This window comes from Strigops habroptila, chromosome 8 (assembly GCF_004027225.2).
Source record: "Strigops habroptila isolate Jane chromosome 8, bStrHab1.2.pri, whole genome shotgun sequence".
Taxonomy (NCBI): domain Eukaryota; kingdom Metazoa; phylum Chordata; class Aves; order Psittaciformes; family Psittacidae; genus Strigops; species Strigops habroptila.
Genome location: NC_044284.2, coordinates 17355882 through 17644239, shown reverse-complemented (window position 1 = coordinate 17644239; position 288358 = coordinate 17355882). Strand labels below are relative to the sequence as shown.

The window sequence follows — 288358 nt, the reverse complement described above, 5'->3', positions numbered from 1 at the left end:
AGGGATTCAAGCCATGAATGATTTAAACTCATTAAGTTTGAATCCATCCCAAATCTCAGTAAATTTTATGCTGTATTCCTCTCTTGCTCATTTAAGATAAACAATTAGCTTGCGACAGGAAGATCTTTTCTGTCTGCTCTAAGGCTACTGAAGGAGTCTTCACAGAGCTCATCCTTGGCCAAATGTCTCTATTACCACCAATGCTGTTTATGTATCCTGTTCCTGTTGCCTCCCTGTCTGCTGCCCCTTTGCCCTAGGAATGACCTGAGAGCAACTTTGATTTTAATAGCAAACGTGAAGCAGCCTGTAAGGAGAGTTGGGTGCTTTCGTGAGGAAAGTGCTGTGTCCGTGTAAAGATCATTGCATCTAAAGGCTGTCAGCCTTTTGAAAAGGTTAGCAAGTATCTCCTACTCATGCTCACAGGGAGTCTGCCAGATTAGATACTTCTGTCATGGCATGCTTCTAAAATCATAATGACTTTATTTAGCATTAATATGGATGCCTTGAACATTTCTATGGGACTTCCACTGTCAATTCAGCATTAAAGTGCCATTAAAGCAAAGTGTTACTGTAAGAAGCAGTATCTGCCAAACATTTCTCAGAAGAGCACTGTGCTTTATAAGATGGGTAAGCGTTCACTCTTTTCCATTTTCATGTAAAAGTCAGAGCTAAGTCTTCATATTGATTAGACAAAACAATAGAGATGTGTGAGAACTATTGGCAAGACGTTTTATGACAAGTGGCATATCAGTGTATATTAATTTGCTGTTCATTGCACTGCAGCGTCTAAGACGAATCTTCATAGGTATTCAGGAGAACATAATGTGAAACTGCATGGGAATATAGGACTCTTCCTATATAAAATTGCCAAATAATTTAGACTGAAATGGTGACTCCTGGCTATAAAACTTTACTGCAAAACTCTTCTAACAACTTCTAAGTGAACTGGATTTGATACTTTTATGTAGCACTGACTATATCTTTATTCTAAACTCCCTTTTCAAAAAACAACATTAACAGTTAGGCACTAGTTGCACTAAAGCTAGTGGGGTTAGGGTCCTGTGTCACTTGTGTGACTTCAGAACGTTTTAGCTGAAAAGATCAAAATGACCAAAGAGGGCTCATGTTTCCATAGGAATCTTCTGTATTCTGCATCACAGAACCTTATCCTGCAAAAGCAGTGTAATAAATCCTAAGATCTTTTTACAGCCCTCCTCCACTCTCTTCAGACGATTTACAACAGAAGTGGCCAACCGATAAAGACAGGGAAAAGTAAGCAATAACATCAGTGAGATTGTGAAATTGGCTGAATAAATAAATCCTGCTCTCTCTGTTTGCAATCCTGGTTTTGTGAGCTTTGAGGTGTAGTGAGCAATGCTTTCCAGCAGTTCTCTGCATTGTTTTAAAATAAAAGATGAAATAACCCACCCCATAGCAATTCTATGAAACAAAACCATGGGCTGACAGCAAACAAGATGTGGAATTATAATAAAAGGGGTACAGCTGGAAAAAAATGGGAATTGTTAAAATTATTTGCTCCCAGTAAGAGATAGGAAATTGTAAGGCTTGTCAATTTTTGAAACTGGAAATTTGAGAGAGGAGAGCTGCACAGAGACCTCTGAATGACCCAAGTGAGATGCTTGCCCGACTTGCAGAACTGAGACCTGCTCTGCCCAGTTCAGGCTGGGAGTTTGAACTCCAGATCTCCCTCATCCTAGCTTTTGGCTAATTTGGTAAACTTCTCTTTCTCTTTTCTTTTGGGGAAAAGGTTTGAAAGGTCTCTGTTAAATCCGGTTGTGGGAAGGGAGTGTTTTGGAATCTTAGTTTTGTGAGACAGGAAATCCCTTTCCTCCCTACCTGTAAGTGCCTGATGGGCCTACTGTCTGCTGAGCTGATACATCGCAAGAATTGGAATGGGAATATCAGACAAAAGAGCCTCTCATGTTTTTGATAGCTCTGGAAACTTCGTGTTTTCTACCCTAGGATGAGTACTAAACATGGTTCTTTTCTCATGCCACTACGGCATTCCTAAGGAAGATTCATGATTGGATTATGTTCCTAGGCATTATAAATCAGAACTAATGGCAGAGATAGGTTGATGGCTTGAAGTATGTGGAAAAATAAATTGGGCAATGAGAAGGCCTAGGGCTGAAAAGACATAAATACAGAATTTACCACTCCCCTCAAAGAAAGCGTCAGACCTTCAGTTCTTAAAAAGTCACTTAAACAGGAAAAAAGTCTGTTATAGATGGTCTTTGCTCAAGTGATGGGGAAGTTGAAATCTGGGACAATACAGAACCTGTGTGAAGCTTTTGAAGAAGTAAAATTTCTGTGTTTCCTGAAAAATAGAGAGATATGTAACATGAAACATTAATTTTGAAAGAGCATTAGGCTTTTCCAGGGGAAACATCAGAAGACATAAAAATCTTTGTCAATATCAGATTAGAATGAGGCATTAAAAAAGAGGAAAGCTTACATTCAGTCTCACGGGGTTGGGCTGCCAGAGTTGAATGTCTCTATTTGGCCTTGATAATTGTTCTTTTATCCTTTGTGCGGTGTTAGTATGTTTTCACCCATAGCCCGCTATGTCCCAGTCCTCTCAACTACCAGCTACCCTGGCTCAGTTCTCAGCTTTGTTCTCCTTTGTGACTCAATCACAGTCTGTACAATCTCTGCTGAGGCAGTGATTCATCACCTGAATGTACTCCCTTTTAAAATAAAGTATTTTTTTATAATACAGAAAAGATTAAAAAATACTTTTCAGAGTAATTCCAGATGTATTTTCGGTCTATACAAGAAAAACAAACCAAAACAAAAAAACCCAAGGAAGGGTATCTAAAGCTGTATAACAATCTTTAAAAAGATAAAGAATATGTAAAACACTAATGATTATATAGGATGCAAAATAATACTCCCAGAAGTAAATAAAAAAAATTAATTCCAAGTAGTTATTGGCAAGAGCCTGTTTTATTGTTCACTGTCACACTGTTTCTGATCTCATTTACATTGACATGTGTTATAGCAAGTTTTCTGAAGGGAATTCAGCTATTCTGAGGTGCAATTGCCACAGGTATAGATGTTGGTATAGCCATGAATGTGTTTTATTTGCCCCATCTGTAATGAAAGGTGTGCTTGCTCTGTTCCTCTGTTCTTTTGGATGCCTTTAGAAGAATCTACGCTTTTGTTAGAGCTTGTGAATGAGAGTCTTCTGTTGATTTTACTGGGAGAAACATGATCTCTCTGATAATGAATAAAGATGGCAGAAGATAGATCATTTGAAACAGAGCAGTTTTCTTTTGGAGAATGCTGATCCCTAATGAATTAGTACAGTTTGGACATGAATGTGGAGAAAAAAGTGATAGCCCTTCATTTGATAAACCCTCTTGTTTCTTTCCTGTTGTTACTCATGGGGTGGTTTCCATCCAGCCAACTGAGAAAAACTATTGAGAGAATAAGAAGTTTAAAAAAATGTTGTTTTCCCATATGAGGTATTCTGGTTTTTGGAACCAAGCACCGTTTTGCTTTTGACCAGTAACGAGGTCTGTTACTAATGATCACGTAAGCATTGTAACCAATCTCAGACACTCCATGGCAGCCTTCCAATATCTGAAGGGGTACAAGGATGTATCTACAAGGATGCTGGAGAGGGACTCTTCATGAGGGACTGTAGCGACAGGACAAGGGGAAATGGGTTTAAACTTAAATGGGAAGTTCAGGTTAGATATAAGGAAGAAGTTCTTTACTGTGAGGGTGGTGAGGCACTGGAACAAGTTGCCCAAAGAAGTGGTAAATGCTCCATCCCTGTCAGTGTTCAAGGCCAGGTTGGACAGAGCCGTGGATTTCATGATTTAATGTGAGGTGTCCCTGCCCATGGCAGGGGGTTTGGAACTAGATGATCTCAAGGTCCTTTCCAACCCTTACTATTCTATGAACACAAATTTCCTGGAGTACAGGAAAGAGAAGCTGGCTTTTCCAGCCTTAATAGTGCTAACCTGTTCAACACTGTACCAAAGCTAGGTGCCAACCAGCTGTAACCTTTACTGTGACACTTCCAGTGCAATGCAGAGAACTTTTTAACCACAGGGAAGCAGAGCTGGCTGCTTTGCTGCTGCCCCTTTGGTCAGTCATTTTTTCCACTTCTGTTGTCTGGATAAATTGCATGGCTCATTTCAGAGGCACTTCTCAAAATAATGCTTGTGCTAATGGTGGATTGAAAGTGTGTGTGTGTGTGGTACAGAAAAGAGCAGGAGTACATACACAGGTTTTTATGATTCACAAGTTGCTTTTCTGACTCTCCCAGTGGAAAATTACCCATGGTTGTGCTGTTCTTTGATTTCTTCAGCTGTGGTGGCTGTTTGTGAGTTGGATGAGAAAGGTGAGCTCAGTGTAGGAAGGAGGGAGAGAGGAAGTTCTGTGTTTGTATAGCTTTGAACCACTGCATGCTTTATCCTGCTCCAGTATATTGCGTATTTTTAGTAACTGGGGGCTTTATTGCCCTACTAATACCTAGAGATGCAGGTGCACTCTAGACCTGAATTGAGTCCAGTGATCTGTGCACCTTTTTGGAAAACCTGCAGCATTTTCACAATGGTCCTATTGACATTAGTAAGACATTCAACAAAATAAACTTATATTCATTGTCTAAGTTGTTTGCTTTGGATAGAAGTAATTTAAGGACAGTGACCTGAAGAAGTTGGGAGTTTCTCTTCAAGAACCAAATCCATGGCACTATTGTGGTAAATAATTCATGTAACATGAGGAGAATCCCCAGTTCTTTCAAATTGTTCACACCCTGTGGAATCTGAATGCAGATACTAAAACTGGCAGAAATTCCTAGGTTCAGCGTGTGTGTTTCACTGCTGAGCTTGGTCTAGGAGTGTTACTACTTATGGGTAGGCTCTCAAAGATGTGAGAAGGCACAGAATTAGCATAGCCTTACACGAGTCTAACAGTATCCTCTAGATTTTATTTATTTATTTATTTATTAATCTGAGTGCTCTGTGTTTTGGAAAAGCATTTTACTAGATTTGGGAAATGGGTTCTATTCCCAGCTCTCCTGAAGTTCCATGTTGGAACTCACTAAGTCCATTACACCTCTATTTACTCACCTGTAAAATGAGGAATGGTGTTTTTTGGTTTTATTAGGTACTTTGAGACCTAGGATTGAAAACCCTTTGAGGAGTTTTCTTCCGGGATTTCTAAACAAGTTTTTTCATAAACAAAAACAACTGCCTCCACGAAGAATAAATGTTTCTTGCTTTTACCATTTTTTACTGTGACACCTTAGAATGGTATAATAAATATTCTTGTTTTCCAGTAATTATGTTTGTGTGTGTTGTGTATATGTCAGAGTCACAAAACCATTATTGGAAAGAGCGGGCTTTTCTGTCTTTGTAGTGATGGTGTGATAGCAAATTGTGCTTGCTTCTCCCAAAACTGACGCTGGCAGGCAATTTTATGTTTCTGAGAGGCATGTCCTGGCAAGTTCCGCTGAAGTCAAGCAGAGCTAGGCCCATGAACTATTGACTGAGAAACTGCCTGAAACTCAGGGTGAGGTGCCACTAAAGCAGGCTTCATGGCCATTGGAATTAGTGGGGCACAAGGCTGCAGCAGCAGCATGTGTAGGGGGAGTATAGCCTAGGGCAGGAGGATGTTTCCTGTTTTCCCGTTATTATTAATACTATCACTGTAGTTATTTTATTTTGATCAGCCCTAACATATATGTGAAATAAACCAACTGTAAACACCTGGCAGCTGTAATGGAGCCACTAACCAGTCATCACAGTGGCAGCAGTAATCCATTATGATAGAGAGCATTTTTCTGATGGCCCTAAAAAGTACAGAGCTGTCGATATCATCTTGTACTCTTTCCAGGTACAGTACTTTAGGAATTAATCTGCCAGGAATCACAGTATTATTGGAGGGTGGGAATTTAATTATGATATTGATTATACATATGTATGTATACACTGCACAAATCGAAAAGCAGCTGCAAGGGAACCTGGAGCTAGCAGTTTTGCTCGCTGTTTACAAGACTGCTGGGTTGTTGGCATGATTGATTACTTTCACAATAGTCTTTCTGGAACATACCCTATATATGGAGAAATGACTGCTCCCTTGGGGAGTTTGACACTTGTAATGCAGATGTCAAATAATTTCTTTACTAAAAACTAAATAAAAGGCCTGAATGATTTTTATTAGTAGCTTCTTTAATGGATTCACTGTCCTTTGAACCCAAACAATTTCAGCTTTAAGCACAAACCCCTAAAACTGTATTCTATAATCTCTGAGAACATTCTCTCCTATATTTGATAGACTTAAAACTGTTGGGTTTTTTGTTCTTATTTAATCTCTATAAGACTAAAAAGCCTTCTTTTTAAGAAACTCAAAAGAAGAGAAATAGATGGTTTAAGTGAAGGATTTTTTTATTATTATTATTTTATTTTTTAGCTATTTATTGACTTGAAAACATACAACAGGTTTATTATTTTACTGCTGGAAAATTGCCAAGGAGAAAATGAACTACAAATGATATAGATTATATATCACACTGTATAATTAAGACAACAAACAGTCTACTGGAAACTATTTTATAGACTACTTATATAATGGAAAGTTCACGTTAGTCTAACAGAGACCACCTAATATGTTTTTTAATATGAATTCTACCAGAGATTTAAATTAAGGTTTGAACACTGGTACTTTACAGTAATGATTACACCTGCCTGCACAGCCTAATTTTGAAACTCTATTATAATTCAGAATTAGCCTACTAGAAAAACCCAGCAGAGATTTGATGTGGTTCTCTCTGTTTTCTTTGCTACGTGAGCAGATCTTCTGGACACTGCCTTGGACTTTCTTCTTTGCTTTTTTTTCTGCAGCTTGTGCTGAGTGGTTTGTCATGTATTTTGATACTTATTTGTTCTGTGATGAGGAAAGTGTTCAAGTTTCTGATTAATTACAATACTATTGAAAGATGGCAGGCAAAAATAAGGTCTTTAAATTTACATGTATATTCATTTTTAGCATGTGTGAAACACTTAGAATTGGGCGGAAACCTGTTCCTGCTGAAATAACCAGGAATGTTACTACCGGCTTCACTGGGACTAGAAATTTCAATATGTTCCCTAACATATTGAAAAGTGAGTGCTGGCTTGGTACAGCTGGCTCCAGAAAGAGCTCCAAATAGAAACTTGGTTTCTTGACTGTCCTCTCAAGTGAATGCTTTTGCTGCCCTTTCCTCCTGGGCTGAGTGGGACCAGGTTGTTCAGGCTGATAAAAACGAGGAGCAGCACAAGTTGTATGGAGAGGCCAGCGCTCCGGGGAAGATGCATGCCCAGTGGTGGGTACTGTGGGGTTCAGGAAAGGAAGCGATGGGAATTTCTGCTGTGTATCTGATGGGTACCCAGGCTAGATGTATAATGTTAAAAGTCATCTTCATTCCCACCAAGGTTTTGAGGCAGTACATGTTAAATATAGGGCTCCCTCACATACTGTCTGAATTGACCCAGGTGCTTGAAAACTGACTGCTGAAGACATTTGAAGCACTTTGTGACAGTTGTATGAGAAATTCTGGCATTCATGATGGCCTGATGGCCATAGGGGTGCTGTTGCCGTTGCTGATGGGATCTTTCTAGTAAATGTTCTCTGGCCAGCCTGCTAATTGTATTGGAAAGCTCTGAATGTGATGCATGAAGTCGATTAAATGTAACATGTCTTTGAGAAATACTCGGAGATTAAATTCCCTTAAATAACACCAATGTTTTATTTGTGCTATTAATAAAAACTAATGAGAACTTGAAAAGACAGGGATTAAAAAGAATTATTTGTTTATTGGCAATTCCCAAGGCTAATTTGCTTCATGAGATGGAAATGTATATACCCAGGAAAGCTTTAATACACATCTATATTGATAAAGTTATTAAAAAATCGGACCATTAAATCCTCTGGCATGGATAGCTGTTGCGTATTGAGGTTTCTTGAATTTTCTTTCTTTTTAACCCCATCTTGCAAGACTGCTTATAACACTGTCAGTAACAAAAAGGTAGGATGCTTCTTGGGCTTGTAGGAATTGGTATTGCCCTGCTGTGTGCCCCATTACGTGGTTTCTCTAGTGGCTTCTTGCTCTGTTTTCTTGGCAGCTCTTCAGCTACCTGATGTCTTGTCAGGTAGCATCCCTGACAGGAATGGCAGGCTTTCCTCTGGCCACTTGACATGGGGATGAGTGGGGTCTCAGAAGTGGGACCTGTGGTTGCTTCAAAAGGCTAGGAAAGACAGAGCGAGTCTTAGAAGGCACTCCGCATGTGGTCCTCTGCTAAATTGCCAGCAGCTCTCTCCACATAATAAATGTGCAAACTGTGTGTGCTTAAACTGCAGGGTGACACTTAGGGATGGACAAATATCACATGAATAGAATTAAATGCTGGTTACTGGTCATGTATCGTCCTGGTTAGCTGCATAAAAACTCTTGAGACAAGGGAAAAAACATATTCAAGTGGCAGAGAGAGAGAGAAAGAAAAAGACCAATGTGGTTCAAGAATTGAATGAAAGTGAAGGGGGATGAATTGAAGATTATAATTAGAAAGCAAAGGAGCAGGCAGGTTTTCCAACCTCAGTGGGAAAAGATGATTGACCTGAGCAGCAGGAGAAAAGAAGAGGAAATATTGCTGACAGCTAGAATGCAGAAGCTATTACTTGAGAGACTGACCTCTAAAGGAGAAGGGGGGAGGAATGTAAAAAAACTCCCAACTAGTGAAACCTGCAGTGTTCATGCTGCAGTCAGGGAAGCTGGAGAAACAACATGTGAAAGCTAGAGTGTATTAAACAAAATTGCAAAGGCTATTACGTACAGGTTGTTTCATGTGTTGTGCTGACACATACTTGTAATGCTTGTGCTTCATTCCCTGTGTTTATCAGAGGTTGTCAAAACACACGTTATAGTATTTGGTTAAAGATGTTGAAGATGCAGGATGAGAATAGTAAGGCAAAGCAGAGGACAGTAAAGGGGATGGTATCTGCTATCTAAGGCCTCCTCCTTGCATGCTTACTTCCCCCATTCTTAGTTGGCCAAATCACTGCATGAGGAACATTTGTTCAAGAAGAACCTTCATGTGGTCATCAGGTATTTCATTCCTTCAAAATACCTTTTGGTGATAAACAATAGAGTGTTTTGCTTTCTTGAAAATATAAAGTAAAGGGTCAGCTCTTTAGCCAGGGTAGGTGGGAATCATGCTGTAAAATCATGCTGGACGATGTGTTTCTTTCCTGATGCCTGAAGTACCCCTGGGAATCCTCAGGGCTTTCTGTAACCTCTGATTTAGTAGTGTGAAATAATGTGAGTTTTCTGAAGAATGAGGCTGAATGATTTAGCTCACACCATTAGAGCCCTGCTACATGAGGTCGAAGGCTGAGCACACACAGCTGGATATGAGCTGGTCTGTCTGTCGGGGCTGGGGTAGACACAACCATACTCTGATGCAGGGCTGAGTGTTGCCTGCCTTGCAGCCCTTGCCTCAATCTCTCCCTGTGGATTGCTGCCCTTTGTACCAGATCCAGACCATTTTTCAGCTGTTCCTCCTTCTCCCCTCTTCTGGTTATGATAGTTTTTGGTTGTCTTAGAAATTACATATCATAAAAGACTGTTCTGATTACTACTCATTTTCAGACTTCTTGCTTGTTTTATATTGCTTTTAGTCCTTTGTCCTTTCCTTTCCTAATCAAGATTTATCTTACCTGAAAAGGTGTCTCCTATAAACAGAACTGTGTGTTTAGGTGTCCAATGAGGCACTTTAGAACAGATCCTAACAGTTGCAAATCCTAACAGTATTGCAATTTCAAGTATTGCCTTCTGCTATTGAAAATTGGTCTCTTAAAAGGCCATGTGAATATCCAAGTGTGTAAAATAATTACTTGTCGTATTAGATTCTTTTTTTCAGGTAACGAGTCAGATTCTAGTAATTAGGTCTTGATCACTGACATATAGGCAATGGTGTCCTGTCCCTCTTCCTCTCCTCTCCCCCCCCTTTTTTTAAAGTATAATCAAATAACTTGCATCCACCAGATGAAAATGTTATGGAAATTTCCCCAACCATGTATTCATCCAGGTGACAGGTCATAGAAGCATTCCAGAGTGGAGCACATGGACAGCATTCAAGATCACAATCGGCATATTGGCTTCCTCAGGCCATGGTATTTGGAGGCCTAATGATGCAAGAAATCCTACTAGCTGCCTATTAAGTGCCAAAATACCTTTAAAAATCAAGCCACTAGTTAGTCCTGGCCTGAGCTTGTCTCTTAGCATGTCTCCTTCCCAAGATAACTGCATGTTTTTGATATAAAATCAGTTGCTCTCTTACCTTGATGCCCATATGCCACCCCACCGCTTGGGGTGCGTAATGCCCAAGAATCTTCAGCTGTGGTACAGTTTTTCCTTTCGCACAGGCATGGCCTTGATCCCTGTCCAGGATTAATTTTCATGTGGCAGCTACATCATTACGGTGAATAATGTTGACTGCTTTTAATGCGAGGGGAGAAAAAAAGAGTTTAATAAGGAGCACGGGACCTCCAACCTCTGTGCAGACCATCCTAGAGATGATCATCTGAAGGCTGCTGTGTTAGAATCACTCTGTTGGGATTCCAGTATATGAAATTATCCTAAAACTAAACAATAAAAGTGAAACACCTGGAAACGACAAGACTTTTCTTTTTTTTTTCCACACTGTAATGAGAGATATTTGCAGGTAGCAGGATGTAATGTTTAAATCCTCACAGCCCTCTTATCTGTCTGCAGAAAACATATAGTGCAATCCCTGTGGCATTCCCCGTGGCTTCAGCTCAGCAAAGTAACTCGGCGTGTCCTGAATTTAAAGTGTGGCTCCAGAAGGACTGCTCATATGCTTAATGTTACACAACGCATGTGATTATCTTGTTAGGAGATGGAGAGAAATATTAATCTGGCAAGATTGCAGACGCAAATGTATTTTCTTCACATGCAACCTGTGCGTAACCAGCACTAAACCAAAGCCGGTGCTAACCCATGTCATGGAGACTTCCCCATTTTGTGCTGATCTGTTAGTTTCACAGAGATGCAAGATGGTGTATTTCTCCCCCCCCCCCCCCCCCCCCCCCCCCGATAAAAATATTTGAGTTCTGAAGTGAAACTACAAAGTGAGCAGCTACTATTCGTTCTTTGTCAAGGGCCTGTTTTCTTCATTAGCATTTGTCAGCTGGTAAATTATGCAGGTTTTTTTGTTCAGTCTCTCCTATTTTTTAGCCAGCCGCAATTATGCTAGCTGATTCCCGTGTAGACTTGTTTTCAGCTGCATTGCTTACATGCCTTTTTAATAGACTGTAATTTTTGTTAAGTAAGTTATGTCAGATTAACTACTTCCGATAAGATGCCGTATTATACTTGGGTTTTCTTTTTCTCCCAGCTGGTTGCACAGAATATGTCGCTGCTGACTTGCTTTCTCCTGCCTCCCTCTAGCTAAATGGCAATATGCCACTGCAGCAAAACTTCTGTTTCAGGATTCATTGGCTTTTTTTGTTGGCTAGTAATGAGGCTTTGAGGTAGCTCGCTGCTCCTGATTAGTGACAGAGCGCACAAAGAAAGGAGTAGTGCAAACCAGTCATTAACTCATAGTGAAAGCTTCAGCATTTAAGCTCATAAAGATGAGGAAAGACTCTTAAATCCTTTCCATTCAGATTGGACTGGTTTGGTTTTTTTTTTTTTTTTTTTTGGCACTTGCCTTGGTGTGTGGAAATAACCGGTTCAAGTGTTGATTATACTCCTGTTCTTGCTGAGCTTATATTACCTTTGTGCTCCTGGTACCATTGCTCTGGTTTCTGCTGCAGACCTCATCGTTGGTGACATTGTTGAGGGTTCAGGCCTGCTGAAGTTGGAGCTGGGCTTTGTCACTTGGCTGATCACTTGTGGATGTGGTGGGCCTGGAATATCCCTGGGACTTGGACTAAGGATGGCACTCATCTAGCACAGAAAAAGCGCATCCTGGCTGCAGCCCTGCCAGCAGAAAGCTTATTGCTGCTGCATGCAGGCTCTGCTCCTTCTCCTTCTGGCGCAGGATGTGCATGGGCACCAGCATGGGGCTTGCACCTCTGAGGGCTTAAAACGCGGTAGAGTTCAGTGCTTGTTCAGGGCCGCAATTTCTCTTCTCTAGGCTGGCTGCCACTTCAGGCTGCAAAGTGTCCTGCGGGGCTCCGTGCTCATAGCTGTCTAAAGCAGCAAAGCTGTAGACCTAGTAAAGAAATCTCCAGCTATTACTCTTTGTTTCATTGCTTGAAGAGAAAATTAAAGTTGTGTACATCTCCACAGGTTGAAATAGCTTCTGTGCTGGAGCTTCAGCATAGTTCTTTACTCTTACAACAGAGTTCCCTTACCTCATGGATTTCAGTTTCACTCATGGTGTTAATAGCTTTACCAGGTTTTGTTGTTTTAATGCAGTATAGTGTATTATATTTCTGGGTGCTCATATGAAAGAGGATTGGCTGCTGGAAACTGCTCATTTGTCTTACAGTTTCTTTTAAAGAAGTAAATAAAATGTGAAAATAATGGTACTGTACACTGCAAATAATGGGCTGTTTTCTGCCCTGGTTTCATGCTGGAATGGATGTCATTTGTCAAGTGTGAGGATGATAAAATGAATCGTATAAGTCCTCTTAAATGTGATTTGCCACCTGCCTGATTGTTCAGAAGTGTATGCATGCTTAATTAATCTAATTAGTCAATGCATATATAAGAAGCAAATTTATAGGCTCTTTGTCATCTTAAATAAAGCATTTTTGTTTTCGTAGGATAAATAATTGATTATAGAGCTTAGTGCTAGACTGTAATCCAGGAGAGCTGGCTTCTTGTATAATAAAATAGAATTATGATATTTCTTCCTTTTTCTTTTGGCTTCTCTTCAGAAAGAGATTTTATGGAAGGGGAACATCTGTACTCAAGGAATGTAAATTCCCTTCCGAAAGAAAAACAGAGCACGCTAGCTTAGACACCATTTTCATGTGAGAGATGGTGTCTGCTTTGGCACAGATGCAAACTGCAACATGTGCATGATTATTCCTGAAAGTGAAATAGTTAACATGCTGGTATCATGATGAAAAAAACCCTGCATGTCATGCTGAAAAGCATGACAGAGTTCATGTAACGTGGGGTTTTCTGCTTCCAAGGTTGGTCCACCACTTAACACAGTATTGTGAACATGCCAAGGGACAACAGCTATATCTTTCTGGTAGGAACAATGCTTCATATTCATACCAGTACAACACCATACAGTCAAACTGTAAATATTTGGCTAGATGGACAATCTCATATTTATAAAATCACATTATCATTAGCTGCCTGGAAGTGGTGTGAGAAAGAATATCTGAATCAAAGGTGGTCCTGGAGCTCAAAGGTAGACCTGAAACTGCAGTTTTTGAATAGCTTTTGGTTATTGGTATGTGCCAGCCTGCGCAGCAGCAACTTACCCAAGTCTTCAAACCTTGGCACGAGAAGGATGTCCATCACCATGAGATGCTGCCACTAGCATATCTGTGAACTATAGCTATTGTCTTGTAGTGATTTCTTTAGGGACCTGGTATGACAATGAAGACCTTCCCTGGGGTGTTTGCTGCTGTCTGCTATTGGGAAGGATGGAATTTGGTGTGAAGATGGGAAGATAATTTACCAGCTGATTATATATTTTAAACCAGTCTGTACTATCCAGAGTGGAATAAATTCAGTTTTTTGGTTCAGGTTTTTGATTTTTTTTTTTTTTTTTTTTCTTTTTTCCTTACTGGCTCCATAAATAAAAATAGAATATGAATTAAATACATGTTCTTTAATGATAACTGGTTAGCTTTGCTTTCTGAAAACAATTCCTTCTGTAATTGTCAGGTGTAGTGCTGCTTCCTGGCCTCCAGATCCACAGGAAAACTCCTTGAACCTGATTATCCATTGAAAATACACAGCTTGATGTTGCCAAGGCCAGTGAAATTATTACCTTAATCACTGGCTGGAGCTGAAGGAGGATCAGGTCTATTGCCTGGATGAATTTGTACTGCTGTAGTATTTACCACTGCTTTCTACAGTTCTCGTCACAAATCCATGGCAGGTTTGACCACCAAAGCAGAATCTGTGGGGAAAGGATATTTAAAGACATTTATTTTGCCTGCTTTGCACACACAGATTAGTGCCCAATTCCTGCAAAGCAAATGAGTATGAAACTGCATAATTGATACATTAGAACCATGAAGATTGCTGTGACTCCAGCTAGAAATGAAAAGCAGTCTGTTTCAAGGTGTTGTGGCCCTGTCCTAGTAATCCTGCTTCATTTAGTAAACTTTTTGATGGAATGTGATCAGAAAGGCAATCTGTTCCAGGGGCTTGGCTCTTGCGCGCTGGGGTCAGTCCAGTGGGCTCACTTGTTCGTCTCATTAGTGTTGCTGGGTGAAGGATGATCTTGTGTCCTCGCTGTGTAGTGTAACATTGCTTACCTGCCTGTTTGAGCTCTCTTGTGGAAACTTGACCTTTCCACAGCAATTTCTGCCTGTGATGGAACTGCCTGTTTAAGGCTTTCTGCGGATTTGGGGCTGAAGTCTTTCTGCATTTTATGAAAATGTTTTCTCAGCTACCCTTAGTGTCTGCAGACTTTTCATTACTACTGTATCTGCATGGCCGATAATCTTTGAATATATATCTGTGCCACAAAACCGCTCAGAGATAGGAATAGAGTCACTCCTATTTTCTGCTTGGAAACAGAGGCAGAGGCGTTGGATCTCAGACCCACCAGTATGGAAGCCACTGTCTATTCGGCAGCAGGGACTGTATGGATTTCACAGCTTCGAGTAGGGTGCTGGGAAGAAAGGTGGAGGGTCTGGGTATTTCAGGATGGATTTCATGGGGTCTGAGTGAACGCTAGCCACAAATAAATACATGGATGAGGGAGAGGGCGCATTGGGCTCTTGAGAGGTAGGACATACAGGTGCTTTTCTCAGTGCTACCAGGAGGTGCCTCTCTCTACTTGGGATTTATGGCCCACGAAGGAAATCGCCTTAGCCTTTTCTTGCAGAAATCACTCTGGATCACTCCTTGTTTCTCTCCAAAAGAGTCATGTTGGTGCTATGGTCCTTTTGCACAGTAGGCCAGTGACTAGAAAGCTAGGATGAGGAAGATGAATGTTTCTCCCTTTTTGGTAGGGAAAGTCAGAACCTCATAGTTCACTTTGTCGGATTTGTGTGTGTTTTCCTGGGCCAGCCTAGGACAATGAGGCTGTTGCCTGTGGATGGCTCTGTGCTGTGCCTGGCGGTCCTGCTCCACACAGGCATCCTCACAGCCAGACGAGGGGATGAAATCCATCCCTTCACATGTCCTGGTTTCCCTCAGGGGGGAATCCAGGGGCCAGTGCAGTGAGGGAGTTCAGGCGTATTTCAGCAGGTCTCCTGATGTGGGTCATGGGGAGCCAGGAGCCCAGGAATTGCTGCACCCACCCTCTCCACAGCCCTGGCCTGAATGCCCTAAACTAAAGTGTGCAGGAGATTATTTGTAAAGCATAGAGGTAGGCAGAGTGGCAAGAGCTCTGTGCCCTAGTGATTTTGGATTTTCCTTTGGCAGGCCATTCTGTTCCCTGCTCCATGGACTTTCTATGTGTTTTGTTCAAAATTGCTTAATATAAGATACAAGCAATGACTGGAACACACTTGAAACCATCTTTCTTGGTCTAACACTAGGTTCTTCATTGTAGCTCTACTGCTCAGCCAAGCCTTCAGGCCTAGAGAGGGGATTCCCAAGCTGCATGCTTTGTAATTTTCTAGCTACTCTGATAATGAAGAACAGTTTAAGTTTTATGATATGCTTGCCAGGTTATGGGGTTTGTAGTACCTGTTCCTCATCTTTTACAGGAGAGCTGCACAGTGACCTGACTGGGCAAGGGTAGGTGGGAACTCCCTGAACTAGTGCTGCTGTCAGGGGTGGCATGTTAATATTGAGGCTGTTGCTCCATTTGCTTGCTTGCTTCTTGTTGCTTCACCTGTATCTGTTGATTCAACCCAGAGGCATGCTAACATCCCAAGGCGTTGCATTCCTTGTTTTATTGCTTTATTTTCTGACTTTATTGTCTTCACCATTGTATTTTAGGCTAAATTTTGGACCCTGTCTATTTGGCACTTTTCCAAAAGTGACATCTCTTTTACTATTTCTGTATCCCCAGTGCTGTTTCCTGTGTGTCTGATCCCATTCACTGCATTTAACCTATCATAAATGCAAATAATGATAATTAGATGGTGAATAACGCTATTACAGATGCAGTTCGGTGCATATTTTGCTGATTGGGCCAAATCAGGAAGCTGTGCAGTGCGTGCTGGCAGCTTTGTGAGTAAAAGTGCTTATTACTTATCTCAGATTGTAATGCACTATCAATTAATTGCTCACAAATCTCTCATGTCAGTTTGTGTGGGTTGTGAGGAGTGGTAAATCATTAACTTTCAGTGGCACAGAGTTTGAATTACAATGCCCGTCCTGCAAGGTAGGAAATTTGCAAGTTTAATCGGGTGGAAAGAATCCCTTTGTCTAGCAGCATCCCACTGGTGAGGCCAAGAACAAGCATCCACACCCCCGCTTCTTTGTACCCTCTCCTCTCTTGCCTGCGTCCATCAGGTCTGGTGGATCTCAGCCCCTGCGAATGGGGCTTTTGGCAGTGGCTGCCTCCTGTGCTCCTCCCTTATCTGACACATGCACTCTGGGCTCCTGGGGAGCTGGTACCTGGAGGAGGAACCCTGTCAGCCATGTGTTGTTCCTTGGCCCCTTCTGAATAGCAGCAGATGCTTAAACCAAACAATGCGCTCCCAGACAGCAAGCTGGTGTGTGATCAGCAAACACAGCACTACAACAAAGCCCAAACCAAAAAAAAAAAACCCCAACTACAACAATAAAATGAGGTAGAAGAATAAAAAGTGTCTACGAGTTGGCAGACAGCTAAAATGCAGGGCAGTGATCATGCTGCCATGAGCACGGGAAGAAATCTAATTCTCAGGGCACTGATAAACTCTAACTGTATGTTTGTCTCTCGAAGGCAGTGGGGGCAACAGCCATGATTAACTTGCATAAGAACTGCCTTAAAGCATTAGCATTTTTTATTTTTGTATCTTATGTTAATTGTGTTAAGGGTGTCAAGGATTGATTTATGTGTTATGAGAGTTGGAGGCACAAAGGGCCTAAAAAGAATCCTGTCACAGAACTGGAGGAAAAAAGAACCAGTCTCATGAGTATCATCCTCCTGCACTGACAATAAAAGATTTTAAAAATCATTTAATGTTTTGAAAGCAAGTATTGGAAATCAAATAATTAACTTGCTTGTTCCACGTACCAGTGTTATTTTTAGGATGGCAGCCTTGCTTACTTTTATTTTACTGTGAGATAACCAGTATGTTTCCACGATCTTCTTGCTAAAACCCAAATGAAAACAAGACACTGTCATTTTAGTGTAAAGAGGACGGTGCAGAAAGGACTCTGGTGATATCACCTACCTATTTTGCTTTGTCTTCTCAAAAGCATCTTGCTATATGTGCTGTTTTAAATTAATAATCTAAAATCATCTAAAATGTTCTAGTAAAGGCATTAATGTTCATCTGGTGTAAACCATACATGGGATGGCAGTAGAAGGTTGAATCGGTGGGCATTTTTAGTACACTTTTTGGCCTAGGATTTATCGAGCTGACAAGCAGCATTGGGCACCCCACAGCTGGAAGCAGCCTGCTAGACATACATATGGAGGTGGAGCTCAGTACCACTCAACTCGGCTCCCTGTGATCTCAGGCTCCTTTCCTAACTGAATTAATGCAGTGCAAATCTCCCTTTCCCTTTCTGCAGTGCTTACTCTTTCTCTGCTATCTAAACATTGATCCTTGTGCTCCCGCTGAATCTGCAGTGACTGGTTTCTTTAAAAAGAGTGTCTGTTTCTCTCTTTTCCTTTTGCTTTTCTCCCAGTATTTTTCAAAGAGATTTTACAACCTTGGGCAGAGTTTGGGACTATCTGGTCACGTCCCATGATGGGTACAGGGTTTGGTAACAATTCTGCTCTGCCTTTAACAGCATTCACGCTGGAGAAAGGTCCAAAGTCAACATGTGGCATTTCAGAAAGTAAAAGATGCTGTTTCTGAATCCCAAAATCAAAAGCAATCTTTCTGCTCAGGCTTCAGTTCTAAGTAGAAAATGACATTCTTTCCCACAGGTCTGACCTAGAGTGCTGGGCTCAATGGAGCTGTGCAGGTGTGTTTTGGTGCATTTTAACCATGCCTTTCCTTGTAGTCAAAAAGAGGTCCCTTTAGTTTGAAAGAAAAAAGAAGAGAAGCCAGATGCAACAGGTCTGTAGCTGCAGGTGCACTGTTTATATGTCTGTTATTCAAAGCTCACCAAGCCTTGTGCATGCAGAGGATGCTCTAACCTGACCATCCAGGGGGGAGACTCCAGCATTCGCAGCTTTGTGTTTACCTTTGTGAGAGTTGCTGTGGAATAATTTATTTTGATGAGCTTTTCTGGCCAAACCATACATCTGTGCCCTGTGGCATTGGAGCATTGACATGAAGACACTGTTGCAAATTATACGCCAAGGGCGCAGGGCTTCAGACCAGGCGTGCTTTGACCTGAAGTAAATTTTTGTAGAAATGAAGTGGGAATATATAAAAGCTGTACGTTTCTACTACTTCAGAAGCATTTTGTTGGTAGGGGAAAACAGGTACTGAGCCTCCTAATGAAATGCTGTATTGCAGTTTATCACCTCTGGAGGAGGACGAGCAGGGCTAAAGCTTCAAATGTCTTTTCAGTTTTTGTGCAGCTATTTTCAATGTTATCTGATCTATGAATAGAAGAAAAAAGAGACTAATCAGGATAAGGTCTGCGTAGCATATATGAAAGCTGATGTGCCTTTCAGACATGCTAGTCAAAAGGGAATGCTTACTAAACAGCAGCACTGATTATTACAATATTTGTCCATGTAAGGGAATTTTTTTGTGTGTGAATAACTACAACAGATTTGTCAGTACCTGCAAAGGGAAACGTGTGTTTGCTAGAGGAATCTTCATTCTTTTCTGCCTGTCTTTGTAATCTCATCTCCTAGGACAATTGTGTTTAGTTGGGTAAATTCTGTGGGCACTGTATGGCTGGTCAGACTTGATGGAGTTTTCCCTTTTGTTCAAACAGCTTTTGTGCTGTGTGCTACCGTTGGCAGTGAAGGTCAGATCCTACCATCAGGAGGAGCAATGGTGGCAGTTCTCACCTCTGGTCATGGGGCTCATGCTGCTGGCTTTGCTGAGGTGAAGACCATGATGAAGTGCTCTTCCTATGGGTTGCAGTTCAGATCCTGCATTCTGAAGGATGCTGCAGAAGCTTTTGTTTTGTCTTTGGCCCCTTTTAAGCTGAGCATAGGCAAAGCTGCTGCAGCCCCCTCAGATGAGGAATGTGAGATCAAATGTTCTATCTGCAGAAAAGAAAGGTGGGACCACTCGTAGTGAGTCCAGTACTGATTCAAATAATAGATACTTTTATTAAAATGTAACTCTAGCCGCTCTGGTGCTATTAACTACAATAAAAATGTTTTATTTATTCTATCTGCAATATTTCCACTTTATGATACATCGTAGGAACTCTGAGGGGTTCATTTATTTGTCATTTGGGCAGTGAAATATGAAGGAAGGGTTGGAATCTATAGTGTTATTATGTGGGAGTTATTTGTGCCTTGTGTTCAATATTGCAGATCATAATGACTCTTCTTTGGTTCCAGTCTTTCATCTGGCATGAAGGTTGCTGAGCTTTACAGTCATTTTCTGTGAAAGAAGGGGAAGGGAGGAGTGCTGGCATGTTGTGCTTAATGTAGCCATGAGATAATAATACCTATGCTAAGTAAGTGTTACAAAATAAATGTAAATGGTTAAATTCAGGTGCATAAGAACCTTTATTTTAGTTTCATCTGCCCCATTGTATAAGCTAGACTTCCTGCTTGGTCACAACTGATTTAAGTGGCTGACTACTGGGGAGCAAACCACAGAGTTAGGCAGCTGCCAAAATGTTAGCTGAATTCTCTCCCAGCAGAAAAAAACCAAAAACCCAGAACCCAAACCACCCAAAACTAAATTTGCTGGATAAATTATTCATTGTGAATCATTCACTTAATTCTCATAATAAATGGTTTCTTACCCTTGGTTGTATTGACTAATTACTGTGTTTAATGTTTTACTGGCTTTTGTTTTCCATGCAATTAAATTTTGCTGGGATGAGATAGTCTAGAAAAGTCCAAGTGAGGGAATGAAAGCTCTGTGTCTGTGCTGCTGCTCCCAATGAGAGCCAGAAATTCAACCATGGATTCTGCTGCAGCCATTCACAGCTAAATAATGCTCAGTAAAGGTACAGGAAGAATTGAGTCCTGAGTAGTGCAGCCTTTCGTTAGTCTTCTTGCTATGGAGAAAATCATGCTACTGTGCATTTGCAGATACTATTTTCTGCTGTCTTTGATTAACCAGCTTCACTGGATTGCTGAAGCAGTTCAGAGGTGCAGCCGTGCTCCTTTTTTGCTTCTTTCAAAGCTCTCTAGTGCATACGCTTATGCGTATGCAGAGCCTCTGCCTCCATGGGACTCCTGGCTCCCTCTCGTCTGCTTCCAGACTCTGCCAGAGGTTGTCCTAGGGACTACCCAAATAGATTGGTTTAGAGCTGAAGAAAGAGGTGGTGGAGAGTGGCCAGAACAGCTTCTTAAGTGCTTCATACCCCTTGCCTCCCCTTGCAGTTGTGTTCATTGTATAAAACTTGCTATCTTTGAGGCTAACAGCAATATAGCTTTCTCAGCACAGGCAGGGATTAGCAGATTGATCTTAGTTTACAGTTATGAGAATATACTTTGGTATTTACCTACAAGCTGTTTTATCAAAAGAACTTCACTTCGATTGTTTTTTTTCAGTATCAAAAGCGTCGCCAGGATTGGCATACCTGGGTAACATTGAAATGCCCTAGTCAGCATCCTGGGTATTTCCTCTGCTGTGGAAATAGCCACAGAGCAGAGCTGTGTTCTGTCCCAGAGGCTACAGCAAGGCATTCCTCAAGGGCAGTGTTAGAAGTCTTTAAGGAGAGATTCAATCGTGAACTGGGTGCTTACACTCTGTAGTTGATAATATTGGCGAATGAGCTAGAAAAGCTTGAAGGAAACTCCTCAAGTGTGAACTCACAGTCTGACACTTGAACAGCTGAAGGTGATGCTACAGCAAAGTTATAGCTGTCTCCCTCAGGAAGCCATAAGGAGGATGGATAGAAGAGGAGGATATGTATTACGGTTGCTTTCAGTGTTGCGTTTGTGCCTATAGGTACTGTACAGATGGATCTATTCAAATGAACACATGATGTGACTGATAATTGTCCAGTAATGAATATTAAAAAACAATTCCTGTTTGTCTCTAAATGCTGATAAATGCTGCTTTACATCACACAAAGCAGTGAAGCTCTAGCGGGTATCACTGAGAGAATACTGAATTTGAAGAATTTAAAGAAATGTGAAACTGGACATACGGTTTGAATAAATCTTATCAAGTGCTCTTCTCACAAAAGTATCTTTGACTTCTGTTGCACACAGATTATTTGCACAACCTGAGGAAAAGTCTGGAGATTATTTACTATCTAGGTTACTGAGTTCTGTTTGAGTTTCCAGCAACATGTGCCAAAATGATGCAGATACAGAGTAAAATAGTAACAGAGATTTTCTTTTTTATCTGAATAGAAGAAGCCTTTGTCGCTTGTTATAAGCCAGCTCAAGCCCACTGCCAGGAATTTGATTAGCCTTTTTGATAAGTTATCATGTTTTGATGTTTTTTTTTTTTTTTTTGAATTCTTTTAATGCCAACCTTACAATTTGTTGTTGAAATCTTCGTTTGTGAAGCGTGGTGTTTCTTTTCTCCTTCTCCTTCCTCCTCTCTTCCAGTTTCCTCTCTAAATTGTAACTTGATGCAAGTTAAACCTTTTAAATACCATTTTACACATTTTATGGCATGTTGTCAAGCACTGAAGCTGTCCTTCAGTGCTTCTGGAAGAGTTTGAGGATGGGCTCCATAGGGTGACAACTCCTGCTTCTGCAGTAGTAAGGTTAGTTCGGCTAACTGTCCCCACATAGCGATGACAGCAGGAGCTGGCAACACTGGACCATGCCCCCATCTGAACTAATGACTCCAGGTCATGAGAACAGAGCTGGGAGTCTTCCTGTTCTTAGTATTTTAGGCCACAAGAGCTCTTTGGAAGAGCTGTCGATGCTCCCTGGGGAGAAGAGACTTGAATCCTCTACTGTTAGCAGGACCTTGTTCCTGGCATAGCTTTCCATCCTCTGTGACCCAAAAAGCTAAACTGCAGCAGTGGTGCTGATTTGTTTCATTTTTCTGTGGATTTTTATAGATCTAGTTCCTGGGTGGGTACTGCTTAACATCAGAATGGCAGCAGGATTGAGCGTTTCCAGTTTTTGGTGTGTAGGAGGGTAAAATGAAGCCAGTAATAGTTATTTAACACAAGGGGGCATTGGGAAGCTCATCAGGTAGAGCACTTTCCAGCTGTTAGCAACAAGCTATTAGGAATAACCCATGTAGTTACCTCCTAAGATTGGAGAGTTGAGGCAGATTCTAAGGGGAGTTACTGGTTAATTATAATAATAAGCAGAACAGTATTGCAAATAGTGCACCAAACCAGAACTATTTTAAAAGCATACTCTGGTATGTCTATAAATCATGAAAAGAGAGAAAAGCAGTGCAAACCTCTTGAGAATTTTCCTAACATCTTTTTACTGTCTTTCCCTTCTTGTCTCAGGCTCTATTTGCAGTGATTCATGAAAAAAGCTCTGAAGAGCTGACATTTGGGCTTTGGTCCTTGACACTTAAGTAAAATACTTTAAAGTGTAGTTTGGGAGCTCTAGACTCCTTCCTTCCACTCACTCTCTCAAACACTTTTGAAATGAAAAAAGCGCTAACGGATGTTGGTTTTCAGTTTTCCTTTCTGCCCACTTAATCTGTTCTCTGGGGTGCTTGTGGAAAGCACATCATTTCAAGGCAGTGTTGCCAGCCCACTTGTAGGTTGTAAACCCAAGGGGTTCAGGACTGTGGCAAACACCACCACTTTGTTTGTTCAGCTATTTGAGGAACGTCAGCGAAGACAAGGGCAGTGTGAACAGCTATGTTACTGTGAGGAAAAAACGGGAGCGAAGAGTTAATGTGCAGGAATGCACAATAAAATTATTAGGGATTTTCTACTGCAGACTTGCCTATAAAGATAGCACTTAGCACATATGCAGGGCTTTGTTTTCAAAGATTCCTACAAATGTTACCTAATTCGCTTCTGAAACAGCTGTGGGAGTGGTTGAAAATAATTCAAAGTCTTTGTGCTTCATATATGGGGAGGGAAAGCCTTTGAATCCATAAAAAAAGACTGTTAGGCTATTTCCATGTGGCTGTAGGATGAATGGGTAGCAGAGCTAGAAGCTTCCAGGCTCTTATTCAGCCCTTCAGTTTGTATTTGTGCTCCTCTGCCAGATCTAACTATGTGCACTGCACATAAAGTCAGCAAATAGAAAGCTGTGTTCGGTAATGTATTCAAACATACAAACCAATCTTACTGGAAATAATTAATAATAATGGGCCAGACCATGATCTTGGTTATACTGACGTAACTCCATCGTAACCCTATTGACTGCACTATATACCTTTCCCAATTAGCATATTTTTTTGTTTCACCATAAAATAGCATGATACGTTGTAAGGCTCAATATCATCTAATGCTGACAAAGTACTTTTTCAGCCCATTTCATCCATAAGGTTGTGGGTACCAAGTTTCAACATGTGCACACTTCAAAAATGTTTGGGAGGCTGCATCTCAGCAGGAGCTCTGGGGAATAGCCCTTGATCCTAAAAGCATTAAACAAGAAATACACAAGGCGTAATTAGGTGGCAGGAGCTCAAGTTTATATTGAACAACCTGCAGCTGTATCAACCGAATTCTCTTGTCAGCGTTGACTGCTGTGGCTGTCTAAGCTATTCACAATACAGGTATTTACTGAAGTCAGCCACAGTTCTTGTGGAAATGACAAGTGGTCCACAGTGCCGAGGTGCATCCAGCTGTCTTCTGCAGCCCAGCGTGACTTGGGCTTCTCCCAGGGAGAAAGGGTTTTTTGCTTATGATGATTCCTGAATTTCAACGCTAAACAGTTGTAGGCGGAAAGGCAAAGGTGTTCTGTCTGATACTGGAATTGATGTTCACACTTGCCTTTCCCAGGCAGAACCCAGAACCCTGTTCCCACTGATCTGCTTCTACAAAGTAACTTTTCATTGCAGAGTCAAAGAGTTAGTAAATAAACACACACATATCCCCCAAAGGGTCATGGAGCTATTCAGAAGTGAAATGACTAGTCCTAGGTGAGGCAAGAAATGAAACCTGCTTTGTCAACATTTCTGAAGGGTCATTTTCAAGTGATATTGATGAAAATAAGAGAATGCATCAAAGTGATCTGCTTGGATCACACCTGCTTACATGCTTGTCTGCAGTCATTACCTTTCCATTAAAGACATGAATAATGTGAACGTCAGAAGAAAAATCAGAACAGAATATTCTACGTATTTTTCAACCAAATTCTGCTGTTTTCCCCAGTTTCTTTCTGGTCTGACTTCCCTTTTGCTACTCAGAAGTTTTGTTTGATTCATTTCATTGCTAAGGACAGATGAGACAAAGTTGTACATGGATTTTTCTATTTGTAAATGAGCACTACACAGGAGAAGATATGACATAAAATAACATCTCCGTCTTACGGTAAACAAACCAAGCAACTATACAATGAAGAGAATGACAGGAGCACATTGTATCTGTCAAAATGAAATGGGACATCCATGTAGTAAAGAGTGCTGCTAAGAAAGCCATTCAAGTGTTTAATGAGAGAAAACAGATCATTAAAGTATGGATTTTATCTTTGGAAAGAACAATGCCCACTGCTTTTGACAATGGCTCTTGGGTTGTTTATAATCAATACATTATCGCACGGTTCTTTCAGACCCTTCTGCAGTGTGCTGTTGTGTCAGTACCTGATTTGGAAAGAACCTGAACTGATTTATCGATCAACTTCTTTGTAGTGAAATCATCGCCTATCAAACTCCAGCATCTAGAGGTCACCAGATAAATACTGTGCTGGGAGACTTTGGCTTTGCCTGGGGCTTGTTTGCAGGAATGAAATGAGAAAGGAGGGGCAGTTCTTGATATAGGACCCTTGGAAGTGCCTCTTAGGACTAGCATGAATGAGAAGAAAGCTGCAGCCACTGGTAGAGGGGAGACAGGACTGGAGGTTAACGTTTTTTTGGTGTGTATACTTGGATGGGCAGGAGCTGGACAGGTGTTTGAATTACTTCAGTCTGAAGAGGGTGATGCCTCCTTATGCTCACTGTCTATCCGCAAGCTGACAGTGCTATTACAGCAGGAGAGTGGTGTAGCTGGGAATGAATGCAGATACATAAAGTTTACCCAGTTCTAATCTGGGCAGCAAAGGATTTACCAGCATCTCCCCACTGAGCCCAGAAAACCAGGCTCTCACATGAGCTGTGCAGCCCAGCAGACCCCAGCGGTCAGCCTCACTGCCCAGCTCTCGAGTCCAGCAACTTGCAGGCGCTTCCAGCTGATGCTGCAGACTGACGGGGGCATTTTGCCGATTTGAAGGAAATTCTTCTTCCTTTAAACAAGATTATTTTGTGCCTTTCAGTTGTTTTTTTGTGGCATGGAATACATCTCTAGCTAATACCCCTCATTATGGATTTCCTTAATTATTTGGTTTCCCAGCGGCTTAGTAATCTAATATGACTCTAGGGACAAATCCTTGCCTGAGATCACAGCCTAAATATCTAATGTTATATGGGATCCAGAGATTAGCAGAACTAAATCCTGAATCCTCCGGGGCTAGAGAGTGTCAGTGAAAATTGATGGGGAACTGCCAGTATATGGCTGAAACCACAGGGAACAGAAGTCAAATAATGATGCATCTGGATGTGAGAATGCACCAGCTCGCCTGCCACTCCAGTGTCTCCCATTCTCAAGTCTTATTTGTTATTATAGGGTCACAGGGATTTGAAACGGGGGATAAAATCAGAGTGTTAGAGCATCACCACAGGTCACTTACAGTGGTTAGAAAAGCACATCCATTGTCATACACAAAGCATTACTACTGAGGGTGTGGGAGAGGGAAGGAAGAGGCTCTTTTTTGCTGTGCTGTGTTGCTATTCCCTCCTGTTTTCTGGCTGCTGAAATACACTCATTATCTCAGGAACTGTTACTGTTATTTGTCTGATGCAGAGTAGTAAATCACGTCCCAGTCAAAGGGAGGGTACCAGGTTTTGATTGACTCCCAAACCAGACAGGTCCTATTATTATTCTTTTTTGTCTCTTATTCAAATGTGCCTGAATTGTTATAGATTTTAACATAAGGTTCTAAAAAATATGCAAATTTCTGTAGGATTTCAGGCTTCAGAGATTTAAAATTTGCAAAACCAGCTTGTAGATTTCAATGTCTTACCTTAATGCAACACTGTACCTGTAAATCTGGTCACTAAAATGTACCTTTTGCCCCCAGATCAGTTCCAGTTATAGCTTTATTATTCTGGTTCTGGTAACCTTTATTTTTTTCTACAATATGCAGTCTATTGTTTTATTTTTATCCCATCCCTTTTGATAGTCTGGAAAAAAATGTTGTTTATGGATTAAAAATTTGCACTGCAGTAGTTCTGAGGCTGGAGCTCTGTCACCCTGTGTGTATATAGTATAGTTGCAGACCTGCACTGTATGTATATACATGCGAATCCACTATTGCCCTGGCCATGAGGTTTGACATATTAACCATACTGAGTATTGTTGGGTTTAGTGGTCGCTTGCATCCTTCAAACTCCTGGTAATACAGAGGCATCCTCACATCAGTGCAGTATGTGTGCAGCTTTGTCCCCTATAAATTGCTTTCTATTGGAATTATCATTATAGCAACAGTAATATTTTTAGGACTATAATGAGGTGCAAAAGAATGGAAAAAATAGCCTCCCTCCCACTTTCGTTATTAGTGTAACTTTTCACAGCTCATTCTGGCAAACTTTGCGGCGGTCTTAAGACTTCCTCTAGAGCAAAAAGAGAATAAAGCATTAGGCACATCAAACAGTATTACCCCAAAGTGTTACCCTTTCCTCTTGTGTTAAGGGCTTGTTGTTACTACTTGTTTTGAGAAAATACGAGTGTTCGGTTCTTCAAACCTAACGAGTACCAGCTGGGACACATTTCTGTTTATACAAAGGAAAGTAGATTTAACCTTTGTACAGTGGTGTTCACCCACATTATTCAGCCTTAGGGATATTCTGCTGAGTGGCAGGATCTTGCCAAGCTGTGCATTGCTTATTTCTGCCCCGTTTGTCATTGCAGAGCAAGGATGTCTCAATAAACAACATCTGGAAAATTACTTGAGAAGTTCCTTGTTAATCATTTATTGGTTATAGGCTGAAGAGCATTTGGTAAACAGGGGCTGATGCCAATTACCTGGCAAGAATTTTGGTTTGCTCAGAAGATCTAAAGGATGCTGTGATCATTAAATTCCTTCAGTCTCTCTGCTCTGGGAAAATATTAACTTGAGAGAGGCAGAACTGTTAAGTGAGAAATTTCAACAATTGACAAATGTATGTGGCAGCCTCTTCACAAACTTGTCTGCTGAATAAAATGTTTGCACTCTTTATCATTGGTATTGAAAGCCTAGTCGGTAGAGTTGTTTGCTTAGTCTCCAGAGAACAATCAGTTCAGATCAGTTACTTTCAATCCTTATTTTGTACTCTGCACACCACCTCAGAAATCTTACTGATGCCTAACCAGAAGCATGGGTAAGCATAAAAATTCTGGGGGACATTCCATGAAGGCTGTGCTCATACTGTGTTAGGAGCATTCCTCTTTGGCTTCCCATGATAATGCCAATAATATGTGTTGTTTTTTATAGGTAAGATATTACTCTCTGAATCTTAATATTTCTTAGAAAAAGCAATGATGCAGATGTATTTCCACTGTGTCATAGCAGCTACTTATGCCAGGGTGAACATCAGCTGGAAAGCTCTTAGCTCACTGTGACAAAATGGTTTCCTCTTGGGGTCTGTGCTAATCTGCTCGCTGCTGGGAGCTTGCATGTGGCAGAGCACAGATGTGCTGGAACTAGGGGCAAATGTTTTCTTGCATGACAACTGCCCATATTTTTCCAAAAGGAGAAAATACTCAGAAAATATAAACAAAGGTGCACAACTGCTGCAGTTTTGATAGAAGGGCAGACAGGATAACCCTATAATGGTGAATTCCTTTAAGCTCTTTGAATCAGCAGTTTTCTTAATGTGTGATTTTTATCACAAGAAATGCTCTGTCTCCATTGCCCTCTGAGGACTACTGTAATACAAATAATTACTCACTGAGAGTTAATTGATAACTTTCACCTTCTCATAATCTTTGGCCTTTAGTCTTCTAATTTATACTGCATATAAATTAGAAATTTATACCACTGATGCTGGTGGGCTTGCTTGTTGATCTATGCTGAGCAAAGACAGAACACTTGATTTCTGAGAACTGCTCTGTCCTCTCTTTCTTCTTTCCTAAAACTGATTGGTGGGAAAATACCATCATCAGGGCCTGTTAGTGCATTGCTGGGCTTAACAGAAGATTTCACTGCAATTGACTGCAGAAAAACTGCGTTAGCGAAAATAAGAAAATACATAAAGATTGTGGATGGGGTTTTTTTGGGAGGTGTTAGTGTTGTGTTTATGAGTGCTCTGTAAGTCTTCACTGTGGAACTATAATTATCCATTCAAAAAACAGTAAATTGATCAGTGTGTCCTTAAGATGAAATGAAGAATTGAACTCAATAATTATTTAAATTCCTTCTCAGTCCTTTCTCTCTTTAGAAATTATACTTAACTGTATATGGATGCTCCAAGGCTATATTTTAGGTCTTGAAAGTACAGGAAGAGGAAAAGAGGGAGTGTGGCTAAAAACCAGGGACTGAAGATAGCCGATTTAGCGTGGAGTTAGTCTAGCTTAATGCCCAAGTAACACAATTAGGACTCCATGCTCTCCACACTTAAGCTATGGAGAGATCTCATTTTTCTATAATTAGAATGAAATGCAGAGCTATATGACTCTCTTGCCTACATTATGCAAAGCCATTTTTTTTCTCTCTTCTATAATGAAGTGCACAGCTTAAGACACTGCCAAGTGCTAAGAGCAGCTTTAGCTTCTGTGGTAGTGCTTCCCAAGATCACGTGGGCTTTGGTTTCAATTCGAAAGTATATTGTGCAGATAGGAAGGTGATTTGGAAATCAAGCATTATTTAGAAGTTTTAGTGAAATCAGAAACTCTGAGAAATTTGCACACAGGACTTTTCTTTTTCTATGGATTTTTCAAACAAGGAAAGGGTTTTAAGTACAACTGTAGAGATTCTCAGTTCCTGAATTTAGCAGCAATTCAGGAGCTGCCTTGGTAGGTCAGACTTTTCTAATGTTGTAGCTCCATTCTAGCTGCTTTTATTATTTTTGTGGTTTGCTTTTGTGATGTCCCAGATAAATCATTTTGCAGTAAGTCTCCACACAACAATTTTGGAAGAAAATTAGTTTAAACAGACCTGCCAAATCTACGTTGTAAGCAACAGAGTATGGTTTTAACAGTGCAAGTTAATCATCTGCCTTTTCCCTACACTTCCACCAGCCTGAGATGTCCAGAGGATTAGATACTGCTCCTGTGCACATTACACATGAGTAAGGCATGAATCCATGGCATGTATTGAGCCCAATGCACCCACTCAGTTGATCACTCTGCCTGTAAGGTGGCTGTGTTGAAGTGAGGGGGGTTGTGTCTCTCTGGCCTCCGGATGCCAATGATGTATTTCTCGGATGGGTGCAAAGAGACAGAGAGGGCTCTGCATCCTCTGCCTTTGGTGAAGTTTGTGCTGCCTTTGCAGTTAGCTGAAACAGTCCTGTCAGAGAATGCTTACAGTACTTCCTTTCAGGAGCAACTTGTTTGCCTTTGGAAAGGCCCAAAAGGCACCAAAAGGCACTTATTTGCAAAAGGGAAAGATATAACAATTCTGTGTTTTCTTCCTTATTCAAGTCAGGGTCTCCATCCCACAAAAACAAACAGACAAGCTGACTGACAAGTTGCCTGTATTCAGCATTTGGCAAAGCTTGATCAGTTTGCCAAATGTTGGTGGCTCTTTTCATAGATGACCTTGCAGAGGAGGGGGTTTCTTAATTATTTCAGTTGACTTAAACTTCATTTTCTATTGTGGCTACACAGCTATGTAGCTATTAGCAGTAAATAACAAGATTTTCCATAGGAAATGGAGACAAGATTTTGATGGTTTTGATTGAAGTATTGGCTGCTTATAATAATGTTTTACTCTATTTGACTGTGGATTGAAATGCTTTGCTTGCACATGGAGAACACCCTTGACAGGCCCTGGCTAAAGCGGGCTGGAATTGCTTGTGTGTCACAGTCAGGCTGTATTTGAGCAAAAGCAGGTCAGTCATGCAGAAGAACCTTGCTGTGATGTGCAATGCAGGAGGTGAGAACAGAGAAAGGTAAGCTAGTTGGCAAAGAGCGGTGTGATAGGAGGTGCCTTGTGTTTCTGGCTGCAGCCGATATAGATAACTAGACTTGTCTTGTATGTCTTTGCTTGTAAGTCCTCACTGGGCAATGACATGCCCTATAAGTCTCTGGAGGTGCAAGGGAAAAAGCAAGAACCAGAATTTCCTTTACTGTGTTCTCTCCATACAAGAAGCAGTGTGTGTGTGTATATAAAGCTTCCTCAACCCTCTGGTAGCCACTTTTACAATGAAAAATCTTCACATGAGGTGCAACTGAACAAGGTGTGTGTCTGTGACAGTGACCCATCTCTCTGCAAGCCACAGCAAGTCTGCTGATTGAGATTTCACAGGTCTGCATGGCTTGCAATGGCTGCAAAATAGCTTTATGTGGCGAATGGATGTTGGCTGCTAGAATTCGAGCTCCTTTTCTCTCCTGTCTTACCTAATAAGGTGACCTGTATCTCTGCAGTGTTGAATGTGAGTTCTGTATTGATAATCAAGGCTAAAGATTGTTATTGCCAGGCTGCAAACAGAATAGCCTATTGCCCTGGGTGCAGATGTCCTCTGAGCCTGCTGCAGCTGGACAAACTTCCCAAGGACCGAAGTCAGATCAATAAAATACCTGCCCTGATTCTGCCAGTTCAGACTGTTTTCCCACTTTGTGATTCAGGTTCTGTGTGCATGCTGTCCTGCCTCTGTGAGGAAAGGGAAGAATTATGTCCTCTGTAAATGTTCAGCTTTTTCCATTGAGTTCAAGGGAATTGTAGTAAATTGGACCAATTAAGAGTCTGTCAAAAACCTCAATGTGTAATAAGGTAGTAGCGGTAATTTAGTCATCCCAGAGACCATAAAGCTTCCCAGTATAGTCACATTTGGGGTAATTCCAGTATTTCCAAAGTTTGGGATTCTGGAAACTGTTGAGGCCCTTCTGCATGGGAGAGAGGAGGGATACCAAAAACTTTCTCTCTTGTTCCTGAGTGCAAGGCACAGTCCCGCTAACCAAATGTGTTGTCTGTGTGCCTAAACTTACCAGTAGCTTTCCAGTGCTTTTGTGTGGACAAGGTTACCTTGAGAAACCCACTGTGATCGGTGAGATTCATAGTGTCTGAGCCTTGTGGCTATGATCACAAGTGTTGGTGATGAAGGAAGGGATGGGAGGTTTTATTCTGTTCAGTTCTTTAAAGTCCTCCACAGGCTTTAGGCTGATGAGAAGCAGCCCACAGGCACAGCCCATACTTCAGGTAACCTGGAGTCAATCCAAAGTAATTCCACCAAGCTAGAGTCAAGGGTGTTGTGGCAGACTCATGTGGGAAGAGCTGAGAGCAGCATCTGTCTCATTAGCAGGAATCCAAATGTAAGTTTACCTCTGCTCTTCTTTCCATTAACACAAGCCATTAGACAGAAAAGTGTCAGTTTCCCCATTATTCCCAGGTAGATGTACCAGGTGTGTTAGTGTTAGCGTGTAGAAAAATAATATGCAGTAACGCTTTCCTATAAAGGAGAGTCAGTTGTCAGAGTAAATACAAGATCATCAGGCTCAGAGCATGGTATTGTGTTTAACCAAAGTAGGCAGGTACTGGAGCTGTGAAATTGAAAAAGTCATGAATGCTTCCTACCTTATTCTTTCTAGACAGGTTTCTTGTACTTACTTTAAGGCCAAAAATCCCAAGGGACAGTGTTACCACCTTTATTACTTTCTCTCTAATGAGATTTTTCAGATTTGTGGCAAAGCCACATCCCATATCACAAATGAGATACCAGCCTTTTCTGCATCAGTCAACTTGCCTTACAGTAAGGAAGCAGCTGTAACTCCTGCCATTCTCTATTTTCTCAGCTTTCTTTAATGCATTTAAACCTTAACACAGAAACGCTGCCCTTTCTGAAGGGGAAAAATTCAGCCTCAACAAAACTGTTACATCAGTCAGGTCCTCAGTAAGAGGGAAGTTTGCTCAGAATTGTGTTTTAGATAAGACTTGGGACTAGCCTAGGCATAATTTACTTGCAAACAAAAGCCCATTAAAAATAAGCAGGACTACTCTTTTAAGTCAGTACTTATATCAGACTGCCCTTAAAGGCTTTAATTCGCTATTACTCAATCTCTCAAATATTTATATATTACAGTACTTCACTTACAACTTCATAGAGTACAACTTCACTCACCTGCAGCCCTTGGTACCACTATTTTATTTTAAAGAATATTTAACATATGAGTCAAGTGAAGCCAACTGGATCTTAATTCTACAAGGTACGGTAAAGTTACATGGGCATGATGACCACTTAATATTCTTGGAGGTATTTAGCACAGGGTAGAATGGCAACTTGAAATACTTAGAGCCAGGAAAAACATACATTTGATAAGTCCAATTTTTCCCTTTCAGAGAGCTGTGTATTTTAGCAATCAATGGTGACTTTTACAAAGCCAGAATGGGTCATTTATACATTAAATATATTTTGGTTTTTGCAGTCCAATTTTGCATGGCAGATTTTTGCGTGGAAAATCCAAATGGCCAGTGGTTTATTTTCCTTGTGACTGTGTTTCTCAAGTGTATATTCCTCTCACTCCGGGAAATCTTGCTGCATTAAAAAACCCATAATGGCTTTTACTTCCTGGCTTTATTCAGGACAACAGGACTCAGTCTTGCTGTTTTCCAAGACCCTCTTTGTCTCACTGCTGTCACGTGCATCACCCTGCTGATGAAATTGTGAGAAATTAGGTTGTCTAAGAGTTCAGTTATGCCACTCTCGAAGGCAGTGCTTCTCTCCCATGGTCTATGCGAACGCTACACAAGAAAAATGCAAGCCCAACAACACTGAATAAACTTGCCCTGTCAAGTAGACAAACAACAAAAGTGGGAGGGCAGGAGAGTACAATAATAAGCAAAAATCCTGGAGGCAATAGAATTTTTCATTTTTTGTTGTACATGTCAGATGTGAAGTGGTCTGATGAAGGTTTTGGAGGGAACACTGCCACGGTGCTTCCTGAGGTCTTGCAGAGGTGATTTTGGGAATGAAGAGTTGTGGTTCTCCCCACAAGTTGTAAACGTGAGCAAAGTAGGTCGTAACTCGCTTCCTCAGCTAGGGAAGATGTCTCTGCAGAAGTCTGTTGCTGCATCTGATGTTCCTTCTGTTCACTGGCTCAAGAGCTGGCACCTCTGTCACCCTGCTCCAACCAGCTGGGTCCACGGAGGACACCAGCTGCTTCTGGGACTGTGTCTGTGCGGTCTGGGAGCCCCTGCTCCACATTGTTCCGGGCTCCTCAGATCTTGTACTGACTTGGAGGTACTGTTAGTGTAACGGGGGGCAGTTAGCGGATTGCCTATTAATTGGTGCTGTAAATGCACGAGTGTTTTAGTGTCCATGAAATCAACAAAAACGCAACAAGAGGAGCATTTGTTTTTAACAGCTGCTTGGCTGGGGAGACATTTTGCATCGATCCAGGGCTATTGGACTGCTAGACCTTTTTTCCAGTGTAGTTATCAGTAATGTTAACCTCACCAACAGAGAGAAAGTATGACTCCAGCACCCATAAATATAGGAAAAGCATGATCTTGAAAGCAAGGTCCTGTCGCTTGGCAGGCTGCTCTCAGAGCAAGGTCCCAGTACAGAAGTCTTGTTAGGAAGTGTCACACTGTAGTCCTCTGAACTGGGAGGGGAATCTTTCACAGGAAGGATGAAAAGTTAGAAAAATAGAAAGATTCCATAACTGAAAGAAGAGCAGATAATTGCAATTTGTCTCTCTGAGCTTTTGTGAGCAGATATTGAATAGAAAATGGTGCATATAATTGTATTTTGGGGAGCCCAGTTGCAGCTAAAGATTTATATTTTTTTTTTGCCTGCAACCCCACTGCTTTTTTCTGTTTTAAAAGAGCAACTATCACCAAGTGTCACCCTGAAGAATTGGACCCACTACAGTATTTTGTTACATATCAGAAAACAAAATGCTAGGCTGGTACACTATTAAGCAACAGCAGCGGAGCTGCCACTCTCAACCTCATTATTCGAGCCTCTCTTTAGTTCAATTATACACCTCTACAGCTAAGGAAGATAGATGAAGGTCATTTGGGAGCTGTAAACCACAATGCATTGAATGCAGAACTATGTTCTTAAGCTGATTTACACCTTGTTCTCTAGTGTTGTACAGCATGGGGCTTCGATTGAAATGCAGAGGCAGTGATTGAAAAGCCTTTTTCCTCTTCTTAGCTTCAAGTCCACTGCCTGTAATTATTACCTTGATTAGATGGTGAGAGGCAACAGCTTCTGCTTTCCATACCTGGGTGGTGACAAAACCCAAAATCTCAGGCTTGGGCAGAGAACCCACCAGGGATGCACAATGGTGTTTACATCTGAAATAAGTTAATTCTTGATTGTATGTATTGGTCCAGTGAGGAAGAAAAACTGTAATTGAGAGAAGCAATTTGCCTGCCCAGGAGAAACAAAGAACTGCCACCTTTTAGTGATTTACCTCCCATCTATGTCACAGCATGAGGAATGTTGTGTATATTGAAGAAAGTTACTTAAACAATGCAAATGCACACACAGAAAAGGACCCTTTCATGCTATTGACAGGTGATTGTAGGCTTTACTCGTAGGGAACAGAGACATTTCTAAAATAACTTAGTCGGGAGTATACTGTTCAAAACTCTCTGGGACACATTCTTAAGGCAGTGAATCTGTGGATACAAACGCTGACAAACATCTCCTTACCCGGCAGTGCCCCGGGGGGCAGTTTGAGTTCTCTGGTGTTAACTGCACCATGCCTAAACATTGTTCCAGAGTTTATGCAAAGCAAATACCTTACTTTGTATGTTAAGGTTAAATTGCACATTAGTTAGTGCTTTACTAAAGTCAGTGGAAGCAGATGTCAGCTCTGACTGAGTTAGATCTGACTAAATACCACCTTGTATTCCAGTGTTGTCTTGGGAAATGTTTTGTCAGTCTAAGCTAACTTAAGAGGGGAAAAAGGCAATAGAAAACAAAGTGATTTGTATTCTTTCCTGCAATGTGGTTTACTGAGCATCCTGCATCTCTAGCAACACGTGTTTATTTAGAAATAAATTCTAATGATAATCATGCTTTTGTTCCTTTAACAGAGAGAGCAGGAATTAGCACAGACCTATATGTATTTTTGATAGAGAAATGAAGACTACTTTAGAAAGATTGTATTTTTATCCATAGACCAGAGCTTATTTCATTAGCATTTCCTTTCTGTTTATAATAAGGTAGAACATCAGGCACCATAAATGCATTTTTATTTACGATGTCTCAGAACTTTCTTCAGGCGGAGATATTTTTTCTGATATTTTTATTTAGAGGAAATAATCACAGGAGACTCTTTAAAACATTAATATTGTATGAAAAGGTTTTCCTCTTAAATATTTAAAGTTTTTATCATAGATACATATGTTTAATTTTTAGAATTAGTCCTCTGAAGTTAAAAAGCCTCTGAAGTTAAAATAACTGCTTTCTACTTTGTCCTTATCGGACCCTCATTTTAGTTCCAGGGAGTCCATTCTTGAGTCCCTTGTGGTTTCAGTATTTTGGCACTGTAAAAAAACCTAATTCTGTCCACAGATGTGCACATGATGCCCACTAGTTTCATGGTATTCACCTGAGGGTCAGCATTCAGTCTGTGGAGTTTGCCTGAGATTTTATCATTTGTACCACCTGGTATCCTTAAGAAAAGAGCTTTCTGTCCATGTGCATGTCAGGGTCTCCCTGCTGAGTTTGGCCTAGGAACAAACATGCAGCTCTCACTTCTAGCATGGCCCCATTGCCTTATTATCTCCAATTATACATGAATCCAGTCCTGCTGTTGTTAGGGTCAGTGGGAGCACTAAAAGGGCTTGAGGTTGCTGAAAATTGGAATCTCTGAGTCCACCAGGGATAAATGTCATGATAGATACATTCAAAGACAATAAAATTATATATAATTATATATAATTTGCTACTAACTTAATTATAGATATCCTAAGTAAAGATCTGGAATCTCCTTTTCTCACAGGGGAAATGCTGTTTTTGTCGATAAGACTGTTGTATAAAAGCAAGCAGGACTTGGCCCTGATGCACACGACTGCGATTTGCAGATCTTATCTGAGATTTTGCATTGATTCTTTTCTGCACTGAAGATTTGTGCTGCACTGTTTGCAATCTCTTATCATCCTATTAAAGCAAATATCTTTTTAAAGGGGAAAAAAAGTTTCTCAGAACTACTCCTTAACTTCAGTGTACTTTCGCCATGGAGATGCATGCTGGCTGTGCTTCCCAGTAATAATTTCAAATGGCATGTCCTGGAATTGTTAAAATGAAACTTGTTTAGTATTCATTCAAAATTTTTAACATAAACTTTTAATAAAAAATTTGGGCAGCAATTCCCTCATGTAAATCTAGGATTGTTCCCTGGTAACTGTTGGTTTTGTTTGGTTGGTTTGGGTTTGGGGTTTTTTTCCCCACAAATATGTTGTCTCATTTACCCCCCTTGATTGTGCTGATGCAACTGTTTGCAGGGCTGTCTGGTAAACCGGATAAGGGAACATGCTATCAAAGGGCTCCAAAACCTGTGGCATTATGGCAGCTGTGGGGATCGTGCAGGGGTGGGAATGCCTGCTGAAGGATGAAGAGGAAAGCTGGTTAGGCCAATACAGATGCCGACGTTTTTTAACCTCAAACTATGTATCAGCTGATCCAAATGCCAGACCAGGTATTGGCATAGCCACTCTAATTGTGAGGGTGGAAACTACCCACATGTTGCAGGCTGATAATCACTGATTTTCTTTCATGCTGTTCTCCCCCTCTCCCAGTGACTAGTAATTGTGCTCATGAGGCAAAATTAATAGCTTTGAATAATCCTGGCTTTTTCATTTTTTCCTTCTTCTGGCAGTGAATTTAAAATCTACCATACATCCTATTCTGACCGAAATACTGCTCAGAGTCTGCACTCACATACTGCAAACCTACTTGGAAAGGGCTCCAAAAAGAGAGGAGCAGGAAAGAGGAGAAGTGATCACTTTGGGGTGCATGTTCTGTACCCTGTGCGTACAAATTCCCTGCAGAGAGCACTTCTGGGGAAAGCAGGTCCGCCTCATCCACATGAGTTGGCTCCTAGTTCAGGTCCTTCTTTCAAAGGAACTTTCTAAACCTCAAGATATTGCACTATCTCAGATGCTGCCATTCACATTGATTCTCTTAAAAGTAATTGCTGGTTTTGTTTGCCAGGTAAGATGACAAATAAGATGTCAGGCCTTAATTTTCAGGGGTTGGGAATGCGAGATGTCATAGAGATTTCTACCAGTTCTGCAAACCAGAGATAGACTAAGGCTTTTGCAGCTTTGATTTCCACCCCCCCCCCCCGCCTTTTTTACACACCGTGAATCCCAACAATATCAGCTCCAGAAATTACTGCAAGCCTTGTAGAGAAGGCACTGAAGTGCATTGTGCAACTAGGAAGCGATGCTTTCTAGAGAACATGCTGGTCCTATCAGCACCATATGCGGATCACTGTAATGCTTCCACCTTTCTTCTGCACCTCTCTTACAAGCGCAGTGTAGACAGGGCAAACTGCATGTCCTCTCTTCTGCTCTGTCTTTTCCTTCTGTAAAAATCCTTGGGGTTTTTTTGTGTCGAGAAGGGACCAAAGACTGAAATCACCTTGTTTATTGGAACACATGGCAGGGAGGAGAACTTACTGCGCTTGCACACTTGGACCATGGAAACACTGTGCACGCCAAGACGGGATACCCACTAGCCCTTAGCTGGAACCTCCCAGGTAAAGGATATGGCAGTATCAGCTAATTCCAAGCACTATTGGGAATAAAAATCTCATGCAGGTGTCTAAGTGCTTAAACAGAATAGATAGGTTTTATTTCATTTTTTTAAATGCAATAATCTTCAGGAGCAACATCTGATAGCTTTATACAAAATCATAATAAAGTACTCAAGCAGATTATCCAGGCGGACTCTCAATTAGCTAAGACATCTTGACCTATGAATCTGAATAAAAGGTGCTGAGCTTATTGGCATGACCTTTCTAATAAGCATGAAACTGCCATGGGTAGAAGAGTTACTGAAATAGCCATAATGTGGGGCAGTAATTCTGAAAGAAATTTACGCCTACTCAATTTTCTTCTTTGTTCCCTGTACGCTACAAGAGGGTTTCTGAGCTTTGTTTAATGATCCCAGCTGTTCCCAAGTAATTCAGAAACTCAGATGCAGATAGGCTTGAACCGAGGCATGTATGATAAACAAAGAGTGGCCCTTTGTATCTGTATCATTTCTTAATTAAACTGACCGTAAGGCATTTTATGAGCATATGCATTGAAATGCAGTGCCTTTTAGGCACTAAAAAAGCAGTGAATGAGCCCCGTTAGTGAGAGACGGGATATATTGTTAACCAAAGACATCAATGTAAACTTCTTCTCTAATCAAAAGGACAAGAGGATAATCTGAAAGGTCCTGCTTTTCTTAGTCTTCTCGAGTTTCATCCAAGAGATTTTTGTGCACTGTACTGTTTGGTTCTCCATTTATTTTTCTTGGAAGGTGCTGAGCTAATCCTTGCAAGGCCTCAGTCTGTTCTCAAACAGCTACTCTGTGCTTGTGAAGATCTGTTAATTTGAATGTGTATGCCTGCTTGCAGGTATCTCCATCCAAAACAGAGCCTACTTTTATCACTATACCTGGACTATCACGTGTTTTTAATGTAAGGTAGACTTAGAATCATACTTTTTCTGGTTTTTGGATTCTTGGTGTCCTACCTAGAGCCAGATAACTTAGAAATGATAGGCTTCTATGACAGAGATTTATTAAATGTCCTTCTGTAAAGCCAGAATAACCATGAGTTGGGTTTTTTCCATGTGTCCTGGCCCCAGTTCCTGGTATCTCTTTGTGCCAGTAATTCAAGTCCAAGCATCAAAATGTGTGATTCTTCCCCAAGTAATCAAGGGCCTTGATAACAGGCCCCTGCTCTATCCTGCATGTCATCTGACACCATAAACTGCACCATCTCCTGCTGCTCAGTGCCACAGCCTCTGGGGTGGGAATGAAGCTTTCTCAGCCTGTTATGTAGGGATTATGCTTCTCTTATGAGAGATGTGAGATCTTGGCTTAACACTCAAATCCTGCAAGTCCTCTAACTACTCACTTGCGGTACAAACTACAGGTGGCAGTGATACTACCTCTCCTCTGACCATGTTTGTTTTTAAACAAAGACATTACAGATATGTTTCGTGAAGGCTTTGTTCCTTAGACCTGCTTTGAATGTGGCTAGTGGAAGGGGCACCTTCTAGAGGACTGACATGCTGCTCTGTCTGCATGTGGATCTTGATCAGACTTTATACAGGGGTATGTACTTAACTGTTCAGGTTGAGTTGCAGAAGTAAAACTGCAGAATGTGATATCACTTTCGGGTGAAATAAAGAAGTATGTACTTCATTTAGATGTTCCTGTGCGGAGGTGTTGGTTGAGATATTTAGAAAAATGCAGATGGAAGGGACCTCTGGGGCTCATCTAGTCCAATCCTCTGCACAGAGCAGGGCTAACATCAGAGGGTTCTGAGGTTAAGTGCTTATAGCCCACACATCCTTGTATCGATTTCCACAGTCTTTGGTGGACCTTTATTTTAAGCAGCTGGGAGGTCCAGGCCCAGCTGTTGGGACCATTGTTTTACCTACATACCAGCAAATAGATGGAGTGGGATATTAACAACTATGTAGCTCACATACATAGGGTGAGCTTGATGTAACACAGAAAAGGAAGGATCTCTACTGAGTTATGTGGGAACACAGAATTGCAGCAGCATGTGATATGGATGGTTTTAATAAAGTCATAGATTTTGAGGCCAGAAGGGACCATTATGATCATCTGTTCTGACCCTCTTCATGGTGATAAGGGGAGACTGAATAGTCCTAATGCTGGAATAAAAGAGTCTGCCTGGCACTATTTTTCTAAAATGGTTTCTAACTATTACAAATTTTTCTGAGTTATTCTCTAACCCCTAAATTACTCTTTTTCATATAAGGCTGTCTGTCAATCTCCTGCTCTTGACAGCCTCGTCCCCACCTTCCAGTGTCTTAGGTGCCTTTTTTCTGCTGTCAAACTCAGGCTAATTCATTTTCAGTTCCCTTAAGAGACCTGTCTGAGCACTGAAAGATCTGGACTCTTGCTATTTCATTAGCGCTCATTATTTTTCAGTTAATGGTTAGCTGGCAGCGTTGGTTTTGATTTTTTGTAATAGAAATGAAGCAGATTTGTATTTTATAGTCACTTCTCATCAGTCTCGGGGAGAAAAATATACCTGTCTACAGAGATATTACAGTCTCCCTGAATGCAAGCTTTATTGTTATTTGCATCACTTTCAGTTATGCACAATTTTAGTGGGAAAAGTATATGAAGTTAGAGTGCATACAGCTGTTCACAAGTGCTAGCAAATCCTGCCACAGACGCTCCCTTGCTGCCTTTGTTACAGGACCTTAATTTTATCAAGACACTGAAAGGGAAGCTACTGGCAAAGACAGAGAAACAGCACTTAGTTTTCTCACGATACTGTATGCTTTCTTATACTTTAAAGATACAGCAGAGCTTTTCGGAGTAACATGATTAATTTTGCTACTTTGGAATAGAGCACAGAGAGTTATCAACTTCAAAGTGTCATTGTTCAGCCTGGCTTTGCAGTCAGCCAATGCTGAACTGCAATTTTCAAGTAGGGGAGAGGGAGTAACATACTTCCCTGATTACCCTTTACTGGGGTTATTAATTAATCAAGCACAAGCTTGTTACAATGACTGACTCAAGAACAATCATACCAGCCTTTTTGTGGAAGAAGGATAAGAGAGTTATAAAAAATGTAACAGTAGCATGTGGAAATATTTTCCTGAAGACAGCACATTCACAAGAAAGGAAAGATTTTAAATATTCAGGTCATTAGCCTGAAGTTTTCAAAATGAATAGGGGTCTTGCATCCTCATGTTTTCTCGGCAGCTTTGTTAAGCTCAGCTCACATGAAGTTCGTCAGAAGATCAGCTAAGCATATCTTAATTCAGAGCAGACTTCATAGTCCCATTGAATTTACCTGCATAAAATTATGCTTGCAGGATGACTTGCAGTTGCTGATCCAGTGAGGAAAAGGGCTTTGGAGTGTGAGATTTGGTGAGCACTAGTAATAGCTGTGGTCTTGAGGAGCAATTGCATATGAGCAGCTCCACTCAGATCAAGGTGATTGTAACTTGTGATCATTTTATCAATAAACTGAGTTGTTGTCTGTAAAAAAAAAAAATAAAAAATACTTTGCTCTCTTCCACCCTGGCCTGTCTCAGAATTTATATGAACTCTCTGTTTTTTATTCATTCTCTTATCGTCTGTCAATCTACCACTGGCAGACCATCTTCTCCATAACTGAGTTTACATGGAATGTAAACCTTATGCAATTAACATTAGTTATAATTATGCATCAGTGCTGAAGGGGGAAATGACAAGAAATTTATGCTTAATGGAGAAAGGAGGAGATTGAGAAAGGATTACAAGAAGTGGAGTTTGGTAATGCAGTTAGTGACATAAAAGAGTTATCCAGAATTAGCAGCTGGATCAGCCTTTGCTTTCCTGTTTTTCCCAGAAATGGTTCTGCTAATAAAACAAACACAGATGTGGAATGGTTTTATAGCTCATCCTTAAGTATCCTCATGCAGTGTCTGAAACCTAATCATTACAATGTTTTGCATGGAAGCCAGAAAGTGAGCAAGTCATTATGTAGCTACATGTTGACATGGTTCTTCAGTATCTTCTCCTGAAATAAATACAGTCTCTCTGTAGAGTTGCTATAATTGGATTCTACTGCACTGTAATATGCAAATCATAAACTCCAATTACTAGTGCATAAAAATAGGAAATCATGCAAGCGTCTTAGGGAAAAATGTATAAGCAACCAAGAATGTTTAGGATAAACCAAAATATATTTTTTTACAGTCATTGTCACAACCCTGATCTTTAGGGGGGTTTTGTTTGGTTGTTTGAGGTTTTTTTTTTCCCCAAATGATTCTACAGTTCTTGGTTGGATCAACTGGGGCAGTTAGCTATATTTCACCCACCTTGTACCTTATTGCTGACTGGAGGTGCATTGGTACTTTAGTCTGTCTATAACATTTTGAACATGAAATACCTATCGTTAAACAAATAAGCAAGAAAGTGTTTTAATTTGTAGTGTTCTAAATTGCACTTATTGCCACTCAGATTATAATCTGAGTGTTTAGCTTGCCTTTTGCTGTTCCCATATAGATAGTCTGTATGATTGACTTCAGCAGTTTCTAAGTCTTGCTTTTTAATGGTTTGAGAGTGAGGATGGCTAATGCAGCACCTCCTGAAAGTTATGTCGGTACCGTGAGGCAGGTCCCCAAGAGGACACTCATGCTTATTTTTCCCAGAGGTGATATTCCACAGGTGGATTCAGAGCATGGTGAGGAAGGAACCACAATAAGAAATAAGGAGTCTGGTTTTCTTTGATATGGCATTTCATAGCCCAGAAGTGCTGGTTTCACTACTACACATCATGTGGTGTCTTGGCAGAACTCTGCTTATGCCAGTGAAGAGGCAGTTGTCTCATGGACCCTTAGCAAGGAGCAGATGGGAACAAAACCTGCAGCAGCTGTACTGAATCAAATGATGGAGCCTCATGCACAAGACATGAGATTTGACTTGCTGACGTCATTTGTCATACAGTTGTTTAGAGGCAGCCAGCAGGAAAATGGGAGATGGGTGAGTTCATCGGTGCCAACTGAGTTAACAGAACAAAGGAAGCAGTCTCTGCTTCTTCCCTCTTCTATTTTCTTTTGTCACTGAAGCTCACTTGATTTGGTTCCTTAAATAAGGAAGACCAAACCTAAATTCTATTTTCGTCTTTTACACCAGCTTGACTCTCTTGGTTTTCCTCAGGCCTTTGTGTTCCAAACTGTTCCTGCAGCCTAAAGCTAGCTACTGGTAGAATCATGTTCCACGTTTATGTTGCACTGACACTATATCAACATGCATGGTTCAAACAAATGGGCAGTTAGTATATGTCTTAAGGTGAGCTTTACAACTAGTGTCCATCACCGTGTTTCAGAGGCATCATTCCATTACTGTCAAAATGCATTTACTTTACTAATGTAACATCACCACTCATTATCACTAAGCCTTCTGTGGTATAGATTATTCTGTACACTATAGATGCATGGATGTATCTCAGAAAGTTGCAATTTGTTTTCTCACCTGCCTAAAGGATTTCAGAAGCAAAGAGATCAAGGAGGAAATGTGAATTTCTTCTACCTATTATTTAATTCTAGACTTGCTATTTTTATCTTAATGCGATTTAATGTAATGACAAAGAAATCCAGTATTCTCTTGCTATAGAATACATATCAATTCAGCTGTTGTCCTTTGTTCACCTTATACTCAGTGTATGGGTCCAAGAAAATATTGAGGCAGAAACTATCAAAGATATGTTGAAATGTAATTGCTTAACTTTTGTTGAATTCTAGTGTGATATTGGCATCTAGTTCTTAAAGACTTTCTGAAGCCTGTGAGCCTAAACAAGCCTGTATTACATTCAGTGTAATGCAAGTTCAAATAACTTTATCAAACTACTATATTTATCCATTATTCATTAACGTTAGATGGTACTGAAGTTTGCACTTTGAGATGATCAAGTGCAATACCTTAAAAAAGAAACAACCAACAGGCCTTGCATCCGCAGTAAGAAATGAGGTCAGAAAAGCTTGTTTAAAAACACTACTGATTTCAAGATGCTTTTGTACTAAAGTGAAAGAATGAAAAGCCCACAGCTAGCTGCAGCAGGGCTTACAGAAATGTTTAAAGAGGAATAATTTCATTGTTAAGAATTGCATATCCAGGGAAAGGCCTTTTAGACTAAAAAAAATAAAAAATAAAAAAAAAAAAAGTGGTTGGGCAACACTGGAAAAATCCCACCACTGCTCTCCAGCTAGACCTAAGCCTATAATACAGTGGGATCCTATCATGATCTTTCATTCACTGAGCCCACTATATTTCTTCTTGACACAGCAATTACTACTTAATCTCGTTAGGATAGATGGTAATGGAGCCTAGTTGTAAAATATCCCTTTGTATTTTTTCTTTTATTTTGTTTTGAATATATTGCCTTGATTTTTATCACATTTATGTGCACATTAAAGCACAATTATTCATTGTTAAAGCCAATCTGCAATCAATGTCATTTTCTATATTTTGTTTACCCAGATTAGAGGTTTGATCCTGCTCATTGACTTCAATCAGAGCTTGACTTACCCTCTCCCCCCTGTCTCCTGGATCTCCATTTTACAAAGCAGCAGTTTGTCCTTGGCCCTGGCCTTGGTGCACAATGAAAAGAGCCCGTGATATAGACTCTTACATCTTCTGAGGAAAGACCGGTGGTGTTTACCTATACAGTTGATGGGGCAGGGCAAAGTGTTACCCCCCTTCAAGTCTCCCTGGCCTCCAGTAAAGGATAGCTGGAGGAGAGGGGCTGGAAAAGAGTGGAAGAAGTGTGGGAAGAAGGATGGCAGAAAACTGCTAACAAATGCATTAGAAAGAGACCAAGCCATGGCATCCCAGGGCAAAGGCTGGACTGGGCTCTGCTCATCTGAGAGTCTGAGGAACTGCAGGGCTCCTCTGAGCTGTTCTCTTTCATTCAGGGAAGAGTACGTGGCTAAAAGGGTACAAGACTGTTCGGTGAGCTCTTGGGACAGAGGACAGCGTATGGGGAAATCCAGTTAATGAAGACAACTAGATGGAGGAAAATTAAATGTTCTCACTGCTTCAAGGTGCAGTCTAGAAGAAAGGGAAAGAGAAGTCCTTTCTGACCTTCAAATATGTCTCTGCTTCAGAATGGTTCCAGTTTCGATCAACTTTCTGTGCGTTCACTAGAAACCTTCCTCTCTTCAATTGATGGGATATTTGTGCTCTCCACCCTTTCCTGTGACTTTACCACTTGTCATATATCCCCTTCCTTAAGTTAGGAATAAATAGTTTTTTCCCCTATGAGCTGCATTCCTGTTCTGATGAACAAGAAACTTAATGTAATATTAAGCAAAGAAAGAAACTCATTTTCCTATCTCTCTAACTTGACTCAGGCTATCAGTTACCCTGGAGTAAAGTGGAGATTAATCTGCCCCATGTGTACTTGCTGTATTTAACAATAACAGTCCACTTGTCTTATCAGTCTCCCTGGGGAAGTTTTGATCACAGAACTGAAGGAAGAATAAGGCTGTGTTGACTCTTCCTGAGGATCTTGACGTTTGGCAGAAGTGTTTACCTTGCTGGTTCTGTGCCAAAGCATTACAAACCACCCTGGTTGGCAGTGCAAAGGAGAGGGAAGACAAGTAGTAGAAAGCCCCTGTTAGGGAGTTCTAGGACAAAAACCTGCAGAGGTCATTTAGTAGGGAGAAGTTGCATGGGCAAAGCAGGGTTGTCCCTAAGACAGTGGGCCCTGCCTTCCACAGGCACCATGCCAACTTAGTCACCACAACTAGGCTGTGATTTCTTTGTTAATAAAAATGTTACTTTTACTGCTCTTGTTTTTCTCTGAAGACAGACCGTTTTCTGGCGCTCCAGGTGCGATCATATCCTCCCGCCATGTATTTCAGTGTGAGGAATATCCAGTTAGCTTGGTTCTTGCCAATCTGTCCATGCCAAAAGGAAAGCTTTTTGGGTGATCTGAAAGGTCAGAATCATCTCCATCTTTAAATCCTACCTCAAGAAACCTCTGCAATGTGCTGTGCACAAGAGGTCAGATAGTTAACCTCTGTGTAGATTAGTGGCACTTGGGATAGAATGCGTTTCACAGAGAGTTTTTGTTTAATGAATGATATTGAGAAGTGTCCTAGAGTATTACAACTACTAACGTTGCACTTCCTCTACCACTGCCCTAATTAAATTTCCTTTAAAAATACATTTTGAACATTTCTAGGCACTGAAAGTGCCTGATTGCAAGTATGTGGAGTATAAAGCATTATGGGGCCCTAATTTCAATCTGTACCTTGTAATATTATTTCACATAAATAATGATTAATAACCTTCGGAGAGGAAGAGAATGTTCTCAACCTCAGATGTATGACCAAAAATCTGGCCTATCTGTCAGGTGTTACTGTGATTTTGCACACATAAAGGGAAACTATGTCCCCCTCCCCACTCCTCTTCTGTACCAGTTCTGTGGTCAAGATAATCTCCTCTCCTATATCATCTGTGGAGGAGCATGTACCATGCCCCTTTGTTTGGGAAGGGAGGAGTGCAGTGCAGACCTGCCAGGCTCCTGGGCCTCATGGGACCCAAATCTCTCAACAAGAACAACAAGGTGACCAACAGAGAATGCTGCCTGCTGCTTTGGCACTTCCATGGATATACCCTTGTATGATAATTCAAGTCGAAGAAGCTGCTTGCACCAGTTTGCGAATCCTTTTTTGGGGGGGATGATAAGGATAAAGGACACTTGAAAAAAATGAATATGTCATTGTTCATACTTATTTGATGCCTGACAGTAGATTTCTAGTCCTTTTTTTAATTAATCCTTATCCTAAAATTCCACATTACAAATACACCATTTTCATTTCAAGCTATAGCTATTTTGCCAAGTTCTGCTTCCCCCCCCCCCCCTTGATTTTATTCCTGTCTAAAACCTCTTTCTGTCATTCTGTAATAGAATAAAAATGGGCTAAATCAAGCACTTTATCCAATCGATAACTCTTCATACTCAACCAAGAATCTCTGTGCCAGAAATAACATTCCACAGTCTGGAAGCGATAAGGATGAAAAGGTCCATTACAACATATTAATCATTGTTCTTTCATTTGTCTTTAGGCAGGACAAGTTCCATTGCTGTTTATTCTGTGAATTGTGATGGGTATCTTTGAAGCTTGCTTTACAACAGCAATGACCTTATGCTCTACTAGCTTTCTTTGACTTTTTAAGCTGCTGTGCCAAAATATATGCCCATTGGTATGCATAATTCACATGTGCAATTCCTAGGTCTGAACACAGAACTGACTGGAGGTCTGCCACAGGAAGGGAGGTTGATAGTTATACTATGTCTGACCTGAAAGAACAGATGTGCTAAGTGTGTGATGAAATCAGGTTCACAACTGTGCATGGAAATATTCAGATAGTAGATATTGCCCATGCAGTGGGAGAAGTCAAGGCTCTGGGCCTGAGTAAGAAGGCTGCTAAAATCCATCTTCCTCTACTTGTTGCAGGAGAAAGGAAATAGGCAGAAAGGGTTAGAGGTCTAGGGGTGGTGAGAGCTCATCAAAGAAACATCACCCAGCTGCTTCTGTATCAGACAGGAGAAGTAAAACTTGTGCTTGATTTGGAGCAGGGAAGTGGACACTATGAAAGGAGATGACAAACAGTAAAAGAAAATACTTTCAAGATGAAATGAAAGTTCATCTCCTACCATGCTACTTAGAACTCTTTGTATCATGTCTATGCTAACTAGGGCCTGCAGAATTAAAGATTTATATGATATACATTAATGTAATTTGCAGCAGTCAGTTTGATTCTCACAAACACTGGTGTAGCTTTTCTCAGCATGGGAATACATCTAGGAAAATGCTTCAGAGTGGCCACAATGCCTTGGGCTTTCTGACAGTTGATGGGGAATTGATGGTGCTGTTTCAGAAGGGGCTCTAAACCATGCAGTATGTTGAGCATGGTTGTTTAAACCAGCCAGCAGGAAAATGGGAGAGAAGTGAGTCTTCAGTCATTTTCTTCAGCTGTAGAGAGGCTCTGTGCAATGTATTATTCAGAGCCTGGAACCCTTTCCTGAAAGTAGGAACCTCTTCTCAGATAACCAGGCAGGGCGCTCTCTCTGTTTGTTGTCTTCTAAAAAAAAGCAACCAAGTGGAAGAGGAAAAGGAAAAGTGATGCTGCTCACTCTTTAGTAGTTTAAACAGACTAACTATAGAATTGTAGAATAATTAGGGTTGGAAAGGACCTTAACATCATCTAGTTCCAAGCCCCCTGCCATGGGCAGGGACAACTTGCACGAAACCATGTCACCAAAGACTCCGTCCAACCTGGCCTTGAACAGTGCCAGGGATGAAGCATTCAGAACTTGGGCAACCCATTCCAGTGCCTCGCCACCCTCACACTAAAGAACTTCTTCCTTATATCTAACCTGAACTTCCCTGTTTAAGTTTGAACCCGTTACCCCTTGTCCTATCACTACAGTCCCTAGTGAAGAGTCCCTCTCCAGCATCTTTGTAGGCCCCCTTCAGATACTGGAAGGCTGCTATGAGGTCTCCATGCAGCCTTCTCTTCTCCAGGCTGAACAGACCCTGCTTTCTCAGCCTGTCTTCCTATGGAGGTGCTTGAGCCCCTTTATCATCCTCGTGGCCCTCCTCTGGAGTTGCTCCAACAGCTCCATGTCTTTCTTATGTTGAGGACACCAGAACTGCACACAATACTCCAAGTGAGGTCTCACAAGAGCAAAGGGGCGGGATCACCTCCTTCAACTGGTGCCGTCCCTCTTGGTGCTGCCCCCTGTGAGTCCCTGCTCGTGCCAGCGGAGCTGCCGGCTCCTGGGCAAGGCCTCTCGAGGGCTTGAGGCTCCCTCGGTGGCTCTTGCTGCTGAGAACTGAGGCTCCTGGAAGTGGTGTTTGCCCTTGCTCTGGGGTTGAAGGCTCCTCTCTGGAGCTGCTCACATCGGCAAATGACCATGGTCAATTCATTCCTCTGCCAGAGTAAATTCAGCAGGGCACATATTCTGGCAGGATGCTCTGTAGGCAATTGTGGAGGAAGATATGGTATCACAAAGAAAAGAAATTGAGGTTGCTGGGATCAGGGAGACAGGATAGACAAGGGACTGCAGCTGTGACCTGGTGTGGATTATGCAGGGTGGGATCCCTGCTCTCTGGATTTTCCCAGTGTCTCTGATTCAGTGACACTTTCCCCTCCCCGTTTTTTTGCTCTTAGATTTATTTTTACAGGGAAGGGTAAGCAGTCCCATTTCTCTTGTCCCATCCCAATCATATGAGTTTGGGATACTTCCAGAAGTATAACCATGGCCCTGGGAGAAGGAAAGGGTTAGGAATTTCCCAGTAGAAGGCAGGTATGGCTTGGTATCCCCTCATCCAAAAGTAAAGATGCAGTTGAGGCAAGGCTGCAGAAGAGGCACTTCTGATCCACATGTGTCCTCAAAGTAACTACCATCAAGACTAAATGATATTCATACAAAGGCTTTCAGGACAGAAATTTTGGCATCACTTGAAATGGAATTTTGGTACTTGAATCCAAAGCCCTTTATTCAGTAGGTGGCTTGTGATCAGTGCAAAGTTAATGTGTTTTGCAACTGAAATTGGATCTTTAGAAAGATTGAAGTTCTGCTGCTCACGCTGAGTGGTGAATTTGGCCCACAGTAATTTTTAAGCATGCAGAACCTGGCCCCTTACTTCAGATGTTCATTCTCTCCTCCTTTCCTCATCAAAAATAGTTACACTTAAAATAGCTTACACTCTACTTCCTGTAAGCAGTACTTACAAAGTAGATAAAATTGAAAATTACATGGTGCGTAACTGAGATCAATAATTAGAGCTACTTTACATAATCTCAGACTAAGTGCATGACTGTTGGGTGTTTCGCATTAGAAGGTTGTGGAATGTTCTTGCTTTCTTTTGCTTTATGTTACCTGTTTCTTGGCTTGTTGAAATAAGCCTGCACAGGCTTGTTGAAATCATTTTTTTTGGTGTGTATTCTGCCGTTTCCCCATTGATATGGATCCACATTTCTTGCCTATTTAGTTAACCAGAAGTTTCGTAATGACTTATGCAGCTCTTAAAATCCAGGTTGAAAATAGTTTTAAGGGTTTGCCATTTTAAAATGGTATGGATTTTTTTTTAAAAGCCAGCATTCTTGATATTGAATCACATGTTATGAAATGGGGATACATAATGTGGTGGCACTTCTATTATTTGTGACAGATCAATTTTGTATGGAAGGTTATGGCAAAAAATGCAAAACAGGCTGCCACAAGATGTTATAGCAGAGATAGATCTCAGGTGACATTGGTTTCTGTAGAAACTACCAGCAGATAAAACCAAATGAATTAGAATCATAGAATTGATTAGCAGGAGATTAGCCAGAGAATATTTCTCTTTTGGTGGTGTTGGCAGACGACCAGATGTTATTTACTTGTTATTTTACAGATAAAGGAACACACAGAAAAAATGTCATCAGAAAATATTTTGGACTCTAGATCATGTCCAAGCTCTTCTGTAATCCTTAGGAGGAAAACAAGCAGCAATATTCTACATTTTAAATTGTGACTTATTAAAATAAAACGTTCATGCCTGGAATCTTCCATGCTTCTTGCACTAAGTAAAATCTTTAAGGAGCCCTCATCCCTCCAAAATCAAGTCTATATGTGGAGTATAGTGCTGATCAAAGATGGAAAAGTCAGAGATTCTGTCCCTTAAAAGCTAATTCCCCTCCCCACCCCATCCATCGGTCAGCCTAATGCAATAACAAACCTGTGAATTCTTACAGATAAGTGGTCTGGGCCAGTCGATGCCTGCCAGGCTGGAGGTACAGCATCACCTTCACTGAGGCACGGGTTGGTATGTGCTTTTCTTGAATGGGAAAGGAGGAAAGTGAGGAAAGGGAAAGCAAGTCCCAGGCAAGGAGGTGAGTTGGGGTGTAGAGCAGGCAGGGGAGAGCGATGCTGCTGGGAGGAGCAGTATTTGCATGATGATGTCCCCAAGCTCTGCAGCTCCAGAGCAATTCCAAACCTTCTCACCCTCATGCTTTCCCTGAAGACTGTATGCAGTGGCTGGCTTGGGGAGTGCCATGCCTGCAGGTTTTACACGATAGCAGTGACTGTCCACTGTTGTGGAGGATGACAATCAACAATTTCTCCTCCACATTACTTTTGATTATCAGTTCTCCTGTGACAAGGGGGCCCAAGTTTTGTGAAGGATGTTTCTTCACACATAGTGAAACAGATATCAAATTGACCTAAAGGTTATTTCCTCTAAATTTCCTTTGGGTTCTGTTTTCTTCGGCTAGCTGAAAACAGGTTATTTCAAATTAAATTAGCCTACCATAAATCTTTCACTTCCTTTCCTGCCACAGGCTCTTTATTTGATGTCAGTGGTCTTCAGTTTTTTAAAATACACTTATTTTAAGATAGATTTAGAGGAATTTTTGTAAATCTTAAGCTGACCACCACAAGAGTGTAAATTCAGGTTCACATTACTGAAGAGTCTTTACTGGGATGGCTAGTACAACGGTTTGCACCCCACACCTAAAAAGTGTGTTTGCTCTATTGCTTCTATTTTGGGGTGAATAGTCATTTTGAGGAGGTCTGTATGGGGTACCTTTGTCACTATCAAATTTTCATGATCTTTCTGAAGTAAGTCAGAAGGAAATGATTGAGTTTTGTAATACAGCTTTTAAATGAGCCAGCTATCCATGAGTTAAGTGAAGATATTACAGCTGTTGCTTTGTAAGTCATAAGTGCTTGGTTTTCATCAAAGCCTTAAATGTTAGCCTATTCCAAGGGGTCAACCTTTATATTAGGTATCATTTATCCAGGATTAACACAAAATTAAGTTTTAATTGTACAGTCTGATGGAAAGTTGGATGTGTTTAAAAGAGGTAATAAAAGGAAATTTATGTGTTTAACTGAATAGCAGAGTGGGATTGGGTGACTAGAGAACACTTAATGTTTCTTGAGGAAAAGTAAGGAGGTGAAGGCAGAGAGGGCAGACAGGCACTCTGCTCACTGATAACCTTCCCAGCCAGTGGAATTGTGCTGGGGTCTCCTGTTTGACTGTTGGAGGACGACACTGCCATACGTTTTCATTTAAGCCAAACCTCACAAAGATTAAAGCCACTTAGCGAAAGGCCAGCTAGCCAGCCTCTCTTATATTTTCATTCGAGAGTAAAGCTCACTCTTCAGTTGTGTTCTCAGCAATTTGGGGCTTGACTGAGATTGAGTTTGACAGTAAAGGAGATAAAACTTATCATTTGGTGTCATGATTCAGTACGTAGCCCAGAAGATAAATGAGTCATTTCAGAGGTTGATAAAAATGTATTTGTTCATTTGACTTTATATGATCAATTATATTTTCAAGCAATCTTACAATAAAAGTAACATCCATTTGCTCAAAACAGCTGTGTGCTGTCTGCAGAGTTACAAGGAATTAAAGCACAGTTGTGTTTGAAAAACATATGTGTATTTTCAGATTTCAGCTACAGCTTGATAAGGTACTATTAGATACTTGGGTGGCCACAAGAACAGTCACTGCTGAAATGGACACCCAGGCTAAGGACAGGGTGCTCAGTAAAGTTCCCCTGGGAAATTATTCAGTGTGTGCCACTGGCAGTGCAGCGCCCAGCCCCACAGTGCAGGTTAGCAGCTAAAGCTCTGCCTTCAAGAAGCAGAGCTGTAATCCAAGGGTAATCCTTGTTGAAGCTGGTCTCTGCCTGCCAGCCTGCACATCTGGTACTCAGCCCTCTTGGGAAAGATGTCAAAAAGCCCATGTGAATATGCAGAGATTGCAGGAGAATGGATCTCTGTGAGTGACAGTTAGGCAGGCTTAATGGGGCTATGCATTACAAATATCAAGGCTTTGAAGCTTAGTGTTAAACCAAAGGGAAAATATTCCTTTCAGAAGGGCTGGAGAAAATGGCATGATTTCTGTCAAAGAGCTCTGGGCCAATTTTTTCATCTTTTATGCACTCCCTTTCTTCCATTGCAGTTTCCCAGACTCCTTTGCTTAATGGACTTTTGCAAATCCTGCCTTTGCAGAAGGAAGCAGTCGGGTACTCTGACTCCTGTTTCCACCACTGTTAGAATGGAGGACAAGCTGTTCTTTCTCTTGCTTTGTTACTCATTGACTCACTTTAGCATCATTTGCACAGAGTTTCTGAATTGGGACCTAGTATTGCTCTGCTAAAACCTGCTCTGACCAGTAGTAACACAGACCCAAGGATCTCCTATATCTCTTTGGAGTAAGACATTGCAGGATTACAGTACAGCCAACTTAAACCATTGGGAGATTTATCACCAGTAAGACCTCATGTTTAGGTCTGCAGAAGCAAGAGTTGTCTTAAACCCAGAGTGAACCCTGGCATGCTTTACACATACAATATGTGTATTATATTGTAGGTCCCACAACAATATGCAATTCCTTCAACAAAAAAATGTTAAACTTTAGGTCCCAATTCAGAAACACAGTTAAGGCAGTGCTTAAATTCTTTTCTGATCTATGTCTCCACTCAGCATTTTCTTCCCCTTTCCAGTGTACTTGTGCTAATAACCTGATGGAAAAATGTTTCACAGGATATATTTTTGTACCTGAGAATAATTTTCCTGCAGCCTGTGAGATGCAGTATGATGCATTGTTCCTGTTGCAAAGAGGTTTGTTCTGAATGTGCTTAATAAAACTGTTATTACAAATGCAGGTCCTAGAAACAAAATGAGGTGACAAATTAGTGGAACTTTTATAGGTTCCATGGAAAATAAAAAAACAACATTTGCATTAGCACGTTATTTATCAATCCCATGTCTTTGTATTTATACAGTACTTCTCATCATAAGCTGCTTTAATTATCCTTTCAGATACTGTCCTTTAAGTCAGGAAGTACTTTATTTTCTCTTAGAAGAAATCTACTGAGAATTCACTTGGTTTCAGTTAGCTTTTAAGACCACATATATTTTTGTTTGGTTTAAATATCCTTTCAATAGCACAGAAGAATGTTCGATTTGGTTTTCTTGGTTTATTTACAAGTCAGCACTGTTTTCACTTTCTGATCATGTTTTTTTAATTTGATTTTTATCTTCTCCCTGTCTCCCTGATTTTTTCATAATCAGCCTCCAAATATGCACAAATAACTATTTATAACAGTCACCCCCATTTTCTTGTGCATAGGTCTCGGAGTTGTACCACGTTATTTTCCCATAATGGTTGATTTAGGCACTGGAAAATGATTGTTACTTGTCATTGGCAACATACAAAGTTGGGGAGAAAACTCGGGTGTGTATTTGGTGGTTCTGTTTGCAGTCTGGTGCGTGTCTCTGGTGCAGCAATGCCTGGCTCCTGCCTAGCAGGGACAGTGCATTTCTGGGTTGCTTTTCTGGCAGAAGCCACATCCCTACTCTCCCTCTTCCCTTAAAGCAGGCTGGCTGCAGTTTCCTGCCAGGATTTCTGATACCTTTTCTCTTTTTACATGTTATGCCACCTCTTTCTTCATGATACAAAACAGGGGTGACAGAACCGAGGGAAGATTGACCTTCTGTTCAGCTGCGCTTCTCCTGGATGATTTTTAACCTATTTTTGGATGAAGCGAGATTTTTGTCTAGTAGGAAAGGCCCCCTTTTCAAAAGTGGAGAAAATATTCCTGAGCCGTCACTGAATGTTCAAATTAACTTTCCAATGGTTCTTAACTCTTCTGTCTGTCCCAGATTTATCCAGGCAATTACTTAGATGCATAATGAAGCTCTATGCTTCATAAAAAGCAGATTTTTTTTGCTAGTGGGAAAGAGGCAAACCATTTACTGCAAACTCATTTTTCATTATTTTTTCAGCTTACACCAGTCTGCTGATCCCTGATGGATATTCTGTAATATTCAGTACACAATACGTTTGTGCCTTTCTCGTCTATGCAAAACATGGTTTCTTGAATGCTTTGCCATCTAGCTCCCAGATGTTTGTTACGTTCACGTGCAGTGCATCTGCTGGGGAGCGATCTACCTTTTGTAGGGGCTTGATGATGCCAAGAACAACGTTACAAGATCATTTAGGCATTAGCACAGTTTAAATAATGCTTAGCAGTCAGCTAGCTGTTTAATTAACCGTGAGCAGCTGACCTCGTCTTACCTGTATTCTTTATAGAGGATGGACACAACAAAGAGGGTGTCAGTCAGATGAGGCTTTAATCAACAGATACCCCCACCATTAATTTTAAAGGAAACGGGGCATGATTCCTGTGATGCATTTACCTGTTACATCTCACTTTTGTATCATGCCTGATGAGACCATGCAATGCAGTTCATCTCCAGCACCTTACCAGAAAATCAGAACAAAACTGGTTATGTGTACAACATCCATTAACCCAGGAAAAAATGTACTTTCATTGACTGTGTTAAAGCATAGTATAGCCATCCTCAAGAAAGTACCTGTCAATACCCTTTGTGGAGGTTTGTGCTGTCAGGAGGGACAGTGCAGACAGTGGGAAAAGGCATAACAAGATTAAATCTGTTCAAGTGCAGCAGCTGATGTCTCGGTGACTTACTGTAATGATGGCGGGGTGGTTGGTTATTCAAAACACAAAGCAGGCTCAGGAGCATTTCCCCCCAACAAGGTAATGATCCTCAATTAAAATTAGTATAGAGAGTTAGTAGCCTTGTGTCAGTCATGAGTCTGGACCTAGCTACCTGTTTCACTAAAAGCTGTGGTTGACTGTCTTGGATCTTATTCTTACCTCAACCTCTTCCTTTTTTTTTTTTTTTTTTTCCTTTTTCTTTTTTTTCTCTTTTTTAATAAAATAACAAAGTAAAAATAGTTCCATGACATTCATAGACTACTACTGAAGCATATTTTGATTTCCTTCAGAATGCAGAAAATTTCAGAAATATGTTTCAGTCCCAGCCTGTTACCATGCTTGGTACCATTTCTGGCAGGTTTTTCTATGACTTTAAAATGTAGATTTGTGACGAAAGTTTCAATCTATTTTGATAATGTGGATATCAAAGAAATGGGTATTGTGATTCTATTCCATGACATTATTTCTGAATAGGCAGTAATAATGATTTTTTCCCCAAAATAGAGCATATAGACTCCATACTTTAACAAAACCATTCAATCGCCCCTCGCCTTATTTTTTGTCTTCAAAATTAAAAAGAAACAAAAAAGCCCCCCCTTCCCCCAGTCAGACCTTGGTTTCCATACAAAATCCACCTCAGGCGCTCTTCTTGCAAGGTGTCCCTGCGCATGGCAGTGGGGTTGGAACTAGATGATCTTTAAAGTCACATCCACTCAAACCATCCTATGATTCTTTGCTGTTAGCCTCGAATTCCTGCTGAATTCAATGGTAGCTGCAGATGCAACTTTCAGAAGCACAGCCTTAAAAGAGACTTGGAGGGTCCCTCAGGAAGAAGTGCTTTCTCCCTGCTCTGCCCCCTACCACTGCTACGTGATGTACAAAGAGGTATTGAAAAGATTGAACAGGAAAATCTTCAAACTTAAGCTTTCTGGATCATCTTTTTATAGCCTAAAATAAGCTCAATGGCAGAGACTTTTAAAGGCTTTTCTTTTTGTTAGAATGCTTTAATGAGAAGTGTATAAACTGACACTGATCTCTTCATGTTAGGGTTTATTACACTGAGACACTAGAGATGTTTCTGGGTGATAAAGTTCTGCTCAAGTGCTCCAAGTGCTCCATAAATAAATGCAGTAATAGAGAGATTTGGCTTATGTCAAGAAGATATGCACTGAATAGACTATAATAGGCAACTTTTTCATGAAAACATAGAAGTATTACATGAACAATGGGGTTTGTCGGTGTCCTTTGAACTCAGTGAGTGAGTTGTGTGTGGTCTTATTTTGAGGATGGGGGAAATTGGATCAGATCTAAGAGTGACTTTCTAAATCTCTTCTTGGTTCTGCTGTCATCTTTAGTAGATGCTGCTAATGCAGATCAATGTTTCTGTTGATGTAAAGTAGTCTTGCCATTGGAAGAAGTCTAATTCAGAGGCAGACTAATTTAATTTGCTCTGTTTGGACATGCTGTATAATCTGGTGTTGAAAACTAAATCTTAGAACAGCTTTTCTTGACTACTGACAATTACACAAGTTAAGTGGTTGTGCCTTTTGGGACAGCATGTTCACATCTTTGTGGCAGGTTTATATTTGTTTTATTTAGGTGCTATTTCAAGTCAGGGTTTATGCGAGAACCACTTGGGCAGACAAATTAGCTGTTTCTGTTCTAATTAATCTCAAATAACTTTTATTAGAAGCCTTCAGGAGTATCACTAATGAACATATTCAAGACAGATTACTCATAAACAAATACTTATGTTTTTATTCCTAAACCATCATTTAAGGCTGAAAATATTGTCACATGATTTCAGAAAGTTGCGTCCTATCCAGTGTAAATGTAATGATTACACTACCATCACACTCACAAGCTGTCAGCTGTCAGATTTTACTGGTAAATACATTGCAGTAAATAGCGAAGCAGCATTGCAATATCTTATGTTAATATGGTTCTATAGCTACTAAACCAGTCTAAATACATAATAAGTAAATAAACCTCAACTTTATATAAAATGCTGACATGGGAGATGATCTGTTTGCCTCTCTGGCGGTTTGTGGCGTCAATGGACACGTGAGGTCAGGACACTCCACCGGTGGTTACAGGATTAGTTGTCCTCTGGCATGTTACACACCAGTGGGGGATCTGCCTTGCTGGCTCACAGGCCTTACACCATATTCTGGGTGCAATTTGCCTTACACTGGCCTCTTGGAGGGTGTGGATTTCTGCCTTGCCGAGTTTCTTGGGGGAGGTGGGATATGGAAAAGCTTGCATTGCAGACATGAGACAACAAAAAGGCAGTTGGTTTTGTGCTTGTCTAACAAAGAGGAGGAGAAAGGTTAGCAAGATAATTGGATGAACATAACTACAGGCTCTCTCAGTGCAGAAGGAAAATGACCCATCCTCCCCTTCCAAGCAGACTCTTTCCATGCTACAGGGCTGAGAATAACACTGAAGTGAACAGTTAAATATAAAGTACAGCATCTTACAGCGTGACATACCATTTTTCCTTGACATCTCGTAACTTACCCTTTTCTACAGGTTTTTCTTCTGAGCCAAATGTCACAAGTTAACAGATGAATAAATGAGGACGGTTCTCACCACTTGCATGATATGTTGCAAAATATACACAGGTGGTGCTTTAAAGCTTGCCATTTGCCTCAATAACTAAATACCATTTGCATTTTACTGGCTTCTATGTGTGTCAGATCCCGCACCTGTTCAAGACCGATTTCAGTAGGCATTATACCAGAGCCTATATTTTACTTCTTTCCAGTGGTAAATAGGTCAGTATTTCAAGACAGAAATCTATTAAACAGAAAGTAAGTGTTCTGTCTGAAAGGAAATATGGCATGTATGAAGTTAAATTAAAAATAAATTGGGTAATAATCAGTCAAAAATGATAGAAGTGCTGAAGAAATCAGTCCAAACAGGAGGCATAAAAAACCCCCAAACCAACCCCAACTTCAAACTCTCATGCATTAAATTCATGTTTCCATAAAGCCTTAAAGTATGTACTGTAATTAAATATGTGACTTGCCCAGCAGTAATCAAGGGTAAAGCACATATGCCTGAAGTTATACATGTCCTTATGTACATTGCTGATCTCTAGCTAAAGTGGTTAAGCTTATTAAGTATCTCTGGAAAACGTATTTCTGATTAGACATAGAAAAAATACTATTACACTCACAGTATTTGTTACATTAGAGATTATTTAAAATACAGCAAGTTTGACCATGATTAGAGGCATTGTGACACTAGATGCTGTGACACTTGATGAACAATACCAAGATTTGCTTAAGTAGTTTTTCTGAATACATAAATGATGCAAAGGACTAGTGGCTTTGGGAAGAGGTGATCTTTAATATTCCTGTCAACACCAGATGTTGTGCATAAGAAAAACTCCATGATCTTTCAAGGTACTATAACCTATCTATCTGGAATGATTACTGATGGTTTTCAGCTTGCTGTACTTTAGTAAGGTGCTAGGAGTGGTTCCAGTGCAAATTTGAGCAACCCCTGCCTAAAAACATCCATCATCGTTTGCAGACATTTCATCTTGCACCTCTTGGCCCCAGCTAAGAACTTTGAATCAATCTGAATGAGAGTGTTCGTGATGTTTACAGTTTACGTTAAGTGGCTTTTAGAAAAGAAGAAAAGCTTTCACTTCATGAATTAATCGCTCTGTATATATTATTATGATGGTACTAATAGAAGCTAGTATACACAGTAAAAGCAGAATCAAAACACATCAGCTCTGGTTGTCAGGAAAATCAGAGTTTTTAAGAGTTGCATGTACGCAAATTAAATTATGTTAAGAAATTTGTAATGCTATTAGGTGGTCTTTACAGGCTTTAAATTTATGAAGCAGGACTTAGGTTTTCCAATTTCCCATTGTCCATAGGCATGCATGCGCAGTGAGAGCTGGAACTGGGGAGACCAGAGACCAAAATGTACATGAGCCCAAGAACATAATTCAGCACATGACTAGAAAAATGAACCAGGGGCTTCAATGAAAAAATGCTTAAGCTTGTATATCCAGAATTAACAATAGGCACCTACCATGCAGGAGTTTAGATTTCCAACCATCCTATTTCAGCATTTGGCTCTGCACCCAAAGCAAGCAGCTGGTTGCAAGGGCAAATTCAACGTTGATCTCAGTGGAGCCAAGTGGGAGACGGAGCACTGGCAACAACAGGAGGGCTTGTGCTGCATCAGCCCTGGAGGGCTGCAGAGGACCCTCTAACCTGGTCTTCCTCCATAAAAAGCTTGGCTGATTTGGTGTATTTGCATTTTTGGAGACTTATTTTCCCCTTGCTGTTTTGGGGGGAGAAGAAGTAGTGGTTAGGCTGGGTCTCTGCTGTTGGTCTCTGTCAATACAGCTGGAGCAGTCAGGAGTGTGAAGAGCTCAAACCCTCACTAGCAAAAGCCCTGGTGTAGAGGTGGGTGTTTTGTCCAAGCTGTGGTTTCCTGAAGTGTTTGATGGGGGAATCTTACTTTGCCAATACCTGAATTTCTATCGCAGGGTGACAGGTTTCCCCAGAATCAGCTCTTGCTGTGGATGTTGGTATGACCAGAGACCTTCTAAATCAGCATCAGAATACAAACTGGTCATGTAGTGACCATGGAAAATAGTTATTAACCTTGAAACTGAGGTGGACTCCTCTGACACCAATCCTCCACTATCACCAATAGCTTTATAACAGCTGTCCAGAAGAGTCCTCAGGAACATGTGAGCCACAGCACTCTATTCTTCATACCTTTCCTCAAGGCACAATAAGCCAGTATATTTGTTCAGATGAAAAAGTGGGAATAATAGGACTTTCACTCAGATGTCTGCTGTTTGTTCTTCAGCACTGAAAAAAATGTATTTCAGAAATGTGTAGCTTTTTCCGCAGGAAAGTGTGGAAGTTGTATCTCAATTAAAATGACAGTATTTATAAAGAAAAGGCAAGGAGAATGCTTTCACAGTATAACATTTTGACTTTTCCTTCCTGAGCCATTATGAGAAACACAAATATTCATCTGGGACTGTTGAAAATGCCATTTATTGAAATAAAATTACTCCATCTCGGTTGGCTGAACCAACATCTTAACTGCTGAAGTACATTTATGTGTACTACAAGGGCGTTTTCTAGCCTTAAAATATTTATATGTGTGTGTGTGTGTGTATATATATATATATATATATATATAAAAAAGTTGCCAGTGTAGAGTTAAACTACTTTTTTCCTATTTCACTGTAGTAGGAGGCAGCACACAGCTATGCTGCCCCAAGAGCAGACCCAAGAGATTCATACCTCTGGAGTAAAAACTGGGTTATGTGAAAGTTGTGACCATTTTCATCACCGAGTGGTGGTGGTGTTTTAACAGGTGGGTTCCTGCTGCTGGTTGCTACTGGATGGCTATTAATGGCAGATGTAGTTTCCCTCTGCACTGTGTTATCCCCTTTGGACTCCCAGTGTGGGAACCTTTGCTGCATAAGCTGTAGAGGGAGATCCCAACTCTGGCTTTCTCACTGAAGTTGGTGCCATTTACCACAATGCAACCCTCACCATCACCTCCTTGGTGCAATAAATTAATAAAGAAAAACACCTATACAAATAAAAATTATGTCGTGCTGAGCTGTTATTCCTAAATATACTATTTGCTAACCCAATCCCACGTGCTGGCACTGTCTAGACATAAGCATGTGGCCAAGGGTCGCTGTGCTCCACAGCGTGCCTTTTCAGTGGGTCTGAAACAGTTGAGCTGTGCAGCTCCCCTTCCTGGTGATGGAAACTGCACAACTGATATGCCAGTCACTCTACTGAAGTTTTCCCTTTAGAAATATCATAGAGTGAGCCACAAAGCACACAAAGTGCACATCAATCACAGCTGCACCCTGGCTCGATGCCTGCCTGCTGCTCCATTCAGAGAGCCGCAGTGTGCAGTCTCTCTCAGAAGGTTTCTGCTCTTATCTGGGTGGAGGAGAGTTACAGCCTGTCTTATACACCATGTGGAGCTGTTGGTGGTAAGTCTTCCTGAGAGCCCGTGTAGAGTGTTTTTGAAACAGCGGGAATGAAGTGGAAAGGAATTTCTTCCTTGGGTGCTTCAGGTTGGGAAAAACGTGTCACTACACACAGCACAGCAGAAATTCTTGGAGAAGATGGCATGTGCTGCATTTCTGATTCAGCCAATTTGAATTCCTGCATGCACCCCTCAGGCATTCCCTGTAGAGTGAGTGCCTGCAAGTTGCTGCTCAAACATGAGCATTTTCCAATCCGTATATAAGCGCCTTCAAAAATAGGCTTTTTGGCATGTAGGGTCATCTCTAACTTCTCTTGGCTTTGAAAAGATGAGTTCTTGATGTTCCTTAAGGTTGGACTAGTTTTTGATTCCCGAGCTTTGGCCAGCATTTTCAAATCTAACGTTGTGAAATATTTTTCATATCTGTAGACCATATAATAGGAAAGCTATTGGATGGAAGCTAAATCATAGATTTCTAACCACATCTAGCTTTAATCATGGATACAACTGAGCCAATTCAGAACTGTCCTCCCTTCTAAAAGAGCAAATTCTTTAAGTATTGTTGAAAAGCAGCTAAAACTAACATGTATTTTCCTTTGCAAAATTTGGTGACTTTCCATTTTCCAAATTAAGTCCTTTTTGACCCTTCCACCTGCAGATTATGGTGTAAATTTTCTTTGAGCGTAACGACATTTAGGCTGCCATGTGTGCAGCCTTGTGTGTAATGGTCATTTGGTGGTATCATTCTATGTATCAAAACTTAGCATTTTCAGAGATTCCTATCATACCAACACACCTGTTCTCACAAATGCTCTCAGAATTTGGAGATGCCAAAATCCTTTGGGGTACTTACCTATTCTCATGTTTATGAGGCCTTTCACTAAACACACAACATTTCTGATGCATTTGTTTGCTTTGAGCAGTAGCTATTGTTTTATAAACACAGTCTGCTATACCATAAAGGATTGGCATGATTCTCATGGCAATTAAGTAATACTTTTCCTACTGAGATTTATTGTCTACATTTCTGCATCAGACTGGCACACTGTATAAAGATAAGCCTTTTTAGATTGGCTGTTACAGACTCGGTATAGTGGAATGTGGATCAAACTTTTATATACGCCATCAATTGAGGATTTCTGCAGAACTTCAGGCTAGCAGGCAGCTGATGGCTGGTGCGAGTGTGCACAGCTCTGCAGATTGTGCTTTAATGTGTCCTCCTGCTCCAGCCATGAATTTGGCTTCTAGACTTGTGTTTGAGTTGTATGCTGAAGGAATGTGCAGGGATATGGGCATTGTTCTGTTGGCATGAAGTTACCCAGACTTACTTATGTTTATCTTACTGAACCTATGGGATGAAGTACTTGATACGATTAATTTATTGCGAGACATAAATTCAGTTACATGGTAAAGAACTTACTGTGAAATGATGGACAACTTGTATTAGAATTCCTTTACTAATGCTGTGCAACACTCATTTATTATTATTATATGTCCAAAAGTGCTTTTGGCACAGTTTTGACGCACTCTACTAAGACATCCAGTCCAAATTTATTGCCAAAGATAGATCCCCATAGGAATGGCAAACTATCCACACTGTTCCTATACTGTCAGATACCATGCTCTGCCAGCTATCCAAACAACTGAAGGCAGGGTGCCAGGGAAAACAGATTATAACATATTATAAAACTCTATTTTGACTTGCACCTTTGTAAAAAAATAGGAGTCTGAATTTTAAAGTAATAATAATAGAAGAAATGCTGCTGTATTTGGGACCTAGTAATCTGAAGGCAATTCAGTAACCCATCAGACTAATCACGTATAAAGACTAGACATAAGCATTCAGTAAAATTCTGCAGTCAGTGCAGGGAAGTGAAATGCTAACTCCTACACCTCACCATTAATTTTTTCTTCCCTTTATGATTTAATATTGAACAACGATGAAATATGTCATCCATAATGGGAGAATTGGCTGAAGTGATTTTCCAGTAATTAAAAAAAACGTATGGAATCTGGGTCAGTCTCGCAGCAAAATACCCAATATAAATTGATTCAGAAAGAGCCTAATCCATGAAATATATTATTTCAGTTCATTATCTGATTTCTGAAATATTGAAGTACCTGAGGATCTTGTTTTTATTATCTAGGCAGCTGGAGAGTAATCCAGAGTTCCTTTAAAATGAAGGGTGCATTGTAGCTTCCCTGCGATGGAAAGCATACTGCCTATGATTGCAGTGTTAAAACTTCAGCTAGTTCAATATGTAGGTAGAGAAAAAGTGTGTTAAATCTCTTCCCTGCCCTTTCCCTCAAAGAAATCTTCTTAGCTGCTGTGGTGCTCCCTAGGTGTCTTCAGCAGCGATGAGCCAAATCCCATTTCCTGTAGCCATGCAGTTATTTTGCTTGAAGCCAATAGAATTCTTTTTATCAGTAAGAAAAATGGTCTTTAGCTGCATTAATTGCACTCCTTTTTCTATAGTCATCCAAAAGAGTGCCCACTGATTTCAGTGAACATTAAATGCAGGTTTTATAGCTTATTTCTTTTTTACTATGGTAAACTCCTCTTAGCTTTTGAGATGCTTTTCTGGCGGGAAGTCAGCAAGATCATCCAGACTGCAAGTAACTCTCTAGCAGGATATTTATACTTTTTTAAATTCTTTTTATGGCATCAGGAACTGTAATCTTATTTGAGGCCAGGCCATTGCCCTGTTCTATTGTCAGTAATTCCAGTAAAGTAGATTTTGAGATTTTGTTGTTTTAAAATTAGAATCTCTGTATTCCTATTTTATTAGAAGTTGTTCAGCAGATTTGTAATAAAGGATTTGAAATCACTCTAATTTAATGGAAGCTCTTTCCTGATATGAATGATAGAACTGGTACATGACTAATCAAATGTATTAGTGCACAGAATGGAGATTGCATATACTCATTTGTCTTTTCGTCCATATTTTATATTGTCTATATTTTACTTTTTTTTTTTATTTTCCTTTTTCCCTTTAACTTTTCTCTGAGCTTCAACTGGACAAATTCACTTAGGGTTCATTGTAAAATGGTCCCAGAGTAGACTACATAGTGCTTAATGGATTGTATTTCTGCAATACCATTGAAATTATTTTTATTAGGGAGTTTAGGTTTATAGAAAATTAATACAAATATGAAAGGTTTTGTAACATTGTATATGTTTCTGGGTTCCATGATTTTAAAAGTTTGTATGGAAGCCTACCATCTTTGTAGACCTAGCAAGTGATATGTCAAAGAAACGCATTTGGCGCTTTCTACAGAGTTTTGATGTTACACTCTGCTCACTTAAGATATTTTAAAAATCAAGAAGTCTTATAAAAGTTAATTAAGTCTTTAAAAACGTGAAGCGTAATCAAAGAGTTTTGCTTCATGTCTGGATTTCAGTGCTAGACTATTGGCATCAATTGCATGATTAAGAGTCACTCTTCTAATTTAGCTATTAGACAATCATTAGCCTGATTACTACATATTGACTGCTGTACTTAGCTCTCAGATCATACTACTGGAGGGAAAAAAAAAATATACCAGCAGAAAGGAATAATTTACTGATGACAGCTTTGCTTAACAGTTCTCAGAGCTGTTTTGGTTTTTAAAACATTTTCCCTTTCAAAGTAAATGCTCACCTTGGCATTTAGAGATGTAAAAAAAGCCTGTCATGTTGTTATAGCAGACTGTGACCGGGGCTGGGTTTCATGCTCTGAATGAGGCCAAATGCTCCCTTTGTATCTTGGGCTCTGAAGTCACCCCAAAGTCAGCCTGTATTTTCATAGTAGGAGAAAGTAGAGTTTTATTCTGCTTCTGAGACCCAGAAAGCTTGAAAGCCACATGTTAGAAACATTTAGGTTCCCAACTCCTATTGAAAGCCTTCTATGTCACAGCTTCCTACTTGGAAAGTAGGAATGATGTTAATTTGGTCTGTCTGGTCTAGTTAGGCTGTAAACCCTCTCTGGGAGTGGCTGTCTTTAACCATATGCTTGTGCTGTGCCTGGCACAGTGGGGACCCATCTTCAGCTGAGGCCTCCGAGGACAATGGCAATTCAAACAGCAGTAATACAAAGTCAGAGAGGAATTTTCGACTCGTATGAAGCTAAAGTGACACTATATGATCTTGAGCCTTCAGTTTTGCTTTTCACCAGAAGCACGGTGACAGTGGACAGCCAGCCTGCTCTCCTGCGCTGTGGACCCAGCGACCGGTGTCCCGCCTGCCTGCCGCCTCGCATGGGGCTTTCTGGGCACTCCTCTTCTGCTCGAATCTTTGAAGCATCTCCTCCTTGTGTACAAAGTCAAGCCCCTCAGGAACAGAGTGAAGGGGAGTCTTTGCTGAAAGCAAGGAGCAAGAAATCTTTTATCTCCCTTTTTCCTGTGTGCCTAAGCATCCTCCTCCAGGCTGTCCTGAGTTCATCAAAGTCTTTTTTTGCCTGGGACACACCACCAGGGCACACATGTGGTCTGTCAGTGGGATGATGTGGTCTTCCTGGAGCTAGGGCAGTCCTGGGAAGAGCTCTGCCATCTTTGCATCTCTTAAAACATTTGTGGAAATGAGCCTTGACTGGGCCTAGGGATGGACAGCCAAACCAAGACTGTTGTTAGGATAAAAATGGGTGTAGGTGAAAGCTAGTCAATAGCTTGGTTAAATTTTGGGCAATTCTCTCTCTTCTGAGTTTGTTTTGGCATAATCAGGCTTTTTGAAGATGAAGTCCTTGGAACGTTGCTCTCTATCACTTGTATTAGGGCTGACAGCTGTTGGTAATGACTGATACTTTCATTCTTCCCCATGACAGCTTTTTGTACCAGCCTGTTTGGTGCTGTAATGGAGCTCATCATACCTAGGATGAGCACAGAAAGCATTATCATCCACTGCTTCTGTGAGGCTTGCTCTGTGACTGTGCTCAGCAGCATAGGGAATATCATCCATAGTAAGTAGCTAATTTAGCATCTCCATTCTGAAAATGTGGTGGTGATGAATAATCAGCAAAGATTTAAATGATCAGGAACTTAGATACTTTTTGAAAGACTGAAAGATGAAACTGAGATCTTCTGTTACGATATTCTATATGTATTATATAATGCTAAGTGCCCATACAGACGCTTATGTTAAAGGATAACATGAATGTTGTTGGGACTTAACTCCATGTAATGCATTTTTATTCTCTCACCAAGTAATCTTAAATTATTTTCCTTGTCAAGATGATTGACTGATCTCGACTGAAGAATCTTTCATTGTTAGAGAATACCTTTTTGTTTTATAATTTCCCTAATTAGCTCTAAATCCTGCTACTCCTCTCTGTAAAGAACCGACGTCTGCCAGAAGTAACTGCCCACATAAATGCAGACCCCTTTGAATATTGCCTCACAAAAGTTTCTTTTCCATATCAAAAGACATATGCGCCACACTATAAACCTAAATCGCTTCAGCTAAAAAAAATGAAATTAAGCATAGAAATATTGCCTCAGATAAAATACCAACCTACACAAGCCTCTTTGGCATACACAAATCAGCCATGGACTGCTGGCACCTGAATGCATTGTGCTAGCTTTTGGGATGAACCCCAGCTGTAGGGACCTTGGTGTGCAGCATCACTCCATGGCTTTGCTGGGAAAATAGCCCTGATTTGCTTTCTGGTCTGTGGAGGCTGGGGGTCAAGGCTGCTGGCTGCTATTGGAGCCTATATTTACATCTCAATCCCAAAGCATCTCACTTCTTTCCTACTTCTTTCTACTTGCCTTCAGCTTCCTACTGCACTCCTGAAGGGGTTTTCCCTTCAGGTGTGCAGTTTATAGCTTCAGAGAAGGAGCATGCAAAAGGGAGGAAGAAAGCAGAAATGGCTGGTTAAGAGGCAATGCCACAGTCAGAGGTGGCTGGGTGCTGGAGCCAGCTGCCTGCAGAGCCCTGCCGGGCAGCAGGGTGCAGCTGAGCCACCCAGTCTCCCCACCAGCACAGCGCTGGGCTTCTCTGGGTCCTGTCACCAATTAGGACTGCTCCTCTGATGGGGAGGTGACCTGACTGAAACCAGAAAAAAGGACAAGTCTTGGTTTTCTAAGGCTTTCAGCTGTATAAAGGGTTTAGATCAGCTTTGGACAAGTTGTTGAGCTTAAGCTTTTGTGGGGCATGAATCTTTTTTTCTACTCACGTCAATGTGTTTTGGATCAGGCCCCTTGTTGGGATAGGCCGACTCTTTTGATATATTAGCCTGTTGCCGATTAAATGTATATTTCACTTTTTAGTTTTCACTTTTCGGGGTAGCCATTGCTCTAATGGAGATCCATTTAGCCATTGGTATAGATCAAAAAAGCCAAGCTTCCTCTGCACCACTATGGATTTTCCATGGAGCTGCCCATAACAGCCTTGAAGTTATTAAATCCTTTTGTTTTGCTGTCAATTAAAGAAGTGTAAACATCAGTCAAGGAAGGCTGGGTTGGGATTTTTGGCTTGGTAATTAATCAGTGAGCCCCTTCTCTCTTTCCTCTCTGCTTTCCCTCTCCTTTCTGTGCTTCATTTTATGTCTGTCCTGGTTTCTTTCTAATAGTAGCAGGCAGCAGTGTGGACTTCCGTGCTTTAGTAGCAGAACTCTGTGCCTGGATCAGTCACAGCCTTACAAATTACAACAATCCTTGGTACGTATGTCAAAATATGAAAGAGAATGGTCCCTATTTCATTTTATTTTATTTCATTTTACAGTGCTGCTTTGTGCACAGCACACACAATGTCCTTTTACATTAAGAAATAACTTTCCTTGATGGCTCACTTTCTTATTAGGTCACATTTGGCATGACTGTTCAGGGCTACTTCTAATTATTCGTATAATATCATCTTACGTATGAGATGGGCCATTTTCCACTAATTTCTCAACCCTGTTTTTCTTTCTCTAATGGCATATGACCAGCTTCTAACGTAAAAGAAAAGAAAGGAGGGTGAATAAAAGGATAGGAAAAGAAAAAGAACTCTGCTGTACAACCAAAACGGGTAATTATGCTCCTCTAAGCACATTGCTAGAGCCCAGCTGGCACAATTAAAGAAATAGCTGATCAGTTCCAGTTATTGATTCTGCTAACATGTTTGTTCACGGTTGCTTCTTGTCTAATTAGTTTTTTCTGCTTTCTTAGTCTGAAAGCATACCTTTTCAGTCAAATCTGTTTTCAGGCATCAGATAGCAATGCTTTATTTAGACCACTTGGTAGCCGTTTATTTTAATGCAACAGTACTTCTGTTCACTTTTTTCTTTAACCCAATGTGTGGCTGATTCTTTGGAGTGGTGTTGAATTTCTTAGAGCTTTTGAGATAGTCTGAAGTTTAAGATGGTGATGCTTCATAACAGTGAAACAAACAGGTCTGAAAGTCAGGTCTAGGGGATCTCTTGGGAACACCTGAAAACGTGGAGATACCTCTTGCCACTTATAAGAAGTTACTGGCCGTACCTGGCAATTAGGGAAGAGTGAATGTTAAGACCCCATGCTTGCATTTAAATTGTGTGGATAGACAATTTTAACTATTCGGGGACTCTTCTGTTCACCTGAATCTGGTCTCTTTTTTTCTCTGTTGAAAAAACAGCTCCTATCTAGAAAATAGTACTTTGACAAAATGGCCCTTTTTCACAAAATGGGATCTGGACAAAGAAAAAGGGAGTGGGAACTTAGTGGGAATCCAAATGTACCGGGTTTCGTCATTTCTGACATGCAAATGTGTAGCTATAAAATGCTTTTGGTTTCAAATGTGCATTTTACACAAAAATGAAGAGGATTGATGTGTCGAACAAAAAATAATTTACCTCCTGTAGAATTGCACCATGTGAAAACGTTTAGAAATGTAGCTTCTTGCCCTGATTCAGAACAGCAACAACAAAGAAGAAATCTTGGACTGTTTGGCAGGACAGAAAATCTATTTTCTAACCAGCTCTAGTTCTGGTGTTCCTTTGTGCCGCTGAGCAGCTCTCACATGGCACCTCAAACACGAATGTATTTCAGTGCTGGATAAAGCTTTATATATTTCAATAAAGAACAAATATATCATTGCAGTCCAAATAACTTTTATGTTTTAAAACACCGAACAGGAAAGAACGTGCTGCAGTCTCCATGACACAATGTGTGTGTCTGCACACATGAATGAACACAATAAGTCTAAAATGGATAGTAGTAGTCTGACAGATTTAAAGGTGCAGAACATAGAAAAGACATTGTAATTCTCTAACTTAAAATCGTTGTTCAGGCAGTGATTTCTTCAGAAAAGAGAATTGCTTATTGCTTTGTGCAAAGAGATTTGAAGGAGTGCATTATCTGGACTGAGAGAATAAAAATGACTTTTATGTCTGTTTGAATCATGCTGTTCCTAAGATTTCTTTTTGGGTTATTAGAGCTGTATAAATACAGGTTGCTATTAACTGCTTTCAGCACCCAAGATGTATACATATTTTAGATATTGCAGTAGTCCTTGTCTTTTTGATTGCCATCACTCTTTCCTGATTTCCCATTTTCTACTGAGGGAGGAAGCCAAAAAGTATTTCAGCTGTTAGAAGATGAAACCTCTACCTTACAATGTGGTTATCATTCCAGAAGCATCCAGCACAAACATCCAAATGTTTCTGACACATCTGGGCTCCATAACTTCTTCCCTGGTCAGAATATTCAGTGCAGCTTAATCCCAGCTCTTGTCTCAGCCTCCCTCCCTCTGCTCCCTGGGACACTGTGTCCCTTTTGCTACCCAAAGCTACCTTCTCCAGGTACATCCCTGCAGCTGCACTGCTCTCCAAATGGGGGGGGGGAATTACGAGGAAGGAAGGAAGAGGTGTTATATATATCTGGGAAAGGTGCTGGAAAAGTCTAGGAGCCACTGCTACATGTTGGGTATGTGGGGACCTGCAGAAGGTGGCTGAGCTGGGTACAGTGTGTAGGACAGCATAACCTGCCAGTGGGGGATTTACATTTAGTCTGCCCAGGGTGCAGGTGAGATGCTGGGGCAGGCCACAGAGAGGCCCACTGTTAAACAAGGGGTTTGGGAAGCTGAGATTCAGCTCTCAGCCCTGTTGCACACTGCCGGGGGGGTTGAGCAGGTAATCTTTTTTCACTCTGCCTTAGTTTGCTGTCTGCAAAATACAGAAAGAGCAAATGTTCTTCCCTCTGCCCGAGGGCGTTTGTGAGGATAAAAGCTGTAGGGGTGTAGTGGTGCGGTGGGCAGTGCAGCTCAAGGAGGCGAGGAAGAAGGGGCTGCTTTTGGCAGAGGGCTCTGGCACTGCTGTGGCTGCGACTGCAGCAGTGCACAGCCAGACGTGGGGGCCGTCTGATCTGTCTTTATTGAAGCTACAGCTCATTGTGGTGAAGCTTTCTCCTCTTCCTACCATAAAAAAAGATGTAAATTGGAAGGGTACAGCAGTTCTCATAAAAACTGTGCATTTATATTTAAAGACTGAAGTCACACCACTCCCTATTGAAAAGCCCTCAGCTCTATTGTTGCACATGACTAGCACAGAAAGAGGCCATTATACTCAGCAAAAATGTATTTTCCTTGCTCATTTTCCTGGAAACAAAACCTTCTGAGCTCTGGTGGCACAAACCTCACCAAATGGTATTGATAAAGAGGGAGAAATTGCACATGGCACCAAATCACTAACTCTGTCTGAGAGGGAAGGAATAAAGCTCCAAAATATGGCAACAGATGCCCATGTGAAATGGTGAGATTGCCTTTGTGGCAACACAGAACAGTTTACCAATAAAGCTCTTTCTGTCTGTTATAGTTGTGTTCAATAGCAATGACAGCTGTCAGGGAGCTCAGGGACTTGCTGTGATGCCTTCAACATTCTAATCACTCCAGCAAAGGCACAGAAAAACCGTTTGGAGCACTGTTGTTGCCGTATGATATTTAAAAGGAATCAGTAATTGTTATTTACCTAAAAATTAGAAGGAGCTCTTGATTGTTGTGATACAGCTCTCGTTTCTGTAAACAGAAAGGACAGGTCCTCTCACATTTTAATTCTGAGCAATTAATTGGTGATTTACGTAGCCCCTTTTACCATCACGCTCTCAATCTTCAGATGATGAACTATTTTTCCCTGAGAAGCTCAACTGACAGATTTTAATATTCCATTAACTTTACAGTTTTTCTATAACATTGCATCTTGGGACACTGGGGCACTTTGATTCAAACTACAGGAAATTAATTTTCTCTCTTTTATTGTACCACCAATAACTACCTTAAAAAAAAAGAAACTTTAAAACTCCTGGTGACATGAGTATAATATGTAAAACTGACAGGAGGAATTATGAATTTTATTTCCATAAGAGAAGAAAAAGTATGTGGGGGGATAATTATAGTGCTGAACCATTGTATTCATTCTGAAATTAAGATACTTTTCTAAGACATGAAATTCGCATAGTGAAGAAATGATCCTGATGTAAATCTTTGCAGTTGAAAGGCATTAACAGTTGTTAACCCCTTTCCTTGCAGCCAAAATGTTTTGACGGAATATTTCTGCAAAAGACAAAAAAAATCCCAAAATTTGGTATTGAGAAGATTGAACTTTATAATCTTGTCTAAAATGACCACAGCTCTTCCTGGGAGGAGAAAAAAAAAGCTGCTTCACTTAAATTTTCTCTCTCATTTGAATGAGTTCAGTTTCTTGGTAACATTCTATTATAGCTAAGGCCTAAAATTATGTTGAAATACTTGCAAGTTATGTCAATGTATTAACCTAAATTTTATAAGTGAATGTAGAATATATAGATAAATATAGATCCACCTATATTTTGCAGATGTATTTCAATAGATAAGATTATCTATATATTCCCCGAGCGCAGGCAAACAGTGGTTTGAAATTAAAATACCTTCAACTGGAAAAGCAGGTTGTTCTTCATGTGCAAAACAAGAAAAAGAAAAAGAAAAATAAAAGTTGTGTTTTATGTAATCTCCCCAAAGGGCAGAAATGCCATGATGTCAAGAGAGGTCCCGGAAGCTTTCCATGCTCCCTGCTGCTCTTATCTCTGCTGCCATGCTCCAACCCCCATTCCCTCTCAAAGCCGCCCACCATTCCCTGCTCATGGTGCCGGGAATTCCCAGTGGCATCACTTCTCCCAAGGTGCAACCCAAGCACAGACTCAGTGGTGCGTTATTTCCACTACTAGACACAAAACACCTCATTTTTCACATCAAATGCTACTGTGACTGCAGGAAATGTTATAGCTGGGAGTTTATTGCCGCGTTCTATTTTGTAGGTCCTCTCTCTAACCATAATTATTGAAGCTGCCAAAGGCGGATTAAAAGAGGGGTTTAGGCTCAGCACCCCAGGCTGGCCTGTGGGGAGCCAGGGGCACCCCACAGATGTGCATCCTGGGTACTGGGCACCCTTCATGGGGATGCTGCTGCTCAGGTTATTTCTGTTTACCATCAAAGCCCCAGTAAATGAGTGGGGCCTGCAGAAACACAAGGAAAACTTGTATGGAGCTGGGAGGCGCTTTGCCCCAGCTGCTCAGGAGAGGAGATGTGGACAGAGGCCAGGTGGAGAATACGAACCCACACGTGGTGGGCAGGTGTCAGAACTGAGGTGAGAGGAAATGGCAGTGGGATTAAAACAACACTTCACTGGAGTGATGCAGATCTTGAGAAAAGGTTAGCAAATGCCTGTCTGGAATGGTATCCTGGTTTGGGACAGGCGTCTTGATTTAGACCTCTTGAGATCCCATTTGTCCTCTTATTTTTAACAATTCAGTGGTTAAAATGGGGCAAGAGGGATGGATTTAGGGAAACCTGTCTGACCGAGGAAGGACAGAGAATATGAAATAATTTCTGAAATGCGGTACTGTAACTCATGTTACTGGGATCATGGAAGAACATGTATGGGAGGATGTAAAACATCTTTGTCTTATCTGTTTTTCAGTTTCAATACAAAGATTTACAGGCTCCCATGTCATCGAATTATTTTTTAAGTGGGATTACACAGATGGAGATTTCTTTCCATTTAGCTTAAATTTAAAGAGAAAGGATTTTCCCATAGAGTATTGTGTTGGATTGCAAAAGACCTGGGGTGTCTGCACATCATCAAAGACAGCAAATGATATAATTGCTGAACGATTCGCAGCTCAAGTTGAGAAGGCACATCAATTGCAGGGGAAGGGATCCTGCCAGCAGAAAGATGTTGGTTGTGAAGTATTTACTGGTTATGCTTTAAAAAAAGATAATAGTAGCCTAGAAAATGCTCTCCCACAATAAGAAAGTCAGATTTCTGGTATGCTTCTTGAAGGCAGGAGAAAATATGAGCACTGTTTCTAAGGAGGTCAGGATGATTTCCAGCGCAAAGCAAACAAGCATTCGCTCTGTGTTGCTGCAATGAAGGAGCTCAAGTAGAGACTGAAATTACTTGAAGCTTTCGTCTTCTCCTTTTGAAAATAATAATATTCTAATAACATTGTATCTTCTTAGCTCTGTCTTTATGAAATTTTTGTCCACAATCTTAATCTTTTAATGAGTTCCTGATTATGCATACTTAAAAAACCTGAAGGACTAATTTTACTCATATTTTTTGTGACACCTCTATTGGATTAAGGATGATCTGGGAGTTATAGTTTCTGCCTGCTGTTTTCACAAGGCTTTTAGCAACCAAAACCTGCACCTTTATATCCATGGGCAAAGGATTAGTCACATGGAGAGGAGCCTGTGCAAAGTAAGCAATGTGACACTATATGCCCTGCTGAGATAATAACTCCACTTTCATGACAGGATGAGTAAAGAGGTAATTGAGATCTCAGATAAATTAATTACATGTACATTGCATGCAGAGACTATGGCGCTAGTAGCTTTATGTTACCATAACATAGTAGCTTTCCTATAACTTCCATGAGCTTCAGAGGAAGCGAAATGGGGATTTATGAGCTTTTCAGTGCTAGAACATAGTATGAACATATGTGGCTGCTTGAGAATTGCACTGAGATTTTGTAAATAAACTTTGGCATTTAGAAACAACTTTCCCGATGAACTCTTCTGCTTCTCATCCACATTTCCCATAGCTTGAGAAATTCTAGTGCAAAAGTGTTGATAAATCTATATAAATTCTCAGATGGAAACTGTCATTCATTCTTAACCAGGGCTGTAGCCTCCTGTGACGACTCTGTGTTTACTATTGATATAAGATTTTGTCTGTGAGGCGATAAAGGAGAGCAGAGGACACTCGTCATGGTTGTGTCACGTAGATCTGCTGTCAGTCCCCTGCAGCCAAGCCAGCACAGTGGAGGGGAATGATATATGCCAATTGTTTCACATTAAAGAAATGTTTGTGAGTTTTGACTGAATTTTGGGGTTTGAGTCAGTTGTTTTATGCGGCTTTTATGCATCCAAGTTTTTTCTCTCATAATTGGAGATCCAACTAGTCTTTCAGCTTAATCCCCATGAAACACTCTAGTAAATTTAGGTCATCTTACTATAGTGATTCTAAGCCCTGGAAATTTTACTCCCCTGTTCTGCTTTGATACCTAGTGAAGAACCAGCTTTAGCAAAATGGTATTGTGTTTTTACTCTCAACCATAAATCCAAATCCCTTGACTCCAAATGCTAGAGCTGACCCGTGCTTATGGGCCCACTGCGGAGCTCCTTGCTAAGCACCAGAGCCAGCAGTGTGTGGGATGCTGGTGGAACAACTGTGATGCTTTTAGTATTTTAGTATTAGTGATACAAGCACCTGAGAAGTAGCAAATTTTTATTGCTTGCTTTGATTTATCTGTAAATGCCTGTTGTGGGGCAAGCCCTACTGTAAAGGTGCATTGAGGGCTAAAGCTTTCCACCACCAACACAACTGTGAATGCTGGTGGTGCGGTGGGGAGGGCTGCGGGACGGCATGGCCCCCACTCAGCACAGGGCTCCTGCTGTGCTCTCCCCCTGCCACTTGCCTGTTGCCATGGAGAGCGGATTTTGTCATGCACACTAGTGGGTCCCACGCGTCTCCTCCCTGCCAGGGTAATCTGCTGTCACTGCGGCCATCACATAACCGGGTTTTTTTCTTGTTTTTAATATACCCCTCTCAGCACCACATATCGCTTTCAGCTGCCTAGGTGCATTCTTAGTGTCAGCAGCATGATGTGCTACCACTTGTTTAAACTGGGAGACAAAACCCAGATGCGCTCTGCTCAAAGAATTGCTTGGTGCTGCTGTGTATTCCGCAAGGTTACTCAAGATGCGTGCTCCAAGTGTTTCACCTTTTGTCTTTAAAGTGGTATAGGATGAATGTCTTTTCATTTGAAAGACAGGCAACTGGAAAAAAAAGGGGGGAAAAACAAGTAACAAGATCAAAGACATAAATAGAACAAAATATGCACAAGAGATCTCATCTGAGATCAAAGACGTGAGCGTAATTACCTTGAATAAGACGTGCAGAGCTCACCAGAACAGGATGGTTTGTGTGCCTGGAGAATTCTGCAGAAATAAACCACAGAATGAGACATTTATTCTGCATTGGAGGGGGAATGGCGGAAAGCCCACCATTCCAGCAGGGTTGCTTATTGCTGGCTGACCCCGTGCAGGGCAGCAGCCATCGAACTGGCTCAAAGAAAATCCCTGAACCTTTATGTTAAGAAGATTCTGATCTGGGGATAAAAAAAAACCCAAGCCCAGCTCTTTAACCCTGGGAGACATGTATTTTTCAGGAAGACATTTTCAAGGGTAAATGTAGTGACTGTGTTACAAGTGCAGCTGGAAGAAAACCAATTGCTTCTGTTAAAGCAGCTTAACGCATACAGGAATTGTACAGAACGTGAAGAATTTCTTTTCACTAACTCTGTTCAGTCAGGGATTGAGAATGGATTTGTGATTTTTATGGCTGTTATGTACACGTGTCCACAAGCCCTAATAGAACATCCTTATAAATGGAATAAATAAATAAGTTGTCTAGAAGAGTAAGTAAGGAAAGTTACAGTGACTGAGCTGAAATTGCAAAATGCTGATTCTTCGCAGGGAAAGATTTTATGACCTATATGCCAGTCATATATACCAGAATAGTGTTTGATTTTTAGTGGTTACTCCAGATTTATTCTCCTTTTCCTGAGAACACATTTTGGACATCGATCAATCCTTGCTGTACTTCCAGAGAAGATATGCCTTCTCCATTTATATCTCAAACATGGCAGGAGCGCGGAAACACAGGAAGTTTTAGGAGTGATTTTTATTTTAATACCTCTTTCCTTCTGTAAGCATGAACTAGAAATCCAGACACAGGTCCACGTATCAGGCTTCTTTCCACCTGCAAGAGGGGACAAAAAGGAATGTATGCTGAGCCTACTGTTAAGGCTTCCTTTTGCAGAAACATTACTGGAACTGTGGTTAGCATGTAAACTGCCCATAGGTCCTGCTAACCGTGACTTTGAGTCACACACTGGAAGTACAGGAGCTGTCTGTGTCAGATCTCATATTGACCTGCGAAGTGTATAACCTGTGGTGTCAATCCTGCTCTCCATGACAATAGACTCTCTTCATTGCAAAATCCCTTTCAACTGTCTTGGCACAGTACTGTGCCAAATAACACCTTCAAAGGGTCATTTCTGCGTTAAACACATTTCCTCTGTGATAAAGATGTGGTCTGATTCTGCTGCATACAAGCATTTTGCAGGTATTGTAGAATTTTTATGGTATGGTATGCATTTAAAAATGTATACTTTTTAGCAGGCATAAAATTAGTTCACTTAGAAAAAAATGCTGCACAGCTTCTAGTCTCTTCAGAAGAGTAGACCCAATTCTATCTTCTGTCATGCCCCCACGATCTTTCTGAAACAGAGATATATGGATTAAATTGAGAGAAGATTTTGTCCTTTTGCGGGAGATATTACTTAACAAAAAGAGCTCTGTCTTTAGGCCAAGATAGATGTATGATCTATCATCTTAAGATCTTCAGATGCTCTCAGATTAGAGGCTGAGGAGAGTTTATTCTGTGATGTCCGCTGCTGTTTCTGTTCTCCTGGAAGTCTTTGCTTTGACTTCAGTGCTGTCAGGAATCTGTAAACTCACTCATAAAATGAATAACTTTTATTTTTCTTTCTTCTAGCTTGCAAGTGTTGGTAGCATTCACAGATACTTTGAAAACAAGTGTGGTCCTGGGCAGCCTGCTGTAGGTGACTCTGCTTGAGTAAGGGGGTTGGTTAAGATGACCTCCAGAGGTCCCTGCCAACCTCAGCCAGCCTGTGACTATATTTGTAACTAACTCCTCAGTCTCTTCATTTTAATTCAGACGGTGTAATAATAGAAACCTCTGCCCTGTTTTATTCTATAAATGGGATCCATTCTACAAAATGGGCTCTACCGGAATGGTGGTCACAAATTTTGTATATGTCTAACATATTTAGTTATTTTCATTAGATAATGCTATGGGCTTTGGTTCAACTAAGTGCTTAAATGCTAAAGGCAGGCACACGAATAATCCTGAGGAAGTCAAGAGAGGTGCTTTTATAGTGAATACTTAAGCTTAAGTGCTTGGCTGAATAAGAGCCATACTCATGATTTTCATTAAAACAGTACTGAGAAGAGCGTGTATTTGTGCAGCAGAGAGAGGCGCATGTATTGCAGGCAAGTCTCTACCTTTTATATAGTCCTGGAAATTCTGATGCAGAACCAGCTGAAGAGAGGCTCTCCTCCCCATCGGCTTATCCAGCTATGCAAGTATCCAGTCAGTTCAAATAATTTGTTATTACCTGAGAGCTGCTGTAGCTCATGGCAACTGTGAACAGCCGCAAGGGCATCAGAAGGCAGCTAAAAGGCATTATAGCAAAAGAAAGCCGTAGATATATTCTCTAAATATATCTCCTTAACTCATTTAACCCAGGTTATATTGAATTTATCTAAATTGTAAAATTAATATTATTGTGCCCAAGAGCTGGATCACTGCAGGATGTCGTGGTGTGCTGTGGGCTTGTTCCTGCCCTGCAAAAGGGTGGCCAGGACTGTGACTGCTCATCTGCAGAGGCTCATCTGCCTTCTTTTGGAAACACTTTCTCTGTCTTACATCCAAGTTCTACGCATCCATAGCTTGTAAATAAAGTAAACTAATAAGAGCTGGGTTTCAGTACAGTAGGGTCAATACAGGGCTTTAATACAAGTTAGGGTCAAGCCTTTCATTTCATGTGTGGCAGTGGTGTCTGCACCGTGGTTCCTTCTGTTTGAATTGGCAATGTCAAATATGTTTCTCCCCTCTCAAAATATTTTGGTCTGTCTTCTCCCTGAGACTAAAGCCTTCCTTGCGATTCCAGGCAGTGTGAACAGTTTTACAGTGGTGTGAAGATAATGCAAACCTTCGTTTAAGTGGGAATCAGGCCCGGAGTGTGTGTATCAAGGACTATTTGAATTACATTCAACGTTGTTTATGGTTTCTGAGGAGCTGTAGAGCCTGTTAAAAATGAAATACTGCTTACGGAAAGAGGCTTATGTTTTCTATTCTGCTTGAAAAAAGAAAGAAGGAGGAAAATAGATTTGTGCCTGTTCAAAGGCTGCCCAAGGACAGCTTTCAGTCTTTGTGACCCACTTACATTAAATGCTTTCACAGGAACTCCCCAGATACTTATTAGGAAAAAAAAAAAGAGAAACACAGATCAGTGCTTCTAATCTTCACTCTGAGGACACATCCAGGCTTGGAGACAGATAGATATCTTGCATCCCTAGTTACCTGAGTGAAAATGAAACAAAGCAAGAGATGAGCAGCACTGGAGCGGAGAAATTAACTCTGCCCATGTAAATATTAAATAGCATAGATTGAGATAATTTTGGTTTTAAGGAATAGGACAACCAGATGCACCTTCAGCCAGCACAAGCTGACCTATTGCTCTTGTCCTCTTTCTCCAGTCTTTTGGGGGTTTTTTTGGCACAACGTCAGCATTTTGGAAGCTTTCACTGGCTTTTGACAGTAGGTAGATATTGCCACAGTGCATGTACAGTGGAAGTGGCACTTACTGGGCCCTTGTCAGACAGGAAAGCAGTTTTGAAACTATTCTATGGGACAGGTGAACAGCACCAATGGGCCTCAGCCTGCCCTACATCTTGAGTCCTTACCAGATTTATGCAGGAACTTATCCCTCTACCTATATGACTCAGATATTGTTGATAAATGAAATGTATTATAGAACTTGTTACACCCTACCTATAAAACAAATCAATGTGTGCTTTAAGGGAAGATAAACCTTTTTCTGATACTTGTTGGTATTGTATCTGTGTAATGGTGTTTGACAGTACTTGAGGAACATACCACTGGAAGGATTTCTTCGGGGTTGTGGTATATTCCTTTCCACTTCCAGGGCTTCCAGAAGGGAAAGAGAAAGTGCACATTGCTCCAGAGACACTGGGCAGCAGTACTGCATGTATGCAATGACAGAAAAAGCCTTTTGTGGAAACTTAGGGAGTCAAAGGGATGGGTGTGGTAGAATGTGTCCACTTGGAGTCCTTTCAGATCTCTTGTTGTCAGTGACTAAAGTTGTAGCAAATACGTTCTTGGTGGTGTTGCTTCCTAATGAAAAAGAACATACAAACTAATAAAGCCTGTTTAGTTCCTTGTTGTGATTTGAAGTTAGGATGTTTGCTATCCACTATACTAATTCCCCTGATACCCATATTGGATCTAACATTCCACCAAAATAAGAAAAATATTAAAATATTCGGTAGTTTCTTGATAAGAGCTCTGAATTCTTGTTTTTCCCATCATATGAATATTAAGTCGTTATATGTTGTGTGTCACACAGAATGGCTGAGATACCAGAGAAGACTAATGATTTGCATAAGCCTCCCAGAGGCATTTTTTGCTTCCCAGCATGCAGAAGCTTTAGCCTGTTGGCTTTACGCAGAGTCTGCTGTAATGCTGCATGCCAGAGATGATAATTCATTTTGTGAAACATGATCAGAAGAACCTTTATGGAGGTGCGACAGATGCAGCTGTAGCCATCACTTCAAGCGCTTTCCCATAACCCGAAAAATATATCTCCTTCTGATTTGCTTTCTTGGTGACTTTTTTAGGCATCATTGAGTTGCAACTGTTGCATGCAATGAAATTCCTAAAAAGAGCGAGGGGATAAAAAGGTTAAAGTGCCTACAGCCACTCTTTCAGGATTTAATTGGACACTAGCTACTCAACTATGACCATTCCCCCAAAGAATGGTAGAGTTCTTGTAGGCTTCAAACAATGGAGATGTGTGGGTTGATGCCATCTGCAGCCTAGGGCTTGTGGAACAAAAAGGTATTTGAAGAAGAGGGAAATTCTCAGAGATATGGTAGAATGGGAAAGATCTGAAAGTAATCAATCATTATGGTGACATAAATCACAACACACAACAGCCCACAGCCAGAAGATGTCAAATACCGCCCGCAGCGCATCAGTCTCTCTAGCATCATCACTTTTGTGTGTTGTGCCACTGCTTTTTTGTGGGCCATCAGTTTTGTTGGGCGATGAAACTCAAGAATGCCGCTCTTCCTCCTTCCTCACTAATGCAAGCTTTATGATTGCGCATCCTAACGTGCTCTTGAGTCGCATTCATCCTTTGACCCGAACTAACAATCGATTGTGAGCTGGGTGCCAAATCCACCAGATGTTGCTTGATCTCATAATTACGTTAGTGCTATTGCTCCAGCGCAACAGCATCAAAACAATACCAGCCAATCTGGGGCACAAAGAGAGTCTGCAACTCTCATGTGGTCATCTGGTCCACGCCTAACATTTTTGCCTAAAGCTTTCAGATGTTAAACTTAATTTCCCTTCCTTGATTATAAGCGAAATGATCTGTGCACAATATTAAAAAAACATTTATCAGCTGGAAAACACTAAAAGGCATGGCATAACCTCATATAAATGTTAATGAAAGGCAGACAAAATTAAGCAATAGTATTGTGTTCCTCAGGCTTTTACACACTTTTACTTAAAAGACGATCTAGTAGAGGAGGTCAGAACAGGGTTGGAGGATAGGCATAAAAAACATTGTTTTGAAATTTACTCCAATTCTTCTTGTAGTTCAAAACACTGGTCTGGAAGCTCTGTTAAATGGAGCAAGCATAATCCTCCTTTAACTTATTCTACCATATATCATTAGATCAATATAAATCATAACTACCTTTGTTTGAATGGAAAGGCTCCATCTTTCTGCTTTTGCCTATAAAACCAAACATGAACTACTATTGGCTGCGTAGGTCCTACAAAGAAACTGTACAAAGCAGTAAAGCAATGACTGTGCAGTCATCTAATAGCGTCTATTCCTCCAAGTTAAAGCAATGCCCTATGGATGATCTATAGGCTAGTCTAAGCACAAAACTCCAAATCCCAGTACAAAAATACCTGAATGCGAATGACTCAAGCTACCTTACCTTTCACCTTGTAATATTGAGCTGCAGTTTGCTAACCTAGAGCTGAAATGTAGCAAGGACATTTTCATCCCCTTTTTTTTCAGCCCTCAGATTGCCAATGAGCATAGCGCCCCTCTCTCCTTCACCTGCCTTCGAGCCTACGGAGTTCCGAGACCTGTGCTCAAGGTCTTCAGCCCTGGTGGTGTATGTGGGATTCAGAGATTCAGGGTGCATCACAGCACTGAATAGCTCACTGTAATTTTCTGCTTAAAAAAAAATAAAAATGTGGGTGAGTTCTCATCAGCAGCAATTGCAAAATTACAGCATTTTCCTTCCCTCTTGATTGTGAGCTGCAGCACATATCTCAAACTAGGCGCAAGGCAAACTGGAGCACAGGACAGTAAGTATCAGCTAAAAGGAATGTCTAAACAATACAAGTTGGCTTCAGTGTGCCCTACTAATATTCTCCGTCTTACGTATTTTTATTTCAAATAAGAATATAAAGTTGTACCACATATAAAAGAAATTTTATTTCCTGTACTACTACAGTTTTTAAGCATAATGGCCCATGTAGACCAGTGGGCAAATATTATATCCTAAAGTTTCAAATAATTGCCATCTTTATGCTTCACATCTGATCTTTAATAAATGTTATTTTTCACAGTGCAATTAGACTCCAGGATGTAAAACTCTGAGAGTAATCCTGAACCTTTTAGCAGAGCTGGGTATTTTCAGGGTGCACTGACATCTAGATTCTGATCTAACTAATGGCACAAATCTGAAGCAATTTCCTTGAAATCAGTACAATTACATCAGCACAAACCCCATAAAAGTGGGATGAGAGTCAGACCTTTATTTCTTTTCCAGTCAGCTCTAGAGATATAGTATTTTCCATTCAGTCAACTGAAAAGAACTGTAAAGGGATAGAAAGAAATGATAGAACTAAGTTTTATTATTTAACATATGGGAAACTTGGTTATTATTTTACCATAAGCATATGCAGGAAAAAGAGCTTGTTGAAGTAAAATGGAAAAAAAATCACCTCAGGTGTTGTATCATGAAATTCAAGGAAGTGACATCAAAGATTAAGCCCGGTCCATTTATTTTTAAGCTATTTTGTTTAGGTATCATATTTTATGTCTGAAGTTTTTTCTCTACTCTGTGATTTATTTATTTTATTTTTTTTTTCTGTAACCATAAAACTGAATAATAATAAAAAAATTATTTTGTCGGCTCAGTACCAACGTAAGACCCTCATATGGGGCACTCAAATTCTTTTGACAGTTTTGAACATTGTGCATGGAAAAGCTGCAAGCTGGGGTCAATGTACACACCAAATGTGGTGCACTGGTGGTCTTAGCCAAGCAGAGGGAAGTGATTTGCCCATGGAGAAGCCATGGCTTGCCTGCTGCCAGAGAAGCCTTCTTATGAAAGGGCAATCTTCTGGACTACTTGGTCACACTGAAACGATCTTAATTTTGTGCTAGATATCACCACCTTTTTGTCGTTCCTCTTTCTTAAAAGGAGAAGTGGAAGTGCCAGCGTTGTCTGGGCAGTCAGAGTTGCTGTTGTGTCTCCTGTTACTTTGTGAAGCCGCAGCCAGTTGGACAGGCTGGTGAAGAAGTGTCATGGCCAGGGCTGCTGAGTTCTCCAGACTGCTAGTCGTTTCATTTGATTCATTTCACTAGTTAAGAAGACTGAGAGAAAGCCACCTGGGAAACCACAGTAAAACTTCCAAACTGTTATGGGAAAAAGACTTAAATGGACACAAAAGGCCTTGTTTTGATTAACAATCAGGAGGAAACATACCAAGGAGAGGTGAGGTGGGGACAGTGGGAGGGATGGCTTCAGGTTGATCCATTCCCTGTGACAACAAAGGTGCCCTCAAAGTCCTCAGCACATGGAGGTCTCCTCTGGGACTCACCAGGATGGGCCAGCCCTCACCCCTGGGCTGGCGTGCTCTGGAGTATTTACCTGCACTTTCTGAAGCCAGGGAAGTTCAGAAGAGTGTAGAAAGCTCGGTATGGCTAAGACGTGTATCCGTCATGCTAAATTTTGTTCCAAGTCCAAAACCGAAAATCTTTTTGTGGGAAGAAGTTAACTGGAACTGCTGAAGTTTCTTTTCGTGGATTATTTAAGCAGTGCAAGATGTTGTTAATTCTGAGTTTCTTCCATGTTATTCAGGAAAGTATGTCTGATTATGTAAATTAAAAGTTGCTGCTTAAAAATATTTTGCTTGAGAGATTGCAAAGGCAACACAGTAAATGAATTAAGATCAGAGAGTCTTGCTCAAGTGAGAAGATTGCATAAGTAACCGCATGTGTTATTGAAAAATACATATTGTTTACAACGTATTCTTGCAAGATCCTTAAATATTTCACTTTGAGGTTTGCTTGATATAAAATACTGCATTTGTTCAAGCTGTCACGCAGGCTGGGCTCTAAGCTGATTTGCAGCTCCATGCAGATTAAAACCACTCTGCTGTCCCACTGCAATTTTGGAGTTAATTTGGTTACTTTCCGTCTTTTTAAGAGAAACAAGAGTTTTCAAACCAAAAGGCATTGACTGCTTACCTAATTAAAAATGTATCCATCTGCTGGTTTGGTGGTTGACTTGTTATTCAAAGCATGCAGATCTAAGTAGGTTGATTTATTTATGAAGACCTTATGACACTGAGAGATATGAACTCAAAAACATGTAAAAATAAATGTGGCTGCAGATGGGTAGACACACAGATCTTTCCGGGGTTCTAAATAACAGATAGAGAGAATCTGGAAAATGTGCTTTACAGGGAAGATCCTTTTATGTTGCTTCCACGTGTTTAACATTTAGAGCTCAAATAACAAAGCAGCCAGCTAACATGTTGGGAGATAACTCTAGTCTAAATATCCTATAGTGCCTTTTAAGTTGCAATGATTGTTTCTGAAAGCTTCATGTGAGTGATAGACTCTTAAGGAGATGCTACATTTTAAGTAATGTTTTATTTAGAGAACACTTTAAAGTGAATTTTAATTAAAGGAGAAAAAAATCATTATCACTCACAAGCATCATGCGTCAGAATCAAGGGTAAATGCTGTCTTCTTATATTTAATTTCATTGATGTATTGGTAAATGTCTCACAAATTAAGTTTCTTAGTAACTATGCTAAGGCTTTGGAAACACTGAGTTTTAATGGATTCATTCTCAGTGCTACAAATATTGTTGCAATCCTCAGGTAAAGTTTATGGGCTCTAGGAAACTCACAGTGTAATGAAACCATCATGGTATTTCCACATGGGGTGTGGAGCTGCTGGTGTTAAACCTCACATCATTACTGGTGTAATTCCACTGGCATGAGCTGGCTTCTTAAACTAATACAAATGGAATAATACCCATGTCTTGTATATAATGATCTCCACGAGGCTGAGTTTGTAGGTGGTCTGCATAGGCCACCTGAGAGGTATGAGGAAAATGGAGAATGAGGTGGCTGGGAACGACTTTGGAGTAGCTTTATGGCCCCCATTTCTGTTTACAGCATCATTTCTAGCGGGTCCTTCTCAGTTTTTCTTCCATCCATGTGCTTGGTGGCATGTTTGTACGTGTTTGTGTGTGTGTTTGTGTTCATAGGTAAAACAAGTCACTTTATCCAAAACAGACAGAAATTCTTCCTTTACCTGTTCATGCTGGTATCCTCTTAAATTGAAACTGTCTTGCACCAAGTGATAAGGTTGCTCTCAGCAGAAATGTAATTTTTACTGCACCATGCATTGACAATTGTGTTCAGCTTCACAAAAAGATATTTCTCTAATCCCAAGGTCAGTTTAAACTGGTTCTCTGGTGTATACATTTTAAGATTCCCTTTAAGAGAGACATAAAGACATGTCTCTCTTTATTTCCATGTCAAGACAAGCATGTGGGTTTCTTAGTGCCAACAAAATATAGAAACACGGTTTGTATGTAGATTTAGCCAAGGAAGATATTACTGAACTGCGTTTTGGTAGGAAGCCATCCTGGCATTTCTTTGGAAAACTCTAGAGATGTTTGAATAATCCTTATACTAACAGATGTCACCACTGGGAATCTGTTTTACTTTTACAGCTCTTTATTTGAGTATCTTGCTCGCATTTTTTGATATTTTGGAATGGTGGAAGAAACTCAAACAAATCTAAATTGTCTTTTACTTTGATCTCTCCCACAGATGCAAGTTTCAGATAGTAATCGAGGGAAGAAAAAACACAGATTTTACTATGCGTGTGCCTTTTGTGCAGAAGGGAGTGGACAAAAAAATGACCAGTGATCCTTTCCTTTTGTTTCCAACTCACTGCAAATGGCTGTTTTCTGTTTTCCTGGTGCTGTGCAAGCCCTTGAAATGGGGGACAAGGGATCACAATGGGTCAAGGCAAGTACTTAGTCACACTCTTCCTTAGAATTGAACCCATTGTTCAAGTAGGGTAAGCAAGTTTTACACTAAGAATTTTAGTCTGCGTTAGAAACGGTGGCCACTGTGGTAATCTGAATAAGGATTAGTAATGGTGAATGGGCAGGCGAGATAGCTGAGGGGAAAGGTGGCATTTTTGTGCCCATAAAAGCTGTAGTGGTTGTACATTTCTCCCCAAACATAGTATTTTTGCTGTTTACCTCAGGATACTGCAAGAGGAAAAAAAATATTGTTGGAAATATCAGCTGTATACATTAGGAAAGTCTTACAATTGGCTGTCTCAGTAAAGCCATACCAGTGAGTCATTTCTAATGGAAACCTTGCCTTAAGGTAGAATTCAGAGGGATGTGTTCATGCTCTTTACCATCGCTACCGACCTGCGTACAAGAAAATACACTCAGGGTTTGGGGATGACTTCCATGAAAGGAATGAGGTGGTTACTGCTGAAGGAAAACTCAGAGGGGAATGGGACTTGACAAAGAGTGGTTGAAACCAAACTAAAATTGCTTGTTGGTGCCATCAGTGTATGAAATAAGAGGAACTTATTTATATGTCATGAATTTAAAAAATCTTAAAATGAGGTTCATGCCTGTGTAACACAGGATGTAGGTACAGACCTGGGCACATCTTTTGTTCTAATGCTACTGTAATGCTCAGATCCTTGAGAGTGGATTTTAGATTGGGTTGCACTAGAAGCTATACAAGGATATCTCAGTATATGACAAGACTCAGTAGATGGGTATAAATAAAAAGACTACAAGGAAACACAGTGGCACTGTTGCCCAGCACAACAAGCTACCTTATTCTCTGAAATCTTCCAAGATCAGTGACAGTACTGGGGAAAATAATGGCCAACACTTTTCTAACATAAAAGCAAGGGGCGTACTTTTTCCATTGTTCTTCTTGCAGGTTTTCATTTCTATGCCTGCTATTTCGCTTATATAAAGTTAATTCAGAATTTGCAGTATTCTGCTACAAAATCAGTGCAAATACTGAGCTAGAACACATGCAGATGCATATACTTACTTTCTCCAGTTAGTGGTTCCCCTAAAATAGGACAAATAATTTCTTAGATAATAAACAACCATTCTTTGGTATCTGTAGCTTTTCCGAAATCAGAACAGAGAAACACAGGCAATGCATCAGATTCTAAAGTAGGCTCATCATTATTACTTTAAGGCTGGCCAACCTATAGAACACAAGTCCCACACTGCCTTACAGATGTTACCAAATGAAATTGTACATCTTCATATTCTTTGCAAGAATGGAGCAACAGGCACCGGATCTCTCCAACTTGATATGAGCATCACTGTTTTACGGTGGGCATTTGAGGTAATCGCCTACATCCAACTTCAGAAGTTTTGCTGCAGCAGCTCTTTAAGGAAGTCTGTGCAGAGCTCAGAGCAGAGCCCTTCTCCCAGATGTAAATTCCTTATCCTAATCTTTCTCCTGTTCTGTGAATGTAACAGTCATGCCTGCATGCATGGAAAAAACGCACAAATGCATCCACTTTTTAAAACAAAAAGCAAGGATTTTATATTTAATTCAAAAGAAAGACAAAAGTCTTTCTCTTCCCTACTATTACAAATATAGTACGTATTAAAACAGGAGAAGGGGGTGGGATTGTTTCTTCAAACACAAACAGTTTTCTTATAAATGGTTGCAAACATTTTGTTCATAATAATGGGTGGACTATCTCAGATAGCATGGTTTAATCTGAGTTCATTAGGATTTACACTCCATTAGAAGTGCCAGAAATCTTCAGTGCTCTGTAGGGAACCTGTTTCTGGTGCAGTTTGATTGGTACCATCATTGCATGAATAATCTCTGAAAAGATCGCTGTCTCTGAACACACAGAATAAGAATGAATTAGAGCTCTGACACTCTGTTCTTTCAATTGTTTTACCAAAAAGACAATTCAGAGACTTTGCACAGAAATTATCTTTATTTATACAGAACATTTAGCGGTGCAATCAAAGTAATCCTGTATCCTTTTTATTTATTTATTTATTTTAAATAATAACTGCAGTAAATTATAGCAGAAAACCTAAAATTCCAGTATGAAAACCAATCTGGGGGCTTTTTTTTTTTCACTTACTCTATTTATTTTTTCATTTTAGATTTATTCTGTTTCATATGAAGCGCCCAATTCTGACTAATTATTAAAGCTTAAAGCTTAGAGGCTGTTACTAAAATTCAACCTTAGTATAGGCCAGGATCTAGTTCAGAAATCTTGAACTGTGACCCTATTCTTGAAAGAGAAAAACTAAGTCTGTCTGACTAAATGTTTTTTCCTCACTGCAGAAAAAGGGGGGTGTGCTTTTGAAGAAGTCTGGATGCAGTTTGCAATTTTCTGTGCTTACACTTTCAGCTTTACCCTTCAAATTCAACCAAGGTTCCTCTGAAATTGCCACAAACAGATTCCCTGCAATTTTTAGCAGAGGCTATTTCACTTGCATTTGCTTCATTATTAATGGAACCCGCTCTCTTGCAGATGCCCCAAGGAGGACTTAGGAGGAGGCCGTCTGTGCAGTCTCCCCTTGGCCGGTGGCCCTGGCCACTGCCAGCAGCTCTCCTCCCACCAGTGCCGCTGGCCAGCTCGCAAGGCCAGCGTGCGCCAGCCCTACATCTTCATCCCACTAACTTATTTTCTGGGATCTGACGCTGCTCCCAGCCGATCATGAATGAGTAAGAAGCACAGCTGCTAAGGACTGCCAGTACAAAGCCAGCGATATTCGAAAGCAGTTTGTAATAATTAAGGTGTCTGTTAACCTCCACAGCTTTAAATAACCTTTCAATGAAACGGAGGCAGGCGCATTCCTCTCTGGGTTGCCAAGCATCTGTGCTAGCACTGCAAACAACCTGCAGCCTTACACAGTTATTTGCACTGGTTTGTTGGTCACAATTTCACATGAAAAATCCTGCAGGTTGCTGCTTGCCCCCTGGTCTTACTGAGGGCGAGAGCCTCACTGAGCTAAGCTGACACCTTCGTTGCAGAGGTGGGCACTTGTATTTATCACATTTGATCTGCCTATTAGGTGAAAAGTGGTAATACCTGCTTTGACATCCTGGTGTATTTATTTCTCTTTCCTTTGCTTTGTCTGTACTGCTTTTCAGATTCTACCTTTTGCCAGTGCCCTTCAATGTTTGTTTATTTTAGGAAGCATAACCTGCATCATAAATGCTCCTGGCTCTGTGAATAGTTTTGGTGATAGTCTTTCCTTTGAAGGACTTGATAATGGCAAAAACCAAATTTTAGACTAACTATGAGATTTGAATTTTGTTGTCAGAAGCAATGTAATAAAAGGTGCTGCTTCAATTGTCATAAACCCCCTGTTACATTTCACTTACCATTATCTATTTTCCTTAGTACTGTTGGTTAAAAGAGGCAAAAAAATCTATGCATCTGTCTGTCTGTATATTGTCAAGTCACCATGTGTGCCATTACAGGTCCTGTAATCAGCATCAAGGCAGTAAGAAATAGGAAACTCTTGTGATGATGATGATCACGATTAAGAAAAGGAAGTGTAAATAATCTGCAGTGCCTAAAGCTCCCTCTTTTTGCAGAGTGGATTTGCAAATGAGCTATAAACCTGATCCTTTTCTTATTGAGGTCAGCAGCACAACTCCTGCAAATCCCAGCTGAAACAAAATCATTCTGCCAGCTTGATGTTTATAGAAATGTGTATTACATTCAGGTAGATGTTTGCCTGCTATGGCTTTTTGTATTACAGACTGCAACTTCATCTAATGTAAACATGACCTGAGGAATGAAATCATACTCATATCAAATAAAAAGATGTTATTGTCAAATAGCTAGCGATAAATTTTGTCAAGTAACTTATCAGCAAATGTTTAGTACTCACAGATCCATGAAGAATCAGTAAATCTAGGGAGGGAAAGGCAAGGCACATCTGAGCACTTGTGCTGGGAAGAAGCTCTCTGGTGCCCAGCCTGATGAAGGTGCACCTTTGGGGCGTTATTCCTATGACAATGAGACTCTGTGTGTGTGAGTTAAACTTCCTGGGTTTTTTTACACTCTTTTGCAAATAGCTGAGTAGAGTGGAAGTTGTGTGGGAGTGGAGTAAATGGGATTGCATTTTTGTAGGAAAAGGCTTTTCAGAGGAGCCGGGTGAATTTTTTCCTGCAGGCTGTGGAATTGCATACTAAAGGAAGGGCTTGTGCTTCCTCCCCCCCGCTTTCTTCTTTTTCTTTTTCTTTCTTTTTTTTTTTTTTTTTCCACCCATCTAAATGTAGTGCTGGGCCTCAGGAGGCCCATGAACACGTAGAGCTTCCTACTGAGGTTGTCACTTGACTGACAGCAAAAAGCTACTCGGGAGATGGACGAGCATGAGTAGGTGGACATAGAAAAATGGAGAATGAAAAGATAAAAGTAAAAATAGAACAGAATGTTCATCTAAAATCACAGCCTTTTCTGGGACTGTAATGTATTTAACTTAGGAATGTTGTGTTTGTGATTGGGAAAAATGTAAAGTATATGTATGTAAATGTATGTGTGTGAGAGACACTTAATATCCATTCAGAATTCTCATAGTAGAAATTATATTAACTACAGAAATACATCCAAGAAAAACCGCGTGTGCCAATGCCCAACTCTATGTATACTCCTATCTTCCTTGGTGTTTTAAAGTAAGAGGAAAACAAATTGCGAATGAGCAGGAAATACAATAATCTTTCAGTCCCTACATTTCAAGACAAATTATAGTTTCTCAGAACCCCCGTGTCTGTGTGCTCGTGTGCCTGCTTGTCTCTGCCATTTGACTGCTATAAACAATTCTCTAAATAATTCAGCTGGGGTTGACCTCTCTGAAGCAGACAGGATCAAACATTTAACACACTGTCATAATTACTACAGTGTGTGCTGCAAGTGAGTAGAGTTTTGCCAAGGAGCTGAGACAAATAGAAGATCTGAGACAAATATCAGAGATGTTGGCTGTGCTTTTCTGAGCTGCATTAAATTGACCGTTTAAATGGTATAAACTTGATTATGCTGCAAACATGATTAGTTCCCATCAAAGCCAAATCACTCCTGATAGTGAGTTACAATAATAGAAGCCGGCGAGTTGGCAGCAGCAGGTAATAGGCAGTTAAGAAAAATGTAGCAGATCCAGTGGCTGTAACAAAATTTTGAGGAATAAATTCTGATGCCAGGTACTTTGTTGTAAGGTGGAGTTACTTGCTGAAGCTGAGAACAGAAATAAGTCCAAGTATCAATGACATCTGCTAAAACCAAGCTGGGCTTTTACGATCCGTTGAAATGACACAAAGTAAGGAAATTGTGATTATTTTGGCAAGGCTTCTTAAAAAAACCCCAACTCTTATAGGAGCCAAAAAGTAGGGCACTTGGTAGAATTGTGAACATTTTACTTTATGACATTTGCAGGCCCTTTCCACATTGTCTGTGTTTATTTTATGTGAATTCTTTAACAAATTAAAACTGCATTAATGTAATAGAAATATTTTTAAGGTTTCAAAGCATTTAATATTTTTTATGACAACTGACTTTTCTGGCATTGCAACAAAAATAACTTCAATTAAAAAAAAGAAGACGTTTTGATGCTCCACCATTCCCATAAAGTTTATCCTGACTTGTAGTAGATCTGTCTGCATCAAAGATGTGAAAATAAGAACACTCAGATTGCTTTAATTGAGGGCTGCCTATATTTTTGTGTAAATAATAAAAAAGGAACTAATCCTTTTCTTCCTCCTCATTAGGCCAAGAATTCTTGTAGATAATTAAAGTCAGGAAGTACAAGTTTTAACAGTTGCACTGACTGTGCTGCACTGTTTTCTAACTCCCATTATCCAAGCAGCCGCTTAGAAGATTTTTTTTCTACGGAAAGAGAAAAATACACCGGCTATCTTTGCAGAGTTACCTTGAAGGTTCTGCCAGCGGGTGCTCCAAAAGAAACGTTCAAGGTGAAGGGAAAGAATCTGAGCTTCAGCCTATGGAAACCTCATTGTAAATACGATGTTAATCAACCTTATATACGCTGTTTTTAAAACCAAAAAATACATTCTGCCTAGATCTTGACCTAAAATTGAAACAGGTGAAATATACTCTATATTTTGAAGGAAAAAAGGACTAGTAAGAGCGTGTTTATAAGTATTATGTTTTGCAAATATTTGAATTTGGGGAAAAAGTAGGGTGATTTACTGATGCCCGACAGGCATGTTTCCTGTTGCACAAAATCGCTAGTCAAACTTTAAGATGTATTCAATATATTTACATATTTTAACTAATCGAGTTTCTACAGGGGTTCTACGCTAAAACTAAAGTTAGTGGTGGCAATAATTCGTTTTACCCCAGACAGAACAAAAAACTTTAGAGAGTCAGGGTGCGAAGCCGGGTGCTGGGATGAAGCCGGGTGCTGGGATGCAGCCGTGAGGATGTGTGTCCTGCGTGGGGCGGCAGATCCGCTTTCCCGGGGCGAACGGGGCGATGCCGGTGTGAACGGGGTGCTGCCGCGTACTCCAGCTGGTGTTTGCCCCAGCCGAGGGGCCACCGTGCCTGGGCGCAGGGAGTGAGGGGGGGGCACCCACGGGTGAAAGGGCTCGTTGCTACTCTGCGGGGAGACTGAGGCAGCGCCACCGACAAGTACCTCAGGTGGAAGCGGAGGGTGGTGGTAGCACCCGGGAGGAGAAGGCGCGCTGCGAACTGCCGTTTGTGAAGCTTTTCGGAGGAAAGGCAGCGCAGGCTGTCGCGAGCAGCGTTATCGGTAGTGCCGAAGCGGAGCCCGCAAGCTGCGGCCGGGCAGAGCTCCGGGGGTCGGGGTGTGCAGCCCGTCCGTCCCCCCTTCAGCGTTGTCCGGGGAGCCGGCGCTGGCGGGCAGGCCGCGGGCAAATCCGGACGGCTCAGAGACAGCGTTTGCCTCGCTAACGCTGCCCGACACGCACCGAGGAGGGCTTAGCGGACTTGTAGCAACTACCGATTTACCGTACACAAGCATTTAGAGAGTATTTTTTAAAAGTCCCGTGGTCGAAGCGCCCAGAGCAAAGCAGGGATGGAGCTACACACCTCCTGCCACAGGCGTGCTCGCCTTGCCCTGCAGGCCGCATCCAGCGCGGCACAGCGCTGCCCGCTCTGAGAGCTTCACCGGCGCCGGTCCCCACCGAGATGTGGGACGGGGGGGTCTGTAAGACGCTGTGCGGCCTGGCCGCTCTCAGCCTGCAGGGCGAATCGCTCCGATCGCTTTTTCCTAAGCCCCTACAACCCCTCGACTGCTGGCCCGGTGCATAAAGGCATTAACGATTTCCGCACTGGCGTAAGCAGGGGGGCTCGTCCTCCGCCGCTGTGTCCGGGGAAGCTCCGCCGGGAGCTGCTGCGGGTCCGCCCGAGCCGCCCGCTCGTCCCCTGGCGCGGCGGGAGGGGGCTGCTTCCCAGCCCAGCGCCCTCCGCACCCCGCGCCCCGGGACACCGGGCACCGAGGGGTGCGCTACTCCCGCCAGGTGGCGCTGTTGCTCAACGGTGGCGCCGCGCTGGGGCGGGGCGCAGCGGCGGGAGGCTCCCGGGAGCGGGGTCCGCCGCGGGCTGGGCGCGGGGAGGGTCCGTCTGTGCGGCTCCCCCCGCCGCCCCGCAGCACCGCGGTTGGGCGGAATGGCTGCTCCTCACTTTTGATTTTTACCCTTTTCCCCCCCCTTTTGTGTTCGGACACTGTCAACGTTAACGACCAGCCGCGGGCCGCACCCGTCCTGCCGGCAGCACTTCCATTCACTGCGCTCCGCCAGCTCCGGGCAGCGCGTCCCCGCTCCGCGCCGCCGAGCGGCGGAGGCGGGTCCGGGCGGGGCGGGCGGTGCGGGGCGGGCGGCGATTGGCGGCGGGCTGTGACGGGCAGGCGGAGTCCCGCCCCCTTGGCAATGTCTATGGCCCGCCGCGCGCCCCATGTAGGCAGTTATTCCGCTGGGATAGAGCGGCCGGAGCGGCGGCGGCATGGCCGGGGTCCCGTTCTGCGCCCTCCTCCCGCTTCTCGTCGGCGTCTGCGGCGCCGTCACCGGCTCCCGGGTCTACCCCGCCAACGAAGGTGAGGCGCCGCGCGCGTCCCGCGGCCGGGCTACGCGCTCCCTCAGCGGGCGCCGGGGGAAAAGTTCGGGCGAGGGTCCCCTCAGCGCCCCGCCGCTCCCCGGGACCGCGCTGCCCCGGCCGGTACCTGGGCGGTCCGGCAGCCGCTGACCTGCCCGAGTGCCGCTCCGGGGGTCCCCCCGCGGCGGCGGTGGCGGCGGCGGCGGCACAGGTGTCTCGGGGCAGAGCGGTCCCGCCGCGCCGCCGGCGGTCCCCTCGGCCGGGCCGGGCCGGGCCGCAGCGCTCCCGCGAGCGGCGCCGCCGCGCCGGGCTCCCCGGGCCGGGAGCGCGGTTCATGGAAACCGGTTCTCCCGGGAGCTCTCGGCTGCTCCGCGCCGTTCCCCGGGGCTGTGCTGCAGCCCGTCCCGCGGGGGAAGCCCGCGGCGCAGCCGGGCGGGCAGGGAGAGCCGCTCCCGTCGGGGAGCCCCCCGTGAGGTCTCCCGATGCCCGGCGCCCCGGAGGGTGTCCCGGCCGGGGCTGGGCGAGCTCCCGCGGTCCCAGTAAGTTGTAACCTTTTTCCTCACCGCTGAGGTGCGGGTGCGCCGGTTCCAGGCGCGGCGGGAGCGCCCCGGTCCCGGCTGGCCGGCACGCAGCCCGCTTCTCCTGCCGGGCAGGAGCGCTCTTCGGTGTCAGGGGGGATTCACCGCTCACCCCGTGCCCTGTGAGCGACTTTAACCCGCGGAGGAATGGACGTGCTATTCCTCAGATCGAAAGCGGAGAGAGTTTCAAAGTGTTCGAGGTATTGGCGCAGTCGGAAATAACATTTCGTTTCAACCTGAAGGTTGATGCGATCGTGCTCTACACATATGGAAGCGCTCAGATAAACGGTTTGTTTTAATATTGCTTTTTGGCAGCTGGAATTTAATCTGTTCTATTTGTACCTTTCTGCAGTTACCTTGCTGGATTCCAGATCAGTTCAGGGAGAACTGGGGTGGATAGCAAGTCCCCTGGAAGGAGGGGTAAGTTTTAAACCGCTATCTGATGAAAAGGGTAAAGGGGGTGATTAGTAACTTTCAGAGAGTCCTAATGGCTCGATTATTGTTGATTGTGGCGAGAAGGTCAGATTTCTTCCCTGGCTTACCCAATGAATTACTCTTTGTTGGAGAAACTCTATACTCCCTTTGGATAGTTCTATCATGGAAGAAGTGGAAACCAAAAGGGCAGAAAAGAGGTTTCGGAATTAGGAGATTGGTTGAGGCACGGGCTTAGATGGCTATTTAAAGCTGAAATACCAACAAGAAACGTGATCTGGTGACTGAACTGGCATTCTTGACTGTAATTATTATATCTATGGGCTGTCTCGGCTGGGAGATGTTCAGGGCAATTGCTGTGCTATTTCTGGATGAAGGAGTAGGGATCAATATACAAGAGAGACATTTTGGTGTGATAGGACAGTTGTCCTGTTTTAGGATGCAAACATTGTATGTTTTGGTCTCTGAACAGATTAAACTGAAGCACCCAGTGCTTGATGGTGGTTCCTTGGAGCTTCTTTTTATGTACTATTTTTCAAGAGATAATTGTAAGGGAAGACTGCTTGAATTCACTGCCTGATAGTGATGCGATGACATTGAGGTTCACACATCCATCCTTGGGGCTTAGAGCCCTTTTGCCTAGTGGGCTGCAGGCCAGGTATACGTACTAATCTAGTTTCGTGTTAGTTCATGGGCACCTTGCTGCGCCCTCATCTGTGCCATATCCTGCAGGGTGCCTGTGGCCTCTGTGGGGAAACTCCTGAGAACACTGGAGCTGGTGGGGTCTGGTGGAGACTGTGCTTTGTGGGATCTCTTAGGTTTTTTTTATTTTTACTTTTTAATAAGCAATTAGAAAGGCTTTTTCTTCAAGTGAACAATTTCAGAAAAATGCCAGCAATGCACACTAAATATTAATGCAAAGAAACCCATCTCAAATCCTTTGAATATTAAATGAGTAAAGCAGCTTAGTATGCTTAAGGAGAAGTAACTAAGTCAAACTGACTGAAAAATGAAAGTGCTGAAAGATCAGGACCTGCTCACAACAAAGCAATGGATTCTTCAGGAAACCTACAGATTTACTGTTTTGTGTGCGTTCCCACTTGTAATTAGCAGAAGCAGAGCTAAGGAAACAGAAGTGAGTGGAAGGAATCCAAGGTTGCGTCGGCTGGTGATGCATTATGCATAAGCTCTAAATAACCGTAACATGGGAGAATGGGGGATTGTTTTGCTCCCCCATTGTTGTTCTGGGTGAACTTGACTACAGTCCCGGCTTGTGCTCTGCCTGAGCACACTGCGCTGTCACCGAGGCTCAGTTTTTCTCGGTTTTTCAAAGAGTGGGGAGGTGATTGGCAGGCCTCTAGCAGCGCCCACGGTGCACATTCACTGCTGATTGCAGGCAATTGCCCTCATCCTTTGACAGTGTGGAAAGGTACAGCTCTACCTCGGTGAGAGTCGGGCTTCCTTGTTAATCCTGTACCCTGGAAAGGTCAGCTAATGAGACGGGGTCTTTCATACGGCTCTCTACATTGCGTATTAAAGCTGGACCTAAAATAAAAGTTTCAATAAGTTGGTAGTAGAATTGATGATCAGAGGACAGCTGTGTATTATTAATGGCTGTTGGATTCCCCCTTTTCCCCTATGTTTTCTCTGAAAGCGCCATGCAAGCTTGAGAAGGAAATGTGTGCTCTGATTGTGGACGTGACTCGTTTCACTAAACCTACATATGTGTGTTCTATTTTTAAGCCAGTAGTGAAAAATTTAAGAGTACATGGTCTGTCTCTGAGATACAGTGCTTGGAAAGCATTTATTCGAACTTCATATGCTGCAGATTTATTTCAAGCAGCAGAAATGAACTCCTTTATGTTCCTGGGAAGATTCTGTCTTTCAGTGCTAATTTTTCTTTGACTGTGTGTACCTTTTTGTCTATAAAAAAGGCATTTTTCTAGATCTACACCACGCAGTTCCTCAGGTGAGAGGATTGTGTGGATAAGAAAGGCTGGAGATAAACATAGTCATTTAGGAGTGATTAGCAGTAATCAAATATATAGTAGCCCTGGAGGAATTAATGAATTGCATTATAAATGTAATTAATGATTTACTCTTGCATTTCACAGTTGAAAAGCAGGTTTTGTGCCCAGAATGTTTTATTTTTGCATCATTAAACTGTGAGAAGACTTGAATTACAAAAGCTAATTTCAGCTTTAAAAACAAAAAGTTACAGCTTTGTCCTCGTATTTTAGAGTTACAAATGTTTCACAGTGGCTGGAAACATGGGGCTGTAGTTACTTTCGGCTCTGGCAGTAAGACACGTGTGTGTGTTCATGAAATAAGAAACCTAACCCTATATATTTGTATTTTTGTTAGGAGACGGGGATTTGTTAAGAACCTGCTCTGAAACTTGCTGATTTTAGTTGCAGTCTGTCTATTGACCTCAGCGGTCTCTTTATTGAATCCTCTTGCAGCATCCTCCATTGTGTAAATGCACTAAAGGAAATCCCATCAACAAGTATTATTTCCCTCTGCTTCTTCCTTTCTCTTGTACCACACACAATATAGGTAGTGTAGACAGTCTGAAGATAAGCAGAATAGAAAGTGATGGATCATAACAATATTATAACAGTAAACCAGCTCAGTGGCAAATGTAAATTAAACAACACTGTTGTCTTACTAACACCTTGTTACACTTTACATTGATAGATGACATTTTAAGATTTATTTTTTCCTTTTCTGTGAAAAGGAGCGACATGCTGAGTATTGATTCTGCCCCCCTTCATTTTAATTTGCAGTTATCTCTAGGCAGCAAATAAAATATTATTCTTTCTGCTCCTAGTGACTCATGGTGCTAACTACTGTCATTCTATAAACAGATTCAGCCAAGCTGGAATCTTTTTAAGTAAAAATCACTTGCATAAGAGCAATCCTTGTGAGAAGAATGCAGGATATTATACAAGAAGCCCCTTAATGTTAAGAAGGCTTCTGTTTATCAAAGCTATGGCTTCAGTAGTTCTGAAAAGCACTTCTGGGAAGTCTCTGTAAAGTTACTACTGCTTTCCAAGGATAATTTCATATGGTTCATTGTGTTGCCTACAAACACAGACAGTATATCATTATAGAATATATTTTTTTATATATATATATTTATATAATTTTTTTTTAAGAAGGTTTTTTCTGATACTGAAGTGCTATGCTGGAAAGATCTCTCTCTCTAATGCCCCTTCCTCTTCTCTCCCTACCAGGAGAGCTCTGTGATAAACTTTCTTCTGTCTATGATAATCCTTAAAACAAATTTTTTTTTAAAGCTGTTGGTTATGTGTGCCTTCCTTTTCTAAGCTCATTATGCTGAACTACTGAATTAGGGTCAGATCTCTTCTTCTGATACCCTCTTTGGAGTGCCTGTATTGATGTTTCATAATTATATTGCCCTTTATTTTGGCACTTCTGAAAATGCCTGAACTTGATTTGAGGCCATTGCCTGCAAGGTCCATGCATTACCTGCCTTATCTGCTGTCGATTCTGTAAAGTACCATGCATAGCCTTTACCTAGGCAAGGGTCCTATGGACAAAGCTGCAGTGCAGTTAAACATAGTCAGTTGGTAGAACATTCTTGGATTGGTTCAGACAGCCTTTAAAACACATGCTTGCTCCTCGAGGTGTTACTTGATTTGGAGCTTGTTTCTCCTGAACAGTTTCTTCTTTTAATGTCCAAGTAGTTAATGTCTACTGGCTATGCCTTGATCTGCTGGGTTTGTTTGGATCGTTTGTTTGTTTGTTTTCCTGTAATGGAAAAAATATGGTTTCTACCTTAATTGTGGAAGTACAGATTATGTTTGCTGTGAAGCTCTGTTGTTCCTTTTAATACTGATGTATTTTTCTTTCCTTTTCCCTTTTTGCAGTGGGAGGAAGTCAGCATCATGGATGAGAAGAACACTCCGATCCGTACCTATCAAGTCTGCAATGTGATGGAGCCCAGTCAGAATAATTGGTTACGAACTGATTGGATTCCCCGTGAGGGGGCTCAAAGGGTATATATTGAAATCAAGTTCACGCTAAGAGACTGCAACAGCCTGCCAGGTGTCATGGGAACTTGCAAAGAGACATTCAACCTTTATTACTATGAATCAAACAATGATAAGGAGCGTTTCATTCGAGAGAGCCAGTTTGCCAAGATTGACACCATCGCTGCTGATGAGAGCTTCACCCAAGTGGACATTGGTGACAGGATCATGAAGCTGAATACAGAGATACGGGATGTTGGACCACTCAGCAAGAAAGGGTTTTACTTGGCTTTTCAGGACGTTGGTGCCTGCATCGCTTTGGTGTCTGTTCGTGTCTTCTACAAGAAGTGCCCATTGACAGTTCGAAACCTGGCTCAGTTTCCAGACACCATTACTGGGGCCGATACATCCTCTCTGGTGGAGGTTCGTGGCTCCTGTGTCAACAACTCGGAAGAGAAGGATGTGCCAAAAATGTACTGTGGGGCAGATGGCGAATGGCTGGTGCCCATTGGCAACTGTCTGTGCAACGCTGGCTATGAAGAAAGTAACGGTGAATGCCAAGGTAGGATGAGCCATATTGTACTCTTCATTAAGGCTGAGTTGAATGCATAATTGAATTGGAGATGAGAGTAAATGGAGTAAAGCCAGTAATTAGCAGCCCCTGTGGGATGTGGTGGGACAGAGGAGTTTAATGAAGAAGTCCAATAGCTCCAGGTGGCAAGGCTAGGAATTATATAATGCCAAACAAATGATACTGCCATAACGGCAGAAGGCAAAACACATTTTCTAGCAGGCGCCTAAATTTGATTTGGCTCGCAATAGTCACCAAAATGTGGATGACTGCAAACCAGGGCAGTCAAGCTCCCATTGTTTGAAAGAACAAATCTCTCAAGTTTTATCTGAAGTGAACTTTGTTAAGCACAGGGAATTCTGGCAAAGACTCCTTTGGATAATGCAGTGGGGTAAGAACCAGTGCGGGGAGGGAGGGGAACAGGAGTCTTAGCTGGATTACTTTCCCACTTTGGGAAGGGGAAGTCTTTGGTGTTTTACTTGTTGCAAATTTTTAGCACTAAATACCCTTTGATATTTGACACTGCTGCCTTTGTTAAATATTTTCATTTCTCAGAGAGTCTCTATTGTCAGCTTAATAATAGAGGTGCTAGGATACTCTTAGAAATGCTAAAAGTCTCCACCCCACCCTCCCACACACACCATCCTGTGTGCTGCAGAATTAGGGATTAAAGTCTGTATAAAAGGCAGATTATCCTAAAAAGAAAAAAACTTCAATACCTATGTTCTCTTCACCTCCCCTTGCTGGAAAAAGAAGCTGTAAAAGGCTGGGGAAGGAGAGGAGGAAGTTTATAAATAAAATATCTTTAGCCTCAGCTTCTAAACTCTTGCTCATGTAAGCATAAACTCAGATCGAATTTAAATGGATTCCTGCACAGGTCAGTGGGCTTAATTTTGCTGGGTGCTGAATGGAAGGTGCTCAGCTCCTTAGTGGATTTGGAAGCATGTTTTTGGAAAATTCTTTGGAGCCAGATTTTGCTTCATATCATCTTGGTGTATTTTTCACTAGTTCATTTTCTTTCATCTTGAGATGGAGAACAAGATAGCAGAGCCACGTAACTGCTGGCTTTTGTGCTAAGCTCCTAAGAAAACAGTGTCTTTTGAATGTCCTACTTGATTTTTTTTTTTTTAAGCGATAATTTACAGTCAGTCTGAAATGCATTATTATGCATTGAAATTAAGCTTTGGCAGGACAGAAATGCTAAGGATGAAGTTCAGCCTTAATTTGTATTTTTTTTCTGTATGGAAAAAGCCAAAGTGTGCCATATTGGCAACTAAATTACCATGGGCTGTAGCTCAAACATGGGCACATTGGCAGGGCACACTGTCTGGGCTAAATTACTCTGGGTTGTGTTTTTGAATCCCATGAGATGGAAACTTGAAAACCTGTGTGCTGTTAAACATGTGAACCTGTGGCTGTGGTACTGGCTGGGTGGTACTTGGGGGACCCATTAATGGCTGGGGAGATGCTCTTACATTCTTGATGTCAAAAAGTTTTGCCCAGAAGTTAACTTTACCGCCTGAGTTGAGAGAGGAGGAAGTGAAAGAGTAGCGGGGAGCATCTTGGTTTATTGCATGGAGATTATTCCGCCTTCTTCTAAAAGCCTACTAGGTCAGTACTGGGTCACTCTGATTGGCACAGATCCATCATTTTTTGGTGTCAGTGGCCCAGACATGATGAGCTAATTGCCTAACAAATCCTGTGTTGCTTGAGGGAAATCTCCTGAGGTTTTGCAGGTGGGCAGTGGTGATAGTGGGATGCTTTTTGTTCACTTATTTTGCGGTGTTGAACTACCGGCTCTCAGCCGCAAGGAGGCTTGGGCCTAGGAAACCTAATTCTCATGTTTCCCAAGTAAAATGCAGATCAGGTGATGCCATATTTACGAAGGAGATAGAAGTGTTCCGTTGCTTGGGCTTTCCAGAGTGATGTTGGCTTGTACTAGTCATTTTGAGAGGATTTGAGCCAGCGTGTAATTTGAAAGCACTAAACACATTTCATCAGCGGTTATTTGTGGTTTCCTTTTCTCACATTTGCCATTCTCCAGCCAGAAGAGTTTTGAGGGAAGCTCCTCTTCATGAATTCATGAAGTTTACCAAAACTATGCAGCTCACTCTCTGGTTTCCAGCGAGGCTGTTAAAGCAGTTTGGCCTTTGACACTGCTGAATGAGCCTTCCCCTTTTCTTTCCCCACTCAACTTCATAGTTCAACAAATGTTCTGCTCTGGCAGGTTTCCGGGGGGCAGGAGGAGGGTGAAGTGAGGAGGATTCCTGTGGTTTTGGTACAGAGGTTTGGTGATGGAAGGGGAGAGGCTTGGAGTTTGGGAAAGGCTGTAAGAGGGTAGCGGGCTGGGACTGGAGCTGGTGAGCAGGTTCCACCTCAGTTATTTTTCAGTAGGTTGACTGTGGCAGGACAAATACAAGGGAAGGTCAGAGGTTGTCCGTTTCCTCATCCATCTTCCCCTGTGATCCTAGGGTCAGAGTTTGGATTGATTAAGATCTTAAATGTTTGACAAAAGCTCAGTGGGCAGAAAGAGTTTAGGCCAGCGGATAGGGGCTTTGCAGTTGTTGGGAGATCCATGGGAGATGTTGGAGCTCCTGTCCCTCCTGGTACCTGTCTGTGCTGCACAGTGCTGGGATGGACCAGCCGGCACTTGGGTTGCCCTAAAAGCTGCTTCAAGTTCGCTCACCCTTCTGATTCTTAAATAATACATCTTCCTTGAGCGGCTTTTGCTTCATTTCTAATGTGTGTGGGAAGCATAATGGGAAGCCACTTCACATCTAAAGTGATTCCTGTAGTGGGAGTTAATGACTCTCTGACCTTGAACAAAAAAAAAAAAAAAAAAAACATCGAGTTGGTGGTATGGAGGTGTTGGAATACGATGACAAAAATCTCCTTCCTCTGACTGCCATTTTTTTTCCAGCTGACTTTATTGATAATGATTGTCTTACGTAACGTGTGTGTGTGTATATGCAAAAACCAAGGGCAGGAAGGGAAAGGAGTCAAGTATTTAATCTGTATTTATTTGGGAAGCTCCACAGGTGTGTCACATGAGTGGTTATAAAAAATTGGTCCTGATCAGTAGAAATATTAGGTGAGCACTGATTCTTTGCTCATAGCTGAATCTGTAGCTGTGTACTTGATGTTAAAAATACAACAACTTGCTGTTGCTTTTTTCTCATTACTATTTATTCTCCCCCAAATTTCCTGTGTCAATGGCTATCATTTTAGGAGAGTGTAAGTGTGGAATATTGGCTATCCCCAACTCGTGGCACATCTCAAGGCTGAGGTAATTGGTGCTTTAGGGCAAAGTTGAGACATAAAGTAATTTTAAACTTCTCTTTTATGCATCATTGTTATGCAAATTGTTTTGTTACACATTAATATAATGTGGTTTGGATTTAGCTATGATTTCCTTATGATAAAACACATATCTTTTTAACTCAAAGGAGGAGGGGGGGAAAACAAGCAGGAAGAGAGAAAAGACAGATTAAAGAAGCAATAGACTGTAGCCATCTGTGACGATTTTGATGCTGTGAAATTACAAATCTCAATTTTAGACCTGCCATTTAGTATAAATATGTGAGACAGTTGAGATTTTTACTGCGATATTGTAAAGGTTATGAGAGCCAACAGCTTTGTCTTGATCTACACTTGCTTTTTTGAGTTGTGAATTGGCCAATTGGCAGAAAATCCAGTGTCATTTAAAATATGGCTCAGTCCTGGTTTCATATCACTGCTGTTTTTAGAATTTTCCTTCAAACTTTGATAAGAGCATCCCTAAGAAGTAATAATTTGAATGATAAGATTCTTTTTATCTCGGAGGCTTTGAAGAGTGGCTGTGATCACTGAGAGCAGCAGTTCAGTGTACATCAGAAGGGTACAGTCTAATTATATAATTTTTTTTCTTTCTGTGATAAGAATTTTGGCTGGTGGGTTTCGTAAGGGTGGGGAAGTGAAGTAATTTGTATGTACTTTCCCATTTTAGTCGTAGACAACTTTTTCATCAGAATAACACTGATGAACAGTCTGGCTGCACAAAAGGGTAATCAGAAGGGTGACTAAGACAGCACAGAATTGAGATTTCAGAAGGATTTTTTTTCAGGTTGATTATTTTTGGCAGGGGAAAGAAAAAATGCACAGACTCAACATGTTACGTTTTAAAAGGAGCTGAGAAGATGGAAGCTACCAGGAAGGGCATGGGAGCGATGCTGAAACACAGTCTGTCTGAACCAAATTTAGTTGGTTCTCTTCTCTGCTGAAGGAGGGGTTTGGTTATGTTATGTTCTCATGTAGCTCAATAGATCTTCCAAGGCTTGCTCCCTCTGTGATTTTTGTACCACCTGGTGCATTTCAAAATCTCCATTTAAATGTTATTGCAGGCTCTGTATTGCTTTTCTCCTCCCTGGGCGCCTTGGAAGTCAAGCTACAATTGTCGAGCAATTGTCCCTTCATGTATCCCTTGGAGAAAGGCTGGGATTGCTTCCTTCTGAATTCCTGACAAAATTTCTGCTGGTACACAGGGGAGCAATATCTGGTCCTTGTTCTGCATGTTACTACTAACAGTACTAACATGTACTAAAAAGTACAGTCCTTGGAATCAAAGCCAGATGAACTGCTGTGGTGGTATGAATTTCATGGCACATCTGGGTGGACTTTTGTGGGGCATACAGACCACCTTCTGGTTTTTGTGTGTGGTTTGTTTGGTTGTTTTGTTTTAAGGGGGCAAAACAAAACTTTCCAGACAACTCGTCTTGTGTGTGATGGCTTCAGTATTTACATCTTGGCTATATGAGGGTTATTATCTGTCTAATAATATGCTCCGCTGAGCTTGGTCTTTATTGCTCTTGTGAGAAGTCATTAAAGAAATGCTCAACAGTATGCTTCAGTCTCTTGAGACTGCATCAAAAAGCCCCCCAAACTTGTGAGATAAATATCTTATCTGGTTTCATTCTATTATGCTGCATCCTTTTGATATGTTGCAAGGAGCAGGTGAGGTCACACAGTTTTGTGAATCAGACACAATTAACACTCCCATGACTAAATGGCCATTTTATGAATATTCAGAGCCTGCTTCACCTCCCTGGGAAGCAAACATGTTGGTTCCCTTCTCTTCCTCCTGCTAGAGACTAAGGAAGTGCTTTCTCCCTGTGAATGGGGATTGGCAGCTGTCGGCTGCTTTGCCTTTTGCATGCAGCAAACTCCTCATTTACATCTTTTGTATACACCCTCATGCAAAGTAGCACACCCATTTCCCCATTTCACAAAGGAGATAAGAGCTTCCTTTGGAAACGCCAGCCAAAATCTCCTTCTGTTTATGCAGAGCTCAAAGATTTGGATTTTATGCAAATGGTTCTGTTTTGATTTTTTTTTTTTTTTTTGATCTCTTTGTTTAAGAGATAGTGTAATATCTGCACAGTGGGCTCCTCATGTCTCAAGGTCTCCTCTTGACTATGACTGATTGTCACTCTTTCCCTGGTCTCTGCAGCCTGCTTGCTCACTTCAAGCTGGTGTGTGGGGAAAGTCCTATGCTCTGAAACACTGGTTGCTGTTGTGAAACGATGGCTGGAGGTGCAGGGAGTGCCATTTCTCGTGCCTGGTGGGGCTGCAGGTCCTTGGATGTCGTCTCCAGATATTCACCAGTGACCATGAAGCTCTCCTGTAGCTACATCCTCCACTGGAGGGATGAGCGGTTTCAGGAGCTGGGAACCCCAATGTGCTATAAATGTGCACGCACACACGTGCATGAAAAAACATGACATTTTACAACACTTTCTGTGTGTTGAGTCAAGGACCTGCTCAGCCCTGCTGTAGTGTCCTTCACTTTGCTGGTTTGGCCACAGAAGTAGACTTGGCCCATGGTTATACTTTGGTGCCGCAGGGGGAAGAGGCTGGTAGCACTTGGGTAAACACGCACAAATGAACTGCTGTCTTTATTTATTGGAAGAAAATCATCTGTGAGAAAAGTTCTGCTCTCTTAAGCGTCACCATTACACAAGAACCCATATTTTATTTTATTTTTGGTTTTAGTGGCTTTCTTTTCTTTTTAACTTTTCTTTATTTCAACTTTACTTAAAATTGCCTTTGGCTTGGAATAAAGCTGAGGCTCATTAAATGCTCCCAAAACACAGGCTTGTTCAGAGTGGATTTGTTGAAAGGTTTATTGATATAAGTTAGAACACATGCTGCATGAATGTACTATATTTCTTCAAAGTACTGTTTTTCATTTTGTGTCCTTATAAATCAGTGGTATGAAATTGGGACCCTGATCATGTTGGGGCTACATCCTATAAGAAACCAGAAGGAAAAACAAGGTTGTGAGAGGTTTGTTTTTGTTGGATGTCCAATTAGTGTTTAACTTGAAGGTAATTTCACAGGGGTAGTAAACTTCGCAGTGTGAAACCTGGTGGCGTAATTAAATGGAGGAATAGCTCTCTAAAACAACAAAGGGACGTGCAAGAACTTTGCTTTTGTCCTAATAGTCACCCAGAAGGGGTGGTCCTGCTGTTTAAAGTACAATATGGATGGGCTATTAAGGTTTGGGGAGGGGGGGGAAAGAGCTATCCCATACAGTTGGTATTTGCTTTGGCACATTTAGTCATGGATGTCTGGTCTATTCAGATTGCTGGTCTACTTTTTTTCTTAGATGGGTCGGTTTAAATCTCACTAAAGGAATCTGTAAAATCAAGTTCATCCATGCAAACACACTGAAAGAGGAGTGCTCAGGAACAGGCCTTGTATTTACTGATGGCCTGGTGCAGCATGGTACAGGCTGCAGAGAGGCTGTGGCTTCAGCAGGCTGGGCCAATGTGGGATTCCTGGAGAGGAAGAGGGATGTTCTTTTGTGCTGAAGAGGCTGGAGGACCAAGGGAGGAAGACCAGGTAACTTTGCTAGAGGAACGCAGTATGTCTGTGACTGGAAAAAGACCAGAGGGAAAACACAGTCTGGTGTCCTAGCTATAAGAATAGCTTCTCCCCACTCCATGCTTCTCAGAAGGTATTGGTCACCCTTCTCTAATGAGTTACCCATCTTGCATGCTGGAACTCCTTAAAACATCATTTGAACTAATGCAATCGATAGCTATTGCTTCTGCTTGTTATATGGGAATACATTGTACAGCCACAGTACAAAGCTGCAGTACAGTGTCTTAATTACCCAGATAATCCTGTTTGCTTGTATTTTTAAACTATGGAGCGCTGGGTAATTATTCAATTCTTAATAGAAGGCAAATGGCAATGTAAACAATAATTAGGATGTTAGACTAATGCGCTTCAAAGCAAATTGGATTTTTTTTCATACCGTTCAGCATGAAGTCCCATAAAGCTAACAATTTAGTGGCAAGGAAACAAGTTCCATTTTGCTCATATTTTTTGGTGTTATCTCTTCATAGCTTGTTCCTGTGACTAAGTTTGCTCCAGTGATGCTGCCTGCTCCAGAGCCAACATCACATTGATGATTGTCTCCCCTGCTTTGCCTATACTCTCCCACAGCTTCTGATGGGCTTTTTGTCCCTTGTGGCCCAGGGTTAGAGGTCAGCAGCATCCCAAATTCCCTCCTGTGGGGGTAGGTGGGCATGGAGGGGGGTGGCTGGTGCTGCAGGTGCAGCTGGGGCTTGGACTGAGGGGTCATGGCTGCCCTGGGCTGGGGTCCGGAGGAGCAGGCTGGGCTTGGTGGCTGGGGTCCTCCTTTCATTTGGGGTCAGCTGCTCTTGCTTGCTAATGAAGACTGACTTCAGCCTTGGAAATAGTCACATACTTGAAGGGAAATTCAAGTTTTCAGCTTTCTAATCTTTGAAAGCAGGGTGATATGCTGTGGGTCAGAGCTACAACTCATTATCTCCCTTAGCTTGGAGAGCAATCCTGCTTCTCGCAGCCTGTCTCTAAAAGCATGATGTGAGCCACAAACAGGGATGCAAAACACTCGATTGATTTGTGTTCTGTCTGGAAATCTTCTGTATGAACATATTTCAGTACTTTCACCAGCCATTAGTTAAATCTTGTCATTGTATCCATTCCTCACATTGTATTTACCCCGTGATTGCAGACCCTGCGTTGGTAGCAAAGGCGTTAAGTCAATAATGCTGCTGCTTTCCGAAATATGTTAATAATGTCTCTGTCGCACTGAGGGTTTTGTCTGGCCTTTGCTGTGCATTTTCAGTGGTCTGAAGGGATTGAACAATCGCCTTTATTTTTCCCATTATCAATGCTAAGAAAGGCCAAAATGTTCTCCAGTGTTGATGCTGCATTATAGAAATTAAATTACAGAAATTTAATTTTAAGTACATTTTAATTCTCAGAAGAGGAGGTGAGGAAAGTCAGGAGAACACTTCAAGAGGTTATGGCTGAATTTTTTTGATACTAATACAGGCTATCTTTATATTAAAGTGTATACTTAAAGGGAGTGGATTTTCTTATTTTAAATCCCAGGGGCTTTTTGCCAGGCCACATTTTAATAGCATTAATTAACAAGTCTGTCTTGCCATACATCAAACATCTCTGTCTGGGGAGCTGAAGGATACCAACCAGCGCTTCTGTGAACTTGAATTCATTTGTTTTCAGTTTTAAGTGTTTTCTGCAGTTGAAAAACACACTGCTGCTTTGAAAACAGTTTCCTTTTGAAGTGTCCAGCCTGGCAATGACTGAAGCAGCCACTGGGCAAATTAGCATGTTAAAAGGACCAGATCAATACCTTCCCCTCGCCTGTTCTCCTCCGGGGCTGGGCTAGGGCAACCCTTGCTCAGGGTCTGGCCAGCTGCACCCAGCGCGTTTCAGGGGAGGCATCAATAGCAGCGTGGGTTGCTTCAAGCTGAGACAGCTTGATCCAGTGCCCAGGCTCTTTCAAGGATGGCAACTTGAAAATGCATTTGGGGGAATTGATAGCTTAGGGAAGATCAGGCAACTCATGTAATTACATAGAGGATTAGAAGGAAAGTGTAGGGAGAAATAAGAGATCAATTGTAAGGCACAAGTTGCCTGAACTCCTTTTCAGATGCTGGAGCATTCAGTTTTGTTGTACTTAGCTGGTATGTGTAATAGGCTGCTTTGAGCTTTTTCAAGAGAGAAGTAAACACAAATTAAAAAGAGCGTGTGTGGGTAGTCCCTACTGTTTCATAGGGACTACTCTATGAAACAGTTTCATAGAAATGTTTGGGGGCAGTGGCTGCTGGGTAAGTATAGTGGGAGATGCCTAGATACAACTGTGTTTGCTGACAAACCAAAGAAGCTGGTTCTGTTTCCCCAGTGCATGGTCTGCAGCCCCAGCCTATGTGCCTTCAAGCCTGCGGTAGCACCTGCCACGAGCTTTGGGTGGGATGCTCTCCCCTGCCCTGGGCTTGCTGCGTGCTGAACTCCTGCACTCTGATGAAGGGCTCCCTGGGGCCTTTGGGCGGTGCTCAAGGTCAGTGCACTGGGAGGGGGGTGAGCACTGAAGTTTCCTCCTGTGCCCATCAATATTAAATCAATGAACAAACGATGGCAGTTGTCAAAATTGCACTGGAGTCATTCTGAAATAGAGACTATTTCTTGAGAGGCTTCCTGTGGTCTTGCACACCAGAGATGCTAGAAGATAGCTGAATTCTGTTGCTGTTTCTCTTTAGTGGCTTTGGTGTTTGCATCTTGTGCATTCTGCCAACCTCCTCTTAATCTCTGAAGTACCATAACATAGTTATTAGGTTGACACATTTTGTGCACTCATAATTAGTTCTTGGATTTCCTCATTTATTTTTGTGGTGATCAGAAGTGTCCAGGGTAGAGCTAATACGACAGCTGAAATCAGGCCTAGGTCCCTATACACATTCCACCTGCTCATTAATCAAGGACTGTGCAGTTAATGAGGGTAATTTCCAGGTAATATTTAATCTCAGAGTAGCAATAGTTACATTTAATGTGAAAGAACTTTTTTTGCAGTTTGTTGCTGAAGTCATTCCCATGGCACATTAGAAACTGTCCTCCTGTGCTAATCCCAGACACAGTTCTGTCAGGCTGACCCAAATTTGGACTACTTCTGTAAATCCATAGAAGATTAAAATACTGGATCCAATACTTCAGGCGGGACATGACACTTCGGTGGGTGCTGGGCACAAATGCATGCATACAGACATGGCTGATAATGTACAGTTTTGAAATGCTTTGAGGTTCAAAGGCCTTTCTAGTTGATTTCTTTCAACTTTCATCCCCACATAAAGAGGTGAAGTCAGGGTGTATAACTTAAGGTGCGTTGCTAATCGCCCGCAAGACTATTTCCATCCTTTTTGGCTGCATCTACCTGTGTGCAGATCCTTTACCCAGTTGGTTGATTCACCTTCAAGTTCTCTGTGGCTCTTTGAAGACATGTACTCGGTACCCAATTTTAATGTACCCCAAATTAATGTACTTGGTAACCTTGAATTCAACACACCCAATAGCTTGGGAAAGTGAGCTCAAAGGGTTGTGGGCACTGTGAAAGCACCCATTTATAGCTTTAGGATAGACAGAGAATTTTAATTTGTGAGAGAAAGGAGAACAAAATCCACCTACAGTCACTTGCTGTGGAGTGGTAGTAGCAGGGAAAGGAGCATAGCCACAGCATTGCCAAAGAGGGCAGCTGGCTAGCTCCATGAAGGGTCAGGAGACCTTGTCCACTGTGAAAGAGCAGCACTGGCTCAGGTGGAGGCTGAAGGAGGTGCACCATGAGTCTGATCCAGCACTGCAAGGAACTGCCCTTGTCTTAACAGGAATGGTGCAATCCCAAGAGCAGTATTTGGCCTTATTGTCACATCTCCTTCCTGTTAGGTTGCACTGGAATGGTGACTGTGCAGCTGGTCTTTTTAGTTCAAGTCAAACTGTAACTGGGGTGTCGAAGTGTGACAGAAGAGGTCTCTTTCCTGCTTGGTTGGATGTTGGTTTGTCCATCCATACAGAGGACCCCTGTAGCTCTAACTCGCACTGTAGCTGAGGTTTTATCAGCTACCTAGCTCACTGGGGGGGTACTGGGAGGAAGGAGCTCTGCCCACCATGTTGCTCTGCTGCTTTAGAGGTCACTAATAACTCCTCTTTCTTCTGGTTGTGCGTTTAGCTAGCCCTCTGTAGGGGTCATGGTAATCTGACCTCTCTGTATACCTGTATTAAAGTTTGAGTTAAAGATGTACTGTAGCAGAGCAAAGGAGAGACATTTTTCTGTGGGATTGTTGAGCTCTTTGAGAATGCCAAATGGCTAAGTTAACTCTTGTGCAAACACTGCCTTTTATTTGACTTTGTAGTTTGCCCTTTGAAATACAAACATATTTGTGTCAATCAGCAAGTCTCCCTTCCGGAGTTCTGCTTGACCCCGTGCAAAGAAATGTGACTGTGCAATTATTAAAGGTGAGGCCGTCATTTTAACAAATGCTGAGTAATTGCTATTCACTTGTCTCTGCGCCTCTGTCATAAATGATGGTGAACTGCCCTTCAGCCCAGCTAAATAACAAGGAAGATACTTGTTTGGAAGGAATAACTCTTCAGAAATTTGCAATATGTTAGAAGTATTGTGTCACAGGGATTTGTGGGTAGGGCAAAGAAAAAAGTTGCCTGTCTAAGTGCAAGAACCTTATTTGGTCTTTAAATTAGGTCAAATATTATACCTATGCTGCTTGAACAGATTTAGTAGGGGGTGTTGAAGTATAGCGGAGGGCAGAATTTGCCCATTATAAAAGAATCTGAAGTGAATATGGAAATGTGATACTGTGGCAACTTACTTTAGCACTTTTTGTGATGAAAAAGATGAAGGCTCCTCCTTTCCCTTGCCATAGTGTTGGCAGATATCAGAAAAAGGCTCTTAATGTTTCTGAGGAGCTTTTTCCACAGTCTTGAGACTTAGACCTGGTTGGTGCTACTGCCCTGATTGACAACTTCCCTGTACAGAATTGGCCATGGTGGTGAGGCTATGGGTGAGTTGGGCCAAACAAATAGAAAATCAGACCTCGCAATATTTTTTGGAGAATAACCCCTGTCCTTTTCCAGATACCTATTTTTGGTGTGGGGGGGTTTTTTGGTTGGTGTTTTGTGTGTTTTTTTTTTTTTTTTGGGTTGGTGTTTTTTTTTTTTTTTTTTTTTTTTGTGAAAACCTGGAGAAACAGAACCCTGATATAAAATTAATTTTATTAAGCATTACTGATGCTCTATAGAGACACTACCAGGATAGCCCAGTGCTGATCTGACCTGCCTTTTCTTCCTGTATTAGCTTGTAATTCCTATATCTTGTCTATTTGTGATTTCTCAGAATAAATTGTTTATTGCCCTGAGCTCAGCATCATGAATCTTGCAAGCAGACCTTCGATAGCAAAAAAGTACACATGATAAGGAGAGATAAATTTTCTTTGAGAGCACTTTTCAATTTGTTTCTTGAAGAGGTTTTTCAGAGAGTAGTGGATTTTGGTTTACCTATTCACATCAACTAGTATATTTTGGCCTGATTCCAGGAGGAAATAATTGAAATACTATGCAGTGTCTTTTTAACTAGTCCAGACTTTGATTGATGGATTTGTAGCCCTCATGCAGGTTTAAGAGACTAAGGCATCCCTTCTGCCAATGTTAGCACTTACTGTGGAGCTCACTTTAAGGAGTTCAAAGTTTGGATTTGCTTAGAGTTGAAGATATCTTGAAAAGTCTCTCACCTTTCCTCTTTAACCAGAGGTGTGTAGAAGTTGGCTGTGAAGATAGAGCTGGTTACAAGGCAGCAAATAATTGTCTTAAATTGCAAAAAGAGAAGGTTAGACTAGACCCAAGGAAATGTGTGTGGGGAAATGAACCATAATCAGAGAGATCTGTACTGCCAGTGCAGATTGCCCAGGAATGTGAGGGAATTTCTGCATTGGAGGATTTTCACAGTAAGTTAGACACCTAGTAGCATGGTTTAAGTACAGGTTATCCTCCTGTGGGACAGGGGAATAGACTAACTGGGCTTGCCTCCAGTCTTACCTCCTCTGATAAATGCTCTTGCACAGTTGCTGTGGGGTCACCATCGTCTTACAGCTGAAAGGTAGCTCTCAAGGTCTGACCTAGAAATAGATGCTTGTGCTCCCCCAAGAGAAACTTTCAGCTGAAGAGGTATCTTGGCTGCTAGAGGTCTTGCCCTGCATTTCAGTTTTCCAGTTAACTACCAGCTAGTTTCAGCTAACCAGAACCCTCTTTCTGTGTCTTGGATACCCTTCTACCAATTTGCTGCAGTCTACTGCAGAGCCAGAGCAACACTGAACAGGCCCTGACTTTTCCAAAAGATTGTGGCTCTATATATGAGGTAGCTTTATTTTACTGACCTTAGTGTCCCCTCCTTATCTGAGCCTGTGGTCACGGTATGGTATGGCAGGGATGCTGAAGAGCAGCCACAAGGAGCTCTGCCTGGAAAGACAAGCAGAAGTGCTGCTTCTGTGTGGGTCCTTCCTCTGCCCCTGTTTGCAGCAGTATCATCACTGCTTTCATCACTCCAAAACAACACGCTCTCTTTAACACTTCAAGAAGCCCAGCATAGATGTGTGTAGCAGATGCGGTGCTGTGCGCCTTGCTTTGTGAGTCTGTGCTGTGTTTTGGCTCAATTTCACATTCACTCCCACACAACTTGGATATTTGGCAAATTTACCTTGGCTCGTTGAAAGATGGCCCCCCTCATGCAGACGGAAACCTTCTCTTTGCATCCAGGTTGGTTTTAATGTGCAGCGCATGTGCTCGCCTACAAGTTGAATAAACAAGTACCTACTGAGGAGATAGTGGCTGCTCAGGTGCAGTGCTGTATCCACTGGGATGTGGAGAAGGGATATTAAAATTGTTTACGAGGTCAGAGCTATAGCGAGTCTTGCACTGCCTTTGAGTTACGATATCATTACCTGAGCTGCGGGAACCAAGAAATAAAACCTTTTACCGTGAAATATGAGGAGTGCTTATGACTTTGAAGTATAGAGAGGAAGAAAAATGTACACTGTGTCCTAGTATGTTCCTCCCCCCTCCGCTCTCCCCCTCCCCCCCATTGCAGTGGGTTTGATTTTTGCTTACTGGTGACGTATATAGAATAGGTATGGCATTTGTTAATAATGCTTGTGCTAGAAAAATGCTCCTTTTACTAACTCGTTTCTTTTTGGGTCATGCCAGGAAAAATGTTCCTTTCCAAAAGAAATAAATTATTCAAGCTTATTTAAATAAACTTGTTTTTCCTCTCCTCGGTACCTGCACTGTTGCAAGTCCAATCACTTGTTTGCTTTTACCACATTGTGCTTCCTCTCCTTTATGTGAACAGGTTTTTTCTGCCTTGGTGAAGAAGGTATTATTTTGTTTAGGCCAGATGAAAAATTGCACTAAAATATTGATGGAATAGGACAGATATTGCTGAAGCAATATTAAGCTGAGCATTCTCAAATAGGTGAGAGCAGCTAGCAGTTTACTTGTGTTATGGGAACCACTAGCAGTTTTTCAAAGGCTGAAAGCAGTTGATGTCTGTATGCTTTATAGGTAGTGATCTATCAAAACATGGTTTTGGAAGTTTTTATATTGTCCTGTATAGGTTCTTGTCTCATAAGTCACTTTGGAATTAAATAACACTATTACAAAGTTAAGTATCTGCAGACTGAGAAAGAACTTAAAAGCCATCAACGAGAAGAATGTGTAGGTGTAAAAACTGGAATGAATGTGGGGTATCAAACAGAAACATGAGCTGCAGGTGGTGGGAGAGGCAGCAAAGACTGTCCCAGGAGAAGCTGAGAGACAACTGCCATGACGAAAAGCAGTAAATCAGCATTTAGCAAAGTTAACTTTTGGTTTCTTCAGAAAGTGGATTTTGTGGTCTTGCTGGCCTACTGTTATGTCAATAACTTGCATCAAAACTTCCTCAAGTCAGAACATCTGTTGTGGCCAATGGAAAGACTCCCCTTGACTTTAATGGGCTTTGGATCAGGCCCAAAATGCAAATACTTTTTCTCTCATCCTTTGAAGTCTTTAACATTTCATGGGCTCCCTTATGTTATTGGTAATTTGCACCAGAGGTATTTTGCATGCAAATGAAATTTCGGTAGTAACAATGACTGCATTTGTGAATATGCATGTAAGTGCACACACACAAATATCAGTAAAGCAAATTTTACTTTTCAGTATACCAAGCTAGAAATTTCTTTGTAATAGTAGGTTGCTGTACTAACTAGAACTGCAATCAAATGCATTGACAAATACATATAAAAGACTGTATAAAACTGCCAAAGAACGTTTTGATACATCTGTATAGAGCCAATTGATTTTTCTTTTTTGTAGCTCGTGCATGTTAATGCATGTTTTCTATATGAAACTGGCATTTGTCACTAACTTGTTACAGCACTGTGGATGTCATAAATATAAATATGGTAATTGAACCTGAATTCACTGTGGATTTATTTACCAGATCAAAGAGTAACTTCAACCTACAACACTCATTTTTGTTTGCTAGCTTAGTGAAGTGCTGGAGAAGGATTATTCCTTTGAATTATGTGAGTGCTAGCAAATCACAGGGTTTTAGTTTTTAATAAACTGGAAGTGTGTTTTTTAGCTGAGAGATCCTACTGATTTTAGTATTAACATTTTACAGTTTCTTAACTCATAAAGACTATTGTAGTGCTCTCATGGGAGTCAAGGCGTTATTCTGCAATACCAAGGCAATAAAATACAGCAATAAAATATGACAAGTTTACAGTTACCCTGTTTACCTGATATTAGGACCTCACTCTTATCATGTGAGGGGGGGTGAAGGTGCTTTGTCCCCTATTACCTATCTATTTAACCCTGTCTGAAAACCACTGAGCACTTATGGGGCAGCATATTGACATCTGAAGTTGTCACTTGCTTGACCACTGGGATGCTCTTCCCCATTTAAAAGTCAGTCTTGCTAATCTGTTTAGTTTCATCCTTTTCTGACCCACCTGTTTCTACCCAAGTCCTCGTTTGCAGGGCAATCCTCCTGAATCTCAGCAGGTTCAGCTGAAGTCATGTCCCCTGGGGACTTGTGCTGGGGTCCTTCAGCACTTCCTGCTTCCACCCTGCCTGGCTTTACCTGTCTTGCTGCATGGGGGCTGGCTTGGCTTTACTTCAAGGGCACAGCCATCCAATCACTGGGAGGAGAAAGGGAAAAATAATTTGGGTTTCTAATTGCCCTAAGATATGATTAGGAACACCTTTCCACAGAAAAATGCCTGCTAAAGAGAGTATTGCAGGAAGGGCTTGTCAATGCCATTGCCTGTTAGAGATCACCATGACTGGAAATGTAAAAATTAGTCACTCTTTTTGTACCCCAGGCTGTTATTTAAATCTTTTGCTGGGAATATCATTGCAGCAGGGAGGGAGTGGCAGGAAATAAGGGCTGGGGTCAGTAGTGACAATGCTGAGTGGTGAGAAAGGATGTGTCAGCAGAGCTGAGGTGCCAGTGCTGGAAGCCCTTGGCTGGGCTGTGGTGGTGGCATCCACCTGCCAGGCGAGTGCCATGCAAGGAGGGAGCTCATGGCCCTGTGAGGTGTTGGCTTCCATTGGTTGGGAACTGCTTCTGAATTCCTGTGCATCTATTTCTGTAAGAAGCACATAAATCATGAAAAACTGAAAGTGGGCTTTTGTAGACTGTTGTGGTTGCTCAGCTCTTAAAGATATAAGTCATCAAAAATACTTGTGTGTTGTCAGTGGAAAACATTTAAAGGAAAGAAGTGTCTTTCTGGTTCTTTGCATTTTTTTGTGGCGATTTAACAAGGTTTCATTTTGAGAAAGAGAAAAGGCAATGTAATGGTGAATATATGAGGGGAGATAATGTTGCAAGCCAGATTATGTAGCTGCTGGCTGTACTGGGACAAAATAAGCTGGGCAAATTGAGGTACTTAAACCGTTAAGGATAGCAAAGGTATTTGACTAAAACTGTTCCTGGTCTGGAAAATACTGAAGGGAAGGGAATTACGGACCAGGCTTTGCTAAAGAGTGGATTTGGAAGCCTCTTCCCATGAAGCTATCCTCAGCTCAAAGCTCCCTGGGGCCTTGCTGAGTCAGCTTCTGCAGTGCAGAGAGTAATGAAGGAGGCAGAGGGTTTCAGTGGGGTTTATGGTCCTGAGAAACCAGTGCCAATAAGCACACATAAGAAGCCTGAGGCTGCCTCATTTAGTCATGGAGCTTTGGGCTCCTTGAGAAACCTCCAACTTCAGAGGGGTACCGCTCTGTTCTGCTTCCTTCAGTTGCTTGTACTGAAGGGTGGTGCTTGAGCCATGCTCAATTTTCCCTCCTCAGCCTCCCTCCAGGCACTGCTGAGGGCACAGCCCCAGGGGGGGCGGGAGGGAAGGGTGCAGTGGCATTCATGCAAATCCTTGGCTGCTTTGAGCTCCTCTGTTTAAAGCCAAGCTGTGGAAGTTTCTGATTCATGGGTAGCTCTATTTGCTTAAGCATCCTGCTTGTGTTTTCTGAAGGCAGGTGATGTCCCAAATTACTATGTAGCATAGACTCTTTAATATCATCAGTTCAAGGGCTAACTTTGATATGAGCTGCATAAGCAATGAATAATAGCTGCTTCATTCCTGGCAGGGCTTGGTGATGGATGTTGGCAGGAAGTATCTAGTTAATTTTTGAACTCTCTTCCTCTATCCCAAGTTAAAAGCTGATCTTAACCTATCAGTGATATCTGGCACATAAACTAGATTGTTAAATTGCAACCCACCAGATTTTGTGGTTCAGGGGCGCTGCTCAAACCATACTGTGACACCCGAGCGTGCTTGAAATTCACCTCACAAACATCGTGTGTTCCTAATTCACTGCCACCCCTCTAAAGAGGCAGCAAGTGACCAGTCAGTGCAGTGAGATCTATGGTCTGTCCGAATTAGCATTCCAAAATAACTGTGAGGTATTGCCCAATTAATATACTCTGCATTACCGAAGACCATGAACAGCCTCTTTTGTGAGAGCCATAGTTGTCTTTGTAAAGAAACAATACAAAGATGTCTTTAAATATGCATGGAATGCTTACTGATTATTTTAAACGCTAAAAAAGCCTTGCTTGTTATCTGGGAGACCAAGGACAGTTGTTTTATTGTATTGAGTCTTACAACATCTTTAAAACTTTTCAGCTGGCTACAAGTCTAGAATGAGAATGATCTTTTAAGTCTGAATCACATACAAGTTGTAAGCTATTACTATTGCTGGTGCAGAAGGGGGATGGAGGGAGGAGGGCTGTCCTCCCAGTAATGAGATAGGTTTAAAATGCAAAAACTGGGAGCTTACATGCTGTTCTTTGCCCTCTGTGGTTTGGGGTGGGGGGGGTGTGTGTGTTTGTTGGGGTTTTTGACAAATTTACTGGAGAATATTTGGATCACCATTCCAGGCTGTTTTCACTGCCAGGAAGGATGTGCTTTGACTCTAAGATGAGAGTGACAGTGCTCACTTAATTGTCTTCAGAGAGCGAGATTTTGGTCAAACAACATACAGTACACAGCTCATGCAGCAAACTGCTCATAGCTGGCCTCTGGCCCATGAAGTGACATCTAACATAACCACACAGAGATTTAGTGCGATGCACAAATCTGGTTTCTTGTGAGTCTTCTCAGTGCACAGCCCTTGAGTTTGCTTCTCTTGCCTTGCAACTTTTATGTCAGTGAAACTCCACTAATGATGAGAATTTCAATTTGCTACTTAAATTTATGTTGATGTCAATGCGAGGAGACTCAGACTGTGTGTTATTAGGCTGGTTTTATGAGAGTAGTGATCAGGCTGTTGAGTCATTACATCTACTTTACACTTTGGATTTTAATTGCTTTATGGAGCTTGTTAAGTTTTGTTTAGTTCACCAGTAGCTTATGAATGATAGTTGTCTCTATCAAAACCTGCCACCAGCTTTTTCGTCACTACTTCTATATAGTACCACAGTTCTTAGAAACATGGAGGCAGGATTTTATCTTAAGTAACCACTACATTGTAGCTTCATAAATAGCATTGTGTTTTATTTTGGCTTGTTTTCTTCTCTCTGTTGCTAGAAACAGATATGATTATCTGTTTCTATGAACAGATGTGAGTAATAATCAGAACTTCTTAAAGATCAACTAATGTGGGAAATAAAACTGGCCAGGTGACGTATTTGTAAGTGCAGTCAGTAATAAAGCCGCATAAGAAGTCATTATGTCCATACTTTTAAATCATTTCTTGAGAAGTATATACTATTTATTTAAAATATCCTTGGTACAAAGCTCCTGAGAATACACAGCTAGAATGTGGTATGCAAATGCCTCTGTGTGGGGTTTTCCATAGGCAGCTGTTCTTTGACCTTGCCCTACATGAGGAGTTTCATTTCGGGATTACCCACTGCCCTCTCTCAGTATCACACATTCACCTTAGCTTTCTAAAAATGCAGTGGCAAATCAGATTGCATTAATGGAAAATGCCGTGGCCTAGAAACAGCTTTTACTGCTGACAGAATGGGCTGATGAAATCTGGGCTGGTAAGGTATGCTATTTTTGACTGTGAAAAGTAGCATTTTCTGAAGGTTTGCTGAATGCACTAATGTGATTTCACGTTCCTTGTTAGTCATCTCTAGCTGCCGGTGATGGTAATGGATGTTGTTAATGTTAAACATTTAATCAGCTAAAGTATATGTCTGTCTGCTTTTCTTTCTCAAAATTTGCAAGGATCGTTATCAGCTCCATATATTTTCTAAAAAGCCAAAAGCAGCTCAGAGAAGATGAACAGAGATCTGCTAAATCCATTTTAGAAGCCTGTGAGTGCAAATGAATGATTATGTGGGAAAAATTCTGTCTTCTTGCCAGCTAAGTAACCATTGGCTTGTACTGTCTTTATCCAAGCTTGCTGTGACCATTTAGTAGGTCTGATTCAGACCAATTCCCACAATCTGTAGGTTCTGTTCCCTGCTGAGGTTGGAATATTTGGATGTCTGTTCAGACATTTAGTTTTCTTTTTAATTAGCACATCTGATTATTTTTTTTTTATTCTCTGAAGGCCACAACCTCTGTCCCAATCCGGGCAGGTGAAATTTCACAAGCACTTTATCATGGCTCATACCTCAAGCATCCGGACACACCTTTCTAATTGTCATTTATATCCGCCTGTCATTGCCTCTGGCATTTGCTGAGTTCACATTTCCATGTGATTTACTGCAAAACATTTTGTTTAACAAGTCACTAACACACAATGACAGGGAAGTCCCCCTCAAGAAGCTGAAATAATGATAGCCTTCATCTTTGCTTTCTTGAGGTAGATGCTAAAAAATCAATCTGTTGGTATCAGTGCTTTAGACTTTGCACATAGGAAGAATTCTTGAAACTGAAAGAAATCTGACCTTGAATCCGTGAGTGCTTTGAATTGCAAATGCTTTTTATCATGGGCTCTGTGTGTGTAACAAGGTGAACGAGCTCTGAGGCAGCGCGTTTAATCCCCAGTTGCAGAATTTCAAGTGCAGTTGGTTTATGAGTCAGCGCAGCTCTGTGAATGTTCAGGTAACTATTAAAGTATTTGGATACTGAGGCTGCTCCTTAACAGCAGTTCTGGGAAACTTTTTAATATACCAGGGCAGCGGCTCTGTCTTCTGGACTGCGCTTCCTCTGTTCCTGTCTGAGGGTCCGGTGTGCAGTGGGGAGGGACCGCAGCTGGGTGCCCCTAGCCCATGGGCTCTCACTGGGGCAGGCTGTAGTGGCAGTGCAGTACATAGCTCCAGCACGGAGGCTCCTGTTTCACTTCCATGGACCTGGGAAGCCTTCAGCAAGGGGTCTTGGTGAGCTAGTTTTTAAGGCCATGCATGAGCCCAGCATAACTGTTCCCGTGTGGGAGTGACTTTCCTTCTTTCGTTGTTGCTTTAAGGCAGTCTGGGTAGGGAACATCTAATTTAGGCCTAGAATTTACTCTCCTTTAGTTAGATATTCAAACCCCATATTCCTCTGAAGCCCTAAAATTCTGTGCAGCTGAACAGAATAAAGTCACTAAGCGGTTGCAGTGTCAAAACCCACTTAATGTTGACGAAGCTGGTTCATAAAGGTCTTTCAAAAAATTGCTTATGTCCCATTATGAGTTGGGCAGAACTCAAAAAATAAATTGCACATTCACAAAATGTAAGCAAATGCATAAGAATAAAATACGGTGAAACAACCATCTCCCCTCTTGCCCAGTTGGTTGCTCATCTCAAGTGTTTGGGCTCTGCTTGGCACAGTGCAAGTTTACTGACCCATTAGTGGCTGCTGTTCAGCTGCACCTTCACAAAGGAAAAATATGTCTAGAAAATGAACTTGATATGCCACAACTAATTCGTTGCAGCCAGCATTTTTCCTCCTGCTCTGCTTAACTCCTTCAAGTCATGGCTTGGTTCTGTTAGTAAATCTTGGGTTTGTTTATTTGAGTGTATATTTCTTAATGAATGAATGCAGGCAAGAAAAAGTGCTCAGTAATTGCAAATAAGGAACATAGAAAACTAATATGCTGATCTGAGGATTAGTTTTCAAAAGAACAGGTTCTCCTGTGTATTTTTTGATAGGCTAATAAGGATTTTTGTAATCAAGTGACAAACTGCTTGAAAATTCCAGCAAATGGTGGTCTTTGAATCACTTCTGGCTGTGGCAACCTAACAAATTCTCAGTGAGATCAGTTTTGGTGGATAAAGGCAGAGCGCAGGTAACCATTCTGTAGGGTGGGCACAGGGGAGAAGTCTTTGGTGGCTGTAGGTGTCTGCTGGGACTGCTCTTGGGGGTCATCTATCTGTAGTTGCATGGTGTCTTACTGTGAAACTTAACAGTCACAGAACACCAGGAAGGCAGTGAAGTTTTGCAGGGTGTTTTTCTGTAGTTGGGGATGAATGCACTGATAAGTGACTAAGGCAGAGAGAAAAAGGGGAATGTTTCTACCTCAGCCTCTGTGCTGAAAATAGTCTTGCATACCCAAGGATATTTGTTTAACTGGTGTCACATCCCCTTGTCAACAGTATTTTAAAACCTCATTCTCCTAAATGATCTTAGATGCAATTTGGATGCTGCTGATAGCATTCTCTTAATTGCTGTGGCAAAATTAAGTCTTGATATGGTTTAGTGAGAGTAGATAACAGTAGCACTCATAAGATAACTTATCGTATCAGGAAGAGTGCGGGGCGATCAGGGCGGACATGAGTCACACACCAGCTCCAGAGTATGTGAAGCCTCAGTGAGACTTACAGCCATATTTCTTTGCTAGAGTGAATTTTTGTGGCCTGGACTGAAGTCAGTGGTGCTTTTGGCCATTTCTAAATAGCTCCATGGTTACCACAACTAAATTCTTTGTTTATGATCTTGCACTGATTTACATATCATGTAGATATTTAAATAAATAGCTCTATCATGTCAACTATGAGTGCCTCTGAGCCAAAATGGGATGTTATTGTTAGGTTTATTTGCCAATAGTTTTGTCGGAGACGGATACTTTTCCAGATTAGGGGCAAAACTGTGTTTGTTTTGTCACTTTCTCCTGATTAGCAGCTGTACGACATCCAGCAGGAATTTGAACGGAAGCTTTTCTTCTGGTGCGTCACCACTGCCGGGGTAAAGGCTCTGCAGGCTGGGCTGTGTCCCGACCTGTATCCCAGCCCGTCGGCTGTGCCCTCTGGGTAACTGCTCTGGTGGCCGGGGGCGCAGGAGGCTCAGGGCAAGGTGGCAAAGCCCCACTGGGCCGGCTCATCCGCTGCCCTGCCAGAAATGGGACTGGCCTCCAGTGGTCTGCATGAAGAGAGGGAAGAAACCCATCATTTGTTCCTTAGTGCTGGCTAGCTTTAACACAGCCACTTGAGTCATTTGCTTTAGCGATTGGGTCAGCTGGGGGCTTGTTCCTTATGCTGAGTTAGTCTTCTCCTGAAGCTGCATTATCTCATGCTTTGGTTTGTGTGCTTCCTGCAGCACCCAGAGTGTGAGCTCAATCTCCCATAGGAGCAGTAAGCACCTCCACCATGTAAGCTTTCAGCCACTCCAGTTTTTCTCCAATTCATACTCTGGATGCTTCACCTGTAGCGAGCCAGAGAACCCCTGCCACCTTCTCTCCTAATTCATCATTTCCACCGGCTCACTGGCATGTCTGCTGACAGCCTCCCTGGAGTTGCCTGGCAAAGGCTAAGCTGGGGGAGAAGTGACCTATCATAACTATTTTTGCTCATGACTAACATCAGTTTCTGCAGTTCTTTTGCCCAGGATTTTATTTAATGTCATGTATTTTTTTATGTACCTTTTCATACAAAAGGAGACTTTCTGCAGAACTCTTGGAGAAAGCTTGGTTTAAAGCATTCATCAAATGATTGCCTCCGTAAACAAACCTACTTTCAAATTTTACCAGGTGATATGCCCATTGCGCAACCAGGCCAAATCCTGTACTCTTAGAGCAGCAGCTGTATTGTAAATCTGTGGGTTATCTGGACCTCGAAGTAGGATGGGCAGGGCTGTGATGTAAAGATACCATACATCAGCTAAAAGGAATTAGTGCATGATGTGTCTTGTGAATTCAGGATAGGAAAAGATTTAAAAGCAAAGCCTGGATCAAATTGTAATTCTTCTCCAGAACTCGCAGCAGCCACTCATAAAACTGGTGTCTCTCTGGCTGTTCTTCTTCTGAACCTCTTGCTTGCTAGAGCTGCTAAAACAGGTCCCCCAGACCAGGCTCTGTATATCCAGTGTCTTTACTTTGCTCTGCAGGGAGGTGTGATGATGAGAAGAGACACTGAGTGTGAGTTTGGGGGAGACATCTGCTCTCTGCAGAGCGAGTGCTGATGCACTAGTGTGGTGGAAACCATTCTGAAAAAGGTCAGCAGCCTGGACAGCAAGCGTGCTGCTTTCCTATTCCTAGGTTGGCACAGTGCCACTGCTGGCATCTCCGGCAGGATGTCGTGTTATGCAGCGTAACAGGGGGTCTGCTGCACTGGTGTTTCTGCTTGTGACCTAACAGATTGTGCTTCAGTGCTGTGGGTGATACACTTCTCCTCAGATAATCCCCTCTCTTGCTTTTATTTATTGGTGATAAAAGACTGTCACAGATAAATAAGCATGTTCTCACTTGACTTGATAATTTACATGGCATTGCTGAAGGTGATTTATAATTTATACATGGAAAGGATTTGCTGATCTCATTAATAACTTTCCAAACATCTAGATAAACATGCTATCACTCTGAATCAAGTGAGCTTGAGACAGCCAAGGTATTCACCTGCAAGGGCTTCTGGCACTCTGCTCTTTCCCAGACAACAGAAGTTTAACAAAAGAATGTGGGAACTATATGCCAAAATGCATTTCTCCTCACAGCCACCCAGATCACCCTAAGGTGGGAGATTTCATCTATTCTTGCTAAATTATTCTTCTCTATTGAAAGGCTTGTTGGCAGGAGCAGATTCCCAGCTCTTTGATTTTTAAATAGGGACTGTATTTCACAGCTCTGAGTGCTCAGCCTATCTAGGCATTTCTCTGCATCCTCTCAAACATCCTGCCAAAGCCTGTGATGCAAAAGCGCGGGTAAACAATCTCCCTAAGCTTCCTCTACCGAGGCTGTAAAAGGAGAGTTGAGGCAGCCCTGGATATTCCCTGCTGGGTTTGCCAGGTTGTTGCCATGAGATTTTGTTTCATCAGAAGGAATCACCTCCTCTCGTGTACAGATACCTTGTTATCTGGAGATCTCTAAGTGCTCTGTATGCACTTATTGCTTAATTAAACCTCACAACAGCTTTAGATGTATCTATTGTGGATTTTATTGCCACTTTGTAAGTGGATAAACTGAGGGAAGGATACTGAATTTTACGCTCTGGGTGTCTGTGTCGTTACACCCTTCAACTTAGGGGGTCTAAAGGAACAGCCCTGCTTTCTCTTCTACTGCTCCGTGCTTCTTTCTTGCCATTAACTCCTTGTGAGAAAGGGTTATCCACGCCTGGGAATCTCCCGTGATCCTCAGGGAGATGAGCTGGATGTTACTGAGCAGAGGGCGAGGCTAGCCAAGCTGGAAGGAAATGAATGATTTTTTCCTCTTAATACTGTGATACACACTGTGCCTGTGAATGCCAGAGGAAGGTCAGATAGGCTATCCTCTGCCTCTGTGACACAGCCAGGAATTACACTTGGGTGACTGTTTCGGTCTCCCCTGTAGCCGTAAGATCACACCTCATTGTGAGGCATCAAGCTGTAAGAGAGAACAAATGTAGAATGATGGCTTCCAGATACCTCCCTGTGTATTTTGGGGTTTTGTAAGTTAGCCCACTGAGGAGCAAATCTTCAGGCTGATTTTCGCATCTAGTATAGAATCAGGAAAAAAGCTATCTAGAGAAATCCTGGTGGTTTGAGTCTTCTGCTTTCAGCATGTCTTTGGTAGCGAATGTCACGTTTAAACAAGGGTGCACCTGCATGTGCCCCATAATCTGACACTTCTTCTGAAAAGGTGTGATCTGTGTAGAATGAAGAAACATACAGCTTGAGCAAATTTAAGGGGAAAAGGACAAACAATTGAGCTGCTGTTTTCCTTTTGTTGGAGTTAAGCTTGGTGCTAAACTTTGCATTAGTAATGAACAAAAAGTGGTCATGCACTCCAAATAGCAAAGGGCAAAGAAGACAGAAGCAACTCATCAATGTATGACCCTCTCTAAAATGTCATGGGTAATCAAGTGTGAAGTACTTAATGGATCATGATTTCCATGCCACTATTTTGATTGATGTACTACTTAGTAGAGGATTGATAGTTTTTTACACTGATGATGATGGGAGTCTCTCAGAAGCAGAGGTATTTAAAAGATGTGTCCACTTAGGGACATGGTTTAGTGGTGGACTTGGCAGTATAAGGTTAACAGTTGGACTAGATGATCTTAAAGGTCTTTTCTAACCTAAATTACTCTATGATTCTCTAAGCACCTCTGTATTTTCTGTAGTGCTGGGGAGAGCCAAAGCAGTGCTTGTTTGAAGCCGTTGTGTTCCCAGCATCTTTGTTAAATGGTCAAAAATAGTGCAGAGTTGTTATCTTGCAGAGACCCAGATCTCACCAGAACTGTCTATATTTAGGCATCTTCCAAAATCTTTGTGTCAAGCAATTCCCTGGGGAAAACACAATGGCTTTTCTTTCTTTCTTTTTTAAATAATGTCATACAGCCATTTAGTTTAGAGAGGATGTAATGATTAAACCATATTAAGGCATCTTGCTATAGCTCCAGAGATGTGAGCTTGAACTCTGTTCTGGGCTGTTCACAGTTAACCCAAGGATAAAAAAATCCCAGAAAAACACTGTAGTTTTTAGTTTGCTGGCATGATGTGGCTCCATCAGTCATGATACAAGTTCAAGCAGTAGCAAAAAACATTGCAGCTATGCCGAGTTCTGCTGCGGAGTGAAATTCCACTTGCACAAAAGAGGGAGCATTAAAGGCTTTCTACACAGGACCAATCCACGAATTCTTGACAATAGACGATTTGTTAAAGGGTGTTAATGTAATAATTATTTCAGTCAACTTGCAGTGTCTCATTAGCATGTATAAAATACAAGCGCTTGTAAAATAACTAAAAATAATATGTAGGATACTGTTTAATACCTTATGAGTGCACTCTTTTTCTGAGTCCGAGACCCTTAGCTGATACCAGCTGATGCTTGTGTTAGGAGCAAATAGACATTTTAAACAATAACATTGGAGCTTGTGTTAGGCCTTTCCATGTCAAACTGATCGAGCTTCTACTGTGCTCTGACTTAATCTAACATTGGAAGTTTAATTGCCTTTCTACAGAGCTGTTAAGGTTTAGGAGATGAGAGATAATCCCAGGCTGGCTGGACAGTGCTTTGAGATACAGATCTCTGTTCCCATCAGTGCTTTTACATGACTGGGGAGAGAAGCTTGTAAGCAGGTCCCCTGACAAGAGGATTAGTGCTTGTTAATGTGGAGATTCAGGCCAATTAATCAGCTTTCACTGGAGTATAGTGTAAAACTTCAGCAGTGATTCTACATCCCCCCCCCTAAAATTTAGTTGCTAAAAGAACAAAAATAATTATTTTCTATGTTATGTTTTGTTTTGGGTATTTTTTTGTCCTTTTATTTTTAAAACCCCTTAACTTAGGTTTGCTTAAAAATCTGTTAGTTTTGTGATTCTCCTTGTGCTGCTTCTGTTCAAGGGAAACCATCAACTTGTTTTTCTAATTGAGTAATTATTTGAAACTGATTAGCTGACTCATGTCTTAAATCTCATAGCTTGTATAAAGGTGATTAAACTTTCAGAGTTAGATGAGGACTGTGATAGAGCACAGTGACAGCCTGAGCGCTCTGAAATGGAGAACATCTGAACACTTGACTTGGGCAGTAGTATTTTAAAGATCCTCTTTGCACTGGCATGAGTGTGCTGGCACTTGTGCCCATGTGTTAATACTCCCTGCACTGAAAAAGGACACAGACGCTCAACTGCGGTTTCTGAGAAGAGGGGTCTTTATCATACCAGGGCAACTGCTTGTTGTTTAAATGTTTGTAACAATAGAACTAAAAATGCAAGCCACTGAGGTGCCGAGTCCCCAGTTCAGCAGTACATCCCTCTTCGTTAAGGCTCTTAAATGTGAAGTTACGCATGGTTTTAATACTCTGCTGAATTGGATCTTCCAGCCGTCTGGAAAGGAAGGGACTTTCCAGGAGGAAAGGAAGGGACACCTCCTGGAGACACGGCAAGGACAAACAGTCCTTTCTGTTTCCCGCTGGTGGAGTGCCGGCAGCTTCAGTTGCAATTGCCAGCCCTAGCAAATATCTTCCTGTAGAGAGCAGAGCAGGTTGGGATTTCATTCCTCGTGGAAAGTGCAGACTTCCCACTGAGAAAAGGGCTTTGATACTGGTTTTTTTTCTTCAGTCAGAAATTATTTCACCCAGACCCTGAATTTTTAGCTTTCTAATTTTTAATTTCAGACAAAACCCCAATGCAGCAGATATTCTCTCTGGGGGCTGGTTTTCCTTATACAATGTCTTGGTGAGACTTTTCAGCTGACCCTCCTAGCTGAAGGCAGTGGATACAGGCAGTGTTGGCAGTACTAATGCAAGATCAGGGCACTGGCAAAGATCAGTAGCAATCACTATGTGGAAAATGTCAGACTTAACCCGCAGCTAGTTCCCCTCCAGTACCACAGCTGTAGCAAAGATAGGTGTTGCATGTATAAGCTAGTAATTCATAGAAATATGAGATTTTCATGTTTGTGAATTTTTTGAGAGGTTTTTCTCTTTAGCAGTTGTGATCTATCAGCTGTGTAACAAAGTTCAGAATAATTCTTAACACTTCTAAGAATAAAAACTAATTTTTCATTTTGGGGCTTTTCCATGTATGTGCCTATTGAGCTTATTTAACATATGAATTGTGTATGTATTTTTTCTTTTATGCCTTTGACTGTCTAGTTTCCTTAGAAAAGGGTGACTGATAAGTAGGCTTCAGCTTTTAAAAGGATTGGGTTATCAGCATAATTACATTTCTTTTCTATGAGATACCAGTTGGTTTGAAAAGTTTCTGTAAAAGACAAGTATAGCATTTCTCTGAGTAAAATTCTCTTCTGTCAGGAGAACTGATACTGCTTAGGAGTGGAACTCCAAAAATACAAAGTCTGTGCCTATAGAGAGGATTTGGCAGTGTAACAATGGCAGGAGTGCTGTAGGACTGTGCCTAGAGCATGCGGTGTCCAAGAGCAGGGCTGCATGATAAAAATGCCTGGCGATTGACTTTGAAGGCTGTGTCAAGAAAATGATGCCCCGGCAGACAAAACCTCCTTGGCTGGGCTTAATAGGCTGTTCTAGTTCTTGTATCATACACCTGGCAGTTTTGCTTGTGCCTGTAGTGCGTTCTTGAACAGATTGCTGTATCAGATGTCCTGTCCCGTTGTGCTTCTGGCCTTTGCTGAGCTAGCTACTTCCTCATTTCTCTTGTTCTATTTCACTGGACTTCACATATATTAAAAAAAAAAAAATAAGGCCCTGGACTTTGGGAGAGCAGATTTTGGCTTGTTCAGGAATTTGCTTGTCAGGAGTGTGGTGAAGAAGCCCACATGGCGTTGTAAAGGACAAGCTGCTGAAAGCATGAACAGCCCGCTGCAGCTGCAGAAGGCAAAGCAGGTGTAGCAGAAGGCCAGGGTGGATGGGCAGGGAGACCTTGGCACAGCTCAGACACACAAGAGAAGTGCCCACGAGGATTGTATAATCTCATCGTTGCCTGAGGATGCAGAAGAGTTAGGAAAGCCAAAGCTTGGCTGGAGTTGGACCTAGTGAGGGATATGAAGGACACCTGCTTTTGCAGGCACCAAACGGAAGAATGAGGAAAATATGATCCCGCTGTTCAGTGGGGGAGGAGACCTTGTGACCAAGGACATGGAAAAGGCTGAGTTACTGAATGCTTTTTTGCCTTGGATTTCACTGGTAAGTTTGGCCTCCTGGCCTTTCAGGTCCAGCAGAGTCTGCAGAAGTGAAATGTTACAGGAGAGGACTGAGTTAAGGGACACTTAAGTGAAGTGGACATATGAATCTGTTGGACTTGATGGAATGAGATTGAGAGCAGGATTGAGAGAAGGACTTGGGTGTGTTGGTTGACAAGAAGCTCAACAGGAGCTGGCAGCATGTGCTTGCAGCCCAGAAAGCCTACCATATACTGGGCTGCATCAAAAGGAGTGTGACCAGCAGGTCGAAAGAGGTGATTATCCCCCTCTACTCTGCTGTCTTGAGACCCCACTTGGAGTACTGTGTCCAGCTCTGGGGCCCCAAACACAAGAGAGACATGGACCTGTTGGAGCGAGTCCAGAGGAGGTCACAAAGATGGTCAAATGCTGGAGCACCTCTGCTATGAAGATAAGCTGAGTCAGCTGGGGTTGTGCCTGGAGAAGAGAAGGCTCAGGGGAGACCCTGTAACAGTCTTCCAATACCTAAAGGGGGCCTAAAAAAAAGTCTGGAGAGGGACTTTTTACAAGGTCTGTAGTGACAGGACAAGGGAAAATGGCTTTAAACTGAAAGAGGGTAGATTTAGATTAGATATGAGGAAGAAATTCTTCACCATGAGGGTGGTGAGATACCGGAACAGGTTGCTTAGAGAAGCTGCGGCTGCTCCATCCCTGGCAGTGTTCAAGGCCAGGTTGGACGGGGCTTTGAGCAACCTGGTCTAATGGAAAGTATCTCTGCCCATGGCAGGGTGGTTGGAACGAGATGATCTTTAAGGTCCCTTCCAACTCAAACCGTTCTATGATTCTATGATGTGTCTGAGGATGCAGAGGGATTTGGCTGATGTCAGTGCACGGCCGTTCCCTGCCATCTTTGACAAGCTGTGGCAATGAGTGCTTTGCAGTGAGCAGTGAGTGCCTCATCCCTTTTCTTCCTGAGGATTCAAGAAGAGATCTTGGGTGGTGATTGTGATAATTTCCACATCAAAGATCTCTCTAGCTCCTCATTCCTCACTTCTTTTAGCTTCTGAAGCTGAAGAAGGCAATTGAATTTCTTGTCTTCTAGGACCCCAAAATAAAAAAAATCTGGCCATCTATCACTGAGGTGATCATTACCTCACCATGGATGCACACCAGGCAGTGCACCATTGGATTGCCAAAGGTTTCAGAGTACTGCTGTGACCACCTATAGCCACTGCCTTGGGATGCTGCCCTCTTCTTCTTCATCTTGTTGTCTGCAGCTTGAGCCTTTCCTGATGGCCAGGAGGGCTGCAACAGCACAGCCGAGTCCTCCTGCGTGACTGCTGTAGGTGCTTGGGTGGGTGCATGTGGCTGGTGGCGAATCACCTCTGTGGTGCTGTGCAGCTGGAGACCATGTGCCTGGTGTCTGTCTTCTGATGTTTAGAATCATTGCATTGGGAAAGATCCAGCCAGATAAAGTCTTCTTTGGAGGATATGGACTTCAGCCTTGGAAGACAAGCCTCTTGGCAGCTCAGCGGAAGCTGCTGGGTGTACAGGCTGGGCTCGTCCAGGGCAGTGGGGGAGACGGGCTTCAGTCTCGTGCAGCTTCCTCTGTGAGGGATGTGGGTGCGAGGTGCGCAGCAGCAGCAGGGTCACATCACTTGCAGCGACTGGGTGCCAGCCCGCAGGTCCCTGCTGTAGGAGCCATCGGAGGGAGCAGGGTACAGCCCAGCAGAGGAGCACGCCTGTGGGCTGTGCGGGGCAGCTGTGCTTTCCTCCGCTCCTGCTAGGGCTGCAAGTCTCCTGTCATCACGGGGTCAGTCCCTCCCTCGTGTTTAAAAACAACAAACCACAGCACAGGCTGCGGATTGTAGCCAAGGTTGTGCCACTGGGGAAAGAGACAAAGATGGCTTTTTTTGTAAGGTTGTTCAGATTGGCTGTGTGAAAAGCTCCTCCACTCAGTTTATGCTGCAGCTTTGCACAGGAGGCCTGTGTGTGTACCTGCAAGTGTACCTGCGTACAGTTTCCATGACTTAGAGTTTGAATTTTACATCATAGTGCATTTGTGCTCCAAGGTCCCTTTATTTCTGTTTTGAACTTCTCAGGTTTGTACCCAGCCATGGAATAAAAGTGCTCTGAAGTCAGTCTAGGCTCTTTCCCTAGTGGGATTATGTTTGTGTTTCCTTGTGTCATTCATGCAACAGAAGTATATGCTTAGTGTGTAGAAGTACTGGTTTTCTCGTCAGAGATACAAGTTAAAAAAGGGGAACTCCTTTTAATTCGTAGCAATTGTACAGCATCTCAAGGATTTCTGAATCTTACAGTCATTATTAACAGGAGGCAAAGATCTTGCAATGTGAACATCAAAGGAATCTGACATTATTTGGAAACAACATTTGGTACATTGCATCAAATTCTACAACTTGACTTTTAAGAAAGGCTCAAGAGAAAGCTTTTTCTTCCACCTCCCTCCCACCCCCCCTTTTTTTTTTTCTCTGGCTTCTAAGGATCTTTATTTATCACCCTCAGGGGCATTACACTGAGTAATTAGATTGGACCAGGAGAACGACTTAATTTTACAAGAAACTCATTAATTCATCCTATTTAAAATCTTCTCATTTCACCCAAAACCCAATTATGCTTGTAGTGGCAATGATCTGGAAAGGCATTGTCTCGTAGGTATTAGGGGGGCCACTGGGGCTCCTGCGGTATTCATGTCGGGGAGACAAGGGTGACTCCCTTTCTTTGACTTTTAGGTCAAAAGAACTAGTTGCTGGGACAGCTTGACAATTAGAAAACCCTGATGAGCATTTGGAAGTAAAACAGCTGTACAATAACGGAGGGGTTCATGGTGCGGGGCAGAAAGCTCATCAAAAGAGACTATCCAAACAATTAAGTTCTATAATTAACACACAAAAATCTGCTCAGAAATGGAAATAACAGTAAAAGAGAGCTGAGAAGATGCTGCCTACTTATGTGGCAGATGTGGTTTTGTTACCATCCGAGAGAGAGAATCCATCCTCTTAAAGAATAAGAACAACATTAGAGGCAAAAAATAGAAGTAACTTTTTGTTCCTAAGGGTGTAGTTAAAACATGAGCTTAAAATATTTCTAGTCAGGGAAGAGCAGTAGAAAAAATAACCAGTGATGAAAGACATGAAAGACATGAAATATGCTATCAAAGTATTTTTTCAAGTCTTTAAACACAAATTTATTTTCTCACTGCAATTTATAAGCCTGACACTGAAATATCTTTTCTTAAGTTTTTTGCTTTGTTCTTCATTTCACCAAGAATACTGTTTTAGGGTTTGTCATTAAAGTTGGCTACAATCATTGCCTTTAAAAAGGTTTACTCTCTTCTATTGTGTGTGGAAGGAGATTTCAGTCAAAATTGCATCTCAAGGAACTTTGAAATTTGCATGAGTAGGTAGCTGGTATGTTTTTCTGCTTCAAAACATGGAAACTATTAAATGCATAGTTTCTGCAATTTCAGCTAACTCCACAGATTTTTAGCTATAGTATTCACTTGCCTGAGATAATAAATGTTCTCAGTGGTGCGCTGGTCCCTCTTGGGAAGGAGAGGTGTGGCAGGAGTGTGGTTTGTGTTTGGTTGCTGATCCTCTCCTGGTTGAAGGCCCTTTCCTTGCAGAACTCATTTTGAGATCACAGCCTTTAGCACAGGGATCTGTAGGGTGATGGCTCTGCAGTCCAACATCCCTGTGCCTGTTCCATACTTTGCCCTGTACACGACTGTCATCCCACTATCTTTTTTGCTACTGCTGCAAATAAGCACTTTAGAACATCTATGTCAAATTTTGTTGTAGTATAAGTTAGTGTGACCAGCAGGTTGAGTGAGGTGATTCTCTCCTCTCGTGAGATCCCACCTGCAGTACTGTGTCCATCTCTGGGGCCTCCAACACAGGAGGGACATGGACTTGTTGGAGCGAGTCCAGAGGAGGCCACAAAGATGTTCAGAGAGCTGGAGCACCTCTGCTATGGAGGCAGGCAGAGAGAGCTGGGCTGGGCTTGTTCAGCCTGGAGAAGAGAAGGCTCCAGGGCGACCTTATAACAGTCTTTCAATACCTAAATGGGGCCTAAAAGAAATCTGGAGAGGGACTTTTTACAAGGGCATGTAGAGATAGGACAAAGGGAAATGCTTTTTACTGGAAAAGTAGATTTAGATTAGATATGAAGAAGAAATTCTTCACTGTGAAGGTAGTGAGGCACTGGTACAGGTTTCCCAGAGAAGAAGTGGCTGTCCCATGCCTGGCAGTGTTCAAGGCCAGGCTGGATGGAGTTTTGAGCATCCTGGTCTAGTGGAAGGTGTCCCTGCCCATGGCAGGAGGATTGGAACTAGGTGATGTTTAAGGTCCCTTTCAACCCCAACCGTTCTATGATTCTATGACAAGTTCATTGACTTAACTAGACTTACTTGAGCAAAACCATATTTCCGTTCTTGTTTATTCACCTCATTCTCTTTAGGAGCTCCTAATGTGGATATCAGTATTGGTTGTGAGTTCTCCTCTTCAGCAGGGGCAGAAGCAGCAGGTAGAAACTTCTGGCCTTCATCCATGGTTACCCAGGCTGCTGCAGGAGCTCCTGCCCAGTGTCCGTTAGCTCAGGACTGGCTTGCTTGGACCTTCCCCCTCCCATCTTCTGCTCAGAGCTCAGTCAGCCCCACGTGGCTCCAGGGCCTCTTCCCTCCTGGGTTCAAGGTCCCGCTTAGCCTTCTTGTTGGTGAAGAGCTGAGCGCTGCCTCCATGCCACTACCAAAACCTCTGCTTGAAGCTCGCTGGGATTTTCTTAAGATGTGCACTGCATATTTAATGATTTAGGAACATGTCAACAAAGAGATTGGGATGGTTTCTTTATCGAAGCCTTTGCGAGACATTACACTCTTTTCTTTTTTTTTTTTTTAAGAACTATTAAGCATCTCAAGCCTTTTCCAAACTATGATGAAAAGATTCATTGCCATTTCAGCAAGGACAAAAGAACGGTTTAAGAGCAAGGACTGGAGGATTTTTTTTTAACAGCATGAAATTTGCAAGAGTCATGTTTTTAAACACCCAACCTCAATCAGAAAAAAACATGGCTTATTTAAAAATAGTTAAAAACAATCTAATACATCTATTTTGTTGTAGCTGTGACTAAAAAGAATTCAGTTTTGGTTTTTGGGTTTGGTTGTGGTTTTTTTTCTTTTGAGAAAGCCATGAGTCTGAAAATCAAGTTTTAACGGAAAATGGGAGTTTGAAATATAGCTTCAGAAAGCTTACATCCAGATTTGACTGAAGTTCCATAAATCTTCAGGGCAATTTTTGCAGTTTTAACATTTAATCACTCTGGTAAATTAAGAAATAAATTAAAAAAGGCATATATTAATGACCATCAATGTTTGCCAAATCCTGTCTCACTTTAAGAGAAATAGAAATCAAATAGATTTTAACATTAGGACTCAGCATAATTATTTCAAGCTGATGTCCATTTAAAATCAATGTGATTTGTCCAGAGGAAAAACTGTGAGCTATTTCGTGCTGAAATTATTTGTTTGAGAATTATTCTTGGATCTAGTGCAGATGATTGTTCTGCTTGTGGGTGATCTGAATGCGAGAAAAGATTTTTCTCTCTTTAGAAAAAACCCAAAACCTAATAGAAAGAACTAATTAAGGCAAAGCTAAGGAACCAAATTCAAAGTTTGCATTGCACATGTGAACTAATCTTTTTACAATGGTATCTTTCGAAAACTGTGTAAGAACTCCATTCATGCCGGATCTCACCCGGCAAATCCTTCCTAGAAAAGCAGCCGCGTGAAGATTTGTCATGAGCAAGCAATAAAGACTTTCAGGGAACAGGTTCTGTACAGGCTTCTTGTTTGCATACTAAATCATTAACTTTCAAAAAAAGCCCATCCATACCCTTAGCAGGCACTGGTTGTAATAGGTGTGTCAGCAGCACTTCATGCTAAGAACAGCTTTTACAGGATTAGATTCGAGTTTTTAAGTGACAGTATCATGGAGCTTTTAAGGGCAAAGCGCTACTGGTTTAATGCAGCAAATTCTCTAATGTCCTTTTATGCATTGTGTTGAAATGTGGTGAATCTCTGACCATGCTAAAATGAAGAAAACTAAGTGTTCAGGAGTAGGTGGGTTTTGAAGGAAAATGGCTGTGTTTGCTTTAGGAGCAGCCACTGCATTTGGAGAGCTTTCTTCACGTCTTGAAATATTAATGATCTTTGCTTAATATAGTAGAAAACAAAATACAGTGCATGGGGAAGAAGAAAATCCTTGAATTACAGACTGCTGACCTTGCAGTACCCACTGAATCCATCTATTCCCTTTAAACCACCAAGTCTGAAAAGACAGTGAGGAGGAATGGTTGCAAAAATCTCTACCTCTGACATTTTCCTACCTTTCCAACAGCATGTTACAGGCTGAGCAGGATCTCCATATATTTATAATCTAAGTATTTTAATACTAAGAGGGCTAAAGACAACCCTTCATTTAATAATTTCTCTGAACTATGATGTTTGTATTAACAGTAATGTTAGAGTTTCCATGTTTTATTTTAAAAGCCTTGAAGAATAGAAATAATTTGGTGGATAACAGCAGTCAGCCTGGTGTCTCCTCTTGTATTCCGTTTTTCCGTGCCTTGTATATATATATATGGCAGCAAGATATGGCTGCCCGGTCATATACAGGCTTAGATGTGTTTCTGATCTGAGCTGTGGCAGTGAAAACCACGAATAATATCTCAGATCAGTATCTGCCACTTGACTGCTGCTGTTGTTAAACCAGGCACAAGAGGACATGTAGCGATAGTACAGCTCACTCACCAGATACTGCAAATCATATCAAAAAATCAAAGGTAATTTTCCTTTTTTTTTTTTTTTTTTTATTTCTTTTCTGGGAATTCCCATCACAAGCAGAATAAGGTGTTTTACACGAGTTGCCTTTGCGTACTGCGACTGCCTGGCTGTACCCAGTGGGTTTGTATTTGTGTTCAGGGACTAATTGTCTCTGATGTGGGGAGGCTGAGTTTGACCCCTGTGATTCTTCCTACCAAAGCTGTGGTTTCTGGTTTTAATTGAAACCCCAAGGCCATTTGAAGCATGGCCAAAAAGCACCTTGCAGGTTGAACCTTATCTAATAATGCGATGCATGTAAATTCTGGAAGCATAAATCTTAGTCACTTGAGCACTGTGTTTTTATATGATCCTCTGGTCCAGCAACAGCCACAGTGAGCAAAAGCGGACTGATCTCCCGGTGCTCTTACAGATGGTGCACGGCACGTTGTAAAGTTAGGACTCGTTAAGGAAATTCCATAAATGGCTTTAGTTAATAAGAGTGAAGTAACTTGCTGTTTTATACATGCATTGCTAAAATCCCCCTCCATTTCCCATTGGAGGGCTTAACAAGAGAAGGAGGGAAAGAACAAGGAGGACTAAGGGAAGGGTAAAACAGCAGTGAGCTTCAGCTGTGTGGAGGCCTGCACCCCATGTACTGGAGCCTGTGTGTAGCAGGGGAACCCCAAAGGTAGCATAGGTGATACATGATGAGATGTGAGAGTGAGTCATGCAGTAAATCCTGGGAACAACCTTTCCTTTTTACATATTTGCATGCCTGGATATTTTCTCTGTTCTCCATAATGCTGAAAGCCAGTGGTGATGGTGGGCTTTTATCTCTAGCCAAGGAGAAATTTCTAGGATGACATACCTGTTAGCCACTGTGAAAATGTGTTATTAATGATGCTAATGAGTTTTTTTCCAAGCGATGTAAAAGTAGCCATTCGTGTAAGCATTGCGTTTATGAAGATGATGTCACTGAAAGCTTGCCAATTGCATGTGGGACCTGGTGGCAGTGGTGCACTTACTGCTATGCCCTGGCTTCCAGGAGGGGAGAACACTGCTGATTTCCTCCCTTGGGGAGAAAGAGCCAAATGAATTCTGCCTTGCCAGGAGGGAGACGTGCCATTTCCGGGCCTGTTAGGCTGGGGCCTCACTGCCAATCGCAGTGGGTTCCTGTCCCACTCCCTCTTAAAAATTGGCAGTGTCTGACTGTCAGCTGCTATTCCTTAAGTGGTCATAGAATAAACCAATTGCACCCCTTTTGTTGTGCTCTGTGTGTGTGCCTGAATGCAGGTGGACATGGGTTAAGCAGCATGCAACTCCACAGTAAGCACAAAGAGGCAGCTGATTTTTTGGCAGTGCAAATAGAAAAGTATAATTTTTTTACCATCTCCAAGCCAGCTTTTAAAATGGCTCTTGTTGGAATTAGAAATCAGTATCCCCTGACACAGGATTACTCATTAAGAGTGTGATCATTGTTAATTCTTCACCTGGGGCTAAGAGGACATCATTAGATCTCTTTGAAATGTCTCCTGCCTTGATTTTGAATAAGTAAGCTAGCAATTTATGATCACAGCCTGGGCAAGTAACACTCTCCCTTCCTGTTCCTCTGTCTAGCTTGCAAAATTGGATACTACAAGGCTCTCTCGACAGATGTTGCTTGTGCCAAATGCCCGCCTCACAGCTACTCCATCTGGGAAGGCTCTACCTCCTGCACCTGCGACCGGGGCTTTTTCCGAGCTGAAAATGATGCTGCCTCCATGCCCTGCACTCGTAAGTTGGTCTTTGAACAGTCTCTTGCCCTTTTATTATCCATTTCTTCTCCTGCTCGTCTTTCATTGTATAGGAAATATTGGCCAGAGACCTGCATCTCTAAGAAGTGTCCTGCTTCTGAGAGCAGCATTCAATACATCTTACAGCCCATTGCAGGTGTGGTTAGCATTTTGGCTCACACTTCTGGGAGAGAAAGCATCAGTTCTCAGCCCTGAATTCCCAACAGTGACATGGCTGCACTGACCCTTGAGAGCGATTTACAGTCTAAATAAATCAGGAGACTGGGAGGAGGCAAAGCTGCAGAAGAGGAGTGACTTGCCTCAGTAACAGAGTTGGAAATAAAATACAGGTTGACGTTCCAGCATGAGGGTCTGTCCAATGATCACATCACCTTTCATCTCTTTAAATATTGGTATTTGTAGAAATTACTGAAGTTTTTCTCATAATTGTATGACTGAGGGTTAATGGGTAATATTTATAATCACATTATATATCTAATTTGCTCAAAATATGGCTAGTGACTGTTAGGAACATAAAAATGCTCATCTGGAAGGGGTGGTGGTAATAAATCTTAAACCTTAATGAAAAAAACACTGAAAGTATGGTTTATTTTATCCTTTGTAGATAAATATAGCATGTACAGCAAATGGAATTTGCTTTAGTTCTACCAAAATGCCTCCAGCACGGAGAACAAGCAGTGTAGTGCACTGAGCACACTCACGGGGTTGCTGGAACAACTCCTTGTCCTATGTGTTGGCTAATGGCTCACTCAGCCAAAGTGCTGAGATTCTAGGCATGCCCTGGTTTTAAATCATGATCATCTAGTTCTTCATTTTTCACTTCTATAGGAGCAGGGCAGTTTGAAACAGTAAGTGAAAGGGCTGTATTTTACCACGGGATATCCATTTGTGGCTTTTCCTGAAAGCTATTGGAAATACTTCCAGATTTTTGGAGTTCAGCTGTATATTTATGCAGAGAGTGTGTGTGTCTGTGAGTGACACAAGGCTGAGATATTTCTTTTGTAACATTTTAATATATTCCAAATTTGTTTTGGAGAGATGACTCACATTTATTTAAATCTTAATTTCTCCCTTACAAGGCAGAAACAAAGTATGTCCATAACTAAGCCAGCACTCATCGCTTCCCCACACCCCCTTGACTCCAGCTCTTCTTCAGTGACCTCCTTCTTTTCAGCTGTTAGTTTTTCTGGATAATGGTTAAGCAGGTCTGGGCACAGCCAGGATGAGTGCTTTTGCTTAATAGGAAAGCAGAGAGGTCCATATATCCCTTGCCAAAAATTGACTGGGGATGAAGGTCTAACCTTGCTGAAGTGGGTATGAAGATGCTTTTTATAATATAATTTACATGAGGAGATCTAAAGCTTGACCATTTTGATAGGAGAAAGGTCTTCTTGCAACAGTAAAACTATTGTTTGGAAGGTACACCCTAAATAACATTATACCAGCAAAAGTTTCTCATAAAGTCCTGGTCCTAGTGAGAGATATCCTGACCAAATTGGAATTAAATTAGTAATCAACTTGTTTAATTTAAATAGGCATGTCAGTGAAGTATGAGGAGACAGCAAAACACTTCCAGATGGGGAAATTGTTAGGAAATGATATGTATGCTTGTATTGAAAAATGTACCCCTGCAAGCTTGGCCCTTATTTGTCAAGTCTGGGGCCTGCTTCTGGCACCCTTCCCCTTTCCTGTCTTAAGAGGTCAGTCAGAGTTGAAGTCCCTGATCTTAGTTTTTTACCCTGAAAATATGAAGACGGAAGAAGAGAAGGCAAGGGCCATGGTGCTCATCTCAGTCTTCAGCTCTACAGCAGCCCAGGACAACTTGGCACGCAGCAGCAAGCCAACACCACAATCCCACAGACACCTGGTCCTGGGGAACAGGCCTGTCTCTGGAGGTCCCATTTCGCAGCTTTCAATTTTCCTGTAGCTTAAGGGCTTCTTTTTTCTGTGATCCAAGATGAAGGACGACACAGAGGCTATTTCTGAGCTGGTCTGTGGGGCAGCTTTGCTCCCTCACTTACTGCTGTGCTTGCTAATATCCCCCTTTTGAGGTCTGCCCTAGCAGTGTTTGAACATCTCTGTGATGGTGGTACCTGCACAGGCTCAGCATGCAGCCCTGCACTGGTGGTGCACCTCTGTGCTTTGCAAGGGGCTTTGGGGGAGCTGTTCGCTCACCTTGCTCCCCACACTGAGTAGCCTTCTGCCCGCGCACTTGAGGCAAGTGACAGGAAGCATTTAGAGGGCTCTGCTGAAGGAAGCCCCTCCGGAAAAAGCTCCCCGTTTGTCTGCCTTTCCTGACAAGATGTGGAGACAGAAGGGAGCGTAAACATCAAAGGTTCTTTCAGACTGTTTCAGACTCTAATCAGTTCTTACCAGTTGGTTAAACCAGGTGACAAACCCAATTCCCTTGTGCTGACAGCCATAATAATAAGGCACCTTCTTTGTTCATTATGCTCTCTTTAACCCTGGTATTCTCATTCAGGCCTGCATTTAGTAATCACTCAGTGTGACGGTGCACTAATGAAGAAATAAAACACAGTATCTGAGATCCATTCTTCTAGCAAAAAGATAGACTCTGCTCCACTGGCTTGTAAAATCAAGTTTCTGTTCACTTGGAGAACTATTAGACCAGGTGAATAAATGTAACATTTGGTAATTTGGAGAGGACACCTGGAATGGACTGTGGATTGATCCTTTCTTCATTATTTCTAAACATTTTTTAAGATTAAGAACTTCACATCCTAAGAATCCTTCTTAGGATGTGTTTTTGTAAAGCTTTGACCCTTGGCTATTGATTTCCTTTATAGTTCCTTTGGAACTGGCTGTTCTCGTCACTTATCTCTCCTTCTAGGTTGGGGGAGGAAGACTGTTATGACTTTCCATTAGCCAGATTGTGCTAGTGGATGAAAGGGAATTGGAGAATTCTTCCTTTTCCTTTCTTGCAATTCCCATAAAAAATAATAAAAGCAACACCTATTTCCTGATGCACTGGTCTGGAGAGGTGCTCCAGAGACTTCTCGTTCCATAATGCCACTCTCTGACATGTCCATTCCTTGTTGAGTTGTACAAACTGTGCTTAACCTTCAGGTAAGCCAGGCATTCAATCTAAACAAATAACTCAAACTCTGGTTTTAGTATTCTGCTCTATTTTAGCTTTGCTAGAGTGAGTAGTTATGTCTGGCTTTAAGCTTGTACAGGTAAGAGCAGAATGTGGTAGGACGCGAGCACAGGAGGCTGTAGAGTGGGGTATGTCGGAAGGCCAGGCATAGACACCCTGACATACCAGTGTTTACTGATGCATCTTTTCCCTTTAGCTTGCCTCATGGGGATAATCATCAACATGTCTGTCACCACTGAGGAGCAGAGTCTCCCTGGATCTGCCACTTTGACCTAACTAAGGAATTTAGACTTTCAACTCTGGAGCAGAGTGGGCTTGTCAGCTGTATGTGCCTGGGCATGGGGATGGTGTAATTGACCTGTAATACACTTGAGCAAAAACTATGAAAAACACAGTCGCCTTTCCCTTTTGGAAGCATCGCAAATACAATGTTAAGGCAACTATTTAGACCTTCATTATACTTCCATATTTGCTGAGAGGATGGGTCTTTCATGAGGTTAGCAATCTAATGGAGAATAAATTGCCTTACCAACACACAAATCCATGAGGCTGGTAAACAATCAGTCTCAATTATGGTCCTCATCCCTGAGTTTCCTTCTCTGTAAGGAGATAGTCTGTGAATTGCGGCCTGGTGCAGGCAGGTGCAGTTCCCACCCAAATTAATGGGTGTTGGTCCTGTGTCCCCACCGTTAATGAGTCAAATTCTCTAACTGTTTCTTAACAAACAATGATCACATTATGAGTGAGAACAGGACAGTTTTGTATTTTTTATATTGTCTGTTTGATTCAGATTATTAATGATTTTTAATTGGGACCCCTTTACAAAAGAGACATTACCAGCATAGACTGTCCAGCTTGAAATCTGTCTCAGTAAATGACCCCGAATAATTTCATCTGTTGTGCCACCCAAACAGTGACTGATTGATTGATATTTTGGCGTGGCCTGAAATATTTCTAAAACAGTTGCATTTAAGACAGTTTATACCAGGGAATCTTAGAGATAATGAGAGCAAATTTAGTGAGATACAAGAGAAAAGTGCCTGCTTCAGAAGGGCTTGCTCCAAGTTTAGGTTATCAAGAAACTGAAGAGCCTGACTTCAAACAGCAAACATCACTTACTTGTCTTTACATTCGCCTCTTCTAATTGAATTTAGTGCACTGCTGTATTTCCTCCAGAAAGTATATTGTTTTTAAATTACCATTTCAGTGCTATTACTCAAGGCTCCTGCTTCTAATGCTTTCTGACAGTTATCAGCATAATGAACCATAATGAAATGATGAGCAATCTACAGTGGAAACTCAATGTGGATTCCACTAGAGCTGTGTGACTGTGTTGTTAAAATTTGAATGCACATTAAAATAACACTGTCCTTATTTGTTTCCAAGGTCAAGGCTTTAAAAAAGGTCTGAAAGGTCTAAACATTTCAATTTTGTAAATGTTGTGGTCTAATATACGCCCTTAGCGCAATCTTGTGTTGCATTTAATATATCTCAGAGATAAATATTTGACCTGCATTTTCAAAAAAGAGTGAATTTACCTACCTAATAACTGTGCTTGCAAATGAGTAATTACATAGGAGCTGATTATTTGAGATACGTTTATTATGATTGCTTAGACTACTAAATAAACAAATGTGCTCTTTTTCCTTCAGCTTAACTTGTGCCTTTTCTAAATTTCCAGACAGACGCTGATTATCACTGTTCTAGCTTTTAGAAGAATAAGAAAGTAGAGTACAATGCGCGGTCATGCTGGCTAGTATGTTGTAGGTAGGTTTCCTCCGGTGTTGCTGTGCTTCCTTCCCAGGGTTTGCAGACTTGTTCTGGCACTATTTCAGTCTGAACTCTGCTGTTCAGTCTAACCTCTGTTGTTGGAACCTGTTCTTTATAATATAAAGTATATGCCAATGCAGATACTCGGAAGTTAAATTTGTGTAATAATTCTTTCACATCTTTATATATGTCTGTATCTTATTTTATTCATAAAGCATCATATAAGGTTATTCATTATATAAACAGTATGTCAAAACGCCTTTTAAGGTGCTGTATGGCAGCTGCAAGAGCAGAGGGAACAGTGGGTAGGCAGTATGGAGAGAATGATTTTTCTTTTCCACATAGGCTGGGAAAATAGACCATGCATTGCTGCCAGACCGAGAGAAAGGGATTGTGAGTGATGGGAATCTCAAAGGAGAAGGCTGTCTCCCCTTGTCTGTGGTGATGGGCTGAAGGAATTGGGAAAATGTTGAATAAGAAGGGGAGTGGTTATGGCTTGAAGAGAAGAGACGGGAGTAATTTGACAATGTGTGTTTATAATCAGTAGACTTGAAATCATCACTCCTTTAAATACATCAACTGTTTATTAGTTGTCTTCTGATTTTCTGGCCAGAACCTTAAATTAAGAGAGACATTTACTCAATTAAGTGGGGGCTTTGATTTGGTTAGTCAGGACCCAGTTCTGTAGAGTCGTTGAAGTAAATTAGAGGGCTAACAGAGTAAGAAATTCAGCAGTTGGGCCAATGACAGAGCAACTTATTTTTCTGGCTGGATTTCTTTCCTGTCAGACTGTCGGGTAACTTTCTGGTATCCACAGTGGAATCCTTCTTTTTATCTTCAAGGAGTGAGTGAACACAGTTGGTATCATCTGCAGCACAGTGTATTAGAGTAGATGCAACAATGCACCTTAGCATACTTGGCAATGCAAAATGTTCTTATATGGTGGTTTTGGAAGAGAACCCCAGAGCCCACAGGGGTGGCACCTGCAAGCACTGGTTTCACACAGCTCTGCTCGTGGTAACTGGACCTCTTCGCTTAATTCTCTTAGCCTGGAGAGAAATTACCAATTGGATTGTTCTCCAGGTGAAAAGAACAAAGCCTATTGTGAAGCTGGTAACCAGGGTTCTTTTGGCAAGTAAATAGGAAATCGTACATGCCCGTAAAATGGGCATTTTATCATTGGCACTAGTCCAAGATCCCTAGCTTGGCAGAACTCCCACTGAAGTCAAAAGAATCTTGCCCGAGTAAATAAATTAAGGGTTGTTTACCAAGTCAGTTGCCTTATTAAAACCCAGTTGTAATGCTAACTGTGCACCGAAAAGGAGAGGTGGAAATCGAGCAGATGACTGATACTTCAAGTGGCTGCCGCATCTTCTGGACTGTTGACTTTGGTCTCACCATTCGTAAAAACACATAATCTATAATGATAAATGGTCAGGAATAGCCAGGCGGACAAGAGGCGAGGGCTGTCCAAACTGTCAGTGCTTGTGTAAATGAGCCCACAGCAACAAGAGACCTGTCCACAACTGCTGAAAGAAGCAATTAGTGGCAGCAACATATACAACTGTCACAGGAAAGTGTGGGCTTTATTTCTAAGCCTAAACTTACACAGCCCAGGTGTTTACTTTGTGTTATAACTTGTCTTTCAGATGGTTAAAGATCAACAACAAAGGCTTATCTGAAGGGCTTCACAGCTCACATGCGAAACATTATTGACAGCTCCACAGTTATATAAGTTTAATGAAGCTTTATGAGACAGAAAGAGGAGGCCAAAGTGCTCTTTCTTGAAGGCTGTGCCTGGCACTGCTTTGCCAGACATTTTAGTGAGTTTAAAGACATTGATTATTTAATAATTACTTTTTTTTCATCTCCTCTGAAAATAGTAACCTCTCTATTTCACACTCAGCCCTGCCTCCAGGGAAATGAATTTTAGGATCATGATCAAGTTAAAGAGTATTGATTAGAGTAGTTAAAGGCTATCCGAGCAATAACAGCATCATGAGGCCTTGTTGAGAGAGTAGCAGTACGGTTACATCAGTGAGGCTGGCAGCACGACTAAACGCCTTCGCAGAGCTGTACTGCCTCTTAGTGCCCAAGCTAGCCCCTTCAAAGGTACTTGAGGTACTTCCAGTGACATTTCATTGCTCTCTGTAGGTATGCTCCAAAGATCTTTGGAGTTGTTCATTGTACGGATCTTTTCTTTTTTACACCTCTTTATTTGTTCTCTTTATTCTTGCAGCGTTGTACACAAAAGCTGGCTTTCAGATCTTGTATAGCAGATGTGCTAAACTTTTCACTGCTTCTGAAAGTGAGTTTCTAGTTAGGTTTTCTTGCTATTAGATGGTTGGATGCTTACTCCCAGATGCCTGCTGCACCTTTAACTTATCAAAGATTTGACTGCTCCTCTGTAGTACAGCCAAGGCCAAGCTGACGATTCAAAACAGGCCAGTTCATATGAGGCTCCTTTTAAACGACGGTGAGTCATAGCAGCCATCCCTGTTCTACGAATCTTGTTTATTATGTAGCAAATTAGCTCAAGATTTCTGAATACCATGAGTTCCCTTTGAAATCACTGGAGATGAAGAGGGTCAGTGTCTCTAGAGCAGGCTCATAAAGACGATCCTTTTGTCAGTCCTGGTCCAAAGCCCTTTGAAGCCTGCTGGTCTGCCTAATTGACTTTGATTAACAAACACCCATAGCTGGCACTCTGCTGCATTTAACAGTATGTTTATAGGTTTTTGTCAGTTTGAGGGTGAAGTTGGAAAGCTTCAAACTGCAGCAGGTTATCATATTATTTTTACTGTTTGTCAGAATAATTTTTAATCCTTACCAAGCTAAGGTCTATTTCTTCTGCCTCAAAAAAGAAAGGTGATATTTTCCTCAAGGAGAGTGCAGGAATGGTTAAACAAGATTAAAGTCTTTTCTACATGCTTGAGGTTTTCTGATGTCTGGTGGGAATTGCCAATGAAGCTTCCTTCCGATCTCACTCCGTCAGGCGAACGCAGACCGAATGCAGGGTGACAGCCCACTTGAAAATAATTATCCATTGCCCTGGCTGCAGAGACATCCGTTACCTGATAAAGAAACGTGCACAAACACACTGAGTAAATTATTTTTTTAAATCATTTTCTCCTTCTAGGGCTCAAAAGCTTCGTCCTGCTTGTTACTTAGTCTCATACATAGCTTCTGAAAGCGTCTTGCTTTTAAAGGAGGGTAAATTTTAAATGCACTGATCTGGTGACTGACAGGATGCTCATAGCGAAGGCTTGCCTTCTTGAGCACATATACTTGAAATATCTCCATTAGCACTTCCATGGAGAGTGTGGGTTTCAGCTTGCATTTTTAATAGATTCCCTCCCACAGGTAGATCTTTCAAGGTAATGAATATTAACTGTACAATAGGTTAGTAGTAAATAGATGTGGTTACAGTCTAAATACTGATAATATCAGTTTAGTCCTGGGTAATATTGCTGCCAAAATAATCCACTACCACTGTTAGTGGCTTAGGACTAAGCTGGCACAAAAGAAGGAGCTCCTGGTAAGGAGTCCTCTGCAAGGGAACAGGCTGGGACAGAGAAGTGCATGCGGCAGCTGTTTGTGGTTGGAGAGCTTTATTTTGGGTGCCATCAGAGTAGGTTTCTCATAAGTGGTAAATTTATGTTAAAGGCATTACGTGTCAGAACCCCGTGCTGAGGGGCTTTTTGGTTTGTTTTGTGATATTTTTGTTTCTAACCTAAGAAAAGAGCATATAATGGTTACTCAGGTGTGATAAAATTGGCCAAACCAGAAGCCCGCAACTTTATCTTCAGTGCTTTGTCCATGGAACCTCTGAGAAAAGAAATAAAGGATTTTTATTTATTTTTTTTTTATTTGCCTATAGCTTATAGTGAACAAAAGCTGTTTGCCCAAAATTTGGAGCTGCTAGTTGTCTAAAAGTGGGATTCTGGCACCCAGTCAACTTGGGGCAGCAGAGAACCAAGCGTCAAGGTCCTCCATTTCTTCTCATTTTCTGGGACAACAAAGTCACTTGGGAGCTGTTTTGCTGGGAACCATTTCTTTCTCTTATTCTTTCATTGTCGTTTAATCCACGCCTCGTAACCATACACTGTTGCTGAACTAAATTAACTGGTTTAGTGAAGAAAGTATTCTTTGTGTCAAACAAGTCTGTCTGGTCCAGTTGTAGAAAACTGTAATTGAATTTACTGCATCCACCCACAGAGACTTTTAGAGAAGTACTTTGCTGGGCAGATCAGTAATAAAAAAGGAAGATGTAAAACCAGGGATATTAAAACCTTTGTCATAACCATTTAAGCACAGTGCACTTAGAGTTCTACCTTCAGATCCCAGGGTTAGTTTCCAGAGGTATTTTTCAGTTGCGTAGATTGGTCGGTTTACAGCTGTAGGGAGAAAAGGTGGGCTGACATGGTAGGAGTCTATCTGCATGCCAGACAAATCATGCCTGTCTGCCTGTCTCGCTGGAGTCCCTCCAGCTCCAGAGCCCAGCCACAGCACACTCTTTGACAGGGGTTTGTGGTATATGGAGTTTGTTGAGGGAGGGGCTCTCTCCTTTTGACTTGTGGCTTCATGGTGGTGCTGAGCTTGCAGTCCTCGTGCACCCTGGTTAGACCCCGTCCTTGGGCACGGCGAGGGTCTTGGTATCTGTACTTTCTGGCGTGCATGAAGGGCTGGGTGCAACCAATCCCTGAGGACAACAGGAATATTCACTCAGTTGCAGCTAATCACAGAATTATTGAATGGTTTGGAAGGGACCTTAAAGTTCATCTAGTTCCAACACCCTGCCATGGGCAAGGACACCTTCCACTCAAGCAGGTTGCTCAAAGCCCTATCCAACCTGGCCTCTTTGTCTTATGACCTTTGTGCTATTTGCCTTTGAAACCGTTCATTGTGTTCAGGGTAGACTTTCTTTTTCCTTGGTGGAATGATTTTGCCATTTCCACTAGGTTGAACCTCTTACACTTGTTCTGTTATCCCTTGGTGGCAGGAAGAAAGGGGCTTTGGGATAACTTCCTCAGTAGGAACACAGGCATTCGAACAACAGGCAAACAACCTGTTGGTAGTTGAGCTGACAGCCTCTGATGGTCCCTCAGTGTACAGGGTAGCAATTTTAATGCAAAATATTATTCTCCTTGCAAATAAACAGTTTACTGAAATGTCATTATGCCCATTAGTCTGCAGCCTGCTCTGCTTCACAGCCATGGCCCCCTACCATCTGGACCCCACAGGTACAGGTCAGTCCCGGGCAGTGAGTTCATTACCAGGTCTTCACTGTGGAAGTTGTATGTGAGTCACTTCAGTGCTTGGACCAGACTTGATCCCTGGTGTGAATCACAGAGGCTCCTTAACTATACCCACAGAGAGCTGGCACACAGGTCATGGAGCACACAGAGATGTTGTGTGGTCTGGAGGGAGCTGGTCAGGTGTTGATACATGCCCTTGTCATGGTTTTCATCAGGCCTTTATCAGTGTTGCAGTGGCATGCAGACTGGAGTGGGACTTGAGTGCTTTGTAGGAAGAGGGGGAGAGAAATATCAGTAGATGAAAAGTTAAAATACAGCCTGAGGTTGTAGTAAGAGTGCTAAAATACATCAGTTCTTTCAGAAAAAGTAATGGTCATGCTGTTAACCCCTTAAAAGCTCTAGTTTTTCTGAATATTTGTTTGACATATGATACAACATTGTCCTTAGGACAGACAGATCTGTATCTGTGGGTGAAAGAGACAGATAGATGTAATAGCTATACCTTATTGCAGCAATCGAAAGACAAACAATCTGCATTGCCCAATATGTTTCAGTAAATCTAATAGGAGGGTTAAGGAAGATAGCAAGATTATCTTGACAAAGATTATTTGTTGCTAAACAGACTCTTCAATGTTTTCCTCAGTCCTGACACACAAGCTGAACTGCTCCACCCAGGGCCTTTCCATTTGTTTCATGGCTCAGTTGATTTTGATGGGTTTATTGTGAAGCAAGATTTATGGAGTCTCAGGAAGGAATAAAATGAAAAACTTCCATTCCCTATGTTCCCAGAGAGTAGCCCCCTGTGTCTGCTGATGGTGATGGTAAATGCTCTGGGTGGGGGATCTGGCTTTCAGGCCCTATGATCAAACCGTGCCCTCTTTGCAGTCCCCGATGAGAGAAGTGCAAGCGGCTGTGCAGATTCATCCCTCAGGTTCTGTTGTCTTGGGCAGGGGAAGCAAGAGCATCTGGCTTCCTAACATCATAAAATGAACTTTAAAATTAGTTGTTTTTCAAAATAAAAATGTCTAGATTTATTTTTCCTGTAGGAACTGTCACAATTTTAAGCTCTTCTGGGCAGTGTAGCAGTATTAGCTCCATACTTCCAGAGCGCAAAATGGCTCGTGCAATAGCATGCTTCCATCAGCTGGAGTTTTAAGAAAAATGCTGTAAATCATGGGACTCAGAACAAAATCACAAATGTTGGTACCATTTTTTGGAGGCACAGCTCCCTGTCTTCCCTCTCATCTGCCCTGTAGCTGGATCTTGCTGCCAGAGGACAGAGGGTTTGTGTGAGGGCAGTGGTCTGGCTGGCAGGACACTCTTTCTGCAGGATGCTGCTAGCTGGGTTCATCCTGGAATTACTCTGGCACTTCCAGCTTGCCATGGCCCTGAAAGAGTTTTCGTCTCTTCTAGCAGCAGTGGCTCTGTTGTTAGAAACAAAGCAAATCCTGATCACCATTGAAGGAAGAAGCAGATACGCCCTGTGTTTCAACATCCGAAACCAGGCCCATCAATCTGAAACTATTCCCCACTCCAAGTGCCAACAGCTCTATTGATGACTATGCTCCAGAAAGAAAAGAAATTGCTTTTCCTCTCACTGTAATGTCAGCCCACCATTTGGAGGCTCCCCCGCATCTTCCTTTTCACGCTGGAGGTGGTGCGCTCATCTCTGTGACCTGCAAGCATCTGCTTCCCTGGTTTTCCGCTTCATTGCATCTCTGTTTAGACACTGCAATGCCCTGTCCCACATACTAATTACTGACTTTTTGCTTCTGAGGAGCTTGATTCATTCTGGCACATTTTCCCATGTGAAACGGGACCTAGAGCCTTGGAAAATATCTTAATGGACACCGGAGCAAGTCTGAGTTTAACCCCAAACTGGCTGCTGTATTTGAGCTAAAAGGCACATCTTTCATGCTGAAGCTGTGGCAGTATGAACCTTCCTCATGTGGAGTGCTCTGCTTCACAAATATCCCTCTGAAACGAGGGCAGCCCTGGCACTGCCTGGCATTGCTCAGGGAGGGGAAGTGTTTGCACAGGCACGACCTTATCTCAGCCCTCCTGGCTGCGCTCCGAGTCGATGCTCTTGCTTGTGTGATTGCAGCAAGTGAATGATCTGTAAGAAAACGCCTTTTGCTTTTTCTCGCTATAAAGCTCTTGCTGTTTCCCACAGGAGCAGTTTCTGTGCAGGGCTTGCTGCTGCCAGGAACTGAACGGCCTCTGGGAGGACAGACCTCCTCAGCTCCCACCAGCTCCGGCAGCCACTCCGGCGAGGTCAGACCTTCGCTGCACAGCACGGATTTAGGTTTGCAGTCTGCTGAGGCTGCAGGTTTCCTCCAGACGCTTTTGCTTGTTCTCCTGCCTCCTTGACAGTGCTGAGGGACAAATGCCACCTTGTGCACTTGCCTGCCTTGAAGAGAGAGCCCTGGTGTGAGGCAGTTTGGGGAGTTTTAGGGTGTATGAGTTTAGATCAGTTTCTGCTCAGCAGTTCCTGCGCTGCCGCTCGAGTTCATGATTGCAGGAATGTCTTCCACCTCATCGCACTTGGTGGAGTAGCTCCTCTTCGGAAAAGGAGGCTCATGTATTGGCAGGCTAAGCAGAGACCTTTTTCTGCTGCCCAGGGGAGCTGGCAAACCCAGCTTTTGGGGGAAGGAGGACTGGTGATGGGGCAGAGGCGCTGGGCTGAGACTTGGGAGAGTTGTGACTGATTTCCAGATGTGCAAGGCACATCTTGTGTGCCCTTGTCATCTCACCACATCTCTGCCTCAGTTTCCACGTGATTAACAGAGATTAAAACCAGTTTCTTTCCCTTTTATTTCCCTGCTAGTTTCTAAGCATTTTTGGAGCAGGAAATGTCTCTTACTGTGTTTGGTAACTGATCTTTGAGGAAAAGGGTTTTGTCCTTAGGAGTCCTAAATGCTGCCAGCGTATAAATATACGTCATGAATGGCAGCCCGGTGGTGCAGCGGGCAGGAGGGCTCCCCATCGCAGGGGCAGGCCCAGGCTCTCTCTTCTTGCCGTAATTCTACCTGTCAGCCCTGATTAACTCAGAGCGCTTCAAAGGTTTGGCAGGAAGGGAGGATTTCCCTCTTTTCAAAATGAGTATATTAATTTTGTATTTCTGAAGTGCGCGCAGAGAAACAATCTTTGCTCATCTACTTTGCAGCAGGGGCCTTTCATTTAGATGCTGAAGATAACTAGATACATTTGACCTCTGTGTAATTTAAGTCTCTCTTTTTAACCTCTCATAAAACAAAAGTTCTGTCTCCTGCTGAAAATGTGTTACATCCTGGCAGCTTCAAGCACAGACCCAAGGACATGCTGCAGCCCTCAAAACCTTGTCCTCCACAGTGTGCTCAGGTTTCAGGCTTCCTTTTAGATGCACCTGATGAATCAAGGCAGCCAGAGTTAATCTTCACCATAGTCACCTCTTAGCAGCTTTACCTCTTCACTGCTACACTTGAGGCGCTTTAATTTCAGCAGAGTTTCATCATAATGTATTTGGTTCCCATTTTACCCTGATGGCTGTTTTTGTACCTTCGGCATATGGGATTATGATTGATTTATTTATACACTTAATTAAACTATTGGTGTTGGCTGAAAATTTTTTTTTTTCCAGTTTCATAACATTTGACAAATAACAGTAATGGAACAATGGAACTGGTATGAAACTTGCTAGAACTTTCTCTTTCCCTTCCTTTTTTGTCGGGAAACCTGGCTGACCAATTTTTGCATTCCAACTATCAAATGTATTTTGATAAAATTTAAGAAGCTTTAACAAACTCTCCTGTCTCTTGAATAAAAATTGAATTTGTGACTTTCTACAAAATTATTTCCAGTATTTTCCAGGTAATAACATTTGTATTTAAAACTCTGAGTGATTCCTAATGTCTGCTATTTTTACTGTATTCTGGTCTGGATCACTACGTTTTGCAAGCTTTGTTCTCACTCTTTGTTTCACTTCTATTTGATACAGTGTTTACCTTATGTCCTGTCTCAAAGTACTGTGTGCGTAGTCAGAGTGCCATCATGCTCTACTCCAGAATAGGCTGCCTTTCGATGAAGCTTTTTGTCATATACAAAATACCCATCTGTTCCATGGGGTTGCTCAGAATCATCCTTGTTAAATTTAAGGGTACAAGAAGTGTCTCACCTCAGCTGTGTTAAAATCAGATTAAGAGTCACAGGATTAGCTCTTCTGCATTTTCAGTTTTCTTATTGGTTTCGGGCCTGTGGGGATCTCAGCATATAAATAAGATTTCTGTTACAGAGCGAGGCAGGGCGCTGCTGGAGGCAGTTTGCCCGGTCCGGCAGAACCGACCATTACAGTCCCAGCAGGTTGCTGAAGGTGCCTGGAGGAGCTGCCTCCTGTGGGCTTTGCTCTGCTTCTGCCGCCCCTTCCATGCGCTCAGCCCTGCACCTCTCTTGCCCAGGGAGGTCCTCCCCAGCCTGCGGGCAACTCTGTTCCCAAATCCTACAGTCCCTGTGCTGGAACCAGCTGGGAACGGTTTGGCAGCGTATTTATGAGTCTTAGTGTCTCCTGTCCCTGTGGTGCCAAAGCTAACGTTGTGTCCCTGATGCAGCCTTATTTCCAAGCTTTCTGTATGGTCTCTTGTTCTTGCCCAGTTTGCTTTTATCAGCTCTTCTTTCAGCTGCTCACCATATTTTCCTCTCCAATTCTTTCACATTCTCCAGCATTCCCCTATTGTAACCTTTATTCTCTGCCTTTCAAAACCCTAGTTCTGTGTCCAGCTTTCTACTCAACTCTCTTTCCTGCATCCCAAAGTGTCATGTCCCAGTTGATGGCTTCAGTGTTCACTGAATGCCATCTGACATCAACTTGTGTGGAAAATACTGCGCTTCTGTTCTTAAGAAAAAAATATTGGGAGGTCAGCAGTTTCAATGAGAATCTGCCTGTAGGTAATGGGGGACCTTGCAAATCTCCAGTAAAGTAGGAGTTTTGTGCATTTGATGCTTTTCTTGGGAGGTCATGGAAAAATGAACGTAAAATATGTAAATGTTAAGTTTTTCATAACAAGTCCAAATAGTGACAGTGAAAAGAACACACTCTAATTGTAATACTGGGCTTTCAGGCTCATTTAGAGCTGGAAAATACTGTTAATTGATCAGATGAAGAGAACAGAGTTTGATTTACCAGTTAATTTTTCACCTTTATTAAGAACATGGAGAAATAAAATTCTGTGTGGTCTCTGCTGTCCTTGACTTAACTGAGAGTTGCACATGCTCGGTATCGCTCAGGACCCTAAGTCTGAAGACACTATGTAAGCTTTTCCACTTACTAAAAATGTGGACTTTTTCTTTCTAGGCCCTCCGTCTGCTCCCCAGAACCTGATTTCCAATGTCAATGAGACATCAGTGAACTTGGAGTGGAGCCCCCCCCAGAACAAAGGTGGTCGGGAAGACGTCTCCTACAATGTGGTATGCAAGAGGTGTGGTGCTGGCGACCTCAGCCGCTGCCGGTCCTGTGGCAGCGGTGTGCACTTCAGTCCCCAGCAGAATGGCTTGAAAACCACCAAAGTCTCCATTACTGACCTCCTGGCACACACTAACTACACCTTTGAAGTCTGGGCGGTGAATGGAGTGTCCAAGCAAAATCCCAGCCAGGATCAAGCTGTGTCAGTGACTGTGACAACTAACCAAGCAGGTAGGAACCTGAACGCAAATTCTCTTCCTCTCTGTTTTGCCTGTTTTTGATGAAAGCTGTGATTTCCATTGCATTTAGCATTAGCAAATGAATGCGAGGAGCCATAAGATGCATAACTGGGTCAAACCCCTATTTTCTGGTTATTTATATGGATAGTTTAAATTCTTTCGAGCTAGAAAAACGGGAGAGAAAAACTGGGAGCAGAGCTCTGCTGCAGCACGCTGCGAGGACGCGGGGAGGCATTCTGCAGAGGCAGAACAGTACAACTGCCCTGGGCAGTGTGAAGGGACCGAGCCAGGGTCATCAGCAGCTTGGCCCTTTACAGGGGAGATCCTGCACATGGACACAAATATGCCCGTGGTGTTCACAGAGAGCAAAATACGCACGTGGGGAGCATAGGATTGTGTTTCTGATCCCTCCAAAAAGGGCTGCGTACGATTGAAAAAGAAGAATGAGCTGGTGCTGGCTTGCCTTCATGCCCTCTTTCCTCTCCTGCAAAGTCAATTAGATTCTGTCTCATTGTTAAATAAATACCTTCTTAACCTGCTGCTAACCACGTTTCAATTGATCAGAGCTGGCATTGCTTTAGAAATCCTATATGAGCTTTCACCTTCATGATGGTTGATTTTTGTGTTTCACTCATCTGGGAGAGTGATATACTATTTCTGTTTACTCCTGATTATTTCACATACCCAGTTCTACTTTTTTCAGTCCCCTGTGCTTGACCTAGCAAAGGCTGCTGCAGCAGATTGCGGTTTAGTTCTGATGATCATTTGTATGAATTTTCCCTTTAATTATATGAAAACATTTCTTGTTTGCAGCTTGCTAGGGTTTCAAGCACAGGGTTCCAGTTGAATTTTTAATTTAATGCACAAAATGTATCTGAATATGACACTCTTCTATGTGCAAATTAGATATCCAGACTGTCAGACTGGCTACAAGACCGTCAAACCTGTTATCTAATCTCTCACAGCGCTGATTGCCTTCCAGTCCCACAGATGTTGCAAGCATTCAGCACATTAGAGCATAGCTTACAGGGTTATCATTTATCGTTAGACTTATGATGTATGGGACAATATTAATTTTGTGTATTTGGATAGTACTGGCTATATAAATATTTTTAATTCTGTTTCCTAATAGATGCATGTGAAAAATAGCTATGCATAGTCAAAATCTACAAATTTTAGCTGTAGTCAAGAACACTTCAGTATTAACAGTGAGAGATACATTCAATTTTGCAGTGGCAGTTACAAGCAAAATTGTCAAGTCCACGCTGAAGCTCCTTTGAAAATCTGGTCCAGTGTTTTTTGTTCTTTACACATACAGTTGACAGCGTCCCTTTTAAATTATGATTCAAAAATTCAAACTATCGCTTTGCCTGGTGAAAAGAAGGCTAATAGAGAACAGGGGCTATTAGGGAGTCTTGGGAGAAAGCTGCGGGAGAATGCTGTCATACACTATACGAAAAGAGAAGGTTGAGAACAGCAGCAGGGACAGTGTTTTTGTGCTATGAATGCCTAGCAGAGAGTATTTCTCACTGATTTTGGCATGTGTAAGGATTAGTGGATGCATATATGCATGAATAAGTGAGTGGGATCCATCTACCGTGTGAAAATTCTACCATCTTATGCTTTAATATGCAAACCGAAATCTGATTGAATATGCAAATAAGAATTGATTTTGTTTATTATCCATGAGTAGCAGTTCTTCACATCAGAAAATTTGTATTTTTGCCAACATTTCCAATTTTGAAACATGCCCAGTCTATCAAATGCTTCAGAGGGCTGGAGAAAACTGTACTGGTACAAATGAAAATTAACTCCAAGGTGCCAGCGGTCTCCCATTCTTCATCCAACTGAGTGTATTCTGCTGCATAGGAGATCTAAATAGAAATGTGTGGCCTAAACCTACAGATCTCAACTGAGATAAATAGTCCTTACATATGCAAATAATCCCATTGATTTCAGTGAAACTGCTTGCTTGAGTAAAGGTTTGTGAAGTTGGACCCTTGGGTTTTACGAGTACTGATCTGTTTAATCATTGTAAATGTGTGTCTGGGGTGCATTAAAATTCTTGTGCCACTAATTTTCACTCACTATATTTCATTATAAAGAAATCATGTCATGATAGAGCTCTGCCAGAGGCTTGGTTTTGATCTTGCACCTTTCTTACACTAATGTAAAGCTACCTTGGTTTCTTCGCAGCGATTTCTAAAGTTGGATTAGAGCCAAGCTCCTCCTTTAATAACACTCTTTCCCTGTTTTGCTAATAAAAATGAGACTAGCAATGCTGAAAATATATAAACGACTTTATTGGTTTTGATATCTTATGCCTGTGCTTTCCAACATCCAATAGAATGCTAGCCCCTATAGAAGGCGGCATGCCTTGGGAGAAGGACAGAAAACAATGAGAAATCAGTTACTGGTGCGTTCAGCACTAAACTGAAGAAATGTGTTGCAATGACATAAAAGGTGCAGTTGAAAGGCACAGGTGTTTGTTTGCTTCTGCCATTTTACTCCTGGAGATAATGAAATGAGGCAGTTTACTTTCCCCCTTTGTTTAGAAACTCTTTTCAGTTTCCAATACTGTAGAAAAATGTTTAAATGAAAATAAGCTTTTGCCATTCAGAGTAGGATGAAAAAGCATTTGAAAAAGTATTTTTCCTGCTTCCTTTGAAAAGGTTGGTTTGGGTTTTATAGCTTTTTTTTATTTCTTTTTAAAAGAGAGAAACTAAATTTCAGGCTTTGAACCAAATAAAAATTTCTATCTACAAGTGAAATACTTCAATGTTGTGACATTTTAAGACATTTTGAATGGTGAACTCAGCTTGTTATTCTACATGTTTAGTATAATGATTTTTTTGATTTTTTTTTTGAGATGAGAGCCAGCATTCTTTTCCCATATAAGATTAAAAAGAAATTAAAGAAAGCAAAGGATGGAACACTGAGCTGTCGAAACATGGAGCCAGCACCCTTAGCACAATGAGTGCTGAGAAATGGTGATATTAAGGGTCTCCACCAGCAGTGGTGGCTTTTGTGGCTTTCTTTTTTCAATCAAATGAAATCAGCACTTTGTCCATCTTTTAAAAATGTGAAATGACTTGTGGAAGAGATGTAAACCGGCAATTCTCATGCAATGCTGCAAGGAGAAGCTAATTTCAGTGAGAAGCCTTACCAGGCAGTTCACTGAATAGCTCAAAATCTCCATGTGCCCCCTTTTTTTTTTTTTCCCCTGCTAAGGATAATGCCGCGAAGCTGTTCAAAATTAAAAAGTAAATCTCTCAATAAAGAGACCTTGTTCACCGCAAGCAGGAAGCTTTTGTTGGGTTTCTTTTTAAAGGGGCACCAAACAGTTTATATTTTTATTAAAGATCACAGCCAAGCTGTTCAGGTTTCCAACCTGACAGCCAGACTCACATCTAAGCTCATCTGTGTGCGTGCCCGAGGGGGCAGCACCGCAAGGACAAGGTTTTGCACGGATGCTAAAGGCATTCACAAGGCAGGGAGCAGTGGGGAGGGGGGACAGCCTACACAAGCTTTAAATATGATTTTAAAATCCAAACTCATTATGCTTCTTGCTTTGCTCCCTTCGTTTTGTTTGCATTTTATGAGGGATGGGTGTCCTTCTGGCTTCTCTGCTTGTTGGAGTTCAAACGGTTGATATTTCCGAATAAACAGATTGCCTGGTGATTTGTTACCTTGTTAAGGTTACCTTGGGCTCAGTGTTTCCTTAAGTAGACCAGCACAGCTAGATGAAGGCTGGATGTGCCAATTAGGATGAAAATACAGTATAAATAAATAAACTTACTCTTTCTCCCATTGCATCAGACTGGATGTTTTCAAGCTGCCTGTTCTCAGGATCAAGAACTGATCTTTCTTACAAATATCTCAGGATCTTTGTCCCATTTTTCTCTCTTTTTGTTCTCTCTCCTCTCCCCAGTTCCTTTGTCTCAGCGATCCCCCACACCTTGCCTGTCTAGCTGTCTGTTCACCTGTCTCAAAGCTGCTTCATCTCAGAGGCAGAGCAGTGTGGCTGGCGCTGCTGCAGTCCTTCCCCCCTTCTTTTGTATGCTCCCCCGGCCCCTCACCATCACTCAGAGCCCTGCAGTTGTTCAGAATCCATTTCCAGGCAGGAACTAAAATAGGTCATGGTGCCACCAGGATTTGAGCACTGTCGAGGAGATCCACATGAGTTGAGTATTCTTCTGGGACAGGCTGCAGTGGTGGTGACCAAACTGTGATGAACCCGAAACACTGACATTCAGTGCAGGGAAGGAAACTGTCAACTGTTACTCAATTTTATTTAGCCGTTAGGTTTGTTTGTGTTTATGTTCTTAATTCCATTACTAAAAGGAAAAAAAAAATCTGAAAGATCCTGATCCTTTGAGAATGATTGTGGTTTAAGTTAGAAATGGCAGAGGGGGGAAGAAGTGGGAGTTATTTGCTTACAGATGAATCACAAGTTATACTGGACTTTTTGGTAGGGGAATATATATTCCCATTTTGCGTTTCGGTGGGTCTTCTTTGAAAGCCCACGTTTCCTTTCAAATGCTGATTAGCATTCCTCACGTGTTGTACAGAACAGCACAGAAAATGCATATAAGGTCTTACATTCTGCCAGCATGGTTTAGCCTGTGCAGAGCTACATTTGCAGCCAGTAAAAATTCATGGGCATACATTGCCCTTGGTCAGTGTGCGCTCCTCATATTGACAGAGTAATAGTTGCTCAGGCAGATGAAAAGCAACACATGCCAAGGCCAGGAAACCTAAGGTTTTCAGTATTTTCTTTTGAATGTGCTGCTTTCCTGGATATTTATAACTCATCTCTAAAGAACTGCTCTGTAGTGAAACATCAAAACCCATTGTTAAGTAGATTTCAGTCGCAGGGCTTTCGTTAGGTGACTGCCTGAATACCCTTGAACTACTACTGGAAAATAAAATTAACAGATACCCTGAAGATCGATCAATTCATCTGATTCTCTGAACTCTATCATGTTCTCTGAGTATAGTCCTGGTTTCAGTATAAGTAACAGTAAATCATTTCTGTTCACTGAGAGTGAACATAACATTTTTTGATTTCATATGTGGTGATATTTACGAGCATGCTGAGAATCTTATCGATAGGGAGGTTATAAAAGAAGTTAATTTTGCTTTCAGAAACAGTAAGATCTGTAGTTGTTCAGAATGCTGTAGTTTTATGCTCAGCTATTGCAAAATTTACCTGTTTTTTTTAAATGCAATCCTGGTGATGAGCTGTTTACTGTTGTGTTGAAATGTGATTTTGAAGGGCTGTGTAACCCTAAGGAAGACATAGTCTCCAAATAGCTGGGGAAGAAGCTCTGTGATCTTGAATACAGGATTCATCATACAGTTGTGTGACAGTTTCACAGACCCTCTAAATAGTGTAAGCTGGCAAATAAGTCATTCTCTGTTCTGACATCATCCTTCCCTCATGCATACTGAGGATACCGGGAGGCTCATGCAGATTAGCACCCCTTTCATGGCTGGTGAGTTTTCCAGTCCAGCTCCCCGCCTGGCTCCCTTGGGAGATGCGGGCATGGGGTAGTGCTGGTGAGGTTCAGGGCGTTGTGAAGGGCAGGATTAAGGTGCTGGGACAGGCTGTTATGAAGAGAGTGTTTTGGATCAGTTGCTAAGTGTTGTGGTTTGTAGCAAGTTGGACAGCCCAACCGGGAAGCTGTGAAGGTGGGTAAGCCCCAGAGGAGCGAGTGGTGTTGCAAATGCTGGGCACAGCAGTACCTGGCTGTAGCTTTCCAGACATCCAGGAGTCAATTCAATTCAATTTTGTTTTGTTCCCCCCCCCCCCCCCCCCAAGTTCTTGCTACCAGCATGGTCCCACCCTTTCCAGTTACTTGTTCCCTGCAGCCAAAGGATACAGGAGTCCTTTTGCAGACACACAAACCCTGGAGGAAACTCGTGCATATAGTTGGGTGTGTTTAAACAGTCCCAGCACCCTGGACACCCAGTTCTCCACGAGCCTGATTTAAAATAATCTCTTGGCAAACAACTGGACACATGCCAGATGTCCAGAGCATGGGATGTGTGTGTGATACTTCTAGCTGCTGCATTCTTTTTTTTCTGCAAAATGTCAGGGTAATGGAAAAGGGGAGTTGCAAAGGGGTGTTTTTATTTTGCTTTAAAGGTGTTTGTACTCAGGATGATGGATCAGCAGTCTCCTTGTTCCTCAAATGGAGCTGTGGCAAGTGTGAATTCAGTGGGGAAAGAGATTCAAAACTAGTAAGCAGGGACTTGAAAAAGGGGTGATCCGTAAGCATGACACTCTGGGTGATTTGTTGCAGTATCTTGCAGAATTCCAGGCTAATTTTATGCAACTTTCTCGTTTTGAATCTAAACCAGCATGGTTTCTAAGGCTTTGCAGTTGTCTGCTAGTTACAAACAGCAATCCCCCTCCACCCCCTGCCTGTACACATGTTTTCAAGCAGAAGGCTTGGGACAAATTGTAGGCTGTTGTAGGGTTTCATCTGCTGTAGTCGGTGAGGTGACCTGCTAGGTTGTGCAGGACAATGACTTGCCTCATTCTTCCCTCTCTTTGTCTCTCCGAGGGAGTTGTGTTTTGGCTTTTGTTGTCTGAAGTTTTACATCAGAGGGAGTTACTGCGAGGAGTTCTGGAGCAAACCAAACAGTGTATTTTGGGAAACCACAGACCTTTCAGATATAAACGTGGTGGGAGATCCAGAAAGAAGATAAGTGATCCCAGCACAAGAAATTTGGGAATTGCATGAAAGAAAGCAGTTAGGAATACTTTTGAATGGGCAAATTTCAGCACAGAGTATGAGATTTCTCAGAACCTCAGACATGCCAAGTGTTGACCACTTCAGATTTCTTCTGCTGCATGTTTAATTATGTGTGTAAGGTAATGTGTCTGCGTAAGGAGCTTCTCCAAGCTGACAGATGCAAGTGGGAGTTTCTTATTAACAACCCTGTGTTCTTGCACAGGCTTTAACTGATGGTCTGTAATGAATGCGTGCTTATAAGCATACGTGCTCCAGTCTTAGAAACAAAACCGGGAAAACTATTGTTGGGAGGCATTAAATTATTATTTTAAGGTAACTACAGCTTTCCACAAAGAATAATTAAAATAACAACTGCCTGCTTGCTGGCAAAGCCGCCTGCACCACCCATTTCCATGAATTTGTATTCAAGGTGGGGGATACAAGTCTTGGTCGGAAGGAAAAAAAAACACCATTGCTTTCTAAAGATCCTTAGTAAATAATCAGCTTCAGGGTTCAGCGAACAGCTTAGACAAGTTTCATGTCAGATAGAGCCAACAAGTAATCGCAGCGTTTAAATAAAAGTTTGGTTACATTTTTAAAAAGATCTTATGGTTTGCTGTGGAAAAAGGAGGTTAGTCACATATTCTCCTGGGGAAAACAACACATGTAATTCCAGGGCTGGGTAGCATTGACCATATTTAAATTATATAAATCTGCTTTTAGGAGGCATCAAATCAGATCAGTGATGTTCCCAGTGATGCTGGTACAGATGAATAGTTACCACACTGGCAGAGATGAAGATAGGGTCCTGCAGCTTTTATTTGCCCTGGACTATTTAACTGCATGTTTCCTTTCACTGGCAGCACACTGACATTTCACGTTTGTGAAGCTTGCTGTCCAGTCTGAGTGCTTCCTCCGAACAATTGTCAAGGAAATATTTCCATGTGGAAGGAGATTGTGCCAAAAAAAGTGTTTATGGCTACCAAATGTTTAGATGGGCTTCTAAATTTGCTGGTTGTGTCTGCACCTTACTAAATTAATTGGAAAGCAGACAGAGAGACAGCAGAGTCCAGTCTGTAGTTGAGCAACAATAAAAGGCTTTGGAGAACTTTATCAAAGCTTCCATTAACCCCCTGCTGATGTCCTTAAACAGGATTTTTTTGAGAGAGTGGAAACACAAAAGCCAGGCTGCACAACTGCCCCTGTGTGTCCATTCAAAGGCTTCAAATGCACACAGTTACTAATTAAAATGCCATGCAGAGTAGCACAAATAAACATCGCTAGCCCCCGAAGCCCAAGGTTTCTGCACTGGCTTATGGTTTGGAGGGCAGGATGCTGATCTGCCCCTGTAAGGATGGATAAAGCAGCCCCCTTTGGTTCAGATATTCTGTCCTTGTGTAAGAGTTGCAAACTGTGTGTCGAGTCCATCCATTGGCATGAAGTCACGCTCCCAGAGTGCTGTCCCAAGGCAGCCTGATATGTTTTATTTATTTTTTTGCATAGCATTGCATTAAGCCATGAGGACTAAACAGAGCTGTGGCATGCCTGCTGGATCTCTATAATCATGTTTGCCAGATTTTGGCGGACATCAAAATGCTGAGCACACGAGTGAATACTGCTCCTTTCATTGAGAAATGTCACTTCAGATTTAGCCCCACGTGTGAACTGGTGTGCAGGGAGCCCTTTATTAGTATGGCAGGGCTCCAGTTGGCTTCCCCTCCCAAACAAAGCAGGCAAATGTGTACCCTCTATCTGCATCTACTTGAAGGATTTCATGGCGTCTCCTTAGATTAAGGTAATCTGCCTTCATTACTAAATTCGAGAAGCAGAGTCCCAGAACTCTTAGCATTGCAGTCTGAGAGAATGGATTCAGGGTCTCTGAAAGTTGTGATTTGTAAACTGATAATAACAAGAATTGACTGTGGTTTTGGATTTTTATTTTTTTTTTAATACAGTCTAGAGAGATGTAGGAAGCTCAAGCATTTGTATTTTACTCCTCTGGTCATTTGCATTTCAAAACTTTCCTTATGGGAAAGTACTACTTCAATTTAAAAGGAAATGATAACTATTGTCTCAGCCTTCTGAACCATTCCTGTAGAATTTATGAGGATGTTATCCCTGCTATCTAATTCTATCACCTAGTCTTAAAAAGATGATTGACTGATTTTGATTTTTTATTAAACATTTCTACTGTTCCATAAAACGAGTTTGGTTTTGCCTGTATTAAAATCCATTGAAAGTATCCATGGATTATTACAGACAGAAGAACCCTTAAACTGTCATGTGCATTGGATATAAATGTCTTTCAGTTCCATAGATTACTGACAAGTAAAAGGAAAGCACTAAAGGTTTTAATTAGCTTTTTATTATTTTTAATTTTCTATGTGCCATGAAATGGTCCCATCGATAAATAATAGAGTAAGACAGTTTTGACCGAGCGAAATAGGAAGGTATAATGGGCTGGAAGAGGCGTCTCATATATGAATTGAGTTTTGTGTGGTGTCCATTTATTTTAGCAAACAAATAAAGGCGTGATCTCAAGACAACCCACTACAACGGCTCCCTGGGAAGATCGTGCTTGTCTCAGTAACATACTGCGTTCTTTAAATCTGTCCTCTGAATCAGCCTCAATTTATCTTTCTTAGCATAAAAGGGAATGCAGATGGAATGGCTGCAGCCTCCCTTCTACTTTATCAGGATATTGTGCCTGCACATAAATAAGACAGAAAGTGACTGGAATATGCAAGTGGCTGAGTGTTAAATCCTGTGTTTTTCAAGCTCCCTTGGCGCTCTGGGACAGGGTGGCCAAGGGGAGTCCTGTAGAAGCTGCAGAGATTTGTGGGCTCTCCATCACACTAGAGGCATGATGTGCAGACCCAGTGGTGCCTTTCCAAGCGTATTTCAGCCGTTTGCTTTCACTGCTGCCCATGCTGAAGGTTAAAACTGCAATTATGCAAGTACTGGGAAGAACTGATTTGAAGAGAATGGACTGGGCTCAAAGGGAGACTTCTTTATGCAGATGTGGCATTTTTCTTTAACCAGAGAATATTTTTATTTATATTTGTCAGACTGACAAGCTGCAAACATCACAGGTTAGAGGGGCTCTGTAGCACGGGAATTTCCTAGCTTATTGTTAGTCTGACTGATCCTTAACTGGAAGTTACCAGCTTCATCTGTATCAAATGACAAGATAATAAACGTTTTGTACCTGTTGATGACAAAACTGAACTAAAAACAAAACTATGAACCTTACAGGGGAGGAGATGTAAGATGGGAAAGGGCTTTGCATGCTGTTGGAAGAAGAAATTATTTTTGAATTGCAGGTTTTGAATGAAGATTGTATTCTTCATTGCAGTCCCCATCCCGTGTGCTTCTCAGTTCCACCCTGTAAGTAGCCTTTGGGGCTCTGGCCTCAGAGAGGAGGAAAGACCTGCTGCAGAGATCTTCTCATCAGCACTGGGGCAGGCTCTTAGTGTCCTCCTGTCTGCTGCGAATCTGGGACTGAAAATGAAGGTCCACACTCGGAATACAGACCCATTTATGTGGTTACTGAGCTAATTGGGGATTATTGTTTTCACTGGCTTTTATTTGCCCAAACTGTAGCTCAGTACTCCTTCAGGAGATAAACATGGCTGATTTCTTTGTACAACTCCAAATCTTCATGAAGTTGATTTTTTTAAAATTTTATTTTGTAGGATTTTTATAGGATTGAAATTGTTCAGACTTTGTAATGGCACTTGCATTGCACAGGAAACTTTACCAATTAGCTTTTTGATTGTTTTCCACTGAGGCAGACTCCTTTAATATTTAATTGCTTGTTCGATTTGGGGGTTTTCTAATTGACACAATTTTTCAATGAATAATGCACTATTTTTCACTATCCGGCATCAAACTAAAATAATGAAAACCCTTTATAAGTTTAATTCTGTGCCACCTATGGTGTAATCAGTTACTGACATCATGAACTAAAATTTTAATTTTAAGGTTTATGTGTTTCAGGAAGCTTAAGACTCCTCCCCAGTTTGTCCCTCATCACTTTTTTTTTTCCTTAAAAAAGCCAACAAACTTGAGGTAGCTTTGCTTTTTGCAGCAACACTCTGTGCAGAATGTAGTTTTCTCTCTCATCAGGTCTATTGATGATTTTTAATTTCCTGAAGAAATATGCCTGTTGTTGATGAAGGAAAAGGGGCTTAATTCAGAGTTCCGGTGAGAGGTGGAGTGTGAAAGCGAGGTGTGCTGCAGTCTGATTCTCTGTGGTACTTTTCCAAAAGCACAAAGGATCTTTTTCCCCTGACATGGTCTAGTGTGAGGTGTCCTTGCTCATGGCAGGGCAGGTGGAACTAGATGATCTTAAGGTCCTTTCTATGGTTCTATGATTCTAAGAAGAGGAACTGTGGTGGTGAGTGTGGCAGGGTGTCTTGTAGCACCCTGGAAGAACTGAGGATTTCCAAGTACTGTCAGGCCAGTGTCCTTCACAAAATGGTACCTACTTGAGCACAGAAAACCCAAATCTTGGCTTACTCTCAAGAGTTTCTCAACAGCCCAGAGGCAGAGACTGTATCGTGTTGAAGCCATCTAACCTTTGTACAGAAGGCGCTTTACCAGAGTTCCAGCTGAATGCTCAGAATATCAACTGTAATTAAAATTTATAGGTTGTTCAGCTGAAATGTAAATATATAAATACAAACCTTCTGCACCAGCCTCTTCTGCGTGGTAGAGCTTAAAGTAAATAAAGGTGAAGTTCCTTAACTTTGGAGACTTCACAATTTATTACTCTCAAGCGTTAAGGCAGGAATTGTGATTTTTATTGTCAGATGAATCTTGGGTTTTGATTCTTTTAGGTGCTGCAGGCTCAGGAGGGCATATTTGAGACCCAGCCTGCAGCTGCTGCTAGAGCTGTGTATCACAGTTGAATTAAAATGTTCATAATTTTATTATCTTTCCTTCCTCCCAAATTCTTGTATTTCTGACTTTGGGTGATTGATCTGAGAAAACCCAATGGTAAAGTCTAACTGTCTCCCATTACTGTAGCACTTCAGAAGCCAGGATGAGACAATGTGGCCAAATCTATTTATTAGAATAGTGAATGCTGCTTTAGCAAAATGAGTCATAGCATTTATTTATTTATTTTATTTAGAAGATGCTTCAGTAGTTCCAAAGCATCTAAGTGGCATATAGGGCAGAGGCTTTTATTTGTCTGGATTTCAGAAAGGCTTTTAAGCAGCTTTTTACAAAATCTAATATTCTTAATGCTGAAAGTAAGTGACAAAAGAAGTTATTTAGCACATATATATATCATCTAGACATCCATGTTTCAAGTAAATAAATAGTGACAGTTCAAGAACCAACGACACAACAGCATTAGGAGATATGTTGCCTTGGGTATCGAATCACACATTTGCCCTGTAGTGGGTTAAGCTTTATATCATAACTTGGTGGTAAGTATAAGAAAGGACCAAGGAGCAGAAATGAGGCTTTCTATGAAAAGATAGTAGACATCAGGTGGGAGTTGTCCTTTGCAGTGTGAGACAAAGGGTTGCTCCTTGGGCGTATTAATAGGGCAGGGTAAATAATTTTGGTATTGTTTTATGGATTGTTGGTACGCTATTGTAAGTGGTTTGAAAGCTGCACACAAGAAGTGGTTTGCAGGGCACAGGTACAGTAAGTTATTTTGTTGGTCCTGTACAGCTCTACCCCCCTCATCTGTTGGCTCATGAAGTGTATACAGACGTGTCTTAACTCCTTTGGCTGTGGGCAGGAGGATGAGAAAATGGGAGGAGTAGCTGGATAGTTGATTGACTTGGGCAATGGCATAGAGAATGGTAGAGAGGGACTTATTCGAGGGCGTCTAATGTGTATTTGAAAGTAGCTTTGGTTTCCTTCCAGAGGGGAGTGGAGGAGTTTGTTTTGAAAAGGCAGCTCAGCAGCAATACAAAGGTGAAGGACTGGCTGTTTCTGGGGGGGAATTAGCTCTGGTGGCTACCTCTGGCTTCTTGGGAGGAGCAGCAGGGTGTGTGGGTGAGGTAGGGTTGCACTGAAGGGATGGAGGTAAGTGGGTCATATTGCTCCAGACTAACTATTTTGAGTAGTTAGGGAATGCCCAGTTTCCAACATTGTTATCTGTTTTAATAACTAGAGGTTATGGTCTCTAATTTCTCATTCTGACTCCCCCAGAGCCACTGTACCCTGGGGTGCTACACATTGTGTCCCAGCATCAGTGGTTTCTGATGGTCTGCGCTTGCTGGACCAGCACCTGGGAAGTAAGAGAATGATTACAGTACATGCTTCCCAGGAGTGTTCAACCCAGAACTGGGTCATGGGATCCTACCTCTAAGCATGACTGGTCTGGGCCCTGGGAGGACTCCAAGAGTTACAGCAATCTCTGTCTGGAGTGCATGGCCCATTTTCTCTGCTTCCCTCAATCCAAGCAATGAAGTGGAGCATCAGCGTTGGCTTCTTCAGGCTACAAAATTTATTGTTGTTTATATTGGGTCAGATTCTAACCTCAACTAGAGGGAAGAGTAACTGCAACGTGACCTGCTTTGTGACCAGCGGCTCCAAACTGCTCAGGTCAGACAGCTGCTGACTAATTCCCCATCTTAACAAATTGCTTATAGCTCTAGAGTTTCTTAGAGCAATTCATAGTGCTAAGTACGCTCACCCTTCTTGTGTTAATCATTCTAGTTTAAGCATTTAGAAATGTTTCCATGCTGGTGTTTGCTAAGTGGCTGTAACGTTCAGACAGATTTTTATAAATTGCCTTCAAACTGGAAGACTTGTTTTCCTGTTTGTTTTAAACTGGCATTCATACATACAGGAAATACACAATATTCTGCCATGTTTCTGTTGGCAACTATTAAGTTATCCTTGTCAGAACATGCCAACAGGATTTCTTAGCAAGCTAGCAAAAAGAAAACAAGCAGTTCTCGGGCTAAACAGACCCCATGCTTGTGTTGTAATACAGATCTCTTGCTAAATGCTATGTAGATGCTATAGTCTTTTGGTGTAAGGCAATCTTTGGGATTGCAGGTTGCAGATTCAGATCTTTGGAGTTACTCCAGACCTGCATTGCATTAACTGACATCATTATTTGGCCTTCAGAATTGGAGGGCCAGTACCTGAAAATAATGTGTTGCTGTCAAGAGCTGGTCCTCAGAAATTAATAGCCAGAATGAGCCATCTCCTGGGTGTGCAAATTCTTCTTTGTCATGCTGTCTCATTGCAGTTCCTGAGGTAAACCACAGGAATTGTGGTCAGACCTCAGCTCCTATAATTGGTTTGATTGCAATGAGAGCAGTTCTGGCATGCTGAAGTAGTTTGTGCATAACTGGACATGCAACCCAGAAAATACGCAGGCTCTTTGTGGATCTTAAGCAGCTATTGCATACTGGTCGGTCTCACATTGTTGCTTGGCAAGATCATGGAGCAGATCCTCCTGAAAACTATGCTTAAACACATGGAAAATAAGGAGGTGATTGGTGACAGCCAACATGGCTTCACTAAGGGCAAATTGTGACTGGCAAATTTGGTGGCCTTGTATGATGGGGCTACAGCATTGGTAGATAAGGGAAGAGTGATTGACGTCATCTACCTGGACTTCTGCAAGGCAATTGATGCTGTCCTGCATGGCATCCTTGTCTCTAAACTGGAGAGGCATGGATTTGACAGATGGACCACTCCGTGGATAAGGAATTGGCTGGTTGGTCACACTCAAAGAGTTATGGTCATTGGCTCGATGTTCAAGTGGAGATCAGTGCTGAGTAGCGTTCCTCAGGGGTTGGTACTGGGACCGGTGCTGTTCAACATCTGTCAGCAACATGGACAGTGGGATTGAGTGCACCCTCAGCAAGTTTGCTGACGACACCAAGCTGTGTGATGCGGTCAACACTCAGGAGGGAAGGGGTGTCATCCAGAGGGACCTTAACGTGCTCGAGAGGTGGAAACCTCTTGAAGTTCAACAAAGCCAAGCGCAAGGACCTGCACCTGGGTCAGGACAGTCCCAGGCACAACTACAGGCTGGGTGAGGACTGGATTGGGAGCAGCCCTGAGGAGAAGGGCTTGGGTTGTTGGTTGACAAGAAGCTCAGCATGAGCTGGCACTGTGCAGTCACAGCCGGAAAGCCAACCGTTTTCTGGGCTGCATCAAAAGGAGTGTGACCAGCAGGTCGAGGGAGGTGATTCTCCCCCTCTACTCCGCTCCTGTGACACTCCACCTGGAGTACTCCGTCCAAGTCAGGTGTCCCCAACATAAGGAGGATGTGTAGCTGTTGGACCAAGTCCAGAGGAGGGCCACGAAAATGATCAGAGGGCTGGAGCACCTCTCCTGTGGAGACAGGCTGAGAGAACTGGGCTTGTTGAGCCTTCAGAAGACTACAGGGAGACCTTATAGCAGCCTTCCATACCTAAGGGGGCCTACAGGAAATCTGGAGAGGGACTTTTTACAAGGGCATGTAGGGATAGGATGAGGAGGAATGACATCAAACTGAAAGAGGGTAGATTTAGAGTAGGTAAGAGGAAGAAGTTCTTTACTGTGAGGGTGGTGAGGCACTGGAACAGGTTTCCCAGAGAAGTTGTGGCTGCCCCATCCCTGGCAGTGTTTAACACCAGGTTGGATGGGGCTTTGAGGGAGAGGTTGGAACTAGATGGTTCTTTCCAACCCAAACCATTCTGTTTCTATGATGCCGCCAACAACTGAAACTGGAGTAGGGTGGTAAAAATACAACACTAATAATTCTCAACTACTACTATTTGTTGCTGCTGACAGCCTGGGTTTTCCTTCAATCTTTTGATTTGATGCAAGTCAGAGCCAGCTTTTGTGGTTTGGCAGGAATTGCAGCACAGGTTCTTTTGGGAGAGGCAAGAAATGAAAACTTTAAAACAGAGGAAACGTTTGAAACATAATAATGCTGTGTTAACAGTCTTTAAAATCTCATTTTCTAGCTCCTTTCTTTATGCACACATCATTACAAACATAACTGATGTGAGCTACTCCCTAGGTTTGTCACTTGTTTTTCTCAGATCTCTTTAACAGTGACTGGGTTGTGGAGCCTGGAAGGAAAGGGAAGATCACTTGTGCCTGTCATTTTGGAATGAAGGTGTCCTGTGAGAGCATCATGGTGCTTTTCCTGAGCAGCGTAATTTCTAGTAAAAAGGAGGGAAAGTTTTAGTTCAGAAGTATTATGGCTGATTGAAGGGATTGAGAGAAGGAGGCCAAGTTCAGCTGTCACACTGCTTCACGTTACGTTAGCCAAGATTTCCAAGTGTGGGTGGATAACCTTGGGCGCTTTACTCCAGTGGCGTAGATTTAAAGTCTTTGCTTTAAATGCTAAAGCTTGAAAATGCTGGCCTGAATCTTGGCGCGACTCTGTTTCCAGGCTGGGAGGAGTTTCTTGCCAGTCGTCATTCCTGGGGGAGGGAGAGGCAGACGGTGGGAAGACAGAGGACTTGGGAATGTCTTGGGAGGCTTCCAGTGACTCAGTTGAGCAATCAGGGCCTCTAGATCCTTGTCCAAGTCCTAACCGGGCCCAATCATCACTAGTACAAATGTTTGCTTCACTTATACAGAGAGAATAATGAAAGAAAGAAAAAAAAGAGCATGTGGTTAGTTTTTAGAAGTGCACATCCAGCCTGCAGACTCTTGCTGGTCCCTTGGAAAAGGGTGTAGCTGTCATACTGACAGTGAAGAACTGGAGTGCTGGACTCTAGCTCAGTTCTTCACACATGCACAGACATCTAATCTGTGTGTGCACATAGGTTCACATGTGCAAAAACCTTTCATGTGCTTACACTTATGCGCATACATGGCTTGTACTATGCATGCATTTGGAAATTTGGTCATGCTAAAATGCATTCTATTTTGTTTGTAAAGCCTTTGCTAGGAGTTCTTGGAGCACAGGGGTGGTGTTACTCAGAAACGGGAGCATTTCTGCCTGGACTAGAGAGAAGAGTGGGTAAAAGGACCAAGGAACTAACAGGAAGAAGAACTGCACATTTGAGGGAAGAGCAGAACTGCATTCATTTTAATTTGTTCTGGTACATGAAACTAAATAGGGCTGGATACTTCTCCCTTTGCTTGATTTGAAGTCAGTGCAACAGCTAGAGTAAGTTATTGTCTTACATGAATAAAATTACCAGGATCTGGCCTAGAGAATGTTGCCTTTAGAAATGATTAAAAATGTTTGATTTTTTGTGTTGTGTATCCTTTTCCTACTGTGAGATTATTTGACAATATAATTTATAAAATCCCATGTAAACCCCCACAATATTATGAGGTAAATATTCAAAAAGAAAACCTGAAATGTGCCAGGTTCCCTTAAACGTGTTTTGTCCCAATTCTGCATTGTTAGATTCTCGGAATTATTTTTTTTTTTTTATAGTAATTAATAATGGAGCAGGCTTTTAGTATCTACCCTGGAAGGTAAAAATGCTTAATCACAGTAACATCATTAGTGCTTTCAAGCATTTAATTTTGATGCTTGACAAAGCGCATAGCCATTGATAAGAACAATAGGTGGTGTTGTGCACAATTGAAGGAAAAAAGAAAAGCATGAAAACCCCTAAGCTTCAAGTAATTAAATTTAAATATGTTATTTGAATTTAGCTGAGACAATGTACAAACTGTGGGTATATTTTTCAGTCAGTGAAAGACCCCTTGAGTAAACATGATCCATTTAAATTCAAATCATGGGGAGTGGAAAGTAAACCCTGCTGTGGTTAAGAAGGCATCTTCAATAAAACACTGGGCATTGTGTATCTTTGATATCTGAGTACTCATGTGTTGTAGTTTTATAAAGGGCTGTTTTCACTCATGGATGCCTACATGCCAAACACTTTATTGCATCTATTTATTTCCTGTTTTTTTTCCTCTCCCCCCCGACTCCTAATTTGAACCAGTAATGAAAAACTGACACTCTGCCTCTGCGATTCTTTAAAGTGCCTCAAAACTGTTACAATTCAGCACTCGCTAGCCTTGGGATATGGCTTTATGGCGTTTGGGTGAAGTTTTTGTAGTACATCTGTGCTCTTTCGCTCTCCGTAGGCCGCATGCTTAGAACCGCAGTAATAAAACTACTAGTAGGTGTTTAATGACAGGTTATTGAGGAAGTAGATAAAAGAAAATTGCAACATTCACATCAGTAGAGAGTGGGGTTTTTAAGGGAGAGGAACTGCTGAGCTTTGAACTAAGGAAAGTTACACTTGATGCTTTTGTTCAAGGAGACCCTGTTTTAGACACCAAAATACTTTGTCATTCTTCCCTGTGAAATGGGCTGTTCTGGTGCAGTTGGGGTTTGGTATGTACAGTCTGTGCATGTGTGGCAGAAAAAGTTGCTGTTGTAAGCAGTGATCATTGAGGAGCAAGTTTTTGCTTAGTGTTCCTTTCCAAATACCAGCAAGGAGGGAGGAGGAAAGTGCAAAAAGTGAAAGAAAAAGTGATCTCCCACTCTGATCCAAAAATATTATGTGATCTTATTGCAAATGTCTTAATCGTGTACATTATTCTTTTCAGTCAAGCTGTCCTCAGTATGAGGTTTTTTGTAGGAACGTGTGTATATAATGAACAGTTAGCCCACGCGTATATAAGAGAAGATTGTCTTTTATTCTGCTCATGATCAAAGTATCATTTTACAACCTGTTACATGTTTATCTTCACATCATCCCTAAGAGGCAGTTTAAAGGCAAAAGAGAGAAGAACAAAGAATGTAAATATTTTGCAGAAGCTCACCCTGTGAAGACTGTGACTGCTGCCTGTATTGCCACGATGAGCTGTCAGTAGTGATGTCCTCTTTGTCCTGAACTCTGTTGGCAGGACTCTTAGGCCCTTTGTGTAGTATATGTGCAAGGAGACACAGACCTGTTGTTTTTCTAGAAGCCCTCTCAGGTCAGCTGGTGGATCCTTGAAAACAAGGAAACAAATAAAGGTGATTTATAGGGCTATTTGCAGAAATAAAAGAGAATTAGTAATAGAGGATTTTATACAGGTAGTAGGATAACTGTAGTACTCCCTGTGGTTTACAGAGCCCAGTTCCTCAGGGTCCAGAGGGTTGCAGATCACCATCTTATTGCATACACTGTTATAGGTCTATGCTGCAGAGATGTCAAAGAGCTCCTGGACAGCCTCTTGCAATTGTGGTACTTCATCCTGTAGTTGGACTTCAACACTCTTAGGATTTCTGTATAGCATATGGGGAGACAAGATGTACAATCAAAACAAAAAACCTCAGAAGCAAATTACTCATCTACAGAATATAGGACAAAAGAGGGGATTAAAAGTTAAGTAGGATGAATTTGCATGTAAAGGACAGAAAGGGAAAAATAGGGCCATTCTTACAATTGTAATAGTAAGGAATAACAAAGGAATGGATGTACAAATCCTCTTTGATCCATCATATCGAATGAATGGATGTACAAATGCTTCTGGCCTCCTGTCCTGGAGGCCAGGAGTGGGTTGTTTATTCCAGTGTGGTATAGTGCCTAAGATCAGCTGTCCATTTTTGAGAGACATGAGAAAGCACTTGTTAAGTTATATAAAGCTAAGCATCTTTCACAAGAAGCAGTAGTTAATATATATTCTTCTGCTGCATATAGCCATTTTACAACAGAGAAGAAATGCATTTTCATACAGCACGTACCAGCCCAATATTGAAGGACTCACAAAATTCCAATATAAATGCCTGCAGAAATGAAATGGAAAACCAAGGAGGTTAAAACAAGGAATGAAAGTGAATTTTCTCTCTACGATTCCTGAGGTCAGACCAGCATAAGTGACAGATTCTCAGTAAAAAGAATTGCCTTTCTGCCCTTCATGAGGCACCAATTAACTAAGCGGATTTCTCTCAGTTGGTTTATCAGTAATGTTTTGTGTGTGTTTGTGTGTTTTAGGGTAACAAATCTGATTTCTAATTTATTTGCTGAGCAGTATTCTTACTGCAAAGTGGAAAAAAAAAGTCTGATCCTCTATTGAGGAACTGTGAGGTTATTTAGCAGGTTCTCAGTCATGCCACAGATATAACTTGATGGAGCACACCTGGATCCTCCCCGTTGGCTGTTTATAGTCTCCTCTGTCATCCAGTATTTGCCTTTGTGTGTGAGAGACAGACAAGGAAAAAAGAGATAAAGGTACTGGAGGCATTTCTAACAGAGATGCCAAACTGTCAAATAGTAAATCGGGAAGCAGCTCCCTGATGGTTTCACATCAAGAGGAGACACCCTTTTGTGACTGCGTGGTGTATACTGGTTATTTTCACTTCCATCAGAACTGTCTGATATGGTCAAGTAGGTTTGAGGCTTTCAACCTTCAATTTTCCTTTCATTTCTTGTGACTGGTTTATTTATTTGTCGTTCTTGGTAGTTTTCAAGGATATATGTTTCAAGGATACTTTTTACTTTCTAACATTTTCATGGATCGTCATCCCAAAGTTAAGGGTAGAAAAAGAAACAACAAGAAAGAGAAAGGAGGGGAAAAAGAGCAACATGGCTACAGCTTCAGGGGACAAAAGAAGAAATGCATTCAATTTAGGAAGACCTCTAATCTCTGGTTATACAGGACAGCTTTGTTAGATAAGATTAAAAATTTCATGAATGTCCCTTTTTATCCCTGGAGACTCCACCATTTATACCAGCTATTGTCAGTATCAAAAGAGCTTGATAACAGCTGGCTAGAGACGTGACCACACAGCAACACAACAGCAAAAAAGGGGCAGCCGGGTTCATAAATCTTCAGAAAACCCGTTCCCCCAGCACAGCCATGAATCCGCTGCTATCACAGTCAAAGGGAGAATGCATTGTCCTCCAGCCAGTCAAAAACCTGAACTTCAGCATTAGCAGGGGCTCTATTGAAAGTGTAGGGTGCACAATGAGATATCTTCCATTATCTTCTTCATTGCAGCCCTTATTACTGCACATAGATACAGTTTAAAGGATCTTTGAGTTTAGCTTGTTGCTAGGTTTTCTCCCAAAATTGTGCAGCCCTTACCCTTGGCAGTGTATTCCAGCTTTTCCTATTCATCATATCAATATAGCACCACAGGGGACAGGGTCAGATGAAGCCAGTTTGGTACACAGTGGACCAATCCGTGATATCTTCTGGCTGGGAAGGAGCTATCAAAGCCAGAATCTGGCGTTTGGGCGCTGAGCTTCCCCATTCTCCAGGGGCTGCTCACAGACACGGGCGTAAGCAGGGCGAGTTTAGGAAGCACAAATTGGCTCAGACTCTTGAAATACAAGTTTCCTGGTTTTCATGGGAGGGTCCAAATTCATGTGTATTCAGCTTTATTCTGGTCTTACTTAATTCAGTGGCAATATTTTCTCAGCTTTAGAGAAAACCAGATTAGTCCCTCAGGAACTTCAGAGTTCCTGTAAAGCAAATAGCTAACGAAGAAATATCAGTTAATTTTAGGAGGTGGAAGAAGAGATTGACTGTGGACCACAACTAAAGTACAAGTTTATGCACTGTGCCTAACAAAGGTCAAAAAAAAGGCAAAATCATTTAGTAGCTTAGCCTCTTATGGAGGTTTGTACCTGGGCGTCACAAACATTGCAGTGTTTAGACAACTGTATTATTACTTCAAAATCCACCTGTATAGAATTGCCCAGAATCCAAGAACAAACTTTATTAGAGAGGGTTAAATGTGATGCTGTTAGAGAAAACAGGAAAAATACTTAATGATTCTAATCTCCACACCCCCCCAAGAAAAACAGTTTCTGAAAGTGCTCATGTTGTGAAAGCTTTAATTAAAAATGTGTTGCTCATTAAAACTAAATTATTGCTTATAATTTTTTTAATTTTTTTAATTCCTAAATTCTGGCAGCTCCATCACCAATTGCTCTGATCCAGGCTAAAGAGATAACACGGCACAGTGTTGCCTTGGCTTGGCTGGAACCTGACAGGCCAAATGGAGTCATCCTGGAGTACGAAGTCAAATACTATGAAAAGGTACTGTTCAAAAATGGACAAGCAAGGAGGGGTTTTTTTGGGTTTGAGGAGGGCTTTTAACTTCATTTCATTGTGGTTTATTTTCAGATTCCATCGTTTGAAACCAAATAGAATCAGTTTAATAAAATCCAATTAAAGATTTCATGCACTTGAATGGTTGCTTGACAGAGTAAGAATCATAGGCTGTTCCAGCTGTATAGCATGAGTTCGTTATTTTTTTCCTACCTAGGAACTGAGCTTTTGTAGCAAGCATATTTATAATGAGAATCAATAATGTTGGTCAGAAGTGAGACAGTAGCTCATAGACAGAAGTATAATGAAATATATAACACGGTAGTAATAATAATAATAATATCTGTTTGCCGATAGCTTCCACTTAGAGTGATAGTGTGGGCTGGATGGCTTTTAATAAAGAATAAGGAAAGAAAATTACATTCTTCATACTTCCCAAGTTAGAGAGAGATGTTATTTCTGCAAATAACTTCTCAAGTATGGAACTATGAAAAGAGCTATTTCTTTGAAGGTTCTCTGCAAAAATGAACAATTACTATTACCTGCTCTTGTTCGTGTGCGCTCTCTCTCACATGCACATGCATACTTCTGCATTTTTTTAATAATCACTTATTTGCTTACTAATACATACGGAAAAAGGCATCTGCTTTTCAGGGAAACTAGATTATTATATTCTCTGATGGATTTTTCCAGCCAAAAATAGAACAGTTTTTAAGATTGGACTTTCTGGAAGACATTTTCTGAGTCTTTTCTTTCTTAAAATATTTTTATCTTTTTTTTTTTATATGGCTTCTGACTGGTAGGAAACAAAAGAAAGTGCCAGCATGTGTGAGTAAAATGTTGCTTGTTCATCAAGAGGATCCTGTTTGAATGCTTGGCTATTTTCCAAAGGATTTCGTTGTGTGATTTCTTAAATAATCAGTGATATATGAGCATCATACCTACTGCCTCATCATCCTTATTTGGCTTGCTCAGAGCTCCATGCAGCACGCAGTGCTAGGGGTATTGAGCAAGGCTGACAGCAGAAGCCTTTGGGATGTATTTTGAGAATTCCATCGTTGTTACTCATCTTCTTTCATCATGACAGTTTTGGCAAGGAAGTGGGGTTCCACAATTCACGGTGCAGTGAGGCATTTTTACTTGATCACCACTGTGTTCTTTTGTTGTTAGGACCAAAACGAGCGCAGCTATCGCATTGTGAAGACAGCCTCCAGGAATACTGACATCAAAGGCTTGAACCCTCTGACTTCATATGTATTTCATGTGCGGGCCAGGACGGCAGCAGGATACGGAGACTTCAGTGGACCATTTGAGTTCACAACTAACACAGGTAATGACATGCCCACTGATTTCTTTTTCTTTTCCTTGAGCAAAGAGTGCAGATGTAACTGAGCTGTGTGTTGGGAGTTCCCTTTTGGTTGCTTGGACTGTGTTGTGTCTGTTCTGGGAAAATATTCTTACATGGCCACAACTGTTAATGATGCCATGAATCTGACCCAAGACATGTATTGGGTATGCTGCATTCTAGATTCTAGCAATGAAAATACTTCACTGTGGCATAAGGAGACACACACCCTTTAAACACTTGGAAGCTGTTTATCCTTGAGAGATCTACGAACCTATTTTGTTTGCTGTAAATGTAGATGTTTGCACATGTTTTTGGAATATCTCATTTGCAGGAGAATAGAACCCTGTTACTCCCCTTTGCAAGCTATTGACATAGATCAGTTAGGCATCCTACATCAACTCACATATTTGAACTTTTCCTTTGACAGTCATATGATGATGGAATGTTCGAATTAGGTTGTCAGTAGAGCTTTTCACTTTGCTCAAGGAAACATGCAAATTTAGCCCCCAGAATGTTTGCATTTTGGTGGCAGGAAGGCAGTGTGACCAAGCCTATGTTATTTTGGACATACACATCTGCCTAAATCAATTTAAGGTCATGCCAGTTAGTGGCAACATCCTTCAGGATGTTAACAGTTGAATATAATCAATCCAACAGGAAGATGGTGGACATTTTAAAATAACTTATTCTCTTTGTGTCAGTTGGAGAGTGATCATTTGGTCCCACTGAGAGAAAAAGGAGGAAGGAAAAGTGGAAAGCAATTAGAAAGGCAAAACCCATAGCCATTGTACCCTCTGAGCAACACTGAAGGGGAGAAGGAGAGGGAGTCCTTTTTCCTAGTGAACTGAAGTTCCCCAAATCATTATCAAACATCATGTCTTCAGCTCATTAGTGCCCTGTTGGAAAATTGTGTCAAATGACTGTATAATAAAGGCCTGAAAGTAGATTTGAGTGCTACTCTAAACTGCCTTCACAAGCCAGAAAGCCTCATTGAGTGCTACCTAGGTTGATTTTTTGAGTGTCTGACACTAATGCTCCCTTTTCTGTTTCCAGTTCCTTCCCCCATCATTGGCGATGGTACCAATCCCACAGTGCTTCTTGTTTCAGTGGCTGGCAGTGTTGTTCTTGTGGTCATTCTCATTGCAGCCTTTGTCATCAGCAGGAGGTAAGAACTTAAGCTTCTCTCTCCCTCTCTTTCTTTCATGAGGGAGCTTTTTGTCTCCTCCAAGCAAAGCTAAATTCTTTGATTAGCATCATAAACAGTACATTTGCATTACAAGCCTTCTCCCATGTAGCTTTGATCTTCTCAACATTAGTACCAAGCAGCATGTGATGTAATGGCAATAGTTCCAGCTCTATTTGCCCTTCAAATGCAAAACTGGTTCCAATAACTGGCATTGAGTAGCAAGCCAGTTAGAGGTTTGTGGTTAGTGTAATTTGAAGTTAAGTTTAATGGGTATGGGTACAGTAGATTTTCTTGGACTGACTCCTCATAGGGAATAAACAATTGCACTGTTGTGAACTAAGCCATCAGATGGCGGTTCTTGTGGGTTTAGTGTTAGTCTGTATGAGTCTGCATTAGTCTTTTGAGTTAGTCCTTCCAATGTGAGTGGATATGACTGTAAAACGAAAGCCACAGTCATTCAGCATCATATGCAGTAACACAGCAGACTGGATCGATGGTTATTTCATCAGAGCAGGACCATAATCTTCTATGAAGTACTTATTCATTCTCCCAAATTCAACCCAGGCATCAGGAACAATCCTGCGAATGGGAGGATAGTGTAGCAGAAACACAGTGTGAGTGTTTCTGCCTTTACCTTTATGTTCAGTCTCATTTAAAAAGATCAGCGTGATTTTGCTTCAGTGTAATTCTGAGATAAAACTGGATGTATCATTACTGCATCTGAAGGCTGGTATCTGGGGGATGCATGTTTTGTCAGCCCCTGTTGATCAGTTTAATGGTATCAGCCATAAATGTCCACAAATTCCTCTTGATTTGTTCTCTAAATTGTCTTAAAGAGCAGTTAAGTCACTATGATTGTAGTATCTGGAAAGTAGGAATGCATTGTTATAGCTTTCTGTGGGTGTTCAACTCAGAGCCTCCATGCTGGCAAGAAGAAAGAAGAGCAGAACACATGGAAATGTAATGTGGAGAGACAGGTTTATTAAAAGCCATTGCAACAGAAAATAGCATCACTGAGCTTGATGACTTAATCTTCTCTCCACTTTTATTGATCACTTTATTATTTAAGGCAGGATTGATAGCAGGATACATTAGATTTCTAATTATGAGTCGCCACCTTGGAGAATTGAGCCTGTCGAGCTGCTTTGAGATGATTCCTTCCCCTCCTCCCCCTATAAGAAAATGTCACTTCCCAAGGCTGATAAACACAGCTTGGTGATTAGCCCTCAATGGATCACTTTTTAGAAAATGAAATGTCAGCCCCTTGCCCTCATATTGATTCTCTTTAGTATCAGCCATAAAGCTGTCAAAGGAAGGGCTGCCTGGAGCCAGGTAGCTGACAGACTCACTGATGTGGGTGCACACTCAGCCAGGTCTTCTCACCACTCAGGCTGTCTGTTCAGTTATCTCTGCCCACAAGTGTTCAACTTGGACAAAGACAAGACAAAGAGCAGGTGAGCAGTAGGGACCAAAGGCTGTCCAAGCACTGGTGGCAATGGAGATAAAAGTATCCTGGTGGCCATGGGTTCAGAGATGTCCCATAGCTCTGCACTGATAGGTCTCAGACGGGCCGTGGAAGGGGAAAGACATAGCAAGATGAATAAAATACTAGGACAGTGGAACTGCTCTGTGCATACTAATGCATGGCGCCTTGCTAATTAATACCCTTCCTCAATACACAGCTCTCCAGTAGCTGGAAGTAGCTCTCAATAAACAGAATCTACTTTAATATTCACTCTTACTCGAACAATTTTAACCACTTTACCAATGTAATTTAGAGGTGTGGGCTTTGGGGATATTTCATGATGTTCCTACCCCAGCAGAAGTTAATAGCAAAATAATTACACATTGTTCCAAAATGACTTCAGATGAGAAAAAGCTTTTCTGTCCATAGAGTCCCCATGAGGAGATTTTGTAATCTAGCCATGACCTAAAAGTCATATTTGTACAATCAAACCTGTGCTTTGGCCTGCAGACATGGCCTCTCTGCATCTGTGAGCCAAATGTGGGAATTGGGCATATGCTGTAGTAACCGGCTTTTGAACCCTGGGTTATTACTACTAATTTAGCATTACATTTTTCAAGTCATTGCTCAAATCCCAAAATTCATCTTTACAATGGAATTTGTCAAAGGACTTTGCCTTCAGGCACCTCAAGCTGTTTGGTTCTGTCCTGCAACCATGGTGTTTCTGTTAACATGAGAACTAATCTGCCTAAATGTTAGTTTAAACTTACTGAGGTTCAGATGAGCTTATCTGTAGAGCAGAGTGCAGGAGGTAGCATGAGTGTTTCTAAGGCCTGCCCTACAGGAACCACTGAGTGAAACTGCAGTATCTCAAATAGAGTTGTAAAGGATTTGGGACAGCATAAAACAGAAAGACCCACTTTCTAAAAGGGCTTGGGGTGGAGTAAGATGGCCTTACAGAATCCTTGGTCATGTAAAAGTTTCTGTTAGAAATTCTTCCAGTTGATAGATTGGTTTGTCTTCTGCTCCATCTAAAGCTGAACACATTTGCTCACCTTTGCCGATGGCATTGGACCTGGTGCTCCACCAGCCTGGCGCCTGAGCACTGCAGCACCCTGACCCCTCTTTTGTGTGGGGAGGAGGAGGGGGGAGCAGCGGTGTGGCGCCAGGTCCGTGCTGTTTCACTTCAGTGCCTGCTAACACCCTCCGTTTCAGCCTCCTCTTCATCGCCAGCCCCCACCTGTAGACCTGCCTGTGCCTCTGACCCCCATGGTTTCTGAAAGCTTCTCTGTTCTTTTCCTGAATGCCGTCTGTTTAATCACCACCACCAAAATCCCTGTAATTACGGGGTTCAAGCCTGCGACAAAGGCTCCCTTCTGCCACTCAGGTGAGCTGCCCTGAGAGGCAGCTCCAGCCCTGCGTGCCCCGTGGTGCAGGGCTCCCATGCTGCTCTCAGGACAATGGCAGGCAGGAGCCTCCTGCCCCCAGCCGAGCAGGAGAGGTCAACAGGTGACACAGGGAGAAGTGGAAGTAGGTAGTTAGTTTGGAAGGTATTATTTAAACTTAATAAGCTACAATTATATTGCTTGAACAGTAATCCCTTTGTTTCCCTTTGCTTTTTGCATGTCTTTGGGTTTTAGTGGGGGAAGGTTATTTTTTTTATCTGTTGTTAGGGTGATTGTACATTCAAAAATAAGATAAAAAGCATTTTTTCCATACCTAAAATGCTTTCATACAAAGACTGTTTGTGTTTCATGTTCCCCATCTGTGCCTGAACATTAATAAAATTAATTTGAAGGAGTCCTGCTTAAAATGCAGATTACTTTTGTTTTGTTTTCTATTTTTTCTTCTCTCTGAGAGAAGTTGTGTAATACATGAAACAATCTCTGCAATCCCCTTAGCTGCCTTGGTCCAATATGGCACTGGGTGAGATTTGTGCTGCCTCTTCCCTCTTATTCAGTTCAGTAACTGGGAGCAGAACATAGTCCTTTTATTTAACTCAGCACTGTTATACCAGTGCTGTAAGTCCTCGGGCAAATAAATGGTTTAAATTGATGTTTGGATCCAGTGTGTTTTTTAATAATGCTCTTCTTGTGATTTGGAGCCATTTGCGTTTAACTGACTTTCATCAAGAAAAGAAGCTCCCAACCATTTATGGTTGGATGTGTACCTGCTCTTTATGTCTGAAAACAAGTCCTGTTGATGTTGTTGGGAGCTATGAGGCTTGGTTCAGAGATCAGGTAGCCTTCACATGTCAAACAGGATTAATTTTTTTTTTTTTTTCCTTCTCTTTCATGGTTAATTTATAGTTTTTATTATTGGTGTAGTGTGTTTAACACCCAGCACTGAAGGACTGTGAAGACAAAGGCTGGGAAATGGCCTTTCAGCTGGCAGTGATGGGAAGCTGCCATTCCCCGCAGGCCAGGCACAGAGTGGGAAGTGAGGTGCTTTTTGCTAATGGGCAGAAAGGTTTTGCTGACAGGAGGGGAATGGTGAGAGTCAGGAAGATTTGCTGCAAGTGAAGCTCTCAGTCATGTGTTTTCTTCCTGTTATCCATGAGGTTTTGACCCCTTTTAACTCCTATCTGCTGATAGGTCTTTCACCCACTCCCATTTTCCTGCTCTACCTATTCACCATTTTCAGACTTATAACCCAGTCTCACCCCAGTGTCCCTGGCAGGCCTGGTCATCTCCCGCCCTACGCCAGGCAGCAGGTTGTATGTTTCAGGCAGTGCCAGTCTTGCCTCCTCTGCTCCAGGCTTGGTTTCTCCTTCTGCCTTCCCTCTTCTTCTCTCTAGTCCAGACTCTTCCAATTAGCTAGCCTGGGTCTGACATGCTGGGAGAATTGGACTTCCATAGGAACAGGCAAACTGAGGAGTAAGCAACAGTAAGTGCTTCTCTTGGGCAATGTCTGTTCTTATGTCTGGTTCTGAACTTTCAGTGAATGATGGGTAAAAGCCCACATCAAAGCTCTACATCTACATACCATTAGATGCTGGGGAGCTTTAAATCCCAGTACACATTTGGCTGAGCTGACTCTTCAATATCTTCCCTAGCAGAGTACTTCTTGTATTAACTTTTCTTAAATGCCATTTATTCATTGAAGTTTAAAGCTGAACTAATTAAATACATAACTGGATACAATATCATGTGTGTAGGTGTAGAAATAGTGATCTATAGAATTAACATACTATACTACATTATTGTCTCCAGCTAGAGGGTTAGTAGAACAGCCTGCAATCAGGAGTTCTTTGTCCCCCATTTAGTTATACAGTGATTAAGAGAATAAATAAAATCCTTGGGATCTGCATTTTTGATGGTTAGAGGTTTTTTGGGTTTTGTGGGGTTTTTTTGTTTTTCAGGGGGGTTTGGGGTTGGTTTTTTTTGCTGATTTTGCTGATCCTGATTTCTGTGTTAATAGTCTTATTTCCAGTTTTAAATATGCAGTTAAGTAAGTGTGCTGGTATTGGCATTTGCCTAACTGTGTTTGAAAATCAGTCTACCAAAACACCTTTGTTGTAGCATTTAAATCCATATATGATAGGGCTAAAAAGAAATTTGGCCTCTTTTTGCACAGAATTGCAAATGTATGTTTGAAGAAAAGGTAGCCAAAACACAAGCTTTCTTTTCTTTCTTTAAATGCCGAGATGCAAAATAGATTTGTGTTTCCCTTGATGCTTTGTTGATGCCAATAACACTGAGAGCAGTTTGAGGAGTCTCCTACCCCTCTGGTAAGTGTATGTTGTGTCATGGGCTGTTGTAGGGGAGCTGCCGAGCACAGGTCGTGGCAGGTGCAAACAGCTCAAGTCTCAGCAGGTCAAGACAACTGAGCTTGTCTCAAAGTAAGATACTTACTTGGAACTGTAATGCTGTGTTTTGTTCCAACAGACGCAGTAAGTACAGTAAGGCAAAGCAAGAGGCAGATGAGGAGAAACATTTGAACCAAGGTAAAAGGCAGTGGTGCTTGGGTTTTTCATTTGGTTTGTAAAACATGTCTCGTGTTCTGATGCTTGTGAAATAGGGGATGATATTCCTCTTGGGATGAATATGTTTCTGTTTGCCTCTCTTACAAACATTCTCCTTCAAAAATATGTACTTTAGTAACAGGAAAAATAGAAGTATCTGGGTAAAACGTTTTGATGGGGCAGACAGGACAAAGGTTCATCAAATTTTTCTGTTGTTCCTTTCCACTGAAGAACATCTGTTTCTGGCCAGTGATACCTAAGCTTGATTTTTTCCCACAATACTCTGCTAAAGCAGTTTTGGATGGGTTGGAGGCAATCCTGCAGGAAAGGGAATGTGAACTTTGCTGCCTTTTTTCCATCTATTTTCCATCTATTACTTTTACTTCCATCTCAGTCATCCAGGTACCAAACCTAGGACTGGAATTCAGAATTTCTTGGGCTCTCAAAAAGGAAATGGGATGTGTTTTAGTCTCACAGGTCTGTAGGCAGGCTATTGGCCTGTTAGGGTTGGCAGTGATTTGTGAAGCTCATTTATTGGCAAAAGCCTGATCCCTTACGTCAATGTTCAGTATTGAATATTGAATATTGATTTAAGAAAATATTAAATGTTTACATTTTTAAAAGTCACACTGGGGGAAAAAATACATTAAGTCCTTCCTTCCTTCACCAGTCATTCCTGGCTTACAGTACATTTTTATTGTACACTCTCTTTGCTGTTGTATATCATTAAGGCTTCAGTCTCATATGTTCTGTGTTTAGCAGCATGTAGATCAGTGGCTTCAGATAAAACATTTCTGCCTTGCAGGTGTTAGAACATATGTGGATCCTTTTACATATGAGGATCCAAACCAAGCTGTGAGGGAATTTGCCAAAGAAATTGATGCCTCCTGTATAAAGATTGAAAAAGTTATTGGTGTGGGTAAGTGCCAGAAGTTTTGCTTTTTTTTTTTCCCCCTGTAAATATGCGTTTAAATTTGCTTTTCGAAAACTTGGGATCCTGTGATTTTTGTGTGACAGTTCCCCCAAATGTACTGACATAACAGTTTGACAACAAAAAAGTGCGTGCTTCATGTTCATGACCATGGATTCTCGTGCCTTTTTCCTTAAGGGGAATTTGGTGAAGTATGCAGTGGACGTCTCAAAGTGCCAGGAAAAAGAGAGATCTGTGTTGCTATCAAGACTCTAAAAGCTGGTTACACTGATAAACAAAGGAGAGACTTCCTGAGTGAAGCCAGTATCATGGGACAATTTGACCACCCCAATATCATCCACTTGGAAGGCGTAGTTACTAAATGTAAGTAGGTCATTTTCGTGACAAGGCCAATTTGGAAGTCACTGAGAAATTAAGTCTGTGATGGTGTGTGCTGGTTCTTTTTTTCTTTTTAGCCTCTTTCCTGGGAAATGACAGATGGAACAGATCCACTGATAGCTAATAGGAGGAAATCAGTGCAGGACAAGTCATTAATCTTGTTGTCAGCTATAAATGGGTTTATGGTTTCAGCTGATACTCTATCCATAGGAAGCTTGTATGTGATTTTGTAGGGGGAATTAATACTGCAGGGTTTGCCTTTTTTTTCCTCTCTTTTTCCTATGCCAAGCAGGCGTCCTTCATATCTTCACTAGGCTGAGCTGATTGTTACAGAATAGGCAAAAGCAGATGGTGAGCAAAGAATTAAAATGGTTGAGGGAAAAATTCCAAAACAAAAATACAGAGTCATATGTTTAAGGTACAAAGCACAGATGTAAGGAGCAAGCCTTTGAAATGAAGTAGGCTATTTTAGAGTGAAACTTGCTTATTTGTTTTCTCTGAGTTACAGGTGTGATAATTCCACTCTGCAGAATTTACCTGGCCAATCTTTTTGTTTGGTTGGTTGGTTGGGGTTTTTTAAGTCTGTTAGCATGCACTGTGCCATGAACCCTGCCTTAGAAAGAGAATGACAGTGCTTGCTGGATTCTCTTGGTAGGGTAGAACTGAAAATACACCTGTGAGACAGATGCGCTTGGGTCTGACTTGATATGGTGCCACTGCAATAGTGTAGTTACTGTCCCTATTCCAACTTCCCTACGTACCATGTTGGCAAAGCCTGGCACTGATGGGCAATCTTAAAAGAACCATTTGGATGTAAGGGCTCATGCTCAGGGTAGCAAAGAAAGCAGTCATGTTGTGAGCTGCTGTTAAAGGGTGGAATTTGTGAAGCTTATATTCTGCAGCTAGTGGTGTGCATGATGAACATGAATGGAGGGTATTAATAGTGTGAGGAGTTGAAATTAGATATGGATGCAAAGTTAAAAAGTAAAATACTAGTGTAAAGTATCTCCCATACAGGGTTGTCAAAGCCATCAATACCACTGAAAAACCCTGTCCCTCTTGAATGTCAGTGGGAGCTGAAAGCTTACTCTGTCGCTTGTGTTTTTAAAAAACTTACCCTTGCTCATTTGACTGTCATTTACTGAGGGTCTTCCTCCAAACCGAAATGAAAAGATAATGCTCTGTTTAATTTTTTAAGGCCTGAGTCTTTCCTTTTGTTGCTGTTGTAATAAAGGGGTGGTGGTTGTGGTCAGGCCACCATGTTTGCTATAGACAGTAATTTTTCTAGCACCCTTGTAAAAGAAAGGCAACAGGGGAATCTTTGTGTTGAAATTCCATTGAGGCCGGAACGCCCTGAGCTATTACAGCTCTAGCAGTTATAAATGACTATATGCATCTGCATAATGCAGTTGTCACTGAATTAAAATGATTTGAAATTTTCACCGAGGAGGTGGTAGCCTGACCCGAGAACATTTCATTGCCTGGCTTGCAGTAAGCGATGCTTCCGCAGCAAGCCAGCTTGGTTACCTCAGAGCTGGTGTGTTTGGTAAACAGGGCTACTTAAGAAGACATTTATCTCAGTTTCTCCATAGGTTTTCTGAATGCTGTGATAAATGAATGCATTTAATAAACGGAAAATTAAAATGTGAGATAAATAGTTGCGTAGATGGGGGTTGGGAGAGACAGCAAAAACTCATGAATACATTATTGGCTGCTAGTCAAGTACTTTAATAATTGACTCACTGATGGTAACTTCTCTCTCTATCCCCCTCCCCTGCTGAAGAAGTGCCTGAGTAATGAAATTACATGTTAATGCACTAAAAGAGTCTCCCTTTCTTCCTTTCTACGTTGACATAGTATCTTTTGATTGACGAAGGTTAATTAAAACTCATTTAGCTGTATTTGTTCAGTGGAAGGGTTCCGGTCACAGTTGCAATGGATAAATGAGTGACATATGCAGATTTGGTTGGAGTTTTCTCTCTTTCAACTTTTCTTCTATCAAACAAGGCTTGCAAATGTGAGTTAAAGGGAGAATGATCCTTAAGGGTGTGTATACTTATCCAAGGTTACTAAGTCCTTCATTGAGAGCAGTGTACTTTTTGCAATACCATTACTTCTCTGCTGCGTTCATGCAAATCGGAAGGGGTTCAGCTGCCAGACTGGCATTTCACAGGCATACCAGTTTGCATGGGACCAAACCAGGGACAGTTTTGATATCAGTTGGCAAGGGAGGGAGAAGCAGGAATAGTAAAAGGCCCGTGAAGAATAGATTGGGACTGAAAAGGTAAAATAAGTAATGGTGAGTGAAATAAGTGATGTATTGCACATGGATATTGGCCTAAGTGAAATGATGTAAAATTTTCTGTACAGTCAGTCTCTATAGCATATTGTAAAATAAGTAATAATAATAATAATAATAATAATAATGGTTACTTCAAAACCGGAAATCCCTGACAAATGAAGAGAAAAGCATCTTGGTGAAAACCATGCTGAGGTAGAAATGATTAGGAGAACTTTCAATGCTGCAACATTTCATGGTAGGGTAATTTTTATAGCTGGTTGTTCTGGAACAGGTACTTGCTGGTGACAGAGGCAAGGAAAAGTTGAGTAGTTCTGATGCCTCTGATGCCAAGACAGAATTGAGCTGTCTGCGGTCTAGGTGACATGTCCACTGAACCCTTCTTTTCCCGTAATATCCCCTTATTCAGAGCTGCTCCATGAAGTACAAAAGCAGAGTTTCTCTGGGGTACTGTCTTTTGTTTAGGAAGAAATTCTGTAGTTTCTGTATCTAAAGCAGAACTGGGAGGAAGGGTTGCCATCGCAGCCTGGCACTCATCATCAGATGCTCCCTTGATTTTAGGTGGGCTTGACAGTGCTCATCTTGGGACCAGGCTTTTGCTATTTGATCTCTGTTAAAGTCACTCCCAATAAGCTCCGAATGCTTGCTTTAAAATGGAGATTATATTGGACCTTTTTCTGCAAATATCTCTCTAGGTGCTGAATATCCAGCATGATTTAACCCCATGAAATAATTAGTGTTACTTATATGTACCTAAACGTTTTCAGTTTCAGTGTTGTATGACTTTGGAAAGCTCTTAAAGGCAACGTCAAGCATTATTTATGTATTTGCTGTTGTTTTACGCAGAAGAGTGCCCAGAAAGCATCCCCATGTCAGTAACATTACATTACATTTCTCTTCAGATTGCCCAGCTTGCCTGCCTGTATTGCAGCATGGAAAGCGGAGTGCTGCAGAAGCACTATGCCCCACGTGTGACACAATTCATTGAATCATTTATCCTGTGGTTGGCTTCATGAGGCAAATGGCTTTGGCTCATTTATAAATAATGAGAGACATGGAATACAAATTCAGGACAGAAAGTTGAGAGGAATAGCCTGTTTTTTTCATTCTTGAACACAGTTGTCTTGGAATACCTTGTAGCTGCTGACAGCTTCTAACTTGCCTAAAGCGTTGATCTTTCGAAAGAGGCAGAGAGACCAAAGCATTCACAAATTCCATTTTGAAAGAGGAAGGCTTGCTAGTCTGCAAGCAATTTAATTACACTAAAGATATTTGTCAAGTTTGAACAGATCTTTATCTCTTAGCTTTCAATTATCAATTCCTATACTCCTTAGAGAACAGGAGCCACTTTAGTTAAAGACCTTGTCAATGAGCCAACCAAAGGGTTAACCTTCCAGATGGGGCCCTTTGAATGTTTCTGTCCTATAATATTTCTTCTCTTGCTCCCCACAGCTGAGGCATAAGCTTGGTGCTTTTCAAATTAAATTAGATTGTGTAAGCCAGGTGTCTTGGCAGTAAAATCATGTGCAACCCATTTTTATCCCATTAACATCGGTGTTCATCAAGGAATTGTGTTTTTCTTTCTGCGAACTCTAGGTAAACCAGTAATGATTATAACTGAGTACATGGAGAATGGCTCCTTGGATGCTTTCCTCAGGGTAGGTGATTTCTTCATAATAAGCTAAGGAGATTTTATACTGGGAGACATTTTCTGGTTTTCATTCTGGTTTTTGTTTGGGTTGTTTATTTTTTTTTCAGAAAGATACTGAAAATTCAGCATTTTTAAATGAGATTATGTTTGTACTTAGGAAATTCTGTTTCCCGGTGTTGCCTCCCTCTATTGAAAACCAGAATAAATGTAAAGTGGAAGAATATAGAATAAATGTGATTTTTTAAATAGCAGGGTCTTAAATAATCCACGTTTAATGGGAACAGTTCTGATTTGCTCTATTTTTGAAAACATTGCAATGCTATAGACTCATTAAAACCAGATTCATTGCAAACTGGATACTGCATCAGTGGAAGCTGTGACAGAACCTCTGAGTTTTTACTTTACTGGTGAATTATAGATAGTAGTCAGGAGACTGAGGAAATAACATTGCATGTTATTTGAGAGAAGATGGGAATCCAGAGATATGCTCTTTGCCAATTTCAGCAACAGCAATAATGTAGCTTTTAGCTTAATGCTCTGTGATTTTCTTCCTTTCCCCATATGTAGAAGAATGATGGCAGATTTACAGTCATCCAGTTGGTGGGGATGCTTCGTGGCATTGGCTCAGGAATGAAGTATCTGTCTGATATGAGCTATGTGCATCGGGATCTAGCTGCTCGAAACATACTAGTCAACAGCAATCTGGTCTGCAAAGTGTCTGACTTCGGCATGTCCCGGGTCCTGGAAGACGACCCTGAAGCAGCTTATACCACACGGGTAAGGAAGGAAAGAAAACGTCCAGTGGGTTTTCTTGCCTACATATTGGTTTTGTCTGACTGTGTAGGAGGTGACAATGGTTTGTTTAAAATAATCTCAGTCACAATGAAACATATATCATGGCCTAAATATAAACATTGGCCCAGACTCCATAGCTTGTATAAATTAATGCAGTGATATTGCTACAACATCAGTGGCTACATCGGTATTTTTTCTCTGAGGATGTGACCCATGTATTCCTCTGGTTCCTTCAGTGTGCTGGAGTGCATGACAGGAATCTGATGCCAGAAATTAGAGCTTGGCCTTCTATTCCTTCTGATATCTACAGACATGTATAATGATTTCCAAGTGGCTAGTCCCACTGAGGTTTGATACAGGAAGTGTATCAAAACCCATAAGTCCACTTTTTCCCATTGCAAAGCTAGTAATAAATTTGACCTAAATAATTTGGACTGGGAAAAGTGAGAAACCTGCATTCCTTTTTTTTTTTTTTTCACATTTTATGTATATTTCAGCATCCCACTGTTAACTAATTTTGTTAAAGCCATATTAATATGCTGCATGTGGGATAGTACTAACGTAAGTACCTCTGGCCACAAGACAACTTCCTGACGATTACCAGCCTTTCTACCAATACCTCTGTAATTAACATGCACGTGAAGGAAAAAAAAAAAAAGTCAGACTTTATAAAGTCTCCTTTTTTAATTGCTTATTTTTTTCAGTTTTAAATATCTGCCATTCTCCATCTGTTCTCCCTAGTGCAGAGTTTGTTTGCAGCACTCAGATTTTGCAGTTTAATCCCAACACTCATCCTTTAATGGATTCACAGTTTGTTACAGGGAAGGATAGACTCCTGTAGTATTAAATGCTGGCCAGCCTTGGTATTTCTGACTCGTAAGGGTGACAAGTGGAAGAAGCAGAAGTCTGAAAAGCTGTATTCAGGGAAATCAAAGTTTAGACGAACACACAAGGGCAAGACAGAAACGATTGAAAAGCTTCCCTTTGAATTTAGTGAGTGGAGATACAGTATTATGTTTGCTCTCAAGAGTAAACTACAGGGAATCAATGACATTTGCTTTACAGTGCATTGTCTTCATTTGGTATCAGTAATGAAGGATCAGGAAAATTTGGATGAACTCCACCATACTTGAGCAGCTAAATAAGAAGAGCTTATTGACAATTTTTAGAATGACAACCTCGTATAAACAATGTCCATGCATCTGTGTCTGAAAGGAGGAATAGAGCTTTTTCATAACTAGAGGCGATGCAATAGAATGGATAAAGTGTCCTTTTTTAAGAGATGGTGTGTTCTGCTCCCCATTAGTAGTATAATTCATTAAAGTGAGAGCATCCCATAGCCACATGAGGCAATACTGCTTCAGCCTGATTCACCAAGGGTCTGATGCAAAGGGCAAAGAAGCCATGAGAAGGACCCCTTTTCATTTCACTTGGCTTTGGAACAAGTCCATATTAAACAGTTGAGAGAGATATTAGAACAATAAACCATTGAGTATGCACAGGCTGCATTCAGTTATGAATAAAAACTATCTAGAAGATTGCTGAGAAAAAACCTACCAAAATAAACTTAATCAAAAAAGCATAAAAGCAAATGAAAAAAACCCTAAAACCTTTGTTCAGTTTAAGTCGGCCCCCAGATGGAACTGCAGGAAACCAAAAGCTCAATTAAAAACACCTTGCATATTAGCATAAACAAAAGGAGAAATCTCTGGCCTGTGATCACTCAGCTAAGGCAAAATCAAATAAACAGGATAGAATGAGTTCCTTTTAAAACAGTGCAGGATCTCAGTGGCCCAAATCAGATGCCCAATTGTTTTTACTTGTTTAAAAAGAAGTATTGTAACGAGAGACAGTTCTCTCCAACAGGTATTAAAAGCAGCCTTGTGCCATGGTCTGGTGTTGAGCTCCTCCCACGGGGACTGGGAGAGCCCAGAGGCTTGCTTGCTGTCTCACGTCTCTGGTAGGAGTTGGGATATTGCCCATGGGAAACACCACAGTATTCATAAATCTTCCCAGTTTATCCTCTCTTTATTTTACCTTTCTGAAAAGTAAAACGTTTATAATCCCATTTTTCTGAAACAGGCCAAACAGGTCAGACAGGCAAGCAAGGAAATAGTAATTAACAGCCAGCATGTACTTATTTGTTTTGTCAACTAAATCTCTAATATATACTATGTAAAACCCCTGGCTTGTTCTCATGCTTCATCATAGCCCTAAGCAGAGATCTCTTAGAGGGCTGATAAAAATACATTTAGCAATTTACTGGTTCGCCTCCTTGTGACTAAAGAAAACAGATGGGCAGCATTGCCTCCTGGTTGGATCTGACAGTTTTATGGCAAGAAGAAGAAAAAGTGGATGCCTTTTCAAGAAGGATTCTGGAATTGCGCACAGAAAACCATTTTGTGTTCTTAATGGCAGCGTAGAACAGTGTCAGCCACACACTTTACTGTGTCAGTGACTCACTAGCCTGCGGTTTCTTTTATTTGTGACAGGGTGGCAAGATTCCCATCAGGTGGACTGCACCAGAGGCAATTGCCTACCGTAAATTTACATCAGCTAGTGACGTGTGGAGCTATGGCATCGTCATGTGGGAAGTGATGTCCTACGGAGAAAGACCTTATTGGGATATGTCCAATCAAGATGTGAGTCTCCTGAGCTTCCTCTTCTTTTTCTCTCCCTTTCCCTCCCATGCCTTTATCTTTGTCCTTAGACGTCTGCTGATGTGTTTCAACTGCTATATGGTTGTAAGACATTTACTCCAGGCTTTTAAAAGGATATAATTAGTGGTAGATTCGTGTTTTCTCAGGGAACTTTTCTGGAGCTGAGGCTTCCTTGTATATTTCAAGCCTGGTCTATGGTCAGGAAATAGGGAACTCTTAAGTTAGTCTATAACTTATGCATCTATCTTTTCTCCTTTCTTTCCCCCCCCCCCCCCCCTTTTTTTTTTAATATATATTAGGAAAAATATTACAAGCAATTGAAGTAAAAAAGAATGAAGAAAAAGGAGACAAATATATGTAAACTGTCAGATCGTAATACTGTCAAGAGAGGGAAGATTTGAATGTTGATATTAAATCTCAACTTTATTGAAAGTCTTTAAGAAAAAACACTTTAATTTAATGGGGTTTCCTATTAGTAGTTAATCCTTCAAGCCCCAGTACACTTGTAATTTCTTCCAGATGATTTTATTTCTTGTAGGATATCTAAAACAACACATATGAAATCCAATTCTGATTATCAGTCAGAGCATCCTTGTGACAATTGCACAGCTGCCCCCTGAGGACATTAAAAAGCAGCTTTCCTAAATGACCATTCTTAAATTATGCATGTCCTGTTTAACCGTACCATCTGGACTACTTCAGTGTGTTCCAAGGGGGAGCATGCACAATGGCTGCTATTCTAGAAGAGTATTTAATAATAATGCTAATAAGAGTTTTTGCTAATAGAATTTTTATTAAACAAAAAAAAATAAATCCTAGCAAAAATGAGGCATAGATTATCCATAATTCTTTTCCCAGGGGATCTACAAACATATAAAGGAAGAAGAAAATGTTAATCTGAATATATGGTCAGGGAGTGGTTAAGTCATTTTACAACTCGTCTGCTTTCTTATGTGGAGCTGAACATTTTCAAAGAGCGTCTAGATGCGGATGGCATTTAATCTAAATGGGGGATATAATTTTAATTTCCTTCTGATGTGAAATGTCTCTTCTGGCACCCAGTCTTGCCTTCCTTTGCTAACAGGAAGTCATCAAGATTTAGCAAGAAAATAAAACACCAGATGTGTCTCAGTTATATCAGGCATGTCTACACTGCACAGTGGAGCTCAATGCAACAACCACAGAGCTAGCATATTAGGCTTACACTGGTGCTAGACCATGTTGAAAAGCTGGCTTGAACAGGACAGTGAAAGCCAGTATTACTGTGTTTGCATCCTCTTTTTAATACATGGCATAGACATACCATTTTTTTCTCCTTAATGATGTTGAGAGCAGTGTTATTCACAACAAAGCAGAAGTGAATTTCAAATTATTCTGTGTCTGTTGAATCAAGAGAAATCAAAAGGACCTTTATGCTTTCTGGAGTAGTGAGAGCCACTTTGTTTGTAGTCACTGAATAGCTGCTGTTAGTACAAGCATATCCTCCTGTCCTCCCAGTGGATTTTAGCCACTAATTGGACAAGACCAGAACAAGGGAATTTAGTGCAATTCAGTCTCATGGTGAATCCTGCCAGCAAAGTCATATCGATTAATTAAAATTTGAAGGCTTCTAGGTCATACCAGAATTGAGTCCTGGTCACATCCCATTCTCCTGAGACGGCTAAGAAGCCATTAGAGTACTGAGCTCTGGAGCCCTTTTTGAAGGGTTTGAAATTACTTCAGCTTGTGAGCTTTTCTGGTTTCTATTAAATATGAAACTCATACTTCAGTTACTGCATTGGGCTTCTGTACATTCTTGGTAAAGCTGCACAAAAGGGTTCCCATCTCTGCATTTCTTGGCTTAGAGCATACAGTGGTGAGAAAACAGGTTCACTACAAGGCCTGTATTACTGACAGGGAGGAGGGGCACAAGGGGGTGTCTGCTGTGTCCTAAAATCATGGGGAAAACATCTTCAACATATAGCACCCAAAACTTCAACCCTCTGTCCAATAAAGATAGTTGCTTAATTCTGACCTGGGCTATTTTGTCATCCCTGTATCCCATGTGCTTTATTGTGACACATTGCCCTTCTGTACATCTGCTTTGGATGCTCTACCCTTTTAGTTTTGAATTGCTGAGGAGAAATGACATTTCTGAGACCACCAACTGCCTGAGCCTGAGTGCCGTTTTCCATGTTGTTTCACTTAATTGTGGATGTGTTTCCATACTTTGGATCGCCCTAGGATAAATGATACTCAGCTGGTAGATTTGAGTAGCATCTGATGTTCTCTAATGTCTTCCTAATTGTGCCACTTATAGGTTATTAAAGCCATTGAAGAAGGATATCGGCTGCCGCCCCCAATGGACTGCCCCATTGCTCTCCATCAGCTGATGTTAGACTGCTGGCAGAAGGAACGCAGTGACAGGCCTAAATTTGGACAGATTGTCAACATGCTGGACAAACTTATCCGCAACCCCAACAGCCTGAAGAGGACAGGCAGCGAGAGCTCCAGGTCAGCTGTGCTTTTGTAATGGAGATGTACAAGGGAGCACAGTGGAGACGACAGGCAAAGCTGCATGTCACCTAAGCCTCTGTGCTGGGCTTAAAGTGTGCTCTGTGGCTCTGCAGAGCCTCACTGCACAGCAGACATTGCACTGTGCAAGAGGGCAGAGGGGTCGTGCTGGCACCCTGCTGAACCCCACTGGGTACCCCCAACTCTCCTAGCTCTGTGAGAAGGAAGATGGAATGAGCAGAGCTCTTCCTGTATCACACCAGGTTCATAGAACAGTCTTAAGCAAAAGTTCTGATGCAGGCAAGCTCTGTTTGAAGACCAAGTTTGCTGCATCTTTGCCCTCTCTTCCCTAGTGAAGGGGCTTGAATGGGTAGCTTTAATGCAGTGTAGCTAACAGGAATGATGTGGTTTTCTGCAGGAAAAGTACATCATCAAGTTTTATAAACCCTAGATTTGTGTAGGATTTGCAAATGAGTATTATGGCATTACAGCCAACGCCTTGCGGGCATTGGGAAGGCGTGGATTAATTTTTATGTGAATTTGAATTTAATTTTGTGGAAAGCCAGTTTCATGTCTCCACCGATCCCGCATTACATTGGTGTTTTGTTTTGTTTGCTAAGCACAGTATACCTGCTACGTGCGAAAGAAGCACAGTAGGAAGGAAACTCCCAGAGTTGTAAAGTAAAACCAAAATATCTTTGTTGAGACAGATCAGCAGTTTGTTTAAGCTGGTGAAACACTGCTGAAGTAATAGGAGCTTGGCTAATTTACACCAGGTTTGTTCTATTTTTTTCAAATGCCTTTGCTTTGTCAGGTAAATTTGCTTACAGCAAATACGGAAAAAAGCTTAAAAGAAAAGAAACAAGAGGAAGATAATGGGAAGGTATTTTTCAGTAGAAGGGAAGATATAAAAATATCCACAAGGCAATACAAGGTTAAGTTTCTTGAATCAGTGAAGGAGTAACAGAAGTTCTGCTTTAGTCTCCAACAGAACAACTTCCTGGAAAAAGCTGATTTTGTTTTTAAACTTGTAGGTCCCTTTGTGAATCTTCCTTACAATGTAAAATATCAGAAGAGGGACTATTAACCCTGTGAGACCACTATCACCACATTATCTCCAGATTGCCCTAATTGCATTGGTAGCCTGGCAAAAATGTATCCACCCTTGAGACTTAAATAATTTACATGGTGAGAATCACAATATGATCTGCTGTGATAATTTAATTTGAGAATCACAGCATGATCTCTATTTTGCTTTCTTTCCAATTTACAGGTGCTCTTTGAAAATACATAAATTTTACAAAAATTAAGAGCCTGTTCAAGATCATTTCATGTTCATGGCTATTTATAGATCTTTATTTTTCTTCTTGTTGGAATATGAATTTCAAATATATAACATTATTAATATACGACTTCATGTGTGAAGCATAATTGTATATAATTAGGTTGCCATCATTGGTCTTGTTTTAGATAGTACAGTAAAAGACTTGTACCAAGTCGTACCAGTATGTACTGGGTGCCTTAGGCAAGACATTGAGTATGCTGTTGCACACCTAATCTTTGATAATGTGCATTTTTAAATAAATTGCTAAATTATAATTATTTTGGTTAGATAGATAGTCATTTATAATGGTTTAATGAAACTGTGATTTACAATAGATGTGAAATAATGAGATATTAAGAAGCAAATTTGGTAAAAATAATTATTCACAAACTTGTGCAAGGGAAAATGAGAAGCACATTCCACAGTGCAAACAAAGATCAAAGCTTGCATGATTCCTGCCACTTCTGGCACACGTGCTGGTCAGGAATGGATTGATTAAAGAGGGGATTAACTCCCTGCTGTCCCGAGTTTGATTGAATGCACTGAGCTTGCCTGCAAACCTGGCTGGAAGCAGGATTTATCTGAACCCGCCCTGAGTTTTGCCCTCCAAACCAGTCTGGCAGGTTGTGAGCTCCCAGTTCCTTTGCACATACTTCAGTAGCGTTTCTATAGTTGCCAAGCTGAGGTCTAACACATGCAGGATTGGCAACGTCTTGCATTGCTGCCTGTGAGATACAGACCCAGTAGACTGAACACCTTCCAGCATTGCCATCTTCTTTGTTTTTTTGAAGTAAAAGCATTTTCTATGAACTTGGTTGTATCTGAGGTGGAAATCTGAGGTGGCATTGTGGTTCAAATTAGATCTGAAAGCAAAAATAGAAACCTAAGGTCAAATTCATTCTTAGCAAAATTTGGCCTATTACTTTGCATTTTGTGAAGTTTCTTGCATTGATGTACATTGCTATGCAGAGAGCCACCAGTTTACTGAGCACAACGTCTTGCCCTTATGTTCCCTATTCATTGAGGATAATTGTTTCAGAGACCAAACTCTGATTTGCGATTCATCGTCCAGCTGACTCCATTTCTCTATCCTTTCACTGTTTGGCATCCAGGCCTAGCACAGCCCTGCTGGATCCCAGCTCCCCTGAGTTCTCGGCAGTTGTTTCTGTCAGTGACTGGCTCCAAGCCATTAAAATGGAGCGATACAAGGATAACTTCACAGCTGCTGGCTATACCACCCTAGAGGCTGTGGTGCATATGAACCAGGAGTAAGTACTCAGTGATATAATAAAAAAAACTGGTAAATCTGGATTTAATCAACCTCTTTTTCTTTATGCTACATATCATTACACTCATTAAAGGAATGGAATGCCTTTCATTTGGATGGAGGATAACTTTAAAATGCCTCCATAATGCCTTCACTTATTTAATTAAACATTTCTGTCCATCTGCCTTGCTTTCGCTATGTTGCTTGTGTTTGACTCTTAATATTCTTCTCTGCACCAGCATCTTATCCACGGTTCTCAGTCCCCTACTTCTCTTGCTTTCCACAGTGACCTGGCGAGGATTGGGATCACTGCCATCACGCACCAGAACAAGATACTGAGCAGTGTTCAAGCAATGCGCACCCAAATGCAACAGATGCACGGCAGGATGGTCCCCGTCTGAGCCAGTACTGAATAAACTCAAAACTCTTGAAATTAGTTTACCTCATCCATGCACTTTAATTGAAGAACTGCACTTTTTTTACTTCGTCTCCTCGCCCGTCGAAATAAAGATCTGCAGTATTGCTTGATGTACAGATTGCAGAAACCGAGCGTGTGTGTTGGGAGGGGAGCCTCCAGAAATGACAAGCCGTCATTTTAAACCAGACCTGGAACAAATTGTTTCTTGGAACATACTTCTCTGTTGATCAACGATATGTAAAATACATGTATCTATATAAATATAAAGTCACATTCAAGTTTTGATGCTATGTTTGCTGCCAGATACTGTGCTTAAAAAACAAAAACGAAATTACTTTCCTTCTCCCTGTGACCCGTAGGATTACAACTATAGTGTTTTATTTGTGGGTGAAACCACCGTTGTGCATCTTTCACTGGAATGAAGAATCTGCCCTAGGATATTTTTTGCAGACTTGATGCATCACTAATACCTTGCAGAAACCTCAGTGAGAGTATCATTGGGCTAATCAGTGCCTGCCGATTAGTGATCTACTCATTTATGGGCTTGAGACATGAAATGACCCATCTCGTGGATTACTGGGCAAAACTGGACTTTTGGGGAGTTTATTGGCTGTTGTTGTGCTGTGCTGAAGCCTACCACTTAGAGATATGTTGTGAACATCTTGCCAGTAGTCAGCTGTGACAATCGTGGCTGTGGAGCTTTCAGACTTTTTTTTCTCTTTCAAGAGGCAATTCTCTTTGCCACACGAAGAAGGTCAGTGGAAGTACAGTGTCCAACGTATTCATGGTGCTTTATTTCTTAAACTGTGCTAGGATTTCATCACTGCTGGGTTAAAAAAAAAAAAAAGGAAAAAGTGCTGTGGTATATATTATTTGGAGTTCCCAGCTAGTTTGTATGAACCTGTGCTGGTTTCCCAAACTAATTGCTTAGTGTTTCCCATTGTTTGCTCTATTTGATGACAGTGAAAATTGCACTGTTTCAAAACCTGGTCTTGCTTTCAAGCTGTTGTGTGTTAGGATGTACAGACAAGGTGTAGGAGTGCGTCTTGGGGCTCATTCAATTCAGTGCTAAGAGCTTGACTCCACTTTGCACTGAGAGCAGCAGGGATGCTCTTATTTTTCTGGGTGGCAAGTCCCATGCATATAGATTGTATAGAAAGTAAGAATAACCTTGTAAAGTACATTCATAAATGCACCAAGAAGAATCAAGGGCTTTTCCTGCCCTCTCATGAAAAACAGTAGAGCCAATATTTACGTTTTAGAAAAATCAGTCTCAGTTGCTGTGTCACTGGTTTTATGGGAGGGGGAGCAGAAGGAAATGGGATTGTGCATGAAGCCTTCCTGGTTTTGCATAGTTTGGGTGTTGGGCATGGTGACAGCGCTATGTTAAGCAGCTGTGTTAACGCTTCAGACACGGTGATCCAGTCTCACCACCTGTGGCAACCAAATTCTCTTTTGAAATCAGCCCCATACGTTGGGTTATCAAGGCAACTGTGGGTGTGAGTGCCAGGTTAGGCTGTATGGCTAAGGTCTAAGGACCTCTCTGCAAGTATGGCAAACAGGATGGAGCATGACGTGCTTGAAAAGCTGCCCTCCGACTCCTACAAGAAGCAGATGGAAGGTCGCATGAGTGAAAGCATCCCCTGGGTTGCTAGGTGGAGGTGACTGCTATAGGGATGTGGTTGTCCTCATTAGGTCACATACGATAAAGCTTTATCTGGTAAAGCTCTGAACACATTTAGGCTTGAATTTTATTTATATTAAAGATTTTATTACTCTTTTTGATCAGAGTATATTGATTAGATTCCTTTTAAAGTCCTTGCAAGTGATGAGATGAACTTAGAAAAGAGACAGGATCAGGCCCACTGATTCTGTGCTGGGTAGGAGGAGGATTTTCATGCCACATCCTCTAGAATAGACATTGTGTTTTAGCTGTGCCAGGCACAATGTCAGAAAGGTGAGATTTATGTTTTGATGACTCTAAGGCTGGTTCTTTGATCTATAATAGTTTGGTCCCACTCTGCACCTGACAGCAAATTCAGAAATAATTTAGTAACTTTCTATGTCAGGGGGTTTTAATAATTGCATTTATTCTAGATCCAAAACATCTCACTCACTTGGACAAGTCACACTTACTGTATCGTCACTCACATCACTTTTTGTCACTTTGAACAATAACTTGCTGATTTCAAACACTAACTCTCCCTCACCTCCAAATTTCACAGAGAACAACTTGTTCAGAGTATGGGTTGCTAAATTTGGATCCTGTCAAGTCATGACAGTTTAGTAAAAACAGTTCTGCAGTATTACTTGTGAAAGCTTTTCAATTTTAAAGAAAAAAAAAAAAGACCTCTTTTAAAAAACTGCTTAAACCAGCATGTTTTAATGTAATTTTGCCAGGCAAGGTGAGAAGTGGTTGCTCGTTTTAAAGACCTGACACTTGTACTTCCAGCAGCAAAAATTCTTTTGCTTCTTAAGTGCAGAGATACTTTCAGTTTCCTCTTGCTGTAAATCTGTTGCATTCTGTTGAGATTTTCTTTTCATGTAAAAACAAAATACACCCAATTTCCTGGCCAGATTGTAAAATTGCTTTCTTGGAGTTTAGTAACTGGAATTCAAAACACTCCAATATTTTCCACGCAAAATGGAAAACTGTGTCCCTATGGAATGAAAACTGTGAAGGCAGCTGAGATGCTGGGTTTTCACAACTGCCATTGATGGTTGTGTTCCCTGTGATAAAACACAGCCAGTGAGGGGGCATCCACTTCAATGTGATTTTAGCTGGAGGAAAGCAGATTAAAAAAAAAAAAAAATACATGACACCATGGAAGCAGGCCTTTGAAATAGTGTAAGGGAAAGAAAAGGGACAAGGAACGCAAAGGGGTCTCACCTTCTGAGAACTGCTGGCTGCATTTGTCTCACTTGCCCAAGACAGGCAAACCAGCCAGTGTGGCAATATGCCACATCCGCCTGCATTTGCCATTCAGCTACCCTTTCTTGTGAGAATTGCATCTCTTGCTACTTTGTCCTCTGTCCTTTAGGAAATCCTTCTCCCATTTATGGGAAGAGGTTTTATTTCATGAACCTGCCACCAGGTCACCTCTTCACCAGGCCAGAGATGAGTTCAGCTCTTTAACTTTGATGTGAATCAGCAATTGCACCAGCCAAGGAACAGCAGTGCTTCATCTGGGAAATCTGAGAGGAGGCATTTGAGCAGGCGTGCCCACCTGTCTTGTTGCATGTTGTTTAATATATTTGTGTTTTCTTTTTGTGCAGGCCAATTAGATTTTGCTTTCACGTCCTCATAGCCCGTCCTATTGATCATATTGACCACAGAGGAACATAGACTAGCCTTCTGGATCTACAGTTGCGTCTTCCATAGCACTGATTCTGGAGAACACATGTTGAACAGTCACCAGTCCCTGAAGAAAGCGTGACTTTTACTTTGTCTTTTTTCTCCTGTGCCACCCGCTCCAGGTTTTTTTTTTGTCATTGAGAGCTAACTAACTCATTAAGACTCAGCACCCAGTTGTCGCTTGAGGAATGTACTGTGTCAAAGCCCTGCAGACTTCTGGATGTTTGGGGTTTTTTTCCCCTCCCCTTCTGCTTTCTCTTCCTACCTTTGGTTTTATTTATATATTTTGTTCTTTTCTCTCCTCATCCCCCTGGCTGTCACTGCTGCATCTCCAATGGATGCAGGTGACGGAGCACTACACATCTTACCATGGACACCAGACCAGGTGCCGCAGCAAAGAACCCAGTTCCTGTGAGCTGCCCATATACGTTGCTGAAGTGACATTTTACACAAAACGTGCCATTGCAGTGATATAAATATATTTTTTTTCCTTGAATGGATAGTGGATTAATATCTCCTCTGAAAGGTGCGTATGTGTGCTTGTGTGCGTGTGTTTTGCGTGCAAGTCACCTCCTGTGTAGAACTGCCTGTGAATGTGCCGAAAGCGTCTCTGGAGGCGCAGGAGTCCCCTGTCATAAGAGAGCAGGCCAATAGCTCATGTCTGCCATGGTAGCAAGAACACACACATTAAAAAGATGTTTAAATTTCTGTATCTACAAGTGTATTTTTTAGCTGCCACACTAACCTTAATGAGTAGTTCTGCAGCCTGAAACAGGCAATTTCAAGTTAGTTTTGGAGTTACGGATTACGAGCTCCATAAGGGTGCTAAAGATGTTCTAAAGTGTTGTTTATTTGTATTTAATGCCCTGTTCATGATCAAGACCAACCAGTTTCCAAATGGCAAGGTGATGGAAGCAACACCTGTATATCCATCCACTGGTAACTCTGAACTGAACTCTTAAGTAGCCTTTTTTATCTGCAAAAATAGGATTTTAAAGACTTGTTGGATGCGAACAAATATATGCAATTCTTCCATTCACAGAAGCACCTTGCTCTGTGTGCAAGCTGTGAAAACTTCTAACGTAATAATCAAAACACATCATTTGCTCTCAGCAAAGTTAAATAACGATAATGCAACAAGACCTTTAAGGTCACAGTAGTTAGCAAGAGAGTTGTGAAATGTGTCCTGTTCCTCTTGCGAGTGATGAAGAGCTGGTGAAGTGCAGTAAAAGATGCTCTTTCTTCCATGGCCTGAGGACCAGTGCTGCCATTTACTGGTACTACCTAGGAAAGGTTTCTGTGTTTGGAGAATTTGCTGTCAATGTAGTGTAAACTAGTTTGAGTGGAGCTGTGCCCCAGAGCCCAGGGAACATACGGCCGCTGGGGATTTGGAGTGGGGCAGGTGATGCTCCCCACTTACTTCCTGGCCATGGGGGGCTGGCATCTGCCACGGTACCCAGTGCAGCACAGCAAACTGTCATGGGTCAGGGGTTCACTCCAGCAGACATGGGGGAGGCTGGACCCGCTGTGTTAAAAGCGAGTGCAGCCTTGACCAGAGCCATAAAGTGGTGTCCCAAAGTCGCTCCAGCTTCGTCCTCTTTTCCCTCCTCATGGACTCTCCGAGCTCATTGTTAACCGTAGTTATGCCTGAAGGGCCATGGAAGGGAAGCGAGGGCAGCTGCGCTGTCAGCAGAGCCCGGGCAGGTCCAGGTGCCGGGAAGTGCCACCTGTGCCACTCGGCATGGGTGCTCCAGAGGGAGCTGGGGACAAAAGGAAAGCGAGTGCTGCAGCACTGCTTCCCATGGGGGAGAGGAGAGGTCAGCACCGGGACTGTCTCGCACAAGAAACCTCTGTTCAGAAATTGTCCTGCTCGCACACCCCTGGTTGATGTTTGTCCGGGTTTCTTGCTGTACTAATTTTGTGATGGATCTTATGTATTAAAAATATATATGTATAAAATACAAGAGGCTGGTAAGTAACCAGTAAACGGGACTTAAAAAGCAGTATTTTTCTTTTATGTGACATTTTCATAACCAGAAAAAAAAAAAAAAATCTGAAATACTAATCAGACAAATAAAAAGAGAGTGCATTTATTTTTTTGTATCACTGCAAGTATGTTGGAATATGCAAGGACTGTGGTTATAATTAGAATGTATGAGTCATATTATAATTTAGTTCATACTGAAAAAATCTAACAGCATTTCTTTGTTCGTGCATTTGAATGATCTCTGGGTTAGACATATAGATTTTTCTATTTTGTTTTAATTTGTAATTTCCCCTCCCCCCTCCATGAATTTTAGGTACACATAACTTATGTCATTTATTTATGGTCTTTTATACCTAGTTTGTAAAATTGTAAAATAGCAAACAATGCAAACATTTGCATTTGAAAATAATAAAGTAGTTGCTGTACAAACCTGAAATGGACTATTTCTAGTTATTGCATGTTTTGTTTAATTTAGTGTTTATCCAAAGCAGATACAAATACAGAACTTGGAGTAATAATCCTGGTGTTTGCCCCAAAAGGATTAATTCTTTTCAGTGGATTTCACAGGAACACACTCTCAGTTAAACTGTGTAACTCCCGCGTGTATGTTAAAGCATGTTACTTTTGCTTGTTACCATCTGGATTGTGTTGTGTGCTGAATATTTGTAATGTGGGAAGGATGCTGCAATCAGGCTGACCTTGTGAATGATCTCAGTGATTTTTCCTTGGAGACCAGGTAGCATCCATGGGCGCTATGCCTGAGAAAAAACTGCAGGATCGTAATGTTGTTTCATTGGCATGTCTGGAATCAGCTGGGAATAGTTTCCCTCCTCTCTCCCGCTGTCTGGACCTTGCCTGGGGCCAGACATCACCTTGGCAGAAATCCTACAGTTTTCACAGCTTCCTTTGGGCCAGGGTTTTGCCTCTATGGGGGAGCTATGACCTTGCTGCTGAGTTACTGCACTTGTTGCTCTGTTTGTGGTTTACGTCTGTGGGGGTTGGTGGGGAGCGTTGGAGACTCGCGACCAGAGAAGGTGAAAGGAGCAGGAGGGAGGGGAGTGAGAAGCTGAGGGACAAAATGTAACCCAGAGGTGTGAAGGTGTTGGGAGCAGCAGAAAATGGAGAGGGACAGTTTCTGTGAGGAGGGCTTCAAGCCAGAGACAAGTGAGTAGATATTGTGTAAAGGATGTTGCTGTGTAATGTTAGTGCATGTATGGGCACATGCTGCATATTCTGAGTACCAATGGTGCAATGTCCTGAACTGTCACTTCTTTACAATACTGCTGCTTAGTTTAGGATATACAGGCTTTCTGGCATTTTAACTATGTGAATTACACATGTCCACAGTTCACAGGTACCACAGGAAGGATGGTGGCTCTTCTAGAAATTTTCATAAGCTTTTGACTTGTCTGTTTGAAAGATACTTTGAACCAAATTCTTCTTGGGAAAGATTCCAATGATGCCAGCAGAACCATGTCGTACAGTGCTGGTCCCAAGAAAATCCCAATGGCACTGGGTTATTGTATTTGAAAAGCAAGCCCACTGTGTCCTTTTGTACTTGGGAGAGCAAGCCAGCCCAGTGGGTGTTTCACTGGTGCCTTTATTCAGCCAGTTGGTGTACTAAGAGAGAATGTGTCATAGCTGGCAAAACAGATTCTATTTCCCACGTACAAAGAAATTCTACAAATTCTTTAGTTTTATTACAAAATGCAAGAAAAACCTTTAAATCTTTTCACGAAAATACTATTCCAAAATGTCCAGTGAGGACTGACCATGTGAGTACTCTCCCTTCTCTTTCTGACTCTGCTCTTTTTCCCTTTTAGCTCCCAAATCTAAGAAATCATCCTATCAAAATGTTCTACCCCCATGGTTTAATTTTCTTCCAAGCATATGAATTTTACTGAGATATTTCCTTACCAAAAAGACATTTGTTCCCTCTCTACCCCTCACTTTTTCCACGTTTGTACAGTAGTATGAGGCAAGCGAATCTATTTACATATAAAGCCTATATATTTGCATCTCAATGGCAATGTACATAGCTGCCCATGAGCTGCACATGGAGTAGTGCGAAGAACAGACATGGTTTATATAGAGACATTGACGCTGTTGTAGACAGGTCAAGAAAAACAAAATGGTTTTTGACAATGGGGAAGAAAAAAAAATAAAAGCATGTTATGCTCTAAATCAACAACTTGATTAAAACTAGAGCTGCATTTGAGGCCTTGGCCTCAGTTATTTTACCCTTTCCCTAGCAAGGAAGTACCCTTGGGCCATTGACTGATTCTCTATAGAATGGGTTGCAGACCTCTGACATATCTTATTTCTGGCAATGGCCCTGAACATAAATCTTTGTTTACAGGAGCCTCCAAGAAAGTTACATGAATATGTAGACGTTTTCCTCAAAAAATAAAAACAAAACCTAAAGCATTCTATTCCAATCAGCTTAGTGAAATGTATTTTCCATGGGTGGATGGAGATAGTAGCTACCTTAACTTACTTTTATACACATATATAGAGAGAGCAATTATATTCCAGTAATCTGCTGTGGATTACTAGCCTGTAACCAGACCAACAAAAGATAATGAAATCCTTGTTTTTATAGTGTTCTTGAATTTACTCATGATTCTGTTCCATAAACTCTTGTAATGAATTAAATGGGTTGAGGCATTTTGGCATTCACTTTTTGAAGACTGTTTTTAAAATACAAAAGAAGTGCTGGTCAGCAGAACAAAACCATCATCAGGAACCTTGCTCTCCTCCCATTTCTGCCAAGGTAACCTGTCTCCCCTGGGGTCAATAGCTAAGATCTCAGGGCCGGGCAGTTCAGGGCTGTTAGGCAATTACAGGTGCAGGTAGGTACTTGCTGCCAACTTTTTAATGATGCTTTGGAGCTGCTTAGCCGAGGGGTGCAGCAGCTCACATAATGAGCTCCCGCTTTGCAGTTGGATTTTCAGCCTTGCATTAAGTGTCTTGCTGATGAAGCTCCTGAAACATCTCCATCATAATCACCGGGGGAGGGGGAATTTTTTGGAAGCTAGCCATCACAGCAAGAAGCTGTGTAAGCTGAGAGAGGTTGGAAAGCTATGGAGAGACTTGCTGTGCTGCTCTGGTGCCTCTCGCCTTGGAGCCTGCTGCAAACCTTGTCCTAAACCAGTCTCCATGAGAGCTGCCTGAGTTCCTTCCTGCCTCTCATGGCCTTCACAAGCAGTCGTCTCACAATAAACTATCACTGGGATGGTGGCTTTCACAGAAGTTATCTTGCTACATGGGCCTTCTGTGACCCTGAGCAGGGTCAAAAGTACAGGAGGGTCCTTTGGTGGGAGAAGGGATAGGTGGATGTCCCCTCTCCTGGCAGATGCTCTCTGAGCTCCTGCTCATTTGAAAGCTGAGGGAAGGTCATTAGCTCTGGGACAGCATCAGCATTTAGGCTGTTCAGCGACTGTGGTTGGCCAGGTCATACATGCTTTGAAAATACGGACATATGGGAGCTGGGTGGGCAGCAGAGATAGAGATTTCAGTAAGTTTAAATACAAAAGTCACTTAAAAGCTCTGGCCTCAAACTTTCAGGAGTGCTATGAAGCTCAGTGCCATCTCATTGCCATGTGCCAATGGGATCACCAGCAAACTCAATACTTAAAAATTCAGCATGAGAATCCCCAAGGAAGCGAGGGAGTGCTCGGTTTATCTGCTTACCTCATTAATCTGTGCCTGAGAGCTTACCTGGGATCTTCCAGCCAGCAGATTTGCGATATATGACTAGTATTAAAGAGCACTTACTTTCCCCTTTCTGAAAGATTGGTTAAAAATCCCTTGGAAAAAAATGCTTCTGGAAAAAAAAGTGAGGTTAAAATGTAATAGTGATGTTCTTCTGCACTTAAAGAGGCTGCTGGATTGATTGGAACAGCATGATGTGAAAGGCCTAGGAAAAGTGACACTGACAATAAGAAAATAAGGATAAATGAGTTGACCTGGTTCCATGGGTGGTATGAACTGATTTCACTGGGGCTGCCCTGACTAGCTTAAGGATCTAGCCCTTAGCTACTTGAAATTTTAGGTAATTTTTTTTTTTTTTTTTTTTTTTTACCAGAAAATATATTCTGAGATTCATTTTGGCAATGACTGAAGTAGTGATAACACATTTAGGTTGGTCTTCTTGTCTATTGTATGTTTTTTTTATGTGGCCATTACTCATATTCGAAGTACATGTTTAACAATACAAAATAATGGCATCCAACAACAGACAGGAAGGTTTCTGTAGAGTCCCCCAACTTCTCTCTTTGTTGGCTTTGTTTTCAGGTTCACATTATGATGGCAGATAGGTTTTGTTTGGCCAAATGGTTAGGATTGCAATGCGTCCTCAGAGACCTTTTTTTGTCATTCTTGCAGACTTTCAGTGTGCTCCATTAAGATTGTTGAAAGGGCAGGACATCTATGTATCATTCAACTATTTTTGATCTCTTACATCCACAGATGGAGGAAAGAAACGGAAATCTAAACAGACCCCTCATGACATTAAATGAGTTGCTGACTGGGCTAATCCCTCACAGAGGGAAAGCAGCCTAATAAGCTGGTTCTTATTTTTTCAGCAGCACCAGCAGCGCAGTTGCTGTTGTGTCAAGATTCACCCTCAATGATGCTGTTCTGCACCACATGCACTTCCCTGGTAGTTCCTGCTGTGCTGGGTGAAGCAGGGAGAGAAGCCCAAGCCAGTGGCTGCTGCTGAAAGTTTGCAGGCAGCATCTCTGCTCTGCCCATGCCCAAGGATACTGCTTTCCTTGGTGTTACCAGCTTCAAAAAGTGATGTCTAGAAACTCTTATTGCATAGGTCTTGCCTCACTTTCCACCTGCTTTTGTCTTCACACCAGGCTGCAGCCTGCTAGGAGCTACTTTTGACTCAACCAGGGTTTTAGAGGTGATTAGCTTTGGAGCTGATTAGTTTTGGAGTCAGTTTATCATCCTGAACAGGTGGAAGAGAGCATCAAAAAATTTTAATCAGCTTTGAAAGTGGGTGTAGTTCATCCAGGAACAAAAAGCATTCACCAACTGCTAAATCCAATCAACCGTGGGTGACTGATTACTTTTAGCTTTCTTAATTGATTGACTGTGGCATTTCTATGAAGGAGCTATTCTGAAACCCAAGGAAGTCCACACAACTGTTTCAATTCTGGGAATAACTTGTAAGTTATGTGTTAAGCCTGTGTTTGAATTCAACAGTATTGAGTATTATAATCAAAATATACAGATGGGTGTGCGAGAGCTGTGCTGGATTACAGTGGGGTTTTTTTTTCACTTCCTTAGTAACAAGTTAAATGGTGGGAGGAATAAGTTTATGAATCCTTTGAAAAGAGTTTGAGGAGTTTTTTTACCAGTAACAAGTTCCTGTAATATTGCCTGGTAGCATCCAGCAGTGGAGATTTCAAAAAGAGGATCCTTTCATCCCCACAAAGTAGTACAAAAACTATTTTTATTTCTGTGTGTATGAAATTGCCTTGTATACACACGCGTGCATGAAAAAGAGCTTTGTTCTGGCTGCCTGTCGTGGTGCCATGGTGAGCACCACACTTCCACTCTCACCTCCAGTCCACTTGTGTCTCTGGCAGAATGACTGCTGAAGACAGCTGCTGAAGTTACGTTTGGCATTGTACTGACATGGCAAGTGTGTCAGGTGCAAGAGCTTGCTCTGGAGGATATGACCATAAGCTGTCTGTGTGCACAGGCTTACCTGTCCCAGGACCACCCTTAAGAGACAATTCAGATAGGCTTTGTAATACCCATGTCAGTTTTTTACTGGTATTTTTACTTTACTGGCAACTGCTTTTACTTGCAGAACTGAAAATGAACTTGTCAAGTGCCAAAGAACAATTTCCACAGCAAGGCTGCTGCCAGTGTGTGTTCTAGGGCCAGTTGTTAATGTCATTATTGTTTATTTTCGACACAATAAGACAACTCCAGCTGGCAACGAATGTGCATAATAAACAGGGATGCTTTTGGTATGATACAGAGCAACCTGTCAGAAGGTGACTCAGATCCAAACAAAGGTATAAGCCCTCATTCAGCAGGACTCGCTCATCACTCTCAACTTTCAGGCATATCTAGTGATGGGCTCTCATGGGATCAATGGAGAACATTTTAACAAATGCTATTGAACCTGTAGGAATTTTTGCCACAAGGCATCAGAGACCCGAGGAGCAATCACCTTCCCTGTAAAGTGTAGACTTCTTCCTGGTTCAGCCTCTTTTCTTCAATAACAGTAAGAAATGTCTTGAGAACATCTTAATTAAAAAACAAAACAAAACCAAGCAGAAATCCCAACCTCTTCATTCTTATGAAAGAACATAAGTAACACCAATCTGTCTCTGAGCTTGACTTGAAGAGTTTGGGTGGGACTGATGACATATTAAAATGATAGGGAGTTAGCTGGTAAAATTCTTTGTCTGGGGCCACTTTTTATCTGTGCATAGGAATAGTCTGGTTAAGAAGAAAAGACACATACACTGCTGGCATTGCATCTTTTTGCTACTGTGACTTCAGCTATATTATTTTTGTTTCAATCTGTGGTAAATGCAACTGGTTGCCTCCATCATGACCTTAGCAAGGTGTATAAAACCACCAGTGGTCAGTGTGAATCTAATGTTTGCCACCTGTGGAAATTACCCAAGGCGTATCCCAGCTGCTGGGCATCTGTTTTAATTGCAAGCCACAATTGCAGTGTTCCCATGCTCTTGGCTCCCCAGCTAACCAGTAGTGCTTGGAAGGTGAGGAGGAGCTCACATGGAGGCAGTTCCCTGAAGATACAAGGTAATTTTTGCCTCTTTGTTCTGGGCAGCAGGTCTGGGAGTTGTTATGGTATCAGGAGAAACAAATGCTGCCTCTGTGTGAATTAATTGTGGAAGCAGCACAAGCCCTTTCTGACCACAGTGTGCTTCCAGGCTCGGCCGGGGATGGACCTGAGCCCTGTGTGTCTTGGGGCCTCCTGAGGGACAATGTTTCTGGGCTTAGAAGCTGGGGAGTACCAGATCTGATGCTTTGGCTGGTGATTTAGTGGTGGTTATGTTTCGTATCATAGTAAAACCTTTAGTTGGTCATTTGCTTACTGAAGGGCTGAGGAAAGCAGCAAACAGCAAACAAGTCTGGCTTAAATCAGAAACACCTGCAAAATCACACTAAGTGTGTGTGTGTATGTATTTTAACAGGAAGCAGGGGCATATTATTTTTAGGTTATAGTTTTGCATTTTGTTGAAAACCTATATGGTGTCCATTCCCTCCTCCCAGAGTTAATTGTTGTCAAGCACTGAGCCAGCTGAAATAAGCTTTTGTGATTCACAGTGGAGGAAGAAAAGCTGAATGGGCTTGGTTTGTGTTCCAGAAGTGAATGTAGCCAGTTCTGGGCCTGAGCTCAGATTTGTATTTGTTAATCAAAGAACTGGATAGAGCAATAAATAAAGTGAGGGCCTAGTCTGGGCTGTCAGTGGAATCACTAGGTATACTTGGCAGGCTTTACCTGAAGTTCTCCTCTCTCAAGAAACCTTCATGTTTTCATTTGAAAAACTACATTAACTGGTAGTTAACCCACATACTATTATCAGCTGTGCCAGTATTGGGTTTCTCCACCTGTGCTTGAGTTTCTAATCCCTCAGTGTGCTCATTCTTGATGAAGACAAGCTCAGGTCAAAATTTGTCTAATAAAGTCCTGGTTTATTGTTTTGTTTTTTATTGTTGGGTTGGTTGAGGTTGTTTGTTTGTTTTGGTTTGGTTTTTTATTGCTTTTTTCCTTGTCCTAAGTGATTCATATTTCCTGTTCTCCAGCTTCCATTTATGTCAGTTTTTTCTTTGCTGCCATTAAACCTCCCTCATCCCTCACTCTTAAATTGCCACTGGTGAGGGTTTTCCATTTTCCCAAGTCCTGAATGCACTATGATTTCCTGGCAGCTCTGCTGTCATTACAGGACTGGAGAGGCTCATGCTTGTCATAATGACATACATCCAGAGAGCATCACTACAGTATCTAATGCAGATACAAACATAATTCAAGAATAAATAAAAAGCAGCTCTACTGAAATTATTGAGGAAATAAAGACAACGTGCTGTCAGGTGCTGGAATGCTTCCTCCCTTTGTTCTCAAAGAAAGCAGTAGTTCAACGTCATGCACATTGCTATATGTGTGCTCTGTGTTCTGAGGATGGATTTGCCCCTTTGTGTAGCTGAGAAGATGTATGTGGTATTGTCAATAGACACGGGACTGCCCAGGCAGTTCCAAGTGTTCATGTAACCCAAACAGCAGTGTCCTAGCACTGGACAAGTAACCAGATGATTTCTGTAACACTGTTATTTTCCTGCTGGAATATAAGTCTTTTGTTCATCGACCCTTGTTCTGATTTTTATTGACTGTCGAGCAAACTTATGCTAATGCTAAGCCCTTTCTGCTTGTATTAAAAAGGGATTTCCATGGACTTACAAGCTTACCTTTTTGAATCAGAATGACATGTTGGTTTATCCCATAATCTTTAATATCTCATTATCAGCAGGAACAGCATATGGAATCTTAAATTGAGCAACTGCAGGTCTTATTTGTGAACAAATTGTGTTCATTGTAAAGTTCACATCTGTGCAAAAAAAGCATGCCTCTTCCATATGTAACTGCATGAGCTAGCATTCATTCCTGTGCATGAGGTGACTTGCAGTTGAGTATTTACCTAGAGCAGTATTGGCGGGATTGGAGCTGCGTTGCTTCATTTGCTTCATCTTGCAGCTTTTTCTTTTCAGCATCAGTGTTGCATTCTGGGGCTTTGGTTCAAGCGGAAACCAGTTAAAGCAGCTGCATTTCAGCTGTGTGCTTGTTTGTAGATAATATTTGATATTATAGTGTTGCTCTTTTTGTTTATATATCATTTGTAATCCAAACTGAATTGTTTTAAAGGATTTGCTGAAGAGCATAGCCAAGCATTCAGCTCATGAACTGTCCTCTTTGATTCATTGCTTTTTTAAATTCAGTGTGTGACTGGGCAACTGAGTTGTATGGGAATTTTTTTTTATATTGTCTGAATCAATCAAACTTTCTCAGTGAGAAACTCTAAAAGAAAAATGCACAAATCTGAAAAACCCTGTTAATATTCTATGGCCCAGATTTCTAGAAGTGCGAAGCAGCCTGAAAGATGGCGTTAGAAGTCAGCTGGGGTTTTCTTGGCGTGAAATAGCACAGAGCTAGTGCAGTTTGTCTTACAGCACTTTAGTTCAGACCAAGCATTGTAAGCAGGTATAAATCTGCACAGCCCTGAAGAGTTAGGAGGTTGTCTTTGCTTCAGTTTGGGCTCCAGGCTTTGAAAATTTTGTCTGAAAGTAGGAGGTGGCTGGGGCAGAGCTGCAGCCAGGCTAAGAAAAAAAAGGGAAACCAAGAAAGAGGAGGAGAAAAAAGAGCAGAGAAAAAACTTGTAACATAGAAATGTAGAAAAAAGCATGTTACAAAGTTTTTCAAATAGAAGAATTTGTTCATTTTTAGAGTTGTCATAATGAAAAGTGAAGTCACAAATTAAAAGTGTTTGTTCTGATGAATTAAAAATGCATGACTATATTTACTAAATATCAAAACAAAAGATAATCTAAGAGTGAAAAGTTTGTTGTGTGTTAAAGAGTTCAGAATATGGACAGTGGACCCGAGACATCCCTGGATGTGGCCCAAGATGTGAAGCAGATGTTTGTAATGCATTGCATAGGTCCCTCCATGCACATCTGATTTGGGGCTGGCAGTCTGTGCTGTTAGTTCTCTGGATTTGTATATTTTAAAATTCCCAGCTCCTTCCTTGCTGAAGATGAGATTACTTTTTATCTTTGTTTTAATTGGACATGAGTAAAGCAAATTCCTGACAAAGCAAAAAAAACCAAGCATTTTTCTTCTATTACTTTTTAGAGAACAAATATTTTTAAGGGTTCAGAGGGCTCTGCAAGTTGAGTCAGAACTGAGAAATTGAAAAGGTGAGAGATGGAGGGGAAATTGTAGTGAAGAAGAATGGCAGTGCTGGGTGGGAAAAACAATAATGTATATTATTGCTTTCTGGGTAGAACGAAAGGGCTATGCCCTTGGCTGGTGTTAATTGGCCTAACTCCTCTAAAGTTGGTAGAGGATTGATTCACAGCAGCTCTAATCCTCATGTTAAATCCCAGGCCCACTGGGAGTTTTATCATCGTCTTCAAAAGAAGAAAGATTTTAACCTGTGTGTTATTTTATTCAGTCACCTAGCGAATCCCTTAACAGTAACAGAACTCTGCTCAGCCAGTGCTCCCCTGTGGGAGGGATGGGGTTCAGACTGCTTCATGAACTAGAAATGTGGAACTAGCTTTCTGGAAAAATTGTCAAAAGTTCTGAACAAGCCTTTGTCTACTTTTCATAGTTTGTGTTCTTCCACAGATATTATTCAAAACTGCTGAATTGTCAGATTTTTAAATCCAACCCAGGTGAAAACTTCAGGGTTTAGCTCGTTTTCCTAAGAAGGGTTCGAGTCTACATCCAACCTATGGCAATGAATAATGTGTTTTCGCATACTCGGGTAGACAACTGAGCTACTGTTAACCAAATGCAGGAGCACATGCATAAATCTCATTTTTACTACATGACATGTACAGGAAGCGTTGATCCTTGCTTATCACAGGATAAGTTCAAGGAAGCCAGACATTACTGTAAGGTGTGAACCAAGCCAGCTGATTGGGGGAGATGAGATGTAATGACAGGAATGACAAGTACGGTCCCAAGCCGGGATAAATCTCCAGCTGATGGAGTCAACATGGGATTGGCCTTTAGCTGTCCCTATGCACACTGATGTGATTTCAGAGCTGCCACAGACACAAACCCTAAGGGACAGGAAAACAGCAAAACAGCATAAAGCTCTTATTTTTGCATCTTTCATGTTTTTTCCATGGTTTGTAATTTCTGAACCATCAGAAAGCCTGAATAACAACCTAAATGCAATTTGGTTTTGCAATTTCAAACATTGCCTCCTTTCCTATTTAACTATGTGGAGTTGTAACCTGTGTATACAGAATATTGATGCATTTGATCATATTTAGTGAATTTAAGATACTAAATACAACTTTCTTTAGGAATAAACTTAGCTTTGTTACTCAGGCTCTGCATGAAATAGTGCAAGAAACATCAAAATCCCACTGTCAACACCATACAGATACACACAAAGCCAAGATAAATTCCCCTTGCAATACAGCAAACATCCATAAACTAGTGTACAGGAAGTAGAGATGGAAAAGTAGTATACATGTGGTCATGGTAAGTACCAACTTGCTTGCTCTGAGTCTATTTTCTTGAAAACTTGTGTTGGTTGGGTTGTGTGTGGTTTGGTTTTTGTTTTAGTGTTTTGTGGTGGTTTTGGAGGTTTTTTTGGGGTTTTTTTGGTGGGGGTTTTTTTTGGGTTTTTTTTTTTTTTAGGGTTTTTGGGGGTGTGGTTTTGTTGGGGGTTTTTTGGTGTGTTTTTTTCTTGTTGAAAAGAAATGATTGGATAAAAACTAGTTCTTCTTTATCATAGAAAAGTTTCTTTAGGTACTGTTGTCAAAATGTTGAACTTCTGGGAATGTCCTGTTCAAAGGCTGTTTTAAAATTAAAATAGCAGATTTTGGCAGGACTTCACTTTGCTTTTTATTTCTTGAAAATAAGCCAGCAGAATAACTGATATGCCAGAATAGTGGTGTTTCAAGGGCTTTCATAAGGCAAAAGATAATGGAGAATCTGTATCTTTTTGCTTTCTGCGTGTTTTCTTTCTTTTTTTGTTTTTCTTATCTCTGCTGATGAACCTTTCCTCTGAAATTGTTTCTAAGCTCCTGCTTCATGCAGTCGTGGTCTTTTCAGCTTTACCTTTACTTTCTGTTTTATTTTCCTTTCTTCCTGTACTGACTTTATAACTAAATTTTTATTCCTTTCTTTGTCAGACTGCTGCCAATCCCTATCATATCAGAGAGCTGTAGTATTTCATTCTGTGATTGTATTCTGTAATTGTATACCCTGTATGCAATTGTATAGAGGCTGCTAGTTTATTTTGTAAGTAATGAACAATGGTCCACAGCCATCATTATCTGAAAGCTTGCTATAGACTGCATAATATTGGCAGTGTTGTAGAAATGCTGTTAGCAGAGGGGAGGGTAAAGCTTATGTCTCCAGCTGTAGCTTTCCACCTTTAGCCATGTTTGCGGGCAGGAAGAATGGGGGATAGGCTCTAGCAGAACAGTAAGACAAATAATTATGGTGGGGAGAACTTGGTTGGGGGTGTGTATAAAGAGCGGCTTTCCTTTTGGTCAGCTGGAAATGAAAGCCTGTTTTCTCTGTCAAGCCATGTCCCCTCTCCTTAGAGTTCTTAACTGCTTAGTCTATTCTCAATCAAGCAATTGTTTTTCTGCTTGAATATTAAAATAAAAAATAAACAGTGATATCAAAATGATATGTTCACGTTCGACATTTTATTCCTTTATGTGTGTGGTCAAATTCACAGCAACCTTACGTTTGTGAATAGATGGGCTGAGGCCCCCAAGCTTTCTCTTATTTGCAAATTTAAATAGGAATTTCATTTATTAGTGGTGGGCAGTTTGGGAGGCTTTGGCTGAGTAACACAAGTGACTGAGCATCAGATTAACTTGGTATGGGAAGCTAAGGTTGAGGAGAGAGCAGTTCCTTCTAACACCCTAGCCTTCCTTTTCTGTCATTCTACAAAACTACCCATCTGCAAGGGGCTAGCCGTAATCTGGTAGAGAAGCAACTACATAGAGTCTTTTCGTGCAATTTAACATAAGTTAGTACCATATCCCTGACAGTAAACATGGGCAACTGTAGACATTGCAACCAACAGCAAGACAGCTCACGCTACAAATGCGAAGAGTAGAAGCCATTCAATACTGAATTGCCACAGACTTTAATAAGGACAAGCAAAGAGCTGGAGTCAAGAGGCTGTAACAGGCAAATAGCTGGGCACACAGATACTTCTCATGGCTCTCCTACTTAGCTGGCTCTCAGGAAACGGGTCACCAAATGCTGTGAAGACTGCTGCAGCTATCAATGCTAGTAAATAGCTGAAGCCCATTTAATTCTGGCCAGCTTAAGGGGGTTAGAAATTCCATCACATCAAGCCACAGCTTCCTCTTCACACTGTACAGGCACTCCATAAATCTACACAGCTTTCTCCCTCTTATCTGAATCGCAATGCAGTTATTAAACAAATTGTAAGTCTATTTCATATCCTTTTTACTACTTTGAAAACTGCACAATATAAGGCTTAATAAAAGCTGAATGCTCCAAAACTGCTCTTAGAACTGAAAATATGACTACATCAAAAGACTTTATAAGGGCAGGATTTTAATGGCTGAATAATACGCTGGAACGGAGCAGTAATTTCTTCTCGAATGCTGGGATGAATTATTTATGCTTTGACAACATTATGTGTCTCTAAAGCAGCTTTTAGTTATTTGCCTATTCGAGGGCACAGCTGATCCTGCTGCCCGCTCTTGTAATTACATTAACCTCTTGACACTACATGACAAGCTTTTCCTGTGAACTGCGATCAATAGCCCATAACTGCTACCTATTTAATAGGGCCGTGGTTACACTTCAGTTCAGATATAATTAGCTCTTTTCCCCCTTCCTCTTTTAACAGAGCATGGAAAAAACCCCCATGTTGTTTAAATTAAAAAAAAAAAAAAAAAACACCACAAAAAAACCAACAAAATAAAGGCTGTTAAGAAAAAGAATAAAAGCATTCAGATCACTGAATAGGCAAGTAATATGTTTCCTGAGTTTCTGCTCAGAAATGTGCAGCCCTTCCATTAGTCCACATCTGCATTTAAATGGAACTGGAAGCCATAGCATATGAGGACTTTTAGGAATCAATTACAGAAGTGTTGGTATAGGTGGGCAAGGCTGTGACATGACACAGTTGAAGCACACATTGATAATGAGACAAACTAGCTTCATTCCACTCTGTTTTCACCCAGCTTTAATAGAAGCATAGCATTTTGTTGCATACCATAGGAACTACTTTTTCTCAGGGATATATTTAGGGTCAGATAAATACATACAGGGTTTGAAATGAAGAAGTTTGACTAATTGTGTTAATAGTTTTAAACAAGCAATGCTTTCTTGCAGCTAATTATTTTTTCTGTTTGGGCTGTGTTATGGACTATCTGAACAGACTAATAATTGTTGTTTGAAAGAGGTTGATCTTTGCCTTGATGTTACAGAAATTACCTGTCCATTAGCCTGCAGATCAGCTTTCCGTTCCTTGATCTGTAGACAGATGGCCATGCTCATGTCATTGGCCTAAACAACATTGCCCTAATTGTAATTTAAGTTTATATTCCCTAGTCCAAATAATTCTTTGCATTTTCATGTGTTACTTTGAAAAATGGCCGTTGGGAAGCAATGAGGTTGGGGTTTTTTTGGGTTTTTTGTTTGTTTGTTTGGTTGGTTTTTTGGGGGTTTTTTTGTTGGGGTTTTTCTTTTTTGGTTGGAGGGTTGATTATGCCTCTGCTCATTTTAGAAGGACAGGATAAGCGCTTATAATTAAATTTAATAACTTTTTCTAAATAAGCTGTTTGCAAGAGTTATATTCTTTCATTCAAGATCCAAAGAAATCAAGTCCATAAGACTCTTTCCAGCTCCTTCAAGGGATCTGTACCATGAACAACTAATGCTATCAAAGCATTACAAAACAATATGGGTAATGAAAGAATCTAGATAGTTTATCTCATCAGAAACATGTCTTTTTAGACCTATGATTTTCAGGTTGGGTGCCTCTATGTTTTTTAGGAACTTCACTTGGATTTCAGACTTTTTGAGATTAGATGCTTAAATTCAGTTAAGATCTGGGTCCTATGTCTTGCTTCCCCTTCTATAAGATGATTGGAAATTACTCTTCATTTGCTTGATTTCACTGTCAGGAAATGGTCTTTTGTAAGCATACCTGTTGTGGCAAGTTTCTTAAAATGCAAAAATTACAGACTCTACCTTCAGCTTGTAAGTAATTATTCTCTAAAGAAAATATATAGCTTTTCTTTACTTCTGTTTGTACATTTTACTTACTGAGATGATGCTACAGATCATAGACATTGCTGAGGCCACACAAGGCCTCATGAACCTGATAATATTTGGCACTTACTGAAACACAACTTCAGCTGCTCTGTGACATTGATTCACCGGCATGAGGGTGAGGGTCGATTAACAACATGTATTCCCAGGAAAGCTTACCTTTGCTTAGTAAATATTTTACTTCCTATTTCAAGACTATAACAAAGCCACAGTTTTACCCAGCCCTCAAAAGCTCAGAATAGAATAATAGATATGAAAGCATATTTCTGCTATTAAAACTTCCTTATCAATGTGTGCAGTTACTATCTGGACACATTTTTTTGCAGCAAAGATGGATTAACAGAATTGTTAATAACATTCTAAATTAGAGTAATAACCCTGTTTGAGATGGTAACTAGACGCTCCTGGGAATAACACTGAAGTAATGAACTGTAAAACATAGGTTCCAAGGAGGCTCTGAAACACCTTCCCATTTCTCCCAAGAGTCAAAAGACAAGAAAGAGAAGAGCTGAATTAGCAGTTAATAATATATAACGAGTTAGAAGTTTAAAGTTTATGATGATTCATAATTATTATAAGGAACCAGTTTGTCGATTCATGAATTCAAGACAAGCTTGTTTTCCTGCACACTGCCTATTGCCACTTGCTGTAGTTGTGAGGTGTTGTACTGCCTTTCAACAGAGCTTCCTCTTCAGAAACTTTCCTACAGCATGTCTGTCAAGTAAGCAAAGGATTTGGCTAGGTTTTCTGTTCCTCCTCCTTAAACAAATAAATAAAATGATGCCAGTCAGATTTTCAAAGATATTTTTGGTAACAGCTTTTCCCTCTCACAAATTTGTTGATCCCAGTAGTTGTCACGGTGTGTTAAAGCAAGTTCTTACAAAACTGCTGTCCTAAGAAGAATGAAAGATTATCTGCTTCTCTGCAGAAGGCAGACATCCTCTTTTTATGACTTCAGAGTGCTTCAGAGGTTTTCAAATGTGAATCTCTTTTAGCCTTGACAATCTCGAAAACAGAGCAAAGGAGACATAGGAAGGAGACAGAGGTAAAGGACTGCAGGGGAAGGAGGCGGAGGAAGGCTGGTTCTCAGAACAGGAGAGCAGGACAGAAGCGAACACCTCAACTGCAGAATGCATCAGTCTGCCTGAGACACTGACATTTGGGAATGCATCAAACACGAAAAGTCATTTAGCAGCTTACCAACTTCCACAGTTGGCAACTCCTCCACCCCAGATGAAAACAGTGATAATTTTCTTACTATTTTTGCAGGTTAATTTTATTAAGATGTCAGAAGATCTTGGTCTTTGAGGCTCTGCTATTTAAACATGCCAGTTACAGTTTCTCTACTGAAGATACTCCTGTATATTTATAAAAAAAAGGGAATGTTTCATTATCCCTAGTTCATTATCCCTAGTAGAAGTTGAGGCACGCTGAGAGGTAGTTATTTTGTTAAAGGTCACCCAGACAATATGTGACAAAACCAGAAACAGAAGTCAGATCTTTAGGATCTGTTCCTTAATCACAAGGGTATCTTTCCTCATGCCTTTTTACTGTTTGAAATGGGCTGAGAAACTCTTTATGACTGGATTTGTTTAATGGTATTACAAGATTAACACTAGTCATCTGGCTGGAATTTTCACTAGCAGGTCATATCACTATGTATTTATTTAATATGAGATAACCTTTCATTTTCCTGCCGGCAAATATTTTATTTCAGAGATACTAAGCTGACTAAACTTACAACTTGTATGAGCGACATGGAGTTTGAAGTTAAACAGCAGACTGTTCGTTATGTTTATAATTGATAACAAGAGGGATTTCAGTTCATAATTAAAAAAATCAACAGATTGTCAGTATTAAAGTGAAGGAAGTCTGCATTGGGAAATTCATTGCATAGCTCAAGCATTTACGCACCTACTTGTTTTCTTGCACACCCGTGTGATTAATCTATGTGCTATCAACTAGGCTTCCAAGCAAGGATTTTTCTCATCTCTGTATTGCACAGAGCAAGGCAGGTCCCAGAACGAGTTGAGAGCTGCTTTGGTTTTCCTGGGCTTTTTCCTACAGTAACTGGCAGATTCTGGATTGTTATGAGCAGGGTGTTTCTCATCCTGCCAGGCTTTTTCCTAGAGCCCCTGCCAATTTGACCTTATAGTGGGGTACACTGGTCTTTGAAGGCTGAATGAGCTGAGAATGTGGTTGGGAGTAAGAATGTGGTTTTGATTACTATCTTTAAGTAGATCTGGCACCTTCGTCTGACATGGGTAAGTACAAATGAAAATCAAACCTGGAATCACCTGTGTGGCAATGCAAAGCACTCCTGCTAGGCTGGCAAGACAGAAAGTTGCAGGACACATCTTGAATGTGGGCCCAATTCCATTAAAGCCAATATTACCCTAGTTCAGGAGCTGCTTCTCCAGAGGACACTGGTTTATTCTTTTCTCAGCCTGGGGGGTAGTCAGGCACCTTCTGAAAACACCTAAATAAATAAGGTCTTTGAGTGTTTCACTGAGGAAACACTGGAGGTTATAGAAAAAGGTATTTCCCTGCCCCCCACTTTGTATGGCAATCCAGCCATTTGCTTATACATTATTTAACAATGGTCACCGAAGAATGGCAAGAAAGTGGTATCTTATGTCCCCTTTGAGATGTTATAGGAATAGTATTCTGTTACAGCATATAGCATCCATAATGGCTCGAGAGATACGCTGTCTGTATCCGGTGTCCATTTTAAACAGAGAAGAATGGTAACATGATGACACTATCTGTACGCTGGGATTCGGGATACAGCTGGCCTGCTTCTTTTGAAAGAAAAGCCTGGAATCCAACAGAAAAATTTGCTTCAAAAATTGTTTTTCTACTGAATTATTCCAGAAAGAATTTTTGCTTTAAAACAGGATTTCAACTGCAGCAAGCAAGCTATAAAGTCCACCAGCTTGTTCAGGTAAGCAGAGTACAGGCACCCTGAAGAGAAGAAATTCGGAAATCTGGGCCCTGCGTCTGGAAATAAGCTTGAGCTGCCTTCATCCAGAGTAGGGTTCATTCCTGCTTCTATGTCCCAGGCAGGAAGCAAGGTCAAAGAGAGGCAGTTGCAGGATCCCTGTAATGCTAGCAAGGTCAAACTAGCTGCTGAGCATCTTTGTGCTCCTTGGCATGATAGCATTTGGCTGGATATCTCTTATTGTTAGAAAACTCCATGTAAGACTGCTTGTCCAGACTTCCAGTAGGATTTTCCTCCCATCTACTTCTCCTCACAAATTATTATTTCCCAGTCTTACCGCTTCATAACTCAGAAGTCTTCTCATCTGATTGTTGTCTAACACTGTGTAGCCCAACTTAACCTCTTCCAGAAGAAAGTATGTATATTTCCAGGAATAGTATATGTCCAATGTCTCAATATCTTTTTTTTTCTTTTCACAGTATTTGTATAGAATCTCTGATTATTTTTAAAGCTCATTCATATTTTAAAATAATTTGATTAAATGTTTAATGAATTTTGCTTGCACTTTAGTTGACTATTTCCATACTTAGCAGTCCCTATCAGGCTGTTGGTGCATCTCGTATTCAGTCCTGCAGTCAAAGTAACTGAATTCCATACTTCTCTGCGTGGGTCTATGGCCCACATTGCTACAAAGTGTATGGTATTATTTTTACTTTTTAAGTAGATGAACATAACCCTCCTAATGATTGCTTTGTGAATGATCATGTACAGGAAGTTACGATTTGCTTTCCCAAGCGTTCAGAGAAAATCTTATGAAACTCAGTTTCAATGATATTTGTAGAAAGCAAAAGGTATTGTGGATGCTGATACAACCAGGGCAGTTTGTGTTTAAATGTGAATGAATATTCTTCCAAAATTTATTTCTTGAGTGTTTTTGCATTATCTGCTTCACTCCACTTCTGCTTATGGACAAAATCTGGTTTATCTAGTGAAATTCCGCAGATAGATTTGACTCTAAAGCTGAAAAGAAAATGAAATATACTGTGGAAAAATGCGAACTAATATATATGAGAACAAAACAGTTCTGCAGCATGCTCCAAGTTGAGAGGGATATAGCAAGAAATTATATAGTAGAAAGAGTTGGTATTGATTGTTTTTATAAAATTACCTTTGATCTGCAATCTGATATAACAGGAAGAAAGGCTAGCACAGGTTAGGGCTGCATTCATTGGAACATGTCCTGGAGCAAATAAACCATAGACTGAGTCTTGCTTTGACTGTTTGGGGTTTTAATGCCACCTATTTCTCCCCAGATTAGCTGCCCTCAGACTTTCATAGTGGTATGACGGGGCCTTGATATGCCTGTATGCATCCTCATGTGCTTGTGTTTGGGATATCTTTACAAGATATCAGTGACCTGAAAAATACTGATAACAGAGAAACAAAGTGGCCTGGAAGGGCCACTGTATAGAGGTAAACATAAGGAGTTCTGGTAAATATTATATTCTTAGCAGGATACCATCTAAGGAGCAAAATAATGTAATTAATGTATATGGAAGAAAACCAAGGATTCAGTCACACCATAGAAGCTATGATATAATTAGGAGCAGTAGAATGAACATAAAAAGAAAAACTAATTTGAATATTAGGGAAAATATTCTGGACTGCCTTTAGCCTTCCAAGTAACATCCCAAGTGAGGTTGTGAGGGCTTCTTGAAAATTGATCCTATAGGTATTAATTAAAGAACCAGTAAACCTGCAATAGACAGCAATCTTATCTTTCCTGGAGGGATTGCCCAAATGATCTGTGTAATATTTTTTGTCTCTACCACCTCTGGCTTATGCAGAAAAAAGAGCAAAAGCAGAGGAAACATCTCCCTCACAGTGAAACATCTAGTCAGCCAGCCCTGCAGATGCCAATTGGAAAAAGGTAAAGAAAAGAGGCATCTGAAGGGGAGAAGAGCAGAAGGCATAAACATAGTGCTCTTCTAAGATGTGTGCCAAGGAAAGAGAGCAAAATGGAGTGGAGTGGATGCACGGAACTGAGCTGTGGTGACTGACCCTCTTTTTTTTCCACACACCCCATTGCTGCTGTTCCTGTCTGCTCCCTGGCTTTACCCGTCCCTTCAATCAGAAGTGAATCACAGATTTAGGAGACCTTTTCTGTTCTGAGTTGGTGCTGCTGCATCAGGATTGCCCCAGGAAATGCATTGCCAAGAATGTTTCCACAGGGTTGGGGTGATGGGGTCAGGCTGCCCAGGGTGCCCCATGCTGGGGAGCCAATGCAGGGGCCCTGCCACAGCCCCTCTGGTGTTACCCAAGCTGGGCATCTGTTCCCCACAAGCCCAGTGGCCCCACAGCAGCCTCCCCCTGCAGGGGCAGCACTGGCTGGGCCATGGCAGGCAGGGAGAGAAGGACTGATTTGACAGGAAAACCATGAGGATTTGGTGGGATTGAGAGAAATTTTGTTCTACACCAAATAAACAATGCTGAACGTGGAAAGTTTCCAGTCAAGAAGGTGATGGTGGGTGCCCTTGGCTGCTCGGGCTGGCTATGGCTGCTGGCCCACACCTGAGAGTGCAGTGCTATGTTCTCTTGTGAGCTGTATTTTAACCAGAAGTGTGTGAATTTTTTTATTTTGGGGCTAACAAGCACAGTGAGTGCTTTTGTTAAAAACCTGCTGGGGTGCAGGAAGGTGCTTCCCTCCAAAACCTGCTGCCCTCCCTTTTGGAAGGGTTTGTCCATGCTGCCAACAGGGTACGAAACGCAAACGAAAGGCAAGCAGTGATTTCATCTGCACAAAGCGTTCTTTTTCTCCTATGCCTAATAATTTTTTCTTTCTTTTTTTTCTCTTTTTCCTTCCTTTTCCTTCTTTCTTTTCTTTCCTTTTTTTTGGAAACATTAATGGCTTTTGAGAGGTTGTATTAGTACCTCTCAAATTAATACCACAAAATGGACCCAACTGGAAATCTCGCAGCAGCCCTATAGTAAAATAAACCACAGCACTTGGGAATAAATGGTGTTCAGCAAAGTGCTTGGGTGCTAACTGAAGGTAAAGGGGATGCTTTCCTTCCCCTTTTTCAGCTATTTTTGCTTAGTGCATGCATAGGCTGCCATAGAGGAACACTGGACTCCCGTATCCCTCTGGGGCTGCCCATCTGCCTCTGCAGGGTCTTGGGGCACCACCCAAGTAGTGGATGCCTCTCCTCAGGCTGGGGACTTGCTCCTGTTTATGTTCCTCCTAGGATTTGATGAGAGCAGTGTTGAAAGTGAAGAGCTATTTTACAGACATGCATATCAAACGAATCCATGGATATATGCGCATATGTATTTGAGGGAGTCAGACTGAGAGGAGTGAATATAAAAGGTGTTTTCTGAGTGTGTAACGGTAAATCTGACAAATATATTCCTAATTGTTCTATTAGGTAAAAATCAACAGCTAAAGTAGTCATTGTATCAGCTGCTGGTTGATATGTGCTTTGGACTTCAGTATTCCCAGTATCATTGTAAGGAAAATGTCCGTTTAGCCAGAAACCACATGCAGCAACTAAAGTGGCTACTCTGATTCCCCATCTGTATGTCGCGTGTTCACTTCTGTCTCCGCAAACACAGAAAGCTGCAAGATGTCTGTATCATAACACACAGCATATCTTTTTTCCTGTTTAGAACTGGGATTTTTCTCTCCCTTGAGAAACACCAGGTCCACACAAGAGTTTCTTGGCTCACAAATTTCAGGAACTCCAGTGACTGGAGAAGGGATTTCTGGGTTTTTGTCTGTGCAGCTGAGCCTGCTCATGTAAATTACTTGAGACTGCAAGAGGATAAGCATCATTTTGTATAATAAACAAGTGGTTTATTTCGTGATCTGATTTCCAATCTGTTCAAGACTGGATTTTTTTGCAAAAAATATGTGATTTAATCTAATTTTAACAATATGTAAAGGAATTTAAAATGTGGCATTTGTCATTAACTGCTTGAAACACACAAAAATGCAGCTGTTGGTTTATTGTTTGATTAACATCGTAGCTCTTCTCCGTAATTTTTTCAAAATTTTATGGTCTATTTAATGTATCTTTACTTGTGTGCAGGTAACTTGACTGTTATACTGTTTTCTTGTTCCAGAGTTCCTGTTAAGTAGATGAATAGTACAAAAATGCTATTACTCATGCAACATATTTGTTGATTTGGGTTTTGGTTTGTTTCTTTTTTCCTTTTTTCCCCCTGCACAATATTCTTCTGAAAGATGGACTCCTGTTGATACCATTTTCCCTTGTAATCACATTGGCAAATGTTCGAAGATGTGATAGGAAAGCTTTTAAACATGTGAATGCTCCAATTGACTATGTGTATCAGTATTGGAAGCGCTTTTGAGGTCATGCAATGATAGCTCAGCAGTAGTGCAAGGTAACTTTTCTGACCAGGCAGCAAGTAATTAATGTTACCTGTACAGTGAGAAACTACTTTTCACAGTAACTGATAGGAATCAACCCATAATGTTAAATCCAAGAATACTGTGAATTTGCCAAGCAAGTGAAGATCACACTCTCTACAGGTATTTTGCAACAGAAAAAAAGATTCAATTTCTTGGATAAATGACCTTTGTGGGTTATTCATCTAGGTCTCATCAGAGCGGGTCGTCTAGGTTTCCTGTTTTGATATTCCTCAGAAGAAATTTGCTTTGTTTTTCCTCTACCTGATTGCTATATTCCTTTAGAGGATATTTATTGTTAAGCCACGGCCTCTGTTATTTCCTTTGCTGCCCAAGCTTAGTCAGAACTCTGTGCCTCAGACATGCAATAAAGTCCAGTAGCAGGGGAAATAACAGTGCAGTTAACCTCCTTAACATTGATAATAAATAAGCGCTAATAAGATATGTACCAGGGTAGCAATTGCCCTGACATAATGAAATGCACTAGCTTAAATAAGTGGTAGCTGGTGTCATCGTGCTTTTCAGTAAAGAACCTATGCAGGCATTATATCTTCTAGGTAATTTATGTGTCAGATTTTCTAGGCAGCTCAGCTGCTGTTCAGACATTTAGTCCGAGTAGCCCAGTTTTCATAAATTCTTGACACCGAGCAGAATCCTTTGTTTTTACAGGTGCCTATCTTGGATCTGAGCTGTTTCTTTAAAAATATTACCGAGTTGGGGGTGCTGAGCATTCTTGGAAATCTGGTCTTTGTCTTCTCCCTCTTTGTTTAAACTGAATTTCACTGGAATAACGCCAGCTTGACTGAGAATTTTGCTTTCCAGTTGCTACAGTGACTCTTGATGGAACATGGTATCTCTGCTATCAATTTACATCCCTGCAGATCCAATAGCTCTCTTCCTATCTCACCCTACTGACTAGCTATCATGACAACCCTGTGGTGAATATACACACTCCAGAACGGGATGAGGGGTTTGCTATATTGTAAAGTGATTCTTCAGGGTGGCTTAGTGGCATGTTTTGAAGGAGACTAAAGTTCTTTTAGCAGCAGGCCTAAACCAGGAAAATGCAAAATTCTCCCCCTCTTCCCATTCCCAGTGCTACCCCCATGTTCAATACATTCAACTATCTCACACCTTGCGCACTGCTTGGAACAACTCATTGAATTTCAATACCTACAAAAAAGAAAGGGGGGGGGAGGGGGGAGAGAAAAAGGTAGTACTGAATAAGCAGGAGATGTTTATAAGTACCAATATTAATTAGACAATCACGGTTTATAAAAACCACATGAGGGTATGATTTGCGAATCATAACTAAGTCTGAGTGATTGTGCTAATTTATTATGATTTGGAAACAGAAATGTAAATTTGTAAGCCTTGTGCTTCATTATTATGATTATTATTTTTTTTTACTCCACGGTTGCCCTGACACTTATTGTGTTACTAAATACAAGAATAATAATACCAGAATATGGTCATGTTTTATCTGTGTAATATCGCTGGCAAATTGAGACAGCGTGGTAGCAAAATCATAGAGGAAGTTTTCTCTGAAGAGCCCACGTCTTTGGTTTATAGAGCTTGTCAGATTTTCGTCATTGCTTGGTTGCAACAAAACATCTGTTCCTGCTTTTGGGAAATATTTGTAGCAGTTTTACAGCAGGATTTAATTACTGCCAGTGAATGGTGGTTGGGTGCCATACAGTACTAACAGATTTTTATCTATACTCCTTTGTATCTATGAAGTGTAAATGACAAATAGGAACACTATTTAACTGCGACTTTAGTAACAAAGGCTATTTGCTGAAGAACTATGTGGTGAGAGAGTTCAAACGATAGGCAATGCTCAAAGGATTTGATTTCAGAGTTGCTCACAAAGTAATGTGATTTGTTTCTTCTTGAGCTCCATATCAGAATGCAGCTTGCTAAATCCTAAAACTGCCAGCCACAGGAGAATCTCTAATATGAACCTTTAGTGAATCTGAGATACTGGGAACCTTCTGAGCAGCTGCGGTTATTGCTGCTTACGCTTATTTAAAGTGCCAATCAGTGTTGGCCCTGAATGCTGTGTTTCTGAGGGAGCTTGATTTTTAATAGATTATTTTGTTAGGTTTTAGCCATCCATATGCTCTTTGGGAAACATCTTCTAAGACATTTACATTATCGTGACGATAACAATGTGATTTTTACACTGTCCAGAAAGGGGTGCCATCTTGGACAGCTAGAAATATCGGTGCATAAATATGACTGATGGCCTTTGATGATAACAATTTCTCTGGTAACTGGAGAGCAGCACAATACCTGAGGCAGCAGTAATGCCAGCTTTGGCTCTGTTGTTTTTCTCCAAAAGATTAAGCCATTTTGATTTTTGGAAGCCTGCTTTCTTCCTGTTCTACTAGAAAAATGAGCCTTTTCCCACATCTGACGGCTTCCCTCATTTGAGTTGTCCGTGAATTCTCTGAACTCCTCATCCTTGTCAGTTGTATTACTTCTAGAGAGAGAATCAAGAGCAGGTCCTGCATTCTCTTTACACAGTGTGCATCTTCAGCTTAATACTGAAGAGAATGGTTTTATAGGCATAAAGCCAGGGGTTGTCACAGATGTTAGTGAAGTTCCAGTATGGCCTGGGGAACCTTCCTACTGCAGCTCCCTGCTCGGCTCACACCCTGAGTTTTGCATTAGAAGAGCCCAGCTTGGCTGGTAGGGGCAGGCCTGGGAATTTGTGGAGAAACTCTTCAATGCTTATATATGGGACATTATATATGGAAATCATGATGTTATTACAGCTTATAAGAAACATTTATATTAGGGTGGCACAAGCATGTTCTGCTTTACATTTATGTATGCAAATAAGTGACAAAGCATTTGCAGTTTGCAACTGAGAAACTTTTTCTTTCCCCTTTAATCTGAGTCCTTGTTCAGTTCCTGCAATGACCTAGCTAGCTGTGGCAAAGGTTCAGACCGTGGTATTTGAAAATAGTTTCAAGCACTTTCGATGTGTTTTAGCAATACTGGCATGCTTGCACAGGCAAACAGACACAGACTGGACTGACTAGCAAAAAAGTGCATTTGCAAGTTAATTTTGTCTATGGTTCTGGGATTGAAACAACCTATAGCCCTAGGGATATCTTCCATTGTGTTTGTATGGGGCTCTTGGCACACAAAATCAGAACTCCAGCAGACACTGTTATGCTGGCAAAAGCTTCATGTGTCAACCTTTATTTTCTTTAAAAATTCTTGGAATTCAGTAAATAGTCATCCTGCCTTTTCCCTTGCTTTTGGCTGCTAATGCTTTGCAGAAGGTTGGGTGATGGATTGGTTTGTCTGGGTGTTTGTTACACACTGACATGCAATAGTGTATGCAGGGTTAATGCTATGTGTTTCAGTGAGATGGAAAAATCCTCCTTCAGCTTTCTCCTGAGCCGTAGGAACTCATTTCACATCTCATTCATTAGACAAACTAGCTGATCTGAAAACAGCATGCAAAACACTCCAGATTACTCCGATGCAAAAGCTTAGTAGCCTGATCCCCTGAGGAGTGCCAATAATTCAACTTTTAGACCTCAAAGAAAACCTGATTTTGAGGGCCCAATTTATAATGGCTTGAAAATGAATGTAGGGTAGTGTTTGTGAAGAACTGTAAGCTAAAGACAACATGCATTTTGTTAGTTCAAAATGGCAGGCCTGCCCCCTCACCTGTAATCTCTGAAGATTACTGGCTCCTGCTACACTCACAACACTGACAATGTGTTGTTCATAGCGTGCTGGCCTGGGGCAGATTCATAACAACTCACATTGCTGTTCAAGGTATATAATTTCATTGCTTTGACACAGGCAATATTTATAATAGGAAAGGGTGAGGTTTTTGCCCTATCTCAAACGAATGACAGTTCTCGTATTCTCTCTCTGCTGGGCCTGTTGCTATCAATTCTAATGTGATTTTCAGTCTCGCATATATCTATTTGCAAAGTTAATGAGAGATTTCCTTGTATGGGTGTAGGCAACTGATGAAGAGGTTTATGAAGGTGGTATTCAGCATAAACACCTTGAATTCAGATAGTTATACAAAATGTGAGCCGCTATCAGTCTACAAAGTGGAATGGCAGTTTTTTGATGTTTTGAATTTTTTTATTTTCCTACTTGGTCTCTAGAACTTCACCCAGGAATTAATTCCTGATTTCTGAAGTAAGAGGAGGCCTTCTTTAATGTCTACCTGGCATTGTGCTGATGTGGGTCAGAGCACCCGACCTAGAAATTTTGGCATCAGGATTACCACTTCAGTTTGATACTGCATCTGAAAAGACTTGTACATGGGGAAATGTACTGGAAACATATCCAACTGTAAGCAGTTCAAAGACCTAAATGACTAAGAAACTAAACCATTCCTCTGGTAATGTCTTCTATTGACTTAGTTAGTTTCTCTATTTAAAAATACGCATTTTAGTTATAGTCTGAATTAACTGAATTACTGATGTCTAGCTGTTTCATTTCTCTTTGGTCTTTTTTTTTTCTCCTGTTGTTATTACCACTAGGTGTTTGTTTTCCTGTAAGCCCTAGCTCTGGTATGTCCATGCATGCTTTGAACTCCTACATGTCTGTGGAGTAGACAACACTGTTTCCTCTCCAAAGAAGTACCAATCTCAGTAAGCAAACCCAGTATCAGGCAGGTGGGGATCCAGGTGCAGAGAGATCAGTGGCAGCACAAGTATATCTAAAAAACCCTGGAGCCAAACCAACTTCCATGCTGTCACCCTGAGAGCTCTGGGCATTGCTTTTGCCCAAGTAATTTTTGTCTGTTCCTAACATAGCAGTCTTTTACAGATGGGATTCCTTGCCTTTTCTTTTCCTTTCCCTCCACCACTGCCGGTTTTTACAAGTCTTTTTCCTCCTTTTCTTGTCAGGTTCTTCCAGGGAGTAGTTACACAAATTCCTAAATACACCATGCATTTCCTCTTCTAATTTGAAAAATACCTCCAAAACCAAACTAAGAAAGAGTCTTAGGTTCCTTTAGTCCCACCCAAAGCTCTTGTCTTCTCCAATAGACTGAAAGAATGATATTTTAAAAGCATGGTAAGTGATGTTTTACCCCTTTGGTCCCTCAAGTTAATCAAATCCTCCTAAGATTCGTGAGGTTTGGAGTTTTTTTGGGCATTGGAACCCATTTTCATAGAGCAAACAATCTAAAGTTCTTGACCAAAGAAACAGATAACATTAGCAGATGTCTGTAGTATTCAATAGCCTCATCCTGCACTTGCAAGAACTAGACATATTGGTAAAAATGTTTCCCTGATTCTGTGGTACAAAATGGCACTTGTATCAATCAAGGAAGCACTTAGCCAGCTGAAGATAATGCTGTAACTGAAGGATTTTTCCCCTGAAATTCCTGCTGCAGAAGAAAGTACATTAAGATAAATATGCCAGATGCACACAAAGAGGCCTCTTTGAACAATGTCATTAGACTAAAAAAATAGAAACACATGGTGCAGTCTGTCCATTGTTACTCCAGTTTAAATCTGGTACCCTTCACCTGCTTGTACAGAGAACCATTCCAGCTTTTTGCCAAGACACATGACAGGACAGTTTGCCTCCTGATTTCTTAGTATTGCTTAGAAAGGATTTTTTTTTTTTTTTATATAACTATATATTTTTTGCAAGCAACTTTTTTTCTTTTTTTTTTTTTTTTTACTTTTTTTGTGGGCAGAATAAGAACTCATTTATTCCCTTGAAAACTGATTTGAAGTTAGGGCAATCAAATTCCAAGCTTCTGATTTCCATGAGTCCAGGTATAACCTAAAATCTTTGGTGTGTGGCCTGTGTGTGAACTTGAAGGAGAGAAAGGGAAGAGGGGGAGAAATGCATGCACGTGCAAGAGATGGCTAAGGGAGGAGATGGTCATGTAAATGGAGTAACCTTGCTTGGTCATCACAAGAGAACAAATTCTCCAGGGGCCAAAGGATTACTGTGTCTACAAAGCTCCAATAAAGGGGAAGGCTGAGCTACTCATAGTGTCATCGCAGCTGTAATTCTCAAGCCATAATAAAACCCTGGTATGTTATTAATTCAGCTCTTCTGGTTGCTGTAGAGATGATATTCGAGTACTGCCATTAATTCATCTTTTTACTCCCTAATATATTATTTCCTACAGGGATTCATTGTTTTAACCCTCAAAGTGAATTAGCCTGTGGCATATTTCAAAGGTTTCTGCCCAATTAAACCAGTCCAAGGACATGCACATTGCATCAGAGCCACTAGCATTACATTAGTAAAGATAAAAACCCCAGTCAACAGGGTATAGTATTTTTAATGGGACTTTATAGCTGATACTTGAAGTTATATGTATGAGAAGCAAAATGTGCTTGGCTATTCCCACAGAGATCATGCACTCTAAAATTGCTTTAAAATGCACAATCACTAACAGCAGTATTTGTTATGCTCATTGCTCATTAGTTTAAACCAGAAAATTACTTCTGAATAGATGTTGATTTGCTGCAGAAAATATATAAAGCAGTAACATGTAACTGAAAATGATCATCAAAGTCCAGCATTTTTGGGACTTAGTTTTTGCACTTGTGGGTGATAAAGGGTTTTTAGATAAAAAGAAAATAAGCATGCATAGATAGAGAGAATGGGAAAAAGCAAAGTGGAATGAACACCGTATTAGAACAAGCTGAGCTAAGCAGCTTTGGTGGACCTGAGCGTGTCTAAGGCCTTGATGCCATATTCTGCAGAATATAGCACCTGTATCGTTTATGCTTTTGCATTATCTACCATATCCAGGCTTTCTGCTACTCTGGATTATGGAGAACTGTCTGTGTACAGCCCTACCACTTAATTTTTCTGTTCCACGAACAGCAGTCCGGAGAAGATAGTAGATAGAAATAGTCATGCCAGATCAAACCCTGTTCTTTCCTCCCCTGTGCACTCGGTGAAGTAAGCACACCTGTGTGTGTGATTTTTGCTTATTATTACTTGCACAAACTGGGCTGAGAGTAGATGTAAGCTTTGTATACCTAAGCCATTTGCATGTCTGTCCCCAGATTCTCAGTACACCTGTGTCTCAGTCTCTTACAGTTGAAGTACCTTCCATTAGTGGTGGTTTATGCAGAATACCACCTATTTTTATTGATCTAGAAATTACAGATAAACATTTCAGAATATCATTCATTTTCATGGTATTAGCACCTGCTTTTACTACACTGCCATTTACAAGAATCTGATACTGCTCAGCTGCAGAATTAACTGGTATCAGAAAACAACAACATGGAACATTTTTAATACTTCTTGTACCACACTGGGAAGGCATTTAAAATACAAATAGGCAACAAGTAGCACACGTACTATTAAGCTTTTACAGGGCATTATTCCACTCCAGGGATGTTTGTGGTGTGAAGACAGAGAAAAACAATCCAGGATACAGAGAGCAAGACAGATCTTTATAGGGAATTATCCCACACTGGGAGGCTGCTATTTTGAACAGAGGAAAGAAAAACAAGGCAGGAGATGAAGATGAGACATTTTATTGGCTTTAACTTTTGCCTCTGTGATGTAAAGCAAAACTGGTAGCACTGGCTGAAGAATGCACACTGAAAAGCTCATCCTAAGTTCTCATTCTGTTTTCCTGTTTGCTAATTGTGGTCAAACTTGGCAATTTTTTCCCCACAGAAGTTGTTCCACGGATATTTTTTGTCTCAGTCTATAGGATAAAATGGCCAGTGAGGCACTAGTGAACATACTGAGAACAGTTCTTTTCAGAATGGAAGTTTTTCAAATGCTGTGAAATAGAGCTGTGCAAAAAAAAAAAATAAAGGCCAATGGGATTTTGCTGAAAGGAGAACAAAAATAGTTGCTGAGTTAGGGTCAAAATAGGCAAATGGTTTCAGTCAAAAGAAAGTACAATCTCAAAACGCCACTTTTGTTGTGAATTTCAATGTGAATAAGAAAGTGTGTTCTCTTAAAATCAAAATGTTCATTTTTAGCTTGACACAAAATATTTTGATCTTAAATGGAATTTTTTATTTTGTTGGTGAGAACTACAAAATAAAAATAAACTACAATTTTAACTTTGGGTCGTTCTGAACCAATTTTTTTAAAAACTTTACTTGTTCAGACACCAATTGCAATCAGATGATGCTAGTAAAGCCTCATTCCTTATGCAGTATGACCCTTCAGCTTCCCACACAGGTGTCTCGTGTTGCTCTTCATTCAGTATCTGAGAAGCATGAATCCTTCCTATGGCTGGGCATTTATAAAGTTTCTGTGCATTCCCTGGTGTCTAATAAGGAGATACCATGATGTGGCCCTTCTCAGAGCTAGGTCTTGTGACATCCTTCTTTTCTCAACTTGACTGAAACTGCAGGAAATGCTCTTTTCAGGAATCTTTCTGCTACGACAAATTTAGTTGAGATGACTGCCATAAAACTACAACAGGGAACAAAGCCGTCGCAGCATATTCTTGTAGCCCTTTTTCCCAGAGCAAACCGGATAAAGGCTGATCATTGAGTCAGCTTCAGTGGGTAGCATTCCCTATGCCACTCTCCAGTGGTCTATCACACAGCCTGTGGGGACATGGAGGTGTCTTAGGAGCTGTGCCAAAGGCTGTCTGTCAGTGGGAACACAGGCCTGGCAAATAAGGTCACTGATCCATCTCCACACAACCCAGAGTGATAAAACAGCCTGCCCTGTGTTCCTGACAGCTACTGCATCCTCTTATGCATATAGAACTATATCTCTCTTTGCCGTAAAACGAGACTAATTGCTTGCTATATGCCATGTTGCATGCTACAAGTACAGCCTTAACATTGATTAGAAGATGCTCAGATATTATATGAAAGAAGGTGATGTAAACTGCTTTATACGGTATAGTAGACAATGTGAATGCTTTAATAGGCTTTCCAGGTTACTCTGTAGCATTTAATAGGCTACCGTGCCCTTGTGAGTCTACAATTAAAAAACCCCAACAAAACAACAGGACCACACCCAAACAAGCCAACCATATAAAAAGCAGACTCAGTTTTTCCTGTTAAATTCTATGGTCTAACAAATAAATGGTTTGGTGCAATGTCTTGACTGATAAGCTAACTCTAGGAAGCTTTTCCAAAGAAAGGGTGACTACAGAAACAACAGTTTTCTGAAAAAAAGAGGAAAAAATTTAGGTACGTGAATGTCACAAGGGTAGGAAAAGATAGAAGTAAGATCAAAGCAAAGAGAGGACATAGAGAAGGTGGCTTTTTCAAAGAAGTTGGACAAAGTCCCCAACAGTTAAGAGATTGGTAACAATAGGATAAAGAAATACGAAGGAGAGTGGAAATCAGAAGGAAACCTGGAATATAGGAAATATCCAGTGGGTGGGGAAAGAACAATTGTTATGATTTATGTGCTTTGGCTGGCACAAACTCACCAGTATGCAGTTGCTAGTTTCTAAGACTCCAGTGATGCAGTAACTTGTTTGCTTTTTCTTGGGTTTGGGGAGGGAAAAGCCTCAAACCATCACAACTGCACCTTGAACAGTGGAGGGAATGGAATATACTATATATAGAAATGAGCCAAGAACTGTATTTCAGTATTTATTTTTATTAATATAACCTCCCTCTGCCCAAGTGTTTATATGCTGTTGATCAAGAGTGTTTCTGTTTAGGCCTTGTTAACGTGCATATAATTTGTTCTGCTCTAAATGGATCCTGTTTGCCTTTAAGGTTTGTTTTCTTCCTTTTTTATAATTTTTCTTTTTTTTTTTTCTTTAATGTGATCCATGCATGGTTTCCAGGAACAAGACATATATTCTCTCTTCTTTCATACAGACCAGTAGAACTTCCTAAAGCAGCCTAGTCCTGAGAGGTCACCAACAAAGAGAATATGCCATTGTCCTAGCTAATAAAATCAGAGGAAACAAGGAGCTGCATCTTGCATTATACCTTGTAAGCGGTACAATTTCAGCTTTGTCAGGATTTTTCTGGGGTCAAGGTCCAAGGGACTGCTATTGACAAAGAGAAGTCTTCCTTAGCCATGCCTGGCGCTGCTCACGGTCTGGGTGAGGACAATTAGAGAATTCCCACCTGACTTGGAGCAGCTACAGGGCAGATCCTGCCTCCGACACTGATAAACACAAACTGCTGAGAGCTTTAGCTTGAGTTCTGGAATGATACAAAATGAATTGATTACAGAGCTTTCTCCTAAATATTCTTTTACTGACTTTCAAGGGTAAACAGGTATTTGGTAAGTTTTGCAACTGAATGAGTAACTCTCCTCTTTTGAGTAGACACATTGTCTGCAGTGGGACTACTCACAAAAGCACCTAATTAATACTCTCATGGTCATGCTCTGTGAATTACATTTTCCCATGGAAATGCCAGAGTATCTGGCAGTCTTGCTTGCCTTCATTGATGTGCTTTCACCTTGAGACAGAGTGAGAGGCTGTCAGCAACCTCTGGGGGCAGCTGAAGGCTAACAGAGGAAAGACACTAAAAAAGCTGTGGTGGTGAAAGCCCTTACAGTTTTCTTCTGTTGCTGCACAAAAGTGCTTTATGCTAGAAAGTGTGTTTGCTAGTAACAGTGAGATGTGTATAAAACCTTTTGCCACTGCATGGTCATATCTTCTGCTCATGCATAACTTGTTCATTCAGCAATTGGTATTACTGTGGTTCTCAAATCCATGCTCCTTCTACTTAGCACAGCTGGATGAAAACTCAAACCCAAGTCACAATGTGATTGAAGCATACCTGATGTCCAGCACCATCTTTCTATATCTGCAGCTGGCACAAACCAAGTTTTGGTTTTGTGAACCATTCACTGTAATGGGTGATAAGCTTTCTAACATGTTGTAAATTGTGGATCTGCTGTGTTGTCTTTCTTTGTTGAAGCAGATAGAAGTAGTCTTTCACTCAAGGTAATTTCATTCCTTCCTTGAGAAAGAAGGTGGAAGCTGTCCAGTCTCCCTCCCCTGTTTTGACTTGCCCAGAAGAAAGTGGTATTGTGTACCCTGAGAAGCAGCTATTGTGAGCTGTGTGACTGACCAGTACACCCCTAATATAGAAGAAGCCTTAGAGGAGATGGGCCAGGGTGATGTGCCCAAGAAGTGTGGGGAATAATGAAGGATATGACTGACCACAACTGTTACATGACCTGAATTTATCTCAGCACAAATGTGTCCAGAGGATGGCCTTTGTTTTAGTTAAAATTCCTCAGTTCATTGAAAGAGTGTGAATGTCTCCCTGAGTTTGCCAGATCAACATGGCGGGAGTGAATAAGTTGCTCAGCCTAACACATGGTATAAAAACTGGGAAGAGCAATGTTTGAGTTGGCTTCAACCCACGTGTCCATTCCTGACAATTGGGGATGACCAGTGTTATGATAGTGAGCATATTCTAGAGACTGCTTATGGGAATCGCATTAGGATTGTGACTGAACTGTGTATTGCAATTGCTATATATTTTGTGAAGTGTAATTTATGCTTGCATTGTGTTATTCAATGTATTTTTTTTAATCACTCTGTTAAATCGGAAGTCCTTTGTAACATCATCTGTATTTAAATAAGTAAATTTGATATTAAACATTACACCCTCCAAGTATGGAATATTAAAAAGAACCTGGACAGAGAATATTGAACTCTGGTACTACCAGAAAAATCAGAAGTGGAAGAGAAACTCAGACTCTACACTACCTTCTGGTCTAGTGGAAGGTGTCCCTGCTTATTGCTGAGGAGTTGAAACTAGATGATGTTTAAGGCCCCTTCAACCCTAACCATTCTATGATTCTATGATACACTGTGGCATACAATAATTTTCCTGCCTGGTATATTATACTTCATAACAGGTGTTATCTGTGTCCAGATTAGACTGAATTATGTGATTTTGTGTATATGGGGCTTTATTCAGCAAATTCAGGAGTTAGGCTTTTGGTTGTCACACTGATGGTGGGAAAGGAAAGAACTCATTTTAATATCTGAAGTATGTAGTTATACCTTTCTGTTTGTGGGTATTTGCACATTCTCTTACTAGTGATTACAATATTTTTTCTGCTCTGGTAGGAAGGCATTTTTTCTCATTGTATTATTTTCCCAGTTTCCACACACACACACTGCTGGGCTCACAAGTAAATCTCTCCTTGAATAGCAAACAAGCACCTGAAAATAACCTGTGTGCAAGGAAGAATAGGACTAGCCTTGTGCACTCTCCCTTCACTCACTTCCCCTGGATTCAGTGGAGAAGTGGTCTGCATCTCTATATAGCACCAGTTCTCAGCACATCTGTTCAAATGGAAGATCTGTGAGCTAAAAGTAGGAGGCCATCTAATATTTCTTTTAAACTCCAAATTTTCTGTGCTTGCAGATATCAGTGACAAGGTTGTGTAAATTACAAGGATGATGAACTTGGAGTAGCTACAGTATGTTTAAAACATCTGTAAAAGAATAATAAGGATATTGTTGTAATCTGTTCTAGGAAGTCTCAGGGAAAATTCCAGGTGATTAATGCAATGTGAAAACCTGAAATCAGCACTGGCTTTTTCTTTTTTTTCTTTTACATTTTTTTTTCCTTTCTTTCTTTCTTTGTTTTTTTTCATTTTTTTTTTTTTTTTTTGTTTTTAATGAACTAGTAATTTAGGAGTACATTACAGGAGCACATTAAATTAACCATTATTAGTTGAGGAAATGTTAAGATTATTAAGATAATAAAAACCAATTAGGGCAGGGTTTTTGTGTATAACATGGGTCTTGTACAGAAAACCTATTATGCAAGAGGGACTACAAATATTTATGGGATATTTCAGGTAAAAGCCAGGACTTAAGGGTCTTAAGCTTTTTTGCACAGTTTGTGAATTGTGAACAATGTGCCCTTTGAAACACAGTGACGTGATGCTAGGATTGAAAGAGCGGTTACCCCAAAAGGATTTCAGGTAGTGTGTAAGAAGTTAGTCCATTAGTCTTATATCCTTTGGGAGTAAGTAGTGGCACCCTGAAGAAGAATATAGATTTGGTTTTTCGTTCACATAATGATGGAAACGACATGTCTGTCCATATTATAAATGTTCAGATATCATTCCTGGAAGGCTAAGGCATCTGATTTTCTTCTGGTTAAGTAGTAAATAAGAACTATTTCCATTGACATGAAAAGGTTGACATCACTGTAAGGACACTGGAAAGAAGATGAGAATCACTCCCAATTGGTATCTCGGAAAAGGATAATACAATTCTGTAAAATTATTTACAGTGAGTGGTGGAAGATATCTTTAATATCAAGTCAATGCATTTTCAAATCTATACCAAGCTTCTCAGACAGCTTATGTTTTCACATTGTTTTAATTTTGCTCCTGTGGCTGTAACAAATGATTAGAAGTTTACCGCCACTTCAGGCAGAAATTATACAAGGTCAATAATTTCCCTATCATAACTTTATGACATCAGACACCCTTATAATCCTTGCATCACATGCATTTAGCTCTTTCCTGACCCATTATCTGAGTCACCGCTACTGACTCTTGTTGGACAGTTTGCTCTGTCCAAACCCATTTTTTTTCAGATTAGCCTCAAGCTGGAGCCAATTAAGGGGACCTTCATGACAAGTGTGTTTCCCATCTGGTACTTTATTCAAACAATCTCTCTTAATTTACTAATACCAAATGCCAGTTCTTCGTATGACAAATTCTTGTCCTTCAGAATTACCTCCATCCCGCAAAGCATGGCTGTCAACCTAAATTTCACTTGATTCATCTATGTGATAGATCTCTTGGAGATGCTATATCTAGCTGACATGGTATGACCTTCACTCATCTCCTACTTTAGGAAGAAGTAGAAGTGTTTGTTTTGACATGATCTATAGGCTGAAAACCTGTTAACTTCAGCTTTGCACAGAAATGTATAATTGCACATCCTTTATATGTATCAGGATGCTTGCGTGTTGTTGAATCAGAAGCATTTCTATAGGACGTCTCATCTAAGTGTTGTTGGAAATGATCACTTTTTTTCAAAGAGAGAAGTAAATTCCTGGTCCTCATACAGTGTCTGTCTGCTGTCTGTCCTGGACTAGAGATTGTCATATCTGTCAAAATATCAGTTGGTTTGGTGGGGTTTTAGGGGGCTGGTTGGTTGAATTTTTTTGGTTTTGTTTTTGTCTGCCCCTCCTAAACTTTCATGGGTTATGTATATGTCAGGGCTCTGTGTGCACCAATAAGCCTCACCTGTCCTGACCAGCCTTGCTTCATCCCTCACTTGTGCATCCAGGAGCCTTATTTAAGCTTAAACCTCAGCTTTCAGTCCTGGTTTGACAGCAACAGTCCAGCCATCGTCAGATGAAAGTAAGTCAACAGGTCTGGTCTATGCTCAGTGTGGGAAGACTAACCAACTGCATTTCAGGCACAGGAGTGGGAACAGGCACACTTCTGACATAGCTCAGGCCAGGACCGAGGGCCTAGGACTGAGTTTGAGTTATATTCCTGGATGTATGGTCTGAGGGTGTGGGTGCAGGTCCTGGGCAAGGCTGGTTGAGGCAGGTGGGATCTATCGGTGCACTTAGGGCCTTGACTGTATGTAGTTAAAATGCATGTTCACGTGAGTTTCTGTGAGGGTTTAAATGCTAAAAGGGCATCTCTGTCAGTTCTAAAGGCAATCTGAGCAGACGTGTTTGAGTTCCAGTTTTTCCAGTGTCCAGTTTTATCTTTTACTTTCAGCTATATCATTTCTGAAAATGAATGCAATATTTCAGGAAAATCCTGAGAGTTTCACCTGGTTTTATCTGGGAGAAAATGATTAAGTACTAAACCATTAACCAACCTTTGTTTTATTTAAAAATTGGACCAAATTCTCTTGAATGAACTAATCTTATGTCCACCTTTGAGCAAACTGGGTCTGAGCTTCATTCTTGCAACAACACCTAAAATGAAGCCAAGACTCTTAGCATTTGTTTTCATTGCTGACATCTTGCAGCGCACCATTACATATCTGTGTATAGAATATCTATAGTAGTCATTAACGTGGGCTCATTACAGCCTGCCATCTGTAGTGGTGACAAAATGAGCTACATTATTGCCTCAAAATGCTGTGATCTTGAAACGATTTTGCCCTGTATCTTCCTCAAAGCATGTGCAAATCTGTCAGGGAAATTAACAATACAAGGAAATTTTCTTTCTTTGCATTTTCTGCTCTGTTCCTTTCACTCACTTGAAAACTTGCTGTAGTTTTAAATTCCCCTCCAGGTAAATATAAGGAGATGCGCTGATCACTGTCTCTTCGTAATTTTGTTTTATTTGGAGTTTGTCTTTTGTTGGGTTGGTTTTTTTGGCCATGGATGACAGATTTTATTGCCATCCTTTTTTAAGAGATGCTAAATGTTGCGGAGACTTTGAGTGAAGGGTGTACTATATGCCTTTGGGTCAATACCACTCACAAGAGAAAATACATTGTAAACCCCTGCTCAGACACAAAACACGATGCATTTGTTCAGAAAGGGAGAAGACATGAAAGAAAGCTAGGATAAAGATAGAGACAGTTTCTGGGCATAAACAGGTAACCTGATCTTGTAAGATTATGGAAGATTAGTCTTCTATCAAGGAGCAGAAAATTCTTTTTGGGAGAATAAAAACAATGGATTAAGCACAGAGGTACCTGTCTCTGGTTGTGCATGGCAACAGTATTAAGGTTCTGCTTAACAGGGGAATTATACAAAGAGACAGCTTACGCTTTCTTAAGTCTTCCATATTTGGCAGCACTGCAAGCCTCATCAAAACCCTGGATACCTCAGAGAAGTTTACATCCCTGTTGGTGTGGGGGAATGCCTCATTCTGTCATAGTTTTACAAAGGAAAAGTTTTAAATGCAAAATTTTCCTAAGCATTGTTCAGAAATTAGGAGAGAATGAAACCCCAAAAAACTTCACCAGACTTTATCAGCGCCCCAGCCTCACTCTTCTTCCACTTTTCTCCTTTCTTTCTGGGGTAAAAAAATCCTAAATTTCTTGTTTCTTTAGTTCCAGGCTTTCATTACAACAATAATCTTGATTTGATAAGGTTGAGTTTCATTTGTTATTATTTACATGAGAAACAACTGGGGCTTTAGGAATGCTTCTAGCAGTTAGTTCTGAAGAAAACTAAAGTTACCTTCCTTGAAGAGCTTGCTTCTCTCCGTTAATCACAAGCAATTTTTTTCAGAAGATGAAAAGAATTGAGAGAGACATGAAAAGCTAACTCAGAACTGATTTTGAACCTTTAAAGAAAAGAGGGATTTACTTTAAAAATCCGCCCCCCCCTTCCTCTGGCAGGATTATAATGACAACTGGAATGTATTTGTCAGTATAGTTGGTGAGGGGTGGTAAAGGCTTGTGTGCTTGTGGTAATGCACTGCAATCTAGTGTATGTGGTGGGGCATGAGACAATTTTCTAAACTTCAAAACAAGCTAAATGTGAATCTTCTATATGACTCTGGTTCATTGTGTTTTTAACAGAAGTGAGGGGTACCCCCCAAGCAGAGCAGTAACCAGATCCACTGACTTTTACTGTAGTCTGAATAATTACTGTTGATTGACCATATGCTTTTAAAATTTGTGTCTTTTGACTGTATTGGAATGCCATTAAACCTGCCTCATTGTCTTGAATCTGGAGACAGCTATTGGCTGAATTGTCATGGGGGGATGCTATATGCTTTCAAGTCAAATACATGCAACCATGCTGTCGATCTATCTTTCAGCTCAGTAACTTTGGAACTCACTGGACACCTCCAGCCAAATTTGATAGAGGGATATTAATTTCAAAGGTGTTATGCATAGCTTAGGTGCTTTAAAGGTGCATATTGGTAGCTTTGAAGAGGCTAGAGTGCATATCACACCCTGCAGTAGAATGATTATAACCTGACATCTTAGTCATTCCAGAAAGCAGCAGTCAGCTGGACAGTAATCACACATGTAACTTAAGTTCTCTGGGAACTAAGAGAGAAGGTAGGAGTGATATGAAAAGGGTGTGGAGAAGAATAGGAGCTGTTTAAGGATGGAGGACACAAATGGATGGGAAACTTGCTTTACTTAGTTGCGGTACCCACAGGACAATTGGCTTAGTATTTTTTACTTTCATTTGTTAAAAAATTGTGAAAAATTGCCTAGACCTATAAAAGGTCTGCTGTGATCTAAGAAGAAAGTAGTGCACTGCAAATGTCCTTATTGGATAGAACATCTTTTGCAGCAAAGGCAGAGTTTGAATAGAATAAATTGCAGTAAAACCTGAAAGGAGGGATTAAAACAAGGATTACAGTATATAATTGAGATGAAACCAATATTCCCTTCTAAATTGGATAGAACAAGTGTGAAAACTACTTATGGGGCCATTGATGGGAGTGCTTAGCCTACTACAAATTCAAGTGTACAACAGAACACTTTTCAGTACAATGGTGAATGGTCTCATTTGTGACAGGACACTTTTTAAAGTTAAGTTGCCATAACTACAGAATGTCCAGAAACCCATAACTTTACTTTTTATGTCTGTATTGAGACTGGCAGATTTTATACAAAACCAGGTTCTTGCATGTTTGATCTAGTTCTTTGTGAAATGATAAACTGATGGCAAAGAGAGATGTCCAGAGAGGATGAAATGGTATTCATCTCTATTCACAGGCTTTCTGGGAACCTTCAGCTGGGTTGCAGGATGTGTGTTACAGGAAATTATTGTATTCACAGACCTGCTGAACTGGTAGTAACATCTTCAGTGACACAGACCATTTATTCTTCCTGCTTACAATACAAGAGGTTTCTAAACAAGTGCCCAAAATGTGACCCTCCTATCCATCAAAAATGGAAAAGCAGGAGGGTAACTGAGAGGCAGCAAATTTCTCCTGCTTTTGTGCTGCCTGGTTTTGGAAAAGATAAGAGCCCTGGCTTGCAAGAGGAGCACTGAAATCTTGCCTCTACCACAGACCTTATGAATACTTTGAGCAAGTTATGCAGACTGTTTGTGCCTCCTGTTAGTACAGTTGAGATTATGTCACTGCTTTACTTCAGGAGTGTGGTGAGGGTAACTGCAATTAAGGATTGCTGGATGCTCAGCTGTTCTGATAGTTAGAGACAATTAATAGCTTGGAAGGTAGAACCTCTCAGCTGATCCTGGGGAAAGTGAAGGGTGAAAGTTACAAAGCAGCTTTCAGACTTTTATAGTTTCATAGGAGAATTTTCAGTCTGTGATAGCACTGATAATATCTTCTGCAAGAAAGGGTAAAGGAACTGGACTGCCATCTGGATTAACTATCCATTTAGTCATGATTGCTGGCACAGCAAATCAAAGACTGGATGCCCTGGATAAAGCTATACAGAGAAATAAGGAAAAAAATCAATGTCGTTTCTTTCTGACTGAAACAATAGAAATTTGCTGCAAAGATAAAGTATATGAAACAGAAAGAGAAAAGAAAACTAGAAACATCTTTATTTAAGCTGTCATACTACTTTTATGCCTAAGAGAAATATCTGAAGTAGAGTTTTGTTTGCTGGATCCAGCCTTGTGGATATATAAAAGAGAGTGATGGATGAAGCAACCCACTTGTTGCAAGCCTCCAAGCTGACAAAAGAGAGTAGGGAATATAGTTCAGACAAAGACTCTACATGCCAGTTCTGTCATCTATATTATTAATGTGCTGTGTTTGATCCCTGTGGAGAGCTTAAACTGAGCCAGAGACAGGATGTGCATCCAGTGAACATTTCCTATGATACTAGATTCATAACGTTTTTTTCAATAGTCTTGAAAGTTAACTCCTCTCACCCCTTTATCTGTCTTCTCTTCCAGAGATATCCCAAATGTTTGATTTGCCTTGAATTGGTTCCAGCACCAGTCACCAAATATTTTATTTGTACTGAAAGAAGGAAGAGAAAAGCCAGGCTCAGGAGGAAAATGTGGAGGAAAATGTGAATTATTAGAGCTATTGCTGGCTAAAGATTTGTGAATAGTTTGGGATTTTGTTTCAAAGAAAGAAATGGAAAATGTAGGCTTAATGGAAAGGGACTTGGGAGTGAGTCCTCTTAAATTCTCAGCTTGGTATTTTATTTTGTAATCTTGGTTTCCATTTTTGCAATCCACCTTCAGTATTCAAGCTTCTTTTGCTAGGATAAGCTTCTAATATTTCCAGCTTTAAACTGATGTTTAAATGAACTTAGTGCTGACAAACCCAGGGTGCTGTATTGCTTGGAGTAATAATATTGTGGGTGTTGTGACCTTTTGGAAAACTTGAGTGATCTGAGACACTGGCCACTTGACAAGCTGAAAGTGTAACCCCAAATTGCTGTGAAGCTTGGTGTTGGATGCAAAATTCTGTAAAGGCAGGGAAAGATCAGCCCTACTCCAGCCAGGAAAAGTAGCAAAGTGACAACCCTTTTCCTCTCTGGTTTGTCACACCCCATTAACACTTGTACCTCTCAATCCCACTCAGGAGTACAGTCTCTTCTAAAATCCGGTAGCCAGGATTATTTGGTTTGTATAGTCCAGAAAACTGATCAGGAGTTGGGTGCACACTTTGCTTTTGAAAATGTGGATTACATGTTAGAGAACAAGGTAGCTACTCGCACTGCATCCTTACCGTATATTGGACTGAATTGTAGAGTTCAGAGGGTCATAATCAATGGACTAGAATCTAGTTGGAGGCCTGTCAGTGGTGTTCCCCAGGGATCAATACTGGGTCCAGTTTTATTCAACTTGTTTATCATCAACCTGGATGAAGGGCTAAAGTGTATCTTCAGCACGTTTGCTGATGATATAAAGCTGGGGGGAGTGGCTGATACACCAGAAGGCTGTGCTGCCATTCAGTGGGACCTTGATAGGCTGGAGAATTGGGCAGAGGGAAACCTAATGAGGTTCAGCAAGGACAAGCATAGGGTACTGCACCTGGGGAGAAAGAACCCCAAGCAGCAATACAAGTAGGAGTCTGATCTACTAGAGAGCAGTTCAGTTGAGAAGGACCTGGGATTTTTGGTGAGTGATAAGTTGACTATGAGCCAGCAGTGTGCCCTTGTGGACAGGAGGGCCAATAGTATCCTGGGGGACACTGGGAGGAGTGTGGCCAGGAGGTCGAGGGAGGTGATCCTCCCCTTCTACTTGACCCTAATGAGGCCACACCTGTAGTGTTGTGTCCAGTTCTGGTCTCCTCAGTACAAGAAAAACAAGGAGCTACTGGAGGGGGTCCAGTGGAGGGCCACAAAGATGATTAGGGGTCTGAAGCATCTCTCTTATGGGCCTGTTCATTCTAGAGAAGAGAAGACTGGGAGGAGATCTTGTTAAAGCATACAAATATCTCCAAGGTGGGTGCCAGGAGAATGGTGCCAAACTCTTCAATGGTGCCCAGCAACAGGACAACGAGCAATGGCCATAAACTAAAACACAAGAAGTTTCACATCAACATGAGGAAGAACTTTATGTTACAGGTGGCAGAACACTAGAGCAGGCTGCCCAGGAGGGTCATAGAGTCTCCCTCTCTGGAGACATTCAAAACCTGCCTGGACGTGTTCCTGTATAACCTGCTCTAGGTGACCCTGCCTTGGCAGGGAATTGGACTAGATGATCTCCAGAGAGGTCCCTTCATAGCCTAACAATTCTGTGATTCTGTGACTTTGTATGTTTGGTTTGGATTTTTTTTTGTTTTTTTCCTTTTTTTTGTTGTTGCTGCTCACCTTTGTCAATCACTTTCCTTCCCTCATTACTAATATTTTTACTAGTGTTGATAGGATCTGGCAACAGCGGAAAACTTCAACCAACAAAATATGGTAGGGGTATAAAAGGTTTTTGAAAGTCCTCTGTTTGATAGCAGTCAGATCTCTTCAAACAGTACTTTGATCTTATAGGCTTATGTTTCAGTATTTCTGTGCACTTATGAGTAGCTAGGTTATCTCTGTATAAATTCTATCATATGAACTCTGCTTTATGAGAAGAGATTGGATCTTTCCAGTTTAATGCCAGTGCATCCTGCCTTATATGTTTTTGTTGAAGCCAAGCATTACTGTAGACATAGATCCTTCTCTGGCTGCAGGTAAGCTGGAAGAAGAGAGCACTACAGACAGGTGGCTGTCTGTCCCCGCCTCAAAGAACACTCTGTCCTATGGTATCTAGCAGCTGAGCTGCCTGTGACATTTTTCTTAACCCTGTTCCAGTCAACATGGACTGGATTAGTGTTAGCTAAGACCTGTTATTAAACTGTTTATGCTAATCAGATTTACTTTGGCTGAAACAAGCACTAGAAGTAGCAGCTTAGCTGGTAGGTCTGAGAGAGCAGTACCCAGAGGGTGGAGGGAAAATGTGATCGGGACATAGGCTGATGGGACCTCTTCTGCTGACACAGCTGAAGCTGAGAAAGAACTTGTAGTCACAGCCCCAAGTTTATCAGAGTCTGATGAGACTATGGCTCCACAACTGCAAATGCAATCTGTGTTTTCATAGGGCAGTGAACTCTGTCCCCTCCTACATAGGAACATTCTCCTACTTAGAGAGGTGCAGCGTATTGTTTCAAATTTGCTCTTCCCAGCTTTGGCTCATCTCCTGTGTTTACTCAGCACTTTTAATTAAGGAGCAACTCAAGTGGGCAGGATACCCTCTCCACAACCAGCCTGACCCTGGGGAGGTAAGGCTTGCTCTGCAGCCATCCTCAGAGAGTAACATGGAGCTCATTCTTTATCATCAGCACTAGGCAATGTTTTATAACTGGGGAAATGAGTAATTTATTAAAATGAAATTAAAGAGTGGAGAGAAATAGAGGGTGTTTAGGGTAGAGAGGATGTAGTTATCCAAGTTGGAACATAGCCAGGATACTTAGATTAAATTCTGCATTCTTTCACAATATTCCTTGAGATCAGTAATGAGAAAAAATGGCCATGTATGTCTAGGCTGTCTCAGCCTGTAAAGGAGGTGAACAAAGAATCCATATTGCTCGTGGGCTCCAGAGTTTTACTGTCCTTGGAACATTTCAGCTCAGCTCTCAAAATAAAGATCTGGCTATTCAAAAGTGTTTGCAGCTCTGATAAACTATTACTACTAACTGGTAAAATTTAGTAATGGAGCAGCTCATTAGTCAACACTACCTCCCTCTGTATATTAAACGAGGAATGTTTTTCAAGTAACAGGAAGCACCTAACAGTGTCTAATTATAGAGAGTAGTTGGTAACTATGTCACTTTTAATGGCACAATCAATTTTATAGATGAAAGTTTGAATTAAAACTTAAAGAAACTGTCGTTTTAGGCAGACAGCCAAAGCTTGAATTACTGTACTTAGTGACTGGAGAAAAAAAAAAAAAAAATATAGGTGCTTACCCATGTCTGTATTTTTTAAAAGGAGCTCTTGATTCTTTTGTTTTATGCCTCTTTGTAAATATTGACAAGAAATTAGATGAGAAATAATGATAAACCAAATGGTTCAAACTCAAGTGGCCAGCACTGGGAACATATGTGTATGGTCTCAGAATCTATGTTAGTCAGGACTACGGCTGGATTTTGGAATTGAGCTATCAAGGTTTCATGTGATGGATCTATTCATACCTGCCTCTTAACAAGAATGATGTTCAGGTTTTTCTCTAATTCTGAAATTGTTTACATTTTTCTTCTATTTATTCTGAAGATATGCTTTTCCATATCTTGAAGAGGTCATTTAGGGAGGTGTGCTGGTTGGTTAAAGCTATGTGATATTTCTGTGAAATTGTAGACACAAACCTCCTTTAACTAATACTGAGATGTAGAACTCGTATCTCTCTGAACTTGGAATTTTCTGCATGGTAAAAAACAGGTCCTTCACTAGTTCTTTCTGTGGGGAGTGGTAAAGGTATAGCTGAGGGGGTTTATGTCAAATAGTGCTTGAGCTGGTTATGAACCAAAATATTAAAATGATGTTCCATGTGCTAAAATGGGTCTCTTCTCAAAAAGTCTTATAATTCAGAATTGGCTTTTCCAGTTAACCTAAACATTAATTTTTGTGTGTGGCAGGGGGAGGGTGCAGAGAGAGTGGATGATGTTGTTTGCTTGCATTTAGAGGAAGTTTATCTTTAAACAAGCTAAATGTCCAGGTACTCTACAAAGATTTGATTTTGGAAAATCCTCAAATGTCTAAATTGTATTTAGGACAAAACTCGTTTAAGAATAAGACATATAATTGCTACCATAGGAAAGGAGGTAAACATTCTGAATTGAAGTTTTTTAGAAAATAGATAATTATTGCAGTACATGGAGGAATGGATTGAGATAATTCTGTCCTCTTCTATGCACTGTGGTTCTTCTAGCTACATATATAAATAAAAGACCAAGGCTGTCTCTCTCAGGCTTCACATAATTATTCTCAATCAGCCAAAACAAAAAAATCAGGGATTTCCAGTTTTGCCTACTAGCCAAACCAAGGAAATACAATATTGAGCTGGTGGCACTTGGATTAGTCTGTGTTTAAATCACAGAGGCTCAAAGGTCTGCATGTGTATTCTATATACGTATGCTATAATTGTAGTGGCTAAAGGGTTAACACACCTTTAAACATATGCTATTCTGTCCCTGGTAGTTTAATAATATTTTAGGATTACCAGTAGTGATTTTTAAATATGTTTAAAGCTTGCAAGGTGTGCATTCCAGGCTTTCTGGTAACAGCTGGAAATCCCTAATTATAGTTCACAGGTTACACATTCATCTGGCAAAATCTGTAAATAATCCCTGAAAGGCAAGAATTCCACTTCCATAGTTAAATTCTAAATGCTGCAGATTCAATCACCAGGGAATGGGCAAATAACTCTACAATAATATTACATTTCAGTATGCCAAAGGATGAAAACATCCACCTCTTGCCAGATTAAGAAGGGATTATGATTAGTATTTATGAAATGCACAGGTTACTTGTAAAGTGAAAATATTTTAAGTACTTCGATGAACTGTACCTAATTGTTGATTTTATGACATGAATAAAAGATAAACGAAACTAAGTCAAGCTTCCACCTAACAGCAGATTTGACTAAATATATCTGTCTTTTTTGCACTTATTTCAGGAGGGCTGAAAATTTCTTCATTCAAAAGACAAAGCAGTGGATCCAGAGTGATTGTAGACTGGAGCAAAGATATCTGACATATGCTTAATTTGAGTTTAAAGGTGATCTGGGAACTGAGCAGTTGCCTGATTTCTCACTCAGGCTTGCTATAGGACTGGTATCACTAAGATTCTTCAGAATCCAAGCACTTAGGCCAGAAAATGCGATTAGGGAATCATATTTTAGTGAGACGCAATAATTCAGCATCCCATTTGTTCAGTCCTTGACTGAGGTAAACTGATAGCTGATTACCAATCTCTCGAGCCATATACTCTCCCAAACCGCATTTAATTAAAGTAATAAGAATGGTTGCAATTTTAAGGGCTACAAATAATTTCCCAAAGCAATTATATTTCTTCTTAGGGTTTTCAATTCATTCAGTTAAAGGAGGTTTACTCAGATTTCTCAGTAGTTTTCAGAGGTAAGTATATAAGTATATAGAGCCAAGTGACATAATTGTACCACTCGGTGACAATTAAAATGGCTTAACTTACAAGCTTCCACGGAGATAACCCACCAGTTACAGGACTCCATGACTGTCAGTCGTTCTGCTTTTGTAGAACTTCTCTCTCTGTTTGGATAAAATACATTTAAGCTATTTATTTATACACTTAACACAATTTAAACGAAATAAACCAACCAGAAAAAATGTAATTTGCCTATGATTGTCACACATCAGCTTTACCGGCATTAGTCAGTCTGCATGTCCTGAGGCACTAGCAGATGTAATGTCTGATAGAAAAATGTTTTACTGATTTCCTGTTCCAGAAAATATAGGTCTTATTGCTGTGCAACACATGACGTTTAGTTGGATATAAAGATAACTTCAGGATGTTAGCATTTATAAAAGCATGATTTAAACTGCATTGATTTCTTTCCTTTTCTCTTGCGTTTTTGGAAAAGACTGTTATCTTTTCTTTAGAATTTGTCCTCACTTAATGAGACTGAAAAAATCATATGTTCTGTCTGTATTTCTGATCTCTCCTATGCCACTGTAACCCCACTGATTAGAAAGGGTGGGGAGGCTGTGGGGGTGTTATGTGCTTCTGAAACTGAAACAGTAGTTATGCCTCTAAAACAGTGCATCCAACAATTAAACCACCCCAAATTAAAACTGCTTACGGAAATACATTTCTCTCTTCTCAGTAAACTCATTTCTGTGCAGAGGACCTGGACAATATCTGTGCACTGCTGACGTCTTTCATGTGCTTGCTCAAGTATGAATGCATTACTTTACCTATTTCAGAAAACAATATCCATATTTATGACATGTCCTTTTGTCTCCTGTCATTAAGCAGTTGCGTCTTCAAAGACAGTCTGTTTTTCCTTTGTGCAAATATTGCATGGACCCTTAGTAACCACTGATTATAGCAGGGAACATGGGTTCCTGGGTTGGGTTCCATGGGTTGGCTTGGTTAAGTTGAGGCCAGCAGTAAGGAAAAAACCCATATTCTCAGACCCCAATATGGAGCATGACTGTGCAGCCTAGGGAACTCAGCTGGCTGCAGAGATGGCTTCACCAATTGAGATGCAGAAATTTCTGGTGAGTATAGTGACCTCAGAGGTCTATAAACTGTCCAGGCTGCTTAAAGGTTAATTTCCTTTCCATAGCTTTGAGGTTTATTTTTTTTATACAGTGCACTGATGTTGTGTATGTTCAGCACAGCATCCTAACTAGACACAGTGAAGAAGAATGGAGTTCAGGTTCACATAGGAGGACAACAGTATATCCAGAATACCTAACCTTGTTAGTGCCTAGTATAGGGGTTGAGTGATCTCCCTACACTTCTTGCAGTGAACAGGAATGTGATTCAGACCCAGTGTAGGTAATATAAATATGTGAAGCTAATCAGTATGGTCCACTTTGTATTTATCTGCCTGTTCTTTGGGACATGTGTTGTGCTGGTATAGACTCCACATGAGTCAAGTTGGCTGAACTTCTGGTTATCCTTCTTACAACTACCAATGATAGACCGCAAAACTCAGTCTCTGTGTTAAAATAGTCTAATGAAATCCCGCCAAAGATGTATGCAGAGGTATTCACAGCACAGAACTCCTGGGGGACAGTTCTCTGCCTCCTTGCCTCACAGCCATGGACCAGACTGCAGTCATTATTTTCCCAGTTAAACCCATAGCACCAGTGGATTAAGAGATCATCCCAAAACCTGAATAATCTTTTTCTGAAGGGGAGGAAGAGTGCTTCCTGTTGCCTTGAGCTGTGCATAAGAGAAATATTACAATAGAGAATGAGGAGCTATTGTTTTTGAAAACAAAGGGTTTACTTCATTCTGTCAATCACCTTCACGCATTTGCCATTTATTCATACAGGAATACATCCTGCTATATTAGCCTTATGCAACTGAATGAAATCCAACGTCTTCAACTTCTGGTTTTTGTCATTTGTTGTTTCATATTGGTTGTGTCTGGACCACAAACAAGTTAGTGTAACCATTCCCAATAGTGTGGTGAACAACATTCTGTGCTTCACATATATGTGCTTTTAACTACTCTTATTGCACATCAGGTATCACACACGTTGCACAAAATTAGGAACAGTACAGTTTTATTTTGTTTTTTAGAGTACAGTGTTTCTTACGCATGTTCATACTGAGTGGAAATTTCTTCATTTGCTGTGGTCAGGTATTGTTCAAAATATTGAAATGAGCCTTGCTGTGTGCCATCCATTTGCTGCAATTTGGTTTGTTGCTACAAGAGATTTACTGAGTAATCAAGAGGAATGAAACATGACATTTAATTATTCTGTGCTGAAGGATTGAAGGAATGCTTTATCACAAGACAAAGGTATATGCCCACATAACGAGAACAGGCGTATTGTGTGAAAGCACATGGGAAAGTTGTGTAAGGCAGAGGAAAAATGATTTTGTGAGTGGAATTTATTAGCAAATGCACAAAAGCCTTTAAATCGCTTGAATTTACATCTGTAAAACTAGTTTACAAGTGAAGGTACTGAAGACTTACAGTTTTAGTGCATGCCACTTAATGTTTTTATGTTTTTGAGCCAAACATTTCCACACACACAGAGAAAATAAAAGCAATATGGATTGTAGCACACTCTCTGGTGTGCAGTAAGCTGTGAGGTCTTTCTAGTTGGCACTTGATAAGAGTCATTCCCACGAAACAGGCATAGTCTCTTAATTATTTATAGGGTTACAGGAGAAGTAATGGTTTGGGAAATAGTACTTGCTTTAGGAAGGCAACCCACTTGTGTCTCCTAGGTAATAACCCTGATGCTGATTTTGTGTTGCTCATGCATGTGCAAGTTCAAAAATACTAAGCAGAGAATTGCACAGAATTCTGAAACCCCCAAACAAAAAAGTTACACTTCTGATAGAGAACTACCTTTAAAACAAATTGGGTTTTGCTAGTTTTATTTTTTCATCTTATATGCAAGTTTCAACAACCTCTGATGACATTAGCAAAGCAAATTGCAGTGAGGATAGCTGGGAAGTACAATCTCTGAGCAAATACTTGTAAAAATGTCCTTAAATATCAGGGCTAACTCTCTGTTATATTTGTAGAACATCTGGCTCCCCAAAACCCAACAAACAAACTGATTTCAGTGCAAGGCCTATCTTTGTGCAGAACTTTGAATAGTGTTGTTATTCTTTGGTGGTGTGTCTGTGTGTTAAACAGTATTAAGACCCTTGGATATTGCTATATATAGTCCGTAATCTTTTAAATAATTCATTTTAATACTTGATTCTTACATGGCCGTGTGCAACTAAACTGAGAATGTGAAGAATTGCTGTGCTATAGAGACAGCAATTTCTCTTCTATTCAGGAGTGCAAAAGTGCTGAAAGAAGCAGAGAGGAAATGGGGCATAGGTACATTTAATTCTTGTTCCTGTCCTAGCAAGAAATCCTGTCTCCAGCTAAATTGCTTTAATCTAAATGTAGTTTAAACTGGAAGAAAGGGTAATGTGCTCTAAACTTCAGAGCTCACATACTTATGGCTTTATAACTTATTCTCTGAAACAGAGATGCACATGAATTCAGCCTTTGCCATAGTCCAGACTTTCCTCTGGTGCTGTGGGATATCCTTACTGCAATTCAATTGCAAAATTACTATATCTGGAGAGTTTTAAGTGTATGTTGCCTGTTAACATCACTGCTCTAGGGGGAAAGGAGGATGAGCCTGTCAATTTCTAGCTGCAGCATTAATAAAAAAAAATTACATGTACACAAAACTTACATGTGCACATATGTGTGTGTAGCTGCAGCATTACGAATGAAAGAGATCTGCTGTTGAGAGGGGATTCCTCAAAGTGCCATGGGGGTGTAAACATTCGCCTGGGCAGGATAGGAGGAGAAATGAGAATTTCACTGCTTCAGCTTAGATCCTGCAAATAACTGAAGTTTTTTTGTGCATGGAGGTGATTTATTCCAGTCTGCTTTCCTACCCAAACAATCCTGTTGCAGGCAAGAAATGCGCCTGTCTCTTTGTTACAATGATGTGCTTTCAAACTCTAAAACTGAGACTTGTCAGGTTTTTTTGTTGTTTTGGTTTGGTTTTTCTTTTTGATTATTTTCTTTTTTCTTTCTTTTTTTTTTTTTTTTAGCTGAAAACTAAACAAAGTATAACAATTCTTAGCCTGTATGTTGAGCTTGCATATTGTAAATGATGAGCCATTAAAAAAGCCCTTGGATTACCTGCTCTTCTGTGGTGAGGCAGGGTCAGTGACTGATGAAAGCTCTTCTCCCCAGTGTCCTCTGATACCAATGGCTGTTTAGTTCCCCACCTAGCATGCTTCTGGAGGTGCTGGTTGTACAGGAAATGGCCGAATATCCTGATCAACATAGACATGATGATGTTTTATTTTCAGCACCCAATGGACAGTCAATACAGTGGAACGTCCACAAGAAAATAAGTGAACTTTTTAAAATATATATGTGTATTCACATGGTATTTCTAGTAAATTATTCTGGATTTGTATTCTTTTTATTCTGCATTTTTATTCTTCTTTTTCTACATGGCAAATTTTGAATCAAAGTATTGTCACACCAATGAGGCAATGTGGTGCCATCACCAGGGACAGTATAGCAGATAGCAGTCTAGGTCAAAGAATGTCCACAGCTTTGAAATTTTAAATTCACCTCACATGTTTATGAGGCAAATTTGTAAAATTTTAAGGTTTGTTTCTTCTGGGTTTTGGGTTATGTTAACTTATTGGGTGCTTCATAGAGAGAGATGGGCACTTTCTAGGAGGTGATTCAGCCTATTGCAATCTGACTCTTCCTCCATAGGTGTCTCCTGAAAGTGCTGAAGTTGATTAGACTCCTAAATTGAGCTCTAGTTAGTTTTGGATTCACCCCTTCTCGTTTTAGATCTTTATGTGCATGTACAGCACCTAATGCCATGGAGTCTTGCTCTCATTTATACAGTCTTTTATGGTCTCCTGTAACACAGGCTTGCACAGTGTTAACTCTGAGACACAGCAGTCTCCTGGTCTTCTGTACAGTATTTGAGTTCAAAACCAAACACCTGGAATTTGGGCTAAGACTGCCAACAATCTACCAATTGTGCTAGCAGCTTTGGTTGTGTAAACACCTGCATTTCTAAGTAACTGTTAAGAAATTCGTTCATTTTATATAGGCTACCAAGCAACTTTCAAATAGGAATTATTTTTAGCTAGACTGGTCTTGTGAGATTTTGATACGGCTTTGTACCATGTGTTTGATTTTAAACTGGTAACTTAAGTACCCGTATCCCATTTCCGAACACCTGAGCTATGCAAAAAGCTGGCTTTACTTTAAACTTGAATCATTTAGCAAAGCAAAATAGCAGAGTATCTGCACATCAGAAATGATGTAACCTGACAGACATAAAGTGGAGTTAAATTGAAATACATGTACTAGTTGAAACAAAATCATCTATGTCATGAATGAGAAAAACAAAACAGATGGAACTATGTCCTTGGTCATGCATCAGAAGATTTTCAGACTCTTCTAATATAGCATAATTTAATAAAAGGGGAAACCTTTCAATATTCAAAATGTAATAAAGTGAAAAATGTGATTTTGTAATCATGTTGGAATTTAGTATCAATAACTTCAAAATAAGGAGTGCATTGATGAAATGACATTAGAACTTAGGAAGAACGTACGCATTGATTTATGAATGATTGAACTGATATATCCTTAAATTGTGGTGTCACCAGCATGCTGACAAAGTGGCTTTATATTAGCATATGCCATGGTAAAAAGATTATATTGCTTAGTGAGTAGACTTGTGGTTAAAAGAAAGGGAAATGTCACAAGAACTTTGAACAGCCTGTTAGCTCCATTTGCAAAACCTCTCAGTGCTCAAAAATGGTTCCAAACATGTAATTCTTCACAGATACTTTATCCTCCAACACCACAAAAGATGAAGCAGTTTGGTATGATGATTTTTCTAGTGTGAGTCTGAGCCACAGGGAAGTCAGCAGTTTTCATGTTTGGAATGCAAAAGCTTGAGGTCACTAGGAAAGCCTTGTCCTGCCAGAGGCAGGGAGAGGTGCACATGAACAATAGTACTGTTCTGCAACTGGATGTGGAGAATGTACATAAGAATTTGTCCACTGTGAGGTGCAGATTAAACAAGGTAAAGTTATAGGCTTTACACTTATGCATAACAAATGATGCTGAGTTTCAGATAGTTTGCACAGGGAGATGATTGTATTGGACAGTGCCTATTTATAGATGATTATAGAATCTGACTCATTTCTCTGCTCTGTATAGTCTGCCTTATTCCATTGCTTTGCTGGGTAGTCAAAGCCTATGCTGTGTGCAGTATAACAGTACTCCTCTCAGATCAGAGTAACAAAGCAATACGTAGAGACGATAAACACCTTTGAACTTAAAATACACCTTGCAGAATCATTTCAGACTCATCAGTGACAATATTACCCAGCATTTAATATATAAACATTTTTGTGCTCTTTTCCTCTCACAACAATAAATACAAATAGTAACGATATTTTCTGTAACAGACAGTTTAATCACAGTAACGTGGTCAGGATCCAGGAAGAGAAGGAATTAGGCACCAGAAGTCCTTGGGGACTTTTATTACTGGAAATGGGATCTTTGACAAAATCTGCAAACTATCTTTATAGAAAAGACAAGATAAATTGGCTCTTACGATAGGATTGTGCCAGACTTCTAATTTTCAGGAATCTTTTTTTTTTTTCCCCCCACCTAGTAGAGGGTCAACTTAATTTGTGAATCTATTGAAAAATGAAGAAATCAGGGGGGTGGGTGGGTGACATTTTAAGCTATAAGAGCCTCTGCAGAAAACAAATTTCTCTTGGCAATCAAGATAACTTAACAACCATAAACAGGTTGTCAGAGGGAAAAATTACGTTTTGCAGTAACACAGATCATATATAGATGACTGATTTCTCTTTCAAGTTCAAGCACAAGAGGGTTGTTTATGTATATTCAGCATCTGACCTAGCTCTTGAAGAGATGAGGAATGGTGGCTAAAGGGCTCTCAAAATGTTTCTTGGCAAGGAGTACAGGATAACAATCAGTGTAAGTATAAATAGCTCACAATGTTGATAACAAAAGTGAAGTTGTTCCTTCAGATAATTTGCAATGCTTGCCCTCTTAGATGTAATCAGAAAGTTTTTGTTACAGTACATTATATGTCAGCTGTGAAGCTGCTTTGGATACCCACTACTTTCTTTTACTTGGGATGTGCTAGAAGTACCCTTGTCTATAGAAATCTAGATACTGCATGTTTGCATAAATAAGGAATGTCCTGCAGTGTGGGCTCAGTTTCTTTAACGCATCAGATCCTTGTGCAGATAACTGTCCTCTGTAAGTGGTCTGGAAATCATGCTGATGTAAACAAAAGCTTCAGAATGTGATGTGTTAGTTTACATAGCTTCTTCCGAATCTAGAGACCATAAGCAGAAAGTATCTCCTCTTATTCTCCTATTAATTAGTATAGATATGACCAAAGAGACTCTTTCAGCATACTCAGTTTCAGTGATTTAGTGCTCAACCGTGGCAACTCAGTTTGTACTTGCATTACCTACCATTCCCAGGCGGTTTGTATCCTGTACTGCGTTCGCCTTGAGTTGTTTAACTTTTAAAATAATGCAAAATCTTGATGTGTTCAACATAGTACAATTTATACTAAGAGGAAAGTAATTATGTGAAATGTATAAGGAGATCCTCCTATCGTTGTTTTCCCTGAAGCCTTGTACTTTCAGTGGTGCTACACTGGCAACATTTCTCTAGCTTTTTCCTTTTGAGTCTCCTTATAGTTGTGTTATTTGCTAAACTGATGTAATGTGCTGCCTTAAATGGACTTTCCCACTTAATTTTAATATGAGTGGAAAAGAGACAGTTGTCCTTGATCTGTGCTGCTACTGCTCATCCTGCTGGCTTTGCAGGATCGTCAGTTTCTTGGAGAGTCCTATATAGACAAACCCCATAACAGTGAAGGAAATGGCAGTTGTGTGAATTTGACCCATCTCCTGCAGAAGGGTCTTAACTGATGGGCTCTTTTACTCTAAAATCAATATTGTAATATTGCTCTAACCTTTTTATAACTCTACTGATTTGATACAAGCATAACGGACCATATGGATATATGACTGCTAGTATTACTCAACTGCATATAAATAAATATACAATTAGAAATTTAACATATCTTGATTTTTTTTTTTTTTAATTCATTTATTTTTGATTGGGAAACCTGAATTCTACCTTCTACCTTTTATCTATAGATAAAGCTTTCAAAGTAACATAATTCAGTGATCTAGTCTTACTGGTTACTGCATGCTTCATTCCTATTACAGAGCTAACAAGGAAAATGACAGACTAAACCTTGAAAAGTCTAGCATGGTCTGGAAACTCACTGTATTATCCAAGTGGGATGAACAGACATGCACCAGTTAAGGAATATGCAGGACTGTAAACATTGCTTTTCTCAACTGAGTAACTGTTCCTTTGACTGTTTTGGGGTTTTTTAGTGTGTGTTTATATTATATGATTAAGGATCCGAAGTCTTACTTGGTTGATGCCAAGACTTTTAAAACAAGCTTGTGATTTGCTAGTGTCTTGATCCGAGTATGTAGCTTGATGTGTTTTTGTCTGTCAGCTACACTGCAGTAATCATGTGCATGCTCTTTCCAAATTTTAGACTAACTAGAGATGTCTTGAAAAATACAGCTTCTCCAAATGTTTGTAGAATGCTCTCTGAAGGCTGTCATTCAAGCTGAATACTGGAAAAGGCAAGTTTCCTTCACAGGCAGTTGAAGCATACATGGCAACAGAGCTTATCTGTGTCTCCTTGGAAAACATTACTTTGTAAGAGTTGAACAATGTAGCGTTCACTGTGTTTCTGAAGAAAGGTCAAACCAGAAAGGCTTCTGAGCTTCACAGAACTAATCTTCAGGCACTTCTGAAGATTTGCATTTTTAATGCAACTCTGTTTTGTAAAATATACAACAAATAAACAATTTTGAAGCTTAAGGCAGACAAAACTGGGCTTCTTTCTCCAGGCTACTTCCTAAGGTATTTTCTGTTAAAAATACTTACACCTTGTTTTTAGCCTACTAGTTTAGAAGAATGTCTCTCCTGAAGCACTTAATAATTAAATGCAGGTTTCCCCCATCTCTTCAGATTGGTTTTACTGTTATTTAATACTACATTTATTAGTGATTTCATAATGGAGACAGAAGATTGAGCAACTCCTCAAAAACTGGAAAAGTTTGTCACAGCTTATCATGACACTGAAGTAATTTTTTTTTTTTTGCTGTGTACATATTTAGTCCTGTTCATCAGTACATACTAAAAAGTTTTACTGCGTACCACCATTAATTTATTTTTTAAAGAATCTCACAATTTCAGAGTGATCTTGTCTGAAAAAGAAAAGTCTCAAGCCTGTGGCATGAGGATTGGTACATAGACATTAGAAATCTTAAGACCCTATTAAGATGCTTGATCTGGTTTTTTTTGTCAGCGCAGGATTTCATCATTTATGACCTGGTCAGTGCAGTGGCAGATGAGTCAGCTACAGATTTCCAATGAATAAAAAGTAAAGGAACTGACTTTATTGATAAGACAAAGAATTAAACCCACCAGCAGTAGCAGCTGGGAGAACTTAAAAGCAAGAGTGAGTTAAATGAACATGTAATGTAGTCTTGCTGATGAGACATAAAACCAAGGGTCTGGTTGCTTATGGTTATCAACAGTCCAATGGCTCTTTTTGTTGGATAGGGCATAGTAGCCCCAGTGTCCTGGCGTAATTCCAAATATGCACTCATTCTCTTTCAAATCTCCCTGAAGTATCAATTGGATATGGTATTCTCTTTATTTCCCCTCATAAATGAACAAGTACTGGGGCTACTGCTTTCCAACCCAGAAGCAGAACTTGGGGATTTGTCATAAACCTGTTATATAAATATTAAGGGAATTATTGTTATAGTTATTATAATGTCAGTTAAATACTTTTTCAGTGAAAAATGAGGCCAATTCAGCCCTTCCTAAAACACATTTTCCTTGCATCTATGTGAGGAAATGTAATTGCTTCAGCGCTCATCTCATATATTCTCAGTATGCTGGAGAAGGTTGATTTGTTCTGAATCACACCCTTTTTCTTGTTCCTCCTTCCCTTTCCTGGCAGATAGACTTATGAGCTTATCACGCCCACCCTTTAATTCAGCATAAAATACCCCATTTGTGTGTGGTCATATCCCTCTCTCTTTTGTTGCTGTACGGATGCTCATTGTTGATGAAAACCCCTGTACCTCTCTTTTAAACCTGGAGATTGGTGTGTATAATTTTAGGGTCTATCACATGCCTTGAGATGCAAACCAAGTTTTTACCCTGGCATCTATCTTTTCCTTGGGATGCAAGGCAAACGTCTATCTTGGTGTCTATCTCTTCCCTGAGATGCAAGGCAAGTTTCCTCTGTAGCGGGTCAGTTGACCTTTCTGTCAACCATCAGCAAATGCAGTGAGAAGTGAGAGAAGGAGAAATCTTTCAAGGAATACATGAAATTGGGAAAGGGTAAAAAAAATGGGAAGTTGAGAATAGGAGCAAACAGCTCTATAACAGTAGTGTCAGTGACTCACTATTGAGAAGGCCTACATTGCAGAGGGCAACCTAGAGTAACTATCAGGTTGCTCTGCACAGTCCTGACCCACCATGAAACTCAGCTCAGATGCTTAGGCACACTGGGTCTGCACAAGATATTTGCTTTGGGTGAAGCAGTCTGCTGTTGAATTTGGTCAGAGATAGAAGGAGAACATGGTGCACTCTCTTATGTTCAGTAATAATGGAGTGGCCTCTTCAGTTTGCTGCTAAGAGAGGAAAGATGGTGCAACCTGAAAACTGTAGTAAACAGAGAACCTGGTTCAGTATCTTTAAATATACATAATATCAAGAAGACTTGTGTATTACTTTCAGATTCTTACATGCTGTGTTTTTCTGCCAAAGTGGTTAAGTTTCTACTTGCACTAAAATCTAAATCACTCTTGTTGAACTGAATGACCTCTAAGTAGACATGTTACTGCCTTATGAACTATTCAGAAAGTAATGTATGACTATTTATAGACTTGTTGCAACCACTAGTTTTTAAATTTAGTTTTGAAATAATATTATATGTGCTATAAGCATTACTCAACTCCTTGGAAAAATAATCTGATTTTTAATTCCTTCAAACAAACTTGAGCTTACTTTAGTTTTTTATATGATTCCAGCTTTTAGTGCCATTGCAGTTTCAAATGTCGTCATCCCGCAGAACAAACATTAATTGACTCTGGAAAACTGTTCCATCGTTCTTCCTAAACTGAGCTGCTGCCCTGATAATGAGACTATTTTCTTGATTAATTTCCCCAGAAAACTCAATACAGCCATCATTTCTACCACAAGCTGGAAAATAGTCTTAGTGTGGCTTCTAGACATGCAGAAAACTCACAGATTGTATTAAAATGAGAGAAATCTGGAAAAGTATCCCACTCTGGTTAAAGTGAACATCTCCTTTTTCACAAGATAATAATGTCATAAGACTTCTTAAGAACTTCTGCTCATCACTTTCTTTAGAAGTAATTAGAAGTAATTTAGAAGTAATTTAGAAGTAATATTATCCTTAGGAAGGCACAGACCTTCCAAAAGAGAATCCTGCTCCCTGCAACCTGATTCTTTCAGAAATATACCCTACAAAATGCATTGGAAAAGAGGTCTGTGCATTTTTTACCTGTACAATATGGGATGTGATCTTTGATATATAGTCTTTGTGAGACTTGACAACATAGCTGAATGGAAAGGATGATTCCTTTTATACATATAAAATATTTTTATATAAAGATATATTTTTATATATAGATATATTTATATTTTTATATAATTTTTCTAATTTTATATATGTTTTATATATATTTATATTTTTATATAAAGATATATATGTTATATATAAACACCTTAATGTATATTTTTCTGTTAGGAAGGCCATCAGATCTGTTAGGCTGGGGCTGTCAGCACATGTGTACAACGGTCTCTAGTGGGAGACATCTTAGGCTCAGTTCAGTGATCTAAACGTAGTGCTTAATGCTATTTGAGATGTCCCAGTCATCCAAGGATTCCCCATAAGGCTGGCAGGTACAATAGCAGGACCTGCAGGAAACTCAAACACTGCTAGACTGTCAGTTGGAGCCAGGTGGAGTCCCCCAGGGCATCTCACATGGCACTAACAGCTATGGGAGGGACTCTTCCTTAGGGACTGTAGTGGTAGGACAAGGGGTAATGGGTTCAAACTTAAACAGAGGAAGTTTAGATTAGATATAAGGAAGAAGTTCTTTACAGTGAGGGTGGTGAAGCACTGGAATGGGTTGCCCAGGGAGGTTGTGGATGCTCCATCCCTGGCGGTGTTCAAGGCCAGGTTGGACAGAGCCTTGAGCCACATGGTTTAGGGCAAGGTGTCCCTGCCCATGGCAGGGGGGTTGGAACTAGATGATCTTAAGGTCCTTTCCAACCCTTACGATTCTATGATTCTATGATTCTATGTTTAGGCGATGTTTGAGTCTTCTATTTCGCTCATGTCAGAGACAAATTTTTTTCTGACTTTTCTGGGACCCCAATTTTACTTTATAATGGGACTTAAATAGTACCAAATTAGATCTTACAATTTTTGTCCAGTAGCTGCTGAAAACTCATCATCTTGGGATTATTCCTAGGTACTGCTGACAAGGGTTGGATTAGAAGAGGTATATGAGAAATCCCCTGAACCTTTCAGTATTTTCACTGTTTGTTTGTTTTTTAATGTAATAACCTAACTTCAACTTTTTATCAAAAAATAAGTAAAAAATATCTCTGAGTAATGAAAATGTTACAACACTCTCATGGTTCTTTTTCCTAATGGTTGGGAAAATGTATTACTGGACTTTGTGAATCGCTATACTCAGTAAGCAGCAAACACAATTAAAGCCAGAATATACCGCACCACAACATGTACTAAATTAGTTTATCTCGACAAATTTCATTTCGTTTAAATAATTCATAGTGTGCTTTATTAAAATCTGAAAGGAAAAGTAATGAATTCTTGGTTGCATGGTATCTTACTGTAGAACTCTTACATTATTAAAATTACAAATATAATCACTTGAAACTATTGCTTTTTTTTTTTTAAAAAAAAGCTGTTTGAGATGACTTTTTGTAAAGAATGATCTTATGAGAAGAGCTGGAATTAGAGTGATGTGCTTAAATGTGATATTGCTAATTATCTGTTGCCCATGCTTTGCTCTTTAGAAACCTCAATGCAGTTCACAAGGACAGTTATTATTGTCTCTGCTGTGTACAAACCAGGGCATAGAGAAGTGTAGAGGGGTGAAAGAACTTGCACACAACCATCCAGGCAACTAATGGCACAAGTGGAAACAAGATCTTAAAACTGTTCAAAGGCAAATTCTCTTTCTTCCCTGCCCCTGTCCCCCTACATTTCAGTAAAGTGATTTTGTCAGTACATTACTTTTTTATTTTCTTCACGGCTTTGTCTCCAGTGGCTTTGTTGACCACCATTGCTCCTGTTGTGATGAGTGTCTTAATCCTGCTTTGTAATCTACATACTGAGAATGTAGCATGCAGCATTCAGTGACTGAAACTTCAGTTTCTAGCAGTGTGCAATAGATAAAACTGTTCACGTGTTTGAGTTCTTCCCCGGCTCAGGACATTGGACATGCTCAAGCTAAGCACTTTTTTTTAAACCAAAAAGAATGTTTCGTGTTACTGCTGATTTATATAAGCTGCAGAGCAGGACCATCAGACCATTTCTCTTTTAGATGCTGATTGTGAGTTCTCACAAAAGTGACAAGTGTGCTCTTGACATGGCACTGATTGCCAGGGCAGGGAAAGGAGGAAAAAAACCCCCTTACTTCACTCTGTTTATACCATAAAGTTCTCTCATTCTTCCTTCTATTTCTTCTAGTCTCTTTTTCTCTTCCAACTTTCTAAATGACTTCGCCCTTGCCATATTTCCTGTCACCATGTCCCAGTTCCACTTGCTTCGTCTTCTTCCCATTTAGTTTACATATGTTGATTTCAGCCTCACTACAAAACGATTGCAGTATCCAGTGTCATTGGCAGGAATTCAAGAAAGGCTCCACAATGCGATAGTTGGCCGTTTGCAGAGGACAAGTCTCATAAAGAGATGTTTCCCCAGAGACCAGTGGGTTCTAGCCTTTTTAATAGTCTGTTCATTTTCATGAACATCAAATTCACATACATTTATGCAGTGTTAAAACTATAGTAATCATGTACATGTAAATCATTACTAAAAGATGTGTACACTGTAAATGTTGCAGACTTTACATTTAACAATGTGAGCAAGCTGTGCTGTAGCTGTCCACTGAAATATAAAATGTAGTGTAAGTATTTTACCTGAATATGGAAGACTTTTTGTAGGATAGGCCAAGGATTGGGCTGAAAACTGAATCCCCATTGTATCAGTCAGCAAGCTGCATTTGACCTTAAGCACTTCACACAAGAAAAATCACTGACTTAGTGAAGTATTTGAGTTAATCGTGCATCAGGGTTTTAACTGTAGACATTTGTAAGCATAGCTTGGGCAAATTAATCAGAACTGATTTACAGCTTAGTCATTATAGTTTGTAATCCCAAATGCTAAAGGTCTGCAGAGTGGGGATAGACAATCCAAAACAATCTTGTTGGTCTGTTGGTAGAACTATTTCAGTTCAGTTTTCCAGATAGCATGCTTATGCTAAACCTAGGTTTAGTCTCAAGTTAGCTTTTAAACATGTGAAATATTACATATTTATTTATGAAATCACTTTGCCCAAAGAAGTAATAAATGCTCCATCCCTGGCAGTGTTCAAGGCCAGGTTGGATGGAATCTTGGGTGACATAGTCTAGTGTGTGGTGTCCCTGCCCATGGCAGGAGAGTTGGAACTAGATGATCTTAGGGTCCTTTCCAACCCAAACTATTCTATGATTCTATGAAATCTCTTTTTTGTTTTATCCCTAATGGACTTTCGAAAGTGTATCACCAATGTGTAGGGATTGATCTTCTCTGTCAAGTGGAATTCATTCTTATCTGCAAACAGTAACACCTAGCAACAATATCAGCCTCGTAACTGCCAATATTTTAGGGTGTTTTGGAACACTGTTAGAAAACTTGGTTAAATGTGAAAATAAATTACAACACTTTAGTCATCCTTAATAGAATAGATATATTTTCCTACTGTACTGTGGTATGGAAACTATTTCAGAACAAATAACTTGTTCAAATGTTTGCCCAACTGCAGGTTCTTCATGGCTGTGAATCACTCTATACATAATGCTGATAAAGGCAGTAGAGTCAGCAGGAGCTTTTTCCAAAACTCCTCTGGCTTTTATTCAACAATTTTTTGAAGAGTTAATTCCATTCAAACATTCCTGGTTATGATTAGCTTCTTTCCACATATTTTCCAGCAACATTTTTTTAGTTAAAAATTAAGTGATGCATTTTGATAAGCTGTTATATGATTTTGAAGTACCTGTCTCTGACAAGAAGGCTACGAACTGATATTCATGTTTTCTGTTTCAGCAGCAAATGAAATGCATTTTGTAGCATACATTGGTTTTCCAGAAATAATGTGGAGAGAAACCTACTGTGTTACTCAATGTACCTATTAAGGAGCACCTATCTAAAGTATCCGTTACTTTTTCAAAAGCAACTATGACCTTTGATATATGTGTATTAGAAAGTTAAACTGAAACTTTATCCATTGGAATTCAATGTGGATTGCCTAAATGACATCAGTTCCTTCTCCCAGCCCTCATTCAAGATTAAGATGGCTTTAATTTAGGGTAGACATGGAAGTAAATTAAAATATATATGGTTTAGTTTATATTAATTATAAAGGAGAACTTCTACATGGTAGTTTAACCTAATTAATTTGGAAAATACTTTCAAAAATGAAAACATGAAAAAATCCAAAGAATTTGAGTTACCCTAGTTCATGATTTAACAAAGCATGTGTGTGTACCCTTAGTTTTCTGTTAGAAAAAATAAAAGAAGCAAGCTTGAACAGCATTCATGCTTCACTTAGCTCAAAAAGTTGGCTTCTTTTCCAAAAAGCGTCAGATTTTTGTTGCTGATGATCTAAACAGAAGATAAATGTGCCAGTCCTCTTTGCAGATAAAACCAGAAAGGTGATGCTATGAAAAAGAATTATGGCAACATCTGCTACTGCAAAAATTAATAGAGTGAGCTGAAAGCCAAACATCACCTGAGCTATTGTTTCCCATAGCAAATATGTCACCAAGGTGTAGGCATGTAGACACCTGTTTTGGAGGAGGAAAATAACCTACATGGTGACAATTGGAAAACTGGTATACTGTGTTGGTACACATTATTCATATGTTATCCTTGATCAGCACGGGGTTTTTGATATTAAAGAATCACTTCTCTGAAGAGGAGTGAATCTCCTCCTCAGTGGTAATGGTTATTATCTTGCCTAAGTCACAGAATGGTGTTCATTCATATGCAAGAGTTCGAAGCAGTACAGATCCATCCCTGACATTATATCACCATGTATCTTGCAACTAAATATCAAAGTAATAACTAAATGCAGAGGACAAACTTTTTTTTTTTTTTTTTTCTTGAGGTCAGATTTTGTGCATAGCCTGCATATAGTTAAATTGAAATAGAAACATTAAACAGATATTTTTAATAACTATGATTATGCAAATGTTGTCTGATCTGAAAAGAACAGGCTATGGAGCTGCAAATTGGGATGCATTTGCCTTGATAATGTAGACACAAAAAAACAGCTAGAAAAGCCAACTTAGAAACTTTTGCTATACATTGTCAGAGAGAAGGTGGCACAGGTAGACTTTTTTACATTCTCACCAAATTTAGTGAATAGGAAAAAGAATCTTGCTGGATAGGCTTAGCTGAAGGTCAGCTAGGCCACTAACCTCTTCCTCCAATGGTACCTTCCAGCATATTTCCGCTATTTACTCTTCAGATTATATTCACCCTATTTATGAACTAGGCCTTGGTGAAACTCTGTTCTCTATGCTTTTTCTTTTTTTTTCTTTAAGTTGCTATGACTTTGGCACATAAAACATCCTGTAGCAAGGAATTCAACAATTAAATTATGCATTGTGTGAAAAAGTACTTCCTTTTGTTTGTTTTAAACCTGCTGCTTGATAATTTCATTTGGCGCCTGCTGGTGTTTTTATGCTTAAAGAAGTAGTGAATAAGAAGTCTGAAACTTCACAGAAACCTAGCATAAAAGAAGACATTAAAGATTATTGATATGACCTGTGCATAGCTGGCTTCCAAATTCACTGTCAATGACTTAGTTATGCAGTAAAAGGTATATGATATATAATTCTTACTTTTATAGGAGTCTGTTTTGTTTGGTACTGTCCAATGTAATATCTGTCTTCGAGGTCATTAATGTGGAGCCTTTTTTATATCCTTTTTTAAATTTTATTTTTAATTTAGGATATATTTGAGTTGTACATTTTCTGCATCTTAAGAGAAAGAACAGATCTACGTTTTCTTCAGGATGATTATAAAGCATCTATTGTATCACATTTATAGTTTTAGAAGAATAAAAGTGGCAAATTTAAAAACAATGTATTTGAAAATTCTAAGGTTATGGGATTTTATTTGCATTTCTAATGGTTATTAGAGTTAGGAACCAAACTTGTATAGCTAGGTCTTGCAGTGGTCTGAAAATTTCTATCCTTCTTGGCTTAGTGTTAGATACACACAGGCAGAAGTGTGTATATGGATATATGAGTGAAACAGGAGATTAGTTTTTGAGTCCTGTGCTGACCTTTGCTCTGCAAAATTTATTGACTGGAATTATGCCAAGACAGCGCCCAAGTACAGCATGCTCCTGCATTATGGACAATTTGGTATGGAGATACAGAGGAACTCTGAATGTATTGTTTTACTTAAAAGATGCAGTCCTCAAAATGCACATCCAGCCGTTAACTGCAAATTGTATCTATAATATCTTGTTTATTTGTTTTCTTAACAAATCACTTCTCTGCATGTAGATGTATTTCATTCAGATCTTTCAATCAAAGACTGTCATCAGCAGTCTTCCAGCTGAGGTCCAAATACAGTAATGCGCTCTGTGCAATAGCTAGAATGGCCACAAACCTGGCTGTGGCTTATATGGTCAGGGTGAAGTAAGCTGCAGAGAGAGGACCTCTGCTGACAGTACTTGTCCAGACTTCACCTTTGGGCCCTTTGGGGTCCTGAGGGCAATGTAGTGATTGTAATTTTTGCCTAGCTGCTTGCAGTTTTGATAAGTATATCACTAGATGGAGTTGGGCTTGGCCAGAACAGATTATGACACTTCAAGCAATGTAATACTGAGTTTGATTAATTAGTCAAAGCAGCTTAAAGACGAGAAGTTTCTGAATATAAACTGGAACTGACTGCATAGCTGAACGTAGTGAGCTGAAAAAAGTGCTGTGCTTAAAAGGCTCATAACGAGCTTTCATTTAGTATTTCATGCAGTGCTAATATTATTTAAATTCAAAAAATTAAGAGATGCATGCAATTTCCATTAACTTTAATTGGTCATGGGAGTCCTGCCTATGATATTTAGACATACAAATATGTGCTTGTGGAAATTAACCAACAAATGATAGGCTTCGGTTTAAGAATGCTGCTTCTAATGTTATTTTGTCATAAATCTACAGCTGGAAAGCAGGAATTGCTCACTGCTTGTGAGTATGATAAATAGAGGATATTATTACTTGGTTAAATGTTTTGGTAAAGCATAGTAAGAATTGTCAAGGTTTGCCAACATGCTTCCTGAGATGCAAAGCCTCTCCCATGATGGTTTTAATGTGCAAAAGCAGTACTTAAAAGCAACTTATAAGATCTGTACTTTGTTCTTTCGTTATATCGCTGCGTACTTATCAGAAACAGAGCAGTGGCTTGGCAGACAGAGCACGTAGTAGTAACACATAATTAAGCCTGGAATTTTTGTGTTCATAAAACATGAGACACCCATTCCCTACCATTATAGACCCAGTAGAGGATTTTGGTTTTTCCTCTCTACTCTTTTGTGAGGAAATGCAAGCAATGGTGTTGGAGTCTTCTGAAGTCCTGAGCTGGAAATCATGTCAGTGGCTCATGGCTAGCACAGCAGGCTTGTCTTCAGGGAAGCATGTACTAATGTTTCTTTGCATGCAGCCAGATGGTGTTGATATGTACACCTTTACCAAAGAACTGGAAAACTTGTAAAAGGAAGTGCAGTAAGGTTCAAGGGGAGAGAAGATCAAAGAAATAAATAATAATGAATAAAAGGCCTGCTGGTTCCCTATGAGCAGGGTGGAAATAAGAGGAATTGTTATTTTAGTGGCATGGATTGCGCACATAGGAAGCATTTTGCTGCTTCAGTATTTAACTCTTTATTGGCCAGAGCTTTCTCAGAATAATACATAAGCTAGAGTTTGTGTTTCATGATTTTAGGAGTAGTTGCAGACCACCTTATAATGTTAGTTGCTAACTTTAAGTTTGTTTAGGATTGGATTTTGCAGGAAATTTTTATATTTCCAGATATTTTAGTTCTTAATCTCAAGATTAGGGAATAACATGTTTTGGGGTGACTAAGGCCACAAACCATCTATTCAACTGTGTTTTCTTAGTATAAAGGCATTTCTAGACTGCAGCATCTGTCAGCCATATCCAGACAGGTAGCAAAGGCATGCATTGTTGTTTTAGCCATAGTAAGTCGAGTATTTTTTAAAGCGTTAGAATTGCAAAATTTAATAATATGGAAGTAATTTCAGGTGAGAGTATGTTATTTTATTTAAACTATTTCATCTTCATTAAAAATGACTGATAAAGTTGATGCAGGAGAAAACTTCTTACTGAGATAATGAGTTTGAAGCATGAGGATAACTTCAACATGTTTAAAAATGTCACTGGAAGCATGATAGAATGCCTTTTTCAGTCTCTTCTATAGAAATTATTCCTTCAGAGTAGTAAAAAAGTACCTCATGAGCATTAAAACTACTCTTATATAACTGGGAATAAAATTTGTCACATAAGTATTTCTTACAGAGTTTGGAAAAATCCTCTTAATTGTGGAAAGTACCATAGCAGTTTGCTAAATACAATCAAAATAAAATGTGCATTCACAAAACATGCCATGTTGATGCTGGAAGGCTAAACCAGGACTGACTGACAGCAACTGCTTCTATTCTTTTATGAGTCCCAGTATTACCTGGCTAATACTGGTGGAGTATTCAACAGACACAAATTCTTATGTCAGAGGCATATTTGTGACTGAAGGAAGTTCTTAGAAAAGTGGCAATTCTAGAGTGTGGGCGGCTTTTAGTAATAATTTCTGAGGGCTTTTCCAACATTTTATTCTTCACAGAAAATGCCTGCAGAGTTGAATAGAGTATCATAACCAGTCTCTGAGATTTCCAAGCCATCTTGGGAATTGTGGCTTCAATTCTAGTAAGGAGCTTCATTACCAAGTTTAATAGGCCTTCATGCCTCCTATAGAATAGTTCCTTAAATTTAATAATACTAGAATAAAATGAAATAAATCATTTTCAATTGAATTATTTTATTTTGGATGGTAATTTTTATAGATCCTTATTAAAATCTAGGCAACATTTCAATGATGGAAGTTTATCTTGTTTTTCAATAATATTAGACATAAAAGATCTCAAGGGGTGTCTCTGATGAATAATGCTTTTTCAGTCCTGGTTCCATAAGAAGGAGGAGTATAGCAGAAAAGCACGTAATTAAGTTGGGTGCTGCCATACTGCTTCTAGCAGTAGAGCTGGTGCTGCATTGAACTGTGTAGACAATCCAGCTCACACAGAACTAGGTGAGGCATTTCTAGGAAGGCATCAGATTGTGCAATATAGAAATGTCCTGAAATCTTACAGTAGCTCTTTTTATGGAATCCTACTGGGAAGAACGGAGGATGCTATAGTAAGAACGCCAGTTCTCAAGTACTGTTGTTTTAATAGGTATACTACTGAATCACCAGCCCGTTTAATTAGACCTATAAAAGTTATTTAGTAAGGTGTGCGTTGGGGTTTGGGGGAGGAATATCAGGAGCACAGCATGTGTGGAAAAGTGTCTATAAAAATCCATCTATAAAAGTCTCTTACTATGTGGTCTAATTAAGGTCTCGATACAGCACATACATTACTTACAAAACAAACAGGTTAGTTTATGTTTGCTGCTCTTAATTTTTATAATCTGATTACAAACTGAAAGAGTTTGTTAATTTAGTCTTAGTTTAGGCATACAGCAGAAAGCAGTGCTTGTCACTGGTCTAGATCAACCCTATTCAAAGCATTCTTTGGAAATAAACGTAACTGAATCAAGTTGTATCACATAACTGCTTTTTCAAATCGTTAATTTGCTTTTTCTTGTTGTTAGAAGGTTAGATTATAAACACATCAATGATATGTTTTTGCCTAAGGGAAGTTAGCACATGCCCGTGCCTGGAAGAGGGAAAATGAATTCTAAAATGTGGAAAACTGAACTGAGGAAGCTTGATGGTTGAACTATCTCAAGAATATTTTGTGTTGCTTCTGCATTGAAGTGTGAGAAGGTCTGACAAAATGGGAGAATGCTGACACCACATTAGTGCCGTTCAATGTACGCTTCAGCATGAGCTTGCCACAACTGTTGTGTTTGTGTTCAGTTACAGCAAGGCAAACATAAAGTAATCCTGAAGTCATGCTATTGCCATCACTTACAAGCAGTGTCTTCATCATATGTCATGAAGTTATTCAAACTTTTTAACATGTTTTGCTCTAGTTTGGGTCTTGTTGTCACTAGGATATTTCTTGAGAATGCCTATAAGAAATGTTTGTTTGTTTTTCATGGGGGTGTTCAATCACTGGAACAGGGCCCTAAAAGGCTGTCAAATCACCATTCTTGGAGCCATTCAGAACTCAGCTGGACAACGCCCTGAGCAATCTAGCTCTGAAGTTAGTTTTGTTTTGAGGAAGGTGTGGGACTTCAGGGCCCTTTCCAACTTAAATTTTGTACTATTTCACATTATAGATCCAACGTACATTGCCAGCCTAACAGACATAAGATGTACTAAGTATGGCTGATAAAAAGACGTAGTACAGAGCAGCACAGATTTCTTTTATGTACAGATGGTGACTGCAGTCAATTCCAAATAGAAAAGGAAGTCTCTGGAGCTGTTTTGGTCTTGCAGTCCTTGTTCCGTAATCTTCAAAGGTCGTGAGGTTACGGTGGCCACACCGTCCCGTCTTGGCTTCCCAAATGAGTAATCAGCTGCTTGTATTGAAGGTAAACTGCCTGGTGTGTGTCTAGTGTACAGAGTGTAAATAGCATCTCAAATACCATGAAATGTCAATATTAATGCCTGATGGTATTGCAGAAATTCATTTTAAGTCAAGCAAGTCTTAATCTAACACAACTGATTTGTTTATATTCTCCAGTACCGAGGAACAGGTTATACCTTAGGCCTTCCCTAGACTTATTTTAGTGAGATCTTTCCTTTATCTCCTATATGCACCTCCTTTGCTGCACTGCTCTTATCTGCTAGAGAAAAGTCTAAACCAAACATCTCAGTAAGATACCAGCTGTCTCAGTAGCTTCTCAAAGAGAATGAGCAATGTGTTATGCGGGTATGACATAGTACTTCTGCTTCATGGAATACAGAAAAAAAGAAAGAATTGTAACTAAATCTATCTGTAACAAGCTTCAGAAATAATGGAGATCAGAGCTGGTAGGTTACTGGGTTAGAACAAATTTATGGCCTAGGAAAAAGTAATCCTGGTGGGATATAGTAGGATTATTGAAAATGACAAGATACAAGGTTCTGCTGGATATTTTTTCACTATAGTGAATGCTGGCTCTGGTTAAAAAGATTGTCTATTTGGCTCTATATCAAAAGCCTGAGCTTTGCTGGTTGAAAACTTGTAAAATTCAAAGAGGAAGAAGAAAAATCAAGAAAAAGTAGATCTGTTTATTCTGTTTGCCTGTCTTCCCTTACTCTTCCAGCTTCCCCCACAAACAGTGGTTTGCAGAGGTCTGTTCTTTAGAGGAGAACTGCTTTACACCAATCAAATTCCTAAATCCAGGTAAGTGAAATTTTCATAAGTCTTTTCCAGCAGTTGCCATGTCACTTTTCTCCTTGTGTTCAAGAGATAGCTGGCAAAGCTTACTAAGTGTCCTAAGGCTATTGCTACATGATGTCCCAAATACCCCAGTGGGCTACCAAAGGTAAGTATGACTCACGTTCTGACTGATGTTGGTGTTGGCATTTGGGACAATTAAAGAAGAGTTTAATGGAGGAGTGCTGATTTATACAAGTTGGTACAGGGCCTTTCAGATGCCTAGTTTCTGCTGGTTTATAGCTACTTTTTATTTTATTGCTGACCAGCAACCAAAGCGAATTCTTTTCATCTTTTTCTGGCCAAAGTCAGAGACCAGTGCCACAGCTCCTAGGAGAGGAACACGCACATTGTCACATGACAACAAAGCCCTAAGAGCCATGGCAGGGGCATGTGCAATTTCTAGTAGAGGTGTACATGGGAGCAATGGGCTCTCTGGGTGTTGTATGGCAGCCCTTGCTGAGAGAGCCTGTCTATCAAGGTGATGAATGGCAGAGCAGGCTGAGCAGCTGTGCGTGGTACCGTGTTGTGGGTCGTGGGGAAAGGTTGCAGCACCCAGCTTAAACTGGGTTTCGCAGGGGTGGTAATGCTTGCCCTGGATGTGGTGGGAGGCTTCCCAGGTCTCTCTCACTCTGGTTTTAGCCTATCTTAGCTCTCTTGGATCCCACAGAGACTACTGCCGCTGAAAGAAGTGGCCGAAGAATTGGGACCCTTTTGGCTCCAGCATTTTCAATCCTATTTTCTTTAATTTTTCCAGCCTTCTGCTTAACCCTCGTTGCCAAAAGCACTCTTTGGTAAACTAACAAACTAATTGGCCAGAGGAGGCGTCATCAAAAATTCATCTTGGATAATTAGACGTTGAGCTATCATTATCCTTGAGGTTCAGATCGTTTTTGTTTTCATTAGCTATGTAGTTTCCCATGGTAGATATTTCTGATAATTTCTTGTCACGGGGGGGTCATGGGTCCTGGCATACTCTCAGGCGTGCTTATTTTACATGTCCTTGCTTACCTAGTGGGAGTTGGGGGGAAGAGTTGTATTAGTCATGCTGTATATTCACAATTTTATCTGTTATACAGGGCATCTTATGTAAGAAACAGAGGTTTCACTAGAGTTTGTCAGCTGGCAAATTCCGTGCCACATCGTATGTGAAGGAGCATTTCTGTTTTTCCAGTGTTTTCAGATAAATGTCATTTAAAGTAGCTATTAATAGCAGTAAGAAATCCCATTTGCATTTTATGCAATTCAAATGACATAGTAATTAATATATGATACAATGGCAGATTAATATTAGAATGAGGTCCTTGAAATTTTGTTGCTTTATGTGAAGAAACACTCTTAGTTATGAGTCCTTACACGTGAAAGGAGTATAACCAGATTTCTGCCAGCAAAGCCTTAGCAATTTTAAATATTTTAATGAAACAGTGAGATTTGGGGGGAAAAAAAAAGGTAATTCCATAGTGTGGAATAATCTGGCTTTGTCTAGGATAAGTTTTGGGGTTTTTTTAAGCTGCTGTTCTATTGCTATAGTAATAAACGATTCTGAGTGTTAGGGTCAGCAAAACATGGAACTTGTTTTTTGTTTTTGGTTTTTTTTAAATCCTGGTATTTGGGAATTTGTTTTCATTCTTGATGAAAATCCAGACTCAAGAAAATATTTCACCAAAATAAGCACCTAAAATTTTTTTTTTGATCAACTGAAGTAGTCATGGGAAAGCCATTTTGAAAGGAAAGTTGAAATGCTTTGTATGGTTGGAAGGAAGTTAATTTAGGATCAACATGCTCTTAGAAAAAATGCAGATGTTGCTGAAAATGAATATTTTAATTGAAGAAGTTTCCTCTGTAAATATTCGTTATATTTTATTACACACATGATATCCTGGAAGTGTAATGCTATTTGACTGCATTTACATGTTTAAAATTAAAAAAAAATCTGCATGCATTTAAAAAATGTATTCATATTTCCTAAACGCCTGCACATTCACCCTTTTATAAGGCACAGAAAATTGTTTTACTTTTTACCTGTCTTTAGAAAGTTAGAATAATCAGTCAACAGTAATTATTAACCTTGATGCTATTGATTAAAATGTTTCATGGCTTTTTTCTCTGGCTGTTGATTACTTCCTGCTAAGAAAGGAGCCATGCTGCTCTTCATGCCTTAGAGATGTGGAAATTGCTTGCAGATAGCAGTTGATTTAAAGCTCGTCTGTCCTGCATACATACCTCTTATAAATTCAGAGTTGTATTCAAAAGGCAATGGCATACAAGTAAGTTGTGATCAGGTTTCACCCTGTACTTGTCATGAATAGCTCACATTTTGAATTCGCTAGGAAGGCTGTATGATTGCTTGTAACAAAGTGTGGACTGAAGTTAAGTAAACAAAACCCTGCAGTAACTCCAGAGTTCCTGTTTCTTCTTAATCAAATCTGGTTTAGTTTCTTAGAGATCTGTAATTTAGTTTTACACAAACGTTTTGATGAACAGAGAGCTGGTAGGAAAGATAGGTGGAGTCATTAAAAACCAATCCAGCTCAGTGCTACACATCTCAAGTTTATCCCACCTTTAGCTAATCTCTGTTGAGCTTAGTACTAGGTTTCTGTTGGCAGACTTGTCGCCTTTGGCTTCAGTGCAAATCTGCTGATGTGTACCATCTGGAAATGTGGCTGAGGAAGCTGTAGCTTTCTAAAGCTGTCTTTATTAAGATTACTTATCTTCCTGTTGTCTCTGGCTTTTACTTCTGAGTTATGAACAACAAAACCATACACTGTGTAGGCACCTAGATTTCCCAGTGGTTTTATTTCACATTTTTCAAGGATATCTATTTTTTTTCCTAAAATTTGTAAGCTCTCTTCTCCATGACATACTGCTTTATCACATCCCCCACTGGGGTCAAGTGTGCTCTTCTGTACACTAAAACTGGATGGAAAGATGAATGAGTATCACTGTATTTCTCCCCTTGGCTATGGAAACAGAGTTCCCCTTTTACTGGTAACTTGAACCTAGTTGAAATTTCATTCTAGTGTATTAGCAGGTAGGCTGATAATTTGGAATGTCAAATTCCGCCAGTATTAGCGTCTACTTTTGCAAGCCAAGTAACGGTGTGAAAATATTTTAAGGAACACCAAAAGGAACTAGCGTGAAGGTTGTACGTTTTCATTGTCATTCTGAAACCAGGACGAAATTAACAAAAATAAATAAACATCACTAAATAAATAACATCTCTACTTGTAAGATATTGTATCTGCTTTGTATCTTATGATCAATGCAGTCAATAGAGTGAAACAATACTGAAGAATTCATGGGCATGTTCTGCATTAAATAACATGGTAGAAGGACATTCAGACCTTCATCTTTCTTTGATAAAGTATTTTTGAAATGAACATCTTATCAAATCAGAAAAGCTGGTAATATTGGCAGATCAGCACAAGTCAGTCATGTCAATCTGACATTTGATCATAAGTAATGTGCTTTTGGAAAGAGAGAAAGTCAAAGTGAAGGACAACAAAACTTTCAGATGCAGTGTTCCAAACTCAGAAAGATGGTATTTTAATATTTTCACTTCCCAATTCAAGTAACAATCCTGCTTGTAGATTTATAAAAGAAATTTTATACTTGCCTCGATCAGTTTCCTAGATCTAGACATTAGACTCTGTTAGCTCAGGAACATATAGAACAAGAAAAGTTTGGCTCTTTTTCAGGACATTGCTAGAAAGAATGTATCTAAGCTGCAGATTTAGGGCAAAACTTTTATGAATTCATTATCCTGGTGAACTGAAATTTAATTCTTTTGAATGAATTAAATGAATTGAGGGTCTCGCCATCACTAGTTAGCTTTCATGTCTGATATCAATACAGGTTGATTGATAAATGAGTGAATCCCTTCCCAGATATTAATTTCAGTATTGTTTTCTTACATTACAATCAAGTTTCCTAACCTGGTATTCCTTAGAGCTTGCTAGAAAACTCTCTTTTTAAGAGTGTTATCTATGTAAAATATACAGTATATCACATAGGGACTTTTCATGTCCCTATTTATATCCATCCTATGGGACACAAGTCAGCTCCGGAACAAGTACTTCTATAGTGGAATAGATTAGACATAAGCTAATATATAAGGCAAAGCAGTCCGGCTCTAGTAATTGTAGCTAATCAGCGGCTAATTTATGATTTCTGGCATTTGGTTGGTTTGTGGCATAGGTGAGGCAAGCTTGCATTTACCCACAGTATGCATCGTAGACCTACTTTAATTAAGACGAATTGCTGTGGGGTGAGGTCAGTATAACTTATTTCACAGAGGTTTTTACTGAAAAGGTAGTATTTTGTCAGAAAACAGGAACCTCTGCCCTTTAAATAGGGACCAGTTTACATATGCTGCATCCACAGGTATTTATAGTGAGCTCATCAATACACTTTGAGTACAATGAGTTTGTACCTGATTTTATCAATTATAAATATAATGTACAGGTATCTGCTGGTAAGACCAATCCATTAGCTAATGTTCTTACTTCAATGGCAATGACTTGATTGGCTTTTAAAACAATTATACACATAAGTCTTGCTCAGTCACAGTCTAGAAGCCCTGTGAAATGAAGCTGCCTATGAGGTTTCTGCTTCTATTTGTGAAAAATTGTCTTTTTGTCATATTTGCTTCAGGATGAAACCAACAAGAACGCGAAGATGAAGTCATATTATTTTCAACTTTAAAAAGATATTGTTAATTTTATTGTTTTTATTTTTTAAGTGTTCTGCATTAAGGTGAATACATTGGTATATGGAGCCTTTGAAAATAAGAGGAACAACAAGCAACAAAGGAGCTAGACTTTATAAATTCTTGTATTTATATAGTTATCAAAAACCCCTTCGAATTTCAAACTCACCTACAACATCTCTGCCTCTTTAAGAGATCATCCATTTGTGAAATGAGTGAGTGTTTACTTTGGTCATTTCTCAAGTCCTTGGGGCCAATAAATGGATTGCCCTTGTGGCATACAAGATCCATCATTGCTTTCTGCTGTGCTCTGGTACCCAAAGAGAAATACAGACGCCCTCACTGCTGGCTTCTAAGTTACATGCTTGAGCATTTTGCTGAGCTGACTTAAGATGATCTGAAAGTTGCAGGTTCTTCCTAAGATCACTAAGTAGTTTGTTTCAAATGGACTGTTAAAAAACAAAAGCAGCAAGTATTGTGGAAAGAATAAGTACTTGTCTTTACTGAAATACATAGCGTTTAAGATGAAAATGGTAATAATTGCCTGTGAAATGTTTTTAAGTATTTTTGTATATTATCTTAAGCAGGAAAAGATATGGTGCTTGATGGGATTATTTTGCATTTGTTTATTTTGCATCTTTCAAATGACCACTGGATAATGATTCTTATAAATTGTTATTCAAAAATGAAAGAATGAGTCCGAGGTGCATGTTAAAATGTTTTTAAAAACACTCTGAAGATCTGTTGTGGGGAAAGAAAGTGGTAGTTAGGTTTTTTTGTCCAATCTGGTGATAAATACAAATATTAATTTTAAAGAAGGCTGGAGTCATTCCTATTCAGTAGCATAGCAGTGTTTTCAATTTTGTGTCTTTTCTCTGCCTACAGTTTGTATTTATAAGGCATATTTAAGAGAAGTGTTGTTTCCGTTCTTTCTGGGGAACATTAAACTTGTCTCTTAGAAAGGACTCTTGCTAGGATAAACGGAACTCAGTGATGCTAACTTTTTTTCAACCACGTGCAGTCAGGAAATCCTATCCTAAAAACCAGCTCCCGTCTGCTCTGCAGCCCAGTGTCACAAAATGCAGGATGATCCTGCAAGGAGCTCTAGCAGATCTCAGCAGGAAGTGAAGTTGCTCAGCAGCCAGAATGATGTTGAGTTCTCTGTTGTTGCAGTCCCCAGCTTACAGCACACAAAGCTGTAAGTAGTGCCAGTGCTTTGAAAGTGCCTACTCCATTGTTTGCAGTACAGCAGAGCTGTTTCTTTTGGATGGCTGTGAGTATTTGACTTGGCCCTACAAGTCTTAACTCATCACTTCCTTGGATATCAGGTTGTTATGAGGAGAAAACACATCCTGCAGAGTAAGCAACTACAAGAGAGGGATAGTTTAATGTAATCCCTTGGTGTACAGGCATGACAATGCTTTCAATTGAAATGATCAAACATATTGTATGCGTTGAGGATTTTTTTTTCTGATTAAAAACTAATGCGGAATATGAATACAAAATATTACTTGTCACTTGCATCAGTAATTAAGTTAATAATCACAGACTGAGCTGCCTTCAAATAGCTAGTTCTAAATAAACTGGGTTGATATAATGTCAGTTTGAAAAATCAGCCAGATTTGAAATAGATATCAAGGATGCTTTCAAAAAGTCTATTGCAGTAGTAACTGTGTAAGGTAGAACTAGGTGGATGCATTAATATTTGAACTGTCAGATTTACTATACAATTTACATGTCAAGTGTCAACCTGATGGGCTATCTTGATAAATGCCTACAAACCATACTGCTACTTAGTGCAAAAACTTTCTTGCTTGACGGTCAGATATAGACACTTCTAGCTAGCTCTTTTTCCTTTGAAAATAAACACAAGGCAACATTTTATGGCATGAAAAAGTACTCTTTATACTAACAGATGGACTCTGGCAGTTAACAGCTGAATTGTAATATATGGTAATACTGCACCAGTCAGAGATCTGGTCCAAGGGAGGAAGCTCAATGGCACTGAGTATCCTGTGGTATGAACCCCTTGCTTCTGTTAAGATTATTATCTCTTCTGTTACATGCATTGTCTTTGATGGGAGTTTTTTCCATCACTTTCAATAATGGCACTGGGCCCTAGCAAAGATGAGTGTGGGTTTTAAGATGTTTTGCTTAGCAAGGAATTATTATTTAACTTTTTAATCATCAAGTATAAGTGTCTGAGGTATTTTCTCTTTGCAGAGAAGATTCTATCCAAATTCTTGTATTGTTGCATGGAAACAAAATTGCTGTCATCATACCAAACAAAATCCTAAAAGGAAGTTACATATATCTCTCCATTGGTTGAAACTGCAAGTGCGTTAGTAATATTTTTCTATTATTTAGTTCATATTACCAGCAATATGAAGGACAACTCTGTAGCCTAGATCAAAAGACCATGGCCATGTTTTCTTTTATGTCACAGGGTATAGTTCTGTCAGACTGTAAAATCTGAAATACTGCATCTTTTATTTACAAAATTATTCTCTTTTTAAAGCGACATCCTTGCTAAATATTAAGCTTCAGATATAAACATCTTCTCCTAAATATTCTGCTGTGATGGTTAAAGAGGTGTAAAAAATTAACAAGAGCTTATGGCTTGATGTTTAGTATGGGTTCTTAGTTTTGTGTGGGGGTGTTTTTTGGCATTTTTTTTTTTGGACTGATATTTTAGAATAACAAATAAATGGCTAGGGAAGTGTTATTATTTTATGCAGGAATTTATATAATAAATTTACACTTTACACGCCAATATGCAGATGTGTGCATGACACCATTGTTAACATAACTTGTGAGTCTATGTTTTTTTCATGCATACTGTTGAACTCCATGTATGCTCTCTAAACTAAAGAGATTGATTATTGCTACTAAACAGCATTATTAGCAAGGATAAAAAGAAAAAGTGTAGCTCATATCCTTTTGGAAACAGAGGCAGGTTTCGTTTGATAACAGTGGCAAGTTTAGTTTTCTGCTTTGTCAGAGAATTCCTAATAGACTAAATCAGAAAAAGAAGTGAAGGGAAAGGAAAGAAAAGGCAAAGCAAAAGGAAATCAAAAAGAAAGGGGAAGAAAGGAAGTAAAAAGAAAAATTATCTAGGCACTGAAAGTGGAACTTCTTGACATCTTAATCCTGACTAAATTCACGAGTTAGTTTAACTCCCCCTATCCTCCATATATGCCTCTGGCAGTGAAAATGATTCCGCTTCACTGAAATCCTGCAGACTCTGACAATTCCTGCTTTTGTGCATGACCATGACTTCCTTGCTTTTGCCAGAGTTTAGCATCCTGGAAACCTTCTGTGCTTAAGGCAGATCAGGAGCTTCATTCTAAGCATTTCTCTGCCTGTGTCCCCTAAGGATCTTCTTGTGTTTGCAACATGTAACAAATAGCCCAGCACTGGGGACCACACAAAAGACAGTGACAATGATCCCTTCCATACAAAGATATTGCCAGAGCACGAGTTAGATGTAACTTTTCGGTATTTTAAATGCTTGCTGTGTTTTAGAATGCAAAATGGTGTGGTTTTGGAAAGAAGTGTAGAAGCAAGATATGATACGGCATTCTGGCTCACTCCTCTTCAAGGGAAAAGGAGATAGGGATTGGAGTTCCTTTGAGAGGTCAGAGCTGAACTGAGGTCTGTAATGTCTAGGTTAGTGCTATAACTCCAAAATCTCTGCTGTGACCTCTTGGTGCTGTGCAATAATGATGCTAATGGATTAAGTGATAGCTGATTGTGTGATAGGGCTCTGTCTGCAGTTATATCTAGAGAAAATTTATACCTGCAAATAGGGACAAGTGGGACTGTGGAACTGTTTTAACTTTAGTTTCTACTGTATCAAGTTGGGCACAGACTGTTCCTTTACAGGGGACAGGATAGCTCATCAGCCACTATATTACATTGGTGTCTCCATATGCCAGCTGGTTTTATGAACTATGAGAGATGATGGCATATCCTTAATATTCTTTGACAGTACAATATTTTTACTTAGACTGTCTATTCCAGAATGATGCTTCCCTGATAGAATGGCCAGTCAATCTCACAGCATGATAGAAAACAGATGTAAGATTAAGATGCAAAGTAGTTTTCCAGATACTTGGTCCCAGCATGCTGTACAACCCAGCCCTAGAGTTAACCAGCCAAGTGCTGACACATGTCTTATAGCAAAATATCACTCACAGCCACAGTTCAAAGGCCTTGCTACCCTCCAGGGCAATTAATACAGCATCACGTTCAATGGTGCTTGAACCAATTCCATTGAACTCTCAGGGGAGGAATAACGAAGCGATCTCAGAGCTCAGACATGAGCAGCATGCTGCTGCAGCTGATGTTTCAGTCCCTAAGAACACAATCCTTCCTTAAGAATGCTTGTGTGACAATGCATTATAAAAAATAGATTCTTCTGCCCTTAAAATTTGTGACAACACTCTCATTAGTGTCATTAAATAAAAGTTCAGACTCTAGATGTGGATCTTCACATTTTAAACTATTTCTCACAAAGGTAGCTCCAAATATCTTTCCCTAAGTATTTGGAAGTTGGATTTTGAATGAGAAATTTAAAGACAGTTTAGAACAAATAAATGAAAGTTTCTACTGTATATATACTTTTTTGTATAAAGTTGTACATATACATTCGGTGATTGTGTTAGTAATACTAATAGCTAACCATGATACCTTTTGCTTCAAGTAAGTAACCGAAGTGATCACATTTCATTTTAGAAATTATGGGCAGATTTGAATTCTGGTGCTTGTATTATGCAGCATTTATTCAACTAATGGTGCTATTGAAAGTACTGAGGTGTCTCATAGTATAATTTAGTACTTGATGAGAACACAATTTGATAGCCACCTCATACCTGGGCCATCTGAAATTAACTATGTCTGTTACATAAGTGCGTCGCGCTATAGAGTGCAGTGCTTTTAACTCCTGATTTCATTTCAGCAGTTCCCACTTCGATTTCTATTTATTAGTGTATGAATGATGTGCTCCCACTGATCCTTCTATTGTGGTTATGATAGTTCAGAATGAAATAAAAGCTATGTGTAGATGTGCTTTACACTCTGCTGAATGTAACTTGAATATTAAATTGAGTATTCTTATTCAGGCAATTCTTGGGATTTCCCAGACTGGTCATATCCAACAGAAACCAAGAATTAGTCCAAGTTCCATTGTAACTAAAAGTAGCTTATGAAAATGAACAAATAAGAGAGTAAAATTTTAGTGCTTTTACTATTTAAGAAAATCAATATTTTAGTAGTAGCTCCATGCCCCATATACTTTAAGGAGAAGCTGCACAATTCTTAGGATGGCAGGTTTACATCCTGTCCCACAGATAAGTGTTTATGGCAGTCAGTGTATAGCCAATCTGCATGCCTGCATTTATTTTTTTTATCTACTTTTATATATATTTAATAGGTAAAATGTATAGATAAGAAAGATGAATCTCACCAACCCTTTTCTTCTTGTTTCAGATCTGCGTGGTCAGTTCCACATCAGATTCTCCATACCATTTTTTCCTTCTCTATTAATTTCTCTCAGTTATGTGTGTTTTGAAATTCACTTGTAACCATGCTTGATTTCTCACACTTGCATGTAGATGTCATAGATGTTGACAAAGACGTCTGTTTCAGACCTCTCTTTATAGCATAGGTTCTGGGATTTCAGAAACCAAATTCAATAATACATACAACATTACTTAGCCTTGGTAGGAAGGGAATGACAGTGATTTGAAAACACAGCTAAAGATGACAGGGTTTTCTTTTGGACCAGTTTAATTAACCCCTTGAATACATACTGGTTATTAGGAAGATCTGTCTTTATATTTGCAGATATGCTAGGAGAATTGTATATAACTGATTGCTTTGGTTGCTCTAAATATTGTAAAGTGTCTTGTCTAGTGAGTGTAGCCGAGGTTGTTGGATAAAAATCCTTTTAAATAAACTATATTTTGGTTGGGGTTTTTTTTGTTTGTTTGTTTTTTGGTTTTGGGGTTTTTTTTACTGGAACATGCTTGCTTTTTTCCAGTAGAGTATTTTCTGATTGTTTTGGTGTTTTTTGTTGTGTGTTTTGTGTTTTTGTGTTTGTTTTTTTTTTTTTTAAAGACCCTAGCTTGTCAGAAAGATGCTGATGCTTACTCATGCTGTCCTGATAGAAAAATGTATAAAAATGTCTGAAGATGCAATGTAAACTTACTTTAGATCATTATTAAAAATTAGTTTTAAGCTGTCTTTTTAATTCAAACTTTGGAAAAAAAACCCCAAAATCAATATGACAGAACAAGTCAAAATGCAGAGGAAAATGTTGAAACAGACATTTTCAGTATTTTGAAAATTTGCTGTAAATTTCAAAACAGATTTTTCCTGTTTTAAAATGGAAAAGTGTTTGAAACAAAAGAATCTCTTGTGAAATGTGCAAACACAACATTCCTGGGTGGTTTTAAGCTTCCTTTTTGGCCTGTTGCTACTTCAGCTTAATAGTGACAGAAATGGCATTTGTCCCACGTGAGGGGAGGTGAATTTTGCATATTTTCTAGCTCTTTCATCAAAAAGCCTATATGTTGCTTTGTTTGTCTCATTTCTCATAGTACTTCCTCCAGATCAGTGTGGGAGTACAGTAGAGATGCAGTTTGGGGGAGATAAAGTGCTGGTTGCCATCTGTAGTGCCTCTTCCCTATAAATTATTATTTTGATCATCTGTGCTGTCAGTTAAGCAAATTCATCTCTGCTCACTCTAAAACAATACTTTGAGGATCTGTGGTCAAGTACTTATTTATCTTTCATTATCAAACGTTAAGCACAAAGCAATGCAAGAAGAATTTTTGTAATGACTGGTTTAGAACAGGTAGAATGACTGGTAGAACAAGGGCTAGAAACTGCTGGGTAAGTCTTTGTGCAATATTCAAGCATATTGAAATAGATTGTATAGCAAGGTCTATAAACAGTTGAAAATATTCTAGGAAATCACAGTTTTTCTAAAGAAACTTGCCTGAAATTATTAAAAAAAATATTAAAAATGTAAAAATTGCACTTTTTTTTGCCTTTGCTCATGTATTGTCCTTCATTCCCTGTAACCGATTGTGTTTAACGGGCCTCCAATGCCTCCCTTTTATACGATTTTCCTTTCATACCTCATATTACTTTTATTGCCTCTCTCTAGATCAAAGGCATAGGAAGAATCAAAAAAAGAAAATGGTGACTAAGAATGATGCCTGCAATCTTCCACATTTTAGCATTATTTTTCTAAATATTCTTACCTTGATTTAATGCAGCTTTTGCTCATTAGAATTCTAGGAGTCACTAGATAATTCTTCACCATCCCGGGTAGCCCAACCTTTCATACATTTCTAGAGGTTAGTGCTTAGCCAGCCCTAGTGATAAAAATTCGAGCCCAATATAATTAGAGATTCTAAATACATTTCAGTTGCTTTCTTTAAATTTTATTTGCCATCTGGCTATATGAGCTAGTATAGGTTATATTTTCTTGAATTTTCTTTTGAAACTTTGAAAGATGGAGACATGACTGTTTTTCTAAAAGAATGCCAAACTATCACATGGCTACAGGCACTGATGATTTTAGAAAACCACCAAACATTCTGAGGAAATTGTAGCCACTTCCATGTATTCATACACTGAATTTCAGAAGCCTAATGCTTGGTGTCTCTTTGCCTGGAATGAAATTTAATGCCTGGACATTGTGGAGATTTTTATCTTCTAAACACTTACATCTACCCTCTGAATTTCATTCACTATTTTTTGGAAAAGTTTATTGCCTTTAAGTATAGAGTTGTAGAGGTAAGCAACATATGTATATTTGCAGAAAGTGATCTCTCAGGTTGTACAATTTTTGAGTGGGTACAATAACTCTAAGAGAAACTGAGGGAGCTCCTGCCTTCTGTATGGATTCCACAGCCTGCTGGTAGTTGTGGCGGCAGTTCTCACAAGGAGTGGCTTTGTTTTGTTATAGGTATTAGTATGAACTTCTCCATAGTGCTGTGATGTCTTTGTCTTCCCTCTCTTCCCATGCCAAGCCTTTCCCTCATCCACAGGTTTGGTCTCTTCCAACAGTGATATCCTTACTAATGCAGTGTAACACTTTTGATGGTATAATTCTTGTAATGACTGCATAGCTGAATATCATCTGCCAGTAACTGTCTCCATGTTTAGAAATAATAATAGTAAAAGATATTTAAAAGTTGGATGAGCCTGGAAGATGTAATTTTAAAGTGAAATTGTATATCACCTAATTTCTGTTTGAAGGTACAAACTATAGACCAAAGGGAAAATGGTTAATGGGGGACTTGGGTTAGATTTTATAAAACCTTGAAAAACATGGCTGTTGTGCTTTCCTCTAATTTTCAGCATACACATTGTCACAGGTACTTGTAGCAGCAAAAATTGGATCAATTTATGTAATTCTACAACACTGCATAATTTTCAAAGAAATGTGAAAAACTTTCAGAAGTGCAATTTCAAAGCAGCAGTTCATTTCTGTAATTAGTCAGACTTATGAAAAGTCATGGATTTTGATGTCTGGAAACAGCCTGAGTTATCTTCTAACTAAATAAAGCAAACTGTTTCAGGCTTGACCTCATTTTCATATATACATTAGGAAAGCCAGTGATTGTAAACACAGATGGTCTAACACATCATGTCATGCTGCTGCCCTTGTGTTGGAAGAGAGCTAAATCTTGTATTGAGAATGAGGATTTTTATGTCAAACAAAGTACTTAATTAAGAACAGATTTCAATATTTAATGACTACACAGTAGCTTATTAAAATATTTGCCCTAGTGTTTACAATGTTTGGTGGATTAAATACCAATATATTTGTTAACTGTAGAACAACTTGTATTGCTATTGCATCAAATCCAAGCCTTACATCCATGATGCTACAGAGTGTCCCTAGCCTAGAAAAACAGATTTAAAGGAGAATCTGAATGGACAATTTGGTAATCTTTCTTGTATGACGGCTACACCCCTAAATCAGAAACAACACAGTAACATCTCTCTGTTTCCAGCCTAGCAGAGCATCTTCTTCACTATTTAGCATTTGGAAGTTTAAAGGCATCTGTAGAGATTCCCACAGCCATGCTAGGATGTACATATGTTCACGATCTATCCCAATTTATTCTCTGAAATAATAGATTGAAGCCATGGGTGGTTTCTTTTCCTGAGTTTAAGTTATGAAGCTTATGAAGTCTGTTACGTTTCAAACTAGAAGTGCACAGTTGCAATTTGAATTGATGGATTTGCAATTTAAATAGATGACTTTTTAACTTAGACCCTTGAAGGACTCACTGACTCTCTCCTACTTTTAAATTGCGGGCAAGAGAACCATTTCCTTCTCCTGCAACACATACATTGGCTGGGTGTATGGTGAAGATCCCTTACTGTTTTCATGCCATTGGCTTGTTAAATGACAATAATAGTAAACCACAATGTCTCTCCTCTTTCCAGGATGAAAATGTCTCAACATTTCCTCTTCTTTTCTAGCAGCTCATTTAAAAATGATAAACAAACATCTCATCATTCTTTTCCTTTGGGACCTTTTCCTCCAGATGAAAGAGAAAATTTCATCACTCAGTTCCCTAAATGATGCTTCTTCTGAGGAAGTCATTATGGCTTCAAACTCTTACATATGGTATTGTACATGCATGCTTAATGCTATGGTCCTGTGAGAGATGTTAGCAATTTATACCTCCATCTGCAGTAAGTTATGGCCACCTGCATCAGCTCAACCATGTTGTTAATGTGTAAGCTCTCCTCCATTCCTGCTGCCTTCCCAGATTATCATTTATGGAGGGAGTCTAGTTCCCTTAGAGATTGAAGTCAGGCAGTTACTTATGACTTTTCATGAGAAATGTGGTTAATCAAGGGTACCATCCACCCCAGCAGAATGGGTGGGTTAACCTTTGGGGGAAAAATGTGATCTATTGGTGATTAATTTGAAAAAAGAAGCATCAATGTTTGTAGTCTGAATGACTTTGTACAGGCTCTTCAGAGATCTCTGCACAACATCATGGTTCCTTTCGTACTGTAGGTTTTTGCATGCTCTGGTAGTAGAGCTGCTAGATGGGGCCTCTGTCAACAAACTTATAGCAATCACTTGTCATGCATCTTTCTAATTAAATCTAAATTAAATTTTCATTTGAAAGAATTTTAAATGAGGTTGCAGCTTTTTGCCACCATATGTTAACTTATCAACAAATATATTTTTTAAATTTCTACAGCAAGGAGTTAAAAATTTGATGGAATGATGCTTTTCAACAGCAGAAAATTTCATCACTGAATTAATGAATGTTTATTAAAACACTCCTTACAGTATTGCATTCTTTAGAGTGTAGACTTTCTCAATTTCTATTTTCCGGAGTTAGATCTGGCTCTGTGTATTTGATTTTTCCCT

At 40.7% G+C, this 288358-nt stretch overlaps 1 protein-coding gene across 1 annotated transcript; it reads left to right on the top strand.

Moving 5' to 3' along the window:
- Positions 1–94531: 94531 nt before the first annotated feature.
- Positions 94532–203619, top strand: EPHA4 (EPH receptor A4). Its single transcript, XM_030494928.1, has 18 exons — positions 94532–94666; positions 95596–95663; positions 99569–100232; positions 137989–138144; positions 153637–153975; positions 175533–175657; positions 176840–176999; positions 178071–178182; positions 183556–183614; positions 184438–184551; positions 184741–184926; positions 188837–188898; positions 189459–189668; positions 192179–192328; positions 194646–194839; positions 197276–197431; positions 197717–198602; positions 201125–203619. Exons 1-17 carry the CDS (start codon positions 94576–94578, stop codon positions 197829–197831), a joined length of 2961 nt encoding a protein of 986 aa, XP_030350788.1. The 5' UTR covers positions 94532–94575; the 3' UTR covers positions 197832–198602; positions 201125–203619.
- Positions 203620–288358: the final 84739 nt, after the last annotated feature.

Bases quoted from the DNA above. Each gene is read 5' to 3' on its own strand.
- EPHA4 (XM_030494928.1), top strand. From the start codon at position 94,576: ATGGCCGGGGTCCCGTTCTGCGCCCTCCTCCCGCTTCTCGTCGGCGTC. The intron at 95,664-99,568 runs GTAAGTTTTAAA...CCCTTTTTGCAG, and splicing joins CAAGTCCCCTGGAAGGAGGG to TGGGAGGAAGTCAGCATCAT. The intron at 188,899-189,458 runs GTAGGTGATTTC...CCCCATATGTAG, and splicing joins CCTTGGATGCTTTCCTCAGG to AAGAATGATGGCAGATTTAC.